This window comes from Rhineura floridana, chromosome 6 (genome assembly GCF_030035675.1).
Source record: "Rhineura floridana isolate rRhiFlo1 chromosome 6, rRhiFlo1.hap2, whole genome shotgun sequence".
NCBI classification, from domain to species: domain Eukaryota; kingdom Metazoa; phylum Chordata; class Lepidosauria; order Squamata; family Rhineuridae; genus Rhineura; species Rhineura floridana.
The window spans coordinates 7,889,684-8,178,041 of record NC_084485.1 but is presented as its reverse complement, the minus strand read 5'-3'; the positions used below and the strand labels follow the sequence as shown (position 1 = coordinate 8,178,041).

Below are 288,358 nucleotides of genomic sequence, written 5' to 3'. Positions count from 1 at the left end.
CAGGTGGTGAGTTTTCCTCACTGCTATTGACAGAAATTTAGCTGCTATCTGTGGCACCCTTGGTGTTTTATCTTCCCTTGGGTATTTAGCATAAAATTGAACTGACCTTCCTGGTGATTTGGTCCATAATTGACCAATTGTATGCTTTTAGACCCCAGCATAAAAACTGCAAAACAGAAGAACATGTCAATGGATTCTGCCAACTAGTTTTTACAGGGGCATACCCTTGAGGGAAGAGGGAGGCTACTCAACCTACCATGTAGCATTTGAGAAGGAAGAACTTTGGCCAGAGCAAAAGCCCTGCAGTGTTTAGCTGTATGCAAGTTCCCAAAGGAGGCAACTAAATGAAAAGAGATGCCTAAGGAGGAAGGTGAGCAGGTTGTATGCGAGCGAGCCAGGAGATCTTGAAAGGCAATATCCCCAAGTCTTTGTTTTATTGAAGCACATCCAATGGACATTTAAAGCACATGACAAAGAATTGTGGGAACTGTAGTTTGTTAAGGGTGCTGGGTATTTGCACATCTGTGAGAGGAAAACCACAGTTCCCAGGATTCTTTGGGGGAAGTCATGTGCTTTAAATTGTGTGGCTCTGCATTACCTGGAGATGCCAGGGATTGAACCAGGGACCTTTTGTATGTAAGGCAGAAAGAATTGTGGGAACTGTAGTTTGACAAGGGTGCTAGGAATTTGCAGATCTGTGAGGAAAACCACAGTTCCCAGGATTCTTTGGGGAAAGAATTTTATTTTTCATGTTGTAATCCTATTTTTTATGATGCTATGTTAAGTGGGGTTTTGTATGTGACCCTGAAACACTTTATTGAAAGAAAGGATAGCAATCTATAAATATGAGCTAACCCTCATTTTTCCTCATTAGCTTTCTAGCAGGGCAATATTGTACACTTTGCCACCTGACCTCACATGCAAATAAACCCCGTCAACGATGTCATCAAAAGCACAGCTCAGAAGTAGGGAGATGCCAAAATGTCATTGTGGCCAAGGAAGCTGACCTCTTTCTCTCTGCTCTTGATTTCAAAAGTCTCAGGCACAGATTCACAGGGCTGTACTTGTTGGGATGGAAAGACTGGTGGAGAGAGACCAAGATGTTTTGGAGGACAAGTGATAATTCCAAGTATCCAAGCAGAATTAGCCCTTTTTCTTCTTCTTCTTCTTCCACCACCATCACTTTATTTATATGTTACCTTTCCACACATAAAATATGCTCAGAGCAGCTTACAATAATGAGAACAATATGTCGCAAAATCAACAACGGCAAGAACTGTATGGTCAGGGCATGCTCTGAAGGCACATGAGGCCCCCACCTTGCTGACGCTAAGAAGGTCTGGGTCTGGTCAGTGCCTGGATGGGAGATGACCTGGGAACCCCACGTATGCCGCCTTGGGATCTATGATGAAAGGAAGACGGGATATAAATGTAAGAAATAAAAAAGAATGATTCATGATAATAGCAATAATAAAACAGCAAGCTATAGTAAACATGATACAAAAAAAAATCTCAGTATTGTAAATGTAGCAACGTAATACCTCCTAGGTGTAGGAGAAGGAACAAAGGAGTTTGAGCAGTTTCATGTTGATCCTAGATGAAATTCTACCCACTGCTGCTCTGTCAACTACAAATCAGCTGAGAGTCAGGTCAGAAACATTCATACAGTACATTCAGCACCTTGGACAAAGTTCAAACTAAAACCTGGAGTGGATTCACTGCCCCACTGACACTGGAGCCACCAGTCTCCACTGCATTCACACCATACATTTATTCCACTGCTATTCCACTTTAAACAGACATGGCTCCCCCCAAAGAATCTGGGAACTATAGACTGTTAAGAATGTTGAGAGTTGTGGGGAGACCCTGATTCCCCTCACAGAGTGGTTTAACAATCAATCCCACTTTTTAGTTTGAAAAGATCATTTGTTCTCAATAAAAAGTGGTATGTCAGCGATAGCTAACATGATGCCCTCCATGTTGTGGACTACAGCTCCCATCAGCCCCAGGCAATTTGGCCAATGCACATGGATGACAGGAGTCCTAGACGTCTGGAGGGCACCATGTTGGCTACCTGTGTGGCACACCATTTTCACAATACAAATGTAAGTAAATCAGGGGTTCCCAAACTGTGGGCTGTGGACATCAGTGCTCTACAAGTTTCATTCAGATGGTCTGTGGCATATCTGTGTATTTGTGGTTGAAGTTGGGAGAAGGCACCTTCATCACATTGAATATCCTTATTGATTTTTAATTGTATTTTATTGCTTCTTTCATTTCTTATGTTGTAATTTCTTATATTACAATTTGAATTCTATGGAACACAACAAAATACAATATATAAGAAATAAAAGGAACAATAAAATCACACAGCATCTAGCATGGCGCGTGACAGATGTTACAACAGGCAGACAAAATCATTAAGTGGTCTGCCAAGACCCTCAGCAACAGTAGTGTAGTGCCAAAATCAGAAGTATGGGGTCCCTTCATGTTAATCACAGTCACCACCACCCCTTCTGCTGCTAGGTTGAGAATGAAGTCCTAGTTAATGCCTTCTCCCACAACAACAGAATCTCTAGGAGTCTATGGTCATGAGTGTTAGCTGCTGAGAAGAGTCTTCTCAATGGCTGACACACCTCCTTGCACTCTGATTGGCTCCAATCAGCAGGAAATGACAAGTATGCATGTTAGAAGGCTCTTCTCAGTGGCTAACACACCTGCCTTTTGTGCTGATTGTCTCATAGGATGCTAGAGACATAGGGACCTTGCTGGGACCCTGCTCCAAAAAAGGTAAGGGGTATAAGACCCCCCAATACCCTGGACGACTACACTCCTGCTCAACAATTTTCAAGTTGTCCATGGGGAAAAAAGGCTTGGGAACCCCTGAGGTAAATAACAGTCTTACTTTCATGAGTAGGAAAGTATTCTCTCTTATTTATCCCAGCAGCTTAAGTCCATAGAGTCCCATTTCTTACCACAGAACACAGATGTGCTGGATCAGATTTTTGTTGTTGTTGTTGCAAGGATCCTAGCAGATTCTAGGTGATCCATAGGAAATTGGCCAATGATCCTTTGTTGGACCAGTCTACTTCCTACCCAGCTCTGATGTTGAAGTTGTTGAAGCCAAATTCCTTGGTAAGCTCAATTCTGATTTCCTGTGACAGTTTTTTAAAAAGTCATTTCACTGCTGAAATTTTATTTGTTTTGCTATGAATATTATGATTTTGGAATGGGTGTTGAGAGTATCTTTTTAAAGTTTAGCTATAAAAACAGAAATACATCATGTAATAACACTTACGATTTTGTTTTAAAAAACCCATAAACATATGCTGCACAAATAAGAAACAGATGTTGAGAAGCCAAGGAAGGAGAAAAGAAAACGGAACTCAATAATCCAATGCACTGAAAAACAAACAAGCAAAAAACCCTCCCCAAAACATAACTATCTTACAAGCAACACAATTTTCCACCGAGGAGTTCTAAAGCAATGATAGTACCTGTTCTTAAATGGATTCTGGTGATTTATTTCTATTCCAAAAGTCCATAAATGGCTGCCAACTTTCTCGTAATTGGGTAATACTACAACCCCCTCCGCTATTTGCTTAAAGACTATAACTTTATGCCTTAGCAATACCTTCTTAATCCATTCCTCCTTTGCCATCTCTTTGCCACAACCATTAACAATTTACCCAGCAGATATCTATACCGTTTTCCTAGCATAGGCTTGCAAATTGTTTAGCACACAGATTTGTGCGTTTGTAATTACTGACAGTATTTTTTTTCTTTACAAAAAACACAATGTCATTGTTTTCATATAAATGTCATTAACTCCACACAGACATAATTAGTAGGATGTGAACATAAAAAACAAATAGATGAAAGAAATGAATACAAAAAAGGGAAATGGTAGGCATTGCTTTCAGCATTTGTATCTACATGAGTGCTTGTGTGACATGGTGATGAAACATGTAAGCTGTGAGCCAAGATGACTGCAGTTCAGATCCTGCCACAGCCAGGTATGCACTTGATGGTCTTCAGAAAATAACTATTATTTTAACCCCTGGTGAGAGTCCAGAGTCTGTGAGTTCAAATCCCCGCTCGTGTCTCCTGGGTGTCAAGGGCCAGCTAAAGATCACCTCCACAGTGACTGCTCAGGGGTTATATGCCCTGCCACCTGTGCAGCCGTGGGCAAGCTGCATAGTCCCAAGGAGCCCAGTTGCCCCCCAGCTGGCAGTTGCAGGCAAGGAAGGGGCTGGCTTGTGGCAAGCTGAGCAGGCCCTTGCCAGCTGGGGAGGACTAGCCTCAGAGGGAGGCAATGGTAAACCCCCTCTGAATAGCGCTTACCATGAAAATCCTATTCATAGGGTCGCCATAAGTCAGGATCGACTTGAAGGCCGTCCATTTCCATTCCCCCCCCTTCCAGAGCTGTTGCAAGGATTGCTGAGATAATCCCAGTATGGCTATGTTTTCCCTCTGCTGTTGGATGGGAATACACCTCTGAATACCAACTGCTTGGAATCACAAGTGGCGTGGCCACTGTTGTGCTCACGCCCTGCTTGAGGGCTTCCCTTTGGGGTATCTGGCTGGCCATGGTGAGACTAGGATGCTGGACTAGACTGGCCTTTGGGGCTGCAGGGCTGCAGGGCTGTTCTTATGCTCTTACAATGTCTATGAAGTGTTTTGGATGCTTACATTGTGCTATATAAACACACAGATTTATTATTACATTTATTTTCTAGCTGGCAAAGAGAGATCATGTACACTTTTAATCTTCTTGCTCAGAATCCACCCTCTGCCTCCGCATAAGTCCCTCTCTATCTCAGGTTCTTGGAGGCTTCAAAACATCACTCTGGTAACTGCTTTCCCCCTTGTGTGGATGAGGCAGATTCCATGATAGCTTTCACCATATCTATGGCCAGTTTAATTCTTTTTAAAAGCATGATATTAGCAAGGGGAGGAGAGAAGAGGCTTTGCATGCAAAAGTTCCAGGTTCAGTCTCCGGCTTCTCCACTAAGGGATGGGAAGGACTCCTGCCTGAGGCCCTGGAGAGACACTGCCAGTCAGTGTTGACAATGCTGGGGTAGATGGCCTAATGATCTGACTCTGTATAAGGCACCTTGCTATGTTCCTGTGCGGGGCTTCCCTCCAAGAGCCCTGGAAAGAGGCTGTGGAAGTGTAATGTGTCTGCGTTTTGTGAAAAAGGCTCTTTTGCAACTGCTGCTGTCCATGGTCCTGAAACAACATTCACTAGCCCCTCAAGATTGTGTTGGAAAATGGAGGAAGGGAAGAGGCACCCTCCCAAGTTATCAGACCTTTGTGAACTGTTGAAGAGACCAGAGGTGGGTCTAACTAATCCAGCATCCTTTGTTTTCCAAAGTGGCCAACTAGATACATTGTGGAAAATGGAAATGGGCTGCCTTCAAGTTGATCCCGACTTATGGCAACCTTATGAATAGGGTTTTCATGGTAAGCGGTATTCAGAGGGGTTTGTCCATTGTCCCCCTCTAAGGCTAGTCCTCCCCAGCTGGCTAGGGCCTGCTCAGCTTGCCACGGCTGCACAAGCCAGTCCCTTCCTTGTCCACAGCTGCCAGCTGGGGGACAACCGGGCTCCTTGGGACTATGCTGCTTGCCCACGGCTGCACAGGTGACAGAGCACGTAACCCCTGAGCCACTTACTGGGGGGGTGATCTTTAGCTGGCCCTTGACCCCCAGGAGACATGAGCGGGGATTTGAACTCACAGACTCTGGACTCCCAGCCAGGCTCTCCTCCCCACGGTGCTATACCAGCTAGATATATTGTATTTTATGAAATGTTTGTACACTGCTTTGAAGGGGCAATTGCACGCTAAAAAGTTGTATATAAATCTGGCAAACAAAGAAGCAAGCAAGCAAGCAAGCAAGCAAGGCTTCTGACCATCTCTCCCCAGCTTTTTTTTAAAAGCCACAAAAGGAGTCTTCACCTGTATTGAGACTGTTCTTTAGATGTTTTAAAGATTTTTTTTCTTGTTTTATCACTTGTTCTTTGCTGCCTTCGGCTCCTTTTTGGAGGAAGGGTGGGATATGCATTTATAAATGAATGAATGAATGAATAACATAGCACAAGAACACAAGAAGAGCCTGGCTGCTGGATCAGAGCAAAGGCCTGTCTAGACCATCTTCCTGTTTCCCACAGTGGCCAACCACATGTTCCTGGAAAACTCACAAGCAGGACATGGGGAGAATTGCCTTCTCCCACTCCTAACATCCCACAGTTGGTATTCAGAGCCATACTCTCAAGAGTATCAAAACTAATTGGGAAGTCTCTGAAAACTGCCTCAACAGTTCTGGGGTTTGCCATTTGGCACTGGAAAAAAAAAGATGGGGTTTAAAAAAATGACAAGAGTTACTATGTGACATGATGTTAAATTAACGCCCACTTCCTTTCTCACCAGCCCAGAGTCTATGCTAATTCTTAAACTCCCCCTCCCCCAAGCTTTTAACTGCGATCAAGTTAAGAACTTAACTTTGCCATTACTGCACATTCCTTGTCTTTTTGCCTTGGTGCTTAATTGCCATTGTCCCAGCGAAATGTCAGAGTGAATCACAGACAGTCTTCCATTAGGATGAATATTAATTAAACAAACCAATGAGTGTGTGTGATTCCTCCTCCCCATTTTGCACTGAACTTTTCCTGTGGCTGGTTTCAGTATCCTTTAATGACAACTTCCTTGACTTTATCTAGCACAAGGTCTGCTCAAAACTGCCATCCCTCCCAGCTTTAATTTCCGACCTGTTGGAGAAAGGAGAGTGATTTTGAGGGAATGCATGGTGGGAGAGGAAGGGTTAAGCACAGTCCTCCCCCCCCCTTCTTCCACTGAAAATGACAGACTCTGATGGTGGTTTTTCAGGTTAAAAAAAATCTATCAAAAGGCAACTCCCAAATCTCCCGCACATGGTCTAGGTCAGCCCTTACACCCAACAGACCAGGAGTACGGGTAAAGGCAGCTAAGATTCGACTGCAAAAGAGAGCAAAACCCAGGACAGAGTAAAATGTCCAAGAAGATGTATTTCTTTGCATTTTCTCATCAAACTGCTGTTGTGACCATTTGTTGCAAGCAAAGCTTTTTTGCCTTTGGGGCAGTGGGACAACCTAGTCAGTTCCTCTGTGGATTAGCTGCACAAGTTGAAATAGGAGCGGTTACCATATGCCGTGGAATGCCAGTTGCATGGGTCAGCAGAAGAGGCCTACTGTCTACAACCGAGGTCGCCAATGTGATGCCCACTGGTGCAGTGGCACCACTGTGGTCTTCCCCTAGTGTCCATGAAACCTCTGAGCCTCCCTTATTCACTGCCCCCTTGGTTGCGAGGGGGTGAGGGAGCTTTCTTTTTTCTCCCTTGAAAAGTACCTAGAGATGAAGGAGAAAGTTTAAAGTGTTGGAGTTTGGTGTGCATATGGCAGCAGAGTGCTGGTAAGACCAGTGGTTGGAAGAACAAGTGGTTGGGAAGGCCCATAGTTCAGTGGCAGAGCATCCGCTTTGCCTGCAGAAGGTGCCAAGGTTTTTATTATTGTTGTTGTTGTTGTCATCGTCGTCATCGTCACCATCATCATCCCGCCCTTCCTCCCAGCAGGAGCCCAGGATGGCAAACAAAACAACCAAAAACATTAAGACATCATAAAAACAAACTTTAAAACACATTAAAACAAAACATCTTCAAAAACATTACTTAAAAAAGCTTTCAAAACATTGAAGGTTAAAAGCATTTTTAAAAACTTTAAGAACATATTAAAAAGCAATTCCAACACAGATGCAGACTGGGATAAGGTCTCAACTTAAAAGGCTTGCTGAAAGAGGAAGGTCTTAATAGGCGCCGAAATGTAGCAGAGATGGCGCCTGTCTAATATTTAAGGGGAAGGAATTCCACAGTGCCGCCACACTAAAGGTCTGTTTCCTATGTTGTGCGGAACGGATCTCCTGATAAGATGGTATCTACAGGAGGCCCTCAGTTCAATATCTGGCATCTCCAGGTAAGGCTGGGATAGATTTCTGGCCTGAAACCCTGGAGAGCCACTGCCAGTCAGTGTAGGCAATACTGAACTAGATGGAACAATGGTCTGACTCAGTATAAGGCAGCTTCCTATATTCCTAAGGAAGAAACTTAAGGTTTATCACTACTGGGAAATACAACAATTTGAGTAGAGACATACTGGCTGTGGCCATGATAGAATCATGAGACTAGAACTCACACACAATAACCCTACCGAGCAGAAAGAAAGAGGAAGGAAATAAAGCCTGAGAAAAACCATCTGCATTATCGACAAGGGTTGCCTTTCTGTCTATCACCCCGGTTCAGGTTACTTGCTATAAGCACGGATGCTTTACTCCCAACAGAAAGAGAAATAACCTTTCCCACTTCCTCTTTCAGCTCTATGTACTTTTCAAGGCCCAAATTAATTCTATTGGGTCTGACTTTTACTCAGATCCCATGGAAAAACAAAGTGTGCTGTGTGTGCTTTCTCTCCTTCTGTCTCTTGGGACAGGTGGAGGGGAGGGGAGGGAGAAGTGACCAGAAGGGGCGGTTGATGCCTGTGGCACTGGCTCAAAAATCTTAATATGCCCACAGTCCTGAAAAGCTTGAAGAGCCCTGGCCTAAAAGCTCTGCTTCCCAGCTTCCCGGAGCTCTCCAGTTGGTCACTATGGGACCAGGATGATGGGTTAAGTAACCCTCAAGGTCAGATCCAGCAAGCCTTGTCTTCTTAAGTCTGACATGTGGGACTTTTCACCTATATGGAATGAATGCACTGATCCCACCTGCCTTCTACCTCCAAATGGCTACTGGAGGAATCCTGCCGATGCCACAGCACCTGTTGCAAGAAAACCTGCACTTGGCTGAATTGTCTCTTCTCTTAAAGATACAGAATCGCTCTCAGGCCCTGAGCCTGGCAACCCTACCTGAAAGGTAGTTTAGCAGCAAATAGGGATGTCAACTTTAAAAAAAACACAGTCTCACTGCTTTGTAGCAGACTGACACATAGCATATGTTCAGCAAATGGCCTTTCTCTTGGCATTGGAGCAAAATGCCATCTGCTAAATCCTTTGTGCTTCAGGTTGATATTAAAGGCACAGGAGCACAGCTAACGAAAAAGGTGGCAACCTAAGAATCAAATACATTAAGATACCAGACTGGGAAAGCGCTAGCTAGTACTCATTCTTCTAGAAACTTCTAGCCAGATGTCGCTGAAGGCAAACAACAGGCGATGCCTAACTTCTTCATGTCCAGGTTATGAGCTTCCCAAAGGCACCTGGCTGACTGTTGATGGGCACTGAGCACATGGTTAAATAGACCTTTGAACTGATCCATTTCTGTTGTTGTAAGAGAAGATGGCAGATTTCTGGTTTAGGAATACAAAATGGAGCTCCTTTGGTTATTACAACCAAAGTCACAGCGTTACGAGTGAGAACTTTCAAAACTCTTCCCTTCAGATTCCTTCAAAGGTTGGTGGGCGCAGATAATCGGATGTCACGTTTTGTTATATGATTGCCTGATGTGAGAGCAATCAGCTCTCTGTAGCTCAACACCGTGGTGCTTCCGTCTTCCTATGATTGCAGGCACACAAAAAAAATCAAAGGCCCAACTCAGGACCTATTCAAGACTCAGCCTAAGAAGGAAGTGCTCAAGAGGGAGGATTGCATTTGAACTGAATGCCCTCATTTAAAGACATAGCAACCTTATCAGGCAGGTTAACTACCAAAAAGGGGGGGGGAAGGCATCTTTTTTGTGCCTTTTCAACACCAGATACTCAACACGGAAAACAAGTTTCAAAATCAGGGATGCTTGAAGTTTGTAGGGAAAAAATGATTAGAGATTTGGAGGCACTGTAGTGTGATGCATCATGGAAGGGGCTATAGGAGTGTGATCTCTGCACAATGAGATGAACAGGCACATTTATCATAGAATCATAGCGTGGTATTGAATACTAGCCCCACTCAAGTAAAGACCTATTGAAGTTTAATAGACATGACTAAATTAGATTCATTCATTTCAGTGGGTCTACCCTGAATAGGACTGTACTCAGTACAACCCATAGTATTGGAGAGCTGGACGGGGACTTGGTGGACATCTAGTCTAACCCCTGCTCAATCTAGGCTCTGCAATGCAGAATCTTGCAGCTGCAACATCCCTGACAGATGCATCTCCAGCCTCTGCTTAAATACATTCAGTAAAGGAGAAACCACCCCCTCCTGAAGCAAGTGGCTCTGTGGTTGAACAGCTCTCAGTATTAGGATGTTTTTACTAATGTCTAATATGCTTCCATGAAATTTCCCACATTGGCTCTAGTTCTGCTCTCTGGAGCAAGTGAGAATGAAAGTGCCTCCAGGCTGTCAGTATTTTGTGGGAGGGATTCAAGTGCAAACTGGTAAATTTAGCTTTGTGCAGTTAAAAGTGGATTCAAGTGTTCTGTCACCTGGTGCAACAAATCCACTTTTAAAACAAAGAAAATAAAAGAGAAACAGGCTGCATACTCACCATACACTGAAAGCACTTTGAAAGAAATTCCCTGCCACCCCCAAAGAATCCTGGGAACTGCAGTTTACCCCACACAGAGTTACAGTTCCTAGCACCCTTAACAAACTGATCAGAATAACCCACAGTCATTCATGCAGGCCAGTATCGCCAGTTTTACATGCAAAGACAAACTTTTCGGGCTTAGTTGAGTGGATAGTTGAACAGATTGTTGGGGCTTCCTTTCTTTCCTGTGACTCAGACTGTTGCTTGCATTGTTTGCCCCTAAACCTGGCCCTGATGATGCTGAAATGGAACCTCCATGTTCAATGGCAGTATAGCTGCGAATACTGGATACTGTAGATGAACAACTGAGGATGGCCAACACTTTCTTGCAAGGTGAGCTACCTATAGGGAGGGAGTTCCATAACCTTGATGTGTGGTTTTGCAAACACTCGTTTGTTGCATTCACACTTTACACTTTTATGTGCACTCATGAAATCATCTCACATGTAATATGTGACATGGACCTCAGTTATGTCCAATACCTAGCACTCCACTGGGGTTAAATAAATGTTAAAATTATTTATTTATTTTTATTTATTATTTGATTTACAACCTGCCCTTCCTCCCAGCAGGAGCCCAGGGTGGCAAACAAAAGCACTAAAAACACTTTAAAACATCATAAAAACAGACATTAAAAAAAAAACTTTAAAAACATTTTTTTAAAAGCTTTGAAGACTTTTTTTTAAAAAAAAAGGTTAAAAAGCATTGTGTAAAAGAAATTAGAGGCAAAGGTGTCTCTGCACTGACTTCCTTGGACACTGGATCATGAGCAAACCCAGAAATGCATACCACAAAACCAAAGAACGAAGGCATCTCTGAGCATATGCAGAGTTCATTTCCTAATCTCAGCATCTACATATCTGGCATTAGGAGGTGTAATTTCTTGGAAGTGGGGGCTGATCCATTGGGGTGAATGGGGCACTGCCCCACCAACCTCAGTCTGCCCTCAGCCACCTCCCACCTGCCAGCCTGCCTCCTCACTTACAACCAGTCCAAAGGGGGGCACTTCCACCTCCCTAAGTCTCAGAATTGCCCTTGCACAACTCAGCTGGGAGGAGGAAGATGGGGACAAAACCGCAATGAGCTGGCTCTGCCTGTCATTGGCTCTGGCGCCACCTACTGGTTGGGCTCCCTGCCCTTCCGCCCTGCCAGTCCCAATGGGCACCAGCCATGCCTGCTTCTAGGCCAGCCAGAGCACCAGGACTTTTTATTTATGACATTTCAAGTGCTGCCCTTGCCTCCCTCCCCCATTGTTTGTGCTCTAATCAAGGCTTACATGTGTGAATGACTGCTGGCGCATGGCGTGTTGGGTTTCAAGGGCATTAGAAGCAGGGTGCCTCTCTCTCTCTCTCTCTCTCTCTCTCTCTCTCTCTCTCATACAGATGTCCTTTGTAGAAGCTGAACATCCATCTAATTGTTTCTTTCTCAAGGTGAATGATCAATAGGTTGATGGGGGGGAGGAGAGGAAGCGACTGAGCAGGAGTTTGGGTGGGCAGGGGGTGGGGGTGGGTGGGTAGGGGGGCAACACTGGTCACATACCAGGCTTTCTAGGACAATGTATAATGGAAGACCTGTGTTTTCAACAGAAGAGGGTGCAAGTTTTGAATGAATGCCCCACGTGCTGCTTCAGTAGGTCAACGCAAGGAAGAGGTAAATGATCTCCCTCCTCATGCATGCATGCATACGTGTGTGTGCGCGCGCGCAAGCACGCACACACAGATACACACAGAGGGAACAAAGCAAAGGAGAGAAATACTGAACAACACCCCCCCTTTGCTATCTCCTGTTGCTTTTCTCTATGCTATTTTTCTATGCTGTTCTCTATTGTTTCAGTTTATGCTGAGTTTAGTTTGGTACTGATGTTTTATTTTGTTTTAGAAATGGGCTATCGGTGTGTTTTGACATTTTGCACACTGCCCTGTGACAGCATAGTGAATGGCAGCAGAAATAGGAAAAAGAAACCAAATGCACAGTTATAAGATGGGGGATACTTGGCTCAGCAATACGACATGTGAGAAGGATCTTGGAATTATCGTCGATCACAAGCTGAATATGAGCCAACAGTGCAATGTGGCTGCAAAAAAGGCAAATGCTATTTTAGGCTGCATTAATAGAAGTATAGTTTCAAAAGCTCATGAAGTATTGGTTCCCCTCTATTCGGCACTGGTTAGGCCTCATCTTGAGTATTGCATCCAGTTTTGGACACCACAATTTAAGAAGGATGCAGACAAACTGGAACAGGTTCAGAGAAGGGCAGCAAGGATGATCAGGGGACTGGAAGCAAAGCCCTATGAGGATAGACTGAAAGAAATGGGCATGTTTAGGCTGGAGAAGAGTAGACTGAGGGGAGATATAGTCGTGCTCTTCAAGTACATGAAAGGTTGCCAGGGGGGAGGGCTGGGATCGCTTCTCAATCATCCCAGAGTGCAGGACACGGAATAATGGGCTCAAGTAGCAAGAAGCCAGATTTCAACTGAACTTCCTGTTAGAGTCATACAACAATGGAACCAATGACCTAGAGAGGTACTAGAGGCATTCAAGAGGCAGCTGGACAGCCATCTGTTGGGAATGCTTTGATTTGGATTCCTGCATTGAGCAGGGGGTTGGACTCCTTCCAACTCTACTATTCTATGATTCTCCTCTTTCCTTCTCTCCACGCATCACTTATAGGGTTTCCACTTTTTTAAAAAAATTGGCCCTGCTTCTCTGCCTTTTAACAGCAGCAGGGCACATAGACATTAAGCAGGAGACGTTTCCCCCATACAGCCAAGTGTTTCTTTGTATGTGTGTGTGTATATAGCTTCATCTGTTTAGCTTCACAGTCGGTTCCTAATTAACTACATTTCCTTGCTGGATCAGAGCAGTGGCCCATCTCATCCAGCATCCTGTTCTTGCAATGGCCAACCAGATGCCCCAATAGGAAGCCCGCAAGCCGGGCCTCAGAGCAGCTGGCTGACCCCCAGCTGTGTTCCCCTGCAATTTTGTGGCAAACTGCCTCTGACTGTGGAGAGAGGACACAGCCATCATAATAGCAGCCATGTCTAAACCCTTTTTGAAAGCCATTCGTGTCAGCAGTGGAGACTGGTGGCTCCAATGTCAGTAGGGCAGTGGAATCCGCTCTGGGTTTTAGTCGGAACTGTCAAAGAACTGTCCAAAGTGCTGAAAGAACATCAGAACAGAAGACCGTAAGATAAGCCTGTTGGATCAGGCCAACGGCCTATCTAGTTCAGCAATCTGTTCTTACAGTGGTCAACCAGTTGCCCATGGGAAACATGCAAGCAGGAAACTTGAGTGCAAAGAGCACTCTCCCCTCCTGCGGTTTCCAGCACCTGATATTTGCAAGCATTCTGCCTCAGCCTATGGAGGCAGAGCATAGCCATCAAGGATCAGATAGAGAAGCCTAGTGGGCCCCAGCTGGCCCTGAGGTTGCCCAGCCCTAAGTTATAGCTGCAAAATTAGGAAGTAGAGGCAGATGACCAGTGCCCAGATAGGAGGGGCTCATCTGCAATGCCCCATCTGTTCCCCTAAAGCTGCAGGCATAAACTTGCAACCTCCTCCTCCTCCATTTATTAATTAAGTTTATACCTGACCCTTCCTCTCAAAGGAGCCCAGGGCAGCAAACGCATCTGTGATAAAACAATACAATTAAAAATAAAATAAAAACACATTTAAAAACAACTAAACATTTCAAAACAATTTAAAACATGTAAAACAATCACCTGCCCCTCACAGCTAATGATTTTCAAGGTTGCCAGGAACAGAATCTTTGAGCCACCAAATTCTTGGGTAAACAGAAATGTTTTTAATTTTAATTCAATTTTGTAATTTAAATTTAAATTTAAAAAGTTTGTAATGAGAGAGAGACCTCAGCAGGGAGGGCATTCCATAAATGAGGAACTGAGAAGGACCTGTCCAGGGTCAACGCCAACTGGGTAGTACCCAGGGTCAGCCAAGTGTCAAAACTCAGCCTGGGTAGGTGAAGAGGAGACAGCTTGGAATCTAGGAGTCCTTTAATGACCCGGGGGACACTTCCAGTTGTAGCCTTGGTGGCTTACCACCATACAGGGCAGCTGATAATGCCAGATAAGGGGCTCCTAACTATGCTTTAAATGTATGATGTGGATTCACATGTGTCCTGCCAAAGAACTATGGCCCATCCACTTATTTATTTGAATGATAGAAATTGCAAAGAGCATTTTAATGGCTGAAATGGAACATGTCCTGAAAGACTGGCATATGTCACAAGGGGGAGGATGGAATCTCTGACGTATGCAGGCCTTACGCCAGTTTGCTTAGTTTAACTCTATAATGTTAAACTCGTCTGAATTTGTAACTTCTGTGGACAGGGCTAAAGGGAAATTTTGCCAGTGCTAAATGCCCACTTAGGAGCTTGAATCTGGGAATATCTGGCAATCTTGTCAATAGGCTTTCACCATGTGTATGCAGGAATCTGTGACTGGGTAAATGCAGTGTTTAGTTTAGTTTTAATATTTACCAGATCTCTAAGTCTTGGTCGAGCTCTGGCTTCCAAAGTGTCTATTGTCAGATGCCATGAGTTCTATGCACAGCTTTTCTATACTTTCCACGTAGGAGTTTTGCAATGTGTGAAGCTGGTCTAAGAGCTCAGTCACACACCACACAGCACTGCAGAAACGCTTGTGCTTGTCAGGTGCTTGTTGCAGCAAACGTGGGAAGGAGAGATGCATATCACACAGCACATAGTTAAACTATGGGATTTGCTCCTGCAAGAGGCCACTGTGGTGCGTCCTTCCCTGGCTCTCCCTGTCAGGTTCCTACCTGCTCGTGGTTACTGCCTGTCTCTAGGCACCACCAGGGACTTCACCAGTCCGGACCGCACTCTCTTATGGTTTACCTATCCGCTCTAGCACAGATCTCAACAGATCCCCCTGCTAGGCAACCACCAGTAACGTCCCAATACTAGTATTCCCAGAGACTCTGAATACTGGTATTGTTATTCTCTTCACCGCTGCCACCATTTGTTACAGTTCCCCTTCAGCCTTGGTCATTACCTTACCCTCCCTTCTGGTCTGTGAAACCCCAACCAAGGATCAGGCCTTTGGTAAACCAAATTAAGTATTTATTACAGATAACAAAGCTAACAAGATTAACAAGATTTCTTCTTAAGGCACATAAGCATATGGTTTTACTCAATACTAATCCGAACTCCACCTCCCTCCTTCTTCACTCTCTCCTGGCAAACAACTCTCTCAAACCCCACCAAGCAATCCACTCTTTCTCTTCTCCCCCCTATTCCACTCTCACTCTTCCTTTTATACATTCAGCCATTTTAAACACTCAGCCAATCATCTCGCATTCTACTGCCCAGTCACTCCCCCTCTTTCACTCCACTTACCATGTATCTTCTAAAACAACAACACTTACCATATATACATTAATATAGGAACATCACATTTCCCCCCCCTTAAACAACAGCAGAGTATTATTCCTGTTCCAGGATTTATACGTCGCGTTAACAAATAAAAGTCTCTATGGGGAAAATGTCTTTCTTTGTTCCTCTGCCTGGTCACGTCACTGCAGTCCCAGCCACTTGCCTGGAAAGTCCATCGGCCAGTACATTGTCCTTGCCTTTTATGAACTGGAAGTCCACTTGATAGTCCTGTAGGGCCCAGGACCACCTCTGCAGCATAGTGTTATGGTTTTTCATAGTCTGCAACCATAACAAGGCCCGATGATCCGTAGTCACTGTGAATCTTCGTCCCCACACGTATGGGCGCAACTTGTTCAGTCCCCACACGACCGCTAGGCACTCCTTCTGGACCGACGAATAGTTTTTCTCCCTCGGCGTCAGCTTGCGACTCAGGTACGCCACTGGATGTCTGGTGCCTTCTCTCTCCTGTAGCAAGACGACTCCCACCGCGAGGTCCGACGCATCTGTAGCCACGATGAATGGTTTCTCATAGTCTGGTGCTATTAATATGGTCCTTGGCACAAGGCTTGCTTCAGTAGATCAAAAGCCTTCTGACATTCATCCGTCCATACCACACGCTCAGAACACTTCTTCTTTGTTGATTCATGCAAGGGGGTTGCTATTTCCCCAAAATTTCTCACAAACTTCCTATAAAATCCAGCCACACCCAGAAATGCCCTTACTTGTTTTTTGGTTAAGGGGATCGGCCACGCTTGTATTGCCTCCACCTTGTTCCATAAGGGGGTGATTTTCCCACTCCCCACCTTATGTCCTAAATAGATTACTTCCTTTAGTCCAAACTGGCATTTCTTAGCTTTTATTGTGAGGCCTGCTTTTCTTAAGGCCTCCAATACTGTTGTCAGGTGTTGGACATGCTCAGGCACCGACTTGCTAAAAATGGCCACGTCATCGATATAGGCCACTGCAAAATCTGACATGCCTCGCAACACAGTATTGATTAGCCTCTGAAATGAACTTGGTGAGTTCCTTAGTCCCATGGGTAAGGTCACAAACTCATATAACCCATCTGGTGTACTGAAGGCAGTTTTGGCTCTGGATTGTTCGTCTAGTTCCATTTGCCAAAATCCTTTACAGAGATCTAGTGTAGAGATAATGGTTGCTGCCCCCAATAACTCTAACATAGCGTCTACCCTAGGCATAGGATACGCATCTGGGACAGTAATTTTATTGATTAGCTGATAATCAATGCAAAACCTTGTCGTTCCATCTTTTTTCGGAACCAGGACAATACTTGAGGCCCAGGGACTGATGGATTCCATGATCACTCCTAATTCCAGCATCTCTTCCACCTCCTTTTTGATCTCATTCAAAACTTTCCCATTCACATGGTACGGAACAGATCTGATTGGGGCATGATCTCCAGTATCAATGGAATGTATAACTATACTGGTTCGGCCAGGTTTGTTGCTAAAGAGATTCCTATAGGTTTTCAAAACTCTCAGAATCTCTTCTTTTACTTCCTCCTTCACCTCCTCTGACCATTCCACTTGATCTACCCCTCCTTTGTCTTTGCTTTCCTGTACCAAATCTGGAAGTTCAGGCCCACTTCCCTCAGGGAATAAGGTAACTTGCAACACCTTTGCATCCCTGGTATGGTAAGGCTTCAACATATTTACATGAACCACTTTGCTTTTGTTTAATTGGTCTGTGGTGATTACATATGTCACTGTGCCAAGCCTTTCTCTGATGGTATATGGTCCTTCCCAGTTAGCCTGTAATTTGTCATGTTTCCTGGGTATGAACACCATAACCATATCTCCCACATTATACACACGTTCCCTGGCTGTTCTGTCATACCAGTAACTTTGCTTCTCCTGTGCATGACTCAAATTCTCTTTCACTACTTCCATCATTGATGTTAATTTATTGCGGAATTCCAATACAAAATCTACTACAGAAGTTTTGTACTCTCCTAGAGTTCCTTCCCATGAATTTTTTAGCAGTTCCAAAGGTCCCCTCACTTTTCTAGTGACCATGAGTTCAAAGGGTGAGAAGCCTGTTGACTCCTGAGGGACTTCTCTGTATGCAAATAAGAAGCATCCCAACCGTTCATCCCAGTCTTGTGGGTGATCTTGAACATAGCTTCTGATCATGCCCTTCAAAACTCCATTAAATCTCTCAGTTAGCCCATTAGTGGCGGGATGGTAAGTAGTGGTCTTTAGATGTTTTAGACCACAACATTTCCACATACATTGCATCACTTCTCCCATGAATACACTGCCTTGATCTGTCAGCACTTCATGAGGGAAACCCAGCCTCATAAAGATTTTTAATAAAGCCTCTGCCACTACAGGGGCTTCTACAGATCTCAGTGCTTCTGCGTCTGGGTACCTGGTGGCAAAATCCACCACCACCACTAGATATTTCTTGCCATGCCTTGTGGGTTTGGAAAAAGGGCCCACCAAATCTATTCCCACTCTATAAAAGGGTTGTCCAATTATAGGAAGGGGCTTTAAGGGTGCCTTGGTATTTACTCCACTCTTTCCCACCTTTTGGCATATTCCACAAGATAGACAATGTTGTTTTACATCCTTGGAGATATTTGACCAATAATAATGTGCAGCCAATCTCCTCTTGGTCTTTTTTATTCCCAGATGTCCTGCACATGGGACATCGTGGGCTACCTCTAGCAATCTGGTTCTGTATTTGCTAGGTACTATCAATTGCTTCACTGGTTCACATTCATCCTTTCTCTCAGCAGGCATCCACAATCTATATAAAATCCCATTCTCACACACAACTTGATTCCTCAGTTTGTCAGTGAAAGGAATCTGTTGGGTCAGCGCTTGTTCCTTTATCTGCTTCAGACTTATATCTTTATGCAGCTCTTCCCTGAATTGATCTGCTTCTTCCCCAGAGACCACTTGATAGTTTGTCTTCTTCAGCAAGCCTGCTAGTGGTTGCTATGGTGACCTGAGGCTGGTTAACAGATTCCACCCTGTTTGTTTCAGCCCCCCTTAATATGGCTTCTTTTTCTCTGCCAATTTGCTGTCTGGTCACTACATATATTTTCCCCTGTGCCCCCATAACATCTCTTCCCAGTATTACTGGTTCTTGTTGCTGGGCATTAATACCAACTTTATATTGGCCCTTTCGGCCTCTCCATTCCATTTTCACTAGGGCCACAGGCAAACTCTCTGGTTGACCCCTCACTCCTTGGATAGTCACTGTTTCCTGAGGTAATATTTCTTCAGATTTTATTAAATCTGGCCTCAGTAACGTCTGAGCGGCACCAGTGTCAAGCAATGCCCAATAATTTGCCCCTTGTACACTCACTTCCTCTCTCAGACTTGAATCAAGGTCTGTTACTTCTGTCCAGTTTATCTGGCAAAACTGAAACTTTTTCGCTGCTTCTAAAGCCTTGGACTCTGTTTTCACTGCCCTTGTCTGAGCAGGATTACTAATGGGGTTGGCAACCTCACATTGAAAACGTAGGTGCCCCGGTCTACCACATTTGTAGCATAATTTCTCCTCACTTTTAGGGTACACAGATCCACTCTGGGGTGTCCTGTGCCCTTCAGATTTTAATGGAGGACTCACTCGCTGTGGTACCACATCCCTTCTGCCAGCACTATATGGTCTGGGTTTAAACTCTCTTGATGTTTTCCCCACCCAGCCAGTTCTATTGGAGGCGAAGTGATCCGCCATCTCTGCGGCCTCCTGCACAGATGTAGGGGAACGGTCTTTGACCAGGAGCCTTATTTCTGGTGGTAACTGATGGTATAATTGATCCAGTATCATGAGGCTTTTCACCTCTTCCACTGACTGAGCTTTGGCACTACTCATCCACTTTCCAAATATATCCATCAACTTTGCTCCCAGTTCCACAAAAGACCTCCCTGTCTGTATCTGGCAGTTTCTGAAAAGCTTTCTAAAATAATCAGGCCCCAGTCTGAATCTTTTAAACACTGCTTCTTTGAATTCTGCATAGGTGACGGGGCTGTCTGAGGGGAAATATTGGTATACCTCAGCCAATTCCCCTTTAATCAGGTTTGATAAATACTGCATGTATTTATCTTCAGGTAGCCCCCACAACTGAGCTGCTTTTTCAAAGGTGCTGAGGTAAATTTGAGGATCTTGACCAGGCTCATAGACAGCAAAGTCCTTTGGAGTAATTTTATTTTTGCTCCATCTCTGTCTTTCCTTGTCTCCTCAGAGTGAAATTTCTCTCTATCAAATTTTAACTTTTCTACTTGTAATTCAGCATCCAATGCTCGTTGCTTCTCCCTCTCCTCAAACCCCAATCTCATTCTCTCAATTTCCAACTCCCTCTGTTTTTCCTTCTCTGCACCTTCCATCCTCAATCTCTCAGCTTCCATCTTCAATCTCTCAGCTTCCATCTCCCTCTGCTTGTCTTTTTCCTCAGCCTCTCTCAAGTACTCTATATAAGCGGGATTGCTTAAATATCCTTCTGGGGTCTCTTCCCTGACAGGTTGTTTTTGCTGGGCAGTTGCAAATCCTATAAGTGCTACCCTCAATTCATCTACCCCTTTACCCTCGTGAGGTAAATTGAATGTTATGCACTTCTCCACCAGCTCCTCTCTTTTCATTTTTATGTATTCAGCCATGGTGTTTGAGTTCACTCACTCTTTGCCACACACTCTTTGCCAGTCACTCTCACAAGAAATCTTGTTTTGTTATTTCTGTTTGCCACACAACTATTAGGGATTGTCTAGTATTCGTATCTCACTGCTACAGCCAACACCTGTGACGTAGTCTCCTTTGTCACTACGTGTCTTTGGGACTCTCTTTGGTTCGTATCTGGATTCTCTGTTGTTCGTATCCCACCGCTACTGACACCACATGTGATGCGTCCTTCCCTGGCTCTCCCTGTCAGGTTCCTACCTGCTCGTGGTTACTGCCTGTCTCTAGGCACCACCAGGGACTCCACCAGTCCGGACCGCACTCTCTTATGGTTTACCTATCCGCTCTAGCACAGATCTCAACAGATCCCCCTGCTAGGCAACCACCAGTAACGTCCCAATACTAGTATTCCCAGAGACTCTGAATACTGGTATTGTTATTCTCTTCACCGCTGCCACCATTTGTTACAGTTCCCCTTCAGCCTTGATCATTACCTTACCCTCCCTTCTGGTCTGTGAAACCCCAGCCAAGGATCAGGCCTTTGGTAAACCAAATTAAGTATTTATTACAGATAACAAAGCTAACAAGATTAACAAGATTTCTTCTTAAGGCACATAAGCATATGGTTTTACTCAATACTAATCCGAACTCCACCTCCCTCCTTCTTCACTCTCTCCTGGCAAACAACTCTCTCAAACCCCACCAAGCAATCCACTCTTTCTCTTCTCCCCCCTATTCCACTCTCACTCTTCCTTTTATACATTCAGCCATTTTAAACACTCAGCCAATCATCTCGCATTCTACTGCCCAGTCACTCCCCCTCTTTCACTCCACTTACCATGTATCTTCTAAAACAACAACACTTACCATATATACATTAATATAGGAACATCACAGCCACCAACTTCGGTGGCTTTAAAAGATTAGAGAAATTCATTGGGGATAAGGCTATCAATGGCTACTAGCCACGTCTGTGCTCTGTCTCCATAGTCGGGGGGCAGTTTGCTTCTGAGTACCAGCTGTTGGAAACTGCAGGAGGGGACAATGCTTTTGTGCCTAGGTCCTGCTTGTGGGCTTCCCACAATGGGCATCTGGTTGGCCACTGTGAGAACAGGATGCTGGACTAGATGGGCCACTGGCCTGATCCAGTAGGGCTCTTTTTCTCTTACGTTCTTATAATTTAAAACGCCAAGGGAAAAGTCATAACTCAGTAACAGAGGCCACACTTTGCATGCAAAAGGACCCTGACATCACCGGTTGAAAGGGTGAGGTAGCAGGGGATGGGAAGGACTCTCTGCTTTAGATCCTGGATGGTTGCTGCCAGTCAGAGTTGAAAATACTGGGATACATGAACCAATAACCTGAGTCAGCTCCATGTGTTCATCAGAACATAAGAAGAGCTCTGCTGACCAGGCCAAAGGCCCATCTAATCCAGCATCCTGTTCTCACAGCGGCCAACGAAATGCCTCTGGGATGCTCACAAGTGTAACCTGAGTACAACAGCATGCTCCCAAACTCCCTAGCGTAAGTCCACTGTGCTTTCCCAAATGTTTAGGGGCATGCCTTTTGTTTTTCACATTCAGGGACATTTCACACATTGCGCACAGACCTGAGTTTGCCGTGGAGTGTGCTTTTAATCGGGAGTGGAGCCAATCTTGGGCCGAGGATGCCTGCACACTGCCTGTGTTTGCAAGCATTTTATTATTTACTTATTTATTATATTTGCTAGTCGCTCTTCCCCCCCCAAATTGAAACTCAAAGCGACTTGCAACATTTATGCCTTTGTTCCGTTTCCCATTCCAGTGGTGCTGTTATGTGCCTTCAAGTCGATCATGACTTATGGTGACCCTATGAATCAATGACCTCCAAGAGCACCTGTCATGAACCACCCTGTTCAGATCTTGTAAGTTCAAGTCTGCGGCTTCCTTGATGGAATCAGTCCATCCAATTCCAGTGTTTAGCTGTATATTTAAACTCCATAGGTATAGTCACCCAAGACATGTAACATGTGAAGGGGGCCTGACTACAATAGACATGTGCATGAGGCGTGAATTGCTCAGGAACTCTGTTGTTGTGGTTGGCTTGGATCACTAAGTTTGTGCCTGGCAGGCTCTTTGTGTCGTTCATTCCCCTTGTTCTCCTGCTAGAAAGCAGAGTCTCTCTTGCAAAGATCTGCGGCATGTGGGTGCCCTTCCTCTCCCCATGGAGGTCTGGAAGAGCCTGAGTGATGCTTTTCGTTATTCAGAGCTTCCGTCTTCCCCTATTGGCTCTGGAGAGTTCTTGCTGAGGTGGGGCTCAGTGACAGCGGGAGGAGGAGGAGGAGGACGCGAGGCGGGAATAAAAAGAGGGGCAAGAGGAGACATCCCTTCCAAAGGGGGAGAATCGGAGCCACGAAGCAAAGGGAGAAGAGGTCGCACCATTCCAGAGGGTGAAATAAAGCCAAGCGCAGGAGGCGGCGCGCGTGTGGAGAGGGCGCAAGAGGGACGCGCAACTTTCCGAGACTGTCCAGGGAAGCCACCTGCGGCCAACTCCGCGAAGAAGAGCCGGGAATCCTCCCTGCAGGGTAAGCGCTTCACTCTTTCTCTGGGCCATTTGTCTCCTGCCTTGGTGTGGATTTATGCCTGTTCCTCCTCGTCCCCTGCCTTGCCCGCTTCTGTCATGACAGCAAGAAGACGCTCTTTCTCAGGCTTTGCTTTCGGTAATACACGCAGGGCTTTGATCCGGCACACACGCTTACTTGTAAGGCTTTTCCATGGGCTTGCTTCTGAGTAGAGGCGTATGAGACTGCACTGCGAAAAGTATGAACCGAGAAAGCAGAAACCGAGAAAGTGTATATAGACAGACAGATAGATGAGTGTCTACCCCATTCATCCTGATTTCTTAGCAACAGGTTTCTTACTCAAAGCTCCCGCTGCAGATATATATTTATGTCACTTCAAAGCTGCTATCAGTTGCAACTCGAGTTTATTAGCAAAGAAAATACCGCCGAAGGGCTAAGATCAACCTTGTTGTCATGTATTTCAGGCTACTGGAAAGGAGATAAAATTATCCATCCTGAGGAAGTTTTTTTTTTTAAAGGGTGTGGCTTTTCCTCATACCGTAAACACTCCTTTCCTGGATCACTTGATTATTACAATGTCTCCTTTTAAACTGTGGACACTTTTTGATTGGAGTTTTCTCTATTGCTGGGAGGAAATTTGTGGATATAGAGAGGAAATCTGTGGATACGCTGTAGGTCCTGTGTGCGTTGGTGTGCATTTCCTCACCAGTAGAAACAGTAAGCACAGTCCAGCCAGAATAAGCATTTAAAGTTCCATTGACCTCAGTGCGTCAGTAAGCATGTGCCTGAAATCAATAGGATTTTAAACAGTGTAGGTGCTGTGCATAGCTACTCAGAAGTAAGTCCACTGAGTGCAATAGAACATACTCTCAGGTAAGTTTCTTTAGCACTGCAGCTGAACAGCACAACCCTCATCATATCTATGCAGAAATAAGACCTCTAGAATTCAGTGGGGCTTACTTCCAGATAAGTGGGGTTAGAATTGCAGCCAGAAGTGCTTATGGGTGCAGTCCTGTGCCGACTTACAAGCCCCACTGAACTCAATGGGATTTACTCCCGAGTAGACACATCTAAGGCTGTGCCTTAACCTGTAACTCTGGATGGATTTGTAGTCCTGCTGGGGTATCATTTCCAAGTGCACAGAATTTGATAGGGCAGTCCAGAGGCTGATTATTAGAAGTGTATAAAAGAACAAGAATAATGTAATGAGAAAGGATTGTGTTGTGCACTCCACGAGGAAGTTCGCCTGCACAAGCCCCATTGAAATGGGCAGGAATTTTCCCCTTACTGTTGATCAGTCTTCAAGCTGGTGCCTTGCCGGCTGAGGCTGATGGGAGTTGTAGTCCAAAATGTCTGGAGGGCACCAGGTTGGTGAAGATTGCTGTGGATTCATCAGAAGGAGAGAGGGATGAAACAAAAGAAAAGGTGTTTTTTTGGGGGGGTGCTCTTTGAATCATTTGGGGGCACCTGTAAAATAATCCCTAGCAGAAGTGGCTTGTTGAAAAGGGCAGGTCATGCTAACAGCTGAGCGTTGCACTCACACTTATTACTGAGGCAAATAAAAGTGGGTGAATTCTAGGGGGCAAAAAATGTAAACCACTTTCTGCACCGATTGCAAAACTTTGCAGTACATTCACAAGACTGTTTCTACGATAACTATCATCTTGGGGCAGAATCCATTGGGACATTCTTCTGCACAAGGCTTATACAGGAGAACTTCCCAGTGATTGATGCCTTCTATGTTTGTGACACCTTCCATCAGACGGCATTTGGAAATCCCTAAAGAACAAAGCTATCCACATCCCCCTGCCCCCACCTAAAGCAATGGTATTCCCAGCAGATTCATTTCTCATTTTTCATTTTTGTCAGTAGTTATATATTCACTGCTGTATCTGTAGCTAGACAGACACACACACACACACACACACACGGACAGCAATTATCACAAAATGAACCTTACTAATGACTTCAGCATATTGGAGACAGAGTTGGCAAGTGGGATTTCAGTCTGAAAAAAACTCCTTTTGCACAGGCAGGCAATTTATGATATTTACTCAAGTTTCATCTTCCCGGAATAGTTGATTTTTTAAAAAAGGATTAGACAAATTCATGGAGGGCAAATCTTTCAAGTTAGCTAAGTGGAACTTCCATATCCAAGAGCGGTGTACCTCTGATTAAGGCTGCAAAGACACTCCTGTTTCCTCTGTATTCATTGTGCTCCCATTATGCTTTGGGAACTGGTGTATACATGACATAAGCTACAATCAATATTGGTCCTGTTTTTTCTTCTGAAATACTGTGTCTTGATGCATTTCCCCCCAAACCATTTTCAATTGAGAAAAAGAACAAATTAGCTGCATTTTAAGTTGGTCATGTGTACACACCTCAGTAGATGGTGCAGGCCCAGCAATGGTGGCAGATCTTCTGGAAGCATCTGGCTGGGCTAGATGAGTCCTTGGTCTAATCCAGCAGGCTCTTTTTGTGTACAAGATGCGGTGTGTTGTACTCATATTTCCATACAGAGAAGTAACTTAAATTCTGTTGCAGCTCTTTCTGAATAGCAGAAACAGTATAGTCTTTGCAACTTCGGATCTGTTTTCTTGCACCATAAAAAACCAAGCACCTGGTCACAGCACATAAAATAATAACATAAAATAACACGTGGCAAATAAGGATCACCTGCAGGAAATGGGACAAGGAAACGCTAATAAATTAGAGGAGTGAAGTATCTTCCCCTTCCAATTTTGAAAATGGAAATGGACTGCCTTCAAGTCAATCCCGACTTATGGCTACCCTATGAATAGGGTTTTCATGGTAAGCGGCATTCAGAGGGGGTTTGTGTGGTGTAGTGGTTAAGGTGTTGGAGTACGACCTGGGAGACTAGGGTTTGAATCCCCACACAGTCATGAAGCTCGCTGGGTGACCTTGGGCCAGTCACTGCCTCTCAGCCTCATGAAAACCCTATTCATAGGGTTGCCGTAAGTCGGATTTATTTGTGGAGAGGTTAGATGACCATTGCATCAAAGGAAGCATTATCCCGCACTTTTCACCGCATTTCCCTGTCACTTTGCTTATAGCAAGAGGTCTGACTCTTTGGGGGAAACCAGCTTGTTGGGCAAGCACTCCAAATGAATTTTCATTATGTAACCTGAACTTAGCTGTATGTGTTTGAATCCCACCCTAAAATAGCGACAGCCTGGCAGCCCTGAAAGACCGAGAGTTTATATAGGAGCTGGAGGCTCCACCCTTTCCTGGGTCTCAGCCAGGCCCCACTCTAGGGAGGTGCTTACACGTGCTTTCCTCTCCTCCAGAGTAGCCTCATGTGCAGCTAGCCGAAGACTCTGCCAGTCCTCTTGAAGCTTCTCATTGGCTCTCTGTCTCCTTTGCTTCTGCAACCCTGGGGGTGATTGGGGGTGGGTGGGGTCCAAGAACCTGCCAGGAACCCAGGGCATCCTGTTCCACCTCCAAGGAGACCCCAGATTTCATGTCTGGGCAAGGCAGAGCTCTGACAAGATAGCAGCCTAAGAAAAGCCCTTCTGAATCAGGCAGAAAAGAAAAGAAAAAAGCATCTAGTCCAGCAACTGGCTTTCATCAGTGGCCAAGGAATTATCCCTGTGAAGAAGCGTCTGTGGGACATTAAGGCAACAGCCTGTCTTCACTATTTGGCCCTTAGTAATTGGCATTTAGTGGTACACTGCAACTACACCTGGAGGCTTCTGTAAGCTATTAGGCTAATTGGGATTAGCCACTGATTGCTCTTTTCCATCATGAATTTGTCAAATCTGCTTTTAAAGCCATCTATGCTCATGATGATCACTAGCACCCTGTGGCAGTGAATTCCATACATTGATTATGCATTGTATGAAAAAAGACTCCCCCCCCATTTTTCTGACCTGAATCTATCGCCAGCCAATTAGGTAACTACACCCTAGTACTACGACAGAGAGAAAAACTATCTCCAGTTTCTGCAAGCCAAATGATATCTTATACCTCTCCATCTGCACCTGGGAGTAAAGCGCTACAACGGGGCTTACTTCTGAGTAAACATGCTTAGGTGTGCATTGTCAGTGATTTATTTAAAACACACACATAGAAAGATCCCAATGCTTTAGCCCAGGAATAGTCACTGTGGAGCTTTCCAGATGCTTGGGACTACAATTCCCATCAGCTGCAGCCAGCATGCCCAACTGTCCACTGTGGCGGGATTTGTAGTCTAAGTAACATCTGGAGGGTACTACCCTTGTTTTAGCCTTTCATAGCATTGAAGGTGCTCTAACATTCTTTAAGCCCAATCCAAGGGAGAGAAGGGGGCATTTGCCTGTTTTTGGCTGGGCACACACGGCTGCTTACAGTAGATTCAATGCATCTCATGTGTGCATGTTTTCCATGTTGTCCATACAATGTTGTCCTCATACAAGTCACTGCCCCCACACTTTCCCTCCATTTCATTAAGATCCGTCTGATCCGGAGATAATGCAATAACGAAAAAATAAATCCAACATAAAATTTCATGTTACCCAGTTGTGGATGTTCTGAAGCACATTGTACGGGCATTCCTTTCTTTTCTTCATGCATGGTAATGTTTTGCTGGGTGCCATCTATCACCACACTCCCTACTTCTGTTGATAATGTGCCATAGCTCAGTGGCAGAGCATCTGCACTGCATGCAGAAGGTCCCAAGTTCAATCACTAACATCTCCAGGTAGGGCTGGGAGAGACTCCTGCCTGAAATTTTGGAGAGCCACTGCCGGCCAGTGTAGACAATATTGAGCTACAATGGACCAATGGTCTGACTCAGTATAAGGCAGCTTTCTATGTCCCTAAATGCTCTTTGGTGGGTTGTTGATGTGGCCAGGTGCAACACATGTGCGAAAACACACACTTTTTAAAAAAATTAAGCCACCATTTTGTGCAAATCTGCTCTATCGCAAAACTTGTATCTGTAAAGTAATTAAAATTGGCTGCACACACAGGGAAAAAAACCCCCTCCACAATGGGCCTCAGGTTTCTGGAACGCAGGGAGGGTGGGGAATTACTCATTGAGGGGAGGGGACAACCACACACAATGCAAATCCATCCCATCAAGCTCCTGCCACTGCTGTGGACAGGAAACATTGAGATAGATTTAAATTGCATGCAGGTGCACACATGTGGAGAAAAGTGTACAGAAACACACACACAAAAATTGGGTCTGTGCAACCCATGTGTACATTAATGCTCTAGTGTGTACACAACCTCAGTAGAGACTGGTAGCTCCAATGTCAGTGGGGCAGTGAATCAGCTTTTTGAAAGTTCGGACTAAAACCTGGAGTGGATTTACTGCCCCACTGATATCGGAGCCACCACTCTCCACTGCACAGCCTTTACATCGCATATGCCTCTGTGTAGATCTGCATGAGGTTTCCATCAGCACTGACTCCGCATAGCTGCTTGGCACAGTAAGGCAGAGGTAGGGAGCCTGTGGCCCTCCAGATCCCATCCACCACAGACAGCATGGCCAATGGTCAGGGATGAGGGGAATTGTAGTTAGCAATATCTGGAGGGCCACAGGTTCCCTGCACCAAGAGGATCCTGGAGTTACCAAATGCACACCATCTCTGTATATAATAATAATAATAATAATAATAATAATAATAATAATAATAATAATAATAATAATAATAATAATAATAATAATAATAAATTTTTATTTCTGAGTCGCCTATCTGGCCGAATTAACGGCCACTCTAGGCGACGTACATTAATACACTAAGATACAATATAAAATAGATAAGACCATCAATCATCTAACCCACTCTTCCAGTTAATAACACGTTAACAACTAACCCATCCCAGAAATCCCATAGGCCTGCCTGAATAGCCAGGTCTTCAAGGCTCGGCGGAAACCAATTAAGGAGGGGGCATGACGAAGATCAAACGGGAGGGAATTCCAGAGGGTGGGGGCCACAATTGAAAATGCCCTCTGTCTGGTCCGTACCAACCCTGCTGTTTTAGTTGGTGGAACCGAGAGGAGGTCCTGTGTGGCTGATCTCGTCAGGCGGCATAATTGGTGATGCTGGAGGCGCTCCTTCAGATAAACTGGGCCGAAACCGTATAGGGCTTTATAGGTCAACACCAACACCTTGAATTGGGCCCGGTAAACAATTGGCAACCAGTGTAGATCTACTAACACCGGAGTGATGTGATCACGACGACGGCTGTTCTTAATCAGCCGTGCCGCCGCATTTTGTACCAGTTGTAATTTCCGGACCGTTTTCAAGGGTAGCCCCACGTAGAGCGCATTACAGTAGTCTAAGCGAGAGGAGACCAGGGCATGTATCACCCATGGGAGCAGATGAACAGGAAGGTAGGGTTGCAGCCTTCGTATCAGATGTAATTGGTACCAAGCCGCCCGGCTCACTGCCGAAATCTGAGCCTCCATGGACAGCTGGGAGTCTAAAATGACCCCAAGGCTGCGGACCTGGTCTTTCAAGGGTATATATCTCCTAATCTTCTCTTGTCTCCCACGAGCAACACCTCGGTCTTATCGGGGTTCAGCTTCAGCCTATTCCTTCCCATCCATCCACTTACGGATTCCAGGCACTTGGACATGGTATCCACAGCCAACTCTGGTGAGGACTTAAATGAGAGATAGTGGCACTGCAGCCCAAATCTCCTGATGATGGTCCCCAGCGGCTTTACATAGATGTTGAATAGCATGGGGGAGAGAATAGAACCCTGTGGCACTCCACAAGTGAGAGGCCAAGGGTCTGAAAACTCATCCCCCAACGCCAATCGCTGATGCCTGTCTGAGAGATAGGAGCGGAGCCACCGTAAAACAGTGCCCCCTATACCTAATCCCTCCAGGCGATCTAAGAGGATACCGTGGTCAACGGTATCAAAAGCCGCTGAAAGGTCCAGGAGGACAAGGAGGGTATATTCTCCCCTATCCAACGCCCTCCTCATATCATCCACCAGGGCGACCAAGGCTGTTTCAGTTCCATGTCCAGTCCTGAAGCCCGATTGGAATGGATCTAAATAATCTGCTTTATCCAAGTGTGTCTGTAACTGTTTGGCCACCACTCGCTCAATCACCTTGCCCAAGAATGGTAAATTGGAGACTGGGCGGAAATTGTTCAACTCTTGGGGGTCCAAGGAGGGCTTTTTCAAGATGGGTTTTATTACCGCCTCCTTGAGGGCTAGTGGCATTGCACCCTCCTCTAAGGATGCATTTACCACTGCCTTTATCCCTTCGCTCAGTCTTTCTTTGCAGCTCATAATGAGCCACGAGGGGCAAGGGTCTAACAAGCAGGTGGTTGGCTTCACAGTAGAGAGCACCTTGTCCACTTCCTCAGAGGGAAGAGGCTGAAACTGATCCCACATGATCGGAATGCAACTGGTCAACTCTGGCTCACTTCCTGTGTCCACGACGTACGGAATCATGCTCTTCAGACGTTCGATTTTATCAGCAAAGTGTATAGCAAACATGTCACAGGAGGCTTTAGAGTGCTCCATGGGTTCCTGAGCAACTGGACCGACCAGGCTTCGGACCACTTGCAACAACCTCCTGGCACAACACTCTGCGGACGCAATAGAGGCAGCAAAGAATTCCCTCTTTGTTGCCCTTGTTGCCACTTGGTAGGCAGCTATTGCTGCTCTAACCAGTGTCCGATCGTTTTCAGAGCACGATTTCCGCCATCGGCGCTCTAGTCGTCTCACCTCCAGTCTCAGACCCTGCAGCCATGGTGTGTACCAGGGTGCTATCTGAGCTCTATTCAGGGGGAGAGGGCGTTTCGGAGCCACCTGGTCTACTGCCCTAGTGATCTCCCTATTCCACTCCATCACCAAGGTTTCGACCGGGCGTCCTTCAGCCGGCTCCAAATCTCCCAGCGCATTCAGGAATCCTCTAGGATCCATCAGGCGTCTGGGGCGGACCATCCTAATAGGTCCTTTTCCCCTGCGGAGGGTGTGTGGCATTGAGAGGCCTATATTCACCAGATAGTGATCTGACCATGACACGGGTTTAGAAGAATTAGCCCCCATTTTCAGAACACTTCCCTCCCCTCCCGAGACAAACACAAGGTCAAGAGCATGACTGGCTACATGGGTGGGCCCTGTATTACTAAGGTGCAGTTCCCAGGAAGTCATGGTTTCCATGAAATCCAGAGGAGCTCCAATGAGGACGGCCTCGGCATGCACGTTGAAGTCCCCCAAAACCAATAGGTTGGGGGAAAGCAACCGGACACCCGAGACCACCTCGAGCACCTCGGCCAGGGAATCTGCCGTGCAGCGGGGTGGGCAGTACACAAGTAGAATCCCCAAACTACCCTTTGGGCCCAACCTCCAGTACATGCAGTCAACAAACTTGGTCTCATGGAGAGGGGGTCTAGCGAAGACCAAGGACTCTCGATAGATGACTGCCACTCCCCCTCCCCTCCTACCAACCCTTGGCTGCTGTGCGCATTGGAAACCAGCTGGACACATGGCCCCAAGTATAGGAGCTGAGGCTTCGTCCAGCCAGGTCTCCGTAATACATACCAGGTCTGCGTTCTTATCCAGGATCATATCGTGGATGATCGTTTTTTGTGCCACAGACCTGGCATTACATAACAGCAGTCGAAGGTCGGATGGAGTCCTGCCTCCCCCAGTTATCTTCCGGTTATGGGCAGGCCCAGAACAGGGGATGGATATTATACATCTATCCTTTGTTCCCCCAAACCGGCGTGACCTGCCACCAGCACCTCACCAGGATCTGCCGCCCAGCCGTTTAATATCATGGCTCCCCACCCTCCCCACGGCATCCCCCTCCGGTCTACACATGCCCCCCTCCTTGTCCGCTACGCAGGCAGGCCCCCACCCCTAAAAATATGGTTTTTCATGGGGCTGACTGGGTCCTGCTGCCCCCCCATCTTGTTTATGTACATCGCTTAGAAATACAAATGATTAAACAGTATATAAAAGAAAGAAAGAAAGAAAGTCCAGTTAGGCTTAAAACCGTGAATTGGCAACATGCATACACAGATCCTGTTTTTTGGTGTGGGCATGCATGTTTGCAGTTATGTGCAAAAGTTCCTTTGATCTGTTACATGAGGTTTTATAAAAAGCCATTATCTTCTCTGAGTGTAGTACATTTAATTGCACCGTGTGGGTCTGTTTATGTACCATTCTTTGTGCATCTGAACCGGCCCTTGGCAAATTCTTAGAGGACGCTTCTGCGCTCTGCAGCCAGGCAGCAGCAAAATGAGGAATTTAATTCACTGCCGTCCTGCTTTAATAAGAGAGTTTAAATCATCCCGAGAGAAATCGATAGAAGCAAGCTGATTCAGAGGAATGGCAGGGATGATATAAGAACCTATCTGATTCCACATCCCTCACTGCTGGCCATCTATTTGTGGGCTGGCAAATCCATGGAACGCTCTGCGACAAAAGTGACCAATTGGAAATTTGTTTGTTTATGTATGTGAAGGCATCTTAACACCCTTCCCCCTTAGCCAACAAGGCTTCTAGGTGCTTACCGGCCCTCAGGCTTAGGTTATGTGCACGCCATACCTTTAAATCACATTGAAAGCACAATATTTTCCCCAAAGAATCCTGTGAACTGTAGTTTCCCCTTGCAGGCATTGGAGACTAATGGCTCCAATATCAGTGAGGCAGTGAATCCTCTCCAGGTGTACATCCAAGGAGCTCCTAGAAATTTTTGACTAAAGCCTGGGGTGGATTCATTGCCCCACTGACATCGGAGCCACCAATCTCTGCTGTTCCCAGCACCCATAACAAACGACAGTTCCCAGGATTCTTTTTTTGGGTGAGGGATGTCCTTTGAAGGTACTTTAAAGGTATGGTGTGTACACAGCCTTACAATCTAAAGGATATGACACAAAACGAAAAGGTGCGGGAGAAGGAAGGCGGGAGTGAAGGAAGTTGAGGCACCAATCCTTAAACTTGTAATTTTTGTAGTACCAACAAGAATGGAACAGCTTAGATAGCCTGAAGGAGTGGCTGCCACTAAGTTGAGAGAGCCCAGAGGCAGCTGGTCTCTCAGCAGAGCTGTTGGGAGTGGCCCTTTCAGGAGTGTAGTTGTCTGGAGTTGCAGAGGGTCATAGACCCATTATTTTTTGGGGAGCAGGGTCCCAGCCAGGTCCCTACGTAGGAGCTAATCAGCATGAAAAGGAAGCGTGTTAGCCGCTAAGACAAGCCCTTTCCCTTTCATGCTGGTTGGAGCCAATCAGAGTGACAGGAGGGGAGTCAGCCATCGAGAAGATTCTTCTCAGTAGTTAACACACTGCCTCCCTTTTCATGCTGATTGTCTCCTAGGGATGTCTGTTGTAGCGGAGTGTGAACTTGCAAGATGACAGGGTGAGCAAGGGAGATGAGGGAAAGGGGGAAAGGGGGCATGGTGTGGCTATCATGAAGGGACCTTGCACTTCTGAATTTGCCACTACATCACTGCTCTCTTACAACAGCAGCCCGATGGAGCAGCTGCCACCTAGGGGTGGAAGGATATGTCCATTTCTGTACTCTCAAGTTTCTCAGTTTTTTCAGTCTTAAATTGGGTTCTCCACATTTCTGCAGCCCTTTGTATTTTCTTTTTGGTAAAATGATTTTTTATTGAGATTTTCAGTACATAAAACAACAAAAGCAATGGCATCTATACAACAAATCCTGTCGCTCTGTACAAAGAAGCTGTGGATTTCCTGCTGTGAGCAGGGGGTTGGACTCGATGGCCTACAAGGCCCCTTCCAACTCTATGATTCTACTTTCAAAGCCAAACGAGTTGCATGGAAACAAAGGGAAAATCAGTGCAGGAGAATCCAAAAAGCAAAGGACCCATCCCTCCCAAAGGAAAGAGATGAGGAAGGTGGCCTTGCGCCTGCCACTTCTTCAACAGCACAACATATAAAGGGGCAGCAGATCAAATTTATCAGTAGATATTTCCCCCCACACTTTCCTTCATTTTTGAGTTAGTTTTCATCAAGGGTGATTTGCCAGAATCTAGTGAACCAATTTTGAAGTGACAGGTGTTCTGCCATGAGTGATTTTTTCTTTAAAAAAAAATCGTCATGAAAATCCTTCAGCAGAATTTATGATTAATTTCTCCTAATAAACACATTTTTTGCCTGCAGGTGTGACTAATGTACACAATTTTGCAAGTGCTTTCTCGTTGTATAATGCATTTTGTATGATACTTTCACTAACAGAGTCATTTTAAAGAACACTTTCCTCTAATGTATGCATTTTATAGTCATTGTTTGCTTGGAGAACTGCATTGCGGAATCTGGATAAGTACGAATTTCAGAGGATGGCTATGTGCCGGTTCTTATGTTGTTTTGGGAAGTGAAAATTTGATAGATATGGCTTCAAATGCAAATGCAAATTGCATCGAATTTCTGCCCCATCCCTAGCTGCCGCTAGGTGACAGTTGGGGGAAAAAGCCAAGGCAGAGGTGGAATAGCCCTCTTTCCCTCCTCTTTGCTCTGCTCTGCTGTCCAGAGGAAACCTTTTGCTTGGAAAACCTTGGATTCTGCATGTTTGGAGTGCATCCTTCAGAGCGGAACTTGCTGCCTCTGGATCTCAGCAGGGCAAATCCAGCGTAGGATTATTCAAAACATTTCAGGGCCCGAGATGGAAAATTCCAAATGGCAGCTTTCCCCTCCTGTAAATTAACATGGAGAATAATTTGAGTGGGAAGTTCCCCTGTGCAAACCTCATTGAAATGAACAAAAGCATGTCCTAGGAGGAGGTGTAAGGAGATAAGGACTCCCACGTCCTGCTTGACTTCTGGTCTTTACCTGGAAAGATACTGGTGTGTTCTGAATAACAACAACAAATTACCTGCTCTTCACTCTAAGGTCCCAGGGCAGGTTGCAACAATTTAAATAAAATGCAAACGGACTGCCTTCAAGTAGATTCCGACTTACAGCGACCCTATGAGGCTGAGAGGCAGTGACTGGCCCAAGGTCACCCAGTGAGCTTTATGGCTATGTGGGGATTTGAACCCTGGTCTCCCAGGTTGTAATCCAACACCTAATGCATCATTAAAAGCAACTAAAAACAACTTAAAATCACAAACATCAGTGTCAGAGGTGGGTCTGAATGACAGCTGTTTTTAAAAGAAATATTCAAAGGGAGAACATCTACACTTCTCTGTCCTGTCCACACCTGGTGCAACTTGAAATTTGTTTGCAGCCAGCTTGGTTTATTTCATTTTGTTTATTTAAAAGATTTCTGAAGCACCCTTCATCAAACGATTTGAGAGTGGTCTAAAAAAGTGTGAGTAACCCTCACTCAACACAATTTAATACTAACAAATGCATCTAACAAAAAACAGCCAGGAAAAATTAAAAAACCCCAAAGCTTAAAAGGGCAATTCCAAACTCCCCCATCTACAATCTACTCAAGCCACTTAAACTGTAGGGTTAGCTGAGGGCTTGTTTATATGGGACCCCAGATCCACATCAAAAATGCTGCTTTTCCCATCGCGATTGATTTTGACAGTTCACATACTTCCGCCCTTGCTACAAATAAATTGGCTGTTTTTCTTTGTAGCATTCACACACGTGTGCATTTATTGCTATCAGCATTTCCATGTTGCTGCGCCTGCACATTAGCATGTTAACTGCGGAGGCGGGGAAGGGGCAGTGTTTCCTTAAATGAAGGAATAGGCGCTTGAAAGAAATCGCTCCCACCCGTGGCTGTTAGGCTGTCCCTGCGTGAGATTGGTGTGCCTTTGGCACCCCGGGACAAGCCTCAGCATGAGTTCTGGGAAACATAAAAAAAACCCCAAACAATTATCTTTAGAGAGACATTAAAAGCAACTACTAAAGGAAGCATTGGCTGTTTAATATTATCACTCTCCGTGAGTGGAGCAGATGCTGGGATGAGACGCCAAGGCAGCTCCTCTTTCCCCTGCGCTTTTGAGTGCTTATAAATTACCCCAGCGACGCCTTCGCCAGCTTCCTCTCGATGTGGCTGCAAAAAGGGCGCATGCATCAGCCCGAAGGGGGGGAGAGATCCAGCTTGGGGAGGGAGTGGAGGGATGCTACGAGGCAGAAGAGGTCCTCCACACATACACTTTCTCACACGCTCTCTCGCACTCACACATGGTAGATGTAAACAACAGTGCCAAAACCACAGCTCCAAGGAAGGAATTTTACGAGCTCCAGCCCTGCTACCATCAATGAAGGGGTGGGGAATGTGATTTTGTTTAAAGGAGCGGGGGAGAAAATGCATTGGGGGGGGAAGCGGGAGTAAACGGGAGAAAGGAAGGTGAGAGCAACCGGAAGTTGCTTCGTCAACCGCAGAAGTAAAATGACGCCCAGAGACAGTTAAAGGGGCAGAGAAAAGGGAGGATCTAATGGTGAAGAAACTGGGCAGCCAGAAAAGGCGCTTAAAAGGTAATACACGGTAGAAGCAGGTGCGGATTTTAAAAGCAAATGCTGATTTTTGTCACATCCATTTAATCTGGAGTTAAAGGCAAAAGCAGTAGAATGCACGTGCGTTGGGTAAAACGTCAAGTAAACGGTCCAAATTAAAAGGATCTGCAAAAAGGATCAGATGCAGATTTTTCTCGCATGTAAACAGGCCCTGAGTCGCCTCTGAATAACACGAGTGAGAAGCCTTTTTCAGCCTGAGGGTTACATTCCATCACAGACAATGTTCAGGGATTGCATGTCAATGGTGGGTGGGGCCACAAGGAAAAGTGGGTGGAGTTGGACAGACTCACTCCATCCATCCACTCCCGGCCCGGCCACCTCTCCATCTTCCATTTGGGCAAGCAAGGGGCATTCTCATACTCTAGGCAGCCAGACAAAAGCACTTGAGAAGCATCCAGAGCAGGGCAGGTGAGGAGTGTGGCCTGAAGAGAAGAGGCGTGGCTTGGGGAGAGTCCTGAGGGCCAGACAGAGAGATCTGGAGGGCTGTATTGAGCCCCCGAGCCTGAGGTTTCCCACCCGTAGCAGAACATGGTTGCATGCCGCAGAGTTCATGGCTTTCCCATGATGCTGTTAAATATCTTTTCCCTCCTGCCCCTCTTAAACTGAGCATCTTGCCCAGAGATACGGAACTGGTGGCCTTCCAGATGTTGCTGGGACTCAAATCCCGCTAGCATTAGCCAACTAAATGGTCAGTAATGATGGGAGCTGTAGTCCAGCAACATCTGGAGGGCCACAGCTTCCTGGCCCAAAGAAGAGTGCTGGAGAATTAGAAAGCCAGCTCATGACTTTATGACATTTTCATTGGTTGTAATATAGAACTGTAGTTTGGGGATTTTTCATCTTGCATGGGCCAACATAGCAATTACCTGCTACTTGTTAAGGGGATAATTTGCGCAAATCCCCTCCCCTCCTACACACTCCCAAAGGACAATATAATGTCTAAGTCAGAGGTTGACAACCTTTTTAGGCTTGTGGGCACATGTGGATTTTTGAGCAAGTGCCAGGAGCGCCAATACCTCTGGTCATTTCTCTCTCCCTCCCCTGGACCCGTCCTTTCCGCCCCCCCGAGGCACAAAGAAAATCTGTGTGCATCAACACTTTGCTTTTCTAATTCCTGTCCTAAGTTATGTCATAGTTACAAGAGAGAGAATTCTGTCAGGCGGTGCTGACTTGAGTGCAACACCTGGACTCTTGGGCAGTCTTTGGGTTTTCAAAGCAAGGGCCACCTTTTTGCACATGTTTTTTTCCCCCCTGGAAAATATCTCTTTCAGCTCCCTTTCCCCTAAAGCAGTGCTCAGATTTTCAGTCATTTTGGGAGGCTTCATTAATTAACGTTCTTAAGGCAATTTGAGATCAGCAGATGAAAGGTGCCAAGTGATCACAAAGTATTGTTATCTGATAGTGAATCATGCCTGTGCGCTGCAGCCGGCAGCTCAGTGGAATTTATGTTCTGCTAACGTCGATAATTCGACATATGATAATGCATATCATTCAAATTACAGCTTAATTTAGCACAAATGAATATGGGAGCATTAGCATATTTCCCCATCAGCCCCAATTAAAGGGCATTACATGGAGAGTCAGCTTTAGCATGGAGGAAAGATTGAACCACAAGTGATCCTCAGGGATTCATAACATGGACCCTCTTGGGCTGAGCAGCTGGAGACAGGAAGCCACAAAAGAGGAGGATTTCGCTTGCAAATTCTTGGAAGTTTCTGTACTTTTGAGGGTGTTTCATTCCCGGCTGAAACAAAATTCCAGTCTTTGCAGGACGGAAGATCACAGTGTAAACTGATCCTCAGACAGCAAAAATATGATAAACAAGTTTTGCTAAGATGGTCCAACAAGGGAAGTAGGGACCCGTGATAGAAGGGAACAAGGTAATTGAAAGGCCTGTATGTCTTAGCCTGATGGTGCTGGCTGGCTGGCTTCATAAGAGTCATGAGGCAGGAAGGGAAGACTAATCTAGGCTGGTATAGTTACCAAGTTAGGTCCACTAACATGCAAGCATGGTATCTCCAGCTGACGTTTTCAGACAGGGGAATTCCTGGCCCTACCTGGAGACACCAGGAATTGAACCTGGTACTTTCTGTAGGAAAAGCAGATGTTCTACCACTGAGCCCTTCCCCAGAGTTCCAGAAAACTACCAGTTTGTGCAAAGAAATGCTGGGTCAGGCTGCTTAACCCTTTCCTGCCATTATTGTTTTAAAATGTCCATTCATTTATTAATTGCTTCCTATGGAACAATGAAGACATCGGAAACAAAAACATATATAAAACAATTTCATACGTAAAAACAATTAAAATAATTCCATAAATAAAAAAGAATTAGAAAAATGTCATGTATAAAAACGATTCCAAATCCAGTCAGATACAGACTGGGATAAAAAATAATAATCTCCACTTTAAAAGGCTTGTTGAAGAAGGAAGTTCTTCAATAGGCGCTGAAAAGACAATAGAGACAGCGCCTGCCTGAAGAAGGGCAGCTCTGGAAAATTGGAGAAGATCAACCCTGAGAGTGAGCTCTTGAGCATCTGAGTGCTTTGCTTGCCTCCCTGGGTTGCTGTTTCTTGAAACAGCTGAGGTCCCTGGTGAGGGCGGTGAGGACTAGGGGCCCCTGCCTGACTCAGAGTCTAGACTGAGGCTGCACTCAATCTTGCAGCCTCTTGTATCAGCTCCTATCTGGGTTAGGGAGCATAAAAAGCCAGCAGCACTTGGGCGGTGGGTCTGTCGGCAGTAAGAGTCATCACCAAAGGGAAGACATCAAAGGGAACCATCCCCAAGGAACATTCCTAAGGATGAGGGCACTACTCCTTCTACTTTGGTTCCAACCTAGAGGAGGCTGGATAGTGGGGAGATGCATGTGTGGTTTCCTGCACAGGCTGAGAGTCTGTGCAGTGAATTGTATGGCAGAAAAAGTCACCAGATGTTTTCTGACAAGGACTGCTGGTTCAAAACCCTGGGGCCAGAGTCTTAGAATCATGAATGAATGAATGAATGAATGAATGAAACTTTATTTTTACCCCACCCTTTTTCCAAACTGGAACTCAGGGCGGCTTACAAATAAAACTACATGTAGTTAAAAACATAGAAAAACATACAATTAAAATACAATTAAACAATGCACAACCTTAAAACCTTAAAAGGCACTTAAAAATCTAAAAACAATTTAAAATAATACAAATAATAATATAAAACAATAAAACAAGCCTTGTAAAGCCCAATCCTAAACACCTTCTATCCCAAAAGCCTGTCGGAATAAAAAAGTCTTTACTTGCCGACGGAAGGATGGCAAGGAGGGGGCCATTCGTGCCTCCCTAGGAAGGGAGTTCCAGAACCTAGGAGCAGCCACCGAGAAGGCCCTATCTTGCATCCCCACCAATCGCACTTGCGAGAGTGTTGGGACTGAGAGAAGGGCCTCTCCTGAAGATCTCAGGGCCCGGGCAGGCTTATACAGAGAGATACGGTCTGACAAATAGCCTGGACCTGGGCCGTATAGGGCTTTAAAAGTCAAAACCAGCACTTTGAATTGTGACCGGAAACAAACTGGCAGCCAGTGGAGCTGTTGTAACAAGGGAGTTGTATGGTCCCTGTAACCAGCCCCTGTTAACACTCTGGCTGCAGCTCTTTGTACCAGTTTAAGTTTCCAAACAGTTTTCAAAGGCAGCCCCACGTAGAGCGCGTTACAGTAGTCTAAACGGGATGTAACTAAGTCATGCATCACCATAGTCAAATCAGGCATTTCCAGGAACGGGCGCAGCTGGCGCACCAGTCTTAAATGGGCAAAGGCACTCCTGGCCACGGCTGAGACCTGGGCCTCCAAGTTCAGAGCTGAGTCCAGGAGCACACCCAAACTGCGAACCTGTGTCTTCAGAGGGAGTGTAACCCCATCCAGCACAGGTTGAATCCCTATTCCCTGATCTCCCCTTTGACTGACCAGGAGCACCTCTGTCTTGTCTGGATTTAGTTTCAATTTGTTCGCCCTCATCCAGTCCATCACTGATGCCAGGCACTGGTTCAGGACCAGGACAGCTTCCTTGGCTTTAGGTGGAAAGGAGAAATAGAGTTGGGTGTCATCCGCATACTGATGGCACCGAACCCCAAACCCCCGGACAACCTCTCCCAGTGGTTTCATATAGATGTTGAATAACATGAGGGACAAAACTGAACCCTGAGGGACCCCATAGGTCAACGGCCAAGGAGTCGAACAGAAGTCCCCCAGCACCACCTTCTGAGTTCGTCCCTACAGAAAGGAATGGAGCCATCGTAACACGGTGCCCCCAAGTCCCATCCCAGCAAGGCGGCCCAGAAGGATACCATGGTCGATGGTATTGAAAGCCGCTGAGAGGTCCAGTAGAACTAACAGGGACACACTCCCCCTGTCCAGCTCTCTGCGAAGGTCATCCACCAAGGCGACCAAAGCTGTCTCTGTTCCGTAACCAGGCCTGAAACCAGACTGAAATGGATCCAGATAATCCGTTTCATCCAAGAATCTCTGGAGCTGGGCGGCCACCACACGCTCTATTACCTTGCCCAAAAATGGAATGTTGGAGACTGGCCGATAATTTCCCATTATAGAGGGATCCAGGGAGGGCTTTTTCAACAAAGGCCATACAACTGCCTCTTTTAGGCGCGATGGAATTCTGCCTTGTTGTAAAGAGGCATTAACTACTCCCCTCACCCACTTTGCCAGTCCCCCTCTGGCACTTTTGATAAGCCAGGAAGGGCAAGGATCCAGCAGACATGTGGTGGCTCTCGCCTCTCCAAGGATCTTGTCCACATCCTTGGGCTGTACAAATTGAAAGGAATCCATTATTATTGGACAAGCAGGGGCCAAAGTTACATCCCCTGAGACTGTATCAATTTTAGCATCCAAGTTGGAGCAAATCTGAGCGACTTTATCTGCAAAGTGCCGTGCAAATTCTTGACAGCGGGGTGTTGAGTGGTCTATATTACCCTCCTGGGGGCCAGAGTTTAAAAGACCCCTGACCACTCAAAACAGCTCCGCTGGACGGCTCCCAGCAGACGCAATGGTGGCAGAAAAGAAAAGTTTCTTCTTAGCCCGCACTGCCACGGAGTAGGCCTTCAGATAGGCTCTAGCCCGTGTTCGGTCAGACTCACACCGAGTCTTCCGCCAACATCGCTCAAGTCCCCATCTTATTCGTTTCATTGCCACCAGCTCCCTGGTAAACCAGGGAGCTGGTTTGGCTCCACTCCGTAAGAGGGGACGCTCAGGAGCAATTGTGTCCACCACCCTGGTCATTTCCCCATTCCAGTTCTTTCAATCTCTCCTCCTAGGGTTTTGTTTCCAATCCCCGATCATCCTCATTGTCTTCCTCTGAACCTGTTCCAGTTTGTCTGCATCCTTCTTAAAGTGTGGTGTCCACAACTGGACACAGTACTCAAGATGAGACCTAACCAGTGCCAAATAGAGGGGAACTAATACTTCATGTGATTTGGAAACTATATTTCTGTTATTGCAGCCAAAAAGAGCATTGGCCTTTTTTGCACCCACATCACACTGTTGGCTCATATTCAGCTTGTAATCAACATCAGTCCCAAGATCCTTCTCGCATGTCGTATTGCTGAGCCAAGTATCCCCCATCTTATAACTGTGGATTTGGTTTCTTTTTCCTAGGTGTAGACATTTGCACTTATCCCTGTTAAATTTCATTCTGTTGTTTCCAGCCTATCAAGATCCCTTTGAATTTTGTTTCTGTCTTCCAATGTACTAGCTGTCCCTGCCAGTTTTGTAGTATCTGTAGATCTGATAAGCATTCCCTACACTTCCTCATCCAAGTCGTTAATAAAAATGTTGAAGAGCACTGGGCCCAGGCCCAAGCCCTGCGGCACCCCATTCATTACCTCCCCCCAGTTAGAGAATGAACCATTGATAAGCACTTTTTGAGTACGATTCTGTAGCCAACCGTGGATCCACCTGATAGTTGTTACTCATCTAGCCCATATTTAGCTAGCTTGCTAATCAGAATATCATGGAGCACTTTGTTAAAAGCTTTGCTGAAGTCGAGGTATATTGTCTTGTTTGTGTAGTAGTTGCCATATGACCAAGGTAAAACCAACCCTGCAAGGTAGAATGCTGCCATCATTCCTTAAATCCATTCCAGCTGGGGTTAGGAGCCCCTGAAGCTGTACACCAGTGGTCTCTTGAGATTCCATGGAACAAATGCTAGCTATTTTAGGCTGCATTAACAGAAATATAGTTTCCAAATCACATGAATTATTGGTTCCCCTTGGCACTGGTTAGGCCTCATCTTGAGCCCTGTGAGGAGAGGCTGAAAGAACTGGGCTTGTTTAGCCTTGAGAAGAGAAGACTGAGGGGAGATGTGATAGCACTCTTCAAGTACCTGAAAGGTTGCCACACAGAGGAGGGCTGGGATCTCTTTTCGATCTTCTCAGTGCAGAACACAGAATAATGGGCTCAAGTTACAGGAAGCCAGATTTTGACTGAACATCAGGAAAAACCTCTTAACTGTTAGAGCAGCACAACAGTGGAACCAATTACTTCAGGAGGTGATGGGCTCTCTAACACTGGAAGCATTCAAGAGGCAGCTGGACAGCCACCTATGCTTTAAGTTGGATTCCCGCACTGAGCAGGGGGTTGGACTGTATGGCCTTATAGGCTCCTTCCAACTCTACTATTCTATGATTCTAAGAGCTAAAAGGCAGACTCTCTGCTCCTTGAACCTCAAAGTCACGAAGTTACTCATTAGCAGTTTGACCAGTTTAGTACCAAACTCTCATCCAAGAAACCACTCCAGATTTACAAGAGGTAGGTTTATTATCCATTCTTTGAAAGAAGAACCAGTATACCAGTAAGGATCATAGAATAAAAACAATAAGAATAGGTACATTTAGGAAACGATAAAACAAGAAATAAAACAAGATAGGTAACTTGCCTGACTCCAATACAAACCGAATAGAGCAAATGACCCCACAGGAAAGCAGCAAGAGCTGTCCACGGATGTCAGAAACAAGATGTGAGGAAAAAGGAATCGAATCACTTTTACAGAACAAGGCCTAGGAATAACATACCAACTCTCTCAGCCAGTCAGAGGGCTACTTCCAGAACTTGGGGTGCACAGGAGATCTCACCACAGAGACATTTAATCCAATTAGCAGACCACCATATTAGCCTTGAAATATAGCTCAGACCAGGTGCAAGGATGAACTCATACTTTTTCACATAAGCCAATTCTCTACCCATGTCCCAGGAACCTGTCTTGTACTGAGACAGACCAATGGGCTATCTGGCTCAATATTGTCTACACTGACTGGCAGTGGCTCTCCAGGTTCCACACAGAAGTCTCTCCCAGCCCTATCTGGAGAGGTAAGGGATTGCACCTGGGACCTTCTGCATGCAAAGCAGATGCTCTATCACTGAGCTGTATCTGTTTTTCTGAACCAAAGAAATATTTTATTGACATCTTCAGAGTGAGGGTCTGTAACTGGGTGCAAGACAGAGGGGCAACAGATGCTCCCTAGTGTGATAGGGGCTGGGTTGCCAGTTCTGTCAGATGCCTTCTGGGATAATTGGTTGTGGTAGATTTTGCTGGTGGGCTGTTGTTTGCGTCATGCATTTGGGACTAGTTTTGGGAAGGAGGGATAGAGTGCTTATGAACATCAGAACTAGAAACTGCCAGTTGATACAAGAATGGTAGAAATCCAGTAAAGTAGGGGTGGGGAATCGTTTTGGCTCCACAAGCCACATCATGATCAAAATCTGCCTCATGGACCACATTTGACAGGTGGGATTTGGTGCTTTGAAGCTTCAAAGTTGGGACTTCAAAGCACCTTGCAAGCACCAAAGTGCTACTAAAATGAAGTTTTCCCCCTTTGTTTCAGTAGCTGTTTCAATGCAAATGAAGTGGTTTGCACTGAAACAGCTACTGAAACGAAGGGGGGAAAACTCTTCCTTTTAGCAGTGCCTTGTTGCCTGCAAGGTGCTTTGAAGTCTTGACTTTGGGACTTCAAAACACAGCCAAACTGAGCAGGTTCAGGTGTGTGAGAGAGTTCCCTGCAGCTGTTTGTCAGGCACTTTGGAAGCTCTGCAAGGGGGCTTAGCAGGCGCTATCATTCAGAAGCACTGCAAAGCCCCTTTCAGCCAAGCCATGCCCTAACCTGCCCCATACCTGTAGGGTGGGTGGGTATGGCTTGCCCCAAATGGCTTCATGGGCCAAATGGGGAAGTTTGGCCCACGAGCCAGAGGTCCCCCACCTCAGCAGTACAGTATCCTTGTTTTTCATACAACCAGAGTGCCACAGAGTGCCAGGCAAAGTTAGAAGGAAAATGATCTGTGGCAGGATAGTGGACTGTAAGCAGCACAGAGCAGGTATATAGGAAGCAGATTTCCGGATAGTAGGCTGGAGGCAGGCTCTACAGGACCTTGGAGAGCTCCCTAAGGCTGCAGTTGTTGCTCCAGTGAAGAAGCCTGAAGACAGCCAGGTGAAGTGGTAAGGAACTTTAAAGGGATGACATGCAGCGTGGGGTTGTGTCAGGATGCAGGATTGGGACCCTAGCACTTCAGAAGATGAGGAGATCACTTTCCCAGAGCTGAGTGAAGAGGGGGAGGGAGAACTCTCAGAGATAGTGTTGCCCAGCAGCCGCAGAGGCCTTGAAACTCCAACAGACACTTCTCAGGAATTTCCCACGCTCACCCCCCTCATCGAGCCAGAGCAGTTAGGCCAGGAAGGAGGGGGAGTTCAACTCCCTCCTCAGCCAGAGAAAAGCCCGCCTGATGGGCATGACGTTCACCCCCCTCTGTCTCCAATACCTGAGATAGAATCCTCAGAAGGGGAGGAGGCAGAACTTCCCCCATCACCAAGAACCCGGAGAAAACAAAAGCGAGCCAGGGGAAGAGAGGGGAGGGGCGGGAAGAAAGCACCCTAAGACGGAGTGAGAGAATTCGCGCCAGAAAGCCCCCTTAATAAGGATAAGGGGGGCCGGGAATTCCTTTGTTCTGTCAACTCTCTTGCATGTCGCTGAACACGTGTATGGTGTTCCTTCATGAGAAGGTGCAGCCTTTGTTTGGATATTACGTTAATAAAGACTGAATTGCTTTCACAACCTGGTCTGGTTACTGAGTCCAGTTCGGGACACGACAGATTGACAGAACCACCTACTTCACCCTCAACGCTCCCACCGCTTGAACGTGACAAGATGGAGAAGGGAGCAGGGGGAACAAATCCCACTTCTGAGACGGAAGAAGTAAGACGGCTGAGGACTAATGTGGCAGACTTACAGGCAGATGTTCAAACCTTGTTAGCGGCTGTCAGGACTCTGAAAACTGACAATCAGACCTTGAGAACCACGGTAGATCAGATGCGAGCAGCCCCTTCGGCCACTGTGGTGAAGATTCCTATAGGATTACCACCAAAATATGCGGGACAGAGTGAGCAGCCCTCTACTTTCGTGGCTCAGTGTGAATTGTATTTGGACATCAGAAATGCAGAATTTCCCAGTGATGTGGCGAAGGTGGCCTTCGTGATCAGTCTCTTGGAAGGAGAAGCTGCCAAGTGGGTGACTCCGTACCTGGTCAGAAAGGACGGCCTTCTGGGAAGGTATAGAGACTTTATGTGAGCCATGACTGAGATGTTCCAGGACCCTCAAAGGGCAGAGACGGTGGCCAGACAGTTGGGGGCCTTGAAACAAGGGAAAGGAACGGTGTCAGAGTACACTAACGCTTTTAAAATTTTGTCCCAGGAAACTGGTTATAATGATGCAGCCTTGATGTTCATGTATAGGAGTGGACTGAGTTCTGAAGTCCTGGATGACTTGGCTAGAACCTCCCCCACAAATAATTTGCCTGGACTGATTCGGCTATGCCTACAGACCGATCATCGGTTGGAAGGAAGGTGCTTGGAAAAGAAACAGGAGGTCCAGAGATACTCAGTTTCAGCATCTCGCAGCAAGACCCTTCCAACCCCAGGAACATCAGGCAACGTGACAGAAGGACGGGGGGGGGGGGCTAGGCCAAAGCTGTCGGAAGAAGAAAAGGAGAGACATCGTAAAGAACGTTTATGCTTCTATTGTTCAAAACCGGGCCACGTGGCTAGAGATTGTGGACTGAAGGGGGGAAAAACAGAGCCGGCGGGAAACTAGCGAACCCAGTCCATGTACAGGCCTGTGGACTGGGGGCTACATTGGACAAGGGGCCTCCGGTGGCAACACCTCCTTCAAGAGGAGTCTTGGTACTGCCAATTCGGATTATAACTTCCAAAGGAGTAATGTTTAACTCCACCGCGTTAATTGATAGTGGAGCAACCACAAATTTCATTGATGCAGAGCTAGCAAAGCATTATGGAATTTCCCAATGGAAATTAGACACCCCCTTGCCGGTGGAGACCATAGATGGGAGGCCCCTGAAAGGAGGGGGGGTAACGCGAGCAACAGAGGAATTGAAACTGCAAATCCCGGGGCACGAAGAGTTCATTTCGCTGTATGTAACAGACCTTTCGACCTTTGATGTGATTCTAGGAATGCCCTGGTTAGTCAAGCACGACCCACAGATAAAGTGGAAGGACGCTGTGGTGTGGTTCACTTCTCAGTATTGCCAGGAAAACTGTCAGGCAGAAGAAAAACCCGACACGTTGGCTGGAGCAGTGCAGGAAGCCAAGCAAGTAACCCTTCCCTCGAAGTATGGAGAATTTAGAGATGTGTTCGATGAAAAAGAGGCAGAGACGTTACCTCCCCACCGCCCTTATGACTGTGTGATTGATCTCGTGCCAGGAGCCAGCATCCCATTGGGAAGAATTTACTCTCTCACAGAGAAAGAGAGAGGGGCCCTGAAGGAATTTCTGGGAAAAAACCTGAAGCGAGGATTCATACGTCCCTCGCAGTCCCCCGCTGGAGCGCCCCTGTTGTTCGTGAAGAAGAAGGGGGGGGAGCTCAGGCCTTGTAATGATTACCGTGCATTGAATCAAATCACCATCCCTAACAGCTATCCGCTGCCCCTGATCTCAAAGCTGTTAGACCGACTGCGCTCTGCAAAAATCTTCACGAAACTGGATTTAAGAGGGGCATACAATCTGATCAGGATGAAGGAGGGAGATGAATGGAAAACAGGGTTTTTGACCTCTTATGGACAGTTTGAATATCTGGTCATGCCATTTGGACTTTGTGGAAGTTCAGGAGTGTTTCAAAAGTTCATGAATGACGTGTTTAGAGACCTTTTGGATAAGTACGTAATCTGTTATTTAGATTATATCCTGGTGTTTTCAAAGAACCAAGAAGATCATGATCAGCATGTAAAAACTGTGTTGGGAAGACTGAGAGAGAATCATCTGTATGCTAAGTTAGAGAAATGTGGGTTTGATCTAAAGTCTTTGGACTTTCTTGGATATCGCATCTCAGCAGAAGGAGTAGAAATGGATCCAGAAAAAGTGAGTTGTATACCGGATTGGGGGCAACCGGCCACTAAAAAGGATGTACAACTTTTTTGGGATTTGCCAACTACTACAGAAAGTTTATTCCAGGCTTTTCCAAGTTGACAGCCCCTCTCACTGACTGTTTAAGAGGGAAAAAGAAATTTCAATGGACAGAGGACGCTGCAATAGCCTTCGAGGAGCTGAAGAGAAAGTTTTCCTCCGAGCCCATCTTGTGTTTTGCTGGCCCTACCCGCCCTTTTGTTGTGGAGGCAGATGCTTCAGATTTTGCCATCGGGGGGGTTCTCTTACAGATGAATGGGGAGGGAACGGAGCTACACCCTTGCACGTACTTCTCCAGAAAACTAAGGGATGCTGAGAGAAATTATACAGTATAGGAAAAAGAGTTACTAGCCATTAAGGATTCTTTTCAAAATTGGAGACAATACTTAGAGGGGGCTCAACATCAGATAGAAGTATGTTCAGACCACAAGAACCTGGAGAGTCTACAGACGGCCCGGAAGTTGAACCAGAGGCAGATACGTTGGTCGCAGTTTTTTACCAGGTTTAACTTCAAGATTACTTACCATGCCCATGCAAAAAACCAGAGAGCAGATGCCCTGTCCAGGCAGCCACAATACCAAGGAGGTGAGATTGACAACCAACCCCAGTACGTAGTTCCGCCAGAGAAGCTGGTGTTGGGATCATGTCAACCTTCTTGGGAAGAGGAGCTCAGAAAGGCCCAAAAGGAGGATCCATGCATGCAACGGTATATCCAGGAGATGGAACAGAGCCAGGGCCCAGAAGTAAACTTCCATTGGAAAGATGGGCTGTTGTGGCGTAAAACCGCCAGATATGTGCCGAAGGGTGATCTAAGACTCAGGATCCTGCGTCAATGTCATGACTCCATCACAGCGGGACACTTTGGCATCTTTAAGACCATCCAGAATGTAGCCAAGGACTTTTGGTGGCCTCAAATGCGCAGAGACATTGAGAACTATGTAAAATCCTGTGCTGTCTGTATGCAAGCAAAAACAGAGACGGGAAGACCTTCAGGATTGCTGGAGCCACTCCCTACTCCGAACGAACCCTGGAAAGATCTATCCATGGATTTTATAACTGATTTGCCGAAGTCCCAAGGAATGACAGCCATACTAGTCATCGTGGATTCCCTTACAAAAATGGCGCATTTCCTCCCTTGCTCAGGGGCCTTAGAGGCTAAAGAAACAGCCAAGCTGTTCATAAAGGAAATTTACAGGTTACATGGGTTGCCAAACAGTTTAGTCTCAGATCGGGGAACCCAGTTCACAGCTAAGTTTTGGAGAGCAGTTTGGAAGCAGTTGCAGACGGAGCTAAAACTTTCATCTGCTCATCATCCCCAGACGGACGGGCAGACGGAGAGACTGAACGCCGTGTTAGAGAGGTATTTACGTTGTTATGTTTCGTATCAACAAAATGACTGGGTTTCCTATTTGCATTTCGCAGAGTTTGCCTATAATAACTCCTTGCATACTAGCACTGGACAGACACCCTTCTTTGCTAATTATGGGTTCCATCCCAAAGCCTTCCCTAGTAGTGCAGCAAGTGTGCTGGTGCCTGCAGCAGGGGAATTTCTGCAGGAATTACAGGCCGTGCAGCAGGTGCTTAAACAGCAATTGAACGAGGCCAAACTGGAGTATAAATGAATTGCTGATCAACATCGAAGAGAGGGGGCCTCCCTCCAACCAGGAGACCAGGTGTGGTTGTCCACTTGCTTCCTTCAGATGCCGGGCAAGTGTAGGAAGCTGCAAGACAGGAGACTGGGGCCTTTCGAAGTGGAGGCACAAATCAATCCCGTGGCTTATAGACTGAAATTGCCAGCTACCTTCAAAATACATCCTGTGTTTCATCGCTCCTTGCTAACGAAAGCAGCCCCCTCCCCAGCGATTTACGACCACTGGAAATCCCGGGGGCACCCATTCTAGTAGGGGGACAACCAGAGTTTGAAGTGGAACAGATTCTTGATTCCAGAAGGAGGCGTAATCAACTGCAGTACTTAATTCACTGGAAGGGGTATGGGCCAGCTGACAGATCGTGGGAAAATGAGAGGGACGTGCATGCCCCACATTTAGTGGAAGAATTCCATAAACAGTTTCCCCATCGCCCTAAGCCGACAGGTGGGGGGGCACAGCATGAGAGAGGGGATGGTGTCAGGATGCAGGATTGGGACCCTAGCACTTCAGAAGATGAGGAGATCACTTTCCCAGAGCTGAGTGAAGAGGGGGAGGGAGAACTCTCAGAGATAGTGTTGCCCAGCAGCCGCAGAGGCCTTGAAACTCCAACAGACACTTCTCAGGAATTTCCCACGCTCACCCCCTTCATCGAGCCAGAGCAGTTAGGCCAGGAAGGAGGGGGAGTTCAACTCCCTCCTCAGCCAGAGAAAAGCCCGCCTGATGGGCATGACGTTCACCCCCCTCTGTCTCCAATACCTGAGATAGAATCCTCAGAAGGGGAGGAGGCAGAACTTCCCCCATCACCAAGAACCCGGAGAAAACAAAAGCGAGCCAGGGGAAGAGAGGGGAGGGGCGGAGAAGAAAGCACCCTAAGGCGGAGTGAGAGAATTCGCGCCAGAAAGCCCCCTTAATAAGGATAAGGGGGGCGGGAATTCCTTTGTTCTGTCAACTCTCTTGCATGTTGCTGAACACGTGTATGGTATTCCTTCATGAGAAGGCGCAGCCTTTGTTTGGATATTACGTTAATAAAGACTGAATTGCTTTCACAACCTGGTCTGGTTACTGAGTCCAGTTCGGGACATGACAGGTTGGCACTAAGGCTCAGCTGAATGATCTCAAGCTATGACTTTTGCTTTCTTCACCGTGGACCTCAGGAGCAACAATCAGTCGGTGGGCTAATTGGTGGTTGGTGGGCTAATTCAGACTCTTTGGTTGAAATTGATGAGTTGCCAATCCCACTTTCAGAGCATAGCAATGCCTCTGCTTCTTTGGGGACTTTCCCTTCAAAGTTTACTTCTGGAAGATCTGTGGGGGGGGGGCTGTGGAACCTCTTGGCCGAGTTCATAGGAATATAAGAAACTGCCAGATTCTTAAATCATGGTCCATCTAGCTAAATATTGTCTGGCAATAGCTTTCTGGGGTCTTGACCAAACATTTTTAATATTTTCACTAGCGATGCCGGGATTGAATTTGGGACCTTCTGCATGCAAAGCATGCACTCTACCACTGAACTTTGATTGCACCCCCCACTCCCCAAAGGTCTGGGGGTCAGCTCACAACAGTGTTGGGACTTCCTCCCTGCGTATCTGATGACTAATTGCTATCTCTTGTTCCCTTCCTTTCCCATTCCTTCAGGAGCCTGCTGGGAAGAATGGTGTGGCATCTTTGGGGACTGGCCCTTTGTCTCAGTTTGATTCCCACGGCTTTGGCGGATTGCACCATGCAGTGTTCTGCATGTGTTCCTCATGGCCAGGATGCGGAGAAGCTTGTCAGCCCCTTGGTAAGTCACAGCACCGGTCCAGGGTTTGGTATCCCTGCCCGCCTGAATGGAATCCTGCAGATGAGGGATGCAACTTGAATCCTAATCAGATTTCAGGTGCTTCTTGATCAAAGCAAATTGTAACCCATCTAACAAATCTCATCTGTCTGTATAGAGATGATGCCTACAATTAACAATAGTTAACTTGATCAAATGTCCCGGATGATTACCATTTAGAAGCGGGCAGAGCAATCCAAACTATAGGAAGCCAGCGTAATTTGCGCCAGGGTAAATTATGCTGGTGTAATTTATGCCTATTCCACACTCCATTCAGGAACCACACCGAGCCTAGCAGAGGGAAAACAAGCCTTTAAAATAAGGGTTTGACTTACACCACCTTTTTTTCCAGTGTAACTTCTGCTGGTAGGTCATGTGACTGAGCTGAACAGAGATTGGAATAGGGGTTAATCCCACTTTCCTGCCCCTGGAATGCTCCACTGACCTGAACCCCCTTTTTTTCTGCCTCTGGTGAGCCAGTTGAGCCATGGCTGAGCCGGCATGGAGGATTAACCTTGGTATATTTTTGGCTGAGCCATGATGAGGGCTTCAGGGTCTGCCGCAGATCTACCTATTCCAAACTTCACTCATCCTGGTGGATCTGGGGCTTGGATTGTTCCCTGAGACAGGCCCATCTTTGGTAGCAAGCACCATATGATTTGAGAATGACTTAAGAATTCGCTACCTGAGCCCACGCACAAGGAGATGCCCTTCAAGTAGATGCCAGGAGCATCTTGTAGCAGTCTTCTGAATTTCAAGGTTTCGGGCTATCACACATTTGCTGTGGTATAATCAATATTTGTAAGACATTTTAGTCAGCATAGCCAGATATTTCAGAACATATTACACACTAGGTTTGCAGTATTATGTTGTAAAGTCCCAGAGCTTTATTCAATAAATACTGTGTGTTTAATTGGCTATCAGCCATAGACCTAATTTTGCTAAGGTTTTACAATTTTTGTATGTGATAGAAATATATTCTATAATAAAAAAAATCCTAAATGCCCCAAGGGAGCAGGAGACCAGACCTCCTCTCTGAGATATTGTACAGGCCTACAAATTTGTAAAAATGCAAACACAATTTGGGTTTCACAGTCCAATCCACTTCCTGTGTAGCTTGGAAGAATTTGGTAGCATGTGCCTCTGAGCATATGGTGAGTGCTGGCAACACCTGTAGACAGGCCAAATAACCGAAACAAGACATGTGACACAGGAAGTGGATTGGACTGTGAAAGTCCAACCTAAATTGTGTTTGCATTTGCACATGTGCTGTGGTTGTTTGTCTTACCAAGGAGTGAGCAGTGATATAAAGACAGTTGATATAAACCCTCCTCAGCTCCTCCATTTCTTATCTTGCTTCTCACCCAGCCACTTACTTGCTTCTCAACTCCAGCACCTTGTCAGCAACTATCAAGCTTCTTACCTCCCACTTTGTTGCCAGCCCCAATTTCCATCAAACTACTGGGAGACCAGAGTTCGAATCCCCACACAGCCATGAAGCTCACTGGGTGACCTTGGGCCAGTCACTGCCTCTCAGCCTCTGAGGGAGGCAATGGTAAACCCCCTTTGAATACCGCTTACCATGAAAAACCTATTCATAGGGTTGCCATGAGTTGGGATCGACTTGAAGGCAGTCCATTTCCATTTTACCATGTTTCTTACACCACTTTTCACCCGACCCACCTGCTTTCCAGTCCCATTCCCAATCAACAACTACTCTGTTTCTTATTCCACTTCTTACCCCATCCACTTACAGCCCAACACTAATCCCCCTGTCCTTACTCCAGTCCTTACCCCAGTTCCTACCCCACCCACTAAGTCTGCAGCCCCATCCCTCTCAACTACCCAGCGTCTTACTCAACTTCCTACCCACCTTCTAAGTTTCCAGCCCCAACCCCCCCTTCAGAGTACTCACCCTGTCCACTGCTTCCTCCCTGCACATGTTAGGCATCTCTTACAAATGACTACCCCATAGGGTTGCCAGGTTCATGGCCTGAGACTGATCCTGTATCTTTAGGAGAAGAGAAAGTCAGCCAAGTGGAGGTGTTCTTGCAACCCTGTAATGGGAAAAACCACAAGGTGGAATTGTCCCTTCCCTGCACAACTTTTAAAGATACAGAAGACCTCTGGGAGGCTGGGCCTGGCAACTGTATCTTTAAAAGTTGTGCAGGGGGAAGGAAGAATTCCACCTTGTGGTTTTTCTCATTACAGGGTTGGAAGAACTCCTGCACTTGGCTGACTTTCTCTTCTCCTAAAGATACAGGATCAGTCTCAGGCCATGAACCTGGCAACCCTACTCCCCCAACATCATCTTCTTTGCGAGAGGGCTAGACATCATCTTGCCGCTCAATGCACTCCTTGGGCTGGTTTACACTTTTTTTTTTTTAAATTGCAAACACAGTTTGGGTTGGTCTTTCACAGTCCAATTGACGTCCTGTGCCACATGTCTTATTTCTTTTATTTGGCCTGCTTGTAGGTGTTGCCAGCACTCACCATATGCTCAGAGGCACATGCTTCCAAATTCTTCCAATCTACACAGGAAGTGGATTGGACAGTGAAAGACGAACCCAAATTGTGTTTGCATTTTTACAAATTTATAGGCCAGTACAATATCTCAGAGAGGAAGACTGGTTGTCAGCTCTACACTGCATCAGCAGTGCCGGTGGGGGGCTGGAAATTCCTGGGTGGTTGGCAGGGAAGCAAAGTCCTTAGCCGGCAGTCTGGTCATAAATCTGCCAGGTCTAGGAGGAGGGGAGCTGATAAGGGCCAGGCTTGTCCGAAGCATACTTGCCGAGTCAGGAGTCCAGAAGTGAGGTCAGTAGAGGTCCGGGATCAAGTGCCAAGGGGTCAGTCCGAAAGAGGGTGCCAGGAAACTAGGAACACACAAGCCACGCCTGACGTTGCAGTCAGCAACAAGCTGCAGCCAAGGTGTGCCTTATCAAGAGCAGGGTTGACAGCAGGTGTGAGTCCTCAGCGTTTGGGCCTTAAGGAGACAGGCCTGCCTCTCTTCTGCCTGACCTTCTGCTGTCTCCGTTCTGCAGGTGAGGGGGGAGTATCCTGTTCACTGTCTGTGTCTGGCTGCAGGGACTCTGCTGTATCTGGGGTGCTCTGCAGCTGAGGGGGAGAAGGAGCTGGATTCTCAGGAGGCTCCTCCATGTCTCCTTCTGAGTCTGCTGCTCCTGGGTCTGCTGCTGTTACTCCCGAGTCGTCCTCATCTGAGGAGTCCTCTGATGGGGCCATGACACTGGTCTCCTGCTCCTCTGACGCATTCAATACAGCTGGCCAATTTCCCTGCTTTTTCGAGTTTGGTAGAAATATCTGGAGCTTTACATATGTTCTTAAACCTTAGGTTTTTTTATTATAGAATCTCCCTCCTTTTTATAACAGAGGAGTACTTTGAAACTTTGCAGAGTTCAATAGGATTTACTCCCGTATAATCATGCTTACAATTCCACCTTTACATTTCACTATTGTTAATTTTTTTTACATTATATGCAAACATTTGTTCAGAGAATAAAGTACAGAGGCGGAGAATCATGATGCAGAAATCTCTAGATACTACACAGTGGTTGCAATACATCATACTGTATAAAGAAAAAAGTCACATATTTTGGAATACCCACTTTTCCCTTTTCTGCTGCTCACCAGTGGTTTACCCAAAGGTTTACCCACAACAGAATGAGGCCCTTTACCTGGAAAAGGTTCTGCACTCCTGCATTACACATTTGGCAAGGAATCCTCTGTTCCTTCCAAAAAGGCTTTTTGCAGCATCCATCTTGTTTGTAGCCCTTTTACTCCCAGTGGCCATTTTGATTGTAGCTTCAGTGCGCAGTGATTGACTGCCATATTAATTTTCATAAATTTATTAGAATGCAACCATTGGGTTTTTAAACTGGAAAACACCAAAAGGAACACCTCGCATGATGGGGCAATCAAATTAATAGGACTACAAGTGCTGTAGTTCCATTTCTGTTTTAAAATTTGAGGGCAAAAAATTATTTATTTATTATTTATTTATTGCATTTATATACTGCCCCATAGCCGAAGCTATCTGGGTGGTTTACAACAATTAACAATTAAAATTATGAGAACTTCTCGGGAAAAAGTGCAAACCATTTCAGGTTTCTTTATACTGTTCTTATTTTTTTACTTTAACCTGTGGATTCCCCCTAAGTTTTTTAATATCACCATGAAAACTGGCAGGCTTGTTAAGGAAGTGTTTCTGGGTCCAACAGTTTAAGGTTTGTGCGTTTCCATTGTCAATTATGTTGATGCAAACCACCATAATGGCATGGGGAGGGTAATTTCAGTTTAACATGATGGACCCCCCCCTTTTTTTACTTCAGCTATAGATGCACACACTTCTGTGCATGTATAATTATGTTTATTGAGAGCTGGACTTTATTCATTCATTGGTATTCATTGGTTGGTCAGGGATTATGTGCGCTAGATTTGGACTTTCCATCAGTGTACCTGCCTTCAGAACATAAGAAGAGCCTGGCTGCTGGATCAGACCACAGGGGGCCCATCTAGTCCTCACAGTGACCAACCAGATGCCCATGGGAAGCCTGCAAGCAGGACCTGAGCGCAAGAGCACTCTCCCCTCCTGCAGTTTCCAGCAACTGGTATTTGGAAGCATGCTGGGCAATGGCATCACTAGGGGGGTGCAGGGGGTGCGGACCACACCAGGTGACACCACCAGAGGGGGGTGACTCTCAGCTTAAATTAAAAAAAAATTAAGTTTCTAGGTGGTCCGGTTCTCGATATATATATAAAAACGTCAGCCGCCCCCAGTGGCATCACTAGGGGTGTGTGCGGGGTGCGGACCACACCAGGTGACACCATCAGAAGGGGGTGATTCTCAGCTTTAATTTTTAAAAAAATTAAGTTTCTAGGTGGTCCGGTTCTCGAGATATACATAAAAACGTCAGCCGCCCCCGTTAAATCTTTTTTTAAACTACTGTATAGCACTTTGTAGCTTTAACCCCGCCCGTTCAAGATTGCCGCTAAACAGTGAAGTGTTTGACCTGTGGCAGTGTCTAGTAAACCTCATTGCAAGGCCAGAAAATGGTGGTCCCCCCCCCATTTATCTGAAAATCTCATAAATTGGATAAGTATATACATTTCAGTTTTTTCCCCTCTTGTCTGTAGGAGTCAGATCCTGGGCAGTGTTTTCAAAACCTTCCCAATACTTGTTTTTGTGGGGGTAAAAGCATTGCTAATCCCATATCTCCAGAGTAAATCCCATTGAATTCAATAGGATTTACTTTTGAGTAGACATGGTTATGAATGTGCTGAAAATCAATGGGACTTTGGAGTGAATGTAAAAAAGAATTGTGTTTGTGTTGTCTTTCTGTCTCCCCCTCCTCCAATCCTATTTTAAAGCAAGTAGGCAGGGCTTACTTAGTATTACAGTTTTTATTCTGTAGGAAAGTAATACTGATTTTTTAAAAACTAATACTGATTTTTCTGCAATGACCAACTGGTTTGACAATAAACTATTATATGGGCTGTATGTATTTATACATCTGCAGTGTTTGTGTGTAGTCTTTCCAATGACCCTGTGAGGTAGGGTTGGAAACCAGGGCAGCTCACAACAAGAAATAAAGCCATTTAAAATCCAATAATCATAAAGCAAGAGTAAACAGTTGGAAAACAGCCTAAAACAGCATGATTCTGAATTTTGGGTTGGGTGAATGAAGTTTATTTATTTATTATTTGATTTATATCCCGCCCTTCCTCCCAGTAGGAGCCCAGGGTGGCAAACAAAAGCACTAAAAGCACTTTAAAACATCATAAAAACAGACTTTAAAATATATTAAAACATCTTTGAAAATTTTTTTTAAAGCTTTAAAAAACATTTTTTTTAAAAAAAAGAAAAGGCTTAAAAAGATATTAAAAAGCAATTCCAACACAGACTCAGACTGGGATAAGGTCTCAACTTAAAAGAACAAGTTGAAAGAACAAGTTCCTTATCACTTGAGGCTGTAGTTCTCTGCACACTTCCCAGTTTGAGTAAGCTCCATTGCATTGGGGCTTGCTTCTCAGTAAACAAACATCGGATTGCACTATAAATATATTTACAGATTGTGTAATTCATAAACATATTTGAGAGTCATGTTTATATAAATATTTCTTCATACTGTGTCCCAATAAGTATTTGATTTCACACTATGGTTGTAGATGATTTTTTCCTCTACATTTTAAGTGTGCCCTTCTTCCTGGGGGTGGTCATGGTTCTCTGTTGTTTTCATCCTGAGGGGAGGATAGGCTGAGAGATGGTGAGTAGCACATTTAAGGTCTCTTCACCTCCCCCCCTTTTTTATTTGTATTTATTTTATATTTCTCCAATATCTTCCCCTGGCTGTTTTTATGTATTTTAAATATTTTTTAGATTAAATAAATAGGAAATCATAATTGTGAACCTCCCTAAAAGCAATTTACCTATCCTTATGTTTTGGCAAAGTGATGGTGTCAAGGCATGCTGGTAGAACAAGAGACCATGTTTGAGGCATGTTATAAGGTGTTTGAGGACTTTGTCACACATTACTTTTTGAGATCTGTAGATTCATGTCGGAAAGAACATGTGCACGTATTGAATGGTGGCTTGGGTGCTGTTTTTTCAGTCTACGCTGCATGCGTAGCGAAGGTGATACATCATCTGGCAGCTAGCTTCATAACGTGAGAATGAAAAACATTTGGATCACCATTCACTTGTTTACTTTTCTCACTATTGAGACCACTTCATATATTACTTTTTCATACACAGAAATTTAATCTTTGTATAGGAAAAAGTATTTTGTAAAATATGAAGGACAGTGGCTGCCCAGTCAGTATAACCACTGTACAAGATCTACTCAGCCACTGTAATTACCTTTTTGTTTTGAGTGCCCTTTTGTCTGGGTCTTGGTTCAGGTGTGTATCCAACTTTGATGTGCTTATGGAAGGGGTGTGCAAATAGTGCCCCCCCAAGTGTGGAGGCTTGGACAAACATTGTGTTATGGAAAACCAAAGTCTGTGTGAAAGAAAGTACATATTTGGGAATGCCATCAGTGTAATCCTAAACACACTTAATAAATAATATCGAACTTACACGTCACAAAATATATTACGGTCATGTCCATAAGCACCAGGAGGGTAGTCGCCCAGGGGATCTTAGTCCCTCTGCTTTTTTAGGAGCAGGGTCCCTATGTCTCCAAGCATCCTACAGTCAGCATGAAAAGGGAGTGTGTTAGTCACTGAAAAGAGTCTTCTAATATGCTTCCTTGCCTTTTCTGCAGATTGGAGCCAATCAGAGTGAAAGGAGGTGAGTCAGCCACTGAGAAGACTCTTCTCAGTTGCTAACGCTCTCCACTTTCATGCTGATTGGCTCCTAGAGATGTTTGTTGTTGTGAGAGAATGCATTAACAAAGATCTCATTCTTAGAGCAAAATGAGCAAAAAAGGGTGTATGTGGCTGTAACTATCATGAAGGGACCCTGGAGCTCTGAATTTTCTACTAAACAACTGATAAATACCTATGTAACTTTGTGTCTGGAGACTTATTATTAAGAATCACTTTCCATAATTGTAAGGAGGTGTGTCCACACGCATGCATCCCAGGCACCTAAATGAGGGGAGAGAGCAGCACAGGGACATAAGCAGGTGTCTTATTCCAGGGGTTCCCAAACCTTTCTTCTACATAGACCACTTGAAAATTGCTGAGGGTCTGAAAGTATCTGAAAATTTACTATGGGCATATGCAAGATAATTAACTCCCATTAGTAATAAGAGCAAGAATTTGAGCTATGCGTATAATATTGTAATTTAAAGGTGTAATTTTAATTTTGCTAGTTGTTTATGTCACTACTATTGCCATTACATTCAGTGATATATGGGAATTACGATTTACGAGTAACATTAGTACAAAAAACATTACTAAGGATTCTGTATGGTCTGATACGGGAGGAGGTCCATGGGGGTGACACCAGGAGTTACCGCACCGGGTGACACCAGGAGTTACCGCACCAGGTGACACCAACCCTAGTGACGCCACTGATGCTGGGGTCAGAGCATAGACATCATGGATACTAGCCTTGGTAGCCTTACCCTCCATGAATTTTAAGCCATCCAAGCTGGTGCCCATCACTGTCTCCTGTGGGAGCTTTCAACATGCATCTCATTCAAGGTACTTAGTCACCACTGACTGTAGGTGCTCGATATATACCAGTACCAACTGATACCAACAGTACATGCAAAATTGTCCCCCCCCCAAAAAAAATACTGCTAGAAAGTAACTAGGGAATTGCACTGGGGGCAACTGAAGAATGCTGGTCAGATTGAAGAGTGCCCCTTTGTCTTACAGATATGTTCTCTGGAGTGCCAAGGCTCCTTGCTGTCCCGAACAGAGTGGGATAAGTGCAAGAAAGCACTGTCTGTCCTCACCCGTTTCCTGATGGAGGGGGCGACCAAGAGGCTATCCCAGGTGGACAAAGAGGACAGAGCAGAACAGGAAGGGAACCCCAGCCCCCGGGAGCTGTATACTGGGCTAGCCAAACGCTATGGTGGTTTCATGAAGAAGCTGGATAAGAACAAGATCTTTTCTCTGCTCCGCGAGAATGCCCTTGCCAAGGGGGGCGTGGATAAAAAGTATGGCGGATTCTTCCGGAAGATGGGGGAGAGGGCAGCCTCTGAGACAGGGGCTGAGGAGGATTATCCAGTGGATCTGGGCTACAACAGGGAAGAATCAGACATGGGGTCACTCAAGGATGAGATGAAACGCTATGGAGGCTTCCTCCGCAAGTACCCCAAGCGAGGTTCCGAAGAGGCAACTGTTGAGGATGATGGGGAAGAGCAGGAGGATCTGCACAAACGCTACGGAGGCTTCATGCGCAGGATCCGTCCGAAGCTGAAATGGGACAATCAGAAGCGCTATGGAGGGTTCCTGCGGCGCCAGTTCAAGGTGACCACAAGGTCAGAGGAAGAGCCCAACGCCTACTCAGAGGAAGTCTCTGACCTATAGAGGCCACTTTCTGCAGAAACCAAGGCATCCTCCGGCCAAAATACTTCCAAATCGGGACTGTGTGGATCACCCAACCGCTAATCCCAGTGCTCAGCCAAGCAGTGCAGGGGCCACCTGCAGACCTGATAAAGAAGGAATCGGTTGACGTAATGGGGTTTCTTACCAAGGAGTTGGGGCTGGGGGAAGCCATGGTTTTAGGGTTTAGGACCTGAGGTGCACTTTTCTGGAGCTTTGCTCAGTTTAGAAACAGATGTATGGATGCAGTAATGGCTGGTGGCTGCATGTCAGTGGGGCAGTGGAATCTGCTCGGGGTTTTAGACTGAGCTTGCAAGGAGCTGAAAGCATCTTGGGGAGCTCCTTGAAAGTTCAGACAAAAAATGGAGTGGATTCCACTGTTCCACTGACATGGAGCCACCAGCTGCCGATGGATGGATGGATAGATAGAGAGGTTGGGTGTCTCGTTTCTTCAAAGCTTTATGTCTTATTTATCTTCAGTATTTTTTCCTTTGCACAAAAAATCCATCCTAGCTAACAAATCTAATTAGTCCATAAAACAACATCAACAAAATATACCAAAAGTGCAAACCTAAGCCTGTTTGCTTGGAAGTAAATCCCTTTGATTTCCTAGTAAGTGTCCTTAGGAGTGCAGAGTATAAACCGTAAAAAAAAAAGCACCAATCAAATCTCATTTAGGAGCAATAACCTGGAAAAACCTGCTGGTATAAAGCAATCACAGTCCAAATCTTGACTCAATAAAGCAGCTTTCTCCAACTTAGTGCTCTCCAGATGTTTTGGACTACATCAGCCCCAACTAGTATGTCTGTTCTGTCTTGGGCTGAGAGGAGTTGTGGTTCAAAACAGCTGGAAGGCACCAGATTGGAGAAAGGTGAAATAAAACAGTTTTTTAAGAACAGGTATGGGGAATCTTTGGCCCTACAAATGTTGCTGAGCTACAACTTCCATCAACCCCAGACAGCATGGCAAATGGCCAGATATGATGGGAGTTTTAGTTCAGCAACATCTGGAGAGCCAAAGGTTCCTTACACCTGTTTTAGAATGTTGAAAAGGGCATGATAGATACATTCATTGCCCATGGCGTATACATTCATCTTACTATAATTTCTGGGCCTTTTCACACATTCTGGGCTGGATCCAAATTTAGGCATGCTTAGAGCAGACCAATGGGTCCAAGTATGACAAAGTCAGATTCTGCATCCAGTCCTCTGTTTTTATGTTGTACACACAGGATTTATTTTAGGTGTGCAATGTGACAAGGAGGGGTTTTAAAACACATGTAGCATATGCTCAAGCTCACCCTTGAGTCATGATTGGCAAACTCGTTAGTCCATAGAACCACAGAATAGTAGAGTTGGAAGGGGCCTATAAGGCCATTGAGTCCAACGCCTTGCTCAATGCAGGAATCCAACTTAAAATATACCCGACAAGGGCTGTCCAGCTGCCTCTTGAATGCCTCCAGTGTTGCAGAGCCCACCACCTCCCTAGGTCATTCGTCCCATTGTCGTATTGCTCAGACAGTTAGATGTTTTTCCTGATATCCAGCTGAAATCTGGCTTTCTGTAACTTGAGCCCATTATTCCATATCTTGCACCCTGGGACAATTGAGAAAAGATCCTGGTCCTCTTCTGTGTGGCAACCTTTCAAGTACTTGAAGAGGGCTATAATATCTCCCCTCTTCTCAAGGTTAAACATACCCAGTTCTTTCAGTCTCTTCTCTCCTTGTTGTGTAATGTATGAAATCACCCTCAGTTCATAGGATTTGCAGGTTCCTGCCCTGTTTCAGAAACCTGAAAGACCTTTTTGGCCAGAGATGACAGTGTGGCAAAAAGAAAAGTGTGTGTGTGCCACATGAAATGGTATTTGTATCTTCAGTAAGTAAAAACTTGTTTTACTTATGCCATCTGTCTGCAGCCTAACTGAGCCAAAAGTGGCATGATAGAGGCATCAGTGCCTTTGGGGTGCACATCTTTCTTTTCTCAGTTTCTGCTCAAACTGGTTTTCCAAATGCTATAAAAATACATGTTTCCCAGAGGCAATAGCAGGATGAGGTTGCAATCCACACAAGAATTCCTCCATCTTTAATATTGGGGGGGGATCTGTGTCCAGCCCAATTCAGACCCACCTTTCTTCCAAGCACCAACCCCTCGCAGTTGGCCTTTGGCATGTTGGCACTGCTCAATGGGGAGTATGGCTTGCAGCCCTGGCTTTCTGCTACTGAGTTTTGAAGGCCATGCAGATCTTGTATTGAGTAGCAGGTTGCCATTTGTTCAAGCCAGGAGCAACCAGATTTGAAAATTGCTCTAAAGCAAGTGGCAATTTGCTAGAGGGTGAAGTATCCACATGGGCTGCACTCAGAAGCAACAGGCCAACGTTGTCGGCATGCAGTTGGGGGAGGGGGAGCCTTACCTGCTGACGTTGATCCCTGCCATGCAGCTGAGAAAGGCACAGAAAGGAAAGGGTGGTCTGATGGTGCTGAGTGGGGCTTACTCCCAGGTAAATGTGCATAGAATCGTAGCCTAAGGGTTCCACAGACAACAGCTCAGGAGCCCAGCTTTTGCCGATTGCAGTTCACAGTGGGAGGCTGCTGGTCACCTGGCCCATGTCCTCAAACACAGGTGGGGAACCTTATGTTCTCCCTCCCATTAGGGCCACATCCTCACAGAGGCAGTAGAGTAGTGGCAAATTGAGAAATGCACAGCCATTCTTCTTTCTAAAATTATACAACCTTTTAAGATTATAGAATAACCCAATCAGGCTTGAATGCTGATTTCTACTCCTCTATTGCTGTCACCATTTAACTGTCCTTTCTCAGTGTCAAGAGTTGTTGTTATGTGTGTTGAAATCCAGTACGACTTATGACGACCCTATGAATCAGTGACCTCCAAGAGCATCTGTCGTGAACCACCCTGTTCAGATCTTGTAAGGTCAGGTCTGTGGCTTCCTTTATGGAATCAATCCATCTCTTGTTTGGCCTTCCTCTTTTCCTACTCCCTTCTGTTTTTCCCAGCGTTATTGTCTTTTCTAGTGAATCTCGTCTTCTCATGATGTGTCCAAAGTATGATAACCTCAGTTTCATCATTTTAGCTTCTAACGATACTTTGTTCTAACACCCAATTATTTGTCTTTTTCGCAGTTTGTGGTATGCGCAAAGCTCTCCTCCAACACCACATTTCAAATGAGTTGATTTTTCTCTTATTTGCTTTTTTCACTGTCCAACTTTCACATCCATACACAGAGATCAGGAATACCATGGTCTGAATGATCCTGACTTTGGTGTTCAGTGATACATCTTTGCATTTGAGGACCTTTTCTAGTTCTGTCATAGCTGTCCTCCCCAGTCCTCGCCTTCTTCTGATTTCTTGACTATTGTCTCCCTTTTGGTTAAGGACTGTGCCAAGGTATTGATAATCCTTGACAAGTTCAATGTCCTCGTTGTCAACTTTAAAGTTACATAAGTCTTCTGTTGTCATTACTTTAGTCTTCTTGACGTTTAGCTGTAGTCCTGCTTTTGTGCTTTCCTCTTTAACTTTCATCAGCATTCATTTCAAATCATGCTAAGAGTATGATATTGTCTGCATATCTTAAATTATTGATATTTTCCCCTCCAATTTTCACACCTCCTTCATCTTGGTCCAATCCTGCTTTCCGTATGATATGTTCAGCATATGGATTAAATAAATAGAGTGGTAAAATGCACTCTTGTCTCACGCCCTATCCGATGGGGAACCAATCGGTTTCTCTATATTCTCTCCTTACAGTAGCCTCTTGTCCAGAGTATAGGTTGAACATTAGGACAATCAGATGCTGTGGCACCCCCATTTCTTTTAAAGCATTCCATACTTTTTCATGATCTACAGCAGCGTTACCCAACTTTTTTTGACTCAACGCCGCTTTACAAAATCTTTTTGTGCCCAACGCCCCCCTCAGATTAAGTATATGCCAGTGCTTCCTATTCTTCCCTTAAAATATGAGTAATGCATAAAAGGTATTTTCAATTATTATTACTGATTGTTTTTATCATGTCTTTTTATTGCACTTAGATTACACATTGAATTCGTAGTATGATTTATTAATATACATACATAAGCAAAAACTAATTAAGTCCACACAGTATGAACCAATAGAATACACTGTGTTACTTAACAACAAACTCATTCAGTTTACCAGCATTGTTTCGTTAAACAAGTTCATTTAAACATCACAGAAACAACTGGTAGCGAGTGTGTCCCATTCCTGAAGAAAACCAGCGAATAACTGACTGTCCGCGTCACCTGTTTGCACACGGTACTTATCCGTTGGAAGAATGCGCCCTCCACCAATACACCCAGCTTATCAAACACTCTCTCGTGATTGGTTCCAACATCCCTCAAGACAGCATCGGAACATTACCTAGTGCCGGGGCGTGGCTAATATCCCCATTCCTTGATATGACACTGGCCACTATTCAGAATTTCTTTACTAAAGAGCACACACTATTTATAGTGTTATTTCCATGATTTGAGATGATTAAATACATTCTAACTGCGGACAAAACAGTTTAAAAATTAATGATTTGTGTATTAAATAAAATTAAACTTAAATGCTTCAACTGTTGCATCAGACCGCCAGATGTCAACACCACCCTAATGAACCCAAATGCCCCCCTAAAGTTTGTAGTCACACCAACACCCCCCTGAAAGACTGTAACACCCCCCAGGGGGGCGCTACTGCCCACGTTGGGAATCGCTGATCTACACAGTCAAAGGCTTTGCTGTAATCTATAAAGCACAGGGTGATTTCCTTCTGAAATTCCTTGGTCTGTTCCATGATCCAACGTGTGTTTGCGATATGATCTCTGGTACCTCTTCCCTTTCTAAATTCAGCTTGGACAATTGGCACTTCTCACTCAATATATGGTAAGAGCCTTTGTTGTAGAACCTTGAGCATTACTTTACTTGCATGGGATATTAAGGCAATAGTTTGATAATTACTGCATTCCCTGGGATCCCCTTTCTTTGGAATTGGGATGTATTTTGAACGCTTCCAGTCTGTGAGCCATTGTTTAGTTTTCCATATTTCTTGACAAATTTTTGTCAAAATTTGGACAGATTAAGTCTCAGTAACTTGTAGCAACCCTATTGGTATGCCATCTGTTCCTGGTGATTTGTTTCTTCCAAGTATTTTAAGAGTAGCTTTCACCTCACATTCTAAAATTTCTGGTTCTTCATCATATGGTTGCTCTGTGAATGAATCTGTCATCCTTGCATCTCTTTTATAGCGTTCTTCAGTGTATTGCTTCCATCTTCCTTGTATTTCATCTTGGTCAATCAGTTTGTTCCCCTGTTGATTATTCAACATCCCTACTCTTGGTTTAATATTCCCTTTCATTTCTCTAATCTTTTGGAATAGGGCTCTTGTTCTTCCTTTTTTGTTGTCCTCTTCTATTTCTACACAATAACTATTGTAATAGTTTTTTTGTCCCTACTTACCAGTCACTGTATTGTTGCATTTAGGGTTCTAACCATGTTTCTATCTCCTTTTGCTTTTGCTTTCCTTCTCTCTTTAACTATTTTAAGAGTTTCTTCAGTAATCCATTGAGGTGTTTCTCTCTTTTAAACTAGAGGTATTGCCTTTTTCCATTCTTCCCTGATAATGTCTCTGACTTCACTCCATAATTCTTCTGGTTCTCTGTACACTAAGTTTAAAGCCTCAAACCTGTTCCTTATTTGATCTTTATATTCTTTTGGGATCTTATTTAAATTGTATTTTGGCATTATGATTACTTTGTTGTTTTTTATCTTTACTCTGATTTTTGATATTACCAGTTCACGATCTGTACCACAGTCTGCTCCTGGTCTTGTTTTCGCAGAAAGTATGTAACTTCTCCATCTTCTGCTACCAATTATACAATCAATTTGATTCCTATATTGACCATTTGGTGATGTCCATGTATACAGTCGTCTCTTTGGTTGCTCAAAAAATGTGTTTGCAAGAAACAAATTATTGGCTCCACAGAATTTGATAAGTCTTTCTCCTGCTCCATTTCTGTCTCCTAAGCCCCATTTCCCCACAATTCCTAGTTCTTCCCTGTTCTGAATGAATGTTTGCATTCCAGTCCCCCATGATTATCAGCACATCCTGTTTTGGTGTGTGATCAAGTTCTTCCTGTACTTCTGCGAAAATCTCTCCCAATTCCTCTTCTTCTGCATTTGCCATTGGAGCGTAGACTTGGATGATGGTTAGGTTAATAGGTTTCCTGTTTAATCTCATTGATATAACTCACTCAGACCTTGCATTATAGCTCTTAATTGTTTTTGCTACATCACTTCTCACTATTAAACCAACTCCATTTCTTAATTTCTGATTTCCTGCATAAAATATTTTGTAGTTGCCTGATTGAAAATGTCCCATTCCCATCCATTTTAATTCACTCACGCCAAGTATTGTAATGTTGATATGCTCCATTTCTTGCTTGACAATTTCTAACTTTCCCTGGTTCATGCTTCTCACATTCCATGTTCCTATTGTGTGCGTCATACGACTCCGGTTTCTCCTGTCACATCTGTGCGCATCAGCCTCTGGGCTTCCTTTCGGCTTTGACCCAGCTGCATCATTAGTCACAGCGCTACTTGTCCTTTGTTCTTCCCCAGTAGCTCGCTGAGTGCCATCTGACCTGGGGGTCTCATCTTCCAGCACTATTTCGTGTTGCATTTTGGATACTCTGTTCATAGATTTTTCGTGGTAAGAGCTATTTAGAGGTGGTTTAACCATTGCCTTCCTCTGAGTCTGGATGCATCTTAGTCTGGTGTCTCAGCTTTGACCATTCCGTCTTGAGTGCCCCTGCTAGGAGTCTAGCCTCTTGGTCTAGACTCCTAATGGCATTGCTCTCAGCTTCTTCAACACTCTCAAACCCCCTCACCATGTTAAGGTGTGCATCCTAGAGGGGGACAGTTCAGAGATATTGCTTGAATTAGTGAATTCTGTGTCTACACATTTATCTCCTGCTGCTACCAAACTGCTTGATGATGTAGATGGGATGCTATCATTTGGATTCACTGCCTCTTCTTCAATTACAGAATTCTCACTCTCCACAACTTGGCTTTTTGAAGTAGGAGCTAATAAAAACTCTTTTCTCTCTGATTCACTCCAATCAGCAGTAAAGGAGAAGGAAGCAAGTTAGAAGACTCTTCTCAGTGGCTAACACACTCTCCTTTCATGCCGATTGGCACGGAGGATGCTGGAGACATAGGGACCTGGCTCCCAAAAAGTAAAGAGTCTAAACCCTCTTGAGACCCTGGATGTCTACTCCCCTGCTCAGAGGTAATTTGTTGGGTGCCGCATACCAGCAGTGGGGCCAGAGAAAGAAGAGGGTGGGGCTAAAAAAAGTGGGTGGAGCTGGAACCATCCTCCCCCCTTTCTCACACCCATCCACAGCCCCCATTTCCTCACTTCCCTCTTCAGTCTAAAGACTCAGCCATTCTAACAGGAATCCTTGGAAGGTATGTAATGTATAGACATTTGGCAAATCAATCTCTGTCTTCTGTTTTCTGTTACAGAGTTCATTGGCCAATGCTATTATAATAGTCAACTAGAAGGATCTTTGGCTGATCTCCTCCTATCCCCCTTTGCTGTTTTTTCAGAAAGAAAGAAAGAATGAAAGAAAAAACCTGGCAGTCTCTTATTTTATTTGGCAAATGAATCAGCTGCCTTTCAGCGAAAGGCACCCAGGGCAGGGTACACTTAAAAAAACTTTAAAAACAACAATAAAAACAACAACACAAATAAAACTTATTTATTTCCATTTATGAGCCACTTCCCATAAAACACCTCAGAATGATTTCACAACAAAAGCATGAGCAATAATAACAATCACACAACTTTATATCTAAAAACACTAAGGTACAACAATGAAAAAACAGTTGCATATGTAAAATAAATGAAAGACAGCTTTGTAAGTAAAAACGATTTCAAATCTAATACAGTAGGGCCCCACTCATACGGCGGGTTATGTTCCAGACCCTCATCGAAAAGCAGAAATCACCAAAAAGTGGAACCCTGAATAAAATGGTGCCCGATACTCAGCTGCTGAGCGTGTCATGCCGAAAAATGCCGTAAAAGCGGAACAAGCGCCGTATGAGTGGGGCCTTACTCTAATTGAAAACCGCCGTATTAGCGGAAGGCCGAAATGCGGGGTTCTACTGTACAGATACGTAGTGGGAGAAAGATCCCCACTTGAAAGGCTTGTTGGAAAAGGAAGGTCTTCAATTGGTGCCGGAAAGACAATAGAGATGGTGCCTATCTGATATGTAACAGGAGGGCATTCCAAAGGGTAGGTTGCCAGCACACTTTTTAAAACACACACACACAATTGGAAAAAGCACCAGGCCACAACCTTATGGTCTTCTACACCCCACAACTGAAGCATCAGAACAGAGAAAATGGCCCCAGTGCAACTTGCCCAGTGCCACTCACAGCCCTAAATGGGGAGGGTCTCTCTACATCAAAGGAGACATTACCCAGCAGCCAGTTCAAAGTGTCCTGGATGAGCACTGCATGGCAGATCTGCATTGACTGAGCCAGTATGGAAGCTTCATTTGAGGGGCTGTCTCTCAATGGATCGTGGTGTGACATGAACCTGATCTGGGGAGAGGTTTGATACCTCTTGTACTTTGCTTTCCCAGTTTCTCATTTCCAGGGGAAATGTGCCATTTTAGCAGAAGCAGCATCCCTTGTATGGAGTTCACGCTCATCAGCCACCCAAGTGCATTTTTCCTAAGATACAAATGCAGACAAAGGGAAGTACCATCTCCCGGCTCTTTCCTATTCATGACGCTTTCCCCATTGTTATTCCGCAGCCACCTATTGGCTGCCCCCCTGAGTTAGGGCTTTTATTCACCCACCATAATGAGGTGCCTCCCAGGAGAGCCTCAGACACAGCTTGCTTCTATTCAAGCTAAATTGTATATCTGACCTTTTGCAATGAGGAAAATAAGGCACATTAACAGAGTAGAGAAATGAAATTTCACTCCGCTGCTGAAGTGATCTTGAGGCAGCCTGCAATTTGTCAGCTAAGCAGACACTTGGGCTTTGATATTCCACTCTAACATTTGCACGTGCGGTTCAATCCTCTCTCTTCAGGTGTGAGGGGTAGCGGAGGCTAGTGGCTCTGATGTCGGAAGGGCAGTGAATCCGCTCCAGGTTTTAGTTTGTCCTTTCAAATATCTGTGTCTTGGACAGTTTCTTGAAAGCTCTGACTGAAACCCAGAGCCAGTTCACATCCCCACTGACATCAGAGCTATCCATCTCCACCGGTGAAAGATATGCATGTTTTAAGGGCCCATGGCTTTCTTATTTATTTATTACATTTGTATACCGCCCCATAGTCGAAGCTCTCTGGGCGGTTTACAACAATTAAAAACATTAAAAACAAATATACAAATTTAAAAACACATTTTAAAAAAGCCATTTAAAAACACATGCTAAAATGCCTTGGAGAAGAGGAAAGTCTTGACCTGGTGCCAAAAAGATAACAAGTGTTGGCGTCAGGCGCACCTCGTCAGGAAGATCATCTTATTAGGTTGCCCACCATCTGATATGATGAAAGGTACCTGTGGATGCTTCTTTGCCCTATATATTGCCAATGATAAGCAGTCTTTGCATACAGCCGGATAAAAAAATCTGGTGTGGCTCCACAGCTTGTATACTTGTAATACCAACACACTTCCTTCCTCCGCCCCCCAAATTATGTCCTTACCTTTTTTTTTGTTTATGCGTATGCAAATTATTGTTAAAAATGGCTTCTCCACCCTCAACTCCTTGGAATCTTAATATTCTACACACCCTTCCCCCACCCCCAGGGGTACACCAACGATTTTTAAGTGTGTGCATGAAAATGCACAGTGTGAGCAAGTGGGGTCAAACTTGTGCTTGCAGATGTGCGTTAACATGCACACATATTCCTTAGGACAGAGCTAGGCGGAGAACAGAGGTGGCCGGTGCACTTTGTGACTGGGTGGAAGGCGGCGGTGGGGCAGAACAGTAGGTGCAACCACAGCCAATGACAGGCGGAGCCAACTCCTAGTTTCATCTCCAAACGCTTCCCTGCTGAGTCCTACCAGGGCAACACTGGGATTATGGAGGAGAAAGCTGAGGCAGGGCCAGTCTTTGGACTGGGTGTAAGTGGGAAGGCAGGCAGGTGGGAGCTGGCTGAGGCCAGACTGAGACTGGTGGGCCTGTGTCCCATTGGCCCCAGTGGGCCAGCCTCCGCTGACCAACATTCTGATTCAGCACAATATTGCACATGCAGTATTCTAGGTGAAAAAGAAATTGGCAGCAAGGCTGAGGCTCAGTTCACACACGTATGTCATCAGTTCTTGACAGTAGCATCAGCTGATGACTTGCATGTGTGAATGAGCATCATGTGTAAATGTCTACAGATTAAACTTTTATATTGTGTGCCCAGAGAATGATCTGAGATACTGCTTGTCAAAGTTGAGCAGTCTTAACCTGGTCCACAGTCATGCCCACCTGTACCGATCCCAACCTGAATGTCCACCAAATCCAGAACTCACAAGCATTCAGATATGCGCTCCTGCTGGGAGGAAGGGTGGGATATAAATCAAATAATAAATAAATAAATAAAATTGCCTGAGCTGAACATTTGGCTTTGAAATGTCGTTCGATGGACATGAAACCCCCCAAATCAATTAAGTCTTGTTTGTAATCTTTAAGTAATTTGATAAACCGAATGGTTTTTCTAAATTCAACATCATGCATGTTGAATTTCTATTCACCTGGAAGTCAAATCCTAGTGAATAGAAACTCTTTCTGCAAACAAGTTCAAGTTTAAGGAGAAGCAAAATCCTAAATCAGGTCCAGCTCTAGCATCAGCTTAGAAGATTTACTAAGCATTGCTCACAGCTTGCACTGTTGGGCATAGGAAGCCTTGCTTGAACTAGGAGCCAGGCCTCCTCCAGGTCCCTCTCTGTTGCTGTCTGTGGACACTAGCTACTGAACAGATACTGATCCAACAACATCCCAGCTGTTGTACATTCTCTGAAATGTGCCCGTCTTCCAGTTCATCACCCATTGTCCAAAGGTCTCCGTGATGCCCACAACGTCGACTTAGAATCATAGAATCATAGAGTTGGAAGGATCCTATAAGGCCATCAAGTCCAACCCCCTGCTCAGTGCAGGAATCCAGTTTAAAGCATAGGGGGCTGTCCAGCTGCCTCTTGAACGCCTCCAGTGTTGGAGAGCCCACCACCTCCCTAGGTCATTGGTTCCATTGTTGTACCATTCTAACAGTTTTTCCCGATGTTCAGTTGAAATCTGGCTTCTTGTATCTTGAGCCCATTATTCAGTGTCCTGCACTCTGGAAAAATCGAGGAGAGATCCTGGCCTTCCTCTGTCTGGCAACCTTTCAAGTACTTGAACAGTGCTATCACATCTCTCCTCAGCCTTCTCTTCTCAAGGCTAATGCCCAGTTCTTTCAGTCTCTCCTCATAGGGATTTGTTTCCAGTCTTCTGATCACCCGTTGCCCTCCTCTGAACCTGTTCCAATTTGTCTGCATCCTTCTTAAAGTGTGGTGTCCAGAACTGGATGCAGTACTCAAGATGAGGCCTAACCAGTACTGAATACAGGGGAACCAATATTTCATACCATCTGGAAACTATACTTCTGTTAATGCAGCCTAAAATAGCATTTGCCTTTTTTGCAGCCACATCACAATGTTGGCTCATATTCAGCTTGTGATCAACAATAATCCTAAGATCCTTCTAGCATGTAGTACCAGAGCAGCTGAAGGCCATGAGCCCCAAAAGACCCTATTGATCACCATAGTTTCAATGAATTTGCCTCCTACATTTCCAGCCAACTGGTCCATCTGTGACCTTATGCAAATCAGCTGGCTCCTTCATTCTCAGTTGTTGCATAGGCTCTGAGCTCCAGGCAGCACCAGCAATCCTATTGAAACTTTACCATTGACTTTGGATCAGGACTGACAACCGCTGAGGTTCAAGACCCATTCCTACCCTTAGCCAGAATGAGAAGGCTACCCATGGCAGTAGATGCTGTGGACAGGGGGCAGCAATGTGGTGTTGGAGAACAGAGCTGTGTGAGGCCCATCTGGCTTGCCCTATTTCCCTTAAGCTAGCCTTTTGTCCTCAGGTGTGGCAGGGGATGATATCCCATTGCCAATGCTGAAGTAAGATTCTGCATGTGTATCTTATAGAATCATAGAATCATAGAATAGTAGAGTTGGAAGGGGCCTATAAGGCCATCAAGTCCAACCCCCTGTGCAATGCAGGAATCCAAATCAAAGCATTCCCGACAGATGGCTGTCCAGCTGCCTCTTGAATGCCTCCAGTGTCGGAGAGCCCACTACCTCTCTAGGTCATTGGTTCCATTGTCGTATGGCTCTTGTCCTTTGCCTGAGGCAGCAACATCTGGCTGCTTCTTAGAGGGAGGAAACCAGTGGTGGCTGGTGCCCATTGGGACTGGTGAGGTAGAAGGCCAACAGCAGGCAGTGCCTGAGTCAATGGCTGGTGGAGTCATATTTATTTATTTACTTAATTTATATCCCGCCCTTCCTCCTAGAAGGAGCCCAGGGCAACAAACAAAAGCACTAAAAACACTTTCAAACATCTTAAAAACAAAAGATTTTAAGACATATCACAACAAAGCATCTTTAAAAATATCTTTTTTTTAAAAAAAGCATGAAAAACATCTAAAAAAGAAATTCTAACACAGACGCAGACTGGGATAAGATCTCTGCTTAAAAGGCTTGTTGAAAGAGGAAGGTCTTCAGTAGGCGCCGAAAAGGTAACAGAGATGGTGCCTGTCTAATATTTAAGGGGAGGGAATTCCACAGGGTAGGTGCCACTAAACTAAAGGTCTGTTTCCTATGTTGTGCAGGATGGACCTCCTGATAAGATGGTATCTGCAGGAGGCCCTCACCTGTGCTCTGCATATATAAGGGGTAAGACGGCCTTTCAGGTATCCTGGTCCCAAGCTGCATAGCCAATGATGGGTGGAGCCAACGAATTCTAGTTTTGCCCCCAGTTTTTCTCCTCACTGCTGAGTTCCACGAGGGCAACACTCAGGCAAGGAGGAGGAAGGTGACAGCCAGGACCACCCCTTGCTAGTATGTTAGTAAGAAGGCAGGCAGGCTGGGGCTGGTGAAAGCAGATTGTGGATGGTGAAGCTGTACCCCATTTGCCTCAATGGCCTCTGCTGGGGAAAACTCTTCCCCTCTTCTTTATCCCTAAGTGGTGGTATTCAGAAGTACAGTGCCCCTAACATGGAGACTCCAGTTTGATATCCTGGCTGCTAGCTGTTAACAAATCTCCATCTCCCTGCAATACATATGCCTAATCCTTTTAAAAAGTCAGCTCTCAGCTAAGGTCCACCATTGCACCTCAAGTCCGTAAATGAATTGTGTGTACAATAAAGTAATATTTTCTTATGCTAGCTTGGTTGGGAAACCTGAATTATTCTCTCTTGAAAGGGAAGAGATACTGAAGAACATTTTTACAGCTAAAACAAAAATTCACACAAACATGACACATTCAGCAAGATGACAGGATTCACATTTCAAATGTCAAATATTTTTCAAATTTCACATTTGAAATTCTGTCTCTGTGGGGACTTTATAAAAGTCTGGATTTCTAGTTGTTGTTGATTCATTCTAAGACAATAACATAAGCAATCACTTTGCTACTTTTTTAAAAAAAATAAGATCATTAAATCCAACGGCATCCATTACTGGGAATCTTGAAACAATTTTGATCTCTGGGGGAAAAGAATGACTCAGATTTTCTGCAAGATAGATCTGGGATGGGCCAAATGGGGGAATTTGAAAGGAGCTTTAACCCTATTGCTGCATGTGGTGATGATGAGATTTTGGACAACGCACTCTTTGGCTCAGCACTGCCCACTCCCAAACTCTCTCCTTGTCCTGTGTGCTGCTCTTATGTGTAGTGGTTGTTTTGGACTCAGTTTGGGATATTTTTCCTCTCAAGCTTTCAAGAATCAATAAAACATTTGGCGTGCCCAGCAACCAGGTTGATTTATCCTCTTGTTCTCCTTCTCTATGATAAATAAAAAGAAAATTTGTCAGTCACCTTGCAAGATCTGTTGTGTGTCTGTTGAAAGTGAACCAAGTACTCCTACATGATGGTGAGGATTGCGAGCTTCCCATAAGCACCTGGCTGGCCATTGGAAGAACAAGATGCTGGGCCACTGGCCTGATCTAGCACTCTGTCTTTATGTTCTTAGGGTGGTGAGAATCAGCCTTGTTGGCTCCAAGATGTGGAGGAACTCATACAAGGCACTCTATGAACTTGTACAAGGCAAATTAAGAATTCTCTGACTTTGCCTCTTACCTTCTTAGATGCTCCATGCAAAGTGTGTGCATGGCTGATCCATTTAGGGTTGCCAGGTCCATGGCCTGAGACTGATCCTGTATCTTTAGGAGAAGAGAAAGTCAGCCAAGTGCAGGTGTTCTTGCAACTCTGTAATGGGAAAAACCACAAGGTGGAATTATCCCTTCCCGCTGCACAACTTTTAAAGATACAGAAGACCTTTTGGAGGCTGGGCCTGGCAACCAAGAGGTCTTCTGTATCTTTAAAAGTTGTGCAGGGGGAAGGGAGAATTCCACCTTGTGGTTTTTCCCATTATAGAGTTGGAATAACACCTGCACTTGGCTGACTTTCTCTTCTCCTAAAGATACAGGATCAGTCTCAGGCCCTGAACCTGGCAACCCTAGATCCATTGCTGTTTCCTCAGCAAATTCTAGAGCTCGCCACCCCGGGGGAATGGCCCTTATAGTGGCTGGTACCCATTGCGACTGGTAGGGTGGAAGGCGGGGTGACCAACAGTAGGTGGAGCCAGCGGCAATGACAGGCAGAGCCAACTCATTCTAGTTTTGCCCCCAACCGCCTCCCTGCTGAGTTCTGTATAGGGCAACACTGAAATTAAGGAGAAGGAAGAAGCTGACCGGGTTGTCTTCTGGTCCGCTTGTAAACATGAAAGGCAGGCAGGTGGAGGCTGGCTGAAGGCAGCCTGACATTGGTGATTGCCCTAATGGATTAGCCTCCACTGCTTGCATTGCTGAAATGAACCAGGATTGCAGCTGCAAAGTGCAACATAGGAATTTTGTTTACGTAAGCACTGACCCTGCCACGTCATGCATGGGACATGAAGTCCTACTTCATACCGGCTGCAGAGGTGGGGCAGAGCTTGGAAAAGTTACTTTTTTGATCTACAATTCCCATCAGCCCAATCCAGTGGTCATGCTGGCTGGGGCTGATGGGAGTTGTAGTTTTAAAAAGTAACTTTTCCAAGCTCTGTTAAACTGTCATTGGATTGTACCATTTCAGATTGCAGACATGTGTATGTGCAGGCTTTAAAAACATAATTTCATCCTCCCCCATCCATCCGTCCATCCGTCCATCCCACCATTCCTCCCAGGAGGAGCCCAGAGTGGCACCCCCTCCCCTTACACACAGGATACTGGATGTCAGGTAGAAGCCTTCTAGCATAGCTTATTCCAATACGCCAGTTTTATATGGGAAACATTCAACCATGCAATCCTCCCCCCTCTGCAGCATGAGGTGGTACAGTACAGGGCTGACTCATTTGCTGCTTCTGATTCATAAAAGTGTATTTGCCAGCAGCAGGTAGGCATTCCAGCTTGCCCTTGACCCTCCCTTCTTTGTAACCTCTCCTTTCTGCTTCTTAACTAGTCAATTTCATTTTTATGGAGGGGAAAAAAGCCATTAGAGAAGCATCCCTCTCCACTGCATGCAATTGACAGTCACCTCCAAAAGTAGGTAGGTGCCCCAGCCTGCTTTTTCAAGCTGTGTCAAGGGGCAGACTGTGAAAGTCTCCTTGCCTGTGGAGCAACGTGCCTGGTTCCTGACATCATGAGTAATCATTTGGGGACGTTTGTACCTCTTTAAATGAGGACTAGCCTCCCCTGCAATGAAACTCACTGTGTGAGATGAGATTGTGTTGTGTAGTGGTTAGCATGTCAGACTAAGCCCTTGGGAGAACCAGATTCAAATCCCTCCAGTCAGCTATGAAGCTCACTGGGTGACCTTGGGCCAGTCTCTGTCTCTCACTCTAACCTACCTCACAGGGTTGTTGTGGGGATAAAATGGATGAGTGTGTGGGGAGGAACAATGCACATCACCGTGAATTTGAAGGAGGAAGAGACGACTAGCAATGGGAGGGAAGAAAGGTAAGTAGGTAGGTAGGTGCTGACTTCACTACCTGTTCCTGTGACTTAACCAGAGCTTGGAAAAGTTACTTTTTTGAACTACAACTCCCATCAGCCTCAGCCAGCATGGCCACTGGATTGGGCTGATGGGAGTTGTAGTTCAAAAAAAGTAACTTTTCCAAGCTCACAGCCTGGAGGGGTGCTGCTGCTGTCAGTCAGAGTAGACAATACTGAGCCAATTGGACCAAGGGCCTCTCACTTGATATAGGAATCTCCATCTGCTCAGGTACAGTCTTTCTTAGGCCCTTCCCTTATATACAAGATTATTTGGGTGGGAGATGAGGATATCCTCACAGACACTTTAGCATACTATCTGCAGCGGACGTGTAGTGAAATCCTCCTTGCCAGGATGTCATAGCTCCTGGAGCTACTCCCAGGAGCTATTTGGTCACCTGTGTACAGGTGCTATATTTCAAGTTTGTTTTGTTTTTAAGGGACTAGAGAAAGGATTTGTAATAGTAGAGCCTGACACTGATTTTATGCCTTCTACGTTAAATTTTACCTTTGTAGTCCCTTTAGTACCACTCCCTATCTATATGTATATGTGTGTGTGTGTGTATATATATACATTGTATTTTATGTATTTTAATTTTTTTAATGTTTTTGTGATTTTACTGTTGACAATTTTATTATGTATGTGTTTGATTTTATTTTTGTAAGCCACCCTGAGTGCCCTATGATAGGGCAGAAGGGCGGGATAGAAATATTCTAAATTAAAATAAAATAAATAATAACCAGAGGGTCTAAAACCTCATGACAAGCTGCCAGCCGGCCTCACCAAAGGAAGACTGGAGTCCCTCCAGGAAGGATCACAGTTCAGCGGCAGAGCAACTGCTTTCCGTGCAGAAGGTCCCAGGTTCAATCCCCAGCATCTCCAGTTAGGGCTGGGAAAAGACTCCCTGTTTGAGAGCTGCTGCCAGCCAGTGTAGACGACATAGGGATCTGGCTCAGTGCAGAGCAGGTTCCGATATTCCGAAGACTCCTAGAAATCCTTCCCTTTGAAAGGGGATGCCATCCTGTTCTAGCAAGCTAAAAGAATAAACTGTTGGAACGAGACTGGACATGAGTAGTGCGTGGAACTGGCTGGGAAGCCAGTCTCCTGTCTCTATCCCTAGGCTTGCCATTGACTCACTGGATGTAAAATTCACTCTTTGCAAAGAAAATAAAAGGGTGGGGGTGGGGAGTCTGGCCTATGCAGGGCCTTTCATCCCCTTGAGCCATCTCCATGGGAATGAGGTTCACCCCACAAGAACCTGAGCAAGCCACTTAACCTCCCTCCCCCCTCCCCCCATGAGTCATCTTTGTTCCCCAGCTGCAAGAACTAAGAGATATAACACAGTTTGTTAAGTGCATTGATCTTCGGGGGGGGGGGAGCGGGAGAGATAAGCGTGAAGAGCAATGGAATAGAACAAGAGAGTTTGTTTTATAGATTAATAAGGCTCCAATCCAATTCTATATGAAGCATCAGTTCTCGACTGGCTCAGCAATAATGAGGTTTTTCTCTTTGGGATTAGGAAGGCATGTTAGAGAGAAGGCTGAAAAGTTTAGTTAATTTGTTAGACTAATTGATGAAAACTCTTTTGGTCAATTTAAAAGGATCTCTCTGAATTTTTTTTAAATAACAAATTATAGTGGAGACTGGTGGCTCCAATGTCAGTAAATCCGCTGAAGCACCTTGGACAGCACCTTGAAAGTTCAGATGAAAACCCGGAGTGGATGCACTGCTCCATTGAGCTCGGAGCCACCACTGAACAAAGGTAGTTACAAACACATGGACATGGATCCATCTTTAGCACCAGGAGAGGCTTCCTTCTTCCTCACACAACAGGGAATCCCTTCTTCCATGAACACATGAAGCTGTATTATAACGCTCAGCATTTGGCCCAGGACTCCAGTGCTATGGTGAACATTTCTTCCATCTTTTTTCCAGCCGCTCTCCATCCTTTGATGGAAAAAGAAATTTCATTTGAAAATTATCAGAGGCGAGAAAAAAAATAGATGAAATTCTCATGGGGGCTTTTTTTTGCACTTACTGAACTTTTGAGATGGCTGAAGGTTTTGGGGAGCATCCATTTTTTCTTCCATTCTACAAATCACCCTTCTATTGGTCTGCATTCTATAGCCTTCCTGGGAGCCCACTCTTCCTGCAAACCCCATGATATTATGGGCTGGGCTTTCCTGCAAGCACAGTAAGCAGGGGGACATGGCTTACCGTGCCTGGCTGTTGTTCATTGTTATTCTTTAAAGCAAAGTATTTTTACTCTTAAATAATTTAGTGCAGAAAGATTTTTTAAAGGGGAAAGGGTGGGCTTCCTTTAAAAACAAAACCAGTAAACCCACCAAACTCAGGCACCTGGTAGCCGGCCTCCTTTGATTCAGGTAAAGCCCAGGGGAAGATTTCAGGAGGGTTTTTTTCAAAGCAGCAAGCATGGGCAATTGGGGAGGCCACAAGGTGCTGGAGAAATGTTTAGCGGAAAGGAAAACACACACAAGCTAGCCTTGGCCCTTTGGTCGTGATAAAGTAAGCTCAACTCTGTGCCCAGGAAAATTTGAAAGAAATTCTAAAGAAATCAAAAGCATCCTGAAGAAGAAGGAGAAAAACCAGGGGCCTCTTTTGCAGGAGAAGATAACTTATGAGAAACCTGACGACAGGTTTTACCATTGCACTCTCTTCTGATGGGCAGAAGGTCTTCAGGTTCTCTGGCAGAGAGAGGCCTTTTCCCCAACACTACTTACCTGAGATCTTTTCAAACTGGAGATGCAGAGGGTTTAACTTGGGGCTGTGTGCATGCATGCAAAGCACAGCAGTGCCTGCTGTGACGCATGCTTCAGCTAAAGACCAAAGAATAACATGGTTCTTTTTAACCCTTCAGAATGGGGTTAATTAGTTAGTGAATCAACTAAAACTCGCATGATAAATTGACTAAGATTTCCTTGGCAGCTCCAGTAAAAATTCCATCTGCCAAGGGGCAGCCTCTGATTTGCAACAATTCATGTTGCAGGTGTGGCAGGGATGGGTGGATCTGTCCATTTCAGTTCTGTTTGTTTCTCCTTTTTCCAATCTTAAATTCTGATCTCCACATTTCCACATCAATTTGTGATTTTTAAAATAAAAAATCCTCATGAAAATTCTACAGCATTATACTGTGAATCTCTCCTAATAATCACATTTTTGTGATTTTAACTAAGGTACAATTTTTAAAAACTGTTTCTTGTCATATGTATCATTTTTGCATGTTATTTCACTCATAGATTCATTTCTATGCACACTTTGCCCTGATGTATGCATTTTTGCAAACATTGATTGGTGAATTGCATTGCAAAATTCGAATTAGTGCAGATTTAGAAAGATGGCTGTGTTTCAGTTCTCATATTGTTTCAGAAAGTGCAAATTTAATAAATTTGGCTTGAAATGCAAACTGAATAGAAATTCTTGCCCAGCCCTAAGATGGCGCCACGTGTTTGGGGAACTCAAGGAGGGTGAAAGATGATCTATTAGCAGGATGTTTAAACTGTAACATATTGAGATCTCCTTTCATGCATATAAACAGCAGCCTGGCTTCACCACAATAAAAGTGCAAAGGGGAGACACTGTTCTCAAAATGCAATGGATATGCTCCAGGGAATCACAGCCATTTGTGTTTCTAGCCAATGGTGGTCTCTGAATGTCTTGGGAATATGTTTTATACATCCACCAGAATTCAGAATACTGTGAGGCCACCAGGAGAGCCATATCAAGTGCAAAGCGGCCATCAGGTTAAAAGTTGCCAAGTTATGTAAGTAGGCCTTGCTCTTGTGCCTTTAGCAGCAGTTTTTACTTGCAGTCATGAGCAGGTGGTAATGCTTATTTCCTACTGTTAAAAACTTCATTTGCTGGTTTCTGCAGACCAAGCCGCTGTTAAAGCCACAAAAATTGTTCAGGGATGTTGTTTTTCCTGATCAGTTGGCCATCCTGATTAAGGACATGTCTCTTTAACCCAGACATAAATTGTCATTCCCGGATAGGAACACAGTTGCTTTTTAGCAGGGCAGATTCTCTCTCTAACTGGGGTGGTGGTGGCTTGGTCTGGCCAGTGGGCCAGGTCCTTATTTCTCTATCCCCCTTAATTCAAAACTGACAGGGGGCCAACCCCCACCCACCTGTCAATCACCTGACTTCACAATGGCATCAGGTGATGATCATTGGGACGTCAAAGCAACACCCAGTATTTGCAAAGAGCCCTGTGCGGTACTTTGAAGCACTTCTAATTGGCAGGCTGGAATTCACTGCCTATTAGCTGATGGACAGTGACTTCAGCGACTTCAAGAAGGGATCAGCTGTGGGACAGAGTTCCCCACAGGGAATTTAGTCATGCAGCTGATGCAGTCACATCTCTATCTGCCTTGTACCTAACATCACGTATGATATCAGGTGTGTGGGACAAGTGGGCATGGTTTGGGGAAAAAGGCCTTGCGGGCCAAACTGTGACCCATGCTGGGCCAAATTTGGCCCACAGACCAGAGATTCCCCACCCTGATCTAACCCACTGTCTACTCTGACTGGCAGCAGCTCTTCAAGGGCTGAGTCAGATGATTTCCCCCTCACTTGGTCCCTACTCCTTTTCACTGGAGATGCCAAGGATAAGATACGGAACGTTCAGCAAGCAAAATAGGTGCTCCACTACAGGAGTATTTATTCCTTTATTAAATTTATATCCCAGGGTAGCAAACAACAAGCAATAAAACATGAATAACATCTTCAAAAGCATTAAGTTGAGACCTATCCCAGTCTGCATCTGTGTTAGAATTGCTTTTAATGTGTTTTTAACCCTTCTTTTTAAAAAAGATGTTTTTAAAGCTTTTTAAAAAATGTTTTTAACGTTGTTTTATTTTAATGTATTTTAAGGTCTTTTTACGATGTTTTAAAGTGTTTTTAGCATTTCTGTTTGCCACCCTGGGCTCCTGCTTGGAAGGGCGGGATATAAATAAATCAATCAATAAATAAATAAATAAAAACCAAAACATATCTTTTAAAAAAATCTTAAAAACAAAACACCTATAAAACATTTTAAAAACAGGTTGTTTAAAAATAAAAAGCATGTTTAAAAGCATCTTAAAAACAATTCCAATACAGATGCAGACTGGGATATGGTCCTTCCCCTGTGGGCATCCTGAAGATTGCATTCTGGTAAAGGTGGGGGCTAGGGACCCTAACCCTAATAGAAAATTATGCACAGGAATGGGGTTGGGTAGGAGAATCATTGCTTCACTGCCTTGCCCATTAAAGTACGCACAGAAATTGTACTGTGATGAGATCAAAAAGGGGAAATGTATATTTTCTGCTGCATCTTCTCTTGCTGGAGGAGGCCAACCCCCCCCCCGAGATCTAGGGTTCGAAATGCCCCTGCTTAGGGTCGGTCGTTATGGTGACAACTCTGAGTTTCCAGTGGGAGTTATTTTTTATCCACACATTCGACAGCTCACTGCAGCCTCTGCCTCAAGGTCATTCTCCTAATGGGGAAGGATTCATCCCTCTCCTCTGATAACCTTCCAACTGAGAACAACAGCATGCAGACAACAAATAGTTACTATGGTGACAGCTGAACATTAATTTTCAGCAGGTGCAAAATCAAAAAGGTGGAAAGCGTCAACGCCAGACATCACCGGAGATGGAGACACCCCCCCTCGTCTTCGATGGGTGTAGGGCAGCTTTCCGCAACCTGAGGCCCTCCAGATGTTTTGGACGACATCTCCCAGCGTCCCTGACCATGCTGGCTAGAGCTGATGGGAGTTGTAATCCAAAACATCTGCAGGGCACCAGGCTGAGGGAGGCTGGTGTACATTATCCCAATGCAAAGTAGGATTCTAATAGGTGAGGAGAGGAGTGCAGGAATTTGGGGAGGGAAGGACCCATAGCTCAGTGGCAGAGCCTCTGCCTTGCATGCAGAAGGCCTAAGGTTCAATTCTCAGCATCTCTCTAGGTAGGGCTGCGAGAGATTCTCTACCTGAAATCCTGGAGAGCTGCTGCCAGTCAGTGCAGACAATACTGAGCTAGCTGGAGCAATTATTGGACCCTGTACAAGGCAGCCTCCTCTGTTCCTATGTTATGCAAGGATGAAAACAGCTGGACTTTTCTTCTGCATAGGTATTAAAGGTTCTGCTTTAATGTAAGAAGAGCCCTCTTGGATCAGTCCAAAGGTCCCCAGCTCAGTGTGACATTTCCATTACCTGGCAGAGATGATGCTTCAGCTTCTTTTAACAAGCCATCTAACCTTACAGCCAGCCCCTGCTCATGGTAGGACAAATGTGAGAAAGGGCAAAACCAGTCTCATCCTTGGCGAGACCAGGTGTCTACCCTTCGCCCAGATGGTTCAGAAAAGTGTAAACAGCCTGCACAAGGATTCAGATGACAGGAAATTATCTCAGAGGATTTGGCCGAGTCATGGAAATCCTTTGCATCTGGCGCCCGAGACTCCATCCTCTGGTGGTCTGATGACACTATTGGTTACCAGCAGATGGTGACTCCTTAACTCAGTTGGCTTCCACATTTGAGGGGCCAATCAGAGGCTAGAGCAGGATTGGAGAACCTGTGGCCCTTCAGATGATGATGGGCTCCAACTCATATCAGCCATAGTTAGCGGGGCCAACGGTGAGGGATGATGGAAGTTATAATCAAACAACATCTGGAGGGCCACAGGTTCTCTTCTCCTGGGTTAGAGGAAGGTGAAAGAGGTGAAAGCCCCTGACTAATTAGGGGCTCTTGAAAGAGTAACTGGGCAAACAAACAGAAGCTACCCCCCTGCCCGAGTACCAAACAGGGAAGTTCAGAATATGCTTTGAGCCAGGAGTTCACCATGGAAATACTGGCAAATGTGTCAATAGGTAGATGGCGCTGAGAATAATATGGTCATTTCTGTGCATTGAGCTGTGGAAGCCACAGGAGGGGAGAGTGCATCTGGTTGGCCACTGCGACAAGATATTGGACTAGATGGGCTACTGGCCTGACCCAGCAGGCCATTTCTGCATTCTTATGTTAAGGTCTTATGTCAAAAAAGAGGTCCGGATGCATACATTTAAGATAATTTGCAAGTCTGTAACTAACCTTTGATTCTTAATACAGATACAAATAAATACAGATTAAGTAGTTTGTTGGTCCCACAAGATGCGGTAATGGCCACTAGCTTGAATGGGTTTAAAAGAAGATTAGACAAATTCATGGAGGACAGGGCTATCAATAGCTACTAGCCATGATGGCTGTGCTGTGCCACCCTAGTCAGAGGCAGCATGCTTCTGAAAACTAGTTGCCGGAAGCCTCAGGAGGGGAGAGTGTTCTTGCACTCGGGTCCTGCTTGCGGGCTTCCCCCAGGCACCTGGTTGGCCACTGTGAGAACAGGATGCTGGACTAGATGGGCCACTGGCCTGATCCAGCAGGCTCTTCTTATGTTCTTATGTTTCCTTAAGTGGAGTAGTTTAAGCATAGCAGGCTGAAAACATGCATCTTGGACAGGCCAAGTTTGTTTTTCCAACATCTAGAGTCGTTACTTAAGTAGCAACATATTGTTATCCATCTGATTTTACATCAAACTGCAGTTTCAGATTCTACTGTTAACGTGCCCAAAATAGAAATAGAGCATAACCTCTAGTTTGAAACAAAAAAGGCTGTCTTCACCATTATGACACTGACCAATAAAAAGGCTTTGAAATTAATAAAAATAAATTTGATACAGATTTCTACGGTGAATAATGAGAGAAATATACTTTTCTAGGTTAGATTCTCTGTAGAAACAGTAGTAACACAGAAAAAAAGAAGCAAAGTAAGAAGAACACCAACAAACATACAAAAATGTAATTCTCCATCTCTGGAGATGGCAGTTGTTGCCACCACTCACCATATGCTCAGAGGCACATGTTACCAAATTCTTCCAAGCTACACAGGAAGTGGATTGGACTGTGAAAGACCAACCCAAATTGTGTTTGCATTTTGACAAATTTGTAGGGCAGTACAATATCTCAGAGAGGAGGTCAGGTCTCCTGCTCCCCTGGTGCATTCACTATAGCTGCCCAATTTCCCTGCTTTTAAAAGTTTGATAGAAATATCTGTTGGCTATAGGTACGTTCTTAAATCGAAAGGGTTTTTTGCCTATTAATGAATCTTATCATTAAAAGCTGGGAAAGAAACTTCTTTAATCCCAGGGAAAGCATCATTGGCTTCAGCAAGTACTGAGAACCTATTTGTAACTAGGATAGTAAAGGCCAAGTTGTCTGCTTGGTGTTTTGGGCGATAGGAATTCATAGATTCTGTACTGCTTGAAATGAGGTTCAGACACCAGATCACTAAGGGAGCTGTGTCTTTTCCTTCCTCTCATAGTCACTACAGATCCCTCCCACTCCAAGGAGAAAAAGGGGAAAGAAAAAGAGAGAGAGAGAGAGAGAGAGAGAGATTGGGAGAGGAGGAAGAAAAGCCAAAGTTAACAAATCTAATCTATAAAAAATAAAGGGAGGGAACAGCCAGTGTGGTGTAGTGGTTAAGGTGCTGGATTATGATCTGGGAGACCAGGGTTCGAATCCCCACCCAGCCATGAAGCTCCCTGGGTGACCTTGGGCCAGTCACTGCCTCTCAGCCTCAGAGGAAGGCAATGGGAAACAGCTTCTGACTACCGCTTACCATGAAAACTCTATTTGTAGGGTCGCCATAAGTCAGAATCGACTTGAAGGCAGTCCATTTCCATTTTTCAGAAATCTAAAATACCAGAAGGCCCCAAACGATGGTTGCCTCTTGCAGTTCCAGGAGAATGAAGTTGATGAGTTGATACTCAGCAAGCAGGCAGCGCTCTCCGCCAGGTGCAGCACCTTGTCTCAAGTGCCTTAGCCTTCTGGCAAGTTTGTAGCTGGTCTCCGTCCCTTGCAGTCCCAGGTGGGTAAAGCTGATACTCAGCAAGCAGGCAGGGTTTCCATCGGTACAGCTCCAAAAGTCTGCAGGAATTATTCTGCAGACAGAGCTAAAACTGCAACTATAAGCAGCCTCTTAAATATAGTCTTTTTTCCCAGTGCCAGCAACAAGTGGGGAAGCAGGACAGGCAGAGTTCTCACCAATGCTTCCTCGCTGTCTCTCCCTCGTCAGTTGTTTGAAGAAATCCCAAAACAGCAGCCAAGTCTTCTACTCCCTTTCTTGCTGCTTTTCGTTTTGTTTCAGTTTGATGGGTTGCACAGTAAATCTCGTGAAGACCAGGTAAGCCTCTAGCAGCCTCGCAAAGAAACATAGAGGCTATGACTATTGCCTCTTGTGTTCTGTGTCCTGCCCTAGACCTTGTTAATTTGTTAAAATGGTAAAACCATAAAACCATACCAAGGAGCAAGCCGCAGAGCTCACAACAAAGCAGCCACCTCCATCGCCATCCTGGAGTCTCCCTTGGGGCACCATGAGCTGTTGGGTGTGTGTCTTTGAGTGTTGTTTTTAGGATTTGTTCTGTCCCACCCTATGGTGGCTAAACCAGCTGAGGACTTCTTGTTGTTATGTGCCTTCAAGTCAATTACGACTTATGGCGACCCTATGAATCAGCGACCTCCAAGAGCATCTGTCGTGAACCACCCTGTTCAGATCTTGTAAGTTCAGGTCTGTGGCTTCCTTGATGGAATCAACCCATTTCTTGTTTGGCTTTCCTCTTTTTCTACTCCCTTTTGTTTTCCCCAGCATTATGGTCTTCTCTAGTGAATCATATCTTCTCATGATGTGTCCAAAGTATGATAACCTCAGTTTCATCATTTTAGCTTGTAGTGGCAGTTGTGGTTTAATTTGTTCTAACACGCACTTATTTGTCTTTTTCACAGTCCATGGTATGCGCAAAGCTCTCCTCCAACACCACATTTCAAATGAGTTGATTTTTCTCTTACCTACTTTTTTCACTGTCCAACTTTCACACCCATACATAGAGATCGGGAATACCATGGTCTGAATGATCCTGACTTTAGTGTTCAGTGATACATCTTTGGATTTGAGGACCTTTTCTAGTTCTGTCACAGCTGCCCTCCCCAGTCCTAGCCTTCTTCTGATTTCTTGACTATTGTCTCCATTTTGGTTAAGGACTGTGTCGAGGTATTGATAATCCTTGCCAATGCAAGGACAGAATTGTCATATGGCCATGTGGGCAACCTGCAAGCAACCACAGCATCATCAGATGTGGTGAAGGGGACTATTCATCCTAGGAGGTAATTCTGCCCCCTCTCTCTCCCCCCTTTTCAGCCATACCTGGTGCATGAGCTCCGCCTGCTGGTCGGAATGTTGAATACAGACAAACTGCGTATAAAAATCAGAATTTTAAAAATGTCTAATGGGTCCCTCAGGACATCCTTTTTATTGGGCATTCACAGTAGTGTAGTGGCAAATTCAGAAGTACAGGGTCCCTTCATCATAGTCACAGCCATGCCCCCCCCTTTTCCCTGCTGGGTTGGGAATGAGATACTTGCTAATACCTTCTCTCGCAACAACAGATGTTCCTAGGAGCCAATAAGCATGAAAGTGGAGTGTTAGCTACTGAGAAGAGTCTTCTCAGTGGCTGACTCACCTCCTTTCACTCTGATTGGCAGGAAAGGACAAGGAAGCATGTTAGACGTCTCTTCTCAGCGGCTAACACACTGCCTTGTCATGCTGATTGGCTTGTAGGATGATGGAGACATAGGGACCCTGCTGGGACCCTGCTCCCAAAAAAGTAAGGGGACTAAGACCCCCAGAGACCCTGGATGACTACACCCCTGGGCATTCATGATTATTTGTGCTCGTGATGGTATCTAAGCATTTATACACGATACCATTTTTTAAACACTGTTTGCACTTGCCAAAGTTTTGGGCCAGGAATATGGCTTTGTTTCCAATCAGTGTGTATCCTGTAGCTTCCTGGTGAGATCCTTTAACTTTTTATAACACAAATGTTCTGAGTTGGAGGGGGTCGGTTGGTCCTGCTTTTGTTGTGCTATTGCACAAGAGTGCCCCTTCAATGACAACACAGTAACACTGGAGAGGCATCACAGAACAACCAATAATACAGATTGATGTGTAGACAGTTCGGTATAAATCCGCCACTAATAAATGATATATTGCAGAATACACCTACAAAATAAAACAGTCTGGAGGGCATGACGTCTGCTTGTGTGCATGAGCCTACTCCTAAAAGCTACCCCATCTGAACTGCTTCACTGGGTACAGGCCACAGAGGTACCATCAGAAAGGTGAAATGGGCAGGAAGTAATCTACTGTGCTTGTGGGAACCTGTAATCTTTCTTTCCCTGGGAGTTAGAGTGCAAAATAAACTTGGGGATACCAGGTTGGGGAAAGTCTGGTCTACACTGAACAGCAGTGACTCTCCAGGACCCTGCAGCAGGGGTGCAGAACTTGTGGCCTTTGAGATGTTGGACTCCAACTCCCAATGTAGCCAATGGTCAGGGCTGATGGGAGTTCAAGTCCAACAGCACCCAGAGGACCACAAGTTCTTCACTCCAGGTCTTTTGCAATCCCACTAACAGAGATCATTTTATTAGGAGATGCCAAGGAGTGAATCTGGGGCCCTCTACATGTAAAGTCAGTGCTCTGCATCTGAGCTATTCTTCCTCCCATCTCCTTCCACTCTCAATGGGAGAGGGAGGGGGAAGGAAATAGATGTGGTGCATAATCCAAGAAGTGTGGCCCAAGATCCTTTGCAACATCACAGAGGATCCTGGGATATCTCTCTCAGGTGGTATATTGGTCTTGATGGTTTAGCACAGGGATGGGGTAACATGTGGCCCTTGAGATGTTGTTGGGCTGCACCGATAATAATAATAATAATAACAAGCCTTTTAAGCTGATACCTATCCCAGTCTGCATCTGTGTCAGAATTGTTTAATATGTTTTTAATAATGTTTTTAACCCCTTTTTAAGGTTGTTTTTTAAAAATGTTTTTAATGCTGTTTTGTCTTAATGTATTTTAAGATTTGTTTTTATGATGTTTTAAAGTGTTTTAGTGCTTTGTTTGCTACCCTGGGCTGCTGCTGGGAGGAAGGGCGGGATACAAATATAATAATAATAATAATAATAATAATTAATAATAATAATAATAATTAATAATAATAAATTGTATCCTGAAGGATAAGGTTACAGCAATTTAAAAATACAACATTAAAATGGTTTAGAACAAATTACAGTCACATTACTAGGATGGGTCCTAAAATATATACATCTCAAGCGTCAAAGGGTAAAGAGGTATGTAATTGGCCATGTTGGCTGGGGCTGATGGGAGGTGCAGTCCAACAACATCTGGAGGGCCACAGGGAGCATATCACCCAAGAGGTATGCTTCAGAATCTCTAGCAATGCTTCAAGGATTCTCAGGTACAACTCAGCTTGCTTTGAGGTCCTGTCCCTTGAAACATCCTGAAGCTTTCTTTGTCATATTTTTTTTGTCTGGATCTGCCACCTCAGCCATCCTTCTGCTTTTCCTGAACAATAATTCCAACTCTTAGCATTCTACCCCACATATTTCTCACCTTGATTTAAACAAACAGGAAAGCAAACAACTCTCCAGTTTTGCTTCAAGTGGGCATGCTTAGACCCTAGATCTCTCAGGTGACCATTTAACACCCTGCCTGCTCGAACTGCAAGTCACCAGTGTTTTCCAGTGTGTTTATATGCTGATGGCCTACTTGTGCAGTTCCATCTTCGGAATACATTTCATGGATTCAGAAGGTATTTTAAAAACAGCATCTTAACCTCCATGCTTGCAGAGACAAAAGGGGGAAGAGAATAATGAAAACAATGGCATTTAGATGTAGCAGCACATCTGAAGCATTTATGACACATTAGGCATGAATCAATGTGGAAAAGATTCCATGTTGAATCAGAAATGGCAGATGATTCTTTTGTCCCAGTTCTAGCCAACCCTGGAGCAATCAAGGTTAATGGAATTCAAGGTGTTAAGAGACTTGTGCGTAAAACACCACAAATGATTTCAGAAAGCTCATCTGGCATCAATCCATTTTTCTTCTTTGCTCATAGTCCCACAGAAGCAAAGTGTGGCATGCTGAGGCCACACATTATTTATTGCAATGATAATCTTTTCTGAAGCCCTTTCAGTTCCTCAAACCCCTTTCTAGCAAAGAAGGAAACCCACAAAGGGCTTGTGAAATAAGCTTCGAGGGACACTCTAGGGCTGTGTACACACCACACATTTCAAGCACATGGCTCCCCCCCCACAGAATCCTGGGAACTGTAGTTTAACCCTCACAGAACTATCACAGAGCTACTACACGCTCCAGTTCCCAGGATTCTTTGGGGGGAAGTCATGTGCTTTCAATGTATGGCGTGTACACAGTCGGTGTGAGATTTAGAATACACCACATTATTTCCATGTCAGGTCCAATTCCTGTGAAGTGGGGGTGAGGTCAAAGCAGAGCCCCCCTGGAACCAGTAAGAGAGCAAACATGACTGCCCTTTTATAGGGGTCAGGGGGAAATAACCTGATCTTTATAGCCTATTAGGATGAGGTGGCTTCCTTGGTGGGCGTGGCTGATCTCCTTGCAGTTCCCATCCTTGGCCAGAGGTGGGTGGTGGTGTACAGGATGGAGTTCTGCTTGAATTCCTTCTGGTCATCAATTCAAGAACGACCACATTTCAATGAATAGGGCCAGGTTCACATGGGAGCTAAAATCCGTATTGAATATGACATTTTTTCCCATCGAGATAGAGTTCCACAGTTCACACACGTCCGTCCTCCCTACCTTCCAATTCGCTGTTTTGCATTCACACACGTTTGCGTTTATTAGTATCGCTGTTTCCTTGTGGCTCCACCCCGAAATTTACATGTTAACTCCCTCTGGAACATCCCCATGGCTAATCCAGAAGGGGAGGGGTTTTCTGTCAATTTCACGCTAACCCCAGACAGTAAGGGTGCAACTGACACAAAATTACTTGTTTTCTGTTGTCAGTTTAATTTCCTCTACACACAGCCCTTTTTTGTTAAGAACGAATGAAATGTTTATAGTATGCAGCATATATATTTTTGTGTTTGTGTGTGTGTGCACGTGTGTGCGTGCACGCCTTCATTGCCGGCAATTGTGAGATTCGAGGGTCAAGCAGGGGCTCCTCCTCCGTTGCTGCTGCCACCCTCCTGGGGCCACCTCCTTCTCCTCCTGTGGGACCATGAGCGAAAGAAGCAGTAGCGGCAGCAGCAGCAGCACCAGCGATGCCCGCCTGCTGTGGCCCTCGCCTTGTAGCAGCCGGCGTGTGATAGCTTCAGCCTCCTGGGTGAAGCCACTGCAGTAAAGGGCGCCCAGCAGGGCCAGGAAGGAGGTGGGCAACGAGGATGGCGGCATAAGTCTAAGCATAACATGCAAAAATATATGTTGAGAGAAGTAAAAATAGCAAGTAAATGGAGTGCATTGCTGCTTTAAAGGACTGAGGGAGGGAACTTGTTCGCGGGGGAAGTGGGAGAAAGGAAGGCTAGAGTGACTGGAAGTTTGTTCGTCAGTGGCAGGGAACAAAATGACGTCCATAGACAGTGTAGGGGGCAGAGAGAGAGGGAGGATCTAAAATGGCAAACAACCTGCGCTGCCAAAAACAGCGGAGAAAAGTAACTACATGGCAGGTGGGCACCGAAGTGGGTGCGGATTATCAAACAAATTTCAGATTTTTATTGCATTGATTTAATCCAGATTTAAAGGCAATAGCATCTGAATGCCTTCACGTTGGCAAAAAAGTCATGCAAATGGTCCAAATTAAAAGGACCTGCAAAAAGCATCAGATCCACACTAAACTCCCATGTGAACGAGGCCTAGGAGAGTGCTGCTAGATCAGGCCAAAGGATTCTGTTTGATAGCTGGCTGGGACCAATGATAACCCAGAGCTGCCATATGGTCCCTCAAATGGTGCTACCCATGCTCCCTTACTACCTCTTATTCCCAGAAGCCTTGTCCAGGACAACACCATGGTGCCATCCCTCTCTTCCTCCCTCTCCAAATACTCCCTTGAACCCCATGAAGCTCTGGATTCCCCTCATCTCCCTGCACAGTCTAAGGGAGCAAAACTGCATCCGCTCACAACATCCCTCGTCACTCTTGCCCCCCTCCACATTGGAAGTGGAGCAAGAGCAACTCCTGTTTGGGTTCTTTTGTGTTCCAGAAGGAAGACAGAATTAGGGTCCCCCAGCTGGCTAGGCTTGCCTACCTTTACCTGTGCTCTTCTCTACCTAACTTCCTTCTGTTGTAAACTGATATGCTCAGGGAAGCTGGCCTGCCCCTCCTTCCTTTGTCTTCTTCTTCAACCATCCGAGGAGAGAGGAGACATCTTTGACATTGCTTTCTCTCCTGAGCCAGGAGGGCAATACCCAAGTCTGGGCATTGCACCTCCAACTTAGTTAGTTAGAACTAGGTATGCCTTTTTTATCTTCTATGTATTTTTATAAATAAAGTAGCTTTTCTTATTTTACTAAGTCTTACGTCTCAGTGATCTCAATACAGGGTAAAAGACTACTTAGGTAAATACACACACTGGCACACCTGCAGCTCAGATGCTGAAGATCTCTGCATATTTCCATAACGCTCTGCCTTGCATGAGTTGTCTTTGCTCACTGTCAGTGGAGGCTAGTGGGTTGCCACCACATCAACCTCATACCCCACCTGCTTGCCTTCTTACTCACATCCTGTCCAGGGGATGGCCCTGGCTGTCAGCTTCCTCCTCCTCCGTCCTGTCCTTGTAGAACTCAGCAAGGAGGGACAAAACGTGAGTTAGTTGGCTTTACCTGTCATTGGCTCTGCTGTTGGGTCTCTTTGTCTTCTGCCATTGGACATTGGCCGCCACAGTCCGTGGTCAAAATTTAGACCCTAAGCCGCTTTGGGCAGGGACCCATCTTCATTTTGCTAACACCATAAAATTGGCACCTGGTTGGTTGGCATGGTCTGCATCATCACATATGAAAATAACCTGTACTGCAAAAAGTCTACCAGTTCATAAGCCAGTAATTATGCAAACAGATGCAATCTGCAGTTAGATCAAGCTTTTGTATAAGCACATCTCAGAAAGACTCGAAATCAAAACCGCACTTTTGTGGCTGGGCAAGCAAGGCGTGGCTCCAGCCCAATCTACTGTGTGTTCCACGATAGCTATGGCTGATAGTCAAATGATTACGCTGCGCTCTAACACAGCTGTAGCTGAAGTCCATACAATAATAATTAGAATTATTGTTCTCCTTCAGAATGAAGAACAATCTGGAATTGGACTTTCCATTCATAATAACAGGTCTGTGTAATTGCAGATTACATCTTTCGATAATTATTGGTTCATGCTTGGCCAGAATTTTGCAACACAAGCTATTTTCATATTTAATTGCTGCCTTCAAATATTTGGGTGCACTGTCAAGACTGGACCTTCCTCGAGTTCTAACTTTCTGTTTTTCTACCAAGGGAACAGCCAACGTTTGATATTTTGCCCAGCGGGCCAATTCGTCTAAAGCCAGCTCTGTTATCATCACTGACACAGGCACACAGCTGATGCAGAACTTTGAATGCTTTTATTACAAAAATATCTTGCAAGCGAAAAAAAACAAAAACCCACAAAAAACAAAAACAAAATTAAGGTGCAATTCATACAAACAGTCACCTAATTTTTTTCTTTTTCGATCCACAACAAATATATCCCAACTGCTTCATTTCGCTCTCTCCCTGGTCCCATTTGTCGTCCTACAAAACCAAGGGCCAAGTGACTAGGCTATCTAGTGTATATAGGGTGGTCTCCAACCTCCCACTATGGGCAGGCTCTGACCAGCTAAAGCTCTTGGAAGTCTCTTCCAAGCAATGGTACCGTTGAGCTTCCAACACATTCCCATCTAACACCTCTGAGAAAAAGGGTGGTAATGAGACATTAGGAAATTGAGGAACTGAGCAGCTGGTATTAAATTCCTGCTTTGACTAAGGACCAAAGTAAATGTCAAGAGAAGCACATAGCTGTGGAAGCCAAACACGGCAGCCATAGATCGATTTCTCTCTCTTCCCTCCCCCATGGCACCTAGTGAGCTTACAAACACCCCAATATCATTGCAACCTGCATTTCCCAGCAGGCAATGATGCAGAATCAGGGTGAGAAACCACAGACCATCGTGATGCCAGGACATAACTAAGTTGGATGAGATGTCATGAAGGAAGAGGAGGGAAGGAGACACGTGATTGCCATTTCTGACAGCAGCTGCATCCCTCTTCCAACATCTGTTTAGGCCGTGACTACAGTCCCAATGGCAGACTTCCGTATGCATATTTTGAAAGCAGTGTAGGGAGGCAGCCAGGAGAACGTGGCTGAAAGGACTCATCACAAGGGCATGGTGCCACTATGAGGACACTACCTCTCGCAGTCCCCAGGACCATACTCATGTCTCCCTTTTCCCATATTAGCAACATGGGTGGTCTTCCCCACTGGCATTTTAAAAAATGCAAAGGGAGGAATGCAATGTCCTCAGTGCCCCCCAAATCATTCCCCTCACACATTTATTTTGAGCAAGAATGGAGAATCTGTGGCTCTCCAGGGGTTGCTGGGCTGCAACTCCCATCATCCCTGACCATTGGTCATGCTAGCTGGGGCTGATGGGAATTGGAGTCTAACAAGATCTGATTTCCCCATCCCTGATTTAGAAACCCAAGAAGGGAGATGCTCCGATGTCCCAGTGTGTCATCAGCACGGCCTTTCTGGAAAGAGAGGCAGGATGCTGAATGGCTGCCCCACTTTAGGGCCAGGTGTTCAGAGGCCCATCAGGAAGCCAGGTGCCCACACCAGAAGACATCGGCACATTTGTGAGACACTGAGATAAGAAGAGAGGGCTGTCCTCTGTCTTCCAATGGGAAATCCATCAAGATTTGCTCAAGATTTAGCAGATAGGGCTAAAAAGCTTCCAAGTTTTGATCAACTTCATCCTGGATCTTAAAATCTCCTTGGGTCGAAAAGATGGAATTTAAGGTGGAGGGTGGAAGATCTGTGGTAGAGAATTTGGAAGACATCACTGCTGCAACATCTTGCTTCACCACTTCCCATTATCCCCACAAAGTGCCAGTTAGATCCTAAATTACCTTATAATAATAATAATAAAGGAACACAGAGCCACAAAAATGGAAATTAAAAAATAAGAGGAATTTTGGTTGCCGGCAGCAGGAGTCACAGAGGATAGGTTATGACGTGTCGATCATCATGGGGAGAGGACCGTTTTAAGAGATTCTCTCTTTCCCAGCACTTTATCCCTTTGCTTTTGTGCTTTTCACACTAGTGCTAAGTACACACAGTACTACACCCACTTACAAAGAACATACACAAATACTGGTTGGTTTGTTTTTAGTTCTAAAAGGAGTAAACAGTTATAATGCTGAACAGTCAACACAGGTGGTATGATGGTGGCTCATGGGGGAGGGCGTACTCCTCGTGGGCAGAGAAGTGCTATTCTTCATCCCAGTGGTCTCCCTCCCAATCCAAAAGCACCTCTGGAATGAAAAGTGAGCAAGACCACCAGAGGAGAAAACGACAACCCCACGGATTTGGCCAAGGAAGTACTCAAAAGCCGAAGTGATTCCCATGGCACAGAGCAGGGACAGGAGACAATCGGGGGGGGGGGAGATCTGAACTTCCAAAAGGTGCAACATCCTGGTGCAATCTCATATGGAGACGTCTTCCCTTGGGGATGAGTGCCCCACCCCCCAGTAGGTGACCCGTGGGGCATCAGGCCTGCTCATCTGAACCACTTTCTCAGCACCCACACACGACAGCCACTTTGCATCTGCCCCTCACAGGCATCACTCCAGCATCATTTGTTGCTGTTCCCTGTGGTCCACCTGGGCCATAATGTTTGCTTGGGCTGCCACACTTGTGTATAAAAAATAATACCAACAACAGTAATAAAGCCAAAATGGCCACAATACCAACAAATCACAATGGAGCCCAAGAAGAAAAGCCAGTTTTGTGTGTGTGTGTGTGTGTGTGTTTGCATGTGCGTGCGTGGAGCTCCCCTGCTTGAGATTATGGAGCTCCCCTGCTTGAGATTATGGAGCAACTGTGGAGGAAAGAGATGAGTTGATGTGCATGGGCTAGAACGGAGAAGAGTTGGCCTTAGAGGCACGTTCTTTTCTGATCGTGCAAGCTGTCACATGCCTGATGTTTGGGAGGAATAGCTGTGGCAGTGCAGGTGAGAAGCATCTATCGGACGTACATGAACACACACACACACACACACAGAGAATTGCAGGCCTTAGTTGTGTTGTTGTCACCTCATTTAGCCAGATTTTTTTTTTTTGCAGGGGGGTGTCACGAGTGATCGAAACAGAAAAATGGAAGAGACAGGAGCTGGCAAGTCCCTAATTTTCTAAGGCCCACACCTATTACAGAGGCTGAAAGGGGTGTCCAAGGCCCCCCAACACTAGAAACACTTTGTGATGAAATAAAAAAAGTGGATTAAAAAAATAATAATGAGGCAGCGATCAATGTACCTAAAATGCTTTCTACAGATTTGGCTTTGCCAAACATCAGCCCCCAGGGTTAGGTGAGATGGAAAAAGGTGGGCCTAGAATAGCCTTCGTCAACCTGGTGCCCTCCTGACGGTTTGGACTATAGCTCCCATTGACCCCAACATCAAACAGCCATGCTGGCTGGGGCCGATGGAAGTTGTCATCCAAGACATTGGGAGGGCACTAGGTCAGCAAAAGAACAAGTTGCTGTATCTCAAAGAGGCACTGTCCCGAGACGTATCGTCAGGGGGAGAAATCATAATATCTGTGGACAAGAGCACTACAAAGTGAATCAGACACCATTGTGGTCAAGAACGCAGGCGTCCTCCTCCCAGGGGGACCTGGGAAAGTGGGTGCTTCCTTCTCCCACGTATCACCAAGTCTGGTTGTGGATCGTGTCCACTAGCTTCTTCCCACTCCACAGAGCTAGCTGGGGCTGCCGACTTTCTTTTGTTCAGGCCCGAATCTCAAGGTGGCACGTGAGAGGACTTGGCTGTCTCGAAAGGAAGTGGAGAGAAGACCTTCAGCAGGCAGAACTGAGGACAGCGGCCCACCTCCCTAAAAGTGACACCTCACCCACCACGCAATGCTTGCTTGGTGTGGCATGTTGATGAATTAAAAGGAGAGAGTTATTGTGCCAGTGATACAAGCTGTGTTAGATCCTTAGTTGGTCTAGGCCTCTCCCGTCCACCTGACAAGCAGGGGAGGAAGAGGCACCATGAACTAGCCCAAGTACCAGGATGCAGTTGGTGTAGCACCAATTAGTTTCCTTCTTGACCTTGGCTACGTACATTAAGTTCCACTCAGAGAAATTGCAGGAGCCACACCTTGGCAGGCAAATCCCATTGCACCTCCGCCAAGACCCAGTCTGCAGGCAAGGCCGAGCCCAGCAAGGGAGGTATCCGGCAACCCCACAAGAGGGCCAGCAAGCCACAGAGAGCTGACGCCTGCAGCCAGGGATCATTTGCCCTGAACCTGTACGCTGGCATATTCTGAGCTGGCTTCCTCTGGCCTTGGAGCGGGTCTCTTAGGCGCTTTGCTTAGGTGCACCATGTCCAAATCTGCATAGGTCACATTCTCGTTGTTGGCTGCCGGCTGGGCAGTCTGGATGCTGGCGTATTCAGACTGCGGGCTGGGTTCAACCCCCTGGTGGGGGCTCTTCTTGGGGGTCTTATCAAAGTTTAAGTCTGCATAGGTGACGTTGTTGGGATCGGGGTCCTGAGGAGATGGAAGATGAAAGAAAGGTGAGGGAGAAGTCAACAAGAGAACATAAGAACTTAAGATCCCACTGGATCAGGAGAAGGGCCAAAGGTCAGTGGTGGAGCACCTGCACTGCATGCAGAAGGTCCCAGGTCCGATCCCCTACATCTCCAGGTAGGTCAGGGAGAGACTCCTGCCTGAAACCCTGCAGAGCTGCTGCCAGTCAGTGCAGACAACACTGACCGAGGTGGGCCCAAGGGCTGACTTGCTAGGCGACAGCATCCTGTTTCCCAAAGTGACCAACTGCAGGAGTGGCTGGCAGGGAGGGGTGGGATGGCGCTGCAGACCTGGCCTCCCGGCAGCTACGCCGCTGCCACATGAGGCAGGGTGAGGCAGGGTGGCGGCAAGGTCGGGGTGATTCTGGCACAGTGGTGGGGCTGCCGCATTGGCTGCACCAGACTGGCCCCGTTGATGGGTCCATACTGCCCCACTGTTCCCCCCCCCGTGTCCCGGTCCGCGACAGTGACACCACTTACGGGAAGGGCTGTAGCTCAATGGTAGAGCACCTGCTTTGCAGACAGAAGGCTCCACATTCAGTCCCCAATGGCATCTCCAGGTAGGGCTGGGATGGATCCCCGTTTGAAACCCCAGAGAGATGCTGCCAGTCAGTGTAGATAATACAGAGCTAGCTGGACCCAGAGCTTGGAAAAGTTACTTTTTTGAACTACAACTCCGATCAGCCCAATCCAGTGGCCATGCTGGCTGCGGCTGATGGGAGTTGTAGTTCAAAAAAGTAACTTTTCCAAGTTCTGGCTGGACCAATGGTCCAACTCAGTGTAAGGCAGCTCCCAATGTCTGGATGTTGTTGGGCATCCAGGTTTGCAGCATCGCCCCTCCCTCCCAGCTGCTCCCGGCCAATCAGACGTCTCTGGGAAGCTCGTAAGCCGCAGGGCGTGAAGGCAAGAGCCGCCTCCCCTTGCAACGGGCATGTTGCGCTTCCACATTGAGATCCTCGCTGTGCATGACTAACTGTGCACATGATGGGGTGCACTTCAGAGGTGCAGGCCATCACCTGTGAAGTGTAGCACAAGTGTTTGTTTCATGTGGGGCAGGATGCTATGGGGTGAGGAAGTGGTCTGGGGGCAGGCAGGACCAGCTGTATGGAACAGCATGAAAACAAGGAGTGTGCTGTTACTCCGCCCGCCCTCTTCATTACAAGGGCTGCAAGAAAGAGGAGAACGAAAACTGGCTTCCACAAACAGAAGATCTCGTGACAAAGGCCCCGTCTGCATCATGCATTGAAAGTGCTATTATGCCACTTTAACATTCATGGCTTCCACCAAAGCCTCCTGGGAACTATAGTTTGTTACGGCTTCTGAGAGTTGTTTGGAGATCCTTATTCCCCCCACAGAGCTACAATTCTCAGACTTCCCTGGGAAGAGGGTTGATTGTTAAACCGCTCTGGGAACTGTAGCTTTGTGAGGAGAATAAGGGTCTCCTAACAACTCCCTGAGAGCCAGTGTGGTGTAGTGGTTAAGGTGCTGGACTACGACCTGGGAGAGCAGGGTTCAAATCCCCACACTGCCATGAAGCTCACTGGGTGACCTTGGGCCAGTCACTGCCTCTCAGCCTCAGAGGAAGGCAATGGTAAAACTACCTTTGAATACCGCTTACCATGAAAACCCTATTCGTAGGGTCGCCATAAGGCAGTCCATTTCCATATTTTCAACAACTCTCAGCCGCACCCTTCACAAACTACAGTTCCCAGGATTCTTTGGGGAAGCCATTAAAGTGGTGTAACAGCGTTTTAAATGTAAAATGTGGCTGTGGCCTAACACTGTTCCTGGACTGTATCACCTCAGACTGCAAGTGGGGGATCATGTGCCTGCATGATGTATTCATCACTTCCACTGCACATGGAAGCCTTTAGGGCAGCTTCTTAATTCCAGTACCCTAGCACAGCCTTCCTCAACCCAGTGCCCTCCAGATGTTTTGCACCACGACTCCTAGGAGCTCCAATGAAGTGTATTTATTCAGAAGAAAGACGTACTAAATTCAATGGGAATTAAGGGTATTTAGGATTGCTCTCCCCGCCTGTGTAAATGGTGTGGGAAATCTTTGGCTCTCCTGACATTGTTGAACTACAACTCCCATCATCCCTGGCCATTGGCCATGCTTGCTGGGGCTGATGGGAGTTGTAGCTCAGCAACATCTGGAAGGCCGAAGGTTCCCCACATCTGTCGTAATTGGAATACATATTCTTCTCCTGCTCCCATCAGGGAATTTTAGCTTGTAAGCTCCTCAGGCAGAGACACTACCCTGCCATGTTTTGGGAAGCACCATGCATGTATAGCAATTTTCCTCCCAGGAAATGTTTATCTGTTTTCCCCATCTCTTAATTTTTTCTTTAATTTTTAATACATTTTATTAATTTTTAATTGAATCGTTTTCTGAGTTTTAGTTGTTTAATTGTTTTGAGTTTTGCAAGCCACTTTAACATATTTAGCAAACGAATTAACAGAATGGTAGCATATACATTAGTTTTAACTGTCCAATTACTTTAAATTTTAAAAGGCACTTTCAAATATTTAACAGGCTAATTTGCAGAATGGCGGAATATACATTTTCTTAATAAGTCATTAAGAATGTTTTGAAAACAGGGATGCTGTCCTAGTTCCGCCTTCCCCCTGACCTGCTGGTAGATTTCTACGTGCAGGGATTTCTCCCCCTCTCCAAAGGGACAGCACTGAAACGTGCGATTTCCCTCCCTACCTGCAGGCTGAAAATGGTACGGCCCGGGAACAATTCCACCACATGATCTGTTGTTTGTGCACGACTGGCTCAAAGACAAATAAAAGAAAGCTCGCTGGTGATATTGGGAGATGCAAGGACAGCTGGTATGAATGCACAATAATAATTCCACACACAGAGCGTGCTAGGAGCATTAGAATGGGTATCTGAATGCACAGACGAAGCTATAGACAGTTAGACACCCCTCCTCTATTGTCCCAAAGGAATGACATCTTCCCAGTTCTAAGACAGCTGGGTACAGACATGAGTAGCAACGAAGGCTGGAAGAAAAACAGCCACACGCAGGGTGGAGGGGGTCTGGTTTGCTCAGCAAAATCGCACAATTGCACCACACAAAAGAGAACCTCTAAAAATAAGCCACGCTAGGCTGGTGTGCAGCTGGTCCTTTTCAGAAGCAAGCTATAGTTTGTGATTATTTTGTGAAGGCAATAAACAAAACAACAACAGAAAAGTGTTGCAGCCAGCAAGTCCTCTCTCAAAGGGCAAACTTTCTCCCACCCTTTCTTTCTGCGTTTGTTACAGTCCCAAGGGGAAAGGGATGGGTGGGGAAAGAGACTCTGTTTTAAACAAAACATGACCTTATTGTTAAGGGGGTGGGAGCACCTCAGAAGTCCGGGACACAGATGTGAGGACACTTAGCATACGGCACCGTTGTCAGGAAAGAATTCCTGCCAAAACTTAAGAAGAGCCTGCTGGATTAGGCCAATGGCCCGTCTAGTCCAGCAACCAACCAGTCACAGTGGCCAACCAGATGCCGCAATGGGAAGTCCGTAAGCAGGACCTGAGCGCAAGAGCATTTCCCCTCCTGCAGTTTCCAGCAACTGGTATTCAGAAGCATCCCACCTCCAACTATGGAAGCAGAGCATAGCCATCGCAGCTAGTGGCCACTGATCGCCTTATCTTCATGAGGTCAGGAGGTGCTCTTAGGAGTCAACCAAGATGATGGCCAAGGTTTCCCTAAGGGCCTGATGCCTTTGCTGCCATCTTGGTTGATGGCAGGGATGTGCACAAGTAGCCATCACGGCACTGGTGGGGTACCGTGGAACTCCCTCCCGGAAGCTGCCGCTACCCACCCACCCTAAGGAGGGGCCCTTCAGGGAGAGGTAGGTGGGATGGGTGGGCAGGCATGTGCTGGGGCCCGGGGCAGGCTGGGGCCCAAGGGTCCTGGCATGCCTGGCACCGGCCCTGCATGCCCTCATCCTTGGCATTGCCCTTTGGCCTCCACTTGCTAGGCAGCAGAGCCCACTGATGTCCTCTGAGCCAAGAGAACAGAGGCAAGACTTCCCTTGCTAGCCAGTTCAAGGGAATTATGAACTTTATTACACCACCTTGAGAGGGTGATTGTGCCTAGAATGGTGCGCTATAAATTGCAGTAAAATAAAACGAAATACAGATAGTCTCCCCAAAAGCTTATCAGTGGTTCCTCAGCACACCATATGAAAACCGCAGCTCAGGAGGGGTCACCCACCAGAGATCTAGAACACCTGCTTTGCATGCAGAAGGCCACCGGCTCACCAATCCCTAGCATTTCCAGTTGAAAGGTAGCAGGCCAGGGGAGGCCCAAGTAAATATGGAGCTGATCAATGGTCTGACTCAGTGGAAGGCAACTTTTCAATTTACCATTCTATCTATCTATCTATCTATCTATCTATCTATCTATCTATCTATCTATCTATCTATCTATCTATCTATCTATCTATCTATCTATCTATCTTGTATTTTATGTATTTTAATTTATTTTAATGTTTTTGTGATTTTATTGTTTACAATTTTATTATGTACGTGTTTGATTTTATTTTTGTAAGCCACTCTGAGCGCCCTATTATAGGGTAGAAGGGCGGGATGGAAATATTTTAAATAAATAAATAAAATGTAGGTGGCTTTTGGACGGTAAGATGGGCTTGCAGAGCAGACGTGGGAGGGGTTGGTTCCGTGTTCTCTGTAACCTCAGGGTGACTGCTGGGTGGTGGTGATTATTACACTGGTGGGTGTCCACAGGGATCAAACACTGAAAAGGAGGAGCAGGGCAAGTTTCTCACAAAAACTGAGAATAGTACTTGTACATTTTGTCTGACATCTCAGGTTCTACAAATGCTAGAAGCTGTTTTTTGGAAAAAAAAGAAAGGTGGGAATCTGATGATTACGGTTCATGGAGGGGGGCAACTTTCCTCTCCTCTCCCCACCCACAGACACGAATGATTACACCCTCTCTGTTCCTGTTCATCAAGCCTTGGTGACTTATGACGGAGGCAAGTCCCCAAAGCAGAGTAATTCCTGACTGCTAGGGGAAGCAATGTCTTCAATGACTGAATCTTCTGAAGCAATTTAGCAGAACATACCTGATTTGTTCCCCCAGAAGTCTTCTCAGATTCATGCAGCCTACAGAAAAACAGACAAAGAGAAACTCCAAGTCACCAGTGAATGAACAGCCAACCACAGTTGCTTCTTTAAAAATAATGACAATAAAATGTTGGTTCTGCCTGCTTCCCAAATGAAACCAAGACCTCTTGGACCTGGGAGACTTTGGGCCAGCCACTCTCTCTCTCTCTCGCTGTGCCAAATCTACCTCACAGGGTTGTTGTGCAGGCAAAATGAGGAAGGGAGGAATAAACCATGGGCACTACTCGGAATTCATTGAAGGAAGAAGGGGGTAAAAAGGGCTCTGCTCTTCTGCATTTTAACATTGTGATGGTCAACTGTCTGCTTTTTACCGGCTCTTCCCAACTGTTAGTTTTGCTGTGTTATCGCTTATTGTGAATTGTATCCAACCTACTACACTCAAAGCTGATCCACTGAAATGAATGGACCTAAGTTTAGCTATGCCCGCTAACTTATTTATTTATTTATTACAATGACTTATATCTCACCTTTCAGGATATAGATCCTACCAAGGTGGCTTACCAATAATATTCAATTACATATTTTTAAAAAATATAATAAAAATACAACCCACACATGGCAAAAACAGAAATTTTAAAACTAAGTGTGATATGATTATAAAATCCCTATGGAGATGTGCGCTTCCTGTCCTTTTATTCCGTGGGTCTACTCTAAGTAGGAGTAGCGTTCGGTTGTAAGCAACTAAGTAATCATGCAAGTGGAACAACTTTCACTTGTGCAATGGGATTTCCATCTCCTCTCCCCCCCTTTGTCTTCAGCATCAATAAGCCCATCTCTCAGTTCTGCCAGTGTTAACAAGCAGGAGGTTGTAGTCAACTCAGAGTAGACTCATTGAAATGAAAGAACCTAAGTTAGGATAGAGACATGCTTACTGTTGTGCTGGTTCCAGTAAATCTTTACCTCTGTTTTCTCAAAATGGGGGCACACAATGCTAGTAAAATCCTGCCCCTTTTTACTCTTAAAATCTCATTGGATCAGCTCTGGTGTTGTTTTTTTAAATTCAGCTTCAGGGAGGTTTTGAAACTGATTGGTAGATTGGCCCCTTTGTCTTCCAGGTGTGGCCAATGGAAACACTTTGCTGTAGATTCAGGCAGAGACAGTGATTGGCCCAAAGCTTTGCTGTGGGTGGTCCTGAAAGGTTTGAAGGCAGCAGTGGGGAAGGGAAGTGTGGCCAGCAGAGGGCACAGTTGCTTCAAAAAGCACCCAGAAAAACCATTCTTGCTGCTTTTGAAGCAACTAGTGTGCCCACAGCCTTAGTTATATCTATTAATGTCAATGGGTCTACTCAGAATAGGACCAGGATTAAATACTACCCCAGTGGTTCCCAACCTGGGGGCCATGACCCCTGGGAGGGTGCAAAGTAATCTGAGGTGGGGGGGCTGCGAACAGTAAAGAAATGAATTATTTATTTTTTAAAAAAGTCTTCCCTCCCTGAATGTTCTCTATTCCCCACTACCGCTGCAGATGACACCTCCCCCTTGCTCTAAACAAGAGGGGAGGACTTTTGCTGAGGTGGCAGAATGTCTTTCAGGTGTGCTGAGGGCAGGTGTCTGCCTATAAAACACATGGCAGATGCTGAAGGAAGCTGAGTGTGGAGCTACCAGGAAGAGGGGATTTCTATTGCCGACTCCTGTCTTCTCGCACTGCCACTGTTGATGACGCCCTTACTCAGGACGAGAGGAGAGGGCTTTTCGTGAAGCAAAAAGAAGCACAGCCGCAAGGAAAGGCTGCTTTCCCCCTTCCTTCCTGGCAGCCGGCCTGCCTGTCTTTCTTGGCTCCTGCTTCGCTGCCACCTCCTTTTAGAAATTATTCTTATTTTCAAGGCAGCCCAGACCTCGCCTTAGGCCCAGACGGAGCCAAGGAACAGTGCAGAAGCTCAGGACTGGCTCACCATTTCTGAGGCTGTGTGTGCCAGCATTCCTCCTTTCTTCCACCTACATTCTGCCCCTCCAATCTTTCTCTCCAAGATGCTGCAGCAGTTGAGGGTTTCCCCTCCCATGTGCCCAAACGCCTGCACGCCTGCAGATGCTTACAGGAGGGGCAGGTGTGTTTGTGTGTGTGCATGCGCTGATCTGTTTTCTGCTCCGCTTTCATTCTCCAAGTGCATGCTAACCGAGTCATCCGTTCTGATGATCCTCCCAAGGCCTAAATGCACTAACCCCCCTCCTCAATCTGTGCACCTTGTTGTCTGCAGTGCACAGTCTACCATCCTCATCAACAACACATTGGTGCGTCTGGATTATTATTAAAAAAGCAAGAGAAAAAAGCTCAGCAGGTTGGCTGAGGCTGGGATCCTGGTATTGCAGCAGAAATGTATTTATTTTTTAAATTTTTACTGCATTTATATCCCACCTTTCCTCCAAGTTGCTCAAGGTGGTGCACATGGTTCCCCCTCCCCCCGTTTCCATTTTATCCTTACACCAACCCTGTGAGATAGGTCAGGGACAACAGAGACTAAAATTATAACTACCATGGGGGGGTGTGATGAAATTTTTGGAGCTTACAAAGGGGGTCCCATACTCATAAAGGTTGGGAACCACTGTACTATCTTATGTTTTAACAACATGGGAGAAGAGCATCAGCTGAAAAAGATCACAGTTAACTTAGGTTGTGTCTAAAAGAACAAAATACCCCCCCCCCAAAAAAAACCCTCATACACCTGCGTGGATCAGAAGAACAGACTTCCTGTTACATATGTCCTTTCCTCTTCCTGGGACAGAGGGCTTATTTTTTTTTCTCCTCTTAACAGTGAATCTGTGCCATTTGCACACCAGACACTCAATTGGCTCAACAGAGGAGAGGAATCTTGAAGTGAGATTGTGAAATAGCCAGTTAGGTCTTCTTGCTAAATGGAGTTAGTACAGCCAGTGTGGCCTAGTGGTTAGAGTGTTGGACTACGACCTGGGAGACCAGGGTTCGACTCCCCACACAGCCATGAAGCTCACTGGGAGACCTTGGGCGAGTCACTGGCTCTCAGCCTCATGAAAATCCTATTCATAGGGTCGCCACAAGTCAGAATCGACTTGAAGGCAGTACATTTACATTAGACATAATCAATTAGCCATCCGAAGCCCAAAACTCTTAACCATTACACTGTGCTACCTCTCTAGTCATCCAGTTTCCTGATCAAAGCAGCAGCCAAGACTTACCTTACAGATGTGGGGTCTTTACCTATAAAGAAGAAAAAACAACCCACATTACATGGAATATAGTTTTTCCTGGGTTCCGAGCAAATGTCGATATAATAATGCCATTATACAAATCTATGGAGTGACTGCATTTGGAGCACTGTGTACAGTTCTGGTCGCCTCCCCTCAAAAAGGATATTGTAGAGCCGGGAAAGGTTCAGAAAAGGGCAACCCAAATGATCAAGGGGAGGGAACAAACTCCCTTGTGAGGAAAGGTTGCAGCATTTGTGGCTTTTTAGTGCAGAGAAAAGGCAAGTAAGAGGGCTATCAATGGCTACTAGCCATTATGGCTGTGCTCTGCCACCCTAGTCAGAGGCAGCATGCTTCTGAAAACCAGTTGCCGGAAGCCTCAGGAGGGGAGAGTGTTCTTGCACTCGGGTCCTGCTTGCGGGCTTCCCCCAGGCACCTGGTTGGCCACTGTGAGAACAGGATGCTGGACTAGATGGGCCACTGGCCTGATCCAGCAGGCTCTTCTTATGTTCTTATGACATGATAGAAGTTTATAAAATGATACATGGCATGGAGAGAGTGGACACAGAAAAGTTTTTCTCTCTCTCTCACAACACTAGAACCCTCTGTGGCCATCCAATGCAGCTGAACGCTGGAAGACTCAGGACAGACAAGAGAGAGGACTTCTTCACGCAGAACATGGTTAAGCTACGGAACTTACTCCCAGAGGAGGCAGTGATGGCCACCAACTTGGAGGGCTTAAAAGATAAGAAAAAATCATGGAGGATAAGGGTATCAAGGACCACTAGCCACAATGGCTATGCTCTGCCTCCACAGTCAGAGGCAGCATGCTTCTGAATATTAGTTGCTGGAAACCGCGCCGAGGGGGGGGGAAGAGTGCTCTTGCACTCAGGTCCTGCTTGTGGGTTTCCCATTGGGGCATCTGGTTGTCCACTGTGAGAACAGGATGCTGGACTAGATAGGCCACTGGCCTGATCCAGCAGGCTCTTCTTATGATGCTGCCCTATACCCAAGTCAATTCATTGGTCCATCTACCTTACTGGGAGAAGCAACCAGCAGCTCTTCCCAGCCACTGAATACCAGAGCCAAAGTGAGCGAGAGCTATTGTCCTTATGTCCTGCAGATGGGCTTCACAAAGTACTAAGGACGGTCTGATCCATCTTGCTCAATCTTGATCACTGAGATCCTCCGATGGGGCACTTTTGTAGGTTCCCCATGGTCCTGAGGTTCAGTTATGCTTCATGAGGGACTGAGCCTTTAAAGTTGCAGGCCCTTCCCTGTGGCGCTCCCTATCAGTAGAGGTTTGGCATGAACTATCTCTTCTTTCAAATGTCATTTGAAAACTGCATTGTTCAGACAAGCCCTGAAATTTTTTCTCTTTTTTAGCCAATCCGTATTTATTGGTGTTTGCCACATTTTTTATGATGTGTTTATGGTTGTTTTTACTGGGTTATATTTTTATATGTTTATTCCACCTTGAAATATTCTTATGAAAGTGCAGGTTATTAATACACAAATGAATAAATGAATAGGCATCTGGCTGGACACTGTGGGAAACAGGAGGCTGAACATTGGCCTGATCCAGCCACAGGGCTCTTCTTACATTTCTTAGGATTTCCAAGTTGCAACCTAAAGGATGGGCCTGTGCCTTTGGAAGCTAGGCTTAGTACTTGCTGTACGGCAGAGGTGGGCAGAAATTAGATCAGGGTCTACTGGAGGATCACTGGATGATTTGGTGCAGATCACCAATGGCTTCTCCCAGTTGCTTTACAATGGCGACGACAAAATGGCTCTCCCCCCAAGTTAAGACTCCCTGATCTTTCATAACTCAGACGTATGTTTGCACTTGTACATGCAGGTCACCCTGATTTTATAGCTCATGAACAACACAATAGGTAATTGACTCTGCCTCCTAAACTACTATTTTGTATTTGGGTCATTCCCCTATGCCAGCCATTATTTTGGACCTGGATTTGCTGGTGGGGTTCTTGGGAGGGGGGAGTAGATCCTGGGAGCCAGAAGTCTGTCCATGCTGGCGGTAGAGTTGCAAGCTGCAATTCTTTCATTACCATCAAGTAATGACTGAGAGGGAGGGAGGCTGAGGAGGTGGTAGAGCCTTGGTTTGGCCCCAACGCCTGCATGGGCACAAACGTCACTGGTGCTAAAGCATATACTTCTAATGCTGGAAGCAGTATGTCTCTGACTACCACTTGCTGGGAATCAGAGGAGCACTCAGGTCCTGCTTGTGGGCTTCCCATTGGGGCATCTGGTTGGTCACTGTGAGAGCAGGATAATGGATTAGGTGGGCCACTGGCCTGATCCATCAGGCAGGCTATTCTAATGTTAACGATCCCCACCCGCCCGTCAAATTATTCTTTGATTGTCAGTCACTTTTAATCAACACCTTTGCTCGTTTATTTGTGTCAAACGAAGCCAGGTGATTATAATATGATCTTTAGCAGATGCCAGGGGGCCAGTTAACCAACTGGGAGCCAGCCAGCTCCTTTTCCTCCCACGTCATTAGGAATAACACCTTTAAAAAACTCTGCCATATCTTTGTCAGCAGCTAAATTCTCAGTACGGATTCTATTCCATAAGTGGCAGATTCCAATTTTCTTCCAGCCCTTTTGTTGCTGACACTTCCAAAAGAAAATCAAGTATTTATTCATATGGGTAGGGATGGGAGAAATTTGATCCAGCTTGCATTTAAAGCCGAATTTATCAAATTTGCACCTTCCGAAACAATACGAGGACCGAAACACAGCCATCCAAAACTTGAACTTATCTGAATTTTGCAATGCAATTCTCCAACCAATGTTTACAAAGATGCATATAACAGGAGAAACTGCTTGTAAAAAGTGCCTCCAAAAATGTGTTTATTAGGAGAAATTCACACTAAAATGCTGAATAATTTTCAGGATAATTTTTTTTACAAAACAAAATATCACAAACTACCGCAGATATGTGGAGAACTGAATTTAAGACTGTAAAAATGAGAACCAAAGCCAGCAGGTCCTTCCATCCCTACATATGGGCAATGTACAAACCAGCAAATTGTTATGGAAAGCACAGAGCCAAACAGAGTCCAAAGCTATTTAGTAGATTCCCAGGCTGGGTACCAGTGAGTGGCCAGGTTGGGCACTGGCCAAGGGGCCCTGTGGCTAAGAGGGGTACCTGCTGCTGGGGCTGGGTGGATGAAGCTCCTGCTCCCTGAGCTCCCCATGACCTGATGCTGGCGAGGATCGCAGAGCGGGAGCCACCTTCCTAGGCAACAACCCTGCTGTTCCTGCGGCTGGCTGTGCCAAGTCCCGTGTTGCTGCATCAGCGTGCTGCATGTACATGTTTGCCACCACCCAAGATGGCAGCATCACCCCCCCGCCGTCGTCTTGGGTGACGGAAGGCCTGTGCATACAGCACACTGATGCCGCCACACCTATTTAAGCTGGTGGTGGTGGCAGGCGGTGATAGTGCTGCCGTGCTGCTGCCTTTGAGGGCCCTCTACAGTCTTATGCTGGCCCTGCAGACTCCACTTGGCTAGGTGGCCAACGGGATCACAAGGGACTGCTGGTTGCAAATGCCATGAGCCAGTAGGGATCACGTGGAAGCACTTAAATTATATGAAGTGGTGCTACCCCCAGGGGCTGCCCCCCACTGTTATGGGGTTGACGGGGGCAAGTCCTTCTTAAACTCCCGAAACTGCAAATCATGGCAACTGGGGTAGAGACCCTACACAGAGACACCAGTTCAACCAGTCTGTACCTCCATGCACTCCTGATCAGACGGAGTGTCTGAGAATCTGAACTGGACCCAAATGACATAGATGCAATAAGAATCCTTTAGAAAACAGACCTTTAGTGTAGTGGCACCGACCCTTTGGAAGTCCCTCCCCTTAAATATTAGACAGGCACCATCTCTGTTATCTTTTTGGCGCCTATTGAAGACCTTCCTCTTTCAACAAGCCTTTTAAGTAGAGACCTTATCCCAGTCTGCATCTGTGCTGGAATTGCTTTCTAAGATGTTTTCAAACCTTCTTTTTCTTTTTCTTTTTTTAAAAAGATGTTTTTAAAGCTTAAAAAAAATATTTTTAAAGATGTTTTGTTTTAATATGTTTTTAATGTTGTTTTAATATATTTTAAGGTCTGTTTTTATGATGTGTTAAAAGTGTTTTTAGTGCTTTTGTTTGCTGCCCTGGGATCCTACTGGAAGAAAGGGCAAGATATAAATCTAAATAATAATAAATAAATAAATAAATACAATAAAGATACAGTAAAGATGCTTTTTACCCTTGTTATGCCTTGCTCGGATGAGGTAGATGACAGCCACCACCAATATAACCAGGAGCGAACAAACGACTGCAATGATGATGATGATACGCTTGTCTTCTGCAAAGAGATTTAAATTATTTAATTTGACAACTGGCATCCCTCATCATCTTCCATGCGGAAGGGCTGAAGCTCAGTGGTTGAAGCAGTTGCTTTGCACGCAGAAGGTCCCAGACATCTGCCGGCAGAGCTGGCAGAAACCACCTTCCTTTGTTTCTATCAGCCGTACTTCTGATAGTCACAGGACAGGCAAAGGAGCCTCTCTTGATTGTAGTTGGGGGGCAGGTTCTCTGGTTGGGCAGGAGGGAGGGGAGAAAAGATCCACATAGGAATGTATGAGGCTGCGTTGCACCAAGTCAGATGCCTACACTTGGGTTCCTCAACCTTGTTGGGCCCAGGGGCACATTTGGAACTCGAAGGAAGTGCAGCGGGCACCACAAAACACACGTTTCACAAAAGAGAAACTGGCAATGGTCAGAAACCCCCTCCCAAAACAGGCTGTACACCTACACACACACCCCAAAAACAATTAAAAAACAGACACAAAAAAGCAGGCAGCACCTGCAAAACAAACAATCTCCCCAAGGCCAAAAAATAAACTTTGAGAGAAGCCTCAGCAGGTGCCAAGGGGCGTGCCTGAAAGCATGGTGATGCCTCACAGGCACCATGTTGGGGACCCAAGACCTACACTGATGGGGAGTGGTTCTCCAAGGTCTCAGGCGAAGGCCATTTCCTAATTTCTCTTTCCTCTTTCAACAAGCCTTTTAGGTTGAGACCTATCCCAGTCTGCGTCTGTGTTAGAATTGCTTAATATGTTTGTTTAATAATGTTTACGACCCTTTCTTAAAGTTGTTTTTTAAAACAATTGCTTGTTAATATTTTTTTTAATAATGTTTTTAACCTTTTTTTTAAAAAGATGTTTTTAAAGCTTTTTAAAAATGTTTTTAACTCTGTTTTGTTTTAATGTGTTTTAAGATCTGTTTTTATGATGTTTTAACGTGTTTTTAGCGCTCTGTTTGCTGCCCTGGGCTCCTGCTGTGAGGAAGGGCAGGATACAACAACAACAACAACAACAACAACAACAACAACAATAATAATAAATTAGAAATGTTCAGTCTGGGACCTTCCACATGCAAAGCACGTTCTCTACTATTGAGCTACAGGTGTTCCCCTAACAAAAAGCAGGATTCCAGTCCTCATGGTTCTGAATTAAGGGTTGATTTAAATAGGAGCATAGCAATCTGCTTTTATACCAAGTCAATCCATTTGTCCATCTAGCTCAGTACTGTCAGTACTGACCAGCAATGGCTCTCCAGGTTTTCAAACAGGGGCCTTTTCCCAGCCCTACTGGGAGATGCTGGGGATTGAACCCGGGACCTTCTACACATGAAGCAGCTGCTCTTCCAACGAGCCAGAGATCCTTCCCTTTAAGTGTGAAGAGGACTGAAGGTTAGTATAGTCTGCCATCCCTGGACGCAATAGAATTCACAAGGCCAATATAACATATATTGCCAATACCAGCTGACACAAAAAGAGAAATAACGGTCAACATGGATCGAGAGGGGAGGGGAGGGGAGAAAAATCTGAAAAACAGTTGCCCAGGTCCATGTTTACCTGGCTTTTGACCGAAACTTCCACTTTCTCCAGCCGTTGCCCTGATTATCAGCATGGTTGTTGCATTAATTGTAGCCAGGGAGTTGTGCTTAACCTGGCAAATAAATACGGAATGGTTTCTCTCTTCTGTCGCCTCCACCTCCAGGGAGCTCCTGCGGGTGAACGTCCCATCTCTATTCTCAGTCACGGACTCAGCCGTTCCGATTTCGCTCTTGTTGTTGTTATTGCCAAACAAGACCAGGCCGATGTCATTCGGGTAAAATCCTTCCGCGCTGCAGCTGATGGTCACCGAGACGTTCAGCTGGATGGGATTGAGTGGCTTGGTTTCCAGTTGCACTCTGGGTGGAACTGCATGGACAAAGGCAAAGAAATCAGAATCAGGACCTTGAAAGAAATGGGCATGTTTAGCCTGAAGAAGAGAAGACTGAGGGGAGATATGATAGCACTCTTCAAGTACATGAAAGGTTGTCACATAGAGGAGGGCTGGGATTTCTTCTTGATTGTCCCAGAGTGCAGGACATGGAATAATGGGCCCAAGTTGCAGGAAGCCAGATTTCGACTGGACATCAGGAAAAACTTCCTAACTGTTAGAGCCATACGACAATGGAACCAATTACCTAGAGAGGTACTGGGCTCTCCGACACTGGAGGCCTTCAAGAGGCAGCTGGACAGCCATCTGTCACGAATGCTTTGATTTGGATTCCTGCATTGAGCAGGGGATTGGACTCGATGGCCTTATAGGCCCCTTCCAACTCTACTATTCTATGATTCTATTCTATGATATTCGTTAGGAGAAATGGTTTCTGGACTCCTAGGTGGGCTGGAATTGCATTCCTGATAAAGGTTCGTAAGATTATTAATAGTGTGGAGAAAGAGGTTAAGGTTCTCCTTCTCTCATAACACTAGAACTCGAGGACATCCAAAGAAGCTGAAAGTAGGAAGATTCAGGGCTCACAAAAGAAAGCACTTCTTAAGCAGTGAGTAGTTAAACTATAGAAGTTGCCACCACAAGAGGCAGTGATGGCCACCAACTTGGATGGCTTTAAAAGAGAATTAGACAAATTCACGGAGGATTCGGCTATCAGTGACTACTAGCCATGATGGCCATTTCCTACCTCCACTGCCAGAGGCAGTAAGCCAGTTGCTGGGCCTCACGGTGGTGAGAGAGCCGCTGCACTCAGGTCCTGCTTTTGGGGCTTTGCAGAAGAGGCATCTGATTGGCCACTGTGGGGATAGGATGCTGGTCCAGATGGGCCTCCTTTGGCCTGATCGAGGAGCCAGGCTCTTCTTCTGGCCTCCTTGGTTTTGGTTTCTGGTTTATGAGGCAAAGGCCAGAACTTGCGCAAAAAGAGCCCCTGAAGCACATCAGCTCACAATTTTGTCCTTAGAACATACCAGGATGTCTCTAACGTTTGTCCTACCCACTGAAATCAATGCACATGGCTAAATTAGGTCCTTTATTTCAAAGGATCTACTTCGAGAAGATACAACCCATTATGAACACGTAACTATTTGGATTTCCTGATTTGCTTTCTTTGCAGTGCTTGGGACTATATAGTTTGCATTGTTTTCTAGCAAGGCAAGCAACAGGCAGTTGCTCTGTTCCATCAGGGCTGGGTTGCTGTCCCTTTAAGAGCTCTAAAGCAGGACAGCACTCAACAGGGGCAGTTCAGCTTGCAATGCCATGGGAGAGGAGGCTGCACCGGTGGGTTTGTTGCCTTCCTCAGCGTTCTCAGAAGCTCCACCCTGGTACAACATGAGCAGCCCCCGCCCCGGTGGCCCCTCCCTTTGCTTGTGGGCTGGGCAGAGCAATGGGCCCTCCCTGTGCTTTTAGAAAGCTGCCTGAGAAGCCATCCTGCTCACCAGCACACAAGGTGTCACTTCAGAGCCAGCCTATCCCAGTGGGGCATCCTTCCCTTTGATCCTGGGGGGGGGGCTGCCAATTTCTCCTCTGTGGGGTCAGCCTGGGGCCATAAAGCCCTGAAGCAACGTAGGCAAACAGGGTCCACCACCCAGCTCAAGCAGTTGTCCTTCCCTGGTGCAGACAGTTTGCACACTCCGTAGCAGCCTTGGCCAGCCTGGCACCCTCCAGCTTTTTCAGACTTCACTGGCTGTGCTGCCTAGGGTGATGGGAGTTGTAGTCCAAAACATCTGCCGGGTGCCAGGTTGGCAAAGGTGGCTCTACAGGGCTCCATTCACATTCCAGTATCACATGCTCTTGGTGTGATGCTGTTGAGTGGGTGTGTGGACTGTGGAGGCTGGACAGGCACCCCATGCACATTTGGCCTTCTTTTAAGTTGGTGTGTGGCTCTGCCTTAGCCTCCATCCTGGAAGGAGGAAATGCATTTCCCCTTGACTGAACATCCCTAAGGACCACCGTGAACGCTCCATGCTTACCTTTGGCCCTTTTGCTCACTGCTTTGGGAAAGGGCATTTAAGAGTGAAGCAGCAGCATAGGGGAGAGGTGGAAGGGGCACTTGACCCTTGCCCTGCTGCGTAACCCTTCCCATTTGTCCCCACTCCCTGTCCAAAAGGAGCTTCAACAGCAAGAAGACCAGCAGGTGCTTGCATGTTATGGGTAGCCTGCCTCAAAGCTGCCCCTTTAGAGAAAAAGTTCACCTCTGCATACTGAAGATCCGGAGAAAGACTTTTGTCAATGAAGTCTATTGGGGAGGGGGGTCTCCAACTCTCCTGGCCTCTCACCCCAGCCAACTCAATAGGGTTAAGCAAGAGTTATTGGCAAGTCAGGTGGCCCATTCACAAGTGTAGAAATCCCCCATGCTATACCTGGCATTATTCTATTTTCAGCCCTACCAAGAAGGAAATCAAATCAAGCCACACAGACGGAAAGCTGGATCTTAGCCTTGCCCTAGCACGTGTTCCCTTCCTCATGCCAAATCTTTCCCCAAAGTCCTCCTAGACTGTGCCTCATTCTTAAGAGCACAAGAGTTGCCTTGTTGCATCAAGCTGACTCCAGCCAGATGCTCTTTGGAAGATTGATAATGGAGATTCATAGCTGTATATTCTCCCTTCCCACCTCCAAGGAGCCCAGAGGGGCAACAACCCCCAACTGTTCTTTTTATCCAAGATCCACAGCCTCTTTCCCGTCCTTGCCATGACCCCCCATCTGAGAGTCCTCGTACCTCTTAGGATCTCTCCAAGTCTAAAAACCTCTTGCAGGGGACTCTGTAAGGTTTCGTGGTCGATCTGGCAGATGAGCTGGGACTTCACATCGTCTTTTGTGAGTGGCACCTCTGCTGTGCTCCGGACTTGGTAGGAGATGCTCTCGCCTTCTGGCAAAACAATGGGCTTTGGGGCTTTGATCCAGCTCATGCCTTTCAGCCAGGTGACTCTGATCTCTCGGGGGGAGAATCTGTCCGAGGTGCAGTTGAAAGTTGCCGAGGTTCCCGACTCCACTCTGCTCGTGGGGCCGCTGATAGATGGTTGGGATGGGGTGGCTGCGGGAGGAAGCACTGACACATCATCAGGTATTCCCTGCAGAATAGGACCCAATCCCAAGGGAAATCCTTCCTACAAAGCAGAGCTCCTTCTGCCTGGCTTTGCTCCAAACTTGGACTATTTTGAAAGCTGCACTGTGAACATGTGGCTGAGGACACACTAGGCCACTGTTCTTCAGCCTTGGGTCCCCAGATGTTGTCGGACTACAACTCCCATTATCCTTGGCCATTGGTTAAGCTGGCTGGGGCTGATGGGAGTTGTAGTCCGACAACATCTGGGGACCCAAGGTTGAAGTACAGTGGCCTAGGCCATCTTGACTCCATGACTATTTGTGTTTATTATGTGGGTTTGAAAAAACAGAAAACTTAACAGTCAAACCATCATATGCTCATGGCGCCCATGCCTCTCATGCTCATTGCGCTAGCCAAGAGTTGCCAACCTGTTCTGGGCCAGTTTTGAGAGTGCGCCATGGTGCCAGTCACAGAGTTGCATCATACAAAATGCCTTCTCCATCTCTTTTAGAGACAGAGACCACAAAATGATGTCTTAGAGACAAGACCACAAAATGATGAGGGCATGCCCTCCATCAATGGGGAAAAAGGCACTTACATCAGCCCTTAATGGTCCTTACTCTTTGCAACTCTCCTCTGTTCAGAATGGAAGGGAGGGTGGGCGTCCAGTCCTGGCATCCAGTGAAATGTGGGCATGTTTAAGGGAGCACATTTAACATAGGAGAGGCCAAGTCAGTGCAAGCAAGAATAGAGCAAGAGCAAACTGTCTCATGGTGGCCTTTTCAGGGGACATTTACTGGGACCTTTCACAGGCACCATGGAAGGTGTTGGTGGGCATGCTGGCGTCTGCAGGCATTGCATCAATGACCCCTGTGCCAGCAACTTGATGATTCCATTTCTGCAGCCCAATCCAGGGCTTCAAGACTAAGTTCTGAACCATCAGCAAATGCCCAGGTAATTAAGAGAATGGAAAAAGAGAGCCAGTATGGCGTAGTGGTTAAGGTGCTGGACTAAGACCTGGGAGACCAGGGTTCGAATCCCCACACAGCCACGAAGCGCACTGGGTGACCTTGGGCCAGTCACTGCCTCTCAGCCTCAGAGGAAGGCAATGGTAAACCCCCTCTGAATACCGCTTACCATGAAAACCCTATTCATTGGGTCTCCATAAGTCGGAATCGACTTGAAGGCAGTACATTTTAATTTTTCACCTCAGATCAATTAGGAAATCAGACCAGGCTGGGGTGGTGGGCAGGGCAAGGCCACCTATTCCCATGGAATGCAGTTCCTACTACATGGTAGGCATTATGAGAGCTGTTTCTTATAAAGGTTAGTCACAAGAGAACTTGCTAGTGGGAAAATGAGAATATCTGGCCCTTGGGACTCTCCCCAACCCATACCCCCTCTCCAGCCACACCCCTCATTGTTCCTGCTTCACACTCTCCTTGAGTATTTCTGTTTAGGTAGAATGTGTCTTGAACTCCGAGAATGCCTCCTGCTAGCCTGGGTGGAGAATGGAGGGGCGTGTGCACGTAAAAACTAGCCTACTGTACAAAGGTACATTTCACACCCGTTGCTCCACCCACTCTTTGCCTCTGCCCCTGCCCACCACTGGTATGTGGCCCCTGGAAGGGCTGCCCATAAGAGAATGCGGCCCTCAAGTTGAGAAGTGTTCCTCACCCCTGCAATAGGTTGTCCACCTGGCTGCGTTTCTAAAGGGTGTTAAGTACACATTACACATAAATGCTCGTAATGAAGGCTAGACTTTCAAAGAATGAAAAGCAGCCTTTGGACCCTGGGGGATGTTGGAAGTGGGGCAAGAGCAACTCCTGTTTGGGTACTTTTGTGTGTGTTCCAGAAGGAAGACAGAGTTAGGATCCTCCAGCTGACTAGGCTTGCCTACCTTTACCTGTGCTGTTCTCTACCTACTTCCTTCCGTTGTAAACTGATATGCTCAGGGAAGCTGACCTGTCCCTCCTTGTCTTCTTCTTCTTCAACCATCCGAGGACACAGGAGACGTCTTTGCTCTCTCTCCTGAGCCATGAGGGCAACACCCAAGTCTGGGCATTGTGTTTCCAACTTAGTTAGAACTAGGTATGCCTTTCCCATCTTCTATGTATTTCTATAAATAAAGTAACTTTTCTTATTTTACTAAGTCTGAAGACTCAGTGATATAAATGCAGGGGAAAAGCCTGCTTCTAATATAAATATACACACTGGCACACGCAGCTCAGACCACTGAGGATCTCTGCATATATATATACATATTTCCATAACAGGGGAGGGGAAAAAAAGAGATTTTGAGCAGACAAGCACCCAGCAGGGAAAGAGCCGTGCACCCTTTCTCTTTCCATCAGTCTTCCACTCAGACATGCACACCCCTGCAGGCTGCTTTTCATTTTTTAAAAAACACTGAGGTTCCTTAGAGGCCTTTGCATTTGTGTGCAACATGGAACTTCTGGGGCGAGTGCGGCAGATTTTCCTCCTTGGGGACAACGAGAGTTTGAGGGGCACTTACCAATCACAGACACCTCAGTGCCCGCTCCTGATCTGTATTCCGTCTCTGGGCTTCCTGCCCTGTACTTGACACAGTAATAGGTCCCGGCATCCTCGGGTCGGATGTTGCTGAGGCGGATGCTGAAGTCTGTTTGTGATACATTATAAATCCTGGTTGCCCGGGAAGAATATGCTTCTAGGTCACTGTAAATGGGTGGCTGCTTTCTGTCAGAGCCCTTGTGCCATCTCACGCCTCCTGGTGGACTACGCCCAATCAAGTCACAATTCAGAGTGAGGGTCTCTCCTGCCGACACCGACAAGGGTCCCGGAGGCTGCACCACCTGCAGATCCTGGCCTTGGGCACCTGCAACAAAAATATCCTAGTTAAGAGGTTCCTCTAAAAGGTAGTCTGTTGTTCTCCTTGTGCCAAGCAAACTGCAGTGCTACTTCCCTCTCTCACACTGTGGCTTGAAAGCACATCTCAGGGGCCAGATAATCATTTAATGTGCATTCTATTCCATATCATCTGTGAATAGAGACCATGCTGGTCCTTCAACCATCAGCAGAGACAGGAGGCTACTGCGGAGCACAAGATTGACCAGTAAAAGATGGCTATGTTCACCCTCCACTGTTGGAGGCAGTGTGCCCTGAATACCAGTTGCTGGGAATCACAAGTGGGGAGAGCCATTTGCACTCAGGTTCTGGTTATGGGCTTCCCATATAGGCGTATGGTTGTTACTGTTGTTGTTATTGTCACTATTTATTAAATTTATATCCTGCCCTTCCTCCAAAAGGAAACCCAGGGAGGCAAACAGATGATAAAGCACTAAAAACATCTTGAAAAACATCTTAAAAACAATTACAATATAGATGCACACTAGATTAAGGTCTCTACTTAAAAGGCTTGTTGAAAGAGGAAGATCTTAAGTAGGCACCGAAAAGACAACAGAGATGGTGCCTGTCTAAGGGTAGAGACACACTTACTGTTCTGCTAGTTACAGTGTGTTTCTACTTCTCTTTTCTGAAAATGGGGGCACACAGTGTTCGTCAAACCCTGTCCCTTTTAACTGTAAAACCTGGGGGTGATCAACTTTGCTGTAAACTGCCTAGAGAGCTTCAGCTCTGGGGCGGTATATAAATGTAATAAATAAATATATAAATAAACTCGAGCAAGTTTTTTTTTAAAAAAATTGGCTTCAAATAGATTTCACGTCTGATCGGTAGATCAACCTTTTGGCCCTCCAGGTGTGGACAACGTAAAAGCTTTTCTGTAGGCGACTACTGTGCTCACAGCCTAATATTTAAGGGGAGGAAATTCCAAAGGGCTGGTGCCACAACACTAAAGGTCCACTTCCTATGTTGTGTGTAATGGACCTCCTGATAAGATGGTACCTGCAGGAGGCCCTCACCTGCAGAGCGCAGTGATCAACTGGTATATAAGGAGTTAGACGATCTTTCAGGTATCCTGGTCCTGAGCTGCATAGGGCTTTGTACACCAAAACCAGAACCTTGAACTTGGCCTGACAGCTAATGGGCAGTTGGTGTGAGAACAGAGCGCTGGACTAGATGGGCCTTTGGCCTGATTCAGTAGGGTTGGGTTCTTAATGTTGCATTCTAACATTCATATAGGGCTGCCACTGAATATGGACATACAGAGCTGCATTTTACTATCGGGTCCATCCACTCCAGTATCGCCTACTTGCACTTAGCCATGACTCAGGCAGGAGGCATTCCCATCATCTGAAATCTGGTCCTTTCAAGCACTGGGGCCTTTTTGCATGCAAAGCACATGCTGTACCCCTGAGCTAATATGGCCCTCTTACCCCAGAGACCTGGACTTGTCTGGAAATTGAAACCAGGACCTCTCACAGCCAAAGCGAGAATCATATTGTATGATCACCTATATGGTGATGTGGTTAGAGAGTTGGATTATGACAAGGAGACCAGGAGTCGAACCCTCACTCAGCCATGAAACTCATGGGGTGACCTTGGCAAGTCACAGCCTCTCAGCCTAACCTACCTCACAGGGCTGTCGTGAGGATAAAATGGAGAGGGGGGGGAAACGTGTGTGCCACCTTGAGCTCCTTGGAGGAAATACCAGATAGACATGCAATAATAAATAAAACAAAATAAAATATTCATGACACCAACAACAAAATGCGGAAGGAAGATTTCCTCTGTGTTTAAAAACGTGTAACCCAAAGTCTCCGAAAACATGGAGGGGAAGCCTATATGGAGGAAGGCGATTCTTGAAATATTCTGCTCCGAGGCCATTTTGCGAGGATGGGGAACATGTGACCCTCCAGATGTTCCAGGACTACCAGCTCTCATCAGCCCCTGCAAGCATGGCCAATGGTCAGGAGATGTGCTCAGGGCAGAACGCCTGCTTTGCATGCAGAACTTCCCTGGTTCAGTCTGTGGCATCTCTTCACAGGGCTGGGAGAGTTGCCCATCTGACCCTCTGGAGAGCCGTTCACAATCAGAGATGAGTAAGAACAAGAGCTGGAAGGATCAACGGCTTAAGGCCATTCTTACATTCCCAGCATCTGGAAGCCCACAGGCTCTTCACCCCTACTTTAAATGGGCAAGACCAGCATCTCAAATTGATTCCAGAAATAAAATGGCAACCCGTGAAACTGGTACAAGATCAGTTTAATGGGATCAGTTTGACTGGTTCCAGCCGATGCATTCTGAACCAAGTGAAGCTTCTAGACTGTCTTCAAGGCTGGTCCCACATTGACTGCATTGCAGTATTCTAACCTGGAGTGGCTTGAACAGGAATGACTGAAGCCAGGTCTGGTTGCTTCTGGCGAGTACACAAGCGGCCATCTATGGTGCAAACAGCCATCCAAATCTGCTGCAATTCTGCCTAAAGCAGAAGTGGAACCATTTCCAGAGTTTTTGTTCCACCGTCAGTATTTTCAGAAGTGCCATCAAGCTGGCTGCTTCACACTCCTAGCACAGGTGGGATATAAATGAATCATAAAACTGATTCTCAGTACCCCCTTTTAAAAAATGGACAGATCTTTTTTTTATTATAAAATATTATAGTCTTTTACAGATGGCTGTACTCACTTAAGTAGAGACTGGCTGGGCATTTGAATTGAGGTTTCACTTTCCTTAAATGACATAATATGAATTCATGATTCACCTGTCAAAATTGCAGCACAGATTCAAGTTATAGCCTAATCTTCTTGTAACCTGGATATTTCTTGGAAGGCTGTTGCTGGTTGTTACGCATCATCAGTAACGTTTGCTCGCTTTTCATCAGATATGATAGAAACACACACACACATTTTGCAATGATATATTCCTGGATACAGAACGACCAGGTTGGCTTTTAAAATATTTTATCAATAGTTTTAGGGCAGCTTTCGTCAACCTGATGCCCTTTGGATGTTTTGGACTACGACTCCCATCAGAGATGAGAGTTATAGTTCAAAATATCCGGTGGGCACCGGCTTGGCAAAGGCTACCCTAGCGTTTTAACACATACGCAAATGTAGGAGAAAATAGTTTAAGCACTCTGCTGATACAAATTGTTCTGGGCATATTGTTTGGTACAAAAAAATTGCACACCTTAATTGTAGGTAAGTGTACAATTTTACTGTCTAACACTTCAAGCATTCTGTTTCCTCACTGTGTAATGGATGTTCATTTTTCACAATTACGTTTTTAAAAAAAGGCACTTTTAAAAAAAGAGTCATGTGGGGTTTTGCTAATGTACCACATATCACCACCTTTCTGGGATGAAGGCAGGGCTGCTGAAAAAGTAAGTCACAGGTGCCTAGCAAATTCATGTGGATGTCTAGAAATTTAGTATTCAGTCCTAGATTTACACCTATACCCTGAAGGCTGGTGCCTATATAAAGTTAACGCTGAACCCTCAAAATAGGGGATTTTGGTTACTGTATTCGAACCGTAAGATATTTGGGATGAGACTATTGTCTCTGATTAAGAAAAACTCTGATAATGGCCATGCAACCACCCTCAGGAACAACAGCATTAAGATCTCCTGCATGAAGACAAACCAAATGACAGTCATGATAGAACTCCCCCCCCCAAAAAATCTGGATAAATGTTTCCCTCTTCTTACACATCTGTACAATCCAAATGATTATTTTTTGGGGGGTAACACTGGGCTAGTGGAATGCAAAATCTCAAGTTCTGTATATGTTGAAAGCATAATTGCTTTCACATTCCTTTATATTAAGCTAATTACTGGTACGCTAGACAAAAATCTATAAAAATAGTTCACAGCTGTCTCCCTGATATTACCACAAGCTCAGAAACCGGCCAATTCCATAAAGAAGAAACAGAACCAAAGGATTTTTAATTTTATTTTTTTGCAAGCAGCTTTCAGCCAAGAAAAACATGGAATCTCTTGGGCCAACTGTGCTAATATTAGAGGTGTAAATGGGAACAGGAAAGCTGCAGAGAAACTCAGGGGTGCCAACAGGATTTCCTGGCCCTGGCACACTGTATGTAGATTGGGCCTTCTATATTCCTATCCAACCCTCACTTCTCGGCAAGCTATTGGCAAGAACCGGTGCTTATATTTTACCAATATGAACAGTTATTTTGGATCCACAGGCTTGATTTGAGATGTATTTATTTAACAGAATTTTAACCTGCCTTTCAGAGCTCCTGCCTCACAAGGCATTTTGCAACAGTTCTAAATAGTTCAAAAACCGTAATCATGCAATTATTAAATAACATTTAAATATTGAAATAATTTAAAAAGACAAGAGCAGCTAAAAAACTTGTGCAGCTTGTCTGAACCAACTCTCAGCCTACCCTACCGTACAGGGTTGTTGCAAAGATAAAAGGGGGAGGAAGGACCCAGGAAGAAAAGTGAGGTGCAAATATATCATATCATATTCACAAATTCTAAAGTGAGGGGAAAATGTACAAAAGCAGCCCCCAAAATTGCTTTAAACTGCAGCATTCCACTGTCCTGATATTTTACACCAAATTACTAAAAAAAACAACTTTACACACACACACACACACACACACACGGCATGTGCAGCTTGACTGAACCAATTCTCAGCCTAACCTACTTCACAGGATTGTTAGAAAGACACCATACACACACTGGGGATGTAAAAATACATACACACCATATAATAATCTATTATTATATATTGATCATTGCAGAACTTTTTTAATATCAGTATTAATTTCCTAAAAAATAACAGCTGTGACACCTAAGTAAGCACTGCCTACTTGCCTTTAAAATAGGAGGGGTGTGTGTGTATGTATACTCATAAATCCCACTGATTTACAGCACAGTTCTAATCATGCCTACTCAAACATAAATCCTATTGAATTCAATGGGATTTACTCCTAGGTACGTGGGATTAGGATTGCAGTTTTATTCCCAGAAAATCGAGTATAGGATTAAAGCCTCATGTTGGGAAGATTTTCAAAACAGGCTATGAATTAGACAAATACTCTGCTCTGTTCAGCAGTCCAGGAAAATTTAAACTTATATAGCTCCTTATAGTTGGAAAGCAGTTACATATTGTAATGGCATCATAAATGGCATGTACACTTTTTATTTCTTGTTCAAAAAGTATTTGATAGATAAAATGTATAATATGCTTCTTTTTTTTGCAAATAATTACCCCCCCTGCATGTACACTTTTATTATCATCATTGAAATTATTTACTGTGCATACCACCCAAGAGGTGAGGCAGTCGACGTGCTGAACCGTTGCCTGGCTGCGACAATGGACTGGATGAGAACTAACAAACTGAGACTCAATCCTGACAAGACTGAGATGCTGTTGGTGGATGGTTTCTCTGATCGGATGGTGGATATATACCCTGTCCTGGATGGGGTTACACTCCCCCTAAAGGAACAGGTGCGTAGTCTGGGAGTCATCTTAGACTCTTCCCTCACACTTGAGGCTCATGTAGCCTCGGTGGCCCAGAATGCGTTCTACCAACTTCGGTTGGTAGCCCAGCTACGTCCCTATCTGAGTAAGGAGGACCTCACATCAGTGGTACATGCTATGGTAACCTCGCATCTGGACTACTGCAATGTGCTTTACGTAGGGCTACCTTTGAAGACGATTCGGAAGCTACAGCTAGTGCAAAATGCGGCGGCCAGACTGCTAACAAGAACTAAGCGGTCTGAGCATATAACACCTGTGCTAGCCCGTTTGCACTGGCTTCCAATATGCTTCCGGGCCAGATTCAAAGTGTTGGTACTTACCTATAAAGCCTTATACGGCGCGGGACCACGATATCTGTCGGAACGCCTCTCCTGATATGAACCGGCCCATACACTACGGTCTACTACGAAGGCCCTCCTCCGGGTTCCGACTCATAGGGAAGCCCGGAGAGTGGTGACAAGATCTAGGGCCTTCTCAGTGGTGGCCCCCGAACTATGGAATGGTCTTCCCGAGGAGGTGCGCCTGGCGCCGACACTATCATCTTTTCGGCGCCAGGTTAAAACCTTTCTCTTCTCTGAGGCATTTTAATTCCTGTTAATTCTAAATTATTATATTTTGATTTTAGACTGTACAGTTTTGTGTACAGTTTTGTATTGTGATATACTGTATTGTGTTATTTTTATTGTATTTTTAATGTTCACCGCCCAGAGAGCTGTTGCTAGTCGGGCGGTATATAAGCTTAATAAAATAAAATAAATAAATAATAAATAAGAGCCTGCTGTCTTGTATGTGCTTCTTCAATCTTCTGGACTTTGTACTGGTTGCACACACAGTGAGAAAAGCGGGCAGGCAGGCACATGTGCTGCTGCTGAAAGCTATAAGCTTACTCAACTCACGTGATGTGCACAAGCAGGAAAAGGCAGCTCTTTTCAACCCTTGCAAGGGTTTCTAGCTATTGCCTCATGTTCAACAAATCCCTTGTCAGTCACAGCTCTGGCTTCACTCATTGGTTAAAAACCTGAAAGGTCAAGGATTAGAGCAGCTGGCTAGCTCATTTCACAGAAATTGATTGAGGGGGCAGCTCACATTTTGGTGTATAACTTTTGTTCCAGGGCACTTAGAAACTTACTCTTTTTTAAACATGAAAGCTAAGAGTCTGGGCACCCTGATGGCCTGGGCCTGGTAGAAATGGACCCTTTCTACTCATCTGTTGACAGCCGTGGAGAGACTACTATGATTTCCACTCCCAAATCAGTTCTACATAAAGTGTTTAACACCTCAGAAAGAGGTAGAGCCAATAATACAGCTGAAAAAGCTGGCAGCTCCACCTATTTGAACATACTGCTGGGAGGACAGATATGGGGGCATGCCTATAGCAGTGGGGCATTTAGGAGAGACCCGGATAGTGGATCTGTGCCCATTAGATCTGGTAGGGCTGCAGGCAGAGAGGCCAACCGTAGGTGGAGCCACAGCCAACGGAGTCAACTAATTCTAGTTTTGTCCCCATCCTCCTCCCTGCTGAGTTCTACAAGGGCAACACTGTAGCCCTCCAGATGTGGTGGACTACATCTCCCACCATCCCTGACCATTGGCCGTGCTGGCTGGGGCTGATGCAAGTTGGAGTCCAACAACATCTGGAGGGCCACTGGCTCTCCATTCCACTTAGCGTCGCACTTGGAGTCATCTTGGGGCTGTCTTGGAGAAAGAAGACAATGGAAGAAATGTTCATAACGCTACCGGTTAGAGAAGATGGTGGTCAGGTGGGGAGGAGCACAATGGGAAATTAGAGAATATTTTTAGATATATTTGATAATTCTTATATTCCTTTTGTTTTGTTTAGTATCGGATTTATTCTGTTTTCATGTTATGTATATTGTTAGATATTTATTGTTCAGTTATGTTTATTTAAAATGTGAATTATTTCTTTTTTAATATTAGCAATTGTATCAAATGTGATTGTATATTGATGTTTATGTTGTAAACCCCCCACAGAGCTTCGGCTATGGGGCAGTATACAAGTATAAACAACAACAACAACAATTTAAAATACATTGACATTAATGGACAAGGCTAACTTAGCGCCATTGATTTCAGTGGGTCTGCTCTGGATACAACTCAGTGCATTTAGAGCCCAATCTAGTTGAAGTTAAATCTATTAAGCTTCAATCAAGAAGGGGAAGGCAGGGGGTTAAGCACATCTTTCCCACTGAAATCAATAGGGCTTTGAAATGAATAACTTCAGGTCTGTTCTCCCAAGGGGACAACCCTCCTGAAAGCTGGAGCTTGTTTCGGGTTAACAAAAAAAAAAAAGTTGATGCCAATATTTCTAGTGCAGGAAGACCAGTGTAGGCTATCCTCTGAATGTAGGAAGAAACTGACTCAATCTGGGGAACTGATTGGATATTCATTAATTAGGAGTGAGTACTGCTTCCATCAATTGCCTCCAAGAGATTTCACACACCTGTCTCATCATTAAGGGACAATTCCAAAATGGCTAAATGGACAAGGGTGCCCCAGAGCTGTTCAGTAGTTTGGCGGGACAAGAGTTAGAGAGAATTGATGTGTTTTAAAAAATGATAATTGTATATAAACTATTAAATGTACATTCTGTTCCAATTAAATCAGGGGTTGTCAACATGGTGCCCGTGGGCACAATGATGCCCTTGCGGGCTTCCCCTAGTGCCTGTGAAAATTCTGTTTCCCCCACACACTACCACCCGACACACTCACCGCCCCCTTGGTCATGAGGTGGTAAAGATGATTACCTTTTTCTCCCTTGGAAAGTACATAGAGCTGAAAGAGAAAGTTGGAAGAGTGATGCTCTTTCCCACTTCCTCCTTCAGTTCTATAGCTTTTGAAGACTCTGATTAATTATATTGGACTTTTATCTAGATCCCTTGAAAAAGTGATGTGTGTGTGGGTGTGCGACTCCCAACTTCTATTTCTGTCTCCCTGGAAGGGGATAATCTGGGAGAAGAGCAGAGAGGGTGATGCCCACAGCACTCCATTAAAAAATCCAAATTGTGCCCACTGGCCTAAAAAGGTTGGAGAACCCTGTATTAAAGCATCATTTCTAAAAAATACATTTCTAGAGCTTCCTGCTGCCTTGCTATGAACAACTGAACTGTGCGTGTGTGTTTGTCAGCATTTTAATGTGAATTTCTCCTAGTAAACACAGTTTGTCTAATATAAACAGTTTTGCAAGAAATCTGAGATAATGCATTTCTGTATGATAGTTTCACTAATATATGCTTTTATATGCACACTTTACTATAGCATACCATTTTTGTATACATTGTTCAGCTGGAAAAATGCATTTCAAAATTTGGAGAAGGGCAACTTTGTAAGGATAGGTATATGTTGGTTCTCATGCTGCTTTGAGATGTGCAGATGAGGTAGTTGCTCATTAAAATGCAAACTAAATAAAATCTTCCCCCATCTGTGTGCATCTCCTTACCTACTCAAAATGCAAACTTTGGGAATAAATTCCCCAGAGCGCTAGTGGAATAAAAAAACAACAACCCTTACTGGTTCTATGTTTTCGAAGGTTATTTTGCAATTTACATTCTGAGGCCTCAGGACAAAAACAGCTGTGAAGTCAAACTTGGTTTGCCTTCAAAACCAGAAACCCTTCACCCAGTTTCCCCTCTTCTCCCAGTAATGTCTAGTTCCTCAAATGCACGATAGGATGTCACCACTATGGGCATCCCCAGCCACATCCCCAGTCCCAGCGGCAGCCAGTAAGGGAGAACAGGAAAAGGAAACACATAATGCAAAGGTGGGAGGCCTGCAGCTCTCCAGAATCCAGATACTGTTGGACCCCATCAGCCCCAGCCAGCATGGCCAATAGTCAGGGAAGATGGGAATTGTTGTCCAACAACATCTGGAGGGCATCAGTTTCCCCATCCATGACATAAGCTGATGGCAACATGCCATGCATTCCTGGAACTAAGAATTAGGAGGAGAGGAGGTTTACCAGTCTCTCCATTGACTGGCATGAGAGCCAGTGTGGTGCAGTGGTTAGTGTTGGACTGCAACCTGTTGGAAGTGGGGCAAGAGCAACTCCTGCTTTGTTCTTTTGTTTATGTTCCAGAAGGGAGATAGAGTTAGGGTCCTCCAGATGGCTAGGATTGACTACCTTTACCTGTGATGCTCTGATTGACTTCCTTCCGTCATTAGATTGATATGTCTTAGGGAAGCTTATCTGCTCCTCCTCCTTCCACCCTTTCCTCTCTTCTCTTCTTCAACTATCTAAGAGAGGGGAGGCACCTTTGTATTTGCTCTCTCTTTTCCAAGCCATGAGGGCGACTCCCAAGCCTGGGCCTCCAACGTAGTTAGAACTAGGTATGCCTTTCCTATCTACTCTGTATTTCTATAAATAAAGTAGCTTTTCTTATTTTACTAAGTCTTATGTCTCAGTGATCTCAACGCAGGGTAAAAGCCTGCTATTTAGTTAAACGCACACACTGGCACGCATTTCAGACCGCTGAGTTACTCTGCTAACAAATATACAAATTCACGCAACAACACGACCTGGGAGACCAGGGTTCCAATCCCCACACAGCCATGAAGCTCACTGGATGACCTTGGGCCAGTCACTGCCTTTCAGCCTCAAAAGGAGGCAATGGTAAACCCACACTGAATACCGCTTACCATGAAAACCCTATTCATAGGGTCGCCATAAGTTGGAATCGACTTGAAGGCAGTCCATTTACACTTTTTAAAGTCTCACTGGTTTAAAGGCTGGGTAAAAGCTTGCTTCTTCAAGTAAACAGACACACACAGCTCAGAACTCTCTGCATATACACAACAGCCTGGTGGGCTGAAGGTTCTCCACTTCTGGTTTAGGTGGGGAAAGGATTAGGCTGTATGGATTTTGGATGCCTTCCAACTAGGGTTGCCAGGTTTTTGGCCTGAGACTGATCCTGTATCTTTAGGAGAAGAGAAAGTCAGCCAAGTGCAGGTGTTCTTGCAACCCTGCAATTGGAAAAACCACAAGGTGGAATTCTCCCTTCCCCCTGCACAACTTTTAAAGATACAGAAGACCTCTTGGTTGCCAGGCCCAGCCTCTTTAAAAGTTGTGCAGGGGAAAGGGAGAATTCCACCTTGTGGTTTTTCCCATTACAGAGCTGCAAGAACACTTGCACTTGACTGACTTTCTCTTCTCCTAAAGATACAGGATCAGTCTCAGGCCAAGAACCTGGCAACCCTACTTCCAACCCTTATGAATCTTTCATAAGAGGAGGGCCAGAGCCCTTCAGACCTGCAATTAAGAGAGATGCATTTCCTGCCCCATTTGGTACACCTGCTCAGGAACCGAGAATCATCAAGAGGCTATAGTAGGAAAGTACAGGAGCTATTTTTAAAGTGACAGAAATCAGTGTATTTAGAACTGAATTTTAATTAAGCCGGCACTGCAGGTTGCATTCCAATAACGCTTAAAAACCCCCGCTGTCTCCAAGCCAGAACAGCAAAGCTACTACATAAAGGCTCTTGTGATGCACGCATTCCACAAAGGTGCTAGGTTTGGGGGTACTACCGTGCCTTCGGATGTCATCAAATCATTATCTTGTCACACTAGAGGCCTGAAGTACAACTGATGCACACAGCCCCCTCATGTATGCGGGCCCTTGCACACTGGGGTGTCTTTTCAGGCAACCGCATTCAATACACCGTTGTTGGAAGAATGAAGGCCGGTGTAAAAGTGTGGCCCTGCTTTAGAGTAGACACAAAGCGACCTATTATTAATTTCTATGTTGGGGTGGGTTAGGTTTTATTATTATTGTTGAGATTTTTAATGTTTTAATGTATTTGTATGTTTTTATTTTGTACGTTGCCCAGAGTGGCTGGACAGCCAGCCAGATGGGTGACTAATAAATTTAATAAATAAATAAATATCCCACCCTTCCTCTCAAAGGAACCCAGGCCAACAAACATCAAAGTGGTAAAAAAAAATACTATTAAAAATAAAGATATATTGAAAACAGTTAAAAACAGAGACATCGAAAGACATTAAGAGCATGTAAAAGCATGTAAAATGTACAAGTACATATGAGTAATGCATGAACAGTGATGACCATCAACTTGGATAGCTCTGAAAGAGGATTAGTAGACCCTTTCATGGAGGATAAGGCTAACAATGGCTAACAGCCACACTGGCTCTGTTCTACATCCACTGTTGGAGGCAGTATGCCTCTGAATGACAGTTGCTGGGAATCACAGGTGGGGAGAGTGCTGTTGCACTCAGGTCCTGCTTGGGGCTTCCCAGAGGCTTCTGGGGGCCACTGTGAGGACAGGACACTGGATGGGCCATTGGCTTGATATAGCAGGTTCTGCTTATGTTCCTATGTTAGCAGGACATTCCATGTATTGGTGTATCCATATAATATTGGCTGATGGATCTTTTATTAAATGATACAATAGGAAACCGACATGTAGAACAAACTCTTTATACAACTCTATACAACTCTTATTAACAGATCTCACAATGATTGCTGACACCCTAACCCTAGTGTTCCTCAGAACTGCTTCCTTCCATGAACCACTCACACAATGTTTTGGTTTCTGTTATCATTACAGTTTGCACTTAAGCAGTTTGAATTTTTGTGAACATTCCATAACACTACAATAGTCTCTGGGGGAGAAGCAGCTGCTTGCAGATAGGAAGGCCACAGGCTGTATGTATAAGCACTGTATGTATACGCACTGTTGAAGAGCAAAGCTATAGCATATAGTAAAGCAAAATCATGCTTGCTAGTCTCAACAAGAGTACCAACTCTGCCTGTCTGAGAGGTAGGCTATTGCTGTTAGGGACGGGTCTACCATCTCTTTATTTGCTTTTGTTTTTATCTCAAATGCTGCCAAGTATTTCCTTTCTTCTTGAGGTTTTCCCAAACAACACTAATTGGCAATTAAGCATTGCTAGCACTGAGCTGCTAGATCAAACCAAAGGCCTTGCAAGAGCTCAGTGTGTTTAATTAAGATAAACAAGATAAGCTTTGCCAGAAGATTAGCACTTAGAGCAGAACAAAAGAATTCAGCAAACATTTCTGTCCTTTTCCCTTTTTTAAAATTAACAATATGAAGCAGCTTAGCATTTTTAGCTTTAATATAAATCTAAGGGTATGAACTGGAAGAGCGTGTGATCATTAAACTTCTTCTTGCTCTAATGATGCAGGAATGGGCAAACTTCACGCCTGTGTGGTCTAATTCTTCTTTTTACTAAACTCGCCATGTGCTTTAAAATTTCCACTGCAGGAGTACATACTTAGATCTTTTAACAGCGGAGGCGTAAGAAGCACAGGAGAGACAGCAGGACCCGTCCACTGGCCTAGCCAAAAAGGCAGTGGCCATTTGTGTTCCATCCTGCCTAGAGTTGCCTCCATCAGTGGCTCTTCTGCCTGGCTTTATCTGACAGAAGGGTGAGCAAGCAAAGCCCTCTCCATCTGCTCAGCTGCGATGAGCTGCCATTTGCCTTCCCCCCCCCCGAACTGTCTCCTCCAGTACCATTAGTGAATCACCTCAAGGACAGAGGTGAAAAGGAGGTATATAAGCATAGCAAGCCAACAATGAAGTGATCCCGAGTTTGCGCTCTTGCTTAAAACCATAAGAAAAGTATCTTGCTGGACAAGATTAAGGTCTACCTAGGCCGGCGTTCTTTGCAAGAAGCCCAGCAAACCAGCAAGGCATTGGAAGTTGGCTAGCGGTCCAGCTTGTGCCGGCTCCTGAAATAAAGAATTTTTATCATCTTCTCACCAATTCTGTCACAAACATTAAAAATAGTTAAGAAGATGCTAATTTTTGCTTTCAGCTTGGGCTCAAATGACAGGGAGATGCAGGGCCAGATTATCCATTAGGCTTAGTAGGCTGAAGCCTAGGGGCCCAGAGCTCTTGGGGGCCCGCAATCCACAGAAGCAGGACAGGAGTCGCGGATCGCGGGACAAGAGCTTCCGAACCACCCGCCATCCCCCCGCTTCACTTACCTTTTTCTCCGCTGTTTTTTGTGGTTTGCCATCAATCGAGATGGCGGCCGAGGTTTCCCTAAGGGGCTGAAGCCTCTGCCGCCATCTTGGTTGATGGCACGCATGCATGCTACACGCGCACATTGCTGCCATCAACCAAGATGGCGGCAGAGGCATCAGCCCCTTAGGGAAAGCTCGGCCGCCATCTTGATTTATGGCAAACCTGTGTGTGCAGTGCGCGCAGCCGCAAAAAAAGCAGAAAGGTAGGTGAAGCAGGGGGGATGGGATGGGATGGTGGGCGGCTCAGAATCAGCCTAGGGGCCCTCCTCAACTTAATCTGGACCTGGGGAGATGGATGCAAAGAAATGGACTGTGTGACTTGGGATTTGGGGTGGTAAAGAAACGGTGGCTGTTCAACCACATGGAATCTGAAGCCCTCCAGATGTTACTGGACTCCAGTTCCCATCAGCCCCAGCCAGCATGGCCAACGGTCAGGGATAATGGGAGTTGTTTCAGCTCCTGCTGGGAGGAAGGGTGGGATATAAATCAAATAATAAATAAAAGAAATAAATAATAAAAAATACCTGGAGGCCGCAGGTTCTGCTCCCCTCGTGTAAAAATCTCTCTCCTTCTTCTGTATTTTTGTGGGTTTGGCAGATAAAGGGATAACGTGAATTGGTACAGTGTGTCTTCAACTATCCAAAGGGCTGTCATGAAGAAGATGCAGCAGGCTTGTTCGCTGTTACTCCAGCGCACAGGGATAGAACAGTAGTGTAGTGGAAAATTCAGAAGTGCAAAAGTTCATATTGGTCACAGCCACGCCCCCTTCCAAGATTATAATCTGGCCAGGCGTGAATACTGCTTTCTGCTTCTCCATCACTGCCACCATTTAATGGTCTTTCTCACTGTCAGAGATACTGCTTGAATTACTGTGTTCTGTGTCTACTCATTTATCTCCTGCTGCTACCAAATTGCTTGATGATGTAGATGGGATGCTATCATCAGAATTCACTGTCTCTCCTTCTGCAGTTACAGAATTTTCACTCTCCACAACTTAGCTTTTTGAAGTAGGAACTAATAAAAACATCTTTGTCTCTGTCTGGCTCCAATCAGCAGGAAATGACAAGGAAGCAAGTTAGAAGACACTTCTCAATGACTAACACACTCCACTTTCATGCTCATTGGCTCATAGGATGTTGGAGACATGGGGACCCTGCTGGGACCCAGCTCCCCCCAAAAGTAAGGTGTCTAAGATCCTGAGACCCTGGATGACTACACCCCTATGCTAGAGCCAATGGCTGAAAACTGCAGGGAAGCAGATTGCGGCTAAACTTTAGGAGACAATTCCTAACAGTAAATGTGGCTTGACAGTGGAACAGACTGCCTCAGGAGGGGGAGGCAGAGTGGCCGCTTACAGAGCACCCAAAAAAGAGGGCATGTATTTGCATAGCATCTGCATATGCTGGTTTGTATGCATAGATGCACATTTAGAAATAATTGCTGAAATGTAAATAGCAATACATTGCATCTGCCTCTAAGTGGGAAAGGGTGTGAGCAGGTGAGCTGTGTGCCTGCTCTGTCCAGGTGCTCACTTTGGACTGGCCTCTGCTGCTGTTCCTTCTTAAGGTTCTAAATCAGACTTGGTCCAGAGAGCTGCCACAAATCCCTGAAACTACCCAGACAGACATTGTGAATCTTCTGCAGGAGAAGGCTGGAACTGAAGACCCCGCATTCTGATCTTTCCATTCACATACCAAACCAGCACTCTGACTCTGTCTGGCAGGGAGAGACCTAGCCATTTCCCACATCTCACCTTATAGAGGTGATTGCCAGCAGTAATCTCCTTTACCTCCAGCATCTCTTCCCTCTGTGAGTCCCCTGCTCATTGAGCAACTGCCCTCAAGCTGTCAGTCGCAATGCCCCCAATATAAAACCAGACATCCTGTCCAGATACTTTGTCCCTAATCTTTCAATCAGCTCCACAGTCTGCCACCAGCAGAGGTGACCTTAAGGGTAGACACAAAAAGGTTTTACGGATGCAGTGCGTTGCAGACTGTCTCACACCATATTAAGTCAGATTTTTTTGCAAAATGAGACTGGAATATAATCACGTATACTGTTATTCTTTATAATGTTAGTATTTTTATTTTTAATCAATTAAAATTAAAATTATTTTTATTAATTATGGTAATAATTAAAATATTATTATTTTAAGGTGATCAATATGGCTTGTATTAATGAGAGAAGGATGAGTGAATCTTTGGAAAAGTGGCTCTCCAAGATTGCCAGGACGAAAAACAGGTTGCTTGAGGCTATAAACAGGACCATTTTACATCAGATTAAAGGAAAACAACATTCCTTGGGAGATGAAACTGCACGTTCCAAGACAGCTGTGCCCATCTGTCTAGACCCTAAAGGTACCATGATAAGGACAGAGATTGTGACATTTGAGTCACGTCGGCAGAAAAGGCCTTGGATGGTATTCAATGCTGGTTCTACTCAGAGTAGACCCTAATTACATAACTCATTAATTTCATTGGGTCTACCCTGAGTAGGACTTTGTTCAATACAACTTCTTGCATTCAGATGGGGAGGAGGGTATGAAAGATGATGCATGGATCTTGTAATCCTGAAAATGTTCAGTTTAGTCAGTCTTGCACTCCAGAGAAGACTATGCCATGTAATTAAAAAAAGAACGTGAGCTCAGAGTGTAAGAACAATCTTTGGGCAAAAACCTGTGTGGCTCCCCAAGGAGCAGTATGTGTTGGAAGTGGGGCAAAAGCAACTCCTGTTTTGTTCTTTTGTTTAAGCTCCAGAGGGAAGATAGAGCTAGGGTCCTCCAGATGGACAGGCTTGTTTACCTTTTACCTGTGATGCTCTGACTGACTTCCTTCTGTTGCTAGACTGTGGCGCCTTTAGGGAAGCTTACCTGCCCCTCCTCCTTCTGCCCTTTCCATTCCTTTCTTCTCGGCTGTCCAGGAGAGAGGAGACTCCCTTTGTCTCTGCTCTCTCCAAGCATGAGGCTAACTCCTACACCTGGGCGTTATGCCTCCAACTTAGCTAGTTAGTTAGAACTAGGTATGCCTTCCTATCAACTATATTTCTATCAAAAAAGTAGCTTTTCTTATTTTACTAAGTCTCCAGTCTCAGTGATGCTGATGCAGGGTAAAAGCCTGCTTTCTTAGGTAAACGCATGCACACGCTGGCACACTCGCATTTCAACATCTGCTGTTACTCTGCTGCTGTGGTGTTGCTTTAAACTAAATTAAGCACACAAATTACACACAGCGCTTCCATACTCTCAGCAGCCTCAACAAACTATAGTTCCTGGGATCAGTGGAGACTGGTGGCTCCAATGTCAGTGGGGCAGTGAATCCGCTCTGGATTTTGTCCAAACCTTGAAAGTTTGGGATAAAACCCAGAGCAGATTCACTGTCCCACCAACATTAAAGCCACCAGTATCAACTGCCCAGGATGCTCTGGGAGAAGCACTGGTATGATCCTGCTTTAAATGTACAGTGCAGATGGAGTCAAACAGAAGACACTTTCAAACAGAGGTCAGTAAAGTAAGGCACACGGCTACCCTACACAGAGGGCTTTCCTTTGCTGCAGGTATTTAAGGCAGAGGCTGGGTGTCCACATTTCAGGGTTACCCTAGCTGCATTCTGCACTGAATAGGGATGGAAAGATCTGTCAGTTTCGGTTCTCTCAATTTCTCATTTTTCTTAAATTTAGTTCTCCACATTTCTGCAGCAATTTCTGATTTTTTTAAAAAAATCCTCATGAAAATTCTCCAGCATTTAAGTGAGATTTCTCCTGGTAAACACGTTTTTGTAGGTAGTTTTGATAAATGTACACATTTATGCATGCCATTTCTCATCATAATGCATTTTTGCATGATATTTTCATTTTTATCCACACTTTCCCTGTGCAGATCTAGAATAGGAGATCACAGCAGGATCTCAGGAGGCATGCACAATAAACAATGTCAGTTATGATTATAAAAAAAGTGTACATGCAGGTTTTTAATTACTTGCAAAAAAATAGCATATTATACATTTTATCTTGCAAATAATTTTTGAACAGAAATTTTAAAAAGTGTACATGCTGCAGGTTATGATGCCATTACAATGTGTTAGACTTTTTTAATTACAAGGAGTCAAACAACTTTAAATTTTCTTGTTGAAGAGGGCAGTTTATTCATAGCCTGTTTTGAAAACTTTCCCAGTATGAAGCTTTAATCCTATTTCTGGGAGTAAAGCTGCAATGCTTTCCACATATCTGGGAGTAAACCCCATTTAATTCAGTAGGACTTACTTTTGAGTTGACACGGTTAGGACTTTTGAGTGAACAATGCAAAGGATTGTGTTGTAAATCTTTCTCTCCCTCTCCAATCCTATTTTAAAGCAATTAGGCAGGGCTCATTTAGGTGTCACTGCTTTTATTTGGTATGAAACTAATACTAATTTTTTTTAAAAAAAGTTCTGCAATGACCAACTGGTTTTGACAATAAACTATTATATGGGGTGTCTGTATTTTGCATCTACAGTGTGTGTGTATATGGAATCTTTCCAACAACCTTGTGAGGTAGGGTTGGAAACCAAGGCACTTCACAACAAGAAATATATCCACCTAAAATCCAATAACCATAAAACAAGTATAAAACAGTTACAAAACAACTAAAAGCGGCATGATTCTGAATTTTGAGTTGGGTGAGTAAAGTTCTTTATCACATGAGGTTGCAGTCCTGTGCAAGCATCCTGTTTGAGTAAGCCCCACTGAATACATTGCCACTTGCTTCTGAGTAGACATGCATAGGATTGCACTATAAATATCTTTATAGGTTGTGTAAATAAAAAACAACTCTGACTTATATAAATATTTCTTCATACTATGTCTCGATTTGTAGCTGATTGTACAACTATGGTTGTACATTATTATTTCCTCTTTATTTTAAGTGTGCTCTTCTTCCTTGAGGTGGTCATGGTCCCCCTTCATTGTTTTCACCCTGAAGGGCAGATTAGGCTGAGAGATGGTGGGTAGCCTATGGTCACCCAGAAAATGTTGTAGCTGATTTCCATTTTAAAAATTAATTAAAATTAATTAGGCTAGATTAAATGTTCCTTACCCAGGCTGACTAAGCAGGTGAGAAGGAATGATCCTGTCACTTCAGCTAGACTTAGGAACACCTTCATTTAGCTAAGATTTCTATCATAATTTCCAATCAGAGATTTTTTTTGTTTGAGTGGTATGCTCCAAGCAACTGTGTTTGATGCTTAATGACATCACCTTGGCCCACCCCTATGACATGGCCAGGGCCTGACCCCTATGTGATCACTAGGGCATGCCCCCATGACATCGCTAAGGCCTGCCCCTGAAATCTCAGGGTTTGGGATGCTTCTGACCTGGCAACCCTAAAGGAAAGTCTTTGCAATGTGTACCTAAAGATGCCGGGGGCTGAACATGGGAACTTCTGAATTCAAAGCAGATGCTCTACCATTGAACTAACTCTTCCAGAGCCATTCTCAGAATTCCCAGAGCTGTTCTGAACCCAGCTTCAGGGATCCTGGATACAAAGCCCAACTCTGCATGGATAGCATCATAGCTGTATTCAGCAGTGGAACAGATTCATGGCCCTAACTGGCTTTTGGGGTCTGGAAGTCTGTAGGGCCTATAGGCTTCTATACCCCAAATGCCAGTTATACTATCCATAAAAGCAATCATGAAAAACAAATGCATTTGTCACTCAAGATGAGGAACAGTCAGCAGACCCATCCACCCACCAGCCAGAAAGCCACCACTTCAACACATAACCTTGAGCTAGAACATCGATATAAATTTTCCTCAATTCAGATTCAATAATTCTATTGGCGTGACAGGCCTGACAACTTGTGCCAGAATTAATATGTCAAGTGAGTTGGGCCTAGACTTCAGCGTGTTTCTTTTTAATTTTTTTCTTTTTTCTTTTGGTCTGGGACGAGTCCTGATTTCGACTATTAATTTGCCACTATGGGTTTGCTATATTGTCTGTCTGATCCTAAATTATACTCTGCAGTCTGAGTATTGACTGTGTATTGTCGCAAGAGCGGCTAAGAATGGAATTTCAATAGTTTTTGAGTGTTAGCCTTTTGTTTAATTCAGAGCTTTGGGGAAGAAGTGGCTGATTGTGTGTGTTGAGTAAAGTTCTTTAAGTCATTAATAATGATGACTTCAGTTGGGCTTAATTGATTTATTAATAATGAATCAACATAGTTGTTTAGTCTAAAATCCTGCAAGGAGCAATACTTTAGCAAGTACCTTGTAGCCCTCCGGAAGATACAAATGGGCAGCATTTTCTAGCAGCTTGATAAGGTGCCAAAGAAATGTCAAAAATGGAGACTGTGTTTATTCTTCAAAGGGCCTTTTCACACATTACATAGCAACAACCCTGGGTTTGACACAAAACATGCACTCAGCAGCATGTGATGCTTATGTTTTTGAAAACACACGTTTTGTTACATTTATGCATTTATGCTTTACCTTTTAGTATACTTTAAATATGTGTGAGGAGGGGCACAGAGGCAAAAAAATCCGCTGATGGAGAAATACTTTTATATACTTCATTTCCTTTCATCATATTTTGCTGCTTTTGAACAGTAGCTGAAAATGTCAAGTACTTCATTTCTGTTTCAGTTTCTTACTACAGTTCTTTGCACTATTAGGCCGGATTCTTTCCCCCCGCCTCTTCTGTTTTCTTTCTGATTGTAGAAGCCATAGTTTCCCTACTATGCTGCTTGACCTCGCACCCATAATCATTTGCTTCTGCCTCTGTTTATAGCACTACAGTCTTCTGACAACCTCTTGATCAATCTAGATCTGATTGTGGTTGTTCAAAGGTACTTAAAATATAAATCATTTACAATGACTTAAAAAAAAATTAATAAGCCCTGTCCTAATAAAGCAGGTTTGTTGTTATATGCCTTGAAGTCGATTATGAGTTATGGTGACCCTATGAATCTTTTTTGGATATATTCATAGGCTTTTCATGGTAAGAGGTATGCAGAGGTGGTTTTTACCCTTGCCTTCCTCTAAGCCTACAGCACTCGGTATTCCCAGGCAGTCTTCCATCCAAGTACTAACCAGGCCTGACCCTGCTCAGCTTCTGAGATCAGATGAGATAGGGTGTGTTCAGGGTAGAATGGCCATAGTCCAATAAAATAGGTTAGCTGACACTAAAATTCACTTAACAGAGTGTGTAGGCCTTTTCAGGCCCCATGATGGCAAGGTTATTTCATTTACAACCCAAAGGGGTAAATAAACACAGAGAGAACATGCCCCAAGGCTAGGGTTGCCAGCTCAGAAGCATCCCAAACCCTGAGATTTCAGGGGTGGGCCCTAGTGATGTCATTAAGCATGGTATTTAAACATCAAGCACACTTCAAAAAGAATTCTCTGATTGGAAATTAAGATAGAAATGTTAGCTAAATGAGGGTGTTCCCAGGTCCAGCTGAAGTGACGGGATCATTCCTTCTCAACTGCTTAGGGAACATTTAATCTAGCCTACTTGCTTCTGGCAAGAAGGGTTTAAGTGCCCTCAGGCCAGGCCAGTCACCAGAAGGGAGCCTAGTGTTATAGAGATGTTTGATGAGAGCACTCAGGAGTAAAGATGGATGCCCTGAAGACTGCAATTCTAAACACGCTTACTAAGGGACTAAACCCCATAGAACTCAACAGGACTCAGTTCTGAGTAGATATGGTTGGGACTGTGCTGTTGGTAAGGCTTGACTAGGGATCCTCTGCATCGATATCCATATCAAAGCAGGGTTGATAACTCCCTGCCTGGAATGCCCTGCCTGCCTTTTAACGTGGCTGTTCCAATCTTCTTTACAGACGACCCTTCACTGCAGAGAGAGGGTTGGAGAAATGAGTAAGGTTCTCTACTCTTTCCTGCCTGCCCTGTGGGCTGCTATAAACTCAGCCAACCCAGTTTCCGTAAGTAATAATCGACAGAGAGAAAACACACGTCGTTTGGACTACCTTCACAGGCAGCAGCTTGGGAACAACAACTGAAGCCATGTTTCCCAGTATGTGAATTCTCTTTTACCACTATTGGGCAAGAAACAAACCATCATGCAAATAACAAGGTGCATCATCAGTGGGCTTAAGCTGATACCATGGAACCACTGTTGTTTCTTCTATGGATATAAGGGAGTGAGGTCAGAAGCAAATGAAATGCAAATAGAAAAAGAAAAAGAAATGAAAGAGATTATCTGTATGCAATACCATACCAACCACAACAAGATTCCTATAAGACAGAAAACTCAGCATCCAGTCAGGGTTCCTAACCAAAACCCAAAACTAAAAATACCTTTCAGCCAAGGTCACCGAAATCCCCATGCAGCACAACCTCACCCAGGGGCTGCAGTTAGTGCAGAATGCTGTGGTACAATTGCTGACATGAGTGAGACCTTATCAGCACATAATACCTCTGCTCTGAAATCTGCACTGGTTGCCGATTTGCTACCAGGCCAAGTTTAAGGTGTGCTTTCCATGTTACGGATGCCACACAGTACTTGTTCTGCTCTTGTAAGAAATCAATCCTTTAGGATGGCAGCACCTACACTTTAGAACTCCCTGCCTACTAACATTAGGCAAGAGCTTTCATTGAACTTTTTTGGCACCTGCTAAAAACATTTTTTCTGTAGGCAAGCCTACCCAGACATGTAGAAGCTCTTACGCTTTTTATCTGTTTTTAACTCATTGTTGGTTTTATTATTTTGAGTCTCTTTAAATACCTGTTTTTAACTTTTTTAACCAATAATTTATCCGGGAGTTTCTGCATCCAAAGCAGATGCTCTGCCACTGAGCTGTGCCCTTACCCAATTATCACTGTTAAACAGTTCCTAATTGAGAAGCGTTTGTGAAAGAGGTGTGTAGGTGTATATTTGCCAAGCCATTCTCTCACCAATCTAATCCTCCAATTCTATCCAATTATAGTACCATTCTCCGCAGTGGTCCAATCTGGGATGAGCACCCTCTGGTATTAAAAAATAAGTCTTCTGGAGGTGAAATGCCAGGAGTTAAATTTGGATGTCAGCATTCCAAACTTTTACTACAAGATTTTAATGTCGTATTTCCACTACTTTTGAGTTCTTAACATCTCACTACCCTAGAGGAAAATTTTCAATGGATATTTCAGTTTCCTGGTCCAGGATGAAACAAAACACACTCCCTTTGATTGCATAACTGAGCTACAGTACATCACAAGAGCATATATTCACTTTCACACTTTTTTTTTTGCTTTGTTCTCTTGAAGCTCGGTCCTTTTTCTTGCCCAGACACATTTATCAGAGCATTTATTGGGTATTAGAACAAATTGCATGAATGAATGAATGAATGAATGAATGAATGAATGAATGAAGTCTTTATTGTTCAGAGCCATAGGCTACCACAATTAAACAGATATAAAAAGATACAAAATACATATTAAAAACAGATCATATTACAATAAAACACAGTTCAAGAACATAGAGTGGAAAAGCAATGGTACAGTTCAAATAAAAATGTCCTCTCCTGAGAGGGTGATACCCTGACCCACCCCATGTCTTAGTGTGTAGACGGTCAGACTAGTGCAGGGGCACATCCCACTCAACAAACAAATTAAATCAGAACTATTTGGTTTAACAGAAGCTAATATGATAAAACTGAGCTTATCATACTTTGGACACATAATGAGCAGACATGATTCACTAGAAAAGACAATAACGCTGGGAAAAACAGAAGGGAGTAGAAAAAGAGGAAGACCAAACAAGAGATGGATTGATTCCATAAAGGAAGCCACAGACCTGACCTTACAAGATCTGAACAGGATGGTTCATGACAAATGCTCTTGGAGGTCACTGATTCATAGGGTCACCATAAGTCGTAATTGACTTGAAGGCACATAACAACAACAAATTGTACCACCTTTGCAATCTCCCTCTTGGAATAAAAATTGGCAAAATCAAAAATAGGAAAATAGTAATATTTCCAAATTTTATTCCCATATTTATATACCACATTTCAGGGCAAAGCCTCACCATGACACAAAAGCCATTCTTCCAAGCCAAGATAATTTTGTATTTCCCCCTACTAACATATCCTTATTGGAAATAAATAACTGGTTCAGAGTTTAAACTAAACAACAGACCCATCCCAACAACAACTATATATTTTATTTAACTATTATTGTGGCGTAACCTTCCATTCTACCTGATGGAACTTCTGCATGTCTTTAATAAACTGGATTTTATTTACTCCATTCTATTGCATCCAGAGACTAATCTCTGCTACTAATTTCTTAAAATTCAAATAAAGATGCCAATGGTTGTATAAACAGATGCAATCAAGTCATTTGCATACAATAAACTTGTAATTTTCATACCTATGAGATTTACGTTTAACACAGTCATTACGTTTTTATTTTAATAGTGAGTACCTCAACAAGCAGAGTAAATAAAAGGAGAATAACGGGTCAGCATGACTGGTGATTCCACTTCAGCATCACTTTCTTAGGTGGCTTCCCAATAAGAACATAAAAAGAGCCTGGCTGCTGGATCAGGCCAACGGCCCATTTAGTGTCGCATCCTGTTCTCACAGTGGCTAACCAGATATCCATGGGAAGCAAGCAGGAAGAGAGCGCAAGAGCACTCTCTCCTCCTGAGGTTCCCAAAAGCAAACGGAGAACTTAGCCATTGTGGTTAGTCGCTATCAATAGCCTTCTCCATGAATTTGTCTAATCCTCTTTTAAAGTCATCCAAATTGGTGGCCATCACTGCCTCTTGTTTAACTCCTAGTTTAACTATGCACTTTTGTCTTGCCCTGAATCCTCCAACATTCAGCTTCATTGGATATCCACAAGTGCTAGTGTTATGATGAGAGAGGGAGCCTATCCATTTTCTCAACACTGTGTATTATCTTCTACAACTCTATCATGTCTCCTCTTTACATCCCTTTTCTGCCTCCTCTTTACTTGCCTTTTTCTATAAACTAAAAAGTCCCAAATGCTGCGACCTTTCCCATAGGGCAAGTTGCTCCACCCCCTCGATCATTGTGGTTGCCCTGTTCTGAACCTTTTCCAACTCTACAATATCCTTTTTGAGGTGAGGCTAGGGCTGGCTCCAAAGGGCAGCCAGGTTGGGCCCTGGCTGAGGGGCCTCTCGATAGGGTGGGGGAGGAGTAGTGCACCTTTTCCATGACCCGCAGCAGAGTAGCTGCCGCAGATCGCAGTGAGACAGCTTCTTCTGCCTGCCCATTCACTGGCTCCACCTACCCGTCTCTCCTATCTTTTGAGGCTGCACACGCAGGACTGCCATTAACCAAGATGGCGGCCAAGGTTTCCCTAAGGGGCTGAAGCCTCCGGCACCATCTTGGTTGATGGCAGAGATGAGCACACGTACCAGCCTGTGCAGCCGCAAAAGACAGGAGAGACGGAGCCAGCGAATGGGCGAATGGAAGAAGCTCCCTCCCTGTGAGAGGCAGGTAGGCACGTGTGTGTGAGTGTGCTGGGGCCCAGGACAAGCTGGTGCCCAAGGCCCCTGGCATGTCTCATGCCGGCCCTGGGTGAGGCGACCAGAACTGCACACGGTACTTCCATTGTGGTCACACCATAGATTTGTATAACATTGTGATATTGGGAGTTTTATTTTCAATTCCTTTCCTAATGATCCCTAGCATGGAATTTGCCTTTTTCACAGCTGCCGCTCACTGGGCCAACATCTTCATCAAGCTATCCACTATAAAGCCACAGTCTTGTTCCTGGTCAATCACTACAAGTTCAAACCCTATGAGCATATATATGTGAAATCAAGATTTTTTTGCCTGAGGTGCATCACGTCGCATTTATTTCTATTTAATTGCATTTGCCATTTTACTGCCCATTCACTTAGTTTGGAGAGATCCTTCTGGAGCTCTTTGCAATCCCTTTTTGTTTTAATGACCCTGAACAATTGGCAGCATCAGCAAACTTGGCTATTTCACTGTTCACTGCTAGCTCTAAATCGTTTATAAATGAGTTGAAAATCATAGGTCCCAATATTGATCCTTGGGGGACTCCACTTTATACATCCCTCCATAAACTGTCCATTTATTCCTACTCTGTTCTTCCTGTTTCTTAATGACCTGTTTATTGAGCTTTCATTCTGATTTGTTTGCACAAACTTTTCAGGGAGATTAGATGACACTGGCTATTTATTGAGCATTCATTTTGATTTGTTTGCAGGGAGATTATATGACATTGCCTCAAGCATTACCCCACACTTTCCAGCGCATTTGCCTGTCACCTTTCTTATAGCAAAAAGTCCAATTTTGGAGGGTAGGTGGGAAACAAGTTTGTTGTAGAACACCTCCCAATCAACTATAATTGCAGAACCTGAATTTGCTGGTATAGGATTGAAAAATGAAATGGAAATGAACTGCCTTCAAGTCGATCCCGACTTATGGCGACCCTACGAATAGGGTTTTCATGGTAAGCAGTATTCAGAGAGTGTTTACTATTGCCTTCCTCTGAGGCTGAGAGGCAGTGACTGGCCCAAGGTCACCCAGTGAGCTTCATGGCTGTGTGGGGATTCGAACCCTGGTCTCCCAGGTCGTAGTCCAGCACCTTAACCACTACACCACACTGGCTCTATATGAGATTGAATCCCACCTCAAAATAGTGACAGTCTGGAAGTGCCCTTTGATAGAATAGCTCTCTTCAGCCCAAGTATACGATTCTCTTAAAATCAGGGCATGCCACCTAATAATATTCCTGCCAAAAAGAGTTCTTTCAAGACTTTAAAGAGAAGTCCCCTCACTCCACCCTACTGAGGAAAGCCCTTCCTGATTTAACCTGAAGTATCCAAACACTGTTTGGATGGGTGTTAGAACAAATTAAACCAGAACTGTCACTAGAAGCTAAAATGATGAAACTGAGGTTATCTTACTTTGGACACATCATGAGAAGACATGATTCACTAGAAAAGACAATAATGCTGGGAAAAACAGCAGGGAGTAGAAAAAGAAGAAGGCCAAACAAGAGATGGATCGATTCCATAAAGGAAGCCACAGACCTGAACTTACAAGATCTGAACAGGGCGATTCACGACAGATGCTCTTGGAGGTCGCCGATTCATAGGGTCGCCATAAGTCGTAATCGACTTGGAGGCACATAACAACAACATCCAAACATACCCGAGTTGACAAATAATATCCCTGTGTTTGGGGCACAAGCCTGCAATCCATAGGGCAGATAGGTGGGGGGAGGGCTTGCAACAACAAAAGAGGCCCTTCCTCCTCCTGTTCTCAGTGCCTGTCGATGCTATTAACCATGGCATCTTCCTAGGCAGGCACCATGGGATGGGAGCACTGAATTACAGTGTTTCCGGTCCTACTTGTAGGGCTGACTCCAGAGGACTCCAGAGGTGCTGGGACAGTGCTCTTTGGCCCCTTGGCACGCAAACTTTGCGGTGTCACAGGGCTGTATCATATCTATATGAAGCTGCTGGAAGAGATCATTAGGAGGTTTGCGGTAAGGTGCCATCAGTATGCTGATTAGCGATGGACAGATCTGTCGATTTTGGTTCTCTTTTCAATCTGAAATTCAATTCTCCACATTTCTGCAGCACTTTTTGTGAATTTTTAAAAAATCCTCATGAAAATTCTCCAGCCTTTTAGTGCAAATTTCACCTAATAAACACATTTTTGTAGGAAGTTTTGACTTATGTCCACATTTTTGCAAGCCATTTCTCATCATATAATGCCACTTTGTATGTTATTTTCACTCATATATTCATTTTTATGCACACTTTCCCCATACAGATGCATTTTTGTAAACACTGGTTGATAAATTGCATCTCAAAATGATGGAACATAGGTTTGATGGAAAAATTAACACAACAGGTTGGCAAGGCGGGATCCAAATAAAAAAAGACAACTTTTATATTAATTGGTTTATGTTTATAAGCTATGTAGCAGTAGGTGAGCATAATTTCTATCAGCCATCAACTTATGCCTCGTCATGGAGGGATGTCTTTGCTTAGTCTCTGGAGTTTATTGCGGCTAAATCACTCTACCAACAGTGAACGTCTAGATCTTTACGGCATTCCATGTATTAAATGTTATGCTTTTTAAAGCTTACATTAATGTCAGTAACTCTCTTCTCCACCTCTTTTTTATTTATTGATTTATTATTATTATTTTGAAATATATTTTAGTTTTTGTTTTGGGTGTTTTTCCCCCTCCCCTTTTCTTAATTTATGTTATGTATATATGCTTTGATTGTATAAGCTATATGTCAGTACATTGCAACAGGCATTTAAATTACTATGAAGATTTTGATTTGTATACTTAAGATGATTTTTTTAAAAATAGTTCAAGAAGTGCCGTGGGCAAATTTTGAGCACCTTGGTTAAGGTTTATTGCATGTGTATGTGTGTGTATGTATATGCAGGTATGTGTTTGTGTATATATGTGTACATATGTGTGTGTGTGTACATGGATCTCTAAAAAGACTGTGTAAGAAAACTCAAATGGAAAAGAGAACAATTACTACACAAGGACAATCAACAACAAATTAACTTCTTTATATGCTACAATGTGATTAATGCTCCTTCCCCCCCCCTTTTGTTGTGTGTGATGTATTGTTTTATACTGTACTGGTATATGTATGCAAAAAAAAAAGAAAAATGTTTTTTTGGGGGGGAAAGGAAAAAAAATTGAATAAATGCAAATTTCGAAGGATGGCCTTGTTTCTGTTCTCACATTGTTTTGGAAAGTGCAAATTTGACAGATTCAGCTTGAAACGTGAGCTGAATCAAATGTCTCACCCATGCCTAATGCTGATCATGCTCAGTTCTATTTTTCTATAACATCTGAATCCAGAGTGGTCCCACAGGCCCTGGACCACCGCCTTCATGCAGTGGTGGGCTTGATGAGGTAAAATAAGCAGAGCTTGATTCCTGGCGATACAGAGGCTGTGTGGGTGAGTGGTTCCTGTGTCTCAGAAATTGGCCAGTTGCCTGCCCTGGGCAGGGTTGCACTCCATCTGAAGGAGCAGGTACACCAATCTGGGGTGCTCCCAGATCCAGCTTCGTCATTGGAGGCCAAAGTGGCTTCAGTGGCTAGGAGTGCCTTCTGCCAACATCAGCTGGTGTGACAACTGTTCCTGTTCCTCGATAGCTTGACCACAGTAGTCCAAGCATCTGTAATTTAAAAATTGGGTTAACTTGAAATTCTACTCTATATGGGGATTCCCTTATAGCTAGTTGAGAAACTGTAGGTGGTGCAGAATGCCACAGCGTAATTGCTAGCAAGTTTGTTCCCTACCAATTGCTAAATAAATCTCTGTTCTAAGACTGAAGGGTTCTCCAGAATGGTGTGGGGCTTTTTGCAGGTGTCTGCAACATGTCATTGATGTAACAATAGTGCATTAGTGATATTCTACTGGATCATCCACACATCCTGCAATGTTGCCACATTATTGCCATATGGAGTGCCACTCTCGCACTGTAATGCAACAAAAGTGGAATAATCCGCTCCCTCCTGGAATATTTGTGGTGTGAAATTTACAGATTTTAGCAGGAAGCTATGGGACATGCACTGATTGGAAATGAAGCAATATGTTCACCCCAAAACATTTGCAGGGACAAGCAACATTGAAAGCAAGATTAAGTATAACTGTCTTAGTACCATCATGAGCACAAATTAGAATGCACAATAAAAAAATGCCATCTGGAAGGGCCCATTGGAGACTTTTAAAATATGAGCAAGGATACTGAGCGACTGGACTTCAAAATCTTGGAAAGAAGCTGGACCAAGTTTGGTAGCTAAAGAAGGCAAGCCAGAAATCCAGCATTGGTGGATTAATTTCCAGCTCAATTCATAATGAAAGCTAAATGGTTCAGCCAGACTGGCAGAGAAGGATTTATAAAGCTCTCTTGAGAAACCCTCCAACTCAGTCCTTGTATTAATTGCAAGCTCACAGATAATTTCCACAGTGTACCCAGGCTGGATCAGGGCAACTGTTAAAACACCTTTTCATTCATTCATCTTTTAAAAATACCCAAAGGCCTACATCAGGAGTGGGGAACCTGGTGCCCTCCAGATGTTTTTAGGCTATGACTCCCATCAGCCCCAGCCAGCAGGGCCAATCATCAGAGGGAACTGAAGCTGTAACGCAGCAACATCTGGAGTCACAAGTTTCCCCTCCCAGTTTTAAGTAGGGATGGGGGACAAATCTGATTCAGTTCCCATTCACCCTTTCTGAAACAATATGAAAACTGAAACACAGCCCTCTTTCAAAATGCATTTTGCTAGCGTTCTGTTTACAGAAAAATGTGTACATTAGTCAACACTGCATACAAAAAAGGATTTATTAGGAGAAATTCCCACTGGGTTGAATTTTTTAATGAGGATTGAAAAGAAAACAAACCCGCACATTGCTGAAGAAATGTGGAGAACTGAATTTAAGATCTGAAAAATGAGAGAGCTCAGATTCACCGATCCTTCCATCCCTAGTTTTAAGGCACCTTTTCAAAAAGCAGCCAGGCCTAGTGGACTTGTCCTGTGTCTCACATGAGCTGACACATGCCCCAGAATCCTCTGCCATATTACAGGGTTCTATGGCCCTCTCAGCTGTCAACCCAGTGTGCAAAGCATTCCTCACAAGGTCAAAAGTTTGAAAACCACCACAGTGCATTATGTAGGAATGGATCCTGAAAAAAGGAAATGGTAGAGTTGCAATGGTGAACAAGAGGGCAACCAAGATGATCAAGCAAATCCCCTCTGCAGAAAGATAACAAGGTTAGGATGACCATGTGCTACTTTTACAGAGGACAGTCCTCTGTTTGAAGGGCTGTCCAATCCAATTCCAGGTTAAATATGAGAAGATAATGTTCCCCATCCCCATTCTTACTAAGACTGGTGGCAGCCCTCCGCGGATACAGGTAGAGGCTTTTTCCATCACCAGCTACCTCGAGTGTGGGGAGCCTGTGGTCCTCCAGATGTTGCTGAACTACAACTCCCATCAGCTCCAGCTCCAAAGGGCAGCTAGGTGGCCCCCTGGCCATGAGCCCCTGGGGCTACAAGGGCCCCTGGACAGCCCCTCTGCTCCCCTTCCGCGATCCGCAGAGCTTCCAAGCTGCCTGCCATTCCCTCACTCCACCTATCTTTCTCTGCTGACTCCTTTTGTGGCTGCCATTAACCAAGATGGCAGCAGAGGTTTCCTTAAGGTGCTGATGCTCCTGCCGCCATCTTGGTTGACGGCAGAGATGCACGCGCATAGCATGCATGAGTACCATCAACCAAGATGGCAGCAGAGGCTTCAGCCCTTTAGGGAAACCTTGGCCACCATCTTGGTTAATGGTAGTGCTGTGCGTGCAGCCCACATAGCTGCAGAAGACAGGAGACAGGTAGGTGGGGCATGCGTGCACATGCCGGGGCCCGGGGCAAGCTGGTGCCCAAGGGCCCTGGCATGCCTGGGGCTGGCCCTGAAGCATGGCCAATGGTGAGAAATAATGGGAGCTGTAGTTCAGCAACATCAGGGGAGCCAGAGGTTCCCCACACCTGAGCTACCTGATGCTTTTTAACTGGAAATGCCAGGAATTATAGCTGGGATCTTCTGCATGCAAAGCATGTGTTCCACCACTGAGCGATGCCCGTTTGCTGATTAGGGCCAGCCCTACCATTAGGTAGAATAGACAACACCTGCCTCCCACCATCTGAGGCACAGCGGCAACCCCCTGGCTGTTTCTCCTGAGCTCCCGGCCATTCGCCTCTGTTGGAGGACAAAGCAGTGTATGCCTCATGACCTCTCTTAGGTCCCCTAACTAGCCTGTGCTGCCTCAAGCATAGTGGAAGATGCTGTCCCACCACTAGTGTTGAAGCAAGAGCGAGCTGCGCTCACATTGGCTTTTGTTTGTGGAATGCGGTGGGGCTGCCTTGTCCTTCACCGCAGGCAGCAAAATAAGAACACAGGAAGCTACTTTATATCAAGTCAGGCCACTGGTCCATCCAGCTCAGTATGGTCTGCGCTGACTACCAGGGACTCTCCAGCGTCTCTCCCAGCCTTGCCTGGAGATACCAGACAGGGCCGGCCCCAGGCATGCCAGGGTCCTTGGGCATCAGCCTGCCCCGGGCCCCAGCACTCCCCTTCTGCGATTTGTGACAGGTTTGGTACCGCGGATCGCAGGGCGGGAGATCCCAAGCCACCCGCCATTCCCCCGTTCTACTTACCTTTCGCTGTTTTTTTGGCGACACGCACTGCACGTGCAGTTTTGCCATCAATCAAGATGGCAGCCGAGGTTTCCCTAAGGGGCTGAAGCCTCTGTTGCCATCTTGGTTGATGGTACGCATGCGTGCTACATGTTCGCATTGCTGCCATCAACCCTTAGGGAAACCTCGGCCGCCATCTTGATTAATGGCAAACCTGCACGCACAGCACACGCAGCCACAAAAAACAACAGAGAGAAAGGTAGGTGAAGAGGGGGAACGGCAGGCAACTCTGAAGCTCCTGCCCTGCTATCCGCAGCAGGATTGCTGGAGTGGATTGCGGAAGGGGAGCGGATGGGCCCCTCAGGGGCCCCTGTAGCCCCAGTGCCCCACCTGGCCACCCTTCAGAACTAGCCCTGATACCAGAGATTAAATCTGGGACCTTCTGCATGCAAAACAACTGCTCTATCACTGAGCTATGACCCTGCACCTAAAAATTCTAGTCCTCGTGATTATGAACAAAGGGATGATTTTAAATGGAAAAAGGCCGCTGCCTGTGATCCTAACTCAGGCCCCAAACTTGTTGGGGGTAAAGCACCGATGCTTGCAACAAGTAACTTGAACTATTGGGGGGCAATAGATAATCTATTTTTCCCTAACCAATTCCTTTTTAGTAACTACTTGTTTGTTTTTCCCTTAGGCTTTATTTCCTTCTGTTCTAGTCAGTCAGAGATAGTGCCTGGGAATGCAAGCCTCATAGCTTTACAACGGCCACATGTATGTCTGTAGTGGGAATGACTTTATTTATTCTTTCAATGAGCAGTCTGAGCAGACAACTCATTTCTGCACTCTGCTGCAATATACACCAGTCTCCAATAAAATTGTTTTGGGCTTCCTCTGGCCCTGACAAACCAGGAGGCCCCTTAAATCTGATTTAGCAAAAGCTCTTCTAATGGCTTCAGCTGCTGTTTCATTGCCAGTCAGGGTGGTTAAAAGACTGCATGCTTGGTGTAGGGATCTCAGCAAAAGCATCAAGCTCCAGAGAGACTGGCAAAAAGGCTAGCGCCTCCACACTCTTCCCTCTTGCCAGAGCCAACCATCCTACAGACCAAATGAAAAACACAGGAGCGTTTTCCACTTGGAAAGACATTGGAAAGTCAATGGATGGCATGCACAGCGAGGGGAACGCAAGGGGTAGAGGTGGCGGATCAGGGGGCTTTGAACATCTAGCGTGTGCCCATGGCAACGGGTGCATAGCAATTACATAAAAATTAAATATTAAATGTAGGCCTTGGCAGAAGGTGCGCCATAGGCTGTGAAAAAAAGAGAGAGTCTTAATTTGCTAGCACAGCTGTTCCCTTCCAAGAACGTTCAAGGATAACAAGAAAGAAACTTCCGTTGTCGCAAAAAATAAGAGCTTTCGTTCACCAGGTTACTGTAGATTTGAAAAATGTGTGGTGCCACAATATTTATGTATAGCAGTAGTTCTGCAATCCAGAGTTGGTGCCTGGAGATATGGATTAGCCAGGCTGCAATACCTGCTAAGTCAGGATTCTCATGGGAGCGGTTAGGTACAGTGGAAACTGGTGGCTCTGAGCTCAGTGGGGCAGTGAATCCGCTCTGAGTCTGTCGGCCAGTTCCTCGAAGGTTCAGACAAAAACCCAGAGTGGATTCCTTGCCCCACTGACCCTGGAGCCACCAGTCTCCACTGGTTACGGGAGTCATTCTCTCTTGCCCTAACCTGCTTCCACAGGGATCTTGCAAGGATAACATGAAAGAAAGATGCTGTTAACACTTGGGACAGGCAAAGGGTGTGTATGAACAGCTAAATACATTAGTCAGGGACTCACTCTCCACATACCCCCTGCAAACTGAAATAAATATTTTAATTTTTTATTTATTATTTGATTTATATCCCACCCTTCCTCCCAGCAGGAGCCCAGGGCAGCATATATGAATATGAATGTAAATAAATGTAATAAATATGAAGTATATAACTGAATTTGACTCAATTCATCCCTTTGCCCAGGGATGGAGATCCTGACCATGACCATATCATCCCTATCCCTTGCAGGCCAAATCTGAGAGTTGGGTGGGGCTACCCACCTGTCAATCACTTGACAGGAGGATTACTTGCAAAGGGCCCTGTGCAGTTCTTTGACTTGATCGGCAGGCTTGAAGTCGCTACCTGTCATGGCGGTGACTTCAAGCCTGCTTTCTGCAGGGATTGGCTACACAATCAAGTTCCTCATGGGGAATTCAGTTACGCAGCTGACCCAGCCATGTCTCTACCTGACACATACATGACATTGGATATCAGGTGTGGGACAGGTGGGCTTGGTTTGGAGAAAATGGCCTCACCGGAAACCTGTGACCCGTGTTGGGCCAAATCTGGCCCATGGGATAGAGGTTCCCCACTCCTGCCAAGGCATTGCTCGCTTTCTAGTGACAGGGTAGATAGAGAGGACGCCAGATAAACAGGAAAAATTGCTATCTCTTCCAGCTCGAATGTCATTGTTTCCATTTCCGCTGCTTTGTGGAAAACGGCGCCCACCATTCTCTGGTCTGCACATAAGGTTCCCAATTGGGCCCTGCATTTGCAAATGCCAGCCCTGACAATACATAATGGGTAAGTTGCTGCATTTTGTTGCAAGACTATTTTCTCTGCAGCAGTTGGCCCCAAGGGTGGCCACAGGATTTTCTGGGCCCAGTACACTGTAGGTGGATTGGGCCCTCTGCCCTGCTTGCAAAATGTGCATATGGGTGTTTTTTTTGGTCATATGCAAATGTGTATCTTCTTTTGCAGATGTCCACACGAAAGTAATAAGGTGTCTGAGTGACATTCCCCATAACTGCATTTCCATATGAGAGAAGGTTTAACCTGTTGAATTTCTGCCTGCCACACAGCTGTTAAAGGAACAAGATGTCTAACTCCTCTTCAGTGTCAACCCTAAAACACACAAAGAATTTCATGGGTTGTAAACCAGTTATGTTACTTTAGATCTTTCATCAGTTGATCTTAGGCTGGCAATATACTACATTCAACGCAAGGCCAGGCATAGTATTTTAAAGGGCTGGCTGCTGGTGGTGGAAGGGTCAACAGAGATGTAAGGTTTACAGCAACCAAGGTTTAGATGCTCATGCCTGGATAAATTCATGATTAAATTATTAAAAAGCAAGCAGTGTACTGTACAGAGCATTTATTGTGGTTATTATTTAAACTGCGTAATACTTCATTTTTCACTAGCAGCCAGCCCTGTAAAATACCATACCTGGTCTTGCACTTGCGTAATCAGCATAGGTCAGTCACCTTTTTTCTTTTCTTTTCTCTTAAGAAAAAAGGATTTTGAGTCTTTGACACGAACATATTCATTTTAGTGTTTACACTATTAGTGATAATCCAACCCCATGAATCCCCCTATTTTTCTTTCATGGGTGGGAAAGCCACTAGTCACTCCTCCTTAACAGCTACCCACTCCAACTGTATTTCCCTAAAACACATACAGACTCCAAAGAGATTGGATAACAACGCTGGACTACACTGCAAGGCTGTCATGCAATACACCCAGCCTGTATATGCATTCGACTTGAAATAGTTTGTATATATATTTGTATTGTTAAATTGCTTGGTGATGTTTTCTGGAAAGCAATTCATAAATGAAACAAAGCAATCAATATTAAACAATTTTCTCTCTCTCTCTCAGTCTCCCTCCAAGCAATATTGGTACAGTAACACTGGGCTACTTTACAGGGCTGATATAATCCATGCTTGCACCCTCTGCAATACGAACATACAAAAATGATGGGTTTCATTTGCCTTTGCATAGGCAGGGTAGTTTTATATATATAATGTTTATATGCTCAGGAAAAAGCAATACCTTTTGCATGAAATTAAACGAGAATTAGAAAGAGCATGAAGCCCTCTCTTTGCTGCTACATTTTGCTTTCCAATGGATGTGCTATTGCCCATTCACAGTGATGCTAAAATTCCAGATTTCTCAATTATTTTTCTCTGGGCAACAATCACTTCTCTAACAGGGAAGATGCAGATGAAAAAAATAATTTCAAAATGAACCAGGAGGCCCTTCTCCATTTTCTGAATCTAGAGAGAAACTCTTGAGTGACACATGTACGAAAGTAGACTCAAAAATGGCTTCAGAGTGACCATTGTGGGGTGTTCCACTGAGTGTGTATGACTCTATACTTTCTCTATAGCAGTCATAGCTATGACTTCACTAATTGGCTAAAAAAAGGGAAAGGTGGGTGCAGCCTCAGCTCACACAAAGGCGTTGCTCAAAAGAAGTCTAACCTGCCCATTTTGCTTCATGTTTGTTTCAAAGGGACTAGAGCTTGATTTTTTTAAAAAAAAATGAAAGCTCAGAGTCTGGCTTCCTTGCTGGCTCTAGGTCCAGTACAGATGTACCCCCTCCCCTGTGTCCTTAGCTTGGTGGGCCTGTTTGGCTCTGCATAATAGCGATTACTTGTTGATATAATCTAATCTTCTGAGATCAAACTACAGACTCAGAGAATCATCCCATTAATGCCAGAGAGAGGCAGTGGAGTGCAGAGTGCTGAGGCTGTAGCAGGATGGTCCACATTCAAATCTCTGCTGAAATATGAAACTCACCGAGTGATCCAATCAATACATCTTAGCCTGACTTTACCCTGCAGGGTCGCTGGGAAGATAAAATGCTGCTGGTGGGGAAACCGCGCATGCCACCTGCAGCTCCTTATGCAAGAAGGAAGACACAATAAAAATAGAAATTTTAACAATGCCCATGGTCTTATCAGAATATTGGAACGTGCAAAGCCGCAATGATCAGCCGACTGGCAGTGCCTAAAAATTCCCATTTGGACCAGCTGCATGTATGATGTATACGATGTCCGATGTGGTTTGGACAAAAGATCCTCATGGGCCAAATGGGGAGGCCTGGTTTGCCTAATTAGGCCTGTATGCTGGAGTTTCCCACTATCTAGCCCAGCATTCTGTTTCCCACAGTGGACAGCCACTGGAGATGCCTCTAGGAAGCTCACAAAAAGAGATTTTATTATTATTATTATTATTATTAACATTTGTATACCGCCCCATAGCCGAAGCTCTCTGGGCGGCTTACAACAATTAAAAACATTAAAAACAAATATACAAATATACAAATTTAAAAACACTATTAAAAAAAAATGCTAAAATGCCTGGGAGAAGAGGAAAGTCTTGACCTGGCGTCAAAAAGATAACAGTGTTGGCGCCAGGCACACCTCGTCAGGGAGATCATTCCATAATTTGGGGGTCACCACTGAGAAAGCCCTCTCCCTTGTTGCCATCCTCCGAGCTTCCCTCGGAGTAGGCACCCGGAGGAGGGCCTTTGATGTTGAGCGTAGTGTATGGGTGGGTTCGTGTCCCAACAGCCTCCCTCCCCATTGTATGTTGGTTGCATGTATTTTTCATCAGTATGTTGACTCTGAAGTTGGAGGCAATGCCACCGCTACCAGAGTAAGAAGTGTGAAGCAGCTGATTTTGGGTGTCAAGAAAGAGCGGCAAATTATCGGTAGAATCCAACGTAACATTAAGTAAACGTTCCGCTTGCATAAGGATTTCTGCTTGTGCAACAGAACTTCCCCCCCTCTCCTTCCCCCCCAAAATCCATTCTAGGTGTTCCCCCAACCTTCTGCAGCAGATATGGGGAGGGTAAGAGGCATGTGCTGGGGGAGGAGAGGAGGGAAAGTCCCACTGTATAAGGAAAAATCCTTGCGCAGACGGGAAGCAGCAGTTAAATCCCTATTACTTATTATTATTACCATTATTATTATTAATACTCTGGTTATCATACTTTGGACACATAATGAGAAGACATGATTCATTAAAAATATAATAATGCTGGGAAAAAGAGAAGGGAGTAGAAAAAGAGGAAGGCCAAACGAGATGGATTGATTCCATAAAGGAAGCTACAGACCTGAACTTACAAGATCTGAACAGGGTGGTTCATGACAGATGCTATTGGAGGTCGCGGATTCATAGGGTCGCCATAAGTCGTAGTTGACTTGGAGGCACATAACAACAACAAATCACTAGAAGCTAGAATGATGAAACTGAGGTTATCATACTTTGGACACATCATTAGAAGACATGATTCACTAGAAAAGACAGTAATGCTGGGAAAAACAGAGGGGAGTAGAAAAAGAGGAAGGCCAAACAAGAGATGGATTGATTCCATAAAGGAAGCCACAGACCTGAACTTACAAGATCTGAACAGGGTGGCTCATGACAGATGCTCTTGGAGGTCGCTGATTCATAGGGTCGCCATAAGTCATAGTGGACTTGGAGGCAACAACAACAAATTATTATTAATTCTCCCATGGGATTTTCTCTCATAAGTGTCAGAATAACTTGGCCAGCCTTGAGTAGATAGATAGAGAGAGAGAGAGAGAGAGAGAGAGAGAGAGAGAGAGAGAGAGAGAGAGAGAGAGAGAGAGAGAGAGAGAGAGAGAGAGAGAGAGAGAGAGAGAGTGTGTGTGTGTGTGTGTGTGTGTGTGTGTGTGTGTGTGTGTGTGTGTGTGTGTGTGTGTGTGTGTGTGTGTGTGTGTGTGTGTGTGTGTGTGTGTGTGTGTGTGTGTGTGTGTGTGTGTGTGTGTGTGTGTGTGTGTGTGTGTGTGTGTGTGTGTGTGTGTGTGTGTGTGTGTGTGTGTGTGTGTGTGTGTCACCATTTGCTGTTTTTGCCTCAAGGCAGCAAAATGTCTTGCGCTGACCCTGCCTGGTGGTTCTTTTTCAGCTGTTGATAAATCTGACTTGATACATATGCCAGCCTTTTGTTCTCGACATTTATGGATCACCTTGCTACTCATGTACAAAAAGCCTTTGCACGGTTATCACATAAATCGATAACACCAAAAAAGCAAACAGATTAAAACGTGCACACACAATTAAAACAGCAAACCTAAAAACAGAACAAAACAGAAGGACTGAAAGATGAAAATTATTAACAGGTTATTATTATTAATAATTATTGTTGTGCATTTATACAGCACTATAAGGATACACAGGACTTTCATGTTCCATATGGAAAGTAACTAAATAAATGGTTTTCTGCCCACAAAGCACATAGGGATGGCAAAGGAATTTCTTTAGTCCACTTTTTGCAATGGACCGATCCATTCCTGAACTTTATTATGGATCAAAACACAACTTTCAGTTGGATTACACATTTCTCCAGATTTTCAGTCCAAAACCATGTTCACAAAAATATGTATTTTACCAAAAAAATATGCACACAAAAAGCATATTTTTTGGGGGGGGATGCATTGACAAAGAAAATCTGCAAAAAAATGGGATGGAATGGACATGGGATTGACTTCGCCAAATCAGCCTCCCTTTACTTATAATCTAACATTGACAGTGGAGGGTGTCATGCCTCCATCGGATGAGTCCTCAGAGGAGGATGAGGAGCAGGGAATGGGCACAGCAGACCCACGAGAGGGAACAAGCAGACCCCCCACCACTGGAAGTGTTCAGGACACAGCTGGAGCCCCTAAGGCAGACTCAAGGAGTGAACAGGAGGCCCCTCTGCTCCCTGCAGAGCAAAGACGCCCACAAGTAGCAGAGCAACACAGGTGTTCTCGCAGTTTAAGGGAGTCAGAGGGCTGATTACTAGCACCTGAACAGGGTGGGGAGCTTAAAAGGCAGTGAGATGCCCTTTGCTGGAAGCAACGTCAAGATGCTAGCATCAGACCCTCGCCATCCGTGTCTTGAAACCCGAATCACCTTCGTTGGAATATCGGACCTTGCTTTGTTCACCGACTTTGCCTTTTGAAGACGACCTGGTACGTTCACTGAGACCCCTTGACCGTCTCCCTTGCTTATCTGCTTTACAGCCAAGCCCCTGCATAGGCACCTGCTGGCTAATTGTTTTACAGCATCATATACCACCTTGGTGCAGCTGGCAGAGACTGACAGTGGGGAGAGGAATGGGAGGATGGCAAGCAATGAGTGTTAGCAAATGCTTGGACTCCTGAAGCTATACAAAGTGAGTGTGTGTATGTGTGAGGGTGTTGGTGGGCATCTTAAGGGAGGGCATCAATGAGCCACTGAGTTACCCACAAGACACAACATCCGCAAAAACATGTCAGTTGGTGGGGAGACTCCAATGGTGTTCAAGAACAGGCTTTTCCCCTATATTCACTTTGCTCAACAGTCCACTGCTGTAACTGACAGGACACTGCCATCGACCTTTGCCCCTCTTGGCTTCTTAATGTATGTCTAGGTGGTACAGCTGTGGATGGGCACGGTCAATGCATCCTTGCCAGAGGGAGTGGTCCTAGCCATCTCCGGAGGCCAGTGTTCACTGGGACTAATAGGACAGAAAGCATGGAAAGCCAAAAGTAGGTGGAGCTAGAAGCAATGACAGATGGAGCCAAATAATTCTGGTTTTGTCCCATCCTCCTCCCTGCTGAGCAACACTGAGACGGAGGAGGAGGAGGAAGCTGACAGTTAGTGCCATCCTCTAGAATGGTTGTAAGTAAAGAGGGAGGCAGCCGGGGCAGACTGAGCTTGGTGGGGCAGTGCCTCACTTACCCTAAAAGACCAGCTTCCACCAGGTCATCTTGAAAGAGGTGGAGATTCAACCTCTCTTGCAAACGCCCACCCTGGTCACAATGCTTTGTGACAACTACACTGGTTTGCAAATACCTCCTTTTTGGGGAAGGTGATCAAGAGGGTTCTGATGCAGCAGTTGCAAGTATGCTTGGATGGAACAGATTACCTTGACCCATTTCAAGCTAGATTCAGACCTTGTTATGGGACTGAATCGGCCTTGGTCACCCTGATGGATGACCTTTATCAAGGGGAGCACAGGGGAGTGCAACCCAGCTATTCCAACTCAATCTCTCAGCAGCTTTTGATATCATTGACCATATTATCTTCTGGCCTGACTTGGTTTATTTTTTAAAAAAAGGGGAGGGGGGAAAGCACAGGGAATGATCTGCTAAAGGCCCACCATGCCTTTCAAGCATGAAAGCAAAGAATGTTCAGCACTGAAAGCTGCCTAGATGGAGAACGGAAGCCACCCTGAGCTCCTGCGAGGAACAGCAGAGCCAAAGTATAAACACGAACGGGGAAGAGAGGCCCAGACTCTTCTGCCTGAGTGGCTCTGTCACTAAAATTAGAGTTGGGAAAATGGAGCATCCAGGACAGCTGTTGATTCTGACTGGCAGCAGTCAGAGCTGTAGCTGCAGTTTTCCGCGACTAGGTGCAGATAGGGATGGAAAGGCGAGTCATTTTCAGTTCTCTCAATTTCTCATTCTTCCAATCTAAAATTCAGTTCTGCAGCAATTTGCAATTTTTTGAAGGGAAAAAAAAGCCCTCATGAAAAATTCTTCAGCATTTTAGTGTGAATTTCTCCTACTAAACAAATTTTTGTATGCAGTGCTGATTGTACACATTTTTGCAAAACGTTTCTCCTAATATAATGCATTTTATATGTTAGTTTCACTAATATATTCATTGTTATGCACATATTTATGCATTTTTGTAAATCTTGTTTGGTTGGAGAACTCCATCACAAAATTCGGATAAGTGTGAACTTTGAAGGATGACTGTGTTTTGGTTTTTACATGGTTTCAGAAAGTGCAAATTTGATAGATTCGGCTTTAAATGCAAACTGAATCGAATTTCTCTTCCATCCCTAGGTGCAGACCTTGTCCCAGCACTGCTGAGATCTTTTAACTGGAGACCTTCTGCAGATAAAGCAAGCGGTCCAGTTCTGAAGGTGGCATCCAACAGAGCAGTTCTGCTAGTGCAAGGATTTCAGCTTGCAGAATGGAACTTCTCGTCCCTCTCCTCTCCAAGTGCACCCCCTTTCCCTCCCCAAATCTTCTCTGGAGGGTTGGGGGAACCTCCAGAACAGAGGTGGGGGGTGCAGGGAGAGGACAGGGAGGGGAAGTTCCATTTTGCAACCAAAAGCCCTTGCACTAGCAGAAGGACTCTGCTCTGAACAATGGACCGGTGAGTTGATCTTGCCCCAGAATCAAGGCTCAGCCCTCAATAAAATCCACAAGCCTCACACCCCCAATTTTTTAGTAAAATCATGGCCCACCTGTTGCCTTCTAAAAACAGTAGGGAAATGGAGCCAGGCTTGTAATTCAAGCACAGCTGAGATGTAATTCTTCAAATTTGGGAAGTACTTTACAGCCTTTAATTTCCCTAGTTATAACAACTCTGTGAAACATGGTCCACTTTAATTCCTATATTGAAAACAGAAGCAACTGAGGCTGAGATATGGTGATATGTGCCCACAAGAAACTATTGCAGGCATGGTCACATGGTGATTTACACTTATCTTCTCAAGCAGGAGTAGGGAACCTCAGGCCAGCGGGCCAAATGTAGCCCTCAAAGCCTCTCTAATCTGGCCCTGAAAACTTTCCCCAGGCCACACCCCACACTGGCACTTCTCTACACCCCCTTGAGTGCTTGAGAGCCAGCCTGGTGTAGTGGTTAAAGTGCTGAACTATGACATGGGAGACCAGGGTTCAAAATCCCCACTTGGCCATGGAGCTCACTGGGTGACCTTGGGACAGTCACTGCCTCTCAGTCTAGCCTACCTCACAGGGTTGTCGTGAAGATAAAATGGAAAGGGGCAGAAGCATGTATGCCACCTTGAGCTCCTTGGAGGAAAGGCAGGAGAGAATTGCAATATTTATTTTATTTATTTATTATTTGATTTATATCCCGCCCTTCCTCCCAGCAGGAGCCCAGGGCGGCAAACAGAAACACTAAAAACACTTTAAAACATCATAAAAAGACCTTAAAATACATTAAAACAAAAAGTTAAAAACATTTTTAAAAAAAGCTTTAAAAACATCTTTTTTAAAAAAAGGGTTAAAAACATATTATTAAAGAAAACATATTAAAAGCAATTCTAACACAGAGGTAGATTCAACTTGAAAGGCTTGTTGAAAGAGGAAAGTCTTCAAAAGGTGCCGAAAAGAAAGCAGAGATGGTGCCTGCCTAATATTTAAGGGGAGGGAATTCCACAGGGTAGGTGCCGCCACACTAAAGGTCCATTTCCTATATTGTGCAGAATGAACCTCCTGATAAGATGGTATGTGTAGAAGGCCCTCACCTGCAGAGCGCAGTGATCGGCTGGGTATATAAGGGGTAAGAGGGTCTTTCAGGTATCCTGGTCCCAAGCTGTATAGGGCTTTGTATACCAAGACTAGAACCTTGAACTTGGCCTGGCAGCAAATGGGCAGCCAGTGCAATCCTTCAGCAGCGGGGTGACATGTTGGCGATACCCTGCCCCAGTGAGCAGTCTCGCTGCTGCATTTTGCACCAGCTGCAGCTTCCAGACCAACCTCAAGGGCAGCCCCACATAGAGCACATTACAGTAATCCAGCCTGGAGGTTAAAATATTCATCACTCCAACAACAAAATGCGGAAGGAAGATTTCCTCTGCGTTTAAAAACGTGTGACCCAAAGTCTCAGAAAAATGGGAGGGGAGGCCTATATGGAGGAAGGAGATTCTTGAAATATTCTGCTCCGAAGCCCTTTTATGGGGATGGGGAACATGTGACCCTCCAGATGTTCCAGGATTACCAGCTCTCATCAGCCCCTGCAAGCATGGCCAATGGCCAGGAGTTGTGCTCAGGGCAGAACGCCTGCTTTGCATGCAGAACTTCCCTGGTTCAGTCTGTGGCATCTCCTCACAGGGCTGGGAGAGACGCCCATCTGACCCTCTGGAGAGCCATTCACAGTCAGACCTCTTTGGATGAAAAATCAGATAGAAATGCAATCAATCAATCAATCAATCTTGCCCAGGTGGGACATATCCCTGAACTGTGACAATGCCTCCCTCCCTTGCCTGGCTGGAGGATGTTGATTTGGGTGTGTAGAAACCTCTGACTTTTGCATGACTGGAAGGTACTCTGCTGTACAAAGGGTAAGAATCACAACTATTGGAACTCCCTGCCTATTGATATCAGGCAGGTGCCTTTGCTAAAATCTTTTAGGCACTTGCTTAAAACATTTCTGTTTAGGCAAGCCTATCCAGGTACATAGGTGCTGTAATTTTTTTTTTTGGCTACTGTTGTTTTTAATAGTTTTTTAAAAAATGTTTTGAATGACTTGTTTTTACTTATAATTGTAACTTTTTTTGTAAACTGCTTAGAGGTTTTTTGTAATCACACAGTATATACATTTTCTTAAATAAATAAATACATATTGTTCTGCCCAATTTTGCCTCTGGCTCCACCCAATACTGGAATCCAGATCCCAGAAGGTTGCACATGGCAAAATGTGGCCTTTGGGCTGAAACAAAGTTCCTCACCCCTGTTCTAGAGTAACTCTGGTTCACAAAGATGGGCACGCAGAATCCCAGAATTGCCCTAGCGTTAGCCACAGCCTGCTGTTTTGCCCACACATCTGGGACTGAATACAGGCCTTCCAGTTACAGGGCAAGACTACCAGACAGACCCCAGACCCATAGATTTCCAAAATGAGTTAGCGTCCCCCAAATCCGGGTTTGTAGTTTCTATTTGGATGGAGAGTGCAGAGCCTTTTGAAGGAAGTTTCCCAGTGTCGGGAAGAAAGCCTCTTATGAATCTACTTTAACATCAGCACAGAATCAGAGTAATTCAGTGACAGAATTAAAAATAAAATTATAGCCAGGCTCCCCCCAATATTCAAAGCAAACCTATTTGCATATTTAGTACTTCAAAAACACAACAGCTTTGAAAAGGTGAGAACCCAACGTTGTCTTCTCATACACACATTTCATAGATGAAAACATGAAGGCTGATTTAATTTTACTAACGCAGAATTCATGAATTCAAAATTTACAGCTTGTGCTTAATTTACTCCCATTATTTATGAAATTTGCAACAGTCTTTTCCAGTTATGCTGCAGGGCACGTTATTTGATTAGTGAATGCCCTACTTGTCCAATTATTTCCAAATCCAGGTAATTCGGCTCCTGTGCATTTAAAAGTTTGATTCACTGCGTACAAAAATGGAGGGGGGGAGAGAGAGAGAAAGAAAGATGTAATAATTCCAAGTTAATTTGAATTCATATGTCAGTGCTGCCTGTAGCTGTGAATATTCATCCAAGTAAAAACAGGTGCTCAGATCTGGGCTGCAGATTTGAAAAAAAGCACTGTTTGTTTTTCCTTCAAACTCTCGACCACACGGAGTTTAGCAATAACAAGACTCACTGCCTACGTTTTCGCCTACAGACATTCACAGAGAGGGTAGTTTGCCCCCACATCACACACTTGCAGGAGCAGCAGCAGCAGCAATTAATTCAATAACATCTGCAATAGATAAATCAGTCCCAAAACTGGAAAGTGTGTGCGTGTGTCCATCATTATTCCAAATCCAAAAAGGAATGGTAAAAGAATGACTTCAACCCCCTCCCAAAAAACCCCCTCTTTAAACATGTTTGGAGGAAGTACTCCCTGGGAGATGTACAGATCCTGCTGAACACATCCATCACTCCAAGCAGTGTGAGTGTGTAGGCTAGGCAAAGTGTACAGTGCGTAATGGATTTCAGAGCATGCTACCCTTCTTAGCTTCCTCCTCTCCATCTGTCAACCGCTTACAGAGGCAAAGGCTGCACAGAGACAGCAGAGGGAAAAGATGGAGGAATGTGCAAAGCCTGGAGGGTGCTGGGGACATGACTGCTCTTAGGGAGAAGCTGCAAAGCTCTGGTTATTATTAAACAGTGCTTGATTTGTGGCACTAAATCTGTCGTGAGATACAGATCTTGGAGACGCGTGTCTCTGGACTCTACTCTGAGCAGACCAGATGGACACACGCAGTGTCACCAAAAGCAGAGCATTTGTTTCGCACAGCTCTGTCCTCCCTCAATGTTTATTATTTTATTAGAATTTTGAAAATAAAGTTACTTAAGTTTAAAAAATGACAACAGCATTGCCTCAAAGATGGCAAGGAAACCAACACAACAGAAATGCCAAGAACACAGTGACAGAATGCTGACTAGACAGCTGTCATCCAAACAACATCGTCACTGAGCCCACGGAGCATTAATGTTCTTAGTTTATGAATTCACACCAGTAGGCGTCCCCTTTCTTTGCTAGATATAGTGCTCTGTTGCTCGTATCTCTTTTATACAGCAGAACCGCAAACTCCTATTATCATGCTTCTAGTCCTGGATGTGTTTGCAAGGAGTCCTTGAGAGGGCAAGGGGAGCAAGAAGGGAGTTCCCAATGCAGTCCTTCAGCTGTGGGGCAGGGCCAGCTTCGCCACCAAAATGGCAGATGTCAGTGGAGACTGCTGGCAGCGCCGATGCCAGTGGGGCAGTGAATCTGCCCCAGGTTTTAGTCTGAACTTTCAAGGAGCTGCTTGAAAGTTCAGACTAAAACCCGGAGCAGATTCTCTGCCTCACTGGCATCGGAGCTACTAGCCTCCACCAGGGGAGGTGCATTCCCAGGGCTGGTCCTGCCTTGCAGTAGGGAGTAGCAACCCATTACAGGTGACTCCATGAAAGGGCTGGGGAAGGCAGGCTGGCTCCATGTAAGAGGGCTTGCCAGATTGCAGAGAGAGGTGGCTACTGAGTGGCAGTTGTCTAGTGGCTCCGAGTGGATCACCAGCCCAGTCTATGTGGTATTACCATGTTGTTGATGATGTTAGCATTTATTGCCCGCCCTTCACCCAGAGGTCCCAGGGTGGGTTACAATAGCATACATATAAAATACAAGAAGGATCTTGGAATTGTCACTGATCACAAGCTGAATATGAGCCAACAGTGTGATGTGGCTGCAAAAAAGGCAAATGCTGTATTGGGCTGCATTAACAGAAGTATAGTTTCCAAATCACGTGAAGTATTTGTTCCCCTCTATTCAGCACTGGTTAGGCCTCATCTTGACTACTGCATCCAGTTCTGGTCTCTGCACTTCAAGAAGGATGCAGACAAACTGGAACGGGTTCAGAGGAGGGCAACAAAGATGATCAGGGGAAGCAAAGCCCTATGAGGAGAGACTGAAAGAACTGGGCATGTTGAGCCTGGAGAAGAGAAGACTGAGGGGAGATATGATAGCACTCTTCAAGTACATGAAAGGTTGTCACACAGAGGAGGGCCGGGATCTCTTCTCGATCATCCCAGAGTGCAGGACACGGAATAATGGGCTCAAGTTGCAGGAAGCCAGATTTCGACTGAACATCAGGAAAAACTTCCTAACTGTTAGAGCCATAAGACAATGGCACCAATGACCTAGAGAGGTAGTGGGCTCTCCGACACTGGAGGCCTTCAAGAGGCAGCTGGACAGCCATCTGTCGGGAATGCTTTGATTTGGATTCCTGCATTGAGCAGAGGGTTGGACTCGATGGCCTTGTAGGCCCCTTCCGACTCTACTGTTCTATGATTCTATGAACCTTAAAAGACAGGGTTACAAACAATTTAAAAAACCCAGTACCACAAAATATGTTGATTTCTGAACAGCCCACCTTTTCAAAGTGGCACATGAACCAAATGTGTTTATTATCCATGCCAAGCCTTCTTCAAGTACCTCATAGTGTAGAAGAGGGCAAAGGTCTGTTGCACCAAAGGATAGGATTAGAGCTGAATGGCTTTGGTGGCAGAAGGACAGAGGAACATAGAAGGCTGCCTTATATCAAATCAGAAAATACACAGGAAAAGTCATTTCCCAGCTTTGCAAAGGAAAATGAAAAGCACTGTGGCATGCAGCTGAAATGAAGACTAGCAACACAATAAAGACAAGCACAATGACTGTAAATAACAAAATAGATAAATATATTGAGAGGACCAAGTCAGACCATTGGCCCATCTAGTTCAGTACTGACTACACTGACCGGCAGCAGCTCTCTAGGGTTTTCAGGCAGGAATCTCTCCCAATCCTACCTGGAGATGCTGGGGATTGAATTTAGGACCTTCTGCAAACCAGATGTTCTATCACTGAGCTCCGGGCCATCCCTTAAGACACAGGAACAGAGGAAGAAGCTTTATAACTGAACCAGACTTTTGGTCCATCTAGCTCAGTACTGTCTACACTGACCGGCAGCGGCTCCCCAGGGTTTCAGGCAGGAGTTTCTCCCAGCCCTACCTAGAGATGTTGGGGACTGAACCTGGGACCTTCTGCATGCAAGGCAGATGCTCTGCCACTGAGCTATGACCGATTGCACTGGAATATTTGTGGTGCCTCCAGGTTAGGATTCTATTCCAGCACATACGAGGAAATTTAGATTTGCACAATTAAAGAGGATTAAAGAGCTCTGTTGCCCTAGCGCAACAAATCCACTTTTAAAAAGAAACAGACTTTTAGTGCTTTGGAAAGTGATGGAGAAATGCATTGAAAAGTGTAGAGTGAACAAATGATTTAACAGGAAGACATGAAAGCAGATCAGGATGAGGTCAGGATGAACGCTCATTGTTGAATAACCTCCCTGCAAACAGATTAGAACAACTGCTCAATAAAGACTGGCTATAATCTAACCTCCAACTAAGCTTTGTGCCAGCAAATCAGGATGAATACTCAGTAAATAAGTCATCTGGAGAAGAGTTAAAGGCTTAGCTGTAAGAGCCATTTGACAATGGAACCAATTGGCTATAGGGATGGTGGGCTCTTACGTGCTGCGGGTGTTTAAACAGAGGGTTGGCCATCCGCTGAGGATGCTCTAGCTCTGGATTCCCTGAACTAAGTTTGGGGGTTGGTCTAGATGGCTTTCAGAGTTCCCTCCGGTTCTATGATTCTCTCCCTCAGATAGGACTCACTGGATATTGTTGATTAACCCCCATGTAAAAAAATCCACTCTGTGCCTTCTATACGTCAACATTATTTTATTTCTTTATTAAATTTATATCCCGCCCTTCCTCCCAGTAGGAGCCCAGGGTGGCAAACAGAAACACTAAAAACACTCTAAAACAGACCTTAAAATATATTAAAACAAACATCTTTAAAAACATCTTCTTTAAAAAAGCTCATTAAATAGTTGATAACTTGCTGGTTTTTGAAAAAAGCATGTTAATACATATGTGTTTTTATACAGTTAGAGGCATTGTTGCATGCCTCTGCTTATGTACTGGGTTAGGAAACCTGGCCCATATACGAGTATAATATAAGGCATTTAATAACGAGAGAATTGCTCATATTTTTAGTGGTACCAGAGAAGGGGAAATTCACTTCACACAGAGATTAAGGAACAAAATAGGATTTGGGGGGGGGGGAAATCCATGCAGTTAAGCCCAAGATCGAGATTTTCAGAAAATTCCATCCCTGATTATTAGAGACTAATTCCTATATACAAGAAGCATATGATGGGGGGGGGGAGGCAGAGTTAACCTACACAGAGCACTATTAAAAGCAGATTGGAAATCTTCACTTCATTATTGGAATTTCACACACCTTTCTGAAGATGCCACAAAACCTTGCTTTACAAACTTTCATCTGGCATCTAATTCCCACCCCTGTCACTCACCTCCAAAAGGAGAAACAAAGCTGCAACAAGAGGTTTCTGTGCCCAGGGCAGACTCCAAAAGAATCTGCTGCTCTCCCTGCCATAGTTTATTTTTTATTTATTTAAAATATTTCTATCCCACCCTTCTACCCTATAATAGGGCACTCAGGGCAGCTTACAAAAAATAAAATCAAACACGTGCATAATAAAATAGTAAACAATAAAATCACAAGAACATTAAAATAAATTAAAATACATAAAATGCAATTAAAATACAATATATATATATATACACACACAGCACACATATACATATATATAGGGAGTGGTACTAAAGGGGACTACAAGGGTAAAATTTAACATAGAAGGCATACAATCAAAAAATCATTTGTTGGGGGGGGAGCAAAAATGACAATTTTGAACACTGTGTTACAATTTTGCCCCACATGCGAACTTGAAAGGCGCTTTGAAAATCCTAGCATTTCAACCACTGAGACAGCAAAGGTATAGAAATAAAAATGTAAATGTACTGCCTTCAAGTCGATTCCGACTTATGGCAACCCTATGAATAGGGTTTTCATAAGGCTGAAAGGCAGTGACTGGGCCAAGGTCACCCAGTGAGTTTCATGGCTGTGTGGGGATTCGAACCCTGGTCTCCCAGGTCATAGTCCAACACCTTAACCACTACATGGACAATTCCCCTCCCCGTCAGTCAAAAGCACAAGCAGCTCCAGTCCTTTGGCCCTTACCTGCCCCCACTTGTTTCCATGCCCCAAAGATCCACGTGTCACCCAACTCTAGCTAAAGCTGTCAGGAGACATGTCCACCCCCACGGGGCAGGAACCTAGATGCTTCAGTTTTAAAACTCAATAGGTATTTTGCTAATGCACCTGTTCATGATCGCATCCATTCACAGGTGACTGAAACACCACATCAAGCATTAAACAGGAATTTAAAAACCTATTTCCAAGTGGAGCTGTCAATCAAGTACAGAGTCAGTCTCTGGTGCATGATAGGCCACATTAGTGTCATTCCAATGTGCCACGAGAGAGGCGAAAAAGGCGAAGAAAAGAAACAAAGGTTTAAGTCTTGCTTGTGAAAATACGCATAAAAAAAGGAAAAGAGTTAAAGCAAGACAAGAAAAATTATTTCCTCCTCCTGCACTTGGTACAGAGAAGCCTGAATCGAGAGCCCACAAGTACCTTGCAGTTTCCAATGACCAGCCTTCCCCAACCTCATGCCCACCAGCTGTTTTGGATTACAACTCCCACCTGTGCTCAGCTTGATTGGAGTTATAGTCAAAAACAGTTGGAAGGCAGCATTGTACCGGGTTGGGGAAGGCAGCCTTAGCTTTTACATCCAGGATGGAGGATGCTTTGGATGCAGGTCAGGATCACCAATTCCTGTAGCATTAGGGGCAATCCTCCTATCTGGCAATGCATGGGAAGACTGCAGCCATAACAGCAACTCAGGCCACATTCACACCATACATTTGTTCTACTATTATTCCACTTTAAATATTGCTTCCCCAAAGAATCCTGGGAAGTGTAGCTTGTGAAGGGTGCTGAGAGCTGTTAGAAGACCCCCCTATTTACCTCACAGAGCTACAGTTCCCAGTTCTCTGGGAAGAGAGAGACTGCTGCTCCACAAGCTAGAGGGAGCCCCAGCTGACGAAGCATCAAGGCCCCAGCTGACAAAGCATCAAGGCGAGTTAAGCAGCAGAGCGAAAAGAGGGTAAGTAGCTCCCATTTATTCCATTATTTAACTGAAGTAAAACAGCTCAGAGCAATAAGTAATAAGGGCAGCCTAAGGTCACCCTGAGCTAGGAGCCAAATCCTGAAAGAACCTATATCTTAGGAGACAGATACTAGGAGAAGGAAGCCCATAGAAAGCTAGTTTTCAACACCACCCTAGCAGGAAAGCTTCAGGGGACACTGTAAACAAGGCTAAATTCCAGTCGGAGAGAAGGGGGAAAAGGAAACTCCACCGACACATACAGGGAGAGAGTCAGCTCAGTCCTTGCTAAAAAGGGCAGCTTCAGCCTTCCTGAAACACAACCACAAGCTCTGTTTCCCTAGGTTAAAGAAAGGTCAGGCTGTTCTAGGTGGGAAAACAACAAACACAAAATACTTGCCTGGAAGGCGCAGCCCCTTGATTAGATTAAAAGCAGCCAAAAGCTTAAACAGCCCCGCCCCTCGCTCAGGAAGGAAGCCTGTCTTCCTGCCTTCAAAGGAAGGAAGCCTGAGATAATCCTAAAGAGTTAAGCCCCAGCTGATAGTTGAGCCATCAGCCTCAAGTAACACATCATTGGCTGGCAGCAGTAGCTGGGAGGAACCAGCCACACATATAAAGTCAGAGCACCCTAGCGAGGGAGCCTGCTCCACGAGCTAGAGGGAGCCCCAGATAACAAAGCATCAGGGCGAGTTCGGCAGCAAAGCGAGTTCGGCAGCAGGGCAAGGAGGCCAGGGCCCCCCACTCTGCCCGTCTGTTCCCTGACCTCAACTAAACCGCAGTCTCCAACCCATTGATGTAATAAACCTTAAACAAAACTATGCAGGTAAGAAGCCAGCAGGGGTGTGGGGGCTTTCCAGTGTTTTGCACCGCCTGCAGCATGTACGACTATCTGCCTGTTGGACAGAAGTCGTGGGTGTGCTCTCGGTGCAATGAGCTCCTGGCTCTCCGGGAACGACTTCATTTCCTTGAGGCCAAGGTGGCGGACCTGGAAAGCTGAGAGAGGCAGAGAGGTGTGTGGAGGAGGCCTTCAGGGACGTTATAGCTGTGTCCCACTCCAACAATGATAGCTCTCCTGCTATCATGGAGAACGATGGTCTCGGGGAAGGAGAGCATCCAGCTGAGGAAGAGGGAAACGATCCCTTAGAAGGGACCCATTCCTTGGGGGATGAGCAGCTATCCTCTCGTGCCAAGGATATATCTCCAGGGGCTGGAGGGATCCTTGTAGTGGGTGATTCGATCATTAGGAACATAGACAGTGGGGTGTGTGATGGGCGTGTAGACCGCAAGGTGTTTTGCCTGCCTGGTGCGAAGGTTGCGGATATCGCCCGTCGTTTAGATAGTTTGGTAGACAGTGCTGGGAAGGAGTCAGTGGTCGTGGTGCACGTTGGCACCAACGACAGGGGGAAATGCAGCCGTGAGGTCCTGGAAGCAAAATTTAGGTTGCTAGGCAGGATGCTGAAAGCCAGGACCTCCAAGGTGGCTTTCTCTGAAATGCTACCGGTTCCACGCGCAGGACCAGAAATGATGAAATTTTAAAAGGGGTAGGCCTAGAAGTAGGCATTGTGAGAGCAGGGGCACAGGATATAAATTCAGAAGAGCAAAATTACCACAGGCCTAACCACAAGTGCCAAAGACACTTGAAGAGAGACACTGCTTACAAGTGCCTGTACGCTAATGCTAGGAGCCTGCGAACCAAGATGGGAGAACTGGAGTGCTTGGTCTTAGAGGAGAGCATTGATATAGTGAGCATAACGGAGACCTGGTGGAATGGAGAAAACCAGTGGGATATGGTTATCCCTGGATATAAACTATATCGGAAGGACAGGGAAGGACGTATTGGTGGCGGAGTCGCTCTATACGTGAAAGAAGGCATTGAATCCAGCAAGCTCGAAACCCCAAAAGAGGCAGACTCCTCCACAGAATCGTTGTGGGTGGTGATACCATGCCCCAGGAGGGACTTAATACTGGGAACGATCTATCGTCCCCCTGATCAAAATGCTCAGGGAGACCTCGAGATGAGATATGAAATTGAGGAAGCATCCAAACTAGGAAATGTGGTAGTAATGGGTGACTTCAACTATCCGGACATAGACTGGCTGCATATGTGTTCCAGTCATGACAAAGAAGCAAAGTTTCTAGATATTCTAAATGACTATTCCCTAGACCAGTTGGTCATGGAACCGACCAGAGGGACGGCAACCCTGGACTTAATCCTCAGTGGGGACCGGGACCTGGTGCGAGATGTAAGTGTTGTTGAACCGACTGGGAGCAGTGACCACAGTGCTATTAAATTAAACATACATGTAAATGGCCAATTGCCAAGAAAATCCAACACGGTCACATTTGACTTCAAAAGAGGAAACTTCACAAAAATGAGGGGATTGGTAAAAAGAAAGCTGAAAAACAAAGTCCAGAGGGTCACATCACTCGAAAATGCTTGGAAGTTGTTTAAAAACACTATATTAGAAGCTCAACTGGAGTGCATACCGCAGACCAGAAAAGGTACCGCCAGAGCCAAGAAGATGCCAGCATGGTTAACGAGCAAAGTCAAGGAAGCTCTTAGAGGCAAAAAGTCTTCCTTCAAAAAATGGAAGTCTTGTCCGAATGAAGAAAATAAAAAAGAACACAAACTCTGGCAAAAGAAATGCAAGAAGACAATAAGGGATGCTAAAAAAGAATTTGAGGAGCACATTGCTAAGAACATAAAAACCAACAACAAAAAATTCTATAAATACATTCAAAGCAGGAGACCATCTAGGGAGACAATTGGACCCTTGGATGATAAGGGAGTCAAAGGTGTACTAAAGAACGATAAGGAGATTGCAGAGAAGCTAAATGAATTCTTTGCATCTGTCTTCACAGTGGAAGATATAGGGCAGATCCCTGAACCTGAACTAACATTTGCAGGAAGGGATTCTGAGGAACTGAGACAAATAGTGGTAACAAGAGAGGAAGTTCTAAGCTTAATGGACAATATAAAAACTGACAAATCACCGGGCCCGGATGGCATCCACCCGAGAGTTCTCAAAGAACTCAAAGGTGAAATTGCTGATCTGCTAACTAAAATATGTAACTTGTCCCTTGGGTCCTCCTCCGTGCCTGAGGACTGGAAAGTGGCAAATGTAACGCCAATCTTCAAAAAGGGATCCAGAGGGGATCCCGGAAATTACAGGCCAGTTAGCTTAACTTCTGTCCCTGGAAAACTGGTAGAAAGTATTATTAAAGCTAGATTAACTAAGCACATAGAAGAACAAGCCTTGCTGAAGCAGAGCCAGCATGGCTTCTGCAAGGGAAAGTCCTGTCTCAGTAACCTATTAGAATTCTTTGAGAGTGTCAACAAGCATATAGATAGAGGTGATCCAGTGGACATAGTGTACTTAGACTTTCAAAAAGCGTTTGACAAGGTACCTCACCAAAGGCTTCTGAGGAAGCTTAGCAGTCATGGAATAAGAGGAGAGGTCCTCTTGTGGATAAGGAATTGGTTAAGAAGCAGAAAGCAGAGAGTAGGAATAAACGGACAGTTCTCCCAATGGAGGGCTGTAGAAAGTGGAGTCCCTCAAGGATCGGTATTGGGACCTGTACTTTTCAACTTGTTCATTAATGACCTAGAATTAGGAGTGAGCAGTGAAGTGGCCAAGTTTGCTGACGACACTAAATTGTTCAGGGTTGTTAAAACAAAAAGGGATTGCGAAGAGCTCCAAAAAGATCTCTCCAAACTGAGTGAATGGGCGGAAAAATGGCAAATGCAATTCAATATAAACAAGTGTAAAATTATGCATATTGCAGCAAAAAATCTGAATTTCACATATACGCTCATGGGGTCTGAACTGGCGGTGACCGACCAGGAGAGAGACCTCGGGGTTGTAGTGGACAGCACGATGAAAATGTCGACCCAGTGTGCGGCAGCTGTGAAAAAGGCAAATTCCATGCTAGCGATAATTAGGAAAGGTACTGAAAATAAAACAGCCGATATCATAATGCCATTGTATAAATCTATGGTGCGGCCGCATTTGGAATACTGTGTACAGTTCTGGTCGCCTCATCTCAAAAAGGATATTATAGAGTTGGAAAAGGTTCAGAAGAGGGCAACCAGAAGGATCAAGGGGATGGAGCGACTCCCTTACGAGGAAAGGTTGCAGCATTTGGGGCTTTTTAGTTTAGAGAAAAGGCGGGTCAGAGGAGACATGATAGAAGTGTATAAAATTATGCATGGCATTGAGAAAGTGGATAGAGAAAAGTTCTTCTCCCTCTCTCATAATACTAGAACTCGTGGACATTCAAAGAAGCTGAATGTTGGAAGATTCAGGACAGACAAAAGGAAGTACTTCTTTACTCAGCGCATAGTTAAACTATGGAATTTGCTCCCACAAGATGCAGTAATGGCCACCAGCTTGGACGGCTTTAAAAGAAGATTAGACAAATTCATGGAGGACAGGGCTATCAATGGCTACTAGCCATGATGGCTGTGTGCCACCCTAGTCAGAGGCAGCATGCTTCTGAAAACCAGTTGCCGGAAGCCTCAGGAGGGGAGAGTGTTCTTGCACTCGGGTCCTGCTTGCGGGCTTCCCCCAGGCACCTGGTTGGCCACTGTGAGAACAGGATGCTGGACTAGATGGGCCACTGGCCTGATCCAGCAGGCTCTTCTTATGTTCTTATGTTCTTATGATTGTGAAGCCACTCTGGGAATTGTAGCTCCGTGAGAACAGGAGTCTCCTAACAACTCTCAGCACCCTTCACAAACTACACTTCCCAGGATTCTTTGGGGGAAGCCGTGACTGTTTAAAAGTGGAATAATAGTGGCATAAATGCATGGTGTGGATGTGGCTCACTAAAGCACATACTTACAAGATCCCAGGTTCAGCCCCTGACACCTACAGCAAAAACCAGCCTTCGTGAGCTATAAGCTCCCTCAGATTGAAGAAGAAGAAAAAAGCATGCTAGCCATGTGATAGACTCTGCTGGGGGGGTGTCAACAACCTCCCCTGTTTTTGGAGAACCCAGGCAGGCAGCCAACACAATAGATTGACTGAGCTCCTTGGGGGCCAGGCACAGCTGGCAGAATGCATTCAGCCTGGAGGGTCAGAAACTGCCAAGGGCCAAACTAAATTCGACACAGGGAGATCTACGACTAAACCCCCTGCATTAAAAAAAGAGAGAAGATAAATGCAGTCACTGCATAGCTTTGCACAGGAATGGGGGACTGTTTCAGCCTCAGGGCCACATTCCCTTATGGACAACCTTCTGGGGACCGCACACCAGTGGTGGGTGGAGCCACCTGCAAAAGTGGGCGGAGCAACAGGTGTACAGCAAAAGTCAGGGGGTTTGACATATGCCCATGTGCATGCCTCTGTCATCTGTCCAGGTAAACAAGAAGCATGATTCCAATGCAAGGACACATTGCAGCCAGGCAGAAGTACTCAGGGAGGATACAGAGTGAGGCCATTGAGGGGTATAGCCTGGAAATAGGGGGAGTTGCCTGGGAAGAGTCCCAAGGGCCAGACAGAGAGGCGCAGAGGGCCGCATTTGACCCCCGGGCCTGAGGTTCGCCACCCCTGGCTTAGCAGGAGAACTAAAATCAACACACTGTAGTTCCAGCCATTGCTCAACCGCCAATAGTTCTGTCCTCTTTCAAACAGAAATACAAACACTTTAGCATTCAGCACATACACAAATGGATGATTTGACTAGAGCTTTTTAGTAAGAAAAGCATTAATTTTATTAAGACTGTATCAAATCCATTGCGTGAGTAACAACAGATACAGGGAAATCTTAATCTCATGTACATCACTGAGTGGGTGGAGAGGGAGTCCCAGAGGATCTACTGTAATGCCAGTTTAGTTGCCTGTTACTGAGAAATGAAATAGTAGAAAATTGAACGACGCTTTAATCAAGACTATTGGCCCAACTTGGGGGGGGAATTATTTTCTGTTGATCAATGACAATATGGAGGCGATGCAACACGTTGCTGATTTGGTCAGGGCTATAGCATAACATAAGAATATCAGAAAAGCCTTACTGGATCAGAGTAAAGCGCCATCTTGTCCTCAATCCTGTTTCCCATAGAAGCCAACCTGATGGGAAGCCCACAAGCAGGACTCAAGGGTAACAGCCTTCACCTGTTGTGGCTCCAAAGCGGCTGACATTGAGAGGTACGGATCCTGGAGGTAGGATACAGTCATCATGATTAGCGTGCAGAATTATAGCTTTGCATGCAGAAGGTCCCAGGTTCAACCCCTGGCATCTCTCCTCTCTAGAACCCTTTCGCAATCGCTGTCAGTCAGTGTAGATAATACTGAGTGAGACAGAGCAATGGTCTGACTCTGCAAGGCAGTCAGATTTATTTGCATTCCTGTGCTCTTGACTGGATAACCGAGTGTGCTCCTGCGCGCTCTTGGATATAGCAATTTGCTCATTTGCAAAGGTGCACAAATGATGAACAAAAGATCATCATCACCATCATAAGAATGAATCCTCTGGAGGATTCTTTGGTCCTCCTTATAAAAAACTCCTGTAATATTACTGTATTGACTTGATACTGTTTCATCATGCATGTTTATTATATGGCATATACAGTTATTAAAAAGTAAAATTGCTCAAGTGGCTTGAAGCCTTGAAAGGGATCCAAAGCCTGTGTGTGTTTGTGGAGATCCTCCACATTTCTTTCTACAGAACTGAAAGGCTCTTAAGGAGCAAGGCTGGGAAATATCATTGCCCGGAATCATGGAGGAGAAACGCTACCAGTCAGAGTCGACAGCTCTGGGCTATCTCAGCCAAAGGTCTGACTTTCATATGACTCAGTGCATATTATGTTTCTTGTTGTGTTTAAGGAGGCCTTATGGTCCTCCCCCATACTTGGATGCCTTCAAGCAAAATAATATTTTTTTTAAATGCACAAAAAATTAACAGTGGCAAATGCTTTATAGATGAAGGCAGCCACCCATCCACTCAAATGCAGTTCTGGAACTCTTCAGCTTCTGGCTGTAGAAGCTGTTGATCTGCCCTCACACGCCATCTGCCTTGATCTCATTCACACCCTGCATTGGGAGCCCTGCTCTTGTCTATGGCTATGTGTGTGTGTGTGTGTGTGTGTGTGATAGATAGCCATGCTTTGCTCTGGCCAGCTGCCCCATTGTTGTCTAGTCCAGTAGGCATCGCACACATCCCACTGCAGGTCACGCACATGTCTTGTTGCAGCTGGTGAGGGTCAGTGCCCTGGACTGAGCTGCCATTTCATAAAAAGAGCTGGTACACAATCGCAGCACGAATGAACAGCTTCACACCCTGATTTCCTTGGGGGCGGCGGGGAGAGTGGTCAATATTTATTCGGCAGCAGCTGCTATTTCTCAGCATTTCCCCCTCCTCCTCACTTTTATATCCAGAAACACAAAAAAGCTGTATAGCTTGGAAGATCCATATCCATGTTTAGTTTTGCGTTTTAAGTGGTTTGCTTTCATAGGAGGTTTCCTGGAGGCGATGCATCCAGGGAGAGGGGCTGGGTCGCAGGCAGTCAAGAACATCCGCAGGGGCCAGGGTGGGTGAAGAAATCTAGCAGCTAATGACCTGAGCTTTTCTCCGAGAGGCATGTCTCAGAAAGGGAACGTATAAAGACTGGGTTGTTGGATGGATTCAAACCCAAGTTATCAGTCTAAAGGATATTAGATGCAAGGATGTAATCAACATGAAGGAAAATAAGTGTGTATTCACACACTGCATAGTTAAACTATGGAATTCTTTCCTCACAAGATATAATAGTGAAGGCCACCAGCTTGAATGGTTTTAAAAGAGGATGAGACAAATTCATGGAGACTACTATCAATGGCTGCTAGCCATGATGGCTATATCGTACCTCCGCTGTCAAAGGCCTCTGAATATCAGCTGCTGAGCACTGAGGTGGGGACAGTGCAATTGTGCTCAGATCCGGCTTGTGGGCATCTGGCTGATCGCTGTTGTACTAGATAGACATTTGGCCTGATCTAGCAGGGCTCTTCTAATGTTATTGTGTAAACAGGGCAGGCTGGAGGCAGACATTCCCTACATTAGATAGTTGCACAGGCAAAGGGACCCCCTCTTGGCTCGAACATACAAAGCTGTACTAGACAGCATCTGCAATATGGTGTCCAGTTCTGGCCATGGGGCATGTCCAGAGGTGGCTGACCAGGATGGCGAGAAATCTGAAACTCCACAAAAAATGGTTGAGCAGACTTCATTATGTTTAGCCTGGATAAGAGAAGGTTAAGGGGAAATGAAGGGCTGTCATGGAGATGATGGAGCAGACTTGATTTCTGTTGCCCAAGGATTAAGCCCAATGACTGGAAATTGCAAGGAAGCAGATTTTGGCTAAATGTTAGGAGAAACCTCCTAATAGTGAGTGGAACTGCTGCCTCAAGAGGTGGTGAACTCTTGTTGGCTGGAGGTATTTAAGGAGAGCCTGGACACCCATCTGCCAGGGATGCTGAGAGAAGAGGGTTGGACTAGATGACCTCCAACATATCTTCACAATTCTATACAGCAAGTGTCTTTGTCCCTCCAGACGTTTGATTAGCTACAACTTCCATCAGCCTTAGCAAGCATGGTCAATGGCCAGGGATGATGGGAGTTATAGTTCAGCAATGTCTAGATGGCCGACTGACCTGCTATACAGGGTGACCCACCCCAATTTTAATTTATGTATCACTTCCCCTGCCAGGAGGAGTCCCAAAGCAATTTACAGGGACAATCACATATAATAAAACCCATTAAAATGAATCTAATATACCAATTAGTCAATTGGTTGACTTTTCCCAGCATTGTGTATGCTAATTAAGAGCAGCTCTTCAGAGTCGTCCCCTGACCAGTGGCACAGGATTATTTTCTCTGAGGATGCTAGATCTGATTTGAACACACTTGCTCTACCACTAAACTGTGTCCCTGCCAAAAATAATTTGGTTACAGGCAAGGACAACATCTGGAAGAGTTGCTTCCAAATGGTGAAAAAGGTACAGTTAATATTAGTGTGTGTGTGTTCCCAACTAACAAGCCTCCTTTGAGCTTCCAACAGGCCAAGCACTTTGCACCCTTGGCTTTCCAGGAGGAAACTAGCGCTTTTCCCTGTCACTCTGTTTCCTAGAATCTCCCTCCTCCAGGCATTACTCCTAGTCATGCACACAAGGCACTGAACTCAGCTTTCAGCACCAGTTAGCTGTGACATTCCCTCATGCCCAGCATTTCTCTAGTACAGTTGGAGTGCTTGGGAGATTCTTTATTTATTTATCAAATCATATTGCATATTGCTATTTCATTTTTAGAAAAACAAAACATCAGAGCGATTTACAACAAAGAAAAAACCACACAGTAAAAACCATTAAAAAAATACAGTAAAAACAAAGATAAGTATTACTCCATATCCTGGGACTGTTGCATAAGGGAATGTGTCACAGGCATAAGCCAGTCTGTCTGGGCCAGTACTCACACTCCTACTCATAGGCCCACGCTATAGTGCTGATCCAGCATCCAGAAAATTTGAATGCAAGAAGTGAGGAAGTTGCCTTATATTGAGTCAGACCATTGGTCCGTCTAGCTACACCGACTAGCAGCGGCTGTCCAGGGCTGCAGACGGGAACATTCCCAGCCCTACCCGGACAGGCCAGGGATTGAACCTGGAACCTTCTGCCTGCAAATTAGATGCTTAACTGCTAAAGCACAGCCCTTCCATGAAAATAGTGTCAGGCACCAAAGTGTCAGGCAATCTCACACCAGTGTTCTACCATTGCTGCAGCGGGCCCTGATTACTGTGTGTATAATGCATGCGGTCTGCAATAAAATGTTGCAGCGTGGAATGCAGTTGTTCCAGGATTCCAGCCACTCCATTCTCTTCCACTTGTCCACAATCATCTGTTTCCCTCCTGGAACGGTCAGTCAGCATCTCATGGCAGCTCAGCACACTCAGTCTTCACTGGGTTGTTTTGGGGAAGTTTTTTGTACTTCTGCAAACCTTGGGTTCCCCCAAACCTGCTGCTGTGGGTGGTGCTGTTTTGGCTACATAAGTAACAGCACGCACAGCCTGAACATTGAAAATAGAGTGTAGGCTGAAGATCAAGATGTGTGTGGACTTCAGTTGCCAGATTTGCATTGGATGGGCACCCAACCAGAGCTTGGAAAAGTTACTTTTTTGAACTACAACTCCCATCAGCCCCAGCCAGCATGCGCTGGCTGGGGCTGATGGGAGTTGTAGTTCAAAAAAGTAACTTTTCCAAGCTCTGCACCCAACCCCTTCTACTCCAAAGTGTCTTGGAGTTGGAGAGAGAGAGAACACATTCAGATACTCCCCCATGCTGCTACGTGGTGGGAAAACTAGCATATCTAGATGGTATTATTTATTTATTATTTGATTTATATCCTCCCCTTCCTCCCAGCAGAAGCCCAGGGCGGCTAATGATGCAGTTTAATATGTACCACCATTTCAGGAACATCGATCTTTCTTCTTCTTGATTTTTGCACTTTTCTGATGCTTCTGAAATCCTTTGAGAGCTGGTTCTCTGCAGGCAATCTATTTATTTGACTGGATTCCTTTGGCGTAGTGGTTAAAGTGTTGGACTACGACCTGGGAGACCAGGGTTTGAACCCCCACACAGCCATGAAGCTCACTGGGTGACCTTGGGCCAGTCACTGCCTCTCAGCCTCAGAGGAAGGCAATGGTGAACCGCCTCTGAATACCGCTTACCATGAAAACCCTATTCATAGGGTCGCCATAAGTCGGAATCTACTCGAAGGCAGTCCATTTCCATTTTTCCTGCCCACCACCTCTTGGCCACAAAAGGAGCAAAGCAAGCTGGGAAAGTTTAATCCAAACAGAAAGTCCTGTTGTTGTGCTAACAGTCTTTTCAAGATGCTTATGAATTTATGTGCTCTCTGTAGACACACCTGTAATTGCACTCAGTAGCGCCATCTCCACCCTTTCCCTTCAGACCTCTTGGCCCAGCAGAAAAAGAACATGGTTAGGATGGATCACTGCCTCAGCTTCAATTACAGAAAAGCCCATGTTTCCATTCAAGAAACATCAAGCAAGGGGGAAGGAAGTTGCACTAAAGAGAGGTGGGACCTGCCTTAAGAATGCCTCAGGCTGTCAGTATTTCATCTAAGGGACTCAAGCAGACACTAGAACTTTAAATTTGCACAACTGAAGTGGATTAAAGGGCTCTGTCGCCTAGCAAAATATAAATTGACTTTTTTTGTGATTTGGGAAGTGATGGGGAAATGCTTTGGAAAGTGTGAACAAATGATTAACAGGAAGAACGGGAAAACACCCCATAAGCAAATCAGGATGAATGCAGGAAGAACACTCACTGTCACATAAATTGCCCCATAAACCAGTCAGAATGAATGCTCAATTACAGACCAGGCATAGCCGAACCATTACATAAGCTTTATGCAAGCAAAGCAGGATGAATCCTCAATAAACAGGTCACCTGGTAGAGCCCTCAGTCAGAGAATAAGTCTATCCAGATTAGAACCGTCGATTGCACTGGCCAGCAGAGGCTCTTCAGGGATTCAGCCCGAGAAATCTTTTCTAGCTCTGTCTGGAGATGCTCTAAAATGAACCTGAGACCTTCTCTGTGCAAAGTGTGCCCTCTACCACTGAGCTACAGCCCTTCTCTACCACAAGGCGGGTGTGGGGAGAGAGAAATTGCCTTATAGTGAGAGACTGGTCCACCTAGCTCAATGTTGACACTGGCAGCGACTCTCCAGGTTTCCAAGCAGGAATCTTTTCCAGCCCTACCAGGAGATCCCAGAAAGTAAACCTTGGACTGTTTGCATGCAAAACATCTGGTCTACCACTGAGCTAGACCCCCCCCTTATACATAACTGTTTACTATGTACACAGTTTTTTACTTAGTCTTGCACACAATGGCTATTGCATTTCCTAAGGGTAGCAAGCACCAGTAAAGCCTGATTTAACAGAACTGCAAGAGCTTTAATTTATTTCAGTTTAGAGCACAGCATTGGTACATGGATCTTCTTGCATCCAGTGTCAGGAATGTACAAATGTCCTATTTGAAGTACAAAAACAAATTATCTGTAGGTATGGATGGTACAGTGCAAACTGTTATAGACGTGTCAATTGAAATCCCCGAGCTACAAAGGGCTTTGCATCCCTGCACAGCCCAAGAAATGTATTCAGAAGAGTTTGCCAAAAGTAGACCATAGGTTTTGAAAAGTCATTTCAGCATATACAATTTCTGTGGGGGCAGATTCCAAAAGAGTAGGCAGTAGAGCCCTGGCCCCATAAAGACAGATTTATTGGAGCACTACCTTTCATAGGCAACAGCCTACTTTACCAGCACTTTGGTTGGGAAGAAGATAGGGTGCCTACGGGCAGGCTTAAAAGAATTTACTTTATATTAGCTGAAGTGCAGTGTTGCTCCTTAAATTTCTACAGGAAAGGCATATATCACGCTTCCTTTCATCCACTGCTAGTGGTGATAAAAGGGAAAGAAAAACTTCCTAAAGAAGAAAGAGTTTTCTGGGTAAACTGATATAAAAATACCCCCTTTAAAAAAAAAACATTATGTTACTTGATATTGTCAGCAAAACTAAAAATAAAGAACTAAGAGAAATGAGGAAGTTTCATGTGGTTTCTTTGGTAAGACAGGACCATGTCTCATTAACAAGGAAGCTTGCATAAGAACAGCCTGGCTGCAGGATCAGACCAAAGGCCCATCTAGTCCAGAATGCTGTTCTCACAGTGGCCAACCAACAGCAGCAACCCACCGCTGAGCTCCGGCTAGGGATGAGTTCCAGACTGAAGATTTGAGTATTTTCATGCACGCACTTGTACCTAAAACTGAACTACTTCTCAAAACTGAAAACTCACTGATGTGAGATGCCAACATTCTAAAGACCAAACCTTTGATTCCCAAACCAGCATTATGGAATAGGGACATTTAAGATTCCTTCCTCTTGCTCTAGATATGTTTCAATTCCTCCCTGACAAACTAGGCATTAACATAAATATTATACAGCCACGAGAGTGGCTGTATACTATAGTCAGTAGGGATTTTTCGCGTTCTACCATGTCAAATGAAAATACCCACACACACACCTTTATGGTGCTTTGTATAGTCCCAATTCAAAACAAAGTCTTATACTGTTGGATTCAGAATTGCTTGCTCTACAACTCTGAAAGTTTTCTTGGTGATACACAACCCCCCCCCCCCACGGAGAATCCACAGGTTAAAGTGAAAAACGGGAGAGAGAAAAACAAGAAGCCATTTGGACTTTTTTCTTGAGAAGTTCTCATAATCTGTTGTCATTCCTTAAAACTCAGAGATGACTGTCAGGTATCTCTAATCAAATCCCTGAGTTTGCCCCAAACACAGACCTTCATCTTCAGTAGGTTTAAAGTAAAAAAAGGCATGGTTTGTTTTTAATTAATAGATTAAAAAATGTATTACCATGGGTGACAACATCATGCAGGCGCAGTAGAAACCAGGAGTTCTTTCGTTTCACTCTCCCTCCACCCTCCCCTTCCAGTTACTTGGAGAAGCAGGGGAAGTCTTCTGCTCCTGCGATTGGTGGGCAACAGACATATGACTCACACTGGCCTTCTGGTCAGCATTGCTTTTCCCTCCTGCTCTGTGTGAGGAAGCAGGAGGAAGGAAATGTACAGCCAGATAGTTAGGAGAGAGAGAGAGAGAGAGAACAATGGACAGTGGAGGGAGAAAGCCACAGGGCAAGGATGATGGAGAAGGCAGCAGCAGAATGGAAGTGAGTGACGGTGATGTGTGTGTGTGTTCCCACCCCCGCTGTCTCCCGCAGCCTGCTCTTTCCGCTGGCTCAATCGCCCTGCCACCCCCCACCCCCTATAAATGGGTTTATAAATGACAAAAGCTCAAATACTTTTTGCTTGCAGTTTAAGAATGTACCTATCGCCCACAGATATTTCTATCAAACTTTAAAAAGCAGGGAAATTGGGCAGCTATAGTGAATGCACCAGGGGAGCAGGAGACCTGAATTCCTCTCTGAGATATTGTACTGCCCTACAAGTTGGCCAAAATGCAAACACCATTTGAGTTGGTCTTTCACAGTCCAATCCACTTGCTGCGTAGCTTGGAAGAATTTGGTAACATGTGCCTCTGAGCATATGGTTAGTGGTGGCAACACCTGCAATCAGCCCAAATAACAGAAAGAAGCCATGTGCTGTGCTGATCTTGTTTTAGCAGGGAGGAAGCAACATTATTAAGACAGTTGATATAGTTCAGATGGTCACTTTGAATATGTCTGATTTCCTTTGCAATTTTAGTGAAGTTTCCTATAGGAAATCTTCTTTTGTTTCTATTTCTGCGAATATGTGAAGTACAGCAACACTTTGTAAAATTTACACTAAAAATGCTGCAAACATAATAACGGCACTGACTTCTCCAGAATAGTCTCCAGTGGACCTCAGGAGTATGTCAATTTGCACAAGATAAAATAGTGGGAGGTGAAATATATTCTAGCAGAATGCTAGGTGTGCTCTATGTTTTTAATTGACCGTGCCCATCTTGTCTTAAATGAAGTGGTTTAAACATAGCAGGATGAAAACATGCATCCTCTTCTTTCCAACAGCTAGAGTCACTGCTGAAGGAGCAACATATTGGAATCAGTCTGATTTTACATCAAACTACAGTTTCAGATTCCACTGTTAATGCACCCAAAATAGAAATAGAACATAACCTCCAATTTGAAACACAAAAGGCTGTCTTCACCACCATATGACACTGACCACTAAAAAGGCTTTGAAATTAATAAAAATAAATTTGACACAGATTTCTGGGATAGATTCTCTGTAGAAACAGTAGTAACGCAGGAAAGAAGCAAAGTAAGAAGAACACCAACAAACATAGGAAAATATAATTCTCTGTCTTTGGAGATGGCAGGTGTTGCCACCACTCACCATATGCTCAGAGGCACATGTTACCAAATTCTTCCAAGCTACACAGGAAGTGGATTGGACTGTGAAAGACCAACCCAAATGGTGTTTGCATTTTGACCAACTTGTAGGGCAGTCCAATATCTCAGAGAGGAGTTCAGGTCTCCTGCTCCCCTGGTGCATTCACTATAGCTGCCCAATTTCCCTGCTTTTTAAAGTTTGATAGAAATAGCTGTGGGCTATAGGTACATTCTTAAACCGCAAGGTTTTTTGCCTATTAGTGAATTATATTAGCAGATACTTGTGCACACACGTGTACACACCAGTCATACTAATTCCCTACACAAACTCCACAAATAAACACTCAACCAGGGGAGATTAGTGGTTTTATGTCAGTGAAGCAATGGAACCACTCCAGGTTTTAGTCTGAACTTTAATCTGAAGCACTTTGGACATCTCCTTGAAAGTTTGGACTAAAACCTGGAGTGGGTTCACTGCCCCACTGACATCAGAACCAGCAGTCTCCACTGTGCTCAACCACACAGAAAATTCCAGAAGAACCATAAGGACTCTTCATGCCAGGGCTTACAGGAATTCTAAGTCAGGGGTGGGGAACCTTTTTCAGACCGAAGGCTGCATTAACATCTGGGCAATCTTCTTGGGTCTACAGGCCAGTGGTGGACAGGGCCAGAGGCAAAAGTGGTTGGAGCAATGAATATGCATTTTACTTTTGTACGGTAGGCTACTTCCTACAGACATGGACGCGTTTCCCTCTGTCTTCCATCCAGAAGAGCAAGTGGCATTATCAGAGTTCAGCAGCACATTCCACATAGGCAAAAACATTCAAGGGAATGAAGTAGAGTTGGCAAGGGGTCTGGCCTGGAGAGAGTCCTGAGGGCCAAACAGAGAGATCTGGAGGGCCGCGTTTGGCCCCTGGGCCTGAGGGTCCCAACCCCTGTCCCAACTAAACAATGAACAGGGTTACAATAGCCCTTTTCAACCATCAAAAACCATGTATAGCAAAATCTTTGTGTATGAGCTTGTGTGGAGGGAAGAGCTGGGCTGTGACTGCTGTCCTGTCATTGGAACTCCAAGCACTAGTTTGGTGGCCCCAGCTGTTGGTGGGGCAGTGAATCCGCTCCAGATTCTGCTGCGAGTCCACTTTGGGTTTTAGCCTGAACGTTCAGGGAGCTGTCCAAGGTGCTTTCAGGGAGTTGCACCTTGAAGAGCTCCTTGAAAATTCAAACTAAAACCCAGAGCGGCTTCACTGCCCCGCTGACATCAAGGCCATCAGTCTCCACCGGTGTACAGAATCCATCAATACCTGGAGTTCGGGGATGGGATAGCAGCACGAGCCAACTTATTCCTCCACATATTCGCTATCCACACTTTTCAGAAGGTCTGAAAAGATCTTAGGATGCTCCAAAATGAAGAACTTAAAATCAAAGGTAACAAAAAAAAAGGCCTAAGGTTACAGGACATTCTAAGAAGCTAGGAGATAAAGTCACAGGGTCGCCATAAGTCGTAATCGACTTGAAGGCACATAACAACAACAAGGAGATAAAGTAAGTTAAAGTGAATTTCTAATAAACAGGAGCCAAGTGCCTAAGTTTCAAAGAAAACACTAAAATATATTCTGGCTTCATTTGATCAGAATCAAAGCAGAATTTAACATTGTTTGCTGGGTCCAAATATTTACCAGGAAAGCCCATCATGGGAATATGTAATCAGCCAGTACTTTGACCCTCCTTATATTCGTGAAAACTAGAAAAAGTCAAATTCTAAAAGGCTGAACCAATCAAAGCTCAATCACCTTAAACTCTGGAGCTGTCCACAAGTTCTCTCAACTAAGTTAACCCTAAAAAGTGAAAAGGCCCAACATAAACTGGGTGACATGACTGTATCTGGGCCTGTTTCCATATCTGCCTGGAGGGGTGCTTCGAGATGAGTGTTTATTGTGGAGTCAGCACTCCTTGCTCAAACAAGTTTTCTTTGCAGCATCACGGTCATCAAAATGCCATTCTGCAGTCGTCGTCCCCCAATTCAATTTGGATTAAAAAATACCAGGTTTTTTTTTAAAAAAAAACTATTACAAGATTTTTTATCATCAGAATGCAAGTCTGTATTCCCTTCCTCCCAATTTAATTTGGATTTTAAAAAAGTCCAAGTTTTTTTTAACCTATTACAGCCAGTTTGCAGTAGTGACCCTTGTCTAGAAGCACTCTAGGTTTATCTATGGCTGAAGATCAAGTGTGATATCCTACCTCCCTATATCCAGGGCCCCCTCCAGATGTCCTTTTTTATTGTGCATTCATGATTATTTGTGCTCATGATGGTATCAAGGCAGTTGCATGCAGTCCCGCTTTCAAAACTGCGCCTTCAAAAGCTCTGGGCCAGACATACTGCTTTGTTTCCAATCAGTGTGTGTCCTGCAAATTCCTGCTGAAATTCTGTAACTTTTTATTCCAGAAATATATTTTTTGATGGGGGGGGGTGTCCTGTTTTTTTTGCCCTGTAGCCCAAGAGTGTCCCTCGAGATGGCAATAACGCCACAACGTTCAAGATGCATCACAGAACTACGGAACTGCGTGTGGGCACTAATCCTTTATAAACCCACCACTAATGCACTGTTCCTGCACCAATGACAAGTTGCAAAAGAAACCACACACAAAAAAAAGGTCTCTGTCGGAGCCTCATTATGTTAGCTGTAGGTGAGCGATCTTGGGTAGAGCTGCACTGAACCGTGTGAGTGGGTGTAGTTTTAGCAAGTAAGGTAACACGAAATGATTTGTTGTCAACACCAACCTCAAGTCGGAAGTTAAGCAAAAAATTACAATGGCCAGACAGTCCTAAATAAAATGGCTGCACAACATGACCCAATTCAACAACTAGCAGATTTCAAAACATCCCCCTGTAAAAAGAAAAAAAATCAGCCAAGAAACCCCTATCAACACAGTTCCAGAATGCTGTCCAGGCCTGTCAGACCCAGGCCACATCCACACCATACATGTACTCTACTATCCTGCAGTTCCAGAGTCATGGGATCTTTCTGTTGGAAGAGAAGGACCACAAGAATAGCGAAATCAAAAGCACTAAAATAAGCCTGCTCTTCTGTGCATCCCCACAAGGCAATCTAAAGGCAAGAGGGAGTTTGCAGCTGTGTGTGTCTGAAAGGCACTTTCCACCCTACAGCTCTCATGTCAAGCAGGGCTCAAACTGCTACACTGGTCACCCACCAAATACAAGACAATGGGGGTCCCTTCTCCTCGCTGCTCCCCCTGGAATTAAATACAGGCCTTTCTAGATGACGTTAAGATGTTTTATTTGTACAATGTTTTGTTTTTGAGATGTTATAAGATGTTTTTAGGGGTTTGTCTCTTGCTTGCCACCCTGGGCTCCTTCTGGAAGGAAGGGTGGGATAGTAAGTAAGTAAATAAATAAATAATCCAAATTAAACAGTCATAGCTTCCCCAAAGAATCTTGGATAGTGTGGTCTGTGAAGAGTGCTGAGAGTTGTTAGGAGACTCCTTTTCCCCTGACAGAGTTACAATGCCCAGAGTGGCTTAATTGTCAGTCCCTTTCCCAGAGAACTCTGAGAACTGTAGATCTATGAGAGGAATAGGTGTCTCCTGGTAACACGTCCCAGGGTTCTTCGGGGGAAGCCATGGATGTTTAAAGTGGAATATATGTATGGTATGAATGTGGTCCCAATTGTCACTTCACAAAACAACTGTGAGATCCAAGACGCATCCAACCAGGCCTGGCATTAACACAAGACACTCTCCGGCAGCTACCAACATGGTATTGATGCCTGCTCAGCAGAGCCTGAACCACCACATTAGCTTTCCACAATGCCCTAAGGTGACGTTATAGCAAAGGCATTGTGGGAAGTTTACATGGGCTGACTGTAATGCTACTGGTGCCACCAGCCCACCGCTCCCAGGTAACCTCAACAGCAAAGGGGAAGCCCACTCGGGGGCACTAAAAATGTGGAGCCGACCAGTGGAACATGTGGAGTTGTGAATTAAGTGGACCAGCGCTGTGCATTGTAAGGAGAAGATGAGGACCGCTTGTCCCCTATGACCAAAGCCAGCTTGTGAGCCCTCACCAGTCTTTACACTGAGGAATCCCCAATAAGCTTCCAAGCAACCCCAGGTTCCTTAGAACAGCCTTTCCCAACCAGTGTGCCTCCAGATGTTGTTGGACCACAACTCCCATCAGCCTCAGCCAGCATTGCCAGTGGTCAGGAAGATGAGAGTTGTGGTCCAACAACATCTGGAGGCACACTGGTTGGGAAAGACTGCCTTAGAACATGAGCATTAAAGGCTAGGAGTAAGGAACCTGTTGTGTTTTGGATACTGCTGGACTACAGCTCCCATGATCCCTGGCCATGCTGACTGGAGCTAATGGGAGCTGGAGACTAAATACACCTGGAGGGCCGCAGGCTCCCCACCCCCGGCTTATGATTTCAGATGGCCCTGTAAGGCTTCCCTTCCCCAATTTTAGGAAGATACATGCACTTGCCAGAACCAAGGTTCAAGGTCTTCTCTTCAAGTGACTTTCTTGAATCAAGAGGTAGAGTCGATAGGCAATCCATCGTTGTCCTAGCCTCTCTCAACAAAACTGGCGCAACAGAAATGGGCTGCAGCTCAGTGACAGAGCATCTGTCCCAGGTTCAACTCTTAATGGCATCTCCACACAGGGCTGGGAAGAACTCCCTGCCTGAAATCCCAATGGCAGCTTTCTAGGTTCCTATGGGGCTCTCGCCATCTGTATCTCATTTACAAGATGGGCAAAGCACCGCTCCTGTTTCTAACAGGAGCTCTTTCTGGAGCAGGGTGGGAGGGAGGAACTAGGTCCCAGGTTATGGTCTGAAGGTACATAAGGCCAGCTCCCTGTTGAAGCTAAGCATGGTCAGGCCTGGTCAGTGCCTGGATGGGAGACCACCTGGGAACCATATGTAAGCTGCCTTGGGTTTCTATCATGAAAAGAAAGGCGGGGTATAAATGTAATAAATAAATTAACTAGAAAAAATTGTACTGCCTTCAAGTCAATTCCGACTTACGGCGACCCTATGAACAGGGTTTTCATGAGGCTGAGAGGCAGTGACTGGCCCAAGGTCACCCAGTGCGCTTCATGACTGTGTGGGGATTCGAACCCTGGTCTCCCAGGTCGTAGTCCAACACCTTAACCACTACACCACACTGGCTCTTACAAATTAACTAGAGCCGATGACAATATCCATGTCTTATTGTGAAGCACAGAGAAGAGTGTATTCGCCATGTATCAATCCAAATTCCTTTGTTTTTTGTTTAGACAACTTTCTAGTCTTCAGAAAGTGTACAGAAAGATTGTGGCATTGGGGAAAAGGGACGTCAGCTCCAAGGAGCCAAGAAAGAAGTCTGAGGTTCCAGTATTCTTGTGTGCTTGCGTCAGATTTCAGATAACAGGCTTTCCACACCTCTTTGCAGGGCATCATTTATGCAGGGGATTGTACTGAAACATGTGGGATTTGCATTCTTTTCAGTAGACTGCTGGACAAGAAGCTGAATGCCATGGAAGACAGGGACATTCTTTTTTTAAAAAGAACAACAACAACAAATGGCTATATTATTATGCAAATCTCATGCAACTTGTCTTATCTACAGAATGCATCCTGGTCATGGGACTGGGATGTGCATGCATGGCATTTTAGGCCTCCGTGAATTATTTTCTTCAGGCATTTACTGTTTTGCATAATCAATTCAGCAAGAATCATGCCGTTGCCTCCTCGATTAAGAGAGAAGGAGAGAAAAAGTTTTTCTTGAAGGCAGACCACAGAGGTCGCAATGCGACAGACGTAATGGCGTGATCTGGAAGGTTCGAAGGCTGACACGGTTTAGAGCATAGCGTCGATCCTTCACTCACAGCCAGGCGCACAGAAAACTCTGGAATCTGGGTGTAATAGGCTCTCAGTGATCTGCCAAAATCAGTTAAGGGTGTACTGGATGATACCTCTGAAAAGTCTTGAAGAGCAGCCATATATAGGCTGCTTCCAGACAGGTAGGTCCTAGCACCCATAAATCATTGCTCTTATGCTGTAAGCTACAAATAGAATGGCAATTGACTTTCCACGCCAGCCAGGATATTACCCTTTCCCTGTATGCTAATCCTACTGTGTTCTGTCCACAGTATTGGGTGTGACATACCTACAACGGATGGGGAACAAGACAGTCCAATTCACCTGAGCAGCCATCTGAATAAAACGTATTCCAATCCTGATTTTTTTTAAAAAAAACACCACAATTTATTTATTTAGTGCTAAGCACTTAATTCTTGTCAACATGATTGCCTGTTACTACCTATGAAGCTTCAAAAAACCAATGTGTTTAATGTTTGCTTTGGATCCGAAGTGTAGATTGGAAGTTAGGAATAAGCCACCTTGCTAAAAATGGCAGTGACTGGAAAAGTTTATTTTCTTTATTTTTTTTAAAAAAGGTTTGCATTCTAAAACTATCATTACAGCATGAACAGCATTATAACACTCTTTCATTTAAGCAGTATTTTGCTAAAAACAAGAGTCAGAAAAGCATTTTAGCACTACTATAAAGATCGATTAAAAATATATACTGTATATCAGTGGCCATTGTGAAAGTGGCCACTGTGACAGCGTGTGGATAGTGGCTTCTGCCCAGGTCAAAATCTCATCCTTTTAATAAGACAGATGAGTAGCATCAAGGGCATCTAAAACTTGTGGGCATCTAAAGTCCTTTAGCTGGATTCTCTGCAATAAGAAAAAAAGATGAAAAAAGCCCCGGGAAAACACAAATGGATAAAGTAGTCATATGGACCCCCAGTTAAACATGAGTGAAGAAGCTATGACAGTACTTCTTTACACTGTGCATCGCTGAACTATGGAGTTCACTCCCACAAGATGCAATTGCTATCAACTTGGACGGCTTATAGAGGATGAGACAAATTCATGGAGGACAAAGCTATAAGGGCTAGAGCTGTAGTGGGCTCTCCAACACTGGAGGCATTCAAGAGACAGCTGGACAGCCATCTGTCAGAAATGCTTTGATCTGGATTTCTGCATTGAGCAGGGGGCTGGACTCAATGGCCTTATAGGCCCCTTCGAACTCTACTATTCTATGATCAATGGCTTCTAGCCATGAATTAGGATTGGGATCCACTGGCTGGTGCCTCTTCGAAAGCATTCCATCGATCTAACAGGCCGGTATCAATTTGAGTTCATTCTTTCTCTGATATCTGCTGATTTAGTGATCCATTTTTCCCCTTCCAAAAATATTGATGTTAATATAGATTATTATTGATATTAATTATCTATATTAACATCAATATTTTTGGAAGGGGAAAAATGGATCACTAAATCAGCAGATATCGGAAAAAGAATGAACTATCAACTATAAAGGAAATATCAACATTGTGAAAGGAAATACCAATAAAATTATCATCCTTAATATTGATATTGTAGAGATTGATTTTTTTAAAAAAATCATTTTCTAAAATAGTTGCAGAAAATCGCTACATAAAAATCAAATCCATAATGATAAGAGAATAAGCAAATTAACGGAAAATTCAGTACCAAATCCGAATTGGGTGGAATTCTACAACATCCCTAGCCATGATGGCTGTGTTCTACCTGTCAGAGGCAGGCAATATGCCTCTGAATAGCTGTCACTGAGAATTTCAAGTCAGGAGTGACCTGCTCTTGCACTATGGTCCTGCTTTCAGGATTCCAATAGGAATCTGGTTGGCCACTGTAAGAACTGGATGCTGGACTAGATGGACCTTTGGACTGGTTCTTATGACAATTCCACATCAAATCCCTAAACCCTCTCAAAGTTTACATTAACTTGTGCAGGGGTAGCCAATGTGGTGCCCTCCAAGTGTTAGACTCCAACGCCCGTCAGCCCTAGCAGTCATCATGGCCAACAGTCAGAGATGATGGGAGTTACAACATCACCATGTTGTTGTTGTTGTTGTTGTTATGTGCCTCCAGGTCAACTGTGACTTATGGCGACCCTATGAATCAGCGACCTCCAAGAGCATCTGTCATGAACCACCCTGTTCAGATCTTGTAAGTTCAGGTCTGCGGCTTCCTTTATGGAATCAATCCATCTCTTGTTTGGCCTTCCTCTTTTTCTACTCCCTTCTGTTTTTCCCAGCATTATTATATTTTCTAATGAATCATGTCTTCTCATTATGTGTCCAAAGTATGATAACCTCAGTTTCATCATTTTAGCTTCTAGTGATAGTTGTGGTTTAATTTGTTCTAACACCCAACTATTTGTCTTTTTCGCAGTCCAAGGTATACGCAAAGCTCTCCTCCAACACCACATTTCAAATGAGTTGATTTTTCTCTTATCTGCTTTTTTCACTGTCCAACTTTCACATCCATACATAGAGATTGGGAATACCATGGTCTGAATGATCCTGACTTTGGTGTTCAGTGATACATCTTTGCATTTGAGGACCTTTTCTAGTCCTCTCACAGCTGCCCTCCCCAGTCCTAGCCTTCTTCTGATTTCTTGACTATTGTCTCCATTTTGGTTAATGACTGTGCCGAGGTATTGATAATCCTTGACAAGTCCAATGTCCTCATTGTCAACTGTAAAGTTACATAAATCTTCTGTTGACATTACTTTACTTACTTCATTACTTCACCATGTTGGCCATCCCTAAAAACTAGCGAAGCTCCAACACTCTGGACAGGTCCTTTGCTTGGCTTATGTGAGAGTTTAGAGTGAGGCTCGTGTCTTAAACAGTCTCTACGCAGAGAAGCACATGCTCCAGAAGAAAGTGTGTTTGTGCATGCGCATGCACACATGTGCAGTGCGGGGGCCATTATTCAGTAACAGTCCACAAGCTTTGCATGCAGAAAATCCCAGATGCAATCATCTGCCATCTGTTGAAAAGGAGTGGGTGGTAGACAATGGCGGAAGACCCTTTTCTAAAACCGTTGACAGGTGTTGACTATCATAGGAGATGATAATGGGTGAGAAGCAGCAAGGGCTGACTGGCAGATTTATAGGTCCATGAAAAAGGAGTTACCATCGCTGGAGGTGCACAGCAGAGGTGGGAAGCCACCACAAAGGGGTGTGGGTGTGTGGTGTATCTATATATCTATACACATAAGTTGTCAGTGTCACTTGACAGACAATGACCACAAACTGACTGGAGAAGGGTCCTCTCTTCCAAGCAACGCTTTCCACACCTTGCTAAAAAGCCTGGGGGAGCTATCTTTCGCAACACATGACAACTCTCCAGCAAAGCTTTTCCTGGAAGCTGCTTTAGACAGAGTCAGAGCACTGTGGTCCACCTAGCCCAGCGCTATCTCCTGTGTGGCAGCGGCTCTCCAGGTCTGAGGTCGGGACTCTTTCTTGGACCTGCTGCACAGAGATTTTTGGAGATGTGAAAGATCAGATCCAGGGCCTTCTGCATGCCAAAGGAGCGCTCTGCCGCTGAGTAACAGCCTGTCCCCCTCTCCACACTCTCAGGAAGAGGTCACTTCCCCATCATCTGCTACCTGATCCTTTTAACCGGAGGCGCTGGGAGTTGAACTAGGGACCTCTTACACGCAAAGCTCCACTGAGCTATGGCCCCAGCAAGCAAGGCACAATCTGCATCCCCCTCCTGCACACCTGTTAGGACGAACTTCTCTTTCCCCTGCAAATAAGGAAATCCAAATTCTACTAGCAGATTGCAAATTATACAGAAATCTGTGTTAGCTGACGCTTTCTTATTCTGCCTAATTTAATTGCTTTCCAAAATTCACCAGTCCTATATATGTAAGTGTGTGGATCATTTGGCTGAGATGCTGGAAATGGAAGGAGAACGAAACTGAGAATCCCTTTCCTGAGCACTCATCACTGTCACAAGATATGAAAGAAAGGGAGCACCTTTTAGCCCATTTGTTGATTTGGAGCATTTTCTAAACCGACCTTCACCCTGGGAGCCCAGGACGGAGTATGATAATAGAATGAAGCAAGAAAATAACAATGAAAGCAATTTTAAAAACTCAACAAGAACACAACCACACACACACACAAAATCAGAGTTCCACGCTGAAAATCTTACACAGTCAATCCCCGTGCTCCAATAAAAAGGCCTGGGCATAGAGGTGTGTTTTGACCTGCCAATGGAAGGTCTACAATGATGGTGGCCAAGTGCACCTTCTAGGGGAGAGTGTTTCACAGCCTCAAGGCCCCCACTGAAAAGGCCTAGCATGCGCCACCACCTCTCAAACTTCACAAGGCAGCAGCACAACCAAGACACTGGACCCAAATCATTTGTTTTCCTATTGCTTGCTATATGCGGCACCCTTTTTAAACACAGCTCCCAGAGATGGTGTACCTGTATGTGTCTGTTGGGGCACCTGCCCTGCTCCTAGCTCCTTATTCAGCGTAGGATTTGGACTGACCACTTGAAGGTAAACGTTCGACCAGGCTGCGGATGAAAAATGCACAAAGCCTCTGCTGCTAGGGCCTCTTTCTTAATCAGTGGGGGGAAATGAAGAAAGCTATTTCTTAGCTCCAAAAGAGATCCAGCTCCCATTTACAAAAGCAATTTTTCTATGTCAATTTACTAGATAGCAGCCTAGTACTTACAGAATGTTTTCCCCATTTTGGAGACGTATAATCTTGGGTCATTACAGCACAGCCTATAACCCTGGCTGTTCGACGCATCGTGTCTTAAAGTGAAACATACCAATCATTTTGAAGTTCAACTTATTTGCAACTGCCTTCAGTGCACGCAGCACTTCAGTGGGGGAGAATTTCTTGCTTTTCTCACCCCAGCTCTCTTGGTGCTCCTGAACACCGCTTCTGATGTTTCGTCAGTGCTTCCATACGGTTGGTCAACGGCTCTCCTTCCTGCCTCGTGGGTCTGAAGGAGGAACTTCCTTTCATGGGATAGAGAACACTCTTCCAGGGCCAACCCAGCATATGCTCCAACTGACCCCATTTACAGTCCCTATTTTGGGTTTTCTTGCTAAGTCACTGCCTCTATTTTTGGGAATATCTTGTTAAAATGGTGTTAGAGCGTTCAGGTTGTTGTCCTTTGGAGTTCCTCCCCAGGGTCCCTACAGCTTATCTCTGAGCAAAGGTGGGGAATGCTTGATACAATTAGCAGAAATCCATGCAAATGCATGCCACGTGCACTCTAAGGCACTAGGCCCTGTGCAGCCTGTTACTGCCTGTGCTGTCCCTAGCACAAATCCATGTACATTCATGCACATCCACATCGAGACATGGCCCACAACTGCATGTGCTTCTCCCTAGCACAAATCCATGATGATGATTGTTAACCCATTCTTCACCCTGAGATCCTGGGTGGTGGTGGTTTACAACAGTTTAAAATATATCCTTGAAAACAATTTAAAGGCAACATAACCCGACAAACATCACAAAAATAGGGTGGGTCCGAAAAATATACATCTCAGATGTCAAAGGCCAGGGAGTGAAGTTTCCAGATGCACCACTGCAGGGAGAGAGTTAACACATGCACATATATGAGCACGCACACTAACTCTTGCGGTTTTCCTCTTTAGCCCAAACAATAAACACCTTCCGGGCCAGGGGTAGAGAACCTCACACTCAGGAGCCAAATGTGACCCTCCAAGCTTCTGTGTCTATTCCGCAGGACTCTCACCAGCTCCACTTTATACCCTGCTTGAGGGGGGTTTTTTGGGCTCGGGGCTGGCTAGAATGTGTCCTTGAACTCCAACAGCACCTCTGACTTGTCTGGATGGTGAATAGAGAAGGATGTGTGAATGTGCATTTGCGGGTAATATGATTCTAACTTCCTGTACAATTTACATCCATTGCTCTGCCTGTTTTTGCCTCTGGCCCTGCCCAACACTGGCAAGTGGCCCCCAGAAGGTTGCCCAGAAGGGGAATGCGGCCCCTGGGATCTCCAGACACCCCTGTTCTAGGCTTTCAAATGAGTGCCAGACGGTTGACTGCAGGGTAAGTAAATGCAGCATATGCTGCAAGTAGAGAAGAACGCCATCAATCATGGAAGTGTCAGGAGGGGAAATGCTGGGGCAGTACATAAGAACATAAGAAGAGCCTGCTGGATCAGGCCAGTGGCCCATCTAGTCCAGCATCCTGTTCTCACAGTGGCCAACCAGGTGCCTGGGGGAAGCCCACAAGCAGGACCCGAGTGCAAGAACACTCTCCCCTCCTGAGGCTTCCGGCAACTGGTTTTCAGAAGCATGCTGCCTCTGACTAGGGTGGCAGAGCACAGCCATCATGGCTAGTAGCCATTGATAGCCCTGTCCTCCATGAATTTGTCTAATCTTCTTTTAAACCCATTCAAGCTAGTGGCCATTACCGCATCTTGTGGGAGCAAATTCCATAGTTTAACTATGCGCTGAGTAAAGAAGTACTTCCTTTTGTCTGTCCTGAATCTTCCAACATTCAGCTTCTTTGAATGTCCACGAGTTCTAGTATTATGAGAGAGGGAGAAGAACTTTTCTCTATCCACTTTCTCAATGCCATGCATAATTTTATACACTTCTATCATGTCTCCTCGGACCCGCTTTTCCTCTAAACTAAAAAGCCCCAAATGCTGCAACCTTTCCTCGTAATGAAGTCGCTCCATCCCCTTGATCATTCTGGTTGCCCTCTTCTGAACCTTTTCCAACACTATAATATCCTTCTTGAGATGAGGCGACCAGAACTGTACACAGTATTCCAAATGCGGCCACACCATAGATTTATACAACAGCATTATGATATCGGCTGTTTTATTTTCAATACCTTTCCTAATTATCGCTAGCATGGAATTTGCCTTTTTCACAGCTGCCGCACACTGGGTCGACATTTTCATCGTGCTGTCCACTACAACCCCGAGGTCTCTCTCCTGGTCGGTCACCGCCAGTTCAGACCCCATGAGCGTATATGTGAAATTCAGATTTTTTGCTCCAATATGCATAATTTTACACTTGTTTATATTGAATTGCATTTGCCATTTTTCCGCCCATTCACTCAGTTTGGAGAGGTCTTTTTGGAGCTCTTCGCAATCCCTTTTTGTTTTAACAACCCTGAACAATTTAGTGTCGTCAGCAAACTTGGCCACTTCACTGCTCACTCCTAATTCTAGGTCATTAATGAACAAGTTGAAAAGTACAGGTCCCAATACCGATCCTTGAGGGACTCCACTTTCTACAGCCCTCTATTGGGAGAACTGTCCGTTTATTCCTACTCTCTGCTTTCTGCTTCTTAACCAATTCCTTATCCACAAGAGGACCTCTCCTCTTATTCCATGACTGCTAAGCTTCCTCAGAAGTCTTTGGTGAGGTACCTTGTCAAATGCTTTTTGAAAGTCTAAGTACACTATGTCCACTGGATCACCTCTATCTATATGCTTGTTGATACTCTCAAAGAATTCTAATAGGTTACTGAGACAAGACTTTCCCTTGCAGAAGCCATGCTGGCTCTGCTTCAGCAAGGCTTGTTCTTCTATGTGCTTAGTTAATCTAGCTTTAATAATACTTTCTACCAGTTTTCCAGGGACAGAAGTTAAGCTAACTGGCCTGTAATTTCTGGGATCCCCTCTGGATCCCTTTTTGAATATTGGCATTACATTTGCCACTTTCCAGTCCTCAGGCACGGAGGAGGACCCGAGGGACAAGTTACATATTTTAGTTAGCAGATCAGCAATTTCACCTTTGAGTTCTTTGAGAACTCTCGGGTGGATGCCATCCGGGCCCGGTGATTTGTCAGTTTTTATATTGTCCATTAAGCTTAGAACTTCCTCTCTCGTTACCACTATTTGTCTCAGTTCCTCAGAATCCCTTCCTGCAAATGTTAGTTCAGGTTCAGGGATCTGCCCTATATCTTCCACTGTGAAGACAGATGCAAAGAATTCATTTAGCTTCTCTGCAATCTCCTTATCGTTCTTTAGTACACCTTTGACTCCCTTGCTAGCTCCTGTTCTACTAGCAAGGACGTCACAATCACGTTCCTATTTTCAGCTATGAAATGGCAGAGGGGTACGAAGTAGACGTGATGGGGGACAGCCATGCTTGCTCAGATGTCTGGCGCATTCATGCTGGGGTTGCCAACCTGGTGCCCATGGGCCAATGGTGCCCATGAGGTCTTCTCCTAGTGCCCGCAGAGCCTCTGGGCCCCCTCACTGCCCCCTACAGCGTGCAGTGACGAGGAAGGTCTGCTGGTTTGCCCTTTGAAAGGTACACAGAGCTGAAGGAGGAAGGTGGAAGAGCAACACTCTGTCCTGCTTCCTGTTCAGATCAGCTCTATGTACTTTTCAAGGCACAGATCACAGAATCATAGAATAGTAGAGTTGGAAGGGGTCTATAAGGACATCAAGTCCAACCCCCTGCTCAACACCCGATCAACACCCGAAGAGCTAAACAGAAAACTGGCCAAATGGGCAGGAGGTAAAAGGGAGGCAGGGGGGAGAAAGTGGGGTGCTGGAGTCAGGAGAAAGAGAGAGACTGGGGTGAAGGAGAGAGAGAGAGAGAGGTGCACACATAAATCAACTCTTCTTGAAGTTGCTTTTTTTTTTAAAAAAAAACTGATTCCCACCACCACCAAATAACAGATCACATCCATCTCCACTGGTTGAGCTCCAAAAACACAGATCTGTTGCTTTCCTACATTGGCACACTGCAAAAACATGGAGACAAGACACAGACCAGCAAAAAGTTTACAAGGGATCCCTTCAAAATCATCAAAAGATCACAGGTCACTTCTGTAGCCACAGAAATATTTTGCGATCTGGTGGTGGTTTTGCTGTTACGGAGATCCTGCCTTGGAACCATGTTTTTGCGGTGCTGCCAAGCACTAGATCTGTGGGTTTTACTGCATAGCCTACCAAAATAACCTTTGGCTTTACAGTGGTTTTTTTTGGGGGGGGGGGATCATGCAAATTCAAGAGGATCCATTTTAATCCACTGGATCTGACTTTTATCCAAACTCCATAGAAAGGTGTGTGTGCACACAAAGATGTGCACATGCATGTGTGCGTGCTTTCTGTCTGATGTTTGTGTGTGCTGAGAGAGAAAGAGAGAGAAGCAACCAAAGGGGGTAGTGGTGCCCATAGCAGTCTCCCAACATTTAAAAAAGTGCTCATAAGCCCACAATGGTTGGTGCTCCTCACATATAAAGTGGAAAATACAGTGGTTTATAACACATGTTATTGGAGGTCGCTGATTCACAGGGTTGCCATAAGTCGCAATCGACTTGAAGGCACATAACAACAAAAGTAGGATCAAATGTTTAGATCAGGCGTGGGGAACCTTTGGCTCTCCAGAAGTTGCTGAACTACAACTCCCACCAGCCCCAGCACGCGTGGCCAATGGCCAGGGATGGTGGGAGTGGTAGTTCAGCAACATCTGGAAGGTCAAAGGTTCCCCACACCTGGCTTAGATCAAATCAGGTGTACAGATGAAGGATGCTGAACTCTCCCCTGCCTTACCTCACCCTTGCCTATGTTGTTTCAAGAATTCTTCTCCAAGGCTGGCTCCAATACGAGATATTCCAATACTAGGCTGGGAAGAAAGGTACCTTAAAACCAGGGATGGGAAACCTGTTACCCTCCAGATATTGCTGGTCTACAACTCCCATCATCCCTGACTACTGGCTGCTCTGGCTAGGGTTGATGCGAGTTGGAGATCAAAAACATTGAGAGGGCCACTGGTTTATTTATTATTTGATTTATTGTTATTTCCCCACCCGTCTTAAATAAAGGAGTGCAGGAAGGTGAGGATTCAGCTCCTCAGCTGTACTCTCCTTTAGTTTCACAAGTTAGACACACACACACACACACACACACACACTTTATACATGGATAAGGCGGAAATGTGCATACATGAACAGGAACGTCCAGTTTGGCCATGCAAACCCAGAAGGCCTTCCCAAACTGGAAGCCATTTAGGCTGGTGAACAAATAGCATCACTAGCCTAATTCCAAAGGGTTGAAGCCATTTGCCCTCAAGTCCGGTTTATGGGCTCCCCAAAGGGCATCTGGATTTCCACAGTGGGTAACAGGATGCTGGACTAGACAGCCCTTTAGTCTGATCCAAGCAAGGCTGTTCTGATGGTCTTATCCATGCAACCGGAGAGCCATAATTCATCCTTCAATTTTTAAGAGGCTTGACTGCAGCAATCCCAAAAAAGATTGACCATACAGCTAAACACATTAACATGTGAATACAACAAACATTGGTGCTTTCAAGCATGCGTATCATTCAGGAAAACTACACACTAGCAAACCTGGGTGTGAAAGGGGCTCCTAGGAGACAGAAAACTGAACTCAAGTCAGCAATACTGGCAGTGTGCCAATGCTGTTTTCAAGAGTGGTGGTTGTGGCACAGGGACCAAAGATGCAAGCCACAAAAAACTCCAGTTCAAATCTTGCCTCAGATGTTAAACTGCTCGATGGCCATGAAGATCACAATTATTGCAAGGATTACCAGGGTAATGCTTTGTAATGCTAGGTTTGCAATTCAATGTTTGCCCATTTTGATTTTGGGTGCAAAAGTAATGTTGGGTGGGGAGATATTTCTTAAACCATGAAATGAATATTCGCTCTCTATTTCTGTGTGCGTGTGTGTGTGTGTGAGAAAGAGACTAATTCTGGAGAAAGGAACCAGTAACAGGCAGGGTTAAGAATTGCTCCAAAGGGAATTGAAGAAAAAGGTTAATATTTGCACAATCCAAGATTTGCAGAGAGGGAAAGAGAATTTCTACTTCACTGGAACCAAAACTGGGAGCTATTCAGCAAAGCATTAGCTGAGACATTGCTCTGGAATACTTAAGTGGGCACCACATTTCAGGGTTGTTGACAAGCCTGAAAATTATTTCGAGGAAGGAGAGTGCAATATATCCAGGAGACAAACTTCTGTGAGGGAACTCTGAAGAACAGGATGCATTTGGCCTGGAGAATTTTTTTATATACATATATAAAAGAAGATTTACTGTCAGTTTTCAGATATGCAAAGAATGAGGGGGGCAGGAAGGAGAGAAAAGCGTATTCACTAAGGACAAAGCAAGCAAGCAAGAATAAATGGCTTGGAATGACAAGAAGGCAGATGTAGGTTAGATATGAAAAGCATCCTAGCTTTAATGGTGTATCTAGTCTACATCACAGGCAAACATATTTGGTAGTGAGTGCCTGGGGACTGTAGTTTTGTGGGAGTAAGGACCTTCAATAGAATGTTCTCAGTCAGCACCCGCACCAAAAACTACAGTTCCCAGGATTCTTTGATGGAAAGCTACGGCCACTAATTCAGTCTTAAGTCGATAGGCCTATCAGTGTAATATATGCACCGCAGCAGACATGCTACCTAGGATAGCCATTAGCAAGGGTGGAGCGGAATCTCGTAGGCCTAATTGCTAAGCCAAAATAATGACCCCCTTTCACCGCCCCATTCACTGTGGGCATTTCTGCCTCATTTACTGGGGGCACAATTCAGGACCATGGCAGGACGATGTAACTTACTGCCAGAGCACCTTTGGGTGCTTTCCCTTGCCACTCAACCCAGAGGCCTTTGCCCGTGCATCACGAAATGATCATGTGGTATTGCTCCAGATGCTTCTGCGGGGTGGAGGGGATGGCATCAGGAGAGGAGCTCTATTGACGGTACAGATATGCACATTTTTTTGCATGCAATTTTGCATTTCTGCAAACAATTTTCCCCAACATAAAGTATCATATATGTCATTTTCACCACAAATGCCATCCAGGACTCCAGCTCCCATGAGCCCAAGCTAGCACAGGCATCAGCGTGGCCCTCCAGATGTAGTTGGACATCCCTCGTCACATCTGACCAGCGGCCACACTGGCTGGTGCAGTCCAGCAACATCTCGAGGGCCGCAGGCTTCCCATTCCTGGTTTAGCATTGTTATTGTTCCCTATTATAGGATTTTGTTTATTTTATGTGTTATACCCCACCCTAGTATCTGTAAAGAGGAAGGACAGGCTATAAACATTTTTAAAATAGATGAATAATGATGTTGGAGCTATAACAGAAAGGCCCTGCCTCCATACCACTCCGCTGCACCACTGTCAGAAGGGTATTGTAATGGATGATGCTATTAGTTTATGCTCTGATGATATTTTGAGTATCGTTCCACATTTTAAAAACATTCTATTACCGAGTGACTGGCAATGGCATTTGCCTAAGCAGTAAAGATGGCATTTGGCTATTAGCATGGGGGTGGTGGTGCAGGGAGGGCTCCTATAAGGTGCTGATTGACAGGAAAGGAAAAACACAGGACAAAACAGTCTAAATTAAATTACTGAGCTTCAGCCCAGAATCAGCTGCGGAGCATCCCCAGTGTTAACCAAAGTGCTACGTTTTTTTAAAAGTGCCATCTTTGCTTCTGCTGCAGTCAAAACATTTTTCATAATACTGTGACGGGCTGCGGTGATGATGAGTAATGAGGTGGGCCAATATTTGTAATGCTTTAAGGCAGGGATGGCTAACCTGTGACCTTTGTTGGGATGCCAACTTCCATCATCCCTGACTGGCCATGCTGGATGGGTCTGATGGGAGCTCGTGTCTATCAACATCATTCTGGAGGGCCACAAGTTTCCCAACCCTGCTTTAAGGGATCCACTTATTTTGAAAGTGCACAGAAGAACACAAGAAGAGTTTGCTGGATCAAGCCAGTGGCCCATCTATCCCAGCATCCTGTTCTCACAGTGGCCAACCAGATGCCTTAATGCAACAGCAGTCTCCTTTCCTGTACAAAGCCATAAACTTAGGTTTGGCGCCAGGAATGACTGGGCCCTTGCGCACCAGGCTGCCCAAACACCTTCCCCGATACAGGCGGCGTGGGGCTAATAAGCCCACCCATGTGCCCCACCTACCTCTTGCATCATGTGAATGATGCGCACATGTAGCGTGCATGCCTGCCAACTTGGGTGCGTACGGTATTCACACTGACAGAAGAGGTAGGTGAGGCATGCGGGTGGGCTTACTGAGTCCCACATTTCCTGTATGGGTGGGTGCCTGGGAGCTTCCTCTCCGCAGTCTGTGGCAGGGTCAGGTTGCAGGTCCCTACACCACTGCAGATCACCCTCCCACCCTAAGGAGGGGCCCTTTGGGGCCCTCGGCTAGGGCCCAACCTGGCCACCCTCTGGCACCGGCCCTACATAAACCTTTCCCCTTTTTGAGAGGCAGTGCTGTACAGTAGCTAGAGCAGCAGGAGGGAATCTCCAGCTTGCAACCCTCATTAGGCTTGGCAGGAGCCCTGATTTGGCTTGCAAGACCATTTCCCCAAAGCTAAGCCTGCCTGCCCTACAACTGACATCTTATGTATGACATCAGGTGGGGGGCAGATAAAGACGTGGCTCCCTCCTGAAAGCAGGACGTGATGCCTGCAAACCCTTGTGCCTTTGCCCGTGGGGTTTGCAGGCCCTGTTTCCAGGCTCTAATGAACTGCGAGCCCCTGAGCCTCTGCACACGTGGCTTGATTCAAATCCCTGCTCAGCTTTGAAGCTCGCTGGGTGGCCTCTGGTAAGCAGTCTGGCTTTACTCGCACAGGGCAACTCCGTGTACAGTATTCTGAGCTCCTTAGAGAAAGAGCCAGACACAACCAAACGTAGCTGTGGGGTGGAGGTTTTGGCCCAGTGCCGTGATCCTGCTCTTTGCAAGTTAAAAATAATAATAGTGACTGCAAAGATTTCTACACCGCCAGATTTAATAACCTCATGGTGGTGAACAGCAGAAAATCAACCACAGTGTACTATATCTGGTTTACTGCATGTTCAGCCCTGTTCATCCACCCTCCAGCCCTCCCGAGCCACACACCCACACCTGCACCGTTCTGCAACAGCAGAAGCAGAAATAATTTGACAGAACAGGGATTTTTTTTAAAAAAAACACCAACAACGATTCAGTCTTTGATGAATTCACAGTTAACATTGCTTTCCAAGTTGGCAGCATTCTGTAAAGATGCCTCACTCCCCCAGACACTCCCCGCCTCCACCCTTGGCAGACTGCTCTTCTAACTTGATCTTGGTTCCCCGCAGTCACGAGAGTGCTCAGAATAGAATCCTCAGAGCACAGACCTCTGCTCTTGCAGGTGGCTCTAAATGAAATTGGGGAAGTTGAGCCGATGCATCAGGGTTTAACAGAGGCGCGCAGAATTAAAATGCAGGTGGGGGGAGAGGAGGAAGGAAAGGGACGCTGCAAATCACAACCACACAAATGCCAATATCTCCCGGGAAGGAGGAGGAGGGGAAGGGCCGTAAACTCAGTGGTGAAACATCCGCTTTGCACGCAGAAGGTCCCAGGTTCAATCCTCAATGGCATGTCCGAGGAGGGCTGGGAGAGAACTCTGCCTGAAACCCTGGACAGCTGCTGCCGGCCAGTGTAGACAATACTAAGCTAAATGGGCCAACGGTCCGACTCAGTAAAGGGCGGCTTCCTAGGTTCCTAAATGTTACAGACTAAAGAGTAGAGGATAGAGCCAGTGTGGTGTAGTGGTTAGAGTGTTGGACTACAACCTGGGAGACGAGAGTTCGAATCCCCACACAGCCATGAAGCTCACTGGGGGACCTTGGGCCAGTAACTGCCTGCCTCAGAGGAAGGCAATGGTAAACCCCCTCGGAATATCGCTGCCATGAAAACCTTATTCATAGAGTTGCCGTAAGTCAGGATCGACTTGAAGACAGTCCATTTTTCATTTTCAAAGAGTAGAGGGGGATGGAAGGAGGAACCAAAGGCAGAAAGGGAAGGAACCAGCAAACACCATACAGGTTGGCAGCCTTTGCCAACCTGATTCCCTCCAGATGTTGGTGGACAGCAACTCACTCTGGCTGGGACCGATGGGAGGTGTAGTCCAACAACATCTGGAGGGCATCAGGTTGGCATACAACAACTGGCATACGTTTGCCAAAACATCTTTTCCATTGCAGTGTGCCACCACTGTTGGGGAATGAAAGGTTTTGAGTCCACTGTGAGAATTAGATTATTCTCTCTCTCACACACACACACAGCATTGCAAAATAAGGACATAAGGTTTACGTTGCTGCTTCACACAAAGGATCCAGCCCAGTCTAGCATCTTGTTTCCAAAAGTGGCCAGACAAATGCTCTGGGAAACTCACAATTAGGGCACAAAGCAAACAGCCATCCTCCAGCAAGGAGGCATCACTGAATCTGGACGTTCCATTGGTTAATAGCCATTGAGAAACCTATTCTCTGTAAGATCAGTATTGCCTTCCTGAACACAATCTACAGTTGTCTTCATTCTACCTCTTTAGAGGCAAACACACAGAGATATTTCCAAGTGCAGGATCAGGCCCTAAACATGCTCCCCAAATCCATCAGTCAGAGTCCCAGAATTTAGCCAAAGCCCTCTGACTAGTATATTTCACAAATGGGGAAAGAGGCAACAGATGCAATCTTACTCTCAATTTTTCCTCTGGTTGCTGTCTCACACAGACTCTGGGATTATAACCACTAAATCCTGGTCTTTCCACATTGGCCATGATGAGGAACAGCCAAGCAATGCTTGGGAGGAAAAAAAAGTGTTGTTTTTTTTAAGAAAACCCCCTCATCTGTTCTAACATTGATTGCACCAATTTCTGTTATTCATACTATTCTATTTTCATTTCCTAAAGGTCAACAGAGTGTTCAAGTAAAATCATCATTACGGTTCCTCCAGATGACCTGTTTTGTTGAGCATTCATCCTGATTTGCTTCCACAAAGCTCACACAGAGGTTAGACTATATCTGATCTTTATTGAACATTTGTTCTGGCTTGTTTATGGGGCAGTTCTATGACAACAAATATTCATCTTAATTTGCATGCAGGGTGTTTACATATGTTCCCATTAATCATTCGCTCATCCCACATTTTTCAATGCATTTTCCTGTCACTTTCCAAAACATAAAAAGCCATTTTTTAAATAAAAAGTGGATTTGTTGCAGTAGAACAACAGAGCTCTTTAAACCACTTCAACTGTGTAAACCTGAAGTTGCAGTATGTGCTTGAATCCCTCCCACAAAATTCTGACGGTCCAGAGGCACCCTAATTCACATATATCAAGTTAAACATAATGCAATGGCAGAGCTTGGAAGTAACTAGTTACAAGTAACGAATTACTTGTAATTCATTACTTTTTTGAGTAATGAGTGGGTAATTCCTTTACATTTTGATTGTAATAGAACTAGGAGTAATTTTACTACTTTTGTGGAGTAATTGTAATGTTTCCAGAATTACTTTTGGGCATTACTTGGAGGGGGGAGCAGGGCAAGTCTTCTGGTCCTCTGATTTGTGGATGAAAATCATGTGTCTCAAACTGGGCTTCTGTGCAGTGTCGCTCTTTTCTCATGCTCTGTGGATGGGTAGCAGGTGACGAGGGAGGAGGCGGAGAGTGAGACAGGGTTGAGTGGAGAAAACAATTATTTAAAAAACAGATAGTGGTGGTGAAGAATGGAGTGGAGGGGAAAAGGATCCGGAGGTCAAGGACATGGATAAAGGAGAAGGAGGCAGCAGCAGAATGGAGATAAAGAACTGTGGAGGTGAAAGATGACTCTCTCTCTCTCTCTCTCTCTCTCTCTCTCTCTCTCTCTGTGTGTGTGTGTGTATGTGTGTGTGTGTGTTTGCACTTGGCACACAAAGTGGCCTCCACCACCCTCTCTGGCTACTGTGTTGCATTTGCAGTATTTTAACTTTTTTGCATCTCAGGGGAAAATGTTTGCTCGAGTGAGTGTCCCTTAGTTGGTGGCAGAGCAGGGTCTGGGAGGTGGTTAAGTGAGAGAGATTATGCTGGCTGCCTGAGTGGGGGAGTTGCACTTTGTTTGATGTGCAAAGATCTGAGTAGTGGCCTCAGCCTCCCTCCCCACCACCCTTACCAGCGGAGAGACCACCATTGCTATCTTATGAATAAAAATAATTATTCTACTACCCTCTGTTTGTGTGTGCTTATTTTTAATGTTGTTTTAGGCTACTTAGATGTGCAGCAGCCAAGGCCAGCACCTTGTAGGCATTTTTTTAAATAACTGAAATGTAATTGTAGTGATTACTTTGGAGGAAAAGTAAAGTAATCAGTTACTTTCAGAGCAATTGTAATTGTAACGGTAATTACTACTTTTTGGGCCATGTAACTGTAACTGTAATTTATTACTTTTTAAAAGTAATCTTCCAAGCTCTGTGCAATGGTTAGTCAAATATAACAAGCCAACAATGAACCATCCTGCCTCACTCACCCTGAGTCCACCCTAATACGTACATTCCCACAGAAACACCTGTTTCTGGGAGTATGTTTGGCTAAAGTGTAGTATCCAACTTAGTTCAACAGGACTCACTCCCTAATAGAATCATACCATTTTAGAGTTGGAAGGGACATTGGAGGTCATCTATTCCAGCCCCTGCTCATTTCAGGAATTTTGCAGCTATAGTACCATTGGCAGATGGCTGTACAGTCTCTGCTTAAACCTCCAGCAAAGGAGAGATGACCATGTTACCAAGACAAATCATCCTATGGTTGAATAGCTCTTGCTGTTAGGAGGTTACCCCTTAAACCTTCCAAAAACTGCTTCTTCAAAGTTTCCCACATGTTGGTTCTAGTCTTGTCCTCTAGAGCAACAACAACAAAAATCCAGCTTACTCCATCTTCGATGTGGCATCCTGTCAGAAATTTAAAGACTGTCATCATCTCTAGGCTAAACATCTTCTGTTCTCCAAGCTAAACATACCCAGCTCTTTAAACTGTTCCCCACAGAACTTGGTTTCTACAACCCTGGCCCTGAATGTCCTCTGCAGTTTAAGAGTTGCATCCTTATGGTGCAATCAAACCCAAGATCTGCCGGGATGAGAGAGTTTTGGATTTGGCAGAACTTGGGCTTTCCTAGTCGAGCAGTGGCTCAGCCAGTGGAACTGAAACTGGTGGAACTTACACCAGTGTAAGTCCCAGAAAGGGGGTGTTCTGGGGGTGTAGCACAGGGAAGGAGAGACTCAACACCTATCCCAAACCACTTTCAGTTTGGTCATATGACCTAGCAGCCCCACAGAACCTGGCCAGCAAAAAGGGTGGCCTAAATCAAATTCCTCCTGAATGCAGTTTGGAATAGGGGTAACTTAAACTGGCTTAATTTACACAGGCGTAAATTATGTCTCCTTTCTTTAATTGGGATTGCTCTGCCAATGTTCAAACCTTGACAACGTTTTTTGCATTTGTAGAAATGCCATCCCCATTGTTTTCTGCCACAGAAGAATCTAGATACTGGTACATTTGTCTGTGGTAAGGCAGCCATCAGCAGATCAGTTATGCACACACAGAAACATAAGAAGAGCCTGGCTGCTGCTGGATCAGGCCAGTGGCCCATTAGGTCCAGCATGCTGTACTCACAGTGGCCAACCAGATGCTGATGGAAAGCCCACAAGCAGGACAAGCGCACTCTCCCCTCCTGCAGTTTCCAATAACTTCTGTTCAGAAGCATACTGTCTCTGACCGTGGAGGTCCCTTCCAACTCCACTACTATTCTATAAGTACTTCCTTTTGTCTGCCTGAATCATCCAACCTTTTAAGACCATGCCTATTCATAGGACCAGGATGTGCACAGGTCCACCTGGTCACTTAATAGCTCAGTTTCTGAGTCCTGTTAACTCCTTTCCTAGAGATGTGAAGGCCCGGGAAAAAAATGGAAAAATTCAGGAAAACGAACGGTTCTCCCCCCCCCCCATTTTTTCTGAAGCCTTTTTAGTTTTTTTTCTGAAAAATTGGAACAATTGAAAAAAATGAATAAAAATGGATTATGGAATGTTTTATTTTGGCATGATGAATAAAATGTTTCACTGAATCTTGGTCCCCCCTTTCTCTCAATTCTTTTTATTGGAATGTGTGCTTTATGTGGAGGACTAGCGGAGACATACATTTTCTTTGTTATGTTGATGGTTCCTTCTGTGTTTTTTTTAATTGTTTTTTGCCTGCTCCTCATAAACTTGCAACACGAAAGAGGTTCCTTACAGTTCAGGAGCTTGTAGCTCCATTTGTTAAAAAAAAATTAAAAATTTTAAAAAGTAAATTTGATTTAATAACATGTACTTTTAATATACCAAATGTGATAATTTTATGCCAAACCAACTTGTACATAATTACATTTTATGTTCCTGAAGTGACTTTCAATCTGTAAAAAGTGCTAATATTGCATTTTTTCAATTTTTCCAAAAAAATCAGTTTTTTTCTGAAAACCCCCAGAAAAAACCGTTTTTTCCCATGGCTTCAAAATTTCCAGAAATTTTACATCTCTACCCTTTCCACTTTGCCTGCTACAATAAACATGTATTTCATGTTTGCCAACACTCGTTACATAAAAAAAAGACATGTCTTAGTAATGTTGTAACTTGTAAAAGCCCATCGGAGCCAACTATTTTGCTGATAGAAGGGAAGGAGATCTGGGAAATGATACTGTCTGGATTTCACCAGTGCATGTTAAGCATGATGTGGCCAAAAGGAAAGCATAACAAATTTTATACAGAAATACAATTGTGCAATGAAATATGACTAACACATTATCAGCATTTGGGGGCAGGAGGAAACTGGAAGCGAGAAGCCAAGGTAACTTCGAAGCCTTATCAGGCAGCAATGCATTTTAAAGATCTAATCCTCACAAAATTTTTACAATCTTTGCAAAACAGCAAATATGGCAGGGTAAAGCTGCAAGTGGATTGTACTAATTCAGATTGCAGGTAAGAGCTGATATGATGGAATGCTTCATACAAATCAATTGTTTTAATTCTTTACATATATATTCTGCCTTGAGCAAAGCTTCCAGGGGGGTTTACAGAAGCCAGATGAATGCAAATAAAGACACAAAATAATCCTTGCAGATAGACAATTAGAAGTCAAAGTCTAGATGAGCCGTCTTCTGCCCGACATGGTAGTTTTCTACGTGCAAGGATTTGAATCAAAGGGAGTTTCCAGACAGATGCTGTGGAATGGTTGATCGGGAAGGCATATACAACAAACCCTTTTCCTCAAAAGATCTGATTTTTTGCATTAAGGAATGAGACGGGAAAAGACACTGGAAAGTGTGAGATGACACTTGCTTTCATGCAACATCATATAACCTCCCCACAGACAAATCCCCACAGCCAATGTTGGCTGCATATGCAAGACATTTTATTCTAGAATCAATGAAGACTGAGTACATGTTTTTTCTACATAGTCCAAACACAATCTACATCTACTGCATATTTTCTGCCCTGAGAAGAACTTCTTGATAAACTGGTTTCATTCCAAAAATAAAAGCTCATTGCAGACTGATTCTGCGTGACCTTGCAGAATGTCCATTTGAAAACAGATGTAGATGGTCTTGGTAATAGGGGTGGAGGTGGTTGTATCCATGCCTGCCCAATGATGTTGCGGGTGGGCGTAAAGCAAGATTGCAATCACCACTTCCTCCTTCATTCACTTGGGGCATACGCAGGGCGGAAAAGGCGTGGATAACCAAATCAAGGGGAGGGTTTTAAAGCATGCATCAAATAACTACACCCACCCTTGTGGACGGCAGGATGTGGAATCAATCAAGATTGAAAGCAGCATGTTGAGGATGAGCATGAAGGATTCTGGATTGAGAAAAATTACATTTTGGGGGGGGTTGCTTCAAACAGGTTAGTGTGTATGCAGCCGCCGTCTAATCTCCCTGCAAACAAATCAGAACGGATGCGCAACAAACAGGTTGTCTGGAAGCCTAATACGGGGGGGGGGAGGGACATTTAGTTATGCAAGCTACTACCTCCCAGTCTAAAATGGTGCCATCCTGACACAGGTTTGTCATGCCACTTGTGAAAATGTAGAATATGCTGTAGCCAGGATTACACCCACAACTCTTCTCAAAATCAACAAACTGAAATGATGGGAAGTGAATGGCTTATTATGCCAGCACGTGTTTTTAAATCCGGACAACCATTCTGCATGGAAAAGCAGCCTTGGGAGGGTGCAAAATGAAGCATGGAAGCATCGGGGGGGGGGCACAATTTGGGGCTGCAAGGGAAAGGGTATTTAACCCGTTCTCTGCCTAGTATTTTCAAGGTCAACGCCAGAACAGGGCATCCTTCAGCGGCTGCTGCTAGGGCCCTTTGCTGATGGCTGCCCTGGGCTTCCCTTAATTTTTATTGCTGGCCTGGCACTTCAAGTATTGCTGAGGCAATCCTTTTAGTTTCCCACAATGCATTGCTCAGAGTGGCTAAGCCCAGTCTCCTAGCACTGCCAGGGGTGCTGCCGCCTGTCAACTCAACAGAGAAGGTCCAACAGCTGACACTTTGCCCTCAAACCTGCAGCTGCCCCAGTTTGTTTGTTTTTACTCCAGATTTCCATCCAAACAAAAGGCATTACAAAAAAAAGGCAAAGATTTGCATACATTTTGCATAGGAAATTACATATGGAAATTTAGAGATAATTACTAGACTTAAAATAGAAATACATCTCAGCACAGTGGGAGACTGTGATGAGGGCCCCATCTGCACTATACGTTTATATCAGTATTGTATCACTCGAAACAGTCATGGCTTCCCCAAAAGACGTATAGTTTGTGAAGGGTCCTGACCATTGTTAGGAGACCCCTCTTCCCCCCACAGAACTACAATTCCCAGAGTGGTTTAACAGTCAATCTTCTCAGAGGACTCTGGGAATTGTAGCTCTGTGAGGAGAAGAGGGGCTTCCTAACAATTCTCAGCACTGTTAGTAAACTACAGCTCCCGGGATTCTTTGGGGGAAGCCATGACTGATGCAAGTGGTATGATAGTGCTTTAAATGTGTAGTGCAGAGGAGAATTAGGTGAACTGGGTGCCTAGGTGCTGCTTACTGTGGAGACAGCAACTTTCAAGCCCCTCCTTCCCTTCTTAGACTTTTTTATCTTTAAACCAGACTTGGAGCAGACAGCCCTTCAAATAGAGGATTTGTACCAAGCCCTACAGAATAAGTGGTTGGTTATTATATTTTTCTCTTTGCTTCTCCGCCCCCCAATATATATGTGGGGGTTTTTTGTTTCTTTTTGTTGGGCACTTTAATAAAACTAAAAAAAATTTTTTTTAAAAGGACTCTTGCAAATAAAATCTGAGGGCCCTTCGGTTAGAAGAACTGTCCTCTGTAAAACAGGACTTGTGACTACTCTGGGGTAACGCTCGTGTGCGATGGGCTTGGCAGAGGGAATCAAGCTCAAATAATTTTTAAGCAACATTTAAAGCCAGTTCCAAACTGCACCAAACATATAAAAGAAACCCTAACTATAGCACAGTGGGGAGGAGAGCCTGGCTGGGAGTCCAGAGTCTGTGAGTTCAAATCCCGGCTTGCGTCTCCTGGATGTCAAGGGCCAGCTAAAGATCACCCCCACAATGAGTGGCTCAGGGGCTACCTGTGCAGCCATGGGCAAGCGGCATAGTCCCAAGGAGCCCAGTTGCCTCCCAGCTGGCAGTTGCGGACAAGGAAGGGGCTGGCTTGTGCAGCTGTGGCAAGCTGAGCAGGCCCTGGCCAGCTGGGGAGGACTAGCCTCTGAGGGAGGCAATGGGAAACCCCCTCTGAATACTGCATACAGTAGGGCCCCACTCATACGGCGGGATATGTTCCAGCCCCCCACCGAAAAGCAAAGACCACCGCAAAGCGGAACTCATTGAATAGAATGGCGCGTGACACCCGAAAACCGCCGTAAAAGCGGAACAAGCGCCGTATGAGTAGGGCTTTAGTCTAATTGCGTCTAACTGAGACCGCCGAATTAGCGAAGCGCCGTAAAGCGGGGCCCTACTGTACCATGAAAACCCTACTCATAGGGTAGCCATAAGTCAGGATTGACTTGAAAAATGAAATGGACTGCATAGTCCAACCCTTAACCACTACACCACACTGGCTCTCTAGACTTGAAGGCAGTCCATTTCATTTCAGTCTCCCATTGCCCCACAAGGCCTGACAAAAACACATGGCTGCATACACATCGTACATTTAAAACATATCAAAAGCACATTTCTCCTTGCTCAGAAATGGCGTACACTGGATGGGGTCTCCTTAGACTCACGGTGTCGAGTATGGGCAGTGACAGTGGCCAAAAAGCTAACGGTGCAGATCAGAAAAGCACAATGTCAAGCAAAGAAAGAAAAATTTGAACTGGTGTGGTTTCCCTTCGTTCACTTTATTAATGCCTATGATCTACAGAGCCATCATCCCAGTACACATGGCCATTTATAGAGGCCACTTTAAGACAAGGATTAATTTTTTGTTTGCCAATTTCCAAATGTCCAGTTGTTATATGATTGGATTTGTCTCTTTCCATGTTTCCTGTCTGCTGTTCCTGTCTGTAACCATGCAGTGGTTAGTGTGTTGGACTATGACCTGGGAGACCAGGGTTCGAATCCCCACACAGCCATGAAGCTCACTGGGTGACCTTGGGCCAGTCACTGCCTCTCAGCCTCACAGGAAGGCAATGGGAAACCCCTCTGAATACAGCTTACCATGAAAACCCTATTCATAGGGTCACCATAAGTCAGAATCGACTTGAAGGCAGTCCATTTCCATTTCATTTCAACTTATAAAAAATGTTAATAAAAATAATTCACACACACAAAAAAGCACACTTCTCCCCTCACAGAATCCTGGGAACTGTAGCTTGTTAAAGGTGCTGGGAATGGTAACTCTATGAAGGGAGAAACTACAGTTCCCAGGCTTCTTTTGCAGGGGGAGGGGGGAGAATGTGCTTTTGATATGCTTCAAATGCATGTTGTGTATGCAGTCTTAGCCTCCTCCTTTCTAAAGGCCTGAGGGGAACTTGAAGTGCTTGTTGCTACGGGGGGAGGGGAGGAGAGCATTCCACAAAGGGCAAGCCACCAACGAAAAGTCCCTGCACCCTGTGGATGCCAGCCTCGCTCCAACCAAGAAAGGCATCTGGAGCCGCATGCAACAGTTTTTGGTGTCTCCAAGGAGGTTCATAGCATAAATGGGTCCCCTGGGAACATTACACAGCGAGGGAGAAATTGACCATGAGCTGATTCCGCATGCTTGTCATTTGCCGCAGCGTCAGATGGTGACTGGATGCATGAGAGAGGGAGGCAACAGCACAGATCAATCTCCTCGTCACACCCACACGGCTTTCATTTACAACTGAGCTGGTTCACACACTCGGCTGAGAGTCTGTTACATGCACGTGTGAGTGAATCAGAGGGAATGGTCAGAGCACTGAATCACACGAAGAACGCCTGCAGACGTAGCCCACAGAAAGACAAGACTAGAGAAATGATGATGGCAGTTTGTAGCGGCGTGGAAGGACAATGGAAAGGAAGGGAGGGGGCAGCTGTCATGGACGAGACAAGATAAATAAAGGAATAAGAAACAGCAAGAGGTAACGAGTAGCTCCACACAGGCTGTGGCGTAGGGCAGCCTTCACCAAGATGCTTTCAACTATAACTCCCTACAGTACCAGCAAGCACCGAATCATATTCAAAACATCTGCAAGGCATCAGGTTGCAAAGGCTGGTGCAGGACAATGGATAAATGCTCTTGCACTCAGGCCCTACTTGCACCCTTCCTGTAGGCCCCTTTCCCCCCCCCCAGGCATTTGATAGACTGGGATATTATTTTTTGTTACTAGCGTGCTGCCAAGCTTCATCTGGCTATTATGGAGGCTGTCTGTTCCATTTTATGGTATACTGTATTTATATTTATGTTTTTAATGTGTTGTAAGTCACTTGGAGACCTCCCAGTAACAAGCAACAAGCTAATCTATTAAATCATCAGCATCTAGTTGGCCACTTTGGCCCTTTGGCCTGATCTAAGATGACACTTCTTATGAATCAGAAACCCTGGATCTTTCCTCTGCTACGTATTCACTAGAGGGCCTTAAGCAAGCCACTCTCTTTCGGCCTCCACCACCCCGCATTTGTAATATAGGGATTATACTGGCCTACCTTATAGGGTTGCTGTTGATGAAGACAACAACAAAATACACAGCAAGTAAAAAGGTAGCTGAGAGCTGAGAAGAAAAAGTCCAAAATCTGTATTATAGCAACACTTTCTGTCAGGCCAGCCAAAAAAAGTCAAAACATTTGTTTTTGTGACATTCTGGGTAGCCTAATAAGAGGCAGATTTTGGAACAACAAACATTCTGAACATTGGAAAGTCCTAATAAATGCAAAGTATTGTTATTACACATTACAACCAGTACTGAACACTCGTGAAGTCTGGACACAATACAAGGCAGACACAGCTGGGTGCACAGGAAAGTCAGGAACCCCAACCTTAATCTGGGTTCCCACAAGCATGCATGTTTAAAGGTTGTCCACGTTATATGCACATGTCAACTCTTTGCTGCTTTATTTATTTATATCCCACTGCTCCCTCCAAAGGAGCCCACAGTGGCAAAAAAAAAAAAGCAATAAAAGATCTCAAAAACAATTTCAGTACAGATGCAGACTGGGATAAAGGTCTCTACTTAAGAGGTTTTATATTACCATCGCTGTGGTATATGCAGAAAGGACCATAGCTCAATAGTAGAGCATCTGCCTTACACCCAGAAAGCCCTAGCTTCAAACTCCAACATTTCCAAGCAGGACTCTGCTTGAAACCCTGGAGAACCGCTCCCAGTCAGTGCAGACAGTACTGAGCCAAATGGGCCGATGGACTAACTTAGTATAAGGCAGCTTCCTGTGCGAGGTCACAAAGGAGCACACATCTCTCTTTGGATGCCACTTTACAGCTGTTTGGGAAGGGCCCCACAAAGCTTCCCAGAAGCGTGTGCGGTGGTATGCCATTTACAAGGTTCCTGTGGAAAACACCAGCTGAACAGTGACATTTCCTGCAAGGGAACTCATTTGCAGAGCTACACTTACAGTACAGCGGTCTCGCTCAGTGGCAGAGGGCCACAGCTCAGTGGCGCGGCATCAGCTTTGCATGCAGACGGTCCTAGGTTCCGAGCCCAGCATTTCCAGGTAGGGCTGGGAATGTCTACTTCCTGAAACCCTGGAGAGCAGCTGCCACTCAGTGTAGACAATACTAAGCTAGACAGATCCATGGTCTGAGTCAGTATAAGGCAGGTTCCCACAGGGAGATTCCCCGCCTCCCTGCCCAAGGTTTAAGCAAAAAAAAAAGTAACTTTAAGAGGCATTCAAACAACAGAATGAAGCTGCCTACGGTGACAATTAACTATGGCTGGATGGACACCTATCAGAAAGCTGGGGAGGTGGCAGAGTTTCCTGTTTGAAAACTCTCCAAGAAAAAGGTTGGACCAGGACATGTTGGGTATGTATAGGATATCCCGTCGCCTTTGTGCATTTGTTGGGAGTTCATGGCCGGCTGAATCCTAGCCAACTCTCCGATTAACCTGTCATTACAAGCGCTGCATCAAAACTGTGCTGGTATTCCCATTGTACAGATGGGGGACCGAGGCTCGGAGAGAGATTTCCTTGCACTCAATTGCAGGCACAACTGGATTTGCTACTTGAGTTATCGTACAAGGGATGGATGTCGTCCTCGAGACACAGGAATGTATTTTTCTTAATCCTCTCTAATACGAATAAAAATGTAACAAGGAAGAGCTTTTAGACTGCAGTTAGTTTTATATAGGGCTGTCAAAAGATACTGGGTGAGGCATAGGGTTTTTTTTGGGGGGGGCTTCATTCTGTACCCTTGGTCGAGGCACTCCCTTTCAGTCTTGCAGCCTCTGTCTGTAAAATGGGAAGAGCGACTGACTCCAAGGCTGTGGCTCCGTGGTACAGCGTTCGTGCTGTGTGCAGGAGGTCCCAGGTTTAAACCCTGGCATCTCCCAGTATCGCAGGGAAGGTCCAGTCAGTATAGACAGCACTGAGCTCCACGGCAAATGGCCTAACTCAGACAACTTCCTATGTTTCAAGAGGCAGTTCCAAGAATGAAAGAGAGAAGTTCCAGCTGAGCAGCAGGGATTTGTTGGTACGGTTTCTCTTCCCTAAGCCAAACCGGGCAGCGAGTCAAAAATACAAATGGGATAGAATGATAGAATGGTAGAGTTGGAAGGGGCCTATAAGGCCATCAAGTCCAACCCCCTGCTCAATGCAGGAATCCAAATCAAAGCATCCCCGACAGATGGCTGTCCAGCTGCCTCTTGAAGGCCTCCAGGATAAATACACATGAACATACAGAGCTCATTCTGTCCTCTGCAGCCTCTACGTCTAAAGGCTTGTGGAAACAGACAAGTTGCCTCCAACCTCTAGAAAGGTGTCCTCGGCCCATCTAGCTCAGTAATGTCTACACTGACTGGCAGCGGCTGTCCAGGGTTTCAGACAGGATTCTCTGCTAGACCAACCTGGTGATGCCACTGGGGATTGAACCTGGGGCCTTCTGCATGCAACGCAAGTGCTCGGCCCCTGACCTACCCCTTCCCCAGTCTCGGGCCCAGACTTTGGTGAGCCTCTGGTGAACAAGAGAGTTCCGCAAAAAAGGCCAAGCCGCCAGGACACTTCTGCCTTTGCCAATAGGTCAAGCCGCTTTTGAGAGAGCACTCCCCATGAACCAGAGTCTGCAGCAAACATAAGAGGCAGCCTCTAAGTGCACATAAGGACTTGAGCAGTTCAGGAATGGATGGAAGTAGAACTCTTTGCATGTATAAAATCACTCTTCTTGCTACACACAGTCAATGCAAAATGATCATACTGGGACATTCCTTCCCCGCCTTGTGGGGTTGTCGTTAAGGAGAACACAGGTGACGAAGTGCTGTCCAGGGTTTAAAAAGCTACACCGGTGCTAAATCACATTACCACAATCTCCTCCCTCGCTAAGTAGACAGCCAGTGAAGTCACAAGAAAGACATCTTATCTCTTAGCTCCTTTACTCTCTGCTACCAGGGCACCTCACCTTGCATGCCAGCCAAATGCCAAACGGACTCACTCGGCATACTTGCAACACTTCTGGCACCTTCACAAACCAAGCACCTTATATCATTCAGAATCCTTTGTATTTCTCTGGCTTTTATGGAATATTTCCTTAATGTGCCCCTGCATGCATCTCAAAACTATGCGTAGGTGTGTGTTTGGAGAAGGACGGGGTGGTGGTGGTGAAATCTTACAAGGAAGGAAAGGGATTCAAGTTCCTTCTTCTAAGCAACCCATCACTGGCCCTGTATTTGCTCGGGAGGTGCACTCTTAAACCAAAATATACCACCCTTTCTTGCTCGGTCGAGGAACTGCAGCAACCAAGGCAATGCCAAAATAATTTTTTGGGGTGGGATTTTGTCTAAGAGACAACTGGTTTTGTATGGGGGAGGGGGAGGGGACCAGCTCAAAGTAAAAAGAAAAGAGAAACCAGACATGCTCTTTGCAGAATATGCCCTGGATGGAAAAGAAGGAACAAGCTCTTACCTGACCAGGTACAGACAAGCTGAAGAGCCAGAAGCCAGGTCAGCAGCCCTCTGGAATAAACCTTGGGAGCTTCCATGATCATTTGCTACAGGAGGCAAAGGGAGAGAAAAAATAGAAGGAGTGTCACGAAGAGGAAATAATAAGAGGGGGGCTTGTGGTGGCTGCCTCCGTTTTGCTGAGTGAAGAGCAGATGAAATCAAAGAGGAAGAAGGAAACTAAAACACACCCGCATCACTCCATCCCCAAAATGAGGAAACCAGTCTTACTTCCTAGTCTGCAAACATCGGGAGGGGGGAGGAGAGTCCAAACCCAACCGATTTTCAAGAACAGATGAAATCAGGAGTTATACCCCCCCCTGCCCCCTCTTGGCACATCACCAGACAAGAATGGCTCGGAGCAGGGAGGGGAGGGGAGCGGAATATTCTAAAGAGGTGGCATCCTGGCAGTGGTTGGGAGGCAGCGCGCGCGGAGGACGCACATCCTAAATAAACCCATGCAACATCCTTTCTAGGATGTCTGGCAAGCCACGTACACAAACACCGCCACGCACAGCCACAGACTCACCTGGCAGCGCATCTAGCTGCGGCGCCCGGGGCTCCCCACCACCACACACCCCTCCAGAAGCGCTCGGCTGACTCTGCTTGGCTCAGGGGCCACTGGGGGGGAAATTGCCACTTTTTTTTGCTCAGTCCGTCAGTCACATGCCAAGGCTGCTTGGGTGCCCCCCCCCCTTAACTATTCCTCCTCCTCTTCCAGGCCTTTTCCCCCAGTCGCACTAGGAAATCTTGAGAGTGACAAGCAGCCAGGAGGGAAGATTCGCAGAGGGAAAACACTTCTTGGGGGGGGGAAGCAAAGGGGGAAAATTTCACCCCAAACAGCAGCGACAGCATCTGCAGAGGAACTGTAGAAAAGAGGCCCCTCTGGGCACAAGGGAAGGCGGACTCTTCTGTCACCTTTGCAGCCCTTGTACCTTGCCTAGCTGCGCTTGTCAGTCCGGCTGTGTCTCTCTGCAGCTCCTTCGCTTTGCTGCTGCTGCCGCCGCCACTGGTTCAGCACACCCCCCCCCGTTGCCTAGCATTGATGGGCCTCTATTTTCAACAATGTACCAGTTCAGAACAGAAAGGAAGGAGGCAATCGTCCCTCCTCTCTCCCTCTCTCCCCACCCCGCCCCAGTAAGCAGCTAGCTTTTTTGGAGGGAACGACTTGGGCAACCCTGGTTTTTCCAGCCAGCTTTACAAAGCAAGCTGGACAGAGGAGACTGAAAGAAAAGCTGGGGGGGGGGGAGAGAGAGAAGAAGGAGAGAGGCTGTGCCACTCCACCACGACTGCCTGCCTGCCTGCCTGGCTCCAAGCCAACTTGTTTTTGTAAGGTCACCCCTGCCTGCTTCGAATCAGGCACACATTGTTTTTCTTAAGGTGGGCTGGCAGAATTCAGTTCCATTCTCTCTCTCCCCCCCCCCCGCTCTTCCCTTGCAAAGAGAGGGAGGGATCTTTGCTGCACCTCCTGGATTCTTCCCCCTCCTGTGTTATCTCAAGCTAAAGAGCAGTCTGGAAGAAGACGGGGAGGGGGCGGGGGGGGGTCAATGGGAGCATTACAGGCTCCCTGTTGCACACTTCTGCAAGGTGCTTCTGCCAGCTAGCTCTCTCCTCCTCTCCCCCTCCTGGTGGTGTAGATGCGTTCCCAGCGACCACTCCAACGCTTCCCCAAGGAGGAACCCCCCCCCCCAAAATACAGAGCTGATAAAAGCTTCAGGGCAAGGCATGGAAGTCTGCCTGGGGAGTAGGATGGGGCTGTCAGGCAAGGGGATGCAGGAAGGAGGTGAGATGATGATGGCAGGAAATGAACAGCAAACACAGAAATCAGGAAGGATTGCATTCCAGAGCGGAGGAGAGAGAGACGTTGAAGTAGGGTTTATCCCAGAAGAGCAAGAAAAGAGGATAGGATTTGCTCTGACGCAGGCCTAGCAGCGTCCGCTGTGACGAGAAATGGCCGGCCTCCCAAGAAGCTTAAGCAGGAGACTTGCTTCTCCACTGCCACCAGTCCTGCTATCTAGGATCCTTTTAAGTTTTAATAAAAGGCTCCATGTCGGGAGATCATTAGAGCTGCGCACCAGATCCTCCTGGATTCTGAATCAGGCCAAGAGATAGCCCCCGACTAGATGGGGAGGAGCTGTCTGCTGGGGGGTGAGAAGGGCATGCACAGGCATCCTGCTGGTGCCTCCCCACTACCTCCACATGTTTAATCAGATTTTGCAGATGGGTTCAACTGCATCCTGGCAAATTCACGTGCTCTAGCACAACAGATCCACTTCAAAAAAACAATTCAGACTTTTTACAGTAAAAAAAAGTTTGCTGGGGAGAGGCCGTAGGTCCCTGGCAGAGAATCTGCTTTGCATGCAGAAGACCCCAAGATCAAGCCCCAGCTGGGGAGGGAGCCCTGTCCGAAATCCTGGAGAGCTGCTGCCAGTCAGTGTGGCCAATACTGAGCTAGATGGACCAATAGTTTGACTTGGTATAAGGCAGCTTCCTATGTTGTGATGTAACAAGAGAGAGTTCCAGGAGCTAGATGGAGCCCCAGCTGACAAAGCGTCAAGGCGAGTTAAGCAGCAGAGCGAGCTCTTAGAGGCAAAAAGTCTTCCTTCAGAAAATGGAAGTCTTGTCCGAATGAAGAAAATAAAAAAGAACACAAACTCTGGCAAAAGAAATGCAAGAAGACAATAAGGGATGCTAAAAAAGAATTTGAGGAGCACATTGCTAAGAACATAAAAACCAACAACAAAAAATTCTATAAATACATTCAAAGCAGGAGACCATCTAGGGAGGCGATCGGACCCTTGGATGATAAGGGAGTCAAAGGTGTACTAAAGAACGATAAGGAGATTGCAGAGAAGCTAAATGAATTCTTTGCATCTGTCTTCACAGTGGAAGATATAGGGCAGATCCCTGAACCTGAACTAACATTTGCAGGAAGGGATTCTGAGGAATTAAGACAAATAGTGGTAACGAGAGAGGAAGTTCTAAGCTTAATGGACAATATAAAAACTGACAAATCACCGGGCCCGGATGCCATCCACCTGAGAGTTCTCAAAGAACTCAAAGGTGAAATTGCTGATCTGCTAACTAAAATATGTAACTTGTCCCTCGGGTCCTCCTCCGTGCCTGAGGACTGGAAAGTGGCAAATGTAACGCCAATCTTCAAAAGATGATCCAGAGGGGATCCCGGAAATTACAGGCCAGTTAGCTTAACTTCTGTCCCTGGAAAACTGGTAGAAAGTATTATTAAAGCTAGATTAACCAAGCACATAGAAGAACAAGCCTTGCTGAAGCAGAGCCAGCATGGCTTCTGCAAGGGAAAGTCCTGTCTCAGTAACCTATTAGAATTCTTTGAGAGTGTCAACAAGCATATAGATAGAGGTGATCCAGTGGACATAGTGTACTTAGACTTTCAAAAAGCGTTTGACAAGGTACCTCACCAAAGGCTTCTGAGGAAGCTTAGCAGTCATGGAATAAGAGGAGAGGTCCTCTTGTGGATAAGGAATTGGTTAAGAAGCAGAAAGCAGAGAGTAGGAATAAACAGACAGTTCTCCCAATGGAGGGCTGTAGAAAGTGGAGTCCCTCAAGGATCGGTATTGGGACCTGTACTTTTCAACTTGTTCATTAATGACCTAGAATTAGGACTGAGCAGTGAAGTGGCCAAGTTTGCTGACGACACTAAATTGTTCAGGGTTGTTAAAACAAAAAGGGATTGCGAAGAGCTCCAAAAAGACCTCTCCAAACGGAGTGAATGGGCGGAAAAATGGCAAATGCAATTCAATATAAACAAGTGTAAAATTATGCATATTGGAGCAAAAAATCTTAATTTCACATATACGCTCATGGGGTCTGAACTGGCGGTGACCGACCAGGAGAGAGACCTCGGGGTTGTAGTGGACAGCACGATGAAAATGTCGACCCAGTGTGCGGCAGCTGTGAAAAAGGCAAATTCCATGCTAGCAATAATTAGGAAAGGTATTGAAAATAAAACAGCCGATATCATAATGCCGTTGTATAAATCTATGGTGTGGCCGCATTTGGAATACTGTGTACAGTTCTGGTCGCCTCATCTCAAAAAGGATATTATAGAGTTGGAAAAGGTTCAGAAGAGGGCAACCAGAATGATCAAGGGGATGGAGCGACTCCCTTACGAGGAAAGGTTGCAGCATTTGGGGCTTTTTAGTTTAGAGAAAAGGCGGGGTCAGAGGAGACATGATAGAAGTGTATAAAATTATGCATGGCATTGAGAAAGTGGATAGAGAAAAGTTCTTCTCCCTCTCTCATAATACTAGAACTCGTGGACATTCAAAGAAGCTGAATGTTGGAAGATTCAGGACAGACAAAAGGAAGTACTTCTTTACTCAGCGCATAGTTAAACTATGGAATTTGCTCCCACAAGATGCAGTAATGGCCACCAGCTTGGATGGCTTTAAAAGAAGATTAGACAAATTCATGGAGGACAGGGCTATCAATGGCTACTAGCCATGATGGCTGTGCTCTGCCACCCTAGTCAGAGGCAGCATGCTTCTGAAAACCAGTTGCCGGAAGCCTCAGGAGGGGAGAGTGTTCTTGCACTCGGGTCCTGCTTGTGGGCTTCCCCCAGGCACCTGGTTGGCCACTGTGAGAACAGGATGCTGGACTAGATGGGCCACTGGCCTGATCCAGCAGGCTGTTCTTATGTTCTTAGTTGGAAATGGAAATGGACTGCCTTCAAGTCGATCCCGACTTATGGCAACCCTACGAATAGGTTTTTCATGGTACACGGTATTCAGAGGTGGTTTGCCATTGCCTTCCTCTGAGGCTGAGAGGCAGTGACTGGCCCAAGGTCACCCAGTGAGCTTCATGGCTGTGTGGGGATTCCAACCCTGGTCTCCCAGGTCATAGTCCTAGGATAGGTAAAACTGACCATGGGGGAGGAGGAGGACGGAGAGGGGAAGGAGGAGATTGGAAGGGGAGGAGGAATGAAGGAAGGGGGAGGGAAGGGGCAAAAGGGAGGTGATGGGAGGGAGGAGGAGGGGAGGACAGGTTTGATCATTTGCATGCTTATTGAGCTCAATGGGATTTACTCCCATGCAATCATGCTTGAAAATGAAATGGACTGCCTTCAAGTCGATCCCGACTTATGGCAACCCTACGAATAGGGTTTTCATGGTAAGCGGTATTCAGAGGTGGTCTACCATTGCCTTCCTTTGAGGCTGAGAGGCAGTGACTGGCCCAAGGTCACCCAGTGAGCTTCATGACTGTGTGGGGAGTCAAACTCTGGTCTCCCAGGTCCAACACTCTAACCACTTCACCACACTGACTCTCACAAGAGAGAGTTTTTTGATTAAAAAAATCACCCAGTGAGGCTCAGGCAGGCAAGAAGACTCTGTTTCATATCTCACCTGCTTCATTACCAGCATTCACATGCAACGTGCGCGTTAAGGAAGCCCTGAGCTCTCAGGGCCCAATGTAAACATGGAACAGACTCTTAGCTGAAAAGGGTTGCCGCTGCACCTCCGAATGGCAGAGATTTGGGCCTGCTGGTTCAGGCTGTCAACATAAAGGCCAGGACCCTTGTCCCATTTTAAAATATAATTTAAACATATTAGCAATAGTTAGTCACCCTTTTGTGTAGCACGGTCACTTATTGCCCCTGCAAAAAGGGGCAAAGATATGTGCATACACTTATCTCTATAGAGAGATGCAAGATTGCTGCAATTTAAATAGAAAGGCAATACATCTCTCCATAGTGGGCAGCACTGTGGCCAGGAGCTCCGTGTGCCTGCTCCATCTCCTGGCCAGGTGCTAATTGTGGATGAGCAAGGCCCCCCTGTGCTCCCTTCTTACAAGTTCTTTATCTCCAAACTAGCCTTGGACCAGGCAGCTCTTCAAACAAAGGAAGGACTGTCCCTTGTAAAACAGGAGACATGGCCACCCTACCCCCCATGTCCCATCTGCTAGTTCCCTTTCATTTTCCTGACAATGGGTGTGTGTGGTGTTGTTACTTTTGAGGAACTTCTTTCACACATTTGTCTGCTGAGACATCTGCCGGCGTCCCACTGCGGCATCTGGTTAGCCACTGTGAGAATAGGATGCTGGTCTAGACTGGCCACTGGTCTGATCCAGCTGCTGAGCTTTTCTTAGGTCCTTACACAAGCCCACTAACAGGGCATGGGAAGTCCTGCACTGGAACCTCCATGCATTCCAGAGGGATCCAGTGGCACATCTGGCAACATCCCTTTGGTTTTTGCAAGATGCTAGATGGGCATGTTGGGTGGGTAGAACTGGCCCCTTCCCAAGGACTTGGTTCCAGCTAGAATGCCCTGCGGGCACTCGTCTCACCAGAAGTTCCTCAATGGGACAGTCATCAGTGATCAGGATGTTGGAATAGATGGCCCCTTAAGACTCAAGTTTAAAAGCTGCAGATAGGAAAACGAAGGAGCAGCACCAGAGAGGACAATGCAGCTGCCAACTAGCATTACCACCTTTAATAAAATGGGAGAGCGGTTCGGCACCTAAAAGGACCTCATAACAAGCAGAGAGCAAGAGATCCACTTTTCCACATCACTGCCACTCCAAACTGCTGCAACATCATCCTCTGGTGGAGAGCCTGCATGGAGGATACTGTCAAAAATAATAATATTTGTTCATCGCTTTTTACGAAACGTCTCCAAGCAACTCACACAAATATTAAAAACATGGAACAATTTATTAAACATTTATAATCCCTAACAAAAATAATAAAAATGGATTTCAACAAGAATTAAAAGGATGAATCCTTCCCCCCCACTAAAAAGGTGGATGCCAAAACAGGACAGAATCATACCACATTATGATTAAATGAAAATCCAAAAGCCTCAGGTAAGCAGGGATGTTTTTGCCTGGCACTGGCACCTCGAGGCTGATAACGTTGGTGCCAGCTGGTCATGTTTCCCTGGGGGAAATGCTCCCCAGATATGAAGCCACCACTGAAAAGTCCCTTTCCTCGTTTCTGCCCTTCACACCTCCCTTGGAAGAGGCACACAGAGAAGGGCCTCTGATGACAAACATAGGGCCTGGGTAGGGTCATATCACAGGACAAGACAGTCCTCTGAACGTGCCAGGTACATGGATGAAAATCACTTACTTGGAAAACTGAGCTCCTATGAAGGCAACTGCAGGGCTGGAGAAAGGCAAGATGGGCTCAGACCAGTTGCTCAGACCAGCTAGCCTGACTTGGGAGCTTTTAAAGGGGGAGGAGTTAGATAACATCACATGACCTGCCCTGGCCTGTTGGTGCCAAGATGCTTTGTGGTTGTTCCTTCCTTTGGCCAGAGGTGGGTGGTGGCACACAGGCTGAATCCCCAGGCAACAGGGATTTCCCCTTTCTGGGTCACAAGTTTGAAACCCAAGGCGGTCTCAAATCCAGACAGTACTCCAGGCATTACATCACATTACATCTGAGAATCTCTCCGAGAAGCAATTTCAGAGCAGTCAGACCTAGGATTGCTGCTTCAGTACCAGGACAAACATTTGGCAGGAAAAGTTCTATTTTTCCTCCCAGATGCAAAAGGCACATTCATCCTGCAAACGCATCTCTCACGTGCATCTGACAACAGAGGCCTTTAATTGGGGTTTGTTTGCTGGGTGGTACCAACTCCCTCCTTGGTTATGTGAGGATGAAAAGGCAGCTTTGTCTAACAAGAGGAATAAGTGGAAAGATTTTCACCAGCAGAGCATCCCCAATACACGATCTTCATCAGAGACTATTCAGTGATTAAGTAAGTATGCAAGTGCAAATGATTGAGACTGCATGTGTGTGTGTGTGTATCCTACTTGGAGGCATCCTATTGAAGAGACAATGCCACAGCAAATGCCTGCACTTGTCAGGCATTGTTTTGTTATTTATCCCATGGAAGAAGAGTTTTATACAGTGAATAGGGGTCATACACCTGCATGTCCTGTTAGGCCACGGATGGGGAACTTGTCCATGTTGATGGACTCCAATTCCCACAATCCCACTGAACCATGCTGACCGGGGCGGATGATCAGGGAGGGGGGAATTTGCATCTTTTTCGTTTTGGTTTAAATCATTTTGCAGCGATTACCAAAATTGGTGGTGTCTTGGTTGAGGAACAGAAAAAATTGCTGGATGGAGTGTGCCAAATGAGGCCCTCACGCCAGGGGTAGTGACTGCTGCTAGAATGGATGATCACCTCTGTAAGATGCTTAGAGAGCAGGGATGAATCAATGTGTCAATGCTGGTTTTTCTCTGTTTCTCATTGCTACAGTCTTAAGTTCAGTTCTCCACATTTTTTTTCCGCAAGTCCTCATGAAAAGTCATCAGCATTTCTTGTCTTTCTTACTATATTATTATTTATTTTTATTGTCATTGTTTTTACCCCGCCCTTTTTCCAAAACTGGAACTCACGGCGGCTTCCAGATAAAAGAACACACATTATTAAAAACATACAAAAGTCTAGATTAAAATAGAATTAAACTATTTACAGTATTAAAACCATTCATACAAACAGTTAAAATAATTCAAACTCTGTTTAAAATAATACAATTAGACAATAGCAATGCAGCACCCTTCAAGCCCTGTCCTTAACCGCCTTCAGTTCCAAAGCTTGTTGGAATAAAAAAGTATTTGCTTGCCGCCAGAAGGACAGCAAGGAGGGGGCCATTCTTGCCTCCCTAGGAAGGGAATTCCACAGCCTCGGGGCAGCCACCGAAAAGGCCCTATCTCGTGTCCCCACCAGTCGTGCTTGTGCGGACGTAGGTATTGAGAGAAGGATCTCAGGGCCCCGGCAGGCTCATATAGGGAGATACGGTCTGACAGATAGCCTGGACCTAAGCCATATATCATATTTTTGCAAGTGTCACACTACCAATGAATGCTTTTGCGCAGGCGTGCACCTGTGCTGAAGCGTTGGTGGGAAGTGTGATGCTTACAGGCAAGGCAAATCAAACCACGATGGCAATTGCAGTAGTGGGAGGGGCAAGTGGCAGCAGCAGCAAGAAGACAGTCAGGTAAGCGATAGAGGCAGGGCTACAGCAAGTGCTTGGGAGGTTGTTTAGGGAACTCTGTGGGAGTGGGGGATCCAGCGGTGTCACTAGCGGGAGTGCAGGGGGGTGCGGACCTCCGGCACGCGCCCTCCCAGGGGCATGGACGGGGGTGGCTGGCCGTGCGCGCACGCACTCAGCAGAAGATGCTGACCATGCACTCCAGGCTGATGGTGGAAGGCCCGTCCCGGCTTCACCACCAGCGATCAGGCACCTGCTTTGGGCGCGCACAGGACCGGGTGCCGGGGGGCCCTTGGCGAGCCCCAAATCTTGTGCTGAGCATGCATGTGCGTGCGAGGCCAGCCACACCTGTCCATGCCCCTGAGAGGGAGGGCGCCAGAGGAGCACCCAGCCAGAGAAGCAGGCCTGGGAAAGCCGGCGCGCCTCCCTTGCCTCGCCGATGCTGCTCCCGGTCTTGCCCGCCCGCCCGCCTCCAAGGAGGAGTTGGCTGCTCTGACACTGACCCGGAGTGCTTCTCGGCTCCTTTGCTGGGCAAGAGCGTGGGCGCCCTGCCCCGTGGTGGGGCGGCTCTGGGTGTCACCCCATCATGGTGTCACCTGGGTGCGCTCCGCACCCCCCACACCCCACTAGTGATGCCGCTAGGGGGATCTATGGCCACCCATGTGGGGGCTGGGGTGGTGAGGGGATGGAGGGAGGGCTAGGGGGTGCCTGGCAGGGGGGGGCAGAGGGCTAGGGATTCTGTTGATGGGGTTGGCAAGCGAAGTGAGCAGCAGCAGCAGCAGCAGCCCCTAGTTAGTGCAAATTTGTCCTAATATACACATTTTTTATGCAGTTTCCTCCCAATATAGAGCATTTCCTATATTTTCACACATCCTTTTTTTGTGCACTTTCCCCTAGTATATACACATCTTTACATAAATTTTTCAATTAGGAAACTGCATCACAAAATTTGGAGAAGTGCAAAATTTGAAAGATAGCTCCGTTTTGGTTCACACATCATTTCAGAAAGTGCAAATTAACTAGGTCTGCGGTAAAATAAAAACTGAACTGAATTCTCCCCCCCCCTGCTGCATCCCTATTCGTTTTCTGTAACAGAACAGAAGCCAAAGCAATTAAAGGGCTTTTAAGAGATCCAGTTTTTTCTTTCTGTATAGCCAAGATGAGCAGAGAAGATTGGAGGGTGCAGGAGAAGAAAGCAGAGAAGAATGACGCCAAGCTCCTTCGCCCACTGCAACCTTTTCCTACACCTTCAGTTTAAGCAGCGTGAAGATTCTTTCTGGGTATGAGACTGACTGCACCAGGGACTCAGCAGCCTCTGACTGGCATACTGATGTGCTTGCATCCAGACACAACAGGTCTCCGCTCAGGAGAAAGGACAAAGAAACACTTGCAAACTCTGTCCCTGCCCTTTTGCCATAAAGGAGCTGCAAACAAGGGCTCGGTCACAGATCCAATCCCGGAAAAGAAACGGCTGGCAAATCAATTAATTGAGCGGGTAACGGCAGGCAGCCACTTTGGGGATACTCTGATGTGTCCCTCTGGAGAGGCCCGACATCCCTGCTTCACCTGAAGGTCACGTGGCAACTGGCAAGGAGCAGAATCAACACAGGCCAGAGCAGCCCTAGGGAAGCGAGGAAAGTTGAGATGGGAGTGATTATTGATCGCTCAAAGAGCATGAGAGAGTATATGGCTGCAGGGATTATTAAATGAATAGCAGGCGTAAGAAGAAGAGCCTGGCTGCTGGATCAGGCCAGTGGATTTCCTCAGGTTTCCAGTTTTCATTAAAAAAAAGAGAGAGGTTTTGTGAACCTGAAATATGAGGCAAAATGTACAGACACTATGCTTCTCATTTTTAAGAACGTAAGAAAAGCTTGTTGATCAGGCCAGTGGCCCATCTAGTCCAGCATCCTCTTCTCACAGTGGCCAACCAGGTGCCTGAAGGAAGCCTGAAGCAGGGCCGAAGCGCAAGAGCACTCTCCCCTCCTGGGGTTTCCATTAACTGGCATTCAGAAGAAGCATCCTGCCTCCAACAGCGGAGGTGCAACATAGCCATCAGGGTTAGAAAGCCACCAGCAGCCTTATCTTCTGAAGGAACAGAGAACCCATCATGTAGGTTGAGAAAGGCCTGGACTAAGAAAAACTGGATTCAGCCTGGAATGGCAAATTGTAGTAGGAAAGAAAAACGCACCTGAGCATGTGCAAAGAACATTTCCCTCCACTACTAGTCAGCAGCCGGAGCTAGCTGCCCAGAACTGGACCAGAACACTTTACTTTGCCTGAAGCAAAGTTGATACATGCACTCAATTCAACGTACAAAAGTTGACAGGACTGGCAGTTACAACTGAATTCAAATACTGGTGGTTGTTATTTATAATAAAATTTATATCCTACCCTTCTGCAGACTGGGAAAGATCTCTACTTAAAAGGCTTCTTGAAAGAGGAAGGTCAGTTGGTGTCAAAAAGACAACAGAGACGGCGCCTGTCTAATATTTAAGGGGAGAGAATTCCAAAGGGTAGGTACCACTACACTAAAGGTCCACTTCCTAATCTGTGCGGAAGAGACCTCTTGATAAGATGGAATCTGCAAGAGGCCCTCACCTGCAGAGCGCAGTGTCACCTGGGTATATATTAAGGGGTGAGACAATCTTTTTGGTAATGGGGTTGTGTCCTCCATTGCTCCCAAGGGCTCCTGAGGGCGGCTGGCTAGCCTAGGGGGTGCAAGGCAAGTCACAAGGGCCACCCAGCATTGTCCTCTAGCAGATAGGAGTTGTTGGAGAGCTAACACTGCTCCCCTAGCATTTGCCACCTAAGCCAGTTGCCTCACTCTGCCTACTGGTAGGGCCAGTCCTGCTCCAACACCCCAGGGCAGAGGATGGTGCTTTCTGACAAAAGGTAGGAGTGGATGGCATCCAAAGAGGCAGAGGTGAGAAAAGGAGGGGGGAACCCCAGGATGTTAAAAGGAAAAAACGTAGATGATGAAATTCCAAATGGATTTAATAGAAATATTTTTTTAAAGAACTGGGCACATAAATACACATAAGGCCTCTAGAAATTATCTCTTTGGAAGATTCCAAAGGACTGAAAGATTCAGGACAGACCAAAGAAACTACTTCTTCACATAGTGCACAGTTGAACTTGGCACTTGGTCTCATGATATGCAATGATAGCCGTCATGGCTAGGAGCCACTGAGAGCCTTTTCCTTCATGAATTTGTCTAACCTTTTACAGCCATCCAGGTGGGTGGCTATGTTCTACCCCCTCTGTCAGAGGCTGTATGCATCTGAAGGCCAGCTGCTGGGAATCACAAGTGGTACATGTTAGAATAAGCAAACTTGCATGTTCCCTTTAAGGGATATTTGGGAAATATCCCATGTACCTGTTTAGCATGATGTAACTTCCTAATGGGTGGGGTTAGTTACCTGGCTTCCTCCTCCTTTGTCTGGGTTTCTTGCATATCCACCATTGCTACTACATTTTGCCTCTGGGAGAGGCAGCATGGAAGATGCTCTCCTGAGAGCATCACTACCAAAAGGCTAATGGATTCCTTTTTCTTTCACCTAAGCTAGAGCCTATGTTTCCTGAACATATGAAAGGTCGTGAGTAAACATTCTTTATCGTTTACTTAAGAAGATTGCATCTGTTATTATTTGTGTCTGAGGGAAAGAGTGGACTGGTTGATTCTCATCCTGCTGCTTGCATTTATGTCTCCGCTAAGAAATAGGACCACAAAACTATTCCTATTTCACACATATTTTTAAACTACCAAACAGGACAAGTGCTGCTGTATTCAGGACCTGCTTGAGGACCTCCCATAATCATCTGGTTGACCTCTGTGAGAACAGAATGCTGGACTAGGTGGGGGCCCCTCAGCCTGATCGAGCAGGACTCTTAAGGAAATTACCAACATAATTCTGAAATATGGTATGAAATATGCCTGCTTATGAAAATTACCAAGTTGTGCCAGGCTCAGCCCCCCGCTCCAACAGGCTCTGCCTTTGAACTCTCTGGCTCTACCTCCTGGTTATCGCGGTTTGAACCTCAGGATTCCTGGTGGCCCTTGTTTCTAAGGTAAGTGGCCAGAGGTGGAAGTGAGCTGGGAGCAGCAGCATATGTTTAGCAGTGGTGTGAGAGTAGCATGAAAAGCTTTAAAAGGCGCACAGGTGTGTGTTTGCAATGTTCTCTCGGTGCTGCTGGTAGGAGGGACAATGCATAATTTCTAAAGAGAGAAGCTGGGCCTAAAGATTGAATGGGAACCCTGATCTCTGCTCTGGAAGATTACCCTATTCTTATTTAAAAGCCCATGGGGACAGGCTGCCGGTGTTCATTGGAGAGAACATGGGCATTCCGTACATGGTCAGAAGTACTCTTACATCATTTTTGTTCATTTAAGAGAACATTAGAAGAGCCCTGCTAGATCAGGCCAGAGGCCCATCTAGTCCAGCACCCTCTTCTCACAGTGGCCAACTAGATGCCCATCATGGGAAGGACCTTAGCGCAACAGCATCCTCCCTGCTCTGAGAAACCGGTACTCAGTGGCACGCTGCTTCCAGAACTGGAGGAAGCACAGAGCCCTCGTGGCAAGTAGCCATTGATAGCCTTATTCTTCATGAATGTGCCTAAACCACTTTTAAAATAATCCAAGCTGGTGGCCCTCATTACCTCTTGTGGGAGCGAATTCCGTGGGTTCAGCATAGCCAAACAGACAGGAGGGGGAGAGTATGAAAGGAGGAGGAGACAGAGCTATCAGATCAAGACCAACAGTATCTGCAAAATCACCCTCAAACCAATTTGCCTCTGAAGCAGCATTTCAAGCCTCTGCCTGATATGGGAAAAGACTGTATTAACATCTCAATTGGAAATTTCAGAAAATGATGCTGGTATACTCTCTATATGAAAAGAACGGCAAGTCCTTGACATCCTCCGTCAGTAATTTTTCCAGCTTCTCAGTCCTGCTGTAGCGTCCCCCTTTGTTGTGTTCGCATTTTACAATTCAGTGTTATTGTTATTCAAAAAAACCCCGTACATTAGTGTATAAAAGAAATTATACTGCTATTCTCCAGGAATTCAAACCCCTCATAATCTAGTGTAATAAATGTGACTAACCCAAAGATTCAATAGAGGTGGGCTGGATAGTGAATGTGGAACTGCAGAGCATGGATTCAGTTCCTTCCATAATGCAGTTTAGTCTGGAGTTGTTCACTTAACGTTTATGGAGAATTCAGACAATGTTATTGCCGGCCTGTTGTTGTGCCATTTCCTCCCATCCTTTCCAACCTAATTTGTGGAGATTTTTTTAAAAACAACAACAACCAACAAACAGTTGCAGTACGGTCTGGAAAAGCACTATTATGGCTTCTCAGGGCTGCTGTACTTTTATTTAGAAGCTTTCTCTTTGCGCTTCTGCGTCTGGAATTGTTCCTCAAGGGCATAGTATACTCAATTCCTGATCTCAGGAGGAGCCTTTAATTACTAGTTTCCTCTCATTTTCCTCTACTTTTTAAAATTCTGAAATGACTTATTTTGGAATTAACCCCCCCAAAAAAGGAAAGGAGTAATTAAAGATCTTCCCTACCAGCAGCACAGGAAGTGACTAATTAAGGGACAACTTAATAATGCTTCATTCCTACGGAACAGAAAGCAATTAAAGGGGCAAAAACCACAAGGAGAAAGCTTCTAATTCAAGTGGCTTTGCTATATGAGACTCTCTTCTGAGTAAACATTTCAGAAGGATTTTGTCCATGGGACAGGTGTTGCCAGATAATAGAGAGCTATATCAACTGCTATGTAGAACTACCTTTTTAAATTTTGCTTCCAGCTGATTGTGAAAACAGAATTTCTCAACAGTGCTAAACGGCTCTAGTATGAGAAAGTCCTTTAACTAATGTTGGTATAACAGAGCTTGGAAAAGTTACTTTTTTGAACTACAACTCTCATCAGCCCACTCCAGTAGCCATGCTGGCTGGGGCTGATGGGAGCTGTAGTTTTTAAAAAGTAACTTCTCCAAGCTCTGACCCTAATGTAGCTCTTTACCTAGTACAGGTTAACCTGTATTAGAACTGCTGGAGACTAAACCAGTGTTGTGAGAGCCACTGTGGCATAGTGGTTAGAGTGCTGGACTATGACTGGGGAGACCAGGGTTCAAATCTCCACATCTGTGTCAGAAGCTTAATATATTTTAATAATGTTTTTAACCCTTTTTAAGGTTGTTTTTTTAAATGTTTTTAATGCTGTTTTGTTTGAATGTATTTTAAGATCGGTTTTTATGATGTTTTAAAGTGTTTTTAGTGCTTTGCTTGCCGCCCTGGGCTCCAGCTAGGAGGAAAGGCAGGAAGGGCGGGATACAAAATTAAATAAATAATAAATAATAACCATGAAGCTCACTGGGTGACCTTGGGCCAGTCACTGCCTCTCAGCCTCAGAGGAAGGCAATGGTAAAAACCCCTCTGAATGCCGCTTACCACAAAAACCCTGTTCATAGGGTCGCCATAAGTCAGGATCGAATTGAAGGCAGTCCATTTCCATTTTCAAACCACTGTTAAAGGAGGAAGTTGAAGAAAGGAATAGAAGACTTTACACTGTTTTTGAAAGGCACACACTATCTGAAAGTGTCATTTCGGCCAATGGAGAAGACATATTTCTATAGAAGCCCTAGGGGCAAACTCCCGGATACTTTTATTTTTATTTCTTACAGACCTTTGAGGGTGAAACCAATCTTTCACATTATTACCCGAGTCCGACTTGGCAATAAACCTGTCAGAGGCAGTAAGCCTCTCAATGCCAGTTCCTCAGAATCACAAGAGTGTGTGGGGAGAGTGCTATTGCACTCGGGTCCTGCTGTCGGGCTTCCCATAGGCATTTGGTTGGCTGCTGTGAGGGCCTCCTGCAGATACCATATTATCAAGAGGTTTGTTCTGCACAATATAGGAAATGGACCTTTAGTGTGGCGGCACCTACCCTGTGGAATTCCTTCCCCTTGAATATTAGGCAGGCACCATCTCTGCTATCTTTTCGGCCCCATTCAAAGACTTTCCTCTTTCAACAAGCCTTTTAAGTAGAGACCTTATCCCAGTCTGCGTCTGTGTTAGAATTGCTTGTTAATATGTTTTTTTAATAATGTTTTAACCCTTTTTAAAGATGTTTTTAAAGCTTTTTTAAAAAAATGTTTTTAACATTGTTTTAATGTATTTTAATTCTGTTTTTATGATGTGTTAAAGTGTTTTTAGCGCTTCTGTTTGCTGCCCTGGGCTCCTGCTGGGAGGAAGGACAGGATATAAATCAAATAATAACTAAATAAAATAAATAAACAAGACTAGATGGGCCCTTGGTCTGACTCAGCAAGGCTCTTCTTACATTCTTATTGTTCACAGGAAGTGCAATCAAAAAGCTTAACCAAAGATTGGCTAAGAAAGACACACTTATGGTAGCCAAAGAACATTAGTTGGTGGGCACTGACATTAGTCCAGCTCTTACCATAAATTGTACATGGCACAGCCAATGGCCAGGGATGATGGAAGTCGTAGTTCAGCAACATCTGGCCGAAGGTTCCCCACACCCGATATACCCTTGTAACAGTTGCAGACCCTGGGACCTGCTGTCTGAAAAGCAGGTGCTCTACCATGCAACTGAGCTGGGGGCCCTCCTGGCTGAAATGAGAGCCTATGAAGCTTCCAGTGAGCCACCTACTCAGTTAGATCTGTCTGCTCCAATTGGCAGTAATTCTCTAGGGTCTCAGACACAGGTCTGTTCCATTTAGAGATGTCAGAGAATTCTGATAGAAATGGAAACGGGGACTGAAATTGTCAACGTTTGCTTATTCATCCTACTTCCAGAACAGATATCCATCCAGTGAATACCAATCAATTGTTTTCGGTCTGCAAACAATACATAATTGATGATGTCCTCACCGCCCCATGTAAATTGTTTCCATTGAAATGAATGGCCTTTGCAAGAACATAAATTGTGTGGAAACAATTAATCCAAATGTGCAACTTAACATACATAATTATGTGAAACAGTGCAGACAACGAGACAAATAACATAGCATTTGGCGAAACCCATACTGCAGCAGAACAGAAACAGCACTGACTGTGTTGCAGAGAGGCCAGAACGGAAATCGCTGTCTCCCATTACTTGCTACCTGACCCTTTAAAAAAAAAATTGGAGATGCCAGAGCAGGGATTGAATGCAAGACTTTTTGTACACACAACATGTACTTGGCTGCTGATTTACGGTCCCTCTTCAAGAGGGATTTCAGAGAAGCCAATCCACGACAGACCAAAGTTTCATCAACACTCCTTGCTTCCCTAGTGCTTGCAACTCCAGTCCAACTTCTCTCTATCACTGCTCTTATGCAAATTTTAAAAAAAGGACTGAGGAGATCAGAGATCAGATCCTGGATTTCCCACATTGGGCCCAATTTGGCCACAACTGGAAGAGGCTATATTCTGCCAGTGCAGAACACCAGCTGTCTTCTTTAGCCTCTCCGGTGGTTATATATAGAAAGGGAATGTGTGAGAGAGAATTTCAGGAGGGCTGTTTGACTTCGGCATGTCTGGACTGTTCCCTGCATGCCACACTGGAAGTTTCAGACAACCTGCATTGTGACAATTAGAAAGCGGAGAGATGGTGCTGCAGGAAGATGATTTAGAAAGGGAATCTTATTGAGTGCTGGAGTGGGGGGGGGAGCCCCTGGGAATATTGCTTGCCTAACACCCTGCAAGGGGGAAGAACGAGGAGCTCACTCAAAAGCACATCTGAGCAGGAAAAGTAATGGAGAGATTCTCATCTACAAACCAAAAGAGATGACAAGACAGAGATAGGAAACACATTTAAAGAAGTCTAGAGACAAGGAGTAGGTTAAGAGAGCTGGAAATGATCTAGATGTGTTTTAAGAGAGGCTTCACTTCCCAGGATGTGCACACATTTCCATCCATTCCTCTATCAACTCTGTTCAAACTGGCTTTGCTGCTCATCAAAGCAATGCAAAAAGCCAGAAAAACCAGATTGTTCCAGATGGAAGTGCATATATTCTTTAGTTTAAAAATTTATCTAACAGAATTGCACTGGCTGCCACTTAGCTACTGGGCTAGCTTCAAGGTACCGGTACTGGTACGTGAAGCCCTATATAGGGGGGGACCAGGATATCTAAAATATCACCTCATCTTATACATACCCAAATGATCATTGTTCATTCGGCATCCTGCAGAACCATCCCATCAGGAGGTCCGTTCCACACAATGTTGGAATCAGGGCTGGTGCCACAGGGCGGCCAGAGTGGACCCTGGCCGAGGGCCCCTCCTTACGGTGGGAGGGTGGCTCTTCCTTTCTGTGATCTGTGGTAGTGTCAGATCCTGCAACCTGCCTCTGCTGTGGATCGCAGAGAGGAGCTCCCAGGCACCCCCCAATACAGACAGTACGGGCTTCAATAAGCCTGCCTGACTGCCCCACCTACCTCTCCTGTCAGTGTGAATATCGTGTGTGCTGTGTGTACATGCCTGCTATCACCCAGGTTGGTGGCGGGGGCTTCTCTAAGGGGCTGACACCCCTACTGCTATCTTGGTTGATGGCAGGCATGCGTGCTACACATACAGATCATTCCCATGACACAAGAGGTAGTTGGAGCATGCAGGCGGGCTTATCAGCCCCGTGCAGCCTTTGGGCTACAGCACTGTGGATCCAGGGCAGGCTGGTGCCCAAGGGCCCAGTCATGCCTGGCACCAGCACTGGTTGGAATTGGGCCTATAATATGGCAGTACCTACCCTTCGGAACATCCCTCCACTTCATATCAGACAGGCGCCATCGCTATTGTCCTTCCGGTGCCTGCCAAAGATGCTCCTCTTTCAACAAGTCTTCGAAAAGGTTTAGCCCAGTTGGTATCTGTTTTGGATTTGAACTGATTTTACATACGTGCTGTTGTTTTAAACTGTTTTTATATGTTTAATTGTTTAAAATTGTGTGCGAGTGTATGTGTGTGTATATATGGAGACATTCAAGAGGCAGCTGGACAGCCCTCTGTCGGGAATGCTTTGATTTGGATTCCTGCATTGAGCAAGGGGTTGGACTTGATGGCCTTATAGGCCCCTTCCAACTCTACTATTCTATTCTATGATATATATGTTATTACTGTTATGTTGTTACATTGTAAATCACTTCGGGATACCTCATGAGAAGCAATTCATAAATGAGATAAAATCAGTAATAATTTCCATATGCCGAAAGTCAAACCACTTTCAGGTCTGGAAACTACCCTGCTCCCTCTGAAGTTTATGAATATTTTCCTGATTGGGATGGAGAAAAGATGTCAAAACTGGTACAGCCACAGTGCAAACCCTATAACGGGTGTATGCATGCGCATGTTGGGGAGGCAGCTGCCTCAGGGAGGTAAGTGTGATTGCCATGAAAGGGCAGCAAGTTTTACTTATTACATTCATTACGGCCGTATTTTAACTCAAGGAAAATAGAAAGGGGCTCCTGGGATTTTCTGATTCAGGTGTAGGGATGGAAGAGAAATTTTATTCAACTTACATCTAAAGTTAAATCTATCACATTCGCACTTTCTAAAACCATGCAAGAACCAAAACACAGCCATCCTTCAAAATCCGCGCTTATCTGAATGCTGAAATGCAGTTACCCAACCAATGTTTACAAATATGCACGTATTAGGGGAAAGTGTGCATAAAAATGAACGTATTCCTGAAAATAATGTACGGAACTGTATCATGTTAAGAGAAATTGTTTGCCAAAAAATGTGTGCCTTAGTCAACACTGCCTACAAAAAATGTATTTACTAGGACAAATTTGCACTAAAATGGTGAAGAATTTTCAGGAGGATTTCGTTTTTTAAAAATTGCAAATTTCTGCAGAAATGTGGAGAACAGGATTTAAGATTGGAAAAATGAGAAAGAGAGAGAACCAAAAATGGGAGAAGTGCAAATTTTGAAAGACGGCCGAGTTTCGGTTCACATGTTGTTTTAAAAGTGCAAATTCGGTATGTTCGCCTTTATATGCAAATTGCATTGAATTTCTCCCCTACCGCTTGTGGGAGCATATAGATTCATAGCACTAAATGAAACAGTGGGATAAAGACTAAAAGGGCCCACTTTCACATTTCAAAATAAAAGAGGCAAGCAAAACACACACGCGCACACACACGTCGCCCCAGGGAGTCTTAATGAAAGAGGCCAAGTGTGCAACTCCGACTGCCTCTCTGAGGTTCCGCCCATTCTGTGTCTTTGCGGGGCAGAATTCAAGCCTTCGCTTCTAACCCTCCCTCACTTTGGGAGGCTTTTGTGCCCCTTCTTAATAAGCAGTTCAAGATGAAAGCAGAGTTCTTTGCTGCTCCTTCGGTGCTGCACCAGAGACAAGTGGTGGCATCTTTCAGGAAACATAATGCCATAATTAGTACCTTCCCCCAGGAATCTAACACCCACAGCTAGCAGGCAGCTTGCTCATGTATGCCGCATCGGGGCGGGCTCCCACTGCCAGACGCTAAATACTATTGTCGGCCTACTCAGGTTGCATGAAGCGAGCTGACTCGAGCCTTCTTATTTAAAGCCTGGGTGCAGAAAATTCTCTCTGTGTCCATCAGTCTTCTTCCTTTTGACACTAATCCTTACCATCAGTATCCCCAGCTGGGAAGGCAGGTCTGTGGCTCAGCAGCGGAACATCTGCTTTGCATCCAAAGGCTCTCCGGTTAAAGAACATAAGAACAGCCTGCTGGATCAGGCCAGTGGCCCATCTAGTCCAGCATCCTGTTCTCACAGTGGCCAACCAGGTGCCTGGGGGAAGCCCACAAGTAGGACCCGAGTGCAAGAACACTCTCCCCTCCTGAGGCTTCTGGCAACTGGTTTTCAGAAGCATGCTGCCTCTGACTAGGGTGGCAGAGCACAGCCATCATGGTTCAAGCCTTGGCAGGGCTGGCAATGGCAGAATTACTGCCAGTCAGTGTGGACAGTATGGAGCTAGGTGGACCAATCTGTGCAACTATGTATCAGTCACTGACTGACAGTCAGCTCCCTATGGTCCTAAAGGAAGGTTGTAGCTCAGTGGGAGAGTGTCTGCTGTGAACGCAGAAGGTCCCAGGTTCAATCCTTGCCATCTCCAAATAGGGTTTGGACCGAAACCCTGGAGAGCCACAGCCAGCCAGTGTCGACAACAGCAAGCCAGATGGACCAATAATCTGACTCTGTATAATGTATACCTGCATGTTCCTGGGAGGAGAGCCTGGCTGGGAGTCCAGAGTCTGTGAGTTCAAAGCCCCACTCGTGTCTCCTGGAGCTCAAGGGCCAGCTAAAGATCACCCCACAGGGAGTGGCTCAGGGGTTACATGCCCTGCCACCTGTGCAGCCGTGGGCAAGCTGCATAGTCTCAAGGAACCCAGTTGCCCTCCAGCTGTCAGTTGCATACAAGGAAGGGGCTGGCTTGTGCAGCTGTGGCAAGCTGAGCAGGCCCTAGCCAGCTGGAGAGGACTAGCCTCAGAGGGAGGCAATGCTAAACCCCCTCTGAATACCACTTACCATAAAAGCCCTATTCATAGGGTCGCCGTAAGTTGGGATCGACTTGAAGGCAGCCATTTCCATTTTTTCATGCCCAAGAAATCCCTTTTCTCTTTTCCTCAAGCCAGGAGCAGAATTTCACTGAGGGGCCCACTGCCACCAAAAGAAAACACCCACTTACATGGTAAGATACGGAGGCTACTGACTAGATAGGCTATTAAAAACAGGATAGGCCAGATGTCCTGCAAGTCTCTCCCAACCTTCCTGGTTTTACATAAGGGAATAAGAAGAGCCCTGCTGGGTCAGAGAGAGAATCTATCTCAGGGCCAAGGAACCTGAGGTCTTCTAGGTGTTGCTAAAGTAAGACTCCCATCATCCCTGGCTTTTGGCCACCCTGGCTGGGAGATGTAGTTTAGTAACATGCGGCGGCCACCAGTTCACCACCTAGTCCAGCATTTTGTTTCCTTCAGGGGCCAGCCAGAGGCTTCTGAGAAGCCCACAAGCAGGGCACGGAGACAACAGGCCTCCACTGCTACTCAATGCTACACTGCCTTCAATTCTATCATGTAATTGGCAAGACTAAGTACAAATAATGAGCCGGGCTGGATTAACTATCACACGCGGTAAGTTACGGAACAGCGACTCCTTTTGTTATATCCCCCCCCCATTAGGGATGGAACAATCTGTTCATTTCAGTTCTCCCAGTTTCTCATTTTTCCAGTGTTAAATTCGGCTCTTCACATTTCTGCAGCAATCTGCGATATTTTTTTATTTAAAAATGCCCATGAAAATTCTCCAGAAGTTTAGTGAGAGTTTCTCCTACTAAACATTTTATATGCAGTTTTTACTAATGTACACATTGTTGTAAGCAACTTCTGCTAACAAAAGGCATTTTTGTATGTTATTTTCACCAATATATTCATTTTTACGCACACTTTTCCCTAATGTATGCATTTTCGTAAACATTGCTAAGTTGGTGAACTGAATCGCAAAATTCAGACAAATGCAAATTTCAAAGCATTATTTATTTTTTACATTTATACCCCACTTTTCTTTTCATGAAACCCAAGGCGGCTTACCTATGGTTCCCAGGCAGTCTCCCATCCAGGCACTGACCAGACCTCAGCAGGGAGCTGGCCTTATGTGCCTCCAGACCACAGCCTGGGATAAACACAGCATGTCTGTGTTTTGGTCCTTTCATCGTTTGGAAAGTGAGAATTTGATCAATCTGGCTTTATATGCGAACCAAATCACATTTCTCCCCCATCCACTTTGCATGCAGAAGGTCTCAGGTTCAATCCCTGGTGTCTCCAGGTAGGGCTGGAAGAAATCCCCTCTGAAACTCTGGAGAGTTGCTGCCAGTCAGTGTAGACAATACTTAGCTAGATGGACGAGTGGTCTAACTCTGTATAAAGCAGCTTCCTAGGTTCCCAGTTTATTATTAATTATATTGATTTATATACCTTTCATATGCTAAAAGGTGTGAAGAGCAAGGCTACTAGCTTCATATAAACAAACTCCAAGGGTAGGCTGTTACTTATGTGTAGAGGGCAAGATGTGGTAAAAAGGGCTGCAGAGCTATGCATTTAGCCTTGCCCTCAAAGAGCAGGGCTGCTCCTCCTGCCCCCTCTCCCCACCACCACTGGGGCTGCTATCTTGAGCATAACAGCAGTGGGGAACCTCTTGCAGAAATCTGTATGTTAGTCAAAATGGCAGATAAAAATGTATATATTAGAAGAAATCCGCACTAAAAGGTTGAAGAATTTTCATTAGGATTTTTTAAAAGAAAAATAATGACAAATTGCTGCAGAAACCCGGAAAACCGACTTTAAGATTGCAAAAAATGAGAAAGGGAGACAACCGAAATGGACAGATCATCCCATCGCTAGTAGACACTCTGCTCTTCCAGATCTTCTCAGCCAGTTCTGAAGATGAGAAAAATGCAAGACTATTTAAAAAGAAAAGAATTGGAGTGCCATTCTTAAAGCCTTAAGCTTTTGAAGTGGGGTTCTTATTATCATTCTGTATTCAGACAGCCAGGAGGACACCAGCCTCAGCTTGTAAGGTGACCATACATTTCAAACACACCAATTTTAAAAGGCACAGAAGAACTAGTGGAAGCTTTCAATTCTCACTCAGCAGGACCAAACCAGCATAATGATTTCAGGCAAAGATCTAGTGCAATTACAGTGGCAGAAACTCTCCAGCAAGTGGAATGATTCTGATCCCTCCCTTTCCACAGTTCCCCTGCTTCTTATCAAATCATCATTTATGGTCCCAAAGCAAAAATATAGATGCATTTAAACTCCCAAAATGTGCTCCAAGTAAAACAAGATTTAGGCTGCAATCTAATACATACTTACCTGGGAGTAAGTCCTATTGAACCCAATCGAGCTTACTTCTAAGTAGACATGTATTGGGTTACAGCCTTAGCATCCAGGTAAAGGCAAATTGCAGTAAACAAAACAGGTAATACTGCTAAGCACAAGATAAGGCACCAATGAAGTTCTGCTCCCTAACAAGTCAAAATTATCTTGCTTTCCCCCGACCTAATTAACACAAGGCACCCCCACACACACATCAGAAACTGTAAGTCTGAGAGGGTTGGGGACTGGATGCTCATTCAAGACCTCCCTGTCTGCTGCCAGTGAGGGTGCTTCCAGACTGTCCTTATTTCCGGGTGGGGATTCAGTCATATACCAGCAAATTCAGGTTGCACAATTATAGTTAATTGGGAGGTCTTACACAGCAAACCCACTTCCCCAAAGATCTGACTTGTTGCGATTAGGAAAGCGATGGGGAAGGGCACTGGAAAGTGAGGGATGACACTGGCTTTGACGTATCTTCATCTAACCTCCCCACAAACACATCAGAAAGAATGCTCACTAAACAGCCAACGTCGTCTCATCTCTCTGCAAACAAATCAGCATGAATGCTCTGTCACCGGGGTCCCAAAGTGTGGTCCGTGGACCACCAGTCCATGAGCTTCATTCAGGTGGTTCACGGGAGACAGGACCTTATTTTAACAAAAAGCTACATCCGTCACATTCAAATATTCATATCGATTTTCAACTGTATTTTTATTGCTTCTTTTATTTGTTACTGCATTTTATTGTTTTAATATCTGAATTCCATAATTTTTTTTTAAAAAAAAATATTTTAGCATCTAGCACAGCGCATTACAATTGCTGCAACAGGCAGAAAAATCAATTAAGTGGTTCCCCCAGGACCACCAGCAATTTTCAAGGGGTCCGGGAGGGGAAAAACTTTTGGGAACCACTGCTCTATAAAGAGGTTGTCTGGAAGCGCCTCAGCCAGTGTCAATGTGGCTCCTTGCATGTGTGAGCCCCGAGATATTTAGCCCCATCCAGAGCTTGGAAAAGTTACTTTTTTGAAGTACAACTCCCATCAGCCCACTCCAGTGGCCATGCTGGCTGGGGCTGATGGGAGTTGTAGTTTTAAAAAAATAACTTTTCCAAGCTTTGGCCCCACCTAGGGTGGGCATGTGTCCCTGCTTTACTGCGGTCAGTGCTCTCTTTGAAGGACTGTCAGAGGATGCTTCTCTCTTTGAGGTTGTCCTGTCCAAGTCCGGTTTAAGAATAAAGAACCCTAAGAAGGGAAAGTGTGAGCTGTTTAAGCCAATGATTAATTATCTGTTGATGGGGACACGGCTAGTAGTGGCTCTTTTTTGGAAAAATCTAGAGCGGGCAACTCTGGAATCATGGTATAATAAAATCTGGCAGATTACGCTGAAAAATTAACTAATAATCTAAGGTTGGAAGCAGGAAAGACATGAAAGGACACATTTCCCTCAGACTGGTATTGTTTGGTTAGGTACACAAATGAACATAATGAAAACGAGTGTCCCTGCAGCATTCCATATTATATGAATGTTCAGAGAAATTTTGTATTTGGTTGTATGTTGACATCTGTTTTGTATAAATCTCGAAGCTGTATTGTAAGTGATTTATGAGATATTTTGTTACAGCGGAAAGGCCACCTGTGGAGGGAGGGGGAGAGTCGCGGGAAAAAATGTCTTATTTTGTGTATACGTAAATTTAAAATGCAATAAAGATTATTTTTTTAAATAAAGGAGAACAGTCGGGGGTGGTGGTGAAGTCACCCATCCAAAGTGAGCACCTAGACAGCAGACTGAGCAGGCACACAGGTTAGTCGGTTGCAGTCTTCCCTACTATGATGAGATGTATTGAATTTCTAGCTTAAATTACAGCATTTCTAGAAATCATAGCAATTATTTCTACATTTTCATCTCTCTCTTTGTATATATAAGTTAGCACATGTCCTCTTTTGTCCTTTAACAATATTATGCATTTCCCCCCTTTGAGTGATGCGTAAGTGGCCACTAGGGACTGGGGAGGAGAAATTCACTTCAATTTGCATTTAAAGGCAAACCTGCCAAATTCACACTTCCCACAATGATACACGTACACAAAAACTGCAAGCCAGGGCTCCTCCAGGTTGCCTGTTGATTGAGCAGTCATCCTGATTTGCTTGGGATCTCTCTCACACAGAGAGAAGTACATCTTATTTATTATTACTATTATATTACATTTATATCCCACCCTTCCTCCCCATAGAAGCCCAGGGCGGCACCTTCTGGAACCTTCATTCTGCAGCTTGTACAGCTTTGGTCACATGCTGAAGACACACCTTGTTACCCAGACTTTGACACCTGAGACATATATAATATATATATTTGAGGACCCACCCTATCCTTCCGACTGTAAAGTATTTGGACCGATTTTAATTATGTTGCTGTAATCTTATGGCATATCACAGAACACCAAAGTCTGAATGATCCTGTGGTATTCCCAATCTCTGTGCATGGATGTGAAAGTTGGACAGTGAAAAAAGGGGATAAGAGAAAAAAATCAACTCATTTGAAACGTGGTGTTGGAGGAGAGCTTTGCGCATACCATGGAATCGCAAAAAAGACAAATAATTGGGTGTTGGAACAAATTAAACCAGAACTATCACTAGAAGCTAAAATGATGAAACTGAGGTTATCATACTTTGGACACATAGTGAGAAGACATGATTCACTAGAAAAGACAATAATGGTGGGAAAAACAGCAGGGAGCAGAAAAAGAGGAAGGCCAAACAAGTGATGGATCAATTCCATAGAGGAAGCCACAGACCTGAACTTACAAGATCTGAACAGGGTGGTTCACGACAGATGCTATTGGAGGTCGCCGATTCATAGGGTCACCATAAGTCGTAATAAACTTGAAGGCACATAACACACACAACCTTATGGCGAAGGGTGGGTAAAAAATCCAATAAATCATCGTTACTGGGAAAAAGCAAAAAAGCAGTGTGCTTCACCCTCAGGAAACCCTCGGAGAATTTCTGTCCCTCTGAAGAAATTCCGTGAAGTGGTTCGCCCCATTTCTCTACTCGCAAGTAGGGCAGAGAGTTTGGGAAGGCCAAGTTTGGAAACGCATCTCTAGGCAGGGCTTATAAATTGCCACTTGTAACGGACTTAGCTTTCGGCTGGTGCAAGGATACGGTTGCCATGCGGAAACCTCTTTTTAAATTATTCCACATAGCAAGCTCCACTCATACACACACACCTCCCCGACCACAGCAACTTGAAAGCACATGTGGTTCCAGCCTCATTAGGTACCATGCCAAACTGAACTAACTGATGCCTGGGATATGCAGAAGGTGCAGCGCTTAAATTAGTTGACGTGATGGGAGCATGTACCAAACAATATGTTACTTGATGAGAAAAATTGCCCTTCTGCCAGATTGAGAAAGGAGAGAGAGATGCCAATTACAACAGAGCCTCAAGTTGAGGAGAGCATTGCTTACAGGAGGAATGGCGAGGAGGTGGATACCTTTCTGGTACCACCTACACAAGATCACTCTGTGCTCCTTAATCCAGAACAATTCCCCATCCTTGGCTCCCATGTTCACAATGACCAACATGGTCTTATTTATGAATGTGATTTGCTTTGAACATTTGACATTTCTCATACATTATGTCCATAATCCAGTAATCCACGTTATTGCACAACAGCCAACCTTGCTTTTTGCATATACATAAAACAATAACAACAACATATGCATAAAAGGCCAGTTTAAAAACAAAGATTAAAAAAAATAAGGTAAGTCAGTTGTATAACCATACAAAAATCATACAAATATTATTTCAATTAATACAGCTCTAGGAACATATAATCACCAGAGGAAATACCAACCTTCCTGCTCTGTAGGGCTAGTTTAACATATTTAGCAACCAAATAAGTCACACAGTAATCTGTTCCTGCCCATGAAAATACAATTTTATTTTCAAAGGTATGAGGGGTATAAGATATTGAATTCTTAAGTTTGAGTATAAAGGACATTCTAGGAGAAAGTGAGCCATGTCCTTTACCTTAAGACATCCAGCAGGGCAACGTCTGCTTAACCTTCACCGGCCATCATATTATACCTTAACCTCTATCACTTGCAGACTATTAAGTCTGCATTTGGTTATAAGCCCATAAAGGCCAAACATGGGAGCAGTTTCCCAGGGGAGATGGTAAAAAATCTGTACAGTGTGTTAGAACAACAATTAGAACCTGATGTGGAAGTAACCATAATCCTTGCAATAACCCTGTAATGTAGGACAAGATTATCCCAATATTAAAACAAAGGAAGGGAGATATGGTGGCAGAAAGCAAATAAAGGCTTCTTAGGGATAACTAGCAAATGCACAGCTAGAGGCAAGATGTGAAGATAGATTGGATTTTGCAGGGAGCATTGGTTTTTTGCTATTTTATGGTTTATGTTGTATATTGCCATTTTATGAATTGTAACATACCCTGCGATTATTTCTAATCAGTCTTATTTCAAATTAAGGCACAACAACAACCTCATTATTTCCCAGCTTAATACAAAGCACCAGCTCACCTGAATCCCCTACAACAAGGACTGGAGGGGTGGGAACAGATCCACATATCTACTGCTCTGTAACTACTTTGACTGCAAGCCTGTGACGGCAGGTAGAAAACATCACCACTTATTAAAAGGTCACTAGGGGAATTCATGGAGACAAGGTCTATTAACAGTTTATTAGCCACAATGGCAATATGGAACCTCCAGTCTCAGGAGCAGTAAGCCACTAAATACCAGATGCTGGAGAGCAACTACAAGAGAAGGCATTTGCCTTTCTGTCCAAGCTGTGGGCATGTAGTCTGGCCAAAAGGGCTCTACTAACATTCATAGGTTCCCAAACATAAGGTCTGAGAGGATTTAACCAGGCTCCTTGGTGACCCTATTACATCTTCGCTTTTGACTTTCAGGTGTCTCTTGAAGACTTTCTTTATGCTAACAGGCCTATGCAGTTTCAAATTTTCTACAGTAGGCACTCTGGTCATTTTAATGGCTGTTCTGTACTGTTTTTTGAATGTTGCTGTAAACCATCCTGATGTTTCATGAGAGGGCAGTATATAAATACCTTGATAAATACAAATTTAAAGTTTCTACAAAAATTAGTGAACCATCTTAAGGACTAGGAATCTTGAATGTCTTTTGTCTCCGGGCCAACTAAGATGCAACAGCTGCCTCCATGTTTCTGGTTTTCATTTCTGCTCTGTTCACTGGTAAACTAGGAAGGGCGGGGATGGGGTTACTGATTTTTAACCAATGAAAGGAACTGATTATTTTCACCACAAGGGGGGGTCATGGCTGAGGACAACCAAACCATTCCACACCTAATCCTCTCCATCCTCCTTCACTCCAGGCAAGGCATTATTTGTAACCTGCCATGAGAGTTGCGCAATCCAACAGCAGCCAAGGCGTTAAACTAATAAAAGGTACACATTTTCCTACAATCAAGGAAGTCCATGTTCACATTTTTGGTTATCACACATCCAGTTGGAAAAGTAGCTTAAGCCTTTCTAAGTTTTAGAACTAAATTACATGATAAAAATTAGGCTGCCAACTTTTTGGGAAGGGTGCTCCTGCACCTTTAGCAAAATAGGCAAACATTTGGCAAAACAAGGAACCTTGATAAATATAATCAAATAATCTATCATTCCACTGCAGCAAGTTAGATAGGTGCCATATTTGTACTCCAGGCTGCCTCAAATTCTGTCCCAGGCAGTTGTTGGGGAAACTGCCAAGATATAAGACCCCACCCCCTACCTAAGCCTTAATTTGAGACAGGAATCAACCTTAAAGACATGGCTTTGAACACCAGGGTTCATTGGAGACTTATTTAGGAATGAGTGGGTCTGAAAATTTCTCATTTAAAAAAACAAGTTCAGTGCACACTCACATTTTTGCAATTTTTTAAAATTCTTCCTGAAAATTCACCAGCATTTTAATGCTAATTTCTTCCAATATACACAAATTTGTATGCAATGTTATTTATTTCATTTATCAAAGTATTTATAAGCCTCTTTTCATAAAGGTATATCAAGGCAGCTTACAGCATACAAAGACATCATAAAATTAAAAACCAATAAAATCATCATTAAGAACGATAAGAGCATCTACAAATACTGCTGTGCTGGAAGTATTTGTAAGTTGGAAGAAAAAAATGTTAAAAGGCCTGTCTAAAAGGTTTGGTTTTCAAGAGACACCTGAAAGAAATGTACACATTTTTTGCAAACCAATTTCCCTAATAGAATGCATTTTTGTATTTTACTTTCACTAATATCTGCATTTTATGCACACAGTCTGTGCATTTTTGTACACTTTACTCAGCTAAAAAAACTACATTGCAAAATTCAGAGAAATGTGAATTTTGATGGATGTCTGTTTCAGTTCACAGTGCAAATTAGGTAGGTTCACTTTGAAATGCCAACAGACCCTTATTGCATATTAACCAAGATCTCTCTCCTGCCCCACAGCCCTGGAAGTTCTTTTCCCTTTCTGTTGAGTAAGAGCAGCCAGCCCTTAAACACCCAGGAAGTAAGCACACCAGTCTTCCAGACCAGAAAGACATAACTCCCAAATAAGCTCAAGCACCAGCACCTCTTATTTAATATGTCTGGCACTCCTTCCCATTTCTGAATAAAAATGCACACACACCCAGGTACAAGATTCAGCATGAGAAACCTTCTTCACAGCCACAAAATACAAATAGCATCTGTTTATCACACTTGCCTTGATTTCTTTTAACAAATCCCTCCGTGAGCGCCTAGCACCATTCCAGGCCCTTTTGTATAACCCCCACCAAGGGAGGAAGGGGAGGCAAACTGCATCTATTTATGGCCACCATCTACAACAGCCATATAGGGTTAACTGTCTGCAGGGAGATGAGAAAGACGTCTCTCTCCCTCTCTCCCTCTATCTCTGTCTATCTCTCTCTCGCCAAATACAACCCCAAGGCCTCACCTGCTTATTAAAGGCAGCTCTTACTGGAGCCAAAGCATCAGAGCCGTTTGAATATGACTTTGCTCAGAAAGGCCTTTTTCTTAATACAGGATTCGCTCCATTGGGGATTTTATTGCTGGTCTTCCTCTTTCTATATTTACAAATGATAAGCTCTTGCAGAGCAAAGTTTCCAGGGTAAGAGTTCTTTTAGGAAGGAAGCTCCAAAAGAAATTGCTTATCTTTCAAGGGAGGAAAGGGAATATATTTGACAAACCAGGTGTGCTGCTGAGTGCTCATATTAGGAGGAAGGGGTGGGGCTATGCTTAGGGTTGCCAACTTTTTTTACTGGCCCTGCTCCTCTGCCTTTAATAGAAGGCTAGCAAATGGAAAGATAACAGGTAGTGAGAAAAGATATTAAGGTGCTGTTAAAGAGTGTGATGGGTGGGAAGCACAGCTGCAGGATTTCCCCCTTTTCCTTACAAGAAGAAATAATGTCACCGGGTTATTGTTGGATCCTCCTTACTCTGGCAAGTAATTGAGCTGCTAATGGGTCTTTTAAAAGTTTTTCTATGGTTGGTGACTGATAAGGATAAGGTGAAATTGAACTCTGTTTTCATTTAAAGCGATCAAATTCGCTCTTTTCCAAACAATATGAGAACTGAAACACAGCCATCCTTAAATATTTGCACTTATCTGAATTTTACAATGCAGTTCTCCAACCAGTGTTTACAAAAGTGCATATAGTAGGGGGAAATGTGCAAAAGAATTCATGAAAATAACATCCAAGATGTATTATATTAGGAGAAATTGTTTGCAAAAATGTGTACTTCAGTCAAAACTGCACACAAAAATGTGTTTATTAGAAGAAATCCTCATTAAAATGCCGAAGGATTTTCAGGATTTTTTAAAAAAAATAAATCACAAATGGCTGCAGAAATGCAGAGAACTGAATTAAAGATTGGAAAAATGAGACAAGGAGAGGACCTAAACGGATACATCCTCCCATCCCTGGTGACTAGCACAGAGGTAGTCAGAGAATGTGGAAAATAATCTAGCAGAAGCTGGATGCCTCCTTTATTTTCTTTGATGGGGTGCTTGTAAGTGAAGGCGGGACTATTGTTTTAGGACAAGCAATGCTAAAGAAACAAGAACAAAACACCTGTATATTGGTTTGTCACCTGCCCCTGCCTCTGGGCCTTTAAGAGCAGCCTGGCATGTAGAAATGTAGGAAGCAAAGCTCCCTTCAGCCCATTTTATCATTCCATGCTGGGAACATTTCTGCACATCACAGGGCTGCTTAAAGGCACACGTGTGGGGCCAGAAGATTCCCTCCCCCACCTGTTAAAGGTGCAGGGGCCTGGCCACTCCAAAGCAGGAGGCCGCATAGATGAAAGCCAAATGCTCTCCTTACCGCATGTGACTCAGTCTGGCTAGCTGTGCACTAACCTACACCAATTTAAATGAAAATAGCAATTAGCTCACTGATTCTGACCCCTGATGGAAAGAAAGCTCTAGTTACAAAAAAGGAAAGCTTTTTCTTTCTAAACAGAGTACCAAATGCAAATAAGGGTGGCGGCTGTACCTTTAACAACAGGCAGGAATACAGTTGGTTTGGATAGATTTATATTTCAAAGAGTGCTTGTCTTGCCCTCCTACTGGGTCCACATGACTCAGAGCAGCTTACGACAAACAAAACATCCCAAGCTGTAATAAAACAACAATGGCCGTGTTTTTGGGCAAGCTGATGTTTTTCTTCCTGCCGTTCTTGCTGCGCTCTTCTGTTGCTGCCCCTGTGATTTGCATAGCTGTGTGGTTTTAATTTACGGTGTTAATTAATTGCATATTATTTTAAAATCGTGGTATTTCATGTAACCTTCCCCGGGAGCATTCACTCAAGGGTGGGCTGCATAAGAATGTATGTATAAACAAACAAACAAGTGAGAATATATAAAAACAGACTCGGCAGAAAATATGAAGCCCTAAACAGGGTTCATCATATAAAAACTTGTCTGCCTGGCACAGCAAAAGCTTGCTGGAACAAATTGCCTTGCATGGAGGATTCGAAAAGCACCTTGAAAATGTAAGGAGAGCCCTGGAAGAGCAGAGCAGAGGACTGTCTCACAGTGGCCAGCCAGATGCCTATGGGAAGCATGCAGGACATGCATACCACACTCTGCCTGCTTGCACTCCCCCTGTTGATTTGCTGCCTGTGATGCAGCAGTACAGCAGCGGGGAACCTCTAGTCTTTGGGCCTCATAAGGCCCATCGGGCATCCCAACTTCGCCTGCAATTCTGTTTTGGCCAACCTGCACATACCTGTCCTACACCGGATGTCATACGTGACATCAGATTCGGGGCAGATAAAGATGCGGCTCCCTGGCAAAGATGGCATTTTCAGGCACCTCTGATCCACTGACACTTGCAAAGCCCTGAGTAGTAAAGGGCACAGAAGTAGGAAGCGGGGAGAAATCCAATACAGTTCTCCTTTATTTAAAGCCGAATTTATTCAACCTGCGCTTTCCAAAATATTATGAGAACCAAAGCACAGATGCCCTTCAAAAGTCATACTTACCTGAATGTTGCGATGTAGCTCACCAACCAATGTTTACAAACATGCATGTATTAGGGGGAAAGTGCGCACAGTTAGTAGGACCGTGCACCAGATTCAGCCAAGGGCTGGATTGGGCCCATTTGGACATCTTGGGGCCTCGGCTGAGTTGGGGTCTGACAGCCACAGATGGCTAAGGGTCAGATTTGATGACCAAGGTGACCTGGGGCTGTCAGGGGTTGGAGCATCAGGTAGGAAGAAGAGGCAGCCATGGCTGTCCTTCCTGTTGGATAAGCAGAGGCAGCAATTCTCTGGTAGTGCAGTGCTGTTTTGTAAGGGAAAGCCCTTTGCAAATTCGCGTCCTCCAGGAGAAATTAATCTCAGTCGGGGGGGGGGGGTGAGAAGAGATGCGACGTCTCTTTGGGCTCCTACTGGGAGAAAGGGCGAGATATAACTCTAATAAACAAACAAACAAACGAATGAATGAATAAACATGAGCCCCACCTCTGAACTTATTTGGGTGTGGCTCCAGGCCAAAGCTCCATGCATTACGTTAGAGAAATTGCCTGCAAAAATCTGTGCCTTAGTCAAAACTGCATTGAAAAATCTGTTTCTTAGGAGAAATTCACACTAAAATGTGAATTTTCATGAGGACTTCTTTAAAAAAAATCGCAAATGGCTGCAGAAGTGCGGAGAACTGGGAAGATGAGAAATGGAGAGAATTGAAACAGCCAGAACTTTTCGTCCCTACAGAGAAATATTGTCCACAAAAAGTCAGCAGCCTTAGAAAATCTGTGCTAAGAAACACTCATCTGAAAAGGCTATTATACGTATTTTCTGAATGGAGGCTGCTTTGGGGGCCCGCCTGGGGAAAGACTCTAGCTCAGTTGTAGCAGACCACCCTGCTTGGCATGTAGAAGGTCCTGGATTTGATCTCTGGCTTCTCCCCTTAAAGGGTCTCTGGCAGAACAGCTAGGAAAGATCTCCCTCTCTCTGTCAGTGATGACCTCCTGAGGCTATTTGAAAAGGTAAGTGCGGCTGTGCAGAATGCTATTTGGCTCAGAGCAGCAGTGCCAGCGGCAAGAAGGGTTTAACCCATTCGCTCACTATTTTCTAGATTAAAATCCCACCCCCCACCCCAATCTGCAAGTTGTTATTGCCCAGAAGGGGAAAATAGACAAGTACAGGTACTTACTTTTATGTTTTCCCCTGCTGGGAAAATGAAAGCTAAGAAAGGCCCATGGGACTATTCGATGAAGCTGAATGTTGGAAGATTCAAGAGGGGGAAAAGAAAACATTTCCTCACATGCCATATAGTTAAACTATGGAATTGGCTCCCACAAGAGGTAGTGATGTTGGCCGCCAACTTGGATGGCTTTAAAAGAGGGCAAGCTGTACTCTGGACAAGAGGCTACTGTAAGGACAGAATATGGAGACACCGATTGGTTCCCCATTGGAAAGGGTGTGAGACGGGTGTATTTTATCACCCTACTTGTTTAATCTATATGCAGAACATATCATACGGAATTGATTCCATAAAGGAAGCCACAGACCTGAATTTACAAGATCTGAACAGGGTGGAATCATCACAGATGCTCTTGGAGGTCACTGATTCATAAGGTCGCCATAAGTTGTAATCGACTTGAAGGCACATAACAACAACTGGAGAAATTCCTGGAGGCAAAGGTGATCGGTGGCTACTAGCCACGATGGCCATGCTCTGCGTCCACTGTCAGGGGTAGTGTTTCTGAATACCAGTTGCTGCAGCGTGTGGAGAGTGCTCTTGTGCTCAGGCCCTGCTAGAGGGCTTCCCATGGGCATCTGGTTAGCCACTGTGGGAAGTGGCTGCTGGACTGGCTCTTCTTACATTCTTATGCCCAGCTAGATCGGATCATACCATATCAAAGGTCCTCTAGAACAGGGGTTCTCAAACTGTGGTCCATGGACCAACAGTAGCGCATGAGCGTCATTCAGGTGATTCACTGCATGTTTACATTAAAGATTCATATTGATATTAATTGTAATTTTTATTGGTTTTTATTCTTGTATCTTATTGTGTTACAGTTTGAATTCTATGGAATCCAAAGTATAATACAATTTAATATAATAAGTTGCAATGTACATTTTTTAAATCTTATAGGATCTAGCACACTACATTACAATTGCCACAGCAGGCAGAAAAATCATTAAGCGGCCTGCCAAGACCATCAGCAATTCAAGCTGGGCATAAAGGCTGTTGTCTTGTCTCTTGCTGTTGTCCCTTCAACAATTAGACAGGCACCATCTCTGTTATCTTTTCGGTGCCTATTGAAAACCTTCCTCTTTCAACAAGCCTTTTAAGTTGAGACCTTATCCCAGGGCTCATCCAGACGACTGTATAATGTGTGACATGATCGCTTTGTGTATTCATTATTTTTCAGTCATCCATATGACAACGCACGCTTTTGCGCATTTTTGCGAGGATAAATCCGCTTTGGCATTACCGTGAAAAATGCAATTTGCTTTTTTAAACCGGTAATCATCCGCTGCAACATTAGGGGCTCGGATGCAATACCGTGGTTTATAGAGATGTAGGCGGTCCATGGGCGGACCTTGGGCGTGTCCCAGTACCCCTTCCGTCATTACCATCCAATAATGGATTTTCACTTGTGTGCGCATGTGCGCAAATGTGCTTGGAAAAGCCCGGGAAAACTGAACCAATCAGAGCCATGTACTTCCCAGATGTGAAAATGCGCATTTCCGCATTTGCGCAGAAGCAGGTACTGCAGTGCACTGGGGAAAGTTTGGGATAGGAAGCGCTGCGATGTAGCAAGCTCAGCGCAGTGGGAGGTGGCGGTGGCTACATTTTCCCCCCTTCTGGCAACATTGTTAACAAGCCAGGGCTTGGGGGAGTGGGATCTCTGCCTCCTCCCCTTGCACCCCCTCCCACCCAGCCCCCAGCAGCCTTTCCTAGCTAAGGAACCCCGCGAGGCTGCTGGATCCCTTCATTCTTGGGGGCTGGTGGTGGTGGTGCAAGTCCAGGGCCTCCCCTCCCCCCCTTTTGCACACACACACACACACACGCATGCACACATTTCCCTCTCCTCCCTCCGCTGCTGTTTCTGCCGGGCCTGGGGCTGATCCTTCCCTCCGGAACCTATTGCTCGCGCTTGGCCTTTGCGCTTGGACGCAAGAGCGCGAAGGGAGCGGCTGCAGCGATCACCTCTTTCCCCTCCTCCTCCTCCGTGTCCCCTCCCTTTCCAGAGTTTTGGACAGTCCCCATTAAAAATTGGTGCTGTTAGAAGGGGGGTGCTCCCCATTAACATGACACGTCCTTACTTGCTTGCAGTTCCATGAGAAATAAGTGGAATTGCCAGGCGTGTTTACCCCCAGTAAAATACATACGTTCAGTTTAGCGCAATATTGCAAATGAAAGCAATAATACAGCAATTATTGTCAGATAAGCAGTTTTATCAGAGGGAACACTTCAAAGTGGAGAAAGGGGAACGGATGTGTCCAACGCGTGCGTGTGTGCAAAAGGGGGGGAGGCCCTGGACTAGGCACCACCACCTGCAGCCCCCAAGAATTGAGGGATCCAGCAGCCATGCAGGGTTCCTTAGCTAAGAAAGGCTTTTGGGGGCTGGGTGGGAGGGGGTGCGAGGAGGGGAGGCGGAGGTCCCCGTCCCCCAAGCCCTGGCTTGTTAACAGTGTTGCCAGAAGGGGGGGAAATGTAGCCCCCTCCACCTCCTGCCGTGCTGAGCTTGCTCCATCACGGCACTTCCTGTCCCAAACCTTCCCCAGTGCAGCTGCTGTGAAGTAGCCTCCTCCACCACCACCCCGCAGGAGCCGAGGAAGCTCGGCATGGCTGGGGCGCTGCTCAGGCTCCTGCTGTTCCTGGGCTCCAAGGTGGCACAGGACCCTGTCCAGGCGCCCGTTGGGCTCCGGCTGTCCTGAACTGCACAAGGCAGAAATGTAATAGCTGTAAGTGGAGCTGTAAAAGAGCCAAAAACTTGGTGAACTCCATTACAGCCACTATTACCAAATCAACAGGAACTTCAAACTTTTGCGCCCTTACGTTCAAACGTTTTTTGCTACACCGTCTCGGGCACCAACAACCATAGACACTGGTGGTCTACCTTCCTGGATATGACACACAGTTCTGGAGAAATAGGTAGAATTGCCAGCCGTGTGTGCCTCCAAAGGCAAAAACACATACATTCGTTTTTGCGTATTATCGCAAATACAGGTAAAAATATATATATACAGCAATTGTTGGCATATAAGTACCTGGAGACACACACACACACACACCCTGCCGGCCCTGCTCCAGAGTGGCGAGCGGCAAGGAACTCCATTACAACCACAGGAAATTCAAACTTTCGTGCTCTTATTGTGCTTTGTTGCAAAGGTGGAGAGGAGCATATGTCATATTTTGTGGACCAATTGGCTGATAGGGGGAGTGTTATGGGCGGAGCTGGGAAAAAGCTAGAAGAAGTACGGGTCCTCTCGCTGCGTGTGCGGACACACAAAAAGTGTTTTTTTAAATTGAGAAAGAGCAAACAAACAGGCAAAGTGAGGACTGTCAGATGACAAACCGGATATGGAAAATATGGATTATCCCGCTCCATTTGGATGAGCCCCCAGTCTGCACCTGTGTTGGAATTGCTTTTTAAGATGTTTTTAAAGCTGTTTCTTTTAAAAAAATATATGTTTTTAACCTTTTTTTTTAAAGATGTCTTGAAAGCTTTTTTTAAAAAAATGTTTTTAAAGATGTTTTGTTTTAATGTATTTTACTGTCTGTTTTTATGATGTTTTAAAGTGTTTTTAGTGCGTTTGTTTGCCACCCTTGGCTCCTTCTGGGAAGAAGGACGGGATATAAATCAAATAATAAATAAATAACAATTGGTATTCATAGGTACACTGCCTCTGAGCAAGGAGGTTCCACTGAAAGACATACCATCTTCCACCAATCTGTGCAATCTCCCTTTAAACCCTCCTAAGTTTTCTGTGTGTTTTTATTTGGTGTGGGGTGTGGAGGAAGTTATTTTAATCAAGCAAATGGTGAGTGGTGGATAGATACATCCCTCTCCCCAGTTCTGCAGCTCTGATCCAAATCACGACCCCTCCCAGGCTGCATTTAATTTTTCAGAAAGCTTCAGAAGATCCAGTCTCAGTATCATATCTAGTTTGGCCTCTGCAATAGCAGAGATCCTCCGCCAGTCAGCGTAGCTGTAGACATCACTGGACTTGATCAGCCTTCCCTAACCTGGTATGCTCCAGACTTTTTGGACTACAGCTCCCTTCAGCCCCAGCTAGCGTGACTGTGCTGGCTGGGGCTGATGGCAGTTTATTTATTTATTTATTTATTAAAATTATATCCCGCCCTTCCTCCCAGAAGAAGCCCAGGGCTGCAAACAAAATGCTAAAAACTCTAAAACATCTTAAAAAGAGTTATTAAAATATATTACAACAAAACATCTTTAAAGCATTTTTCTTAAAAAAGCTTTTAAAACATCTTAAAAAGCAATCCCAACTCAGTAGAAGGCAACTTCATATATTCAAAGCCCACATGACTGGGAAGCCTCTTGGCTTGATCCCATGTGTGATCACCCTGTTTGTTCTCAAATGCATTTTATTATCGTTTCCATACCTGCATTTAGCTGTGGCATTAAGAGCCTCTGGGACTGAATTCTGCTGAGTTTAAAACACACACACACACACACACTAAACCCTCTGAGCAACTCAGCTTCTCCGATTTGAATACTGCCTGCTATCTGCCTCTTTTGAATATGCAAATGTTGGCGACTCTGTATTAGGGCTAGAATTTGCACTGCAACCCTCCCAACCTCTCAGGATGAGGAAGCAGCAGAAGGAGGCTCTTCTATGGAGGAGGATGGCCTCTTCCCCAGGGAAGCAAACATCAGGAAGGATGTGGGCAAAGCTTTGCTTAGCTTAGGGAAGTGGGCAAAGCTTTGCTTAGCTCAGAGCCACAAACCGTTTTCAGCCAGAGGGCTGCTTTACCTGTGGGCTGTGTACCTTTGTGGGCTTTGTTGTTGCTGTTATATGCCTTCAAGTCAATTATGACTCATGGCGCCCCTATGAATCAGTGACCTCCAATAGCATCTGTCATGAACCACCCTGTTCAGATCTTGTAAGTTCAGGTCTGTGGCTTCCTTTATGGAATCAATTCACCTCTTGTTGGTTAACGAGCAAAGTCAAGGAAGCTCTTAGAGGCAAAAAGTCTTCCTTCAGAAAATGGAAGTCTTGTCCGAATGAAGAAAATAAAAAAGAACACAAACTCTGGCAAAAGAAATGCAAGAAGACAATAAGGGATGCTAAAAAAGAATTTGAGGAGCACATTGCTAAGAACATAAAAACCAACAACAACAAAATCTATAAATACATTCAAAGCAGGAGACCATCTAGGGAGGCAATTGGACCCTTGGATGATAAAGGAGTCAAAGGTGTACTAAAGAACGATAACGAGATTGCAGAGAAGCTAAATGAATTCTTTGCATCTGTATTCACAGTGGAAGATATAGGGCAGATCCCTGAACCTGAACTAACATTTGCAGGAAGGGATTCTGAGGAACTGAGACAAATAGTGGTAACGAGAGAGGAAGTTCTAGGCTTAATGGACAATATAAAAACTGACAAATCACCAGGCCCGGATGGAATCCACCCGAGAGTTCTCAAAGAACTCAAATGTGAAATTGCTGATCTGCTAACTAAAATATGTAACTTGTCCCTCAGGTCCTCCTCCGTGCCTGAGGACTGGAAAGTGGCAAATGTAACGCCAATATTCAAAAAGTGATCCAGAGGGGATCCCGGAAATTACAGGCCAGTTAGCTTAACTTCTGTCCCTGGAAAACTGGTAGAAAGTATTATTAAAGCTAGATTAACCAAGCACATAGAAGAACAAGCCTTGCTGAAGCAGAGCCAGCATGGCTTCTGCAAGGGAAAGTCCTGTCTCAGTAACCTATTAGAATTCTTTGAGAGTGTCAACAAACATATAGATAGAGGTGATCCAGTGGACATAGTGTACTTAGACTTTCAAAAAGCGTTTGACAAGGTACCTCACCAAAGACTTCTGAGGAAGCTTAGCAGTCATGGAATAAGAGGAGAGGCCCTCTTGTGGATAAGGAATTGGTTAAGAAGCAAAAAGCAGAGAGTAGGAATAAACGGACAGTTCTCCCAATGGAGGGCTGTAGAAAGTGGAGTCCCTCAAGGATCGGTATTGGGACCTGTATTTTTCAACTTGTTCATTAATGACCTAGAATTAGGAGTGAGCAGTGAAGTGGCCAAGTTTGCTGACGACACTAAATTGTTCAGGGTTGTTAAAATAAAAAGGGATTGCGAAGAGCTCCAAAAAGACCTCTCCAAACTGAGTGAATGGGCGGAAAAATGGCAAATGCAATTCAATATAAACAAGTGTAAAATTATGCATATTGAATTTCACATATACGCTCATGGGGTCTGAATTGGTGGTGACCGACCAGGAGAGAGACCTCGGGGTTGTAGTGGACAGCACAATGAAAATGTCGACCCAGTGTGCGGCAGCTGTGAAAAAGGCAAATTCCATGCTAGGGATAATTAGGAAAGGTATTGAGAATAAAACAGCCGATATCATAATGCCGTTGTATAAATCTATGGTGCGGCCGCATTTGGAATACTGTGTACAGTTCTGGTCGCCTCATCTCAAAAAGGATATTATAGAGTTGGAGAAGGTTCAGAAGAGGGCAACCAGAATGATCAATGGATGGAGCGACTTCCTTATGAGGAAAGGTTACAGCATTTGGGGCTCTTTAGTTTAGAGAAAAGGCGGGTCAGAGGAGACATGATAGAAGTGTATAAAATTATGCATGGGATTGAGAAAGTGGATAGAGAAAAGTTCTTCTCCCTCTCTCATAATACTAGAACTCGTGGACATTCAAAGAAGCTGAATGTTGGAAGATTCAGGACAGACAAAAGGAAGTACTTCTTTACTCAGCACATAGTTAAACTATGGAATTTGCTCCCACAAGATGCGGTAATGGCCACTAGCTTGAATGGGTTTAAAAGAAGATCAGACAAATTCATGGAGGACAGGGCTATCAATGGCTACTAGCCATGATGGCTGTGCTCTGCCACCCTAGTCAGAGGCAGCATGCTTCTGAAAACCAGTTGCCGGAAGCCTCAGGAGGGGAGAGTGTTCTTGCACTCGGGTCCTGCTTGCAGGCTTCCCCCAGGCACCTGGTTGGCCACTGTGACAACAGGATGCTGGACTAGATGGGCCACTGGCCTGATCCAGCAGGCTCTTCTTATGTTCTTATGATAACCTCAGTTTCATCATTTTAGCTTCTAGTGATAGTTCTGGTTTAATTTGTTCTAACACCCAATTATTTGTCTTTTTTGCGATTCCATGCTATGTGCAAAGCGCTCCTCCGATACCATGTTTCAAATTAGTTGATTTTTCTCTTATTCGCCTTTTTCACTGTCCAACTTTCACATCCATACATAGAGATCGGGAATACCATGGTCTCAATGATCCTGACTTTAGTGTTCAGTGATACATCTTTGCATTTGAGGACCTTTTCTATTTCTCTCACAGCTGCCCTCCCCAGTCCTAGCCTTCTTCTCATTTCTTGACTGTTGTCTCCATTTTGGTTAATGACTGTGCCAAGGTATTGATAATCCTTGACAAGTTCAATGTCCTCGTTGTTTTACACAAACTCGCACACCGCTCTCTATCCTCCATCCTGGCAAGAGACACGATCCAAGCTCAACAGCACATCCTAGCCAGGCAAGGACACTCAAGGAGGGCGAGAAGTGGGATCAGTGGGGGGGGTGGCTTGGTGAGAGTTCCAAGGGTCAGACAGAGGGGCCTGGGGGCTGCATTTGGCCCCCTGGCCTGAGGTTCTCCACCCCTGGTTTACCTATTTTGCCTCTGGCACAATTCAAATTACACTGAGGCTAACCAAAATTCTGCTGAGAATCTGTGTGTGGGGCTGCCCTTGGCTCTTTTATAAAGCAATTATTGTCCGAATGCTTTCCACGGGTTGGAAACGATGCTGGCAGCTGACCAGAGAAAAAATGCCCCAGCCTTCTCTTGTGTCTTTAATACTTTAATACTGTAAATCATTGGATTATCCTCATGTGCTCTATAAGGAGCTCCCTCCGAAAAGTGTCCAGAAATGACTGTTAATTCAAAATGCAGTGGCCAGATTGTTAACTGGTGTGCATCATTCAGAGCACAGAATATTGTCTTCCCAGGCTGCCTGCTTGTTTCCAGGCTCAAGTCAGAGTTCTGGTATTGATCTTTAAAGCCTTTAATATTCATCTGGGACCAGAATAGCTAATGGACCACCTTCACTAGGGTTGCCAGGTTCAGCGCCTGAGACTGACCCTGTATCTTTAGGAGAAGAGAAAGTCAGCCAAGTGCAGGGGTTCTTGCAACACTGTAATGGGAAAAATCACAAGGTGGAATTCTCCCTTCCCGCTGCACAACTTGTAGAGATACAGTTGCCAGGCCCGGCCTCCAAGAGGTCTTCTGTATCATTAAAAGTTGTGGAGGGGGCGAAGGAGAATTCCACCTTGTGGTTTTTCCCATTACAGAGTTGCAAGAACACCTGCACTTGGCTGACTTTCTCTTCTCCTAAAGATACAGGATCAGTCTCAGGCTAAGAACCTGGCAACCCTACTGAGGACTGTGTATGTGTGTCTTTTTTAAAGTGAAGTCTTTTTACTTTCTCTTCTCCTAAAGATACAGGATCAGTCTCAGGCCCTGAGCCTGGCAACCCTAACTTTCACTCATGTAAACTTGCCTCCATGCTCCAGTTAATGTGAGAGAGGCTTTGGTCCATATTTCCCCACTGCTGGAAGCATGCCAGGTATGTGGGTGAGCGGACCTACATTGCAGGGCAGTCTTCCTGGGGAGGCCCTGTCCTCCCACCCCAAACCCTCATTCCTTGCTTTTTGGTAAGCATCAAAGATGGCTTTTGCAAAAACTGGAGTTCTAGGCTGTGAGCACACTTGTCGCCAGAGGAAAGCATTCCCATTAGCCACACCTGGAGGGGGAACGTTGATCTACTGATCAGCTGCAAAACCTCTCTGAAGCTGACTTTTTTTTATAAAAAAAAGCACTCCAGCTGATCTGACCAGAGTTTTAGAGTAAAAAGGGGCAAGAGTTGACTAGCATTTTCAGAAAAGAGAAGGGGAGGCATGCTGGACCCTGCAGAATATTGAATGTGTTTCTAACCCTCGTCTGTTTTCTTGCTTGTATTTTAACTGTTAATTTGAAATAGGGGGTGATGTTTAATGAATACAAAAAACTGCAGTAGGTTAACAGTAACTCCTTTGGTTGTTTAAAAGCGACTATATACAACAGTCTTAACAAACTCATTAATGGAAACCCTTCTTGCACTTCAGTCCTAGTTTTATGCTGTAGGCACCCTACTCGCTTCAACAGCAGCAAGAATGGTTTCTCCTGCTGCGTTTTGAAGCTACTCTGCTAGCTACACCTCCCTTCCCCACTGCTGCCTTCAGACCTTTCAGGATTGCCCACAGCAAAGCGTTGGACCAGTTGCTGTCTCTGCCTGCGTCTGCAGCAAAGTGTTTCCATTGGCCACACCTGGAAGACAAACGGGTTGATCTACCAATCAGTTGTGAAATCTGTCTGAAGCTAATTTTTAAAAAAACGAAACACACTCAAGCTGCTCCCTTCAGATTTACAGTAAAAAGGGGGAGGGTCTGACTAGCGTCGTGTGACCCCATTTTCAGAAGAGAGAGGTGGAAATGCACTGGAACCAGCACAACAGTGAGCGCATCTCTAACACTAGTTTTACTTGCTGTGCCATACTATATAAAGCACTGTCTGTCTGTTCAGAGTCACGTTTTACCTCAGGTGGGGAACCCTTTTCAGCATGAAGGCCACATTTCCTAATGGGAAGCTTTGCAGGAGCTGCATGCCAATGGCAGGCATGTCCAGAGGCAAAAGAAGACGTGGCCAGAGGCAAAAGGCCAAAAGTGGATGAAGCCAGAAGTGGAGGAAGAATGCAGCTCTTTGTACTGTTACTTTCATTCCAAGCATGCAATAAGCAGAAGTTTACACACACTCCTCCAGCCTTTATTGGGGGAGGCTGCAGATCAGCGTGAGAGATGAGTGTGGCCTAGGCAGAGGGGGATGTGGCCTGAGGAGGAGACATGGTGTGGGGAGAGTCCCAAGGGCCAGACAGAAAGGCCTGAAGGGCCACGTTCAACCCCCAGCCTGAGGCCCCCTGTCAGACCCCCACCTGCGGGTCTGGTCTGGTAATGGATCTCTCCCACTGGCCCCAGCACAGGTACCTCACGATCCCACTACTAGGCACCACCACCTGACACTCTGTAATGCAATACTACCCTGAGAGTGTGCCTTAGTCTCCTCCACAAATTGCTAAGTAGTGTCTGGGTGCACTTACAGGCCACACACCCCCTGTATCCCTCAGCCATTAAAGATGACAGCCCTGGGTTGCTTTGGATACCTGCTGCTGTTACACTATCACTTCCCTGCTGCCACCATTGATACTGTTCCCGGCTTTAGTATTTGCTCTGCCCACCCTTCTGGTCTGCAATATCCCAGCCCAGGATCAGGCGTGTTGTTAAACCAAAGCTATTTATTTAATAACACAAGGAATAAACAAGATTACTTTAAGTTCAGTCAACATGCGTGTGGTTACATATAATAGTTTTCTCTTTCTATCTCTTAGTCCCAAAACCTGCATCACTACCCGCCTAAACATAAATCCACCTCTCCAAAACCCAGAACAACAACTACCTGGCCAACCATCATTCTCTCATTTATACCTTCAACCACCCAGACGCTCAGCCAATCACAACTCAGCATTCTTCAACATTCCAGCACATGTACTCCCCCCTCCCAACTCTCTCTACTTGCCATATTTACCCTACAAAACCCACACTTACCACAAATACTGTACAAATATAACTGGGGCATCACACACCCCACCTGTGATTTTAAAACTTTGATTTTTAAAATAATTTTCTTGTTGTAGGTTGTATGTTACGTATTCTGGAAGTGAAGACAGAAATGTTTGTCAACAACTGGAACCAACTTTTATGTATATGTAACAGCATTTGGCCACATTATCTCTCTTCCCCTCCCCCTGCTTGTCCTTGCCTATTTCTGTTTCTTTCTCATTATCTGCTTTAGATTGGAAGCTGTCTGGGAGCAGGGCTTTAGCTGTGTTGTAACTGTGTTGCCAGTGTAACTGTGTAAAATGCCATGTACACTAACAGTGCAGTATTAATAAATGTGTAGACATCAGCAGGCAAAGCTCTTCACATCATGGAAATAAGCCACATTATCCACTAATGACTGAACTAAAATTTGGCAACCTTCTTTAGAATTTCTGTTTCTAACGGCCCATCCAGATAGCAGTAGAGATGCTGCCTTGCCCACTGTGCCCACCCCGGTCATGGCTTTAACAGCCATGCAGCAGGTAGAAATTCAACAGGTGGATCCTCCATTTTACAACAATAAGGAAAGATGCATCCATTAGATTTCTGCCTCTCACAGGCACAGGAATAAAGGTGGCAGGTATAGAAGGCAATTTTCCAACTGAAAGCCATAGCATGGCTGGGTAGTGTTCAGCTCTGCCAGGTATGCAAATTGCCCTGCCTTTGCTCAGCCAGGTGGATACGGTTGCCATATTTTTCTCTAGCTCTGCTCCTGTGCAGGGAAGAGCCATAGCCGAGTGGCTGATCCCAGATCCTTGTTTACCTGGAGATGCCAGTCTCATGTAGCAGGGCTAGGAAAGACTCCTGCCTTAAACCTTGGAGGGCCACAAAATAGATCAGGGGTTCTCAAAGGGTGGTCCTTGAGGTTCATGTAAGGTGGTCCCCAGTGGCAACTCTATTTTATTTAATTATTTTGTTTGTCATTCTCTTGATTGCTTCTTTTATTTCTTACTGTATTTGATTGTATTAAAATTTGAATTCCATATATATTTTTTTAAATACTTTAGCATAAAGAACAGTGCATTACAATGGCTAACCAACAGGCAGAAAAATCATTAGGTGACCCGCAGCAATTTTCAAGCAGTCCTGGGGTCGGGGAGAAATAGTTTGGGAATATATAAGATTGAGTTAGACAGACCAGCTTCACATGTCCATGTATGGCCAGATGTGCCTTTAGCAGCAGCCTGCCACACAGAAATGAAGCAGGCAGAGTTCTTGTGGTCACAAAAGCGTTATTGGGCCACTTAATAAAGGCACAGGAACAGGGCCAGGAGAAAAAGGGGACGCCCCAGTGATGATGCCTCCTGCTCAGTTGTCCTGCCAACTCCGTTTCCCTGAGGACTCCCGCATGGGCAAAAATCCCTGGTGCATTTGGCTCTCCTCCCTTAACTCATGCTCATACATTTCCTGTAGGGGAATTCCACTTGGCCAGGAAAGGTGGGCATATCCTGTCCGAGGTGCTGGCAATCTGTTCTGGCCCAGCTCCACATGTCGGTGAAAGGGCACAGTAAGTGTCTGAAAGGGAAATCCCACAGGTGTGAGCAGAAGAATTGCAGGAAGAGCAGAAGAGGCATAGGGAAGTAATGAGGAAAAGGAAACTGTCGCAAACTGGACTTTTAGGGAGATTCCTTTGTTGTTGTTTTGTTCTTGTAAGTTTCTTTTCGAAGTTTCTGTGCAGAAACCTGACTCTGCGCTTTTGCCCATGCATGGCGAGAGCTTCCTCCCAACTGCATTTTACAGTGCAATCCTACACACATCTCTACTCAACCAGACATTTCAAGTACATGGCTTCTTCTGAAGAATCCTGGGAACTGTGGCTTGTTAACGGGGCTGGGAATTGTAGCTCTGTGAGGGGCAAACTACAGTTCCCAAAATACTTGGGGGGGGGAGGGAGGGAAGCCATGTGTTTGAAATGTACAGTGTGGATGTGACCCAAATCCCAATGAGTTCGATGGGACTTACCCTGAGAAAGTAGGCATAAGATTGTAGTCGAAGCCTCTGTGTACGTAAATTAGAGTTGCCAGCCTTGGATCGTAGCGTGTGTTCTGATCATTCCTTCCGATAGCAGATGCAGGGACTGGAGCCAAAAGGAAACTGCTGAGAAGTTCAGCATGCTGAGTGGAACCCTGAAGTTTGAGAAGTGGAAAAAAAAACTCTTAAGGCAGGTGTGGGGAAACAGATGTTGCTGAACTACAACTCCTATCGGCCCCAGTGGGAATGGTCAACAGCCAGGGAAATTAAGAGTTGTAGTTCAGCAACATCTGAAGGGTCAAGGTTCCCCACACCTGCCCTAAGGGAACAAAAAACAACCCAAGTACTGAGCATGCTCACTGGCCACAAAATGTTGAGCATTAGTTGGAAAACTGGAAAACGGAGTGAGGGAAGAAATGGAGTGTCCGACGAATGGGCAAGTGAGTCCGTTTCCGGTTCTCATTTTTCCAGCATTAAGTTACTTACTTAAGAATATTTCTAAGTGATTATATAAAACAATAGAACTCAAATATACAGTAAAACCGTCAAAATAAACTACTAAAAATGACAACAGGAAGTAGAAAAATAAAATACAGCTCTACAAAAAGAAAGGGGGCAGAGTCCAGCTTTTCATGATCAGGGAAAGCTGGGGGGGTATGTCTTTGAAAGATGTCTGAAGCAGGTGACCGATGTTGCTTCCCAAACGGTGGCAGGGGGGGCAGCATTCCAAAGAAGCAGGGAAGCAGAGGAAAAACCCTTTCATGAGTCACCCGCCTCTCTCCAACACAGCAAGCCTCAGCAGGCAACGTTTCTCAGGAAGTTGTAGGTGGCTCCGTCCAGACCTCCTCTGCTCTCCTCAGATGGCCCCAGGCAGCCCGCTAAGTTTCAGGGCAGCCCTGTGCTACCTCTAGCTCCTCACTTCCTTGCAAAACATTGGGTCACCACATTTCTGCATACATTTGCAAAAACGTTTTAAAAATATATCCACATGACAATTTGTACACATTTTAATATACATCTCTTCCAAGTATACGTATCTTTTGCTTCCAGTTTTGCCTAGTTATATGCATTGTTTGCAATCAATTTCCCCCCTAATAGAGTGTGTTTTTATATGTTGTTTTCACTCGTTTTTGCATGCACTTTTCACCAGTATACCGATGTTTGTATGTGTGTGAATTCTTTCTTTTGGTGAACTGCATCACAAAATGTGGGCAAGTGTAGATTTCAAAGGGTAGCTGTGTTTTGGTTCTCACAATGATTCAGGAAGCATAAATGCGGTAGGTTTGCATTGAAACGAGAACTGAATTAATCCCATCCCCTATTCCTGAAATGTATTGCACAAATATGCTATTGGGCTTATTTGTTGCCCCAATTCTCTGGTCTCTGTTTTTGGAAAACCATTGTATTGTCTGTATTTTTGCCTTTTAAAATGCTGGTGGTGTGATTTCCTTGAGTTGTCAGTCATCAGAGTCCCTCATAGGGTTGCCAGGTTCAGGGCCTGAGACTGATCCTGTATCTTTAGGAGAAGAGAAAGTCAGCCAAGTGCAGGCGTTCTTGCAAGACTGTAATGGGAAAAACCACAAAGTGGAATTCTCCCTGCCCCCTGCATGACTTTTAAAGATACAGAAGACCTCTTGGTTGCCAGGCCCGGCCTCTTTAAAAGTTGTGCAGGGGGAAGGGAGAATTCCACCTGCTGGTTTTGCCCATTACGGTGTTGCAAGAACCCCTGCACTTAGCTGACTTTCTCTTCTCCTAAAGATACAGGACCAGTATCAGGCCATGAACCTGGCAAGCCTAGTCCCTCAGCCCACTTTCTCTTCAGATCTGTAGATGTTACATCTCTTTATGTGTGTATCTTGTCTGTGTTGCGCACGCATGGAAATGCCTGCACATGAGCATGGGAGCATCATATAGTGCACAGCCTGCCATTGAACACACTACAACTGCTGAGGTTGATTTTGAAGTCACAGTGACCTGCTGTGGGACAATTATGCTTTCCTGGTATATCTTTAACCAAAATAACAATTGACAATCTAATAAATAAATAGTATACTCTTTGCCCATCCACAGACACAATGATTATAACTGAAGGCTAGGTTGTTGTAAAGGACAGTCAGACAGTGCATGTGAAGCACTTGGGATGCTTTCAAAGCTATGCTAAGTATATTATATAAAAATGTGCCTTCATTAGACAAATTCCCAGAAATAGCTTTGTTTCAGTTCACATATTGTTTTGGAAAGTGCAAATTTGGTAGATTCACCTTTAAATGAGAACTGGATCTAATTCCTCCCCTATAACGATTATAAACACACCTATTCTATTCAGGATTATTTCACAAGCCTCACCTCTCCTACAATGACCTGTCTTCTGCAGATTTAAATGCTAAGAGGCCAATTGTTATTTTGGTTAAAGATATACCAGGAAAGCATAATTGTCCCACAGCAGGTCACTGTGACTTCAAAATCAACCTCAGCAGTTGTAGTGTGTTCAATGGCAGGCAATGTTCAACCTGGCAACCCTAAGAGGTGGTAGGTGTGTGTGCGTGTGTGTACCTCTGACTTTTTGCATACCTGAAAGACCATCTTATCTCTTATATACCCAGTCGATCACTGCGCTCTGCAGGTGAGGGGCTCCTGCAGATACCATCTTATCAGGAGGTCTGTTCTGCACAACATAGGAAGCAAACCTTTAGTTTAGTGGCACCTGCCCTTGGGAATTCCCTCCCCTTAAATATTAGTCAGGCTCCATCCCTGTTATCTTTTGGGCACCTTCTGAAGACTTTCAAGAAGCCTTTTAAGTAGAGACCTTATCCCAGTCTGAATCTGTTTTGGAATTGCTTTTTAAGATGTTTTAAAGATTTTTAAAAGTTGTTTTGTTTTAATATATTTAAGGTCTTTTGTTTTTAAGATGTTTTAGAGTGTTTTTAGTGTTTTGTTTGCCACCCTGGGCTCCTTATGGGAGAAAGGACAGGATATAAATTTAATAAATGATGATGATGATGACAACAGCTGGAATGTGGCCTATTTTACAAAAGGTAAAAGCAACAACTATTGTTGCACCCACTTTTTGCCTCTGGCCCTGCCTGCCAGTGGCATTATTATTATTTTATTATTATTAACATTTATACCCCGCCTTTCTTTCCATGAGAGAAACCCAAGGCAGCTTACATATGGTTCCCAGGTGGTCTCCCATCCAGGCACTGACCAGACCTGACCCTGCATAGCTTCAGCAACGAGCTGGCCTTATGTGCCTTCAGACCATAGCCCGGCATGTGGTACCTGGAAGGTTGTCCACAAGGGAATGCAACCCCTTGAGCTGAAAAGGGCTGCCCACCCTTCTAACAATTACACTCCCACAAATAATTCTAACCGCCCACCCCTAGCAATACTGCAGCTGCAGAATTAGCCGGCTCCTAGGTTTGGTGTCCACCAAATCAAATGCCAAAAAGATCTTGAGAACTTTGAGACAATGCTGATAGGAACCACCCAGCTCAGAATGAAACTGCCCAGGCTGGGTACAGAGAAATGGTGGGGAAAGCAGCTGTTCAGTCAGCCTCTGACAGATGCTGTGGATAGGCTATATTTGGCATGCTCAACCCTGGGGGAATCATAGAATCATAGAATAGTAGAGTTGGAAGGGGCCTATAAGGCCATCAAGTCCAACCCCCTGCTCATTGCAGGAATCCAAATCAAAGCATTCCTTTCATTTGCAGCAGGGTGGGGAGGAAGGGACCTATTGGCCAATATATGCTCCCACAGTGAGTGGTAGGGATGTGCAGTGAAGTACAGTGGGTGGTAGGGATGTGCTAGAATTCTGCCCAATTTGGATTTGGTACCAAATTTTCCATTAATTTGCTTATTATCAATAGCTGAGGATCAGATTTTAATGTAGTGAATTTCCGCAGCTATTTTTGAAAATGGACTTTTTTAAAAAAAAAAACCTGCCTGTAAAACATCAATTGAAAATGATAATTTATCGATATTTCCTTGAAAAATTATGTCCTTCAAAATATCGAGATTTTAAAAGGAAATATCAATAATTCCTTGAAAATACCAATATTTCCTTTAAAATATTGATATTAATATGATACTTTTTCCAAGCAAAAACATGTGGATTGGTAAAAGCAGTGGCTAATGGATAAAGAAGAAACTCAAATTAATGTAGCCTGTTAGGTCAATGGAGTGCTTTTGAACCGGCCCTGGTCAATGGATCCCATCCCTAGTGGGTGTCCTGTTCAGAGCGGGATTCACAAGGCTGAGACGCAGGTGCAATCAGATCTTGTTTTATTAAAGTAATGGATACATCAAAAGCGGTACGCTTCATAGAAATCTCTAAGCTAGCTCACTAGAATTCCCTAACTGCACTCTAGACATGCTCTGCAACGCATGAAGAAAGTTCACTCAGCAACTCAACCCAGAGAGCTGCAGTCTTAAGTAGGGAAAGTTTTAGATAGTAATCTCTGACTCCTTTGCAAGTCCTGCCTCTGTCCTGTCCGCTTCTCGCGGTGTCAAGAGCGGGGTGACAGGGTGTGTGCCTCCAACAGCTCATCCGAAAGAACCGTCTCCTTAGCAACCGGATCGAGGTCAGGGGGCGGTGACGCGCTCAGGGCATCTCGAGAACCACTTGGTAAAGGGGGAGTCAACGCCCCCTCTGGACCACCTTCCAACGGCTCCTCCGACCTGTCTGGGGGCAGCGTGCTCTCCGCTTCCGAGACCGCACCATCTGTGGGAACTGGCCTGGAGTCAAACTCACTCCCCTCCCAAGGTCTTGCTCAGACTCAACAATTCCTTGGTCTTCCGCGCCTTCTGACAGCTGGGAAACCTGGAACTCATGTCTCTCCCCCAGGCCCTCGTGGGGAAGCGGAGGCTCAACAGTGGGTGATGATGCAGAGGAGGGTCATAATTACAGCAGCCCCACTGCTGTGGAATTCTCTCTGTGTAAGAACATAGGAAGATCCCTATTGGATCCGGTCAAAGGCCCCTCTAGTCCAGCATCCTGTTCTCACAATGGCCAACCAGGGGCCCCAATAGAAAGCTCACAAGCAGGACCTGAGTGCAACAGCAACTTTCCCTACCTGTGATTTCAGAGGTAGAATATAGGTATCATAGTTAGTAGCAAATACACAAGCGATAAAACAGTTAAAACATCTAAAAGCATAAAACATAATTCCAATATGAACGCAGACTGGGATAAGGTCTCTACTTAAAAGGCATGTTGAAAGAGGAAGGTCTTCAGTAGGCACTGAAAAGACAACAGAGATGGCGCCTTTTAATATTTAAAGGGAAGAGATTCCAAAGGGTAGATGGAAAACACTAAAGGTCTGTTTCCTATGTTGTGCGGAACAGACCTCCTAATGAGATGGTATCTGCAGGAGGCCCTCACCTGCAGAGTTCAGTGATTGACTTGGTATATAAGGGGTGAGATGATCTTTTAGGTATCCTGGCCTCAAACTATATCGGGCTTTATACAATACCAGCACCTTGACCTTAGCCAAGTAGCTAATTGGCAGTCACTGCAGTTCTTTTCGGCAGCGATGTAATATTATAGTGATATTCCACCTCAGGGAGCAGATGAGCTGCCACATTTTGTACCAGCTGCAGCTTCTGGGCCAACCTCAAGGGCAGCCCCACAAAGAGCTCATTGCAGTAATCCAACCTGGGGGAGGGACTACCCGCACATGTGATCAAGCTACCCCGATCCAGAAATGGCTGAAAGTGGTAAAAAGCAACCCTAGCCACTGAAGTCACCTGGGCCTCTAGTGACAGAGATGGATTCTGACGCATGCCTGAGGAGCACCAATTCTACAATAAATACCTTTCTGGAAGCAGATCTTGCTGGGTGCAAATCAGGCAGCACCAAGAGCTACCAGGATAAAGATACTGATTGATTGATTGATTGCATTTGTATACCACCCCATAGCCGAAGCTCTCTGGGAGGTTTACAACAATTAAAAACATTAAAACAAATATACAAATGTAAAAAAACATTTTTAAAAAGCAATTAATATATATATATATAAAATCCAGCAAATACTTGCATCTTTGCTTTGCTCCTTCCTCGTTAACATTTAGACTTCAGGTTGAGGGGGCCTTGTGGCCTTCAAAGAGGCTTCTGGTTGGCCACTATGGAGAAACAGTGGCTTTCTCATGAAAGTACATTCACCTTTTCTATTATCTTTTTGGAATCTGTTGAAGACTTTCCAGAAGCCTTCCATGTGGAGTTTTTTTTTTTATCCCAGTCAGTATTTGTATTGCATTTGAAATTGTTTTTATATGTGCAAGGTTTTATATGCAGTTGTTTAACTGATTATACATACGTAATTACTTTAGACATGTTTTTATTTTATTGTGAAATTACTTTGAGATGTCTCACAGGAAACAATTCATACATGAAGTTAATAATCATAATAATCAAGTGCTGCTTCTTGTTCTGGTATTGGATTGCTTCATTTATTTTCAGTGACCTTATCCTGGGCTGAATGTTACTTATTGCAATTTTATTGTTATTTATTCCTACTGCAGCCTGTATTATTCTTGTGGCGACTGTGCTTTGATCGAATGTTGTGATTTTACATCAACCTTACCTAGAGCTTGGCAAAGTTACTTTTTCGAACTATAACTCCCATCAGCCCAATCCAGTGGCCATGCTAGCTGGGGCTGATGGGAGTTGTAGGTCCTTACCCTACCTGGTGCCCTCCAAGCGCTGTTGGGCTTCAGGTCCCAAGAGCCTGCAGCCAACATGGCCAATTAGCCAATCAGGTCTTGCTTGCAGGCTACCCATGAGTACTCCTTGGCCACTGTGAAAACAGGATGCTGGTATACTGTAGATGGTCCTTTCTCACCTGGAAGGGCACTTCTGACAATGGGAACTGTAGTCCGGCAACACCTAGAGGGCCACAGATCCCCAACCTTGGTCTAAATCAGTCTTCACCAACCTGGTGCCCTCCAGATGTTTTGCACTGCAACTGCTCAAAAGGTCTGGGTCGATGTAGTCCAAATGATCTGGAGGAAACTAGGTTGGTGAAGGCTGCTCTAGATGGCCCTTTGTTGTGATCCAGCAGGGCTGCTTTTGCGCTCATTACAGCGGAGGAAATTGATGACAGAAATGCCTGGGGATGCGGCCTCTCCCAATTAAACAGTCAGTGGAGACTGGTGGCTCTGATGTCAGTGGGACAGTGACTCCCCTCTGGGTTTTAGTCCAAACTTGCAAGGAGCTGTCCAAGGTTGCAAAGGTGACAGAGGAATTGACAGCTTGCAATTTATAACTATCCTGGGATGGGAAACCGGTCTATATTAAATGTTGAATCATCAAAACAATGCATTGTGTAACCAGCCAGTGAGCAAACTAAATGCTTCATTGATTCCTTCAGAGCCATAAAAAGCACACTTTCACATTTAGATTGTCATAAATTAGCACATTTTTTATTGTCGCCTGCCTCACTTCTAAAATACCAAGGATGTTCATAATTTCAAAATTCAGTGCATGCTAGGAAACATGGTGGTATCTTGTATCCCCTCTTCAGAAAGGCATTAAAAAGCATTCAAAACACAAGAAGAGGTCTCCTACGTCAGACTACCCATCTAGTCCAACATCCTGTTCTCACAGTGTGCAGTCAGATGCCTATGGGAATCCTCCATGGAGTACAAGAGTGAAACAGCCTGCTCTGTTCTAGACCAATATATTTGGAAAGCTTCACAAAGGTGATCCAGTTCCATTCTCCTGCTGTGATGAATAATCCACTAGAATCAGTCACTCATAAGTAGAGATGGGAGAGAAATTAGACTCACTTCACATTTAAAGCCAAATCTATCCAATTCACACTTACTGAAACACAGCGATCCTTCAAAATTCACACTTACCCAAATTTTGCAATGCAGCTCCCCAACCAAACAATGTTTTTTTAAAATGCATTACATTAGGATAAATTGTTTGCAAAAATGTGTACATTAGGACTACACACAAAAATGTGTTTATTAGGAGAAATTAAATGCTGACAAATTTTCATGAGGAATATTTTTTAAAAATAAAAATCACTACAGAAATGTGGGGAGCTGGATTTTAGATTAGAAAATGAGAAACTGGGAGAATCATAAGAACATAAGAAGAGCCTGCTGGATCAGGCCAGTGGCCCATCTAGTCCAGCATCCTGTTCTCACAGTGGCCAACCAGGTGCCTGGGGGAAGCCCGCAAGCAGGACTCGAGTTCAAGAACACTCTCCCCTTCTGAGGCTTCCGGCAACTGGTTTTCAGAAGTATGCTGCCTCTGACTAGGGTGGCAGAGCACAGCGATCACGGCTAGTAGCCATTGATAGCCCTGTCCTCCATGAATTTGTCTAATCTTCTTTTAAAGCCATCCAAGCTGGTGGCCATTACTGCATCTTGTGGGAGCAAATTCCATCGTTTAACTATGCGCTGAGTAAAGAAGTACTTCCTTTTGTCTGTCCTGAATCTTCCAACATTCAGCTTCTTTGAATGTCCACGAGTTCTAGTATTATGAGAGAGGGAGAAGAACTTTTCTCTATCCACTTTCTCAATGCCATGCATAATTTTATACACTTCTATCATGTCTCCTCTGACCCGCCTTTTCTCTAAACTAAAAAGCCCCAAATGCTGCAACCTTTCCTCGTAAGGGAGTCGCTCCGTCCCCTTGATCATTCTGGTTGTCCTCTTCTGAACCTTTTCCAACTCTAGAATATCCTTTCTGAGATGAGGCGACCAGAACTGTACACAGTATTCCAAATGCGGCCGCACCATAGATTTATACAAAGGCATTATGATATCGGCTGTTTTATTTTCAATACCTTTCCTAATTATCGCTAGCATGGAATTTATCTGCATCTTGTGGCACAAACAACCAGCAGTCTTGTGATACCTTAAAGACAACAGATTTATGATGGCTTAAACTTTCATGGACTGCACAGCCCACTTTGTCAGATGCTCTTGTTTGTTATTTAAATGGTTTGCAGAAACTGAGAAACAGAGTGGCCTTGACGAAAGTCTAGCTAAATTAGATCTGATGCTTTTCAGGGATTTTCAGCCCAAACTAGATGCTCTGTTACCTCTGTACCTGTATGCTTAAGTGCCGCTTTTGGAAGGAAAAAAAATCCTCAAATTGCCAGCATGGCCATACCAATCGAGATTGGTACCCTAGTGGGGGGGGAGGTAAAGGGGGCTTTAACTCTTTGCCCCTCACTATGGTCCTGATTGGGCCCAAGCCAGAAATCAGCATAGGAAAAAACCCTCTGCAAACTTACATTGCTTTCTCTCTCCCTCTGAACACCGAAGTGGAAAATATGCTTTTCTTTGAGCTTCTGGTTCCTCAGGGATGGGAGTACTTGCCTTAGCCAATGGGGAAGGCTGTAGCTCAGCGGCAGAGCCTCTGCTTTGCAGGCAGAAGGTCTCAGGTTCACTCCCTGACATCTCCAGGTAGGGCGGGGCATGCCCCCCACCTCAAAGCCACTGTCAGTCCGTGGAGACAATACCAAGCTAGACATAGCAATGGTCTGACTCTGCATAGAGCAGCTTCCCATGTGGTGCCCTCCAAATTCTGTTGGACAGCGGTGCCCATCATTCCTGACCATTGGCCATGCTGACTGCAGCTGATGAGACTTGGCAGTCCGAGAACATTTGAAGGGCACTATGTTGGCTGCTTCTCCCTTGGATATATTACTCACACCTGAACTCAGAATCCAAAATAATCTGCTTCTCTGCTCCCCCTCCCTCTTCAAACAATACTCAGGCAGGGAGACCGGAGGCAGACAAACTGAGGCAGCCGCGGGATCTGCCACCCAAAGTAACAGCTTCATGGTCCTGCGTGGTGAGGCCGATCCTGGGGAGGAACAAGATACCCTAGCTCCACAGACCATGGAGACCCTTTCCCCCCTCCCTCTTGCAGTCTTCCTCAGATGAAACTGAGCTTATCATACTTTGGACACATCATGAGAAGACATGATTCACTAGAAAAGTCAATAATGCTGGGGAAAAGAGAAGGGAGTAGAAAAAGAGGAAGGCCAAACAAGAGAGGGATTGATTCCATAAAGGAAGCCACAGACCTGAACTTACAAAGTCTGAACAGGATGGTTCATAACAGATGCTCTTGGAGGTCACTGATTCATAGGGTCGCCATAAGTCGTAATCGACTTGAAGGCACATCACAACAACAACCACTCTTGCAGTATGTCTTCCCCAGCAGGAAGAAGGTTGGTGTGTCCTTGGCAGATGTTGAACCTCATGCCTGCCAACGCCGACAGCGAGACACTTCCTGAGATGAACAAGCACAGACAAATGAACTTGCCCCTGGTTTCAAGCTGCTCTCTCCTTGCACAAGCCCTGTTTCCCAGAAACAGCTCTTAATTGTTCCTGATGCTTGGTTGGGCGCTCTCTGCATTCACTGGAATGCTTTTCGCTGCTGCAGCAGCTGCTGTTTGTTTTGCTTTTTCTCCTTGCAAGCTGGACGAGCGAAGGCGGAGGAGGAGAATTAAATAACGATACACATGCGATCCTGAACCTAGACAGACCGAGTGTTAGGGTGATCAGTCCCAGCGGTGATTGCAAAATGAGATGCGAGTTCTCTGCTGACAGCAAGGGTGCAGCAAGAGACAGGATTGGTTGGGGAGGGCGTCAGTGCCTGCCTGTGGGCACGTCCCAGCTGATATGGCATGTTGGGTGATTGCTGGCATGCTGCTCAATGAACACGCCTGCTTGGGAGCCTCAGGACTGCCTGCTAGGTCTTGACAGGGAAGAAATCCTGCTGGTAGACCTGGGGACTATGCAGGACTGAGAGCTGCTGGCTTGGTGCTGGGAGATCCGACTGTGACCATAAGGATATAAGTATTTCCATGGAGAGAGCAGAACAAATGTCTGTCTCACTCAGTAGTCTTTCGGCACAACAGTGACCAGGCGGATGCACTGGAAAGTTCACACCCAGGCTTTTCTGGAAACAGATCTCTCAAGGCCCAGCATGTGTATTGTTTTAAACACTGTAATTAGATACATCAAATGATTTTTCCCCTTTAATCTTTTGTTTACTAGTTAATTGCATTCATTCAAGAGACACTGATGGCTCAAAGATGCTTGCTTAAATGAACATTGATGGCTGGTGGCTACTAGTTATGACATACATGCACACAAACACACACACCACTTGCTTAGGTGTGGGCTGGAGAAAAATAGTAGTGAAAGATGGTATCGAGCCAGAGAGATTACAAGGCCAGGGCAGCTAAAGCTAAGCAGATTTGGATCTGCTCAGTGCCTCGATGGGAGCAACCCTATGCATACTATCGGTCTCTGCCGGCTGCACCGAGATGATTAATGGCACTGTAAAACAATTAGCCAGCAGCTGCCTAAGCAGGGGGTTGGTTGTAAAGCAGATAAGGCTTAAAGAGAATGTGGATAAACAAGGGAAGGGGTCGAGGGGGCTCAGTCCATGTACCAGTTCGTCTTCCAAAGGCAAGATCAGTAACAAATCAAAGGTTTGATATTCCACCACGGCAATCCGGGTTTCAAGACTAAACGGCACGGCTGGCGAGGGTCTGATGCTGGCATCCAGTGTTGCTTCCAGTGGAGGGCAAAAGGCCTCTCACTACCTTTTAAGTCCCCCTCCCTGATTCAGGCTCTAGCAATCAGCCCTCCGACCCCCAGGAGCTTGCAGCCTTAAACAGTGAGAACACCTGCCTTGCTCTGCTACTCGCAGGCGTCTTCATTCTGCAGGGAGCAGAGGAGCCTCCTGTTCACTCCCTGAGTCTGCCTGAGGGGCTCCAGCTGTGCCCTGAACATCTTCCAGTGGTGGGGTCTGGAGCTGCTTGTGGGTGGGTTTGCTTGTTCCCTTTCCTGGGTCTGCTGTGCCAATCCCCTGCTCCTCCTCCTCCTCTGAGGACTCATCCGATGGAGGCATGACACATGGCATTTTGAGCTCTCTTAAATAAAGATAGGATATAAATACATTACAGAAAAAATAAGACAGAGTTTGGCAGCCCTTGCAAAGTGCTCCGTGCTATTGCTGTTCTGGTGGGGGGGACTAATGTTGCGTTTAAGACTAGCACAGTCAGGCTGGGTCCTTGCCTTTGTTTCCATGATCAACTTTAATATCTGCACACAAATACATATTACAAAAAAACCCCGCGAGTCACCAGTACTGACCCTGTAGAGGTTTCCCCCACTAAAGTAACTGGGAGCTGCAAAACAGTATAATTTGCAGTTTTTATTCTAGGCTGCCTGTACCCACGCCACAGGGACGATTGCACTAACCGATCCCTGCATGAAAGCCCCTTTGGCTTGTGCGCTGTAAAGATGCATAAAAGATTCCTGAAGAAGTGTTTCACCTTGTGCATCACACGGGCCTTTTACAAGAGAGATTTCAGTGCAAGAGCAGTGGCTCTTTCCTTTAAAAAAGGCATGGTCCAGGGCTCAGATCCTTCTGGAATCTCCCTCCTCTCTGGCTTCCAAGCCCAGGCATGTTGGGATAGCGCTTAATTTTATAGTTTAGTCTAGTCTAATTTCTTCATTGCTTCACACAGCCAAAAGGCATTCCAAAGTGATTTGCAAGAAAAGTAAAAAGACAAACTTACATGATAATATATATATATATACACACATTAAAAATATAATAAAAGTGTTTTATCCAAAATCATGAAAAGCAAGAATATCTACCACTCCCACTACCCCCAGCACAAGAATGACCACCAGCAGCAGCCATTAAAAGCCAAAGCATTAATACTGTCCCAAATGCCCGGGAAAATAATGATTGCTGTTGCTGCTGATGGGGTTGTTGAGTTTCAGCCTTTTGCACCTTTTAAATTTGCAACTGAATCAGCAGATTTTGACCCAGAGCCTGTTATCTGCCCTTCTTCCACTTGCTGTGAGATAGGTCACATTTGGAGTACCAGGCAGAAGATGAAAAGACTGAGGGGAAGCTTTGGGGTAGGAGCAGGGCTGTGGAGTTGGAGTCATGGAGTTGGAGTCGGTAGAAATGTACCGACTCCGACTCTGGCTTCAAAATAAATTTTGATTGACAAATTTTTAAAAATATAAATTCAAAATGTCAAAGAAGCTTCCCATGAAGTCAGCTATAGTTGAGCATTTCACCATAACTCAAGATGGAAAACATTTTGTGTGTCGGTGTATGACACAGGACCCAGATGAAGACAAATGCTGTGATGCCAAGATCAGCGCATATTCAGGCAGTGATGAAAATGCTCCTACGAGAGCTTCCAATTTAAAAAGACATTTACAGCCCTTTCCAGGGCTGTGGAGTTGGAAGCAATTTTGGGTGGAGTCGGAGTCAAAGGTTTGGCGTACCAACTCCACAGCCCTGGGTAGGAGGCTTGGCTGCCTCGTCTCTCAGTTCTGCCTAATGTACACATTTTTCAGCAAAGCAATTTCCAAATATAATGCAGTTTTGTATGTTATTTTCACCAATATATGCATTTTTATGCACACTTCCCCCGAATATATACACATTACTAGGCTAGAGAACTGCTTGCAAAATTCAAATTTCGATGGATGACTGTGCTTTGGTTTGAGTATTGTTTCAGAAAATCCTTACTAAAGTCAGTGATGGATTTATTTTTATTTATTTATTTTTATTTATTATTGGATTTATATCCTGCCCTTCCTCCCAGCAGGAGCCCAGGGCAGCAAACAGAAACGCTAAAAACACATTAAAGCATAATAAAAAGACCTTCAAATATATTAAAACAAAACGTTAAAAACATTTTAAAAAAAGCTTTAAAAACATCTTTTTAAAAAAGGGTTAAAACATATTATTAAAGAAAACATATTAAAAGCAATTCTAACACGGATAGGTCTCAACTTAAAAGGCTTGTTGAAAGAGGAAAGTCTTCAAAAGGTGCCGAAAAGATAGCAGAGATGACGCCTGCCTAATATTTAAGGGGAGGGAATTCCAGAGTGTCGGTGCCACAACGCCAAATGTCCACTTCCTTTATTGTGCAGAATGGACCTCCTGATAAGATGGTATCTGCAGGAGGCCCTCACCTGCAGAGCGCAGTGATCGACTGGGTATATAAGGGGTAAGATGGTCTTTCAGGTATCCTGGTCCAGAGCTGTATAGGGCTTTGTGCACCAGAACTAGAACCTTGAAATTGGCCCGGTAGCAAATGAGCAGCCAGTGCAATTCTTTCAGCAATGGGCTGACATGTTGGCGATACCCTGCCCCAGTGAGCAGTCTTGCCACTGCATTTTGCACCAGCTGCAACTTCCGGACCAACCTCAAGGGCAGCCCCACATAGAGCGCATTACAGTAATCCCATCTGGAGGTTACCAGTGCATGGACAACAGTGGTCAGGCTATCCTGGTCCAGAAACGGCTGCAGCTGTCTTATCAGCCGAAGCTGGTAAAAGGTACTCCCATTATTATTATTATTAACAACAACAACCCACCCTTCATTCAGAGGTCCCAGGGCAGATTTCAACAATTTTAAAATACAGCATTACAAACAATTAAACACAACCTATAACAACAAAACTGGGTGGGTCCTAAAAATATATGTCTCAGGTGTCAAGGGCCAGGGTAAAGAGATGCATCTTTAGCATTTGCCTAAAATTGTATAGTGAGGCTGCCAGACGCATCTCAGTGGGGAAGAAGTTCCACAACTTAGGGGCTACCACAGAGAAGGCCCTCTCCTGGGCCACCACTACCCTGAGTTTCTGAGGGTGGTGGAGCTAGCAAAAGAGCCTCCTTCTGTAGGAAAGGAGGCAATCTCTGAGTTAGATGGGGCCCAAGTTGTTTAGGGCTTTAAACACTAACATGAGCACCTTAAATTCGGCCCAGAAACAAACTGGCAACCAACGCAGCTGTTTCAAAACGGGTTATATGAGTTCCAAAAGGAACGCCCGCCAGTAATCTGGCTGTTGCATTTTGGACCAGTTGAAGTTTCCGAGTTGCCTTCAAGGGCAGCCCCACGTAGAGCGCATTGCAATAATCCAGTCTGGGAGTTACCAGAGCATGGAGCACTGTGGCCAAGTCCTCTCTGTCCAAAAGGGACTGAAGCTGGCAAACCAGCCGGAGCTGGAAAAAGGCACTCCTAGCCACTGAGGCCGCCTGAACCTCGAATGACAGTGCTGGGTCAAGGAGCAACCCCAGGCTGCGGACCTGCTCCTTCAAGGAAAGAGCAATCCTATCCAGAACAGGCTGACTTCTTACCCCCTGGATATGAGAACTCTGGACACATAACACCTCTGTCTTTTCAGGATTCATCCTCAATTTGTTGGCCCACATCCAGTCCATCACTGCCTCCAAGCACTGGTCCAGCACCTCAACTGCCTCTCCTGATTGAGATGGAACAGAGAGTTGGGTGTCATCTGCACATTGATGGCACCTCACTCCAAATCTCCTGATGACAGCTCTCAGTGGCTTCATATAGATGTTAAATAGCATGGGGGACAAGATGGAACCCTGCAGGACACCACAGGACAGTTCCTAACAGTGGCCTCCCATCACTACTTTTTGGGAGCGGCTCTGGAGGTATGAGTGGAACCACTGAAGCACAGTGACCCCAACCCCCACCTCCCTGAGATGCTCCAGAAGGATACTGTGGTCAACAGTATCAAAAGCCACCAAGAGATCATGGAGAATGAGCAGGGTCACACTCCCCCTGTCTCTCTCCCGACAGATGTCATCTACAGGACGACCAAGGCAGTTTCAGCTCCATGGCCACGCCTGAAGCCAGACTGGAATGGATCCAAGTAATCAGTGTCCTCCAAGCATGCTTGAAGCTGGACTGCCACCACCATTGAAGTTAATAGATCCATTGAATTTAACAGGCATAACTCACTTCGGTTCATTAATCTCTATGGATCTAGCCAGACAGGGGTCAGCACTGGATATAACCCCAAAATTTACCTATTTGTCTATCCCTAATTGAAGATGCCAGGGACTGAACCGAGGACCATATGCGTTCAAAGAAGGTATGTGGTCTATCACTGGATAATGTAGTAGCAAACTCCATGGTTTAACCATGCTCTGTGTGAAGAAGCCCTTCCTTTTGCCTGTCCTGAATCTTCCAATATTCAGCTTCAATGAATGAGCCCAGGTTCTATCATTATAAGAGAGGAAGAAAAACTTTCTCCACAACATGCATATTTTTATGCACCTCTATCATGCTGTCCCTCCCTCACCTTTTTTTCTAAAACTAAAAGGCTGTTGTGTTGCCCAGGTGAAAGATTCACCCCATTAAAGACCCTGCACCTCTGAGGCTACTCCTTGATCAAGTACCCAATCATTCCATTAAAAGCAATGCTCCATCTCTTCAGTTATCCAGGGCATTAAAACCAGGGACTCGGCTCTGGTAAACTCAGTCTTGAATGCCAAGCCGTTGGGGTGGGGTTGGGGGGAGGAGAGGAATGACTAGCACACCAGTCCTATAGATACGTGCAAGAAGGGATGGGCCTTTGCTCAGTGGTAGCGCACATGCTTTACAGACAGAATGTCCCTGGTTCAGTTAAAAGGGGCCTCATGTAGCAGATGATGTGAAAGATCTCTGCCTGAGATCCCAGAGAGCCACTCCCAGAACCAGCAGCGCTAGGCTAGATTAACACTGGTCTGATTTCGGTCACTAGATGGGGACCGATGCAGTTGCCTTTTGCTCAGTCAGATGGGGACATTTTAAGGGGTGCGGGGCACAGGGGGCAATTGCCCCAGGCCTCACATACAAGGCGGGGATCACACACGGAGGGGGCCACATCAACATCGGCATTGCCGGATTATTGCCAACTCTTTTTTCCATCCCAGAATCCCAATAACTTGAGCTCCTAATGGAAAAATATCAGGAAAAAAAATCAGAAAGAATTGGGTATATGTTGATACCAAAGAGGATGTTTTGTTCAGTTAATTGTATTTTATCAATTGTAGTTTTTTGTATTTGCTGTTTTAAGATGTCTGACTTATGCTGTACGCTGCTTAAGAGTTTTATTGAAATACAACTGTATATAAATGGAATAAATAAAGAAACAAATAAATGAAACAAAATCTACTGGTGGTCATGACAGTGTGAGCGAGAGGGTTGTAGCCACAGACAGGGCTCATAGTAACTGCAACCCAGTCCAATCATAGTCAGACTTTTAAAAATTATTATATTTGTATTTCACTTTATATCTTCCAAGGCAGCTTACACGATCCTCCTCCTCTCCATTTTATCCTTACAACAACCCTGTGGGGTAGGTTAGGCTGAGGGTCAATGACTTGCCCAAAGTTACCCAGTGAGCTTCATGGGCGAGCAGGGACTAGAATCTGGATTTCCTGAGTCCAACACTCTCACCACTACCCCACACTGACCCTCACATACATTAATTTCTTAGATACTGCAGAGGGACGCGATAGATCTTACTGCACATAGGAGTTTGAAGATTCAATCTCAGTAGCATGTAGCAACTCTGTTGGTATGCCATCTGTTCCTGGTGATTTGTTTCTTCCAAGTATTTTAGGAGCAGCTTTCACCTCACATTCTAAAATTTCTGGCTCTTCATCATACGGTTCCTCCATGAATGAATCTGTCACCCTTGCATCTCTTTTATAGAGTTCTTCAGTGTATTAGAGAGCCAGTGTGGTGTAGTGGTTTGAAAACCCTATTCATGGGGTCACCATAAGTCGGAATTGACTTGAAGGCAGTCCATTTCATTTTTTTTTCAATGTATTGCTTCCATCTTCCTTTTATATCATCTCAGTCAGTTAGTGTGTTCCCGTTGATTATTAAACATCCCTACCCTTGGTTTAAATTTCCCTTTAATTTCTCTAATCTTTTGGAACAGTGCTCTTGTTCTACCGTTTTTGTTGTCCTCTTCTATTTCTATACAATAACTATTGTCAGGGCGAGCTCCAAAGGGCGGCTAGGTGGGGCCCTGGCCAAGGGCCACTGGGGCTACAAGGGGCCCTGAGGGGCCCCTTCCGCAATCCACAGAACTTCCAAACTGCCCACCGTTCCCTCACTCCGCCTACCTTTCTCTGCTGACTTCTTTTGTGGCTGTGTGCAGTGTGTGTGCAGTGCTACCATTAACCATTGATGTTTTCAGTTGCTGTAAACCGCCCAGAGAGCTTCTGCTATGGAGCAGTATACAAATAGAATAAATAAATAAATAAATAAACAAACCAAGATGGCAGACAAGGGTTCCCTACGTTGCTGATGCCCCTGCCACCATCTTGGTTGATGGCAGAGATGTGCACATGTAGCACGCATGAGTGCCATCAACCAAGATGGCCGCGGAGGCTTCAGCCGCTTAGGGAAACCTTGGCCGCCATCTTGGTTAATGGTAGTGCTGCTTGTGCAGCCCACATAGCCACAAAAGGCAGAAGACAGGTAGGTGGGGTGCATGCACAGCTGCATGTACGTGCACATGCCAGGGCCTGGGGCAAGCAGGTGCCCAAGGGCCCTGGCATGCCTGGGCCCGGCCCTTACTATTGTAATACTGTAGTTCTCTTTGTCCCAACGTACTAGTCACTGTATTGTTGCATTTAGGGTTCTAAACGTGTTTCTTTCTCCTTTTGCTTTCCTTCTCTCTTTAACCATTTTAAAAGTTCCTTCAATCGTCCATTGAGGTCTTTCTCTCTTTTTAACTAGAGGTATTGTCTGCTTGCATTCTTCCCTGATAACATCTCTGACTTCATTCCATACTTCTTCTGGTTCTCACAGGGTTTTTGTGGTAAGAGGTATTCAGAGGTGGTTTACCATTGCCTTCCTCTGAGTTTGGATGAATCTTAGTCTGGTGTCTCAGCTTTGACAATTCCACCTTGAGTGCCCCTGCTAGGAGTCTAGCCTCTTGGTCTAGCCTCCTCACGGCATTGCTGTCGGCTTCTTCAACAAGAAAGGAGATATCAAGGAATGCAGTAATTATTGAACTATTGCCTTAATATCCCATGCAAGTAAAGTAATGCTCAAGATTCTACAACAAAGGCTCTTACCATATATGCAGAGAGAAATACCAGATGTCCAAGCTGGATTGAGAAAGGGAAAAGGTGCCAGAGATCATATTGCAAACATACAATGGATAATGGAATGGACCAAGGAATTTCAGAAGGAAATCACCCTGTGCTTTACAGATTATAGCAAAGCCTTTGATAGTGTAGATCATGAAAAAATATGGAATGCTTTAAAAGAAATGGGGGTGCCACAGCATATGATTGTCCTGACCTATACTCTAGACAAAAGTTACTGTCAGGACAGAATATGGAGAAACTGATTGGTTCCCCATTGGAAAGAGTGTGAGACAGAGGTGTATTTTATCACCCCATTTGTTTAATCTATATGCAGAACATATCATACGGAAAGCGGGATTGGACCAAAATAAAGGAGGTGTGAAAATTGGAGAGAGAAATATCAATAATTTAAGATATGCAGATAATTTAAGATATGCAGATATACCATACTCTTAGCAGAAACCAGTAATGATTTGAAAAGAATGCTGATGAAAGTTAAAGAGGAAAGCACAAAAGCAGGACTACAGCTGAACATCAAGAAGACTAAAGTAATGACAACAGAAGATTTATGTAACTTTACAGTTGACAACGAGGACATTGAACTTGTCAAGGATTATCAATACCTTGGCACAGTCATTAACCAAAATGGTGACAATAGTCAAGAAATCAGAAGAAGGACTGGGGAGGGCAGCTATGGGAGAACTAGAAAAGGTCCTCAAATGCAAAGATGTATCACTGAACACTAAAGTCAGGATCATTCAGACCATGGTATTCCCAATCTCTGTATGGATGTGAAAGTTGGACAGTGAAATGTGGAGAAGAGAAAGATCAACTCCTTTGAAATGTGGTGTTGGAGGAGAGCTTTGTGCATACCATGGACTGCAAAAAAGACAAATAATTGGGTGTTAGAACAAATTAAACCAGAACTATCACTGGAAGCTAAAATGATGAAACTGAGGTTATCATACTTTGGACACATCATGAGAAGACATGATTCATTAGAAAAGCCAGTCTATCTGAAGGAGCGCCTCCAGAATCACCAATTATGCCGCCTGACAAGATCAGCCTCACAAGACCTTCTCTCGGTCCCACCGGTTAAAACAGTATACTGGTGCGGACCAGAGAGAGGGCATTTTCGATTGTGGCCCCCACCCTCTGGAATTCTCTTCCTTTCGGTCTCCGACATGCTCCCTCCCTGATGGGTTTTCGCCAAGCCTTAAAAACCTGGCTATTCAGGCGGGCCTATGGGATTGGGGAGGATTGATTCTACAAGGTTTTAAATGGAAATTGGTTTTAATTTGATGATGATTGTGTTTTGTTTGTATATTATATTGTATATTATGTATTGCTTTTTATTATTGTAAGTCGCCTAGAGTGTCCACTAACCTGGACAGATAGGCGACCAACAAATAAAATTTATGATTATGATTATGATTATTATAATAATGCTGGGAAAAACAGAGGGGAGTAGAAAAAGAGGAAGGCCAAGCAAGAGATGGATTGATTCCATAAAGGAAGCCACAGACCTGAACTTACAAGATCTGAACAGGGTGGTTTATAACAGAAGCTATTGGAGGTCGCTGATTCATAAGGTTGCCATTAGTCGTAATCAACTTGAAGGCACATAGCAACAGCAAAGTAGTTTGAAGATAATGTACAGTAAGGACCTGGTTTCCAGATGTTACCATAGCTCCCCCTTTATCTAACTCTGCCAATTTTAAATTGTGAAGGAGGAAGAATATTCTCCAAATTAGCCTATATTAAAAAAATAAATAAGCTACACTCCACAATGCTGCAGTTAAGACTGTCCTCATTATCTGTTCTAGCCACAGAATCTTCTGAGGGAAGTGTCTTTTGATAATCTCATCTCTGAATTTGCCGACAAGAAATTTAGGGGGAAAAAAGATGAGATGGCTTTTAAAATATTCTGAATGTACTTTGTCGTTGTATGTAAATATTTCCTTTAAGTTTACTCATATAATCTTAACATTCTGATGTCAAATATAGCTTTTTTTAAAAAAGCCTTATATGCATACTTACTTTTTTTTCCAATGGAGGGGAAAAATGATACTGACACGAGGAGCAGTCAGAAGAAGGTGGCAGGGAGGGGCCTCCAATGAACATTCTGTCTTCTGTATCTTTAAAAGTTGTGCAGAGGGAAAGGAGAATTCCACCTTGTGGCTTTTCCCATTACAGACTTGCAAGAACACCTGCACTTGGCTGATTTTCTCTTCTCCTAAAGATACAGGATCAGTCTCAGGCCCTGAGCCTGGCAACCCTAGTCTGGGCTGAACCACTTCAGTGTGCAGGTAAGGGCTCACACGGTGGAATGCTCCCTTCATAAAAAAAAAAAATAAGCAAGCCAATCCCTGCACAATCACATAGAAAACTAGCATGTCAGGGAGGAGGTGGAACCTTTCCCCTGACATACCTAGTATGCCAGTTAGCTGACATGAAATGGTCCTGAGGTTGTGCTTCATGAGTTTAGTAGCCTAGCCATTGACAGAGAAGCAAGAAAAGAGAGACAAATCCTCAAATTAGTGCTGGAAGATAAATCTTTAGTCAATAGTAATAGTCCTTGTGAAACCTCTGAATACCCAGCGGGTTCCAGTGGAAACAATCTTTTTCAGGGGCACAAGTTCAAGGCTTGTATCCAGTGTAGGAGCTACTCTGTCAGCATAAGGATTTACACTTGCACAACACAACCTTTCCCTCTCCTCCCCCCAGACGCCCTGTGCCCTCCCCAAATTTGCTTTGTAGGGTTGTGGGAACTCCCAGAACAGATTTAGGGGAGGCACACAATGGAGGGAGGAGCAAAAATTCCCTTGCACAAGTGCAAATCCTTGAACTACCTTGGACACTATTCTATGTCTTTCCATGAAAGGAGAATCATAACCTTATGTCATCAAAACACTTATAAAATTATAATGTGTATGCTGCTATAATTTAAACGTAAGATATGAATATTAGTATGATTCATTATATAAATATATATTTGTGTGTATAAAATTGTAAATTGCATAATTCACGTTTTTGTATTTTGTAGTTCATTTCATAAGTCATGTTGTAAATCTGACTTTGAGCAGATAAATAATAATAATAAAAATAAAGATTAATCTTCTGGGACCATTTTGAGGCTTTCCCTCTTCTTTGTTTGCTTTCTTAGGTGTTTTTACCCCCTAATGCTCCCCCCTGCCAGACATACCATCATCATCTTTGTATATATACTGAATCCTTTTTAAAAAGCTATGTCTATACATTATTGACCTGTTCCTTTAAAAAACTGCATAGAAAAGCTAAAACAATACAAGTGGATATTTGTGCAAATGTGTAGATATATCTGCTGACTACAGTCCTTTCTTTGCATCTCTTCCTTATTCCCTCTCTCGCACACATCAATTCACAGACACATGTGCACACACACACCACAGCCCTATGCAGGAGTTTAAATTTCTTGATTAGCCAGCCATTTAATAATTATTAATAAAGCAGCTCCATTAGCGCAAGGATTTCTGGCTGTGCAACAAAACTTACCCTCCCTGTGCACCCCCTTAATCTGCTCGAGGGTTTTCCCCCAACCTTCTGGAGCAGATTTGGGGAGGACACAGGATGCACAGGGAGAGAAGAGCCATTTTGCATAAACAGAAATTCCTGTGCTTAGGAAACTACTTTGTTGGGTATACTTTTTATGGTGTTTTATGTATCTGTCTTTATCATCCTACATTGCCTGGATATTTTATAGGAGCCGAAAGCATCTAAATGTTTTTAATGAATAAATAGATAATGTCCCACTCACAATAATACAGGGATGCCAGCTCAGTCAACTCACTCTAACAGTTGGTATAGTTTTGATAGGGCTACCTTTCCCTTCCTGCCAACAGCCCCATTTGACCCTTGGGGCTTGTGTGCTCATATGTGTGCTTGAAATGTGAGCAGTTGGAAGGTTCGCAGCGGGTGCATAATGCAAGGTGAGGTACCTGTGGCCCTCCA

General features: G+C 45.1%; 2 protein-coding genes and 1 pseudogene across 5 annotated transcripts; 1 reads left to right on the top strand and 2 right to left on the bottom strand.

The window, feature by feature from the left end:
- The first annotated feature begins 22,987 nt into the window (after window positions 1–22,987).
- On the top strand, window positions 22,988–61,601 carry PDYN (prodynorphin). The gene is made up of 3 exons (XM_061630220.1): window positions 22,988–23,165; window positions 51,303–51,447; window positions 59,827–61,601. The coding sequence occupies exons 2-3, from the start codon at window positions 51,319–51,321 to the stop codon at window positions 60,481–60,483; spliced, it is 786 nt and encodes a 261-aa protein (XP_061486204.1). The 5' UTR covers window positions 22,988–23,165; window positions 51,303–51,318; the 3' UTR covers window positions 60,484–61,601.
- Window positions 61,602–95,058: 33,457 nt separating this feature from the next.
- On the bottom strand, window positions 95,059–265,592 carry LOC133387020 (tyrosine-protein phosphatase non-receptor type substrate 1-like). Of its 4 annotated transcripts, none has more exons than XM_061630914.1 (9): window positions 265,436–265,592; window positions 218,108–218,192; window positions 117,729–118,070; window positions 114,887–115,201; window positions 111,744–112,091; window positions 110,091–110,189; window positions 105,799–105,820; window positions 102,589–102,628; window positions 95,059–97,456 (listed from the first exon to the last, which is right to left on the bottom strand). In XM_061630914.1, the coding sequence occupies exons 2-9, from the start codon at window positions 218,187–218,189 to the stop codon at window positions 97,199–97,201; spliced, it is 1,506 nt and encodes a 501-aa protein (XP_061486898.1). In that variant the 5' UTR covers window positions 218,190–218,192; window positions 265,436–265,592; the 3' UTR covers window positions 95,059–97,198. The 4 variants fall into 4 exon arrangements, with proteins under 4 accessions (XP_061486898.1, XP_061486895.1, XP_061486897.1 ...); XM_061630911.1 differs by lacking the exon at window positions 265,436–265,592 and adding an exon at window positions 248,974–249,212; XM_061630913.1 differs by lacking the exon at window positions 265,436–265,592 and adding an exon at window positions 248,743–248,962.
- On the bottom strand, window positions 138,641–138,759 carry LOC133388129 (5S ribosomal RNA; annotated as a pseudogene).
- Window positions 265,593–288,358: the final 22,766 nt, after the last annotated feature.

Excerpts from the sequence above, each read along its gene's own strand:
- PDYN (XM_061630220.1), top strand. The coding sequence starts at position 51,319 with ATGGTGTGGCATCTTTGGGGACTGGCCCTTTGTCTCAGTTTGATTCCC. Across the intron at positions 51,448-59,826 it reads AGAAGCTTGTCAGCCCCTTG|ATATGTTCTCTGGAGTGCCA; the intron begins GTAAGTCACAGC and ends TTTGTCTTACAG.
- LOC133387020 (XM_061630910.1), bottom strand. Across the intron at positions 115,202-117,728 it reads CACTGAGGTGTCTGTGATTG|CCACCCCATCCCAACCATCT; the intron begins GTAAGTGCCCCT and ends TTCCTCCCGCAG. Across the intron at positions 102,629-105,798 it reads AAAGACCCCACATCTGTAAG|GCTGCATGAATCTGAGAAGA; the intron begins GTAAGTCTTGGC and ends GTTTTTCTGTAG.